The sequence below is a fragment of the Triturus cristatus genome, chromosome 6 (genome assembly GCF_964204655.1).
Source record: "Triturus cristatus chromosome 6, aTriCri1.1, whole genome shotgun sequence".
Taxonomy (NCBI): domain Eukaryota; kingdom Metazoa; phylum Chordata; class Amphibia; order Caudata; family Salamandridae; genus Triturus; species Triturus cristatus.
The window spans coordinates 189345356-189633713 of NC_140589.1; the positions used below are offsets into that span (position 1 = coordinate 189345356).

The window sequence follows — 288358 nt, forward strand, 5'->3', positions numbered from 1 at the left end:
ATTCATTTGATCAAGTTGCCATTCATATTTACCTATTCTGGCTATGTCGTCCTCTATGTCAAATCTGGCAGTCTCGCAAATCTATGCCCATCGATTTTAGTAGGTTCAGTTCATCAGGAGTTTGGGCATTAATTCAGTCCGTCAAAGATTCAGGCTAACAGCTGTCCTGCAGTGTCACCGTCCTCTCCGTCAGCATAACGTCAGGAAATCGAGAAAGGCCAGAAACGAACCCGCCTACTACCTCTCTATTCTACCATAATTTATAGAAAAATCAATATCAAATGTATCAAAGTTTTGGGCATCCGAGTTCGCTGATTGGACAATCAGGGATCATCCTTTTAAGTTCTCACAAAAGTGTCTTTTGGGTTATGACCCTTGTCAGTTCCGGTTCACACAACAGTCTTTGTTCGGAATATTTGGACGACATCCCAGGCTGTCCTTGGAAGGTACATGTTCATCTGGGGTCAGGTCCAGGCCACTGTGTATCTGTTGTCAGCGCAGGCGCACTTCACCCAAGCCTTGCTCAGCGTTGGCAGTCGGGTTAGGCATCAAAGGCAGCCATCTTTCGATAGGCCATAATGGTCAATTTAAGCAAAGAAACACAAAAACGTAATTAATACATAGAAATGACTAATCAAATGTTATTCCCTCGCTAACACCCATATGTGTGTGTATTTATCTAGCAAAAGCAACACTCAGTGCGGTTTATACTTACTAAAATAAAGCACGAATCACAAATACATCACAAAAGCGACATATATCATGCAATATTCTAATTATTTATCATTAATATGCATACAAAATTTAGTTCACGTATTTAATTAAGCCACGCAGATGCAAATCCCACGTGTAATTCATACGTTAGTAAGATTGGTAAATATTTTCCACATCACTCCAATCCATTAATTCAAATATAATTAATTAATTAATCGTATTAATAAAATAACATGCAAAATGGGGTGGGTATACAAAATTTAGCATAACCCGCTCCAGCAATCACCCCTTTGGTGATTTTATCACCATACCACCCAAAATTTTGTTCTGTCTTACGGTATCTTTAAAATGTTTTCTTGCTCTTAATCATAGTTCATTTTCACCTACGTCTTCTCTTTTTACTGATTCATACATACTCTCCTTCCACTCCTCCAATTCTATTTCCTCAATTTCTCGTTCATGTTTCTTATCTTTTCTTTTTGAATTTTTGCTTTTTATTCTTTTCTTATTTTTCTTGTGTCTACAACACATACAACCTAATCTTATCACTACAATTATGCAAATTACACATGTTAATGGAAACAATATTTTATCTATGAAAGTACTACCTATTTTTACTAAGAAATCTTTAATAGCAGCTATTTTCTTTTCAATTCTTTCCCAAACACCTTCAACCTCCAGTGGTGCAAGTTCATCAAGCAATTCAGTAATATTCTTAATGTAAGTTTTCAGATCTTTGCTTTTGTCAGGAATGTAAGTACAACAATGTTGAACTTTCAGCATTCCACAGACTCCACCCTCTTTTGCCAATAATAAATCAAGGGCAAGTCGATTTTGCATTATCCTAGCACGCATGGCAACCATTTCAGTGTTAACCAATAAATCCTCCAGCGGTGCTTGTTGACAAGCGATCCACTACTGCTGATAATTTTCTAATTTTGTTTGCATTCAGAGTTATTCCCACTGCTGGTATCAATGCCTGCAAAATGTCACCTACAATTTCTGCCCAAGATTCTCTCTTGGTTCTTGCTAAATGATTACTTAAACTATGTACACCATCTTCTCCTCTATCCATATGAAAGATTTTCGGTAAGACCAGGCCTACGTAACATGTGCCATACCAATGGTCTGGCAAACGATAATATGCCCTGTTCCCACAAATAAAATATAATCCAGGAAAGACTGGATCTCTTCCACCTTTAAATCCCCATCCACCCATGATTCGATATGTATCATGGCACTCACTATTACCTAGAAAATAATTATCATACACAGTTTGATTCCTTCGAATGCAAAACTTCCCTTTCTGAGGCCAATCTAAAGCTATAGTTGGACTAGCTTCTCCCTTTAAATGTTTTTCTTTCTCTATATCCCAGACTGTTTTCTCCACCTTTCCTTCTGCTGCTTTTCTTTGCATTTTCTTTTTTTTTTTTTTTTTTTTTTTGAAACCGTTTATTGCAGGTTGTAAAAGTTACAGGTATGGGCCTACAACCACCCGGCCGGCCGCTAGAATGACATAAGCATATTGCATACATACAGTAAAAGTCTCTCGGCAGTGCAGAGCAGTGAAACAGGAGTAATCAATGGTGCAGGCCACACAGCTCCAAGCCCACAGTACGGTTCCCTTTTCTTGAAACAAAACAACACAAAAAAAAAAAAAAACCACACCCGCAAGGCAACCCGCGATCCAAAGTGACAGCACGTGCTCCATAAGTGGGGGATCCAAACCAGCAGCAGAACTCTGAGGAGGGGAATGGGAGTAGGCCAGGGACTGGGGGACCGCGCGCCCGCGGCCGAGGGAGGGGGGCCGTCTAGGGAGACGGAGCAGGCGAGGCAGCCGGTAGCAGTGGTGGCTCACAAATACCCCCGCGGTAGGCGTTCCAGGGGCCCCAGAGTTTCACCCACGCCCCAGGCTTACCCCTCGCCACATACACCACCTTTTCACGAAACATACACCAATCCATATGCTCTTTCCAGGCCGACACCGCAGGGGGCCTCTGGGATCCCCACAATTGAGCAATGTCACGCTTAGCTATCATGTATCCCAGAGTCACCCACCGCGTCTGCGGGACCGAATAGTCATTCGGTTCCCATACATTCAGCAAGCATCTCCTCGCTTCAGGCAGCAGCGCGACACGCGTAACCACACGCAGGACCTCATGCACACCACGCCAGAATCGCTCCACCTGTGGGCATTCCCACAGTATATGCATGAAAGTCGCCAGCGCACCACAGCCACGCTTACACAGTCCGTCACCAGCAAAACCCATACGCAGAAGCCTTGGCCCCGTCACGTAAACCCGGTGAAGGATCTTGAGCTGGACGAAACGAAGGCGAGCCGGGATGGCCACCTCTTTCGGAGAGGCCACCGCGGAAATCCAATCCTCGTCGTCCAGCTCCAGCCCGTCGGCAACCCAGGCCTCGCGGAGATTAGTCAGCAGGCACGATCTATCGTTGATCAGTTTTTTGTATATGAGGGAGATCGTGCTGTCCGGTACATGGCCATCCAGCACTCTGTCCTCCAGGGGGGAAGACTCCGGAATGGATGCGACGTCCGGGAAGACGGAGCCCAGCGCATGGCGGACTTGTAAGTACCGAAAGTACTCACTGCCCTGCAGCTGAAACTCCGCCTGCAGCGTCTCAAAAGTTTTGAATCCCCCCCTCGTCCAGAGATCTCCCACCGTGCTGATTCCGATCGTGTCCCACTTCTCGAAGCCCTTCGACGTCCAGAGGGAGCCCAACCTCTCAGACGCATACAGCGGTGACGCCCGGGTCAAACGGTCCTTCCACCCCATAGCTGCATTAGCCGCGTGCCAGACACGCACCATGACACGCGTCGGTCCCGTCAAACGGGAGTCGGGCGCGCCAGAGTAGAGCGCGCGATTGTAATCGCCACCGGGTAGGAGCATCTTATCCATCTCAAATGCCGGGTTCAAGGCGGGCCCATAAAGGCCATGATTAATTGCAGCTAGTTGGGAGGCCCAGTAATACCGTTTAATGTCCGGGAGGGCGACCCCCCCATCGTACCACGGGAGCGTCAATTTAGCCAGAGCAATGCGCGGCCTCCCGTCCCAGAACAGGCGCCGCTGGAGGCCCTCCACCTCACGGAAATAGCGTGCCGGGACCAAGTCCATAGTATTCTGGAGGGCGTAGAGGAATCGCGGCAGGGACATCATTTTGAACAAAGCCGCTCGGCCGAGCGGCGAGAGCGGCAGACGCCGCCAGCGCACCACGTCCTCCCTTAAGCGCTGGAGGGGGGGCAGCAAATTCCGCTCATAGCGGGCCTCCGGGTCAAGTGTGATATAGATACCCAGGTACCGAAAACCTTGGGAGGCAATCTGGATCGGACAGTCCCGTGGTAGGGCCGGAGCCTCCCCGGAAAGCACATAGACACAGGATTTCGCCCAGTTGATGACCAGGCCTGAGTTGCGACCGAATGAGCGCAAAACATCAACCAGGACGACCAGTGATTTACGCGGGGAGGCGAGATACAGAAGGATGTCGTCAGCGTAGAGGGACACACGGTCCTCATGCTCGGGGGTCCAGCGGAGACCACGGATAGAAGGGTGCCACCGCAGCCACTCCGCCAGGGGCTCCAGGGCCAGGGCAAACAGGAGAGGCGACAGGGGGCAACCCTGTCGCGTACCCCTCCCCAGCGCGAATGGGGCCGAGACTCGCCCATTCACTACCACCTGCGCCAATGGGCCCGAATATAGCAATTTGACCCAGCTAATGAAACCCGGGCCGAACCCGAATTTCGCCAGCATCGCCCAGATGTATGGCCATTCAAGCGTATCAAACGCCATGGTGGCATCCAAGGACGCCAAGATGGCCGGCTCCCGCACAAATGGGACACGCGCGAGCACCCCGTGCAAGCGCCGCAGATTGAGCGCCGTGTTGCGGTGCGGTATAAAGCCAGATTGGTCTTGGTGGACCAGGTCGCCCACCACGCCAACCAACCGGTTGGCCAACACCTTGGCAAGGATTTTGGGCTCCGCGTTCAAAAGCGAAATCGGCCTATAGGATGTGACCCGTTCACGGGGCTTCCCCTCCTTGTGGATCACCACAATTGTGGCCAGACGCTGGTCCGGCGGGAGGGAACCCTGCGAGTGGGCCGCCAGGAACATCGCGCGCAGGTGGGGCGCCAACACATCCGGGCGTAGCTTGTAGAGCTCGATGGGAATACCATTGGGGCCCATGGCCTTGCCGGATGCAACCGAGCGAATAGCCAAGGCAATTTCGTCCGAGGTGGGAGGGGCGTCCAGCGAATCCCTGTCCTCCACCGTTAGGGAGGGCAGTGCGATGTCCCGAAGCAGGGCATGGGAATCTTCCTCCGAGCAGGGGGAAACCGGGGAGTAGACTTCGCGGAAATAATCCGCGAAGCAGGAGACAATGGCTTCCGGCTCGGTGACACACGCACCATCAACACTCTCAATCAAAGGCACCACGCGGCTCGCTCTCTCCCTCTTATCCAACCACGCAATCAATTTGCCAGCCTTATCACCCACATCATACAATCGCCCCTGCTGCTCTCTACTGAGGCCCCTGGCCGCCTCCGTGACGAGGGCCCGATAGGCCGCCTGCTTTAGGTGTAGAACATGCAACTTGGCGTCTGTTACCCCGCTCCCCAGGTCACCCTCCAGTTCTGCAATCTCGGCCTCTACCCGGGTCACCTCCTCCCGCTCGAGCCGCCGGGCATGGGAGATAAAGGAGAGGGCCTCCCCTCTAAGGACTACCTTGAAAGCCTCCCACAGGGAGATGGCGGAAGAGACCGACCCCACATTCTCGTCGAAATATCGCTGTAAGGATTTGATCAAATCGGCACGAATGGTGGGGTCGCGCAAATACCATGCATTGATTGGGGCCACCCTGCCATCCCCCCTCGGGAAGACATCGAAATGCAACAACAATGGGGAGTGGTCTGAGATACCCCGCGCTAGATGGCGCACCTCCCCCACCCTCCCTGCATGGGCCGCCGGGACAAGGATGTAATCAAGCCGCGAGAGGCTACCATGGGCACCCGAGTGGAAGGTGTACTGTCGCAATGCGGGATGCTTTAATCGCCAGCAATCCACCAGGCCCAGCGTGTCCAGAAGGCCGGGCAGCCACGCCTGTGCCCGGGGGAGGTCCCTAGGGGGATGGCGATCCATAGACCCAGAGGCTACCGCATTAAAGTCCCCTCCAACCACCAGCAGGCCACTCGGAAGGTCCAGAAGGAGGCGCCCCAGGTCCGCGAATGTGGTGGCTTGTAACCCAGGCGGGACGTACACTGATATAAAGATAAACACTCTACCCTCCATTCTTCCCACCAGAACCGCGTAGCGTCCCCTCTCATCATGGCGCACCTCATCAATCTCCAACGGGAGCGAGTTCTTGATCATAATACCCACCCCCCGCGAGCCCGAGGTGAAGCCGGAATGTGCCACCAAACGATATCCCCGCCGATTCATTGCATGAAAGGAGTTACCTATAAGGTGCGTCTCCTGCAGGAAGACAACATCTGGTGAAATACGTTTTAAGTACTGCAGGACCACACCACGCTTAATCCTATCCCCCAGGCCGTTAACATTCCATGACAACACAGTCAAATCCCTACCCCCCATCATACGTCGAATCAATCGGTCGTCCCCCATCGAGCATCCTAAAAACAACAACATAGTAGCGGGTTTGCCTTGCGGTGCTAACAAACAACACACCCCCCCCACCCCCCGGTCCCAACAGAACTCCCCCCTCCCTGCACCCCTGCATGAGCCCAGACAGCCCCCCCAAAGTGCAGTGTGCCTGTCGCCCCATAGCTAAAATACTAACTAGTCCCCCAGAGGAGGAGGGAAGCCCCCAACAGACCCCACGCAACCTCCATAGGAGGGGAACATACGCAATCAATAAATGGTGAAGGAACAACGTCCAGAGTAAGGCCTATTCAGTCACCCCTCAATTCTGATCCGGCGGGCCCTCCTCGCCAGCCGCGCCCCCCCCGCCCCCCCGGCCCCGATCTCCAGGCAGAGTGTCCAGCCAGTCCCCAGCCGCCTCGGGCCGGTCGAAGAAGTGCGTGCGACCATCCACCTCTACCCTCAGCTTGGCTGGAAAGAGCATTGAGTACTTGAGGTTCAGGTCCCTTAGGCGACGTTTAACACCAAGAAAGCTCTGGCGCTGTTTCTGGACCGCCGGAGTAAAGTCTGGGTAGAAATGTATCTCCATGTTGTCAAGCTTGACCGGTCCCTGTTGCCTGGAGGTCTGGAGGATAGCATCTCTGTCCCGAAAATTAAAAATCCGGGCAATGAGCGGCCGCGGCGGGGCACCAGTCTTAGGTCTGCCCCCGGGGACCCGGTGAGCACGCTCCACCGCAAAAAGCTTACTCAGCCCCCGGGGCTGGAGATGGGTCAGGATCAAATCTTCCACGAAAAGATCCGCCGCCTCCGCCTCTCGTCCCTCCGGGACCCCCACAATACGGACATTATTCCTCCGGGCCCGACCCTCGGAGTCCTCCAATCGCCGGTCCATCAGGGCGCTCGCCTGGCCAAGCCGGCGCACCTCCTTCTGGAGGGCCACCACGTCTGTCGTGAGGCTCGTTGTGGTGTGGGCCAGGGAGTCGACTCGGTCGTTTGTTTTGGACAAGTCTGCCCTCACAAGGCTCACATCCACAAGGACCGAGTCTATTTTTTGCGCTAAGGTATCAAAACGCTGGTCCACCGAGGCCTTCATCTCTGCGATGGCGCCCATGACGTCCCGGAGGGTCAGATCCACCGGATGAGCAGATGCCTCCGTCGGGCCCACCGGGGATGCACGCGATGTCTCCGGAGAACCCTTCTGAAGCGTGTAGCGGTCCATACTGTTGGCCTGGTGCGCCGTGCCGCGGCGGGTCGTCTTCACCTTCGCCCGGTCGCCATCTTGTTTGGTGGACATGCTGGCTCTTCCACCGTCGTGCCAAGCTCCCCAAACGGGCCGCTATACCAAGTCACGGGTGCCAGGGGGGGGGCAGGGGCGACCACCGAACCGCGGGTCAACCCACCGCCGGCGGCGGGTCAGCCGGGCTCCTGGACAAGGCCACACCACCGCACCCCGCTCCGCAGCCCGACCCGGCTTGAGAGCTAGGAGGGCGCAAAAGCGAAAGTGAAAGTGCGGGGTACGCCAGTCGCCCGGCCCCGCTCGCCGCTGTTATTCACTTTGTCCCCGGATCGCCCCACTACTCCAATCCGGGGGGCCGGCGAGGAGAAGGCCGCAACCTTCGATCGATGCTCCCACCGGCGTTCGGGGTCCGATTCGAGCCCAAAAAACGGGTGGCGCCTCAGCTCCGGTTCCCCAACACAGTCCCCTCAACAAGGACAGGATATCGCCAGGATTAATTCAGGAGGTCGCGGAGGTCCTCGGGAGCCTCGCACCTACGCGGCCATCTTGGTTGCGCGCTAGGCTCCTCCTTCTTCTTTGCATTTTCAATCTTCTTTCCTCTACCATGTCTAGGAATGTCTTTTCCTACTTCTTCAAACTGCATGTTAGATTGTTTCTAAAAATATACTCTAATGTTAGTTCCTTAGTTTCTAAGAAGAATTCGCCTAATACCTTAGCAGGCTTCACTTTGTTCAATTTATTATAAGAAGGCACTTGCGCAAAAATGTTATCTACATCTGAAAAATAATATTCTAATTTCCCTGTCTCATAAAATAAACTAGCTATTACACTACATGTTATTCCATACGTTGCTGGAAGGTGATGATACGTCACTCCCTCAGAAACAGATGCAGGTAACTGCATACATACGTAGCAGCCCCATACGTCCATTGTCTTTACATATTCATACAATAATTTTGAAAACACATTATTAGAAAAATCTGTTATTGACCTGTCTTTATGCAAATAATTATTATCTATTCTAGTTGGAACTACCTTTGGAATTTTCCCTATATTAGTTTTGTTCTCACTATGTCCTTCTAATGTATATATAGTGGCCTTAAAAGAAATGACAAGAGCAAGAATGCTCCATAAAAGCATTAATCTTCCTGTACAACAACAACACATTTTACACCATCTTTTCATGAATGTACATCTACCTTTACTACTTTCTATGTTAGCCATCTTTGTTAAAATGGACCGTGTCTTTTGACTTAGCCTCTTTTACTTCACAACTAGTTTTTCTAACCTAAGGTTCTAACACCTATTTGGTTCTACCAGTCTCTATCTTTTGATTCAATATCTTGTTTTCTTCATCAATAGTTTTCTTAACTTATTCAGTTTGGCATCTCATCGTTCTTCACTCTCCTCTCGTCATCCAAATATGGATTTTCCTGAACTTCCGTTTCTTCTTCTCCAATGTCGGACAAGAGAACTCGCAGGATTTCCGATTCTATTTCATCCTCAACCACTTTCAGTACAGCCTCCTCTGGATTTCCTTGACTATCTGCCTCTTCTCCCTTTTCAGGCAGAGCCACGTACATCCATTCTGGTGACTTATACTTCTGGTTAGGTTTCCTTGTTCTTCTACTCTCTTTGTCTTCAATTAATTCGTCTTCTTTTGATTCTTCTTGACTTGTCACTTCATTCACCTGTTCCGCTCTCGGTGAATTCACTTGAGTCAGTCGGTATCTCAGTTTCCTTATTTTATTGGGCCAAACATCATCTCTTGCAACTCTTTTTACTTTGCTCCCTTTGTCATTCTTTTCATTCCTTAGTCAAGAAAAAACCTCCTTGTCACCAACACATTCAAACCAACACACCTTTCGTACCAAGGGGATGAGGATGGACAGCAACAGCATAAAAACCAATAAGAAGAAATAAATCAGATAAATTTATTAAACATAGTATAAAATAATATACAGATACAAACGATGTACAGAGTCAAATAGTTAATAATGGAACAAAGACAGTGTCATCATATCAATATATAGATATTAAAAAGCAGTCAATCTGATCAAAGATAAGAGAGACCTATACAATAGTACACAACACAACATTTAAATTTGGGAACAACATAAAAGGAAAAAATTATAATAATAATCCTATTGACTTAAGGAAAACACCAAATCAAGAAGTTTATCGATTGTGACCCAGATTAATGTCCTTTTCGAATATATGTCACACAAACCAATAGTCATAGATTTTGAGTGGTTTCCTTTTTTAAAAAGCATGATGCTTTTAAAAAAGGACATTAATCTGGGTCACAATCGATAAACTTCTTGATTTGGTGTTTTCCTTAAGTCAATAGGATTATTATTATAATTTTTTCCTTTTATGTTGTTCCCAATTTTAAATGTTGTGTTGTGTACTATTGTATAGGTCTCTCTTATCTTTGATCAGATTGACTGCTTTTTAATATCTATATATTGATATGATGACACTGTCTTTGTTCCATTATTAACTATTTGACTCTGTACATCGTTTGTATCTGTATAATATTTTATACTATGTTTAATAAATTTATCGGATTTATTTCTTCTTATTGGTTTTTATGCTGTTGCTGTCCATCCTCATCCCCTTGGTACGAAAGGTGTGTTGGTTTGAATGTGTTGGTGACAAGGAGGTTTTTTCTTGACTAAGGTCATATTTGGTGCCCCTCTCCTTTGTCATAGGGGTCCCTCTCCCTTTTTTTGAAATTCTTTTCATTCCTCCAAGCTCTCTTTCTTAGAACTCGACCTTCAGGTATTTCATTTTCACTCTCTTCAGACTCTGTCTCAACTTGCTTTGTCTTTTCAGTGACTTCTTCTTCCACCACTTGGTTTGTTTTCCCTACTTCTGTCCCTCCTCGGATCTCCGACACGCAATCTTCCTGCTAGCTACTTGTCCCTTCACCTAACTGGATGTTGCAGTTCCCTACACCTCCTCTGGGGTCTTCTGCAGAAATCTGTCCCTCTCCCTCTCTCTCTGTACCTGTCCCTTGTTCACTTAAATGTGTTACTTCAGGTGGAATTTCTCTCAGTCTCTCATCCGGTACTTCCTTTTCACGAATTTCTTTCTGTGTTCTTTCTAAGAACCCTGTGCTTCTTGCTCGTTTCCAGAATCGCTGGATTCAGAAATCTGTGATCTTCTTCTCAGAGAGCTACTTCTGGGGACTAAAGCTGAACTCTGTTCTGTTTCCCCCCTTTCAGAGTTTCCTCGTGTCTTTGACCCTTCGTCATCTTACTCAGCACTTGATTCTGAATCATCAAAGTATTCTTTTCCTGTGCTGTCCACCGGATTTGGAATTCTCAATGTATGACTTGCATGGATCCAGTTTTTCAGTCCAGCACATTTCACAGCTGTGGTCGTGGTCAGAATGACTTGACGTGGTTTTCCCCACCTTGGAACCAAACAATTTCTTCTTCTGTGGACCTTTATCCTTACCCAATCACCTGGGCTCAGATCATGGGCTTGCTTCTTTTCAAGTGTGGTGGCATCTGGTCCAACCTGATGAAACACAGAATGAACTGCGTCAGCCAGGCCTCTACAGTATTCCAACACCATGTCATCAGTTATTGTCATCAGCTTGTTGATTGGTATAAACACATGTCTCATAGCACGTCCCATGATTATTTCATGAGAACTCAATCCTGTACTTCGGTCTGGAATTGACCTTATTGTCATGAGTACTAGAGGCAAGACATCAGGTCATTTCATACCTGTGGCAAAACACATTTTCCCTATTCTATTTTTGATAGTACCATTCATCTGTCAACCACACCAGAAGCCTCTGGTCGGTAGGCACAATGTAGTTTTTGTTGTAAATTCAATGCTTCACAAATTAATCCTACAATCTCATTACGGAAATGTCCTCCTTGGTCTGACTCAATTATCACTGGGAACCCGAACCTGGGGATGAACCCTCTCAGCAGTAGCTTAGCTACGGTCAACCCTTCATTTCTTCTTGTTGGGAATGCTTCCACCCACCTGGAGAATAGGCAGACCACAACCAAAACATACCTCAGTCTGTTACAGGGAGGCATCTCAATGAAATCTACTTGCATTCTGGTGAAAGGCCCTCCTTCTCGACCTATTGTTCCCAGACTCACTACTGTCTTCCTTCCAGGATTGTACTGCTGACATATTAAGCATCTCTGACAAAGACTTTCTGCTACAAGTCTGAATTTTGCATTGTACCAGGTCTGCTTAAATGACCTGATCATGGCATCTCTCCCAATATGTCCCTGGCCATAATACATCCGTGCCATGGTAGACATCATGCTATCAGGCATAACTGGTCTTCCATCTCGATAGACCCACACATTATCCTTTTCCCTTGGGGCACATCCTGCTTTTACCCACTGTCTCATTTCCTCATCTCCTGCCTCATCCTGCAATTGTCTTACCTCTTCCCAAGTTCTCACAATGTTAGTGAACATCAATGAGCAAGAAGACATTTCTCTTTCCTTAGCCCGATTGACCGAATTCGGATTTTGTGCACAATACTGCGCCATGTCGTTAGCATACCTATTCCCGGTGGCAATATAATGACCACCTTGACTATGTGCAGCACATTTTACAACAGCCAATTGTTTAGGCAACTGTATCGCCTCAAGCAACTTTCCAACCACTTCTGCATTCTTAATGGGAGTTCCACTCGAGTTCAGGAAACCTCTTTGTAGCCATAGTTGGCCGAAGTCGTGGACGACTCCAAAGCCATACTGGGTGTCAGTTATCACAGTCACTCTCACACTCTTCCCAATTTTGCGTGCTCTAGTCAAAGCTACAAGTTCTGCTACCTGGGCTGATTTCACTCCTTTCAAATATGATGCTTCTATTACTGCTGCGACTGTGCATACTGCATACGCTGCACTCAGCACTCCTTCATCTGTTCTCAAACATGACCCATCAACGAACATCACAAAATCACTTTCTGGCAAAGGTACATCTTTTAAATCTGGTCGTTTTTTTTTTACAAAAATCAAGTACATCCAGACCATCATGATCCACTTCATCTCTCACTTCCACAATTTCAGCATCAGGCAACAACGTTGCAGGATTCACATTCACACATCTTGCAAGACTCACATTAGTTGCACCCAATATGACCTTTTCATACTTAGTCAGCCGACTGTGTGTCATATTTTGAGTACGACTCCTTGTCAACAGAATTGCTACATTATGGGGTACAAACACTTTCAATGGATATCCCATCACAATTCCTTCACTCTGCTCCAAACTTCGACATGTTGCAGCCACCGCTTTCAAACATCCAGGTAAACCTACAGCTACTGGATCTAGCATTGATGAAAAATATGCAATTGGTCTTCTCATTTTTCCATGTTTCTGGGTCAACACAGAAAGTGCACATCCATTTCTCTCACTGCAATACAACTCAAATTCTTTTTCATAGTCAGGCATACCTAATGCAGGTGCTTCACACAAACCATCTCTCAATTGTCTAAATGCTGCTAATTCTTCTTTGTTTAATTCAAGGGGATCTTTTACATCACTTCTCGTTAATCACACCAAAGGCTTTGCGATCAAGGAGAAGTTACCTATCCACTGACGACAGTACCCAACCATTCTCAAAAACATTCTCACTTCTCTTTGCGTCATGGGAGCTCTCATTCCTTTTATTATTCTAATTCTGTGTATTGTTATTTTCCTTAGTCCTTTCTCAATGTTGTGTCCCAGATACTGTACTTCCTTCTTGCAAAACTGTAATTTTGCTGGTGACACTTTAAGTCCTCCATCTGCCAAATGATTCAGCAAGGCTATTGTATCTACCTCACAGGCTTCGCGTGTTTTTGACGCTACCAAAAGGTAGTCAATATACTGGACCAGTACAGAGCTTTCAGGCATTTCTAGACTCTCCAAAGACTTCTTTAATAGCTGATTGAATATTGAAGGGCTTTCTGTATACCCCTATGGGATTCGGCACCATGCCAAAATACGCTCACCAAAACGAAATGCAAACATTTGCTGACTGTCATGGTGCAATGGGATGGAAAAGAAAGCATGACACAGATCAATCACTGTGTACCATTCTGCATCATGGGGAATCTGATATAAAATCACTGATGGATTTGGTACAATGGGACAACATGATACCACAATTTTATTCACCTTTCTCAGATCTTGCACTATCCTGAATTTCCCATTAGGCTTTTTCAGTCCCATTATCGGTGAATTACATGGGCTACTCATTATTTCTCTCAAAAATCCTTGCCTGATCATTTTCTCCCAATTAAGGAGTTTCACCTTCAATTATTTCAGGTGTCAATCTGTACTATGGAACATTTGGATATGTTAATCCTTCTTTTACAGTTATTTTAACTGGATCGACATTTCTCATTAGTCCTACATCTTCTCCAGTGAAATCCCAAACTTCTGCTTTTACAGATTTTCTCAGTTCTTTGGGTAATTCATCAGGGTTGAATACACCATATGTTTCAGTAACTTCACTTTCTCCATTGGCTAGGGTCATCTTATTCAATACATCATCATCTGGTGTTTCAAAAGCTATTCCATCCGGAGTACAAAATATAGTGCAATTCATTTTTCACAACAGGTCCCTACCTAATAAATTCACAGGACTGGAGTCACACACCACAAAGCGGTGCATTTCTGAAAATTTCCCTATGCTAACTTTCACTGGTTCTGTAAGGTATGTCTTAATCTGTCTGTTGGACACACCAACTACTTGGATCATTTCATCCGAGAGAGGAAGATTCTTAACATCAGCTGATCTAACAGTTGATCGAGTAGCGCCAGTATCCACTAGGAAAGTAATATTTTCATCATTAACCCTCCCATCTACAAAAGGTCTGTCTGGTCTACTTCTAGAGTTGCGCCAAGTACGCACTCTTCTTCCTCCCTTCGGCACCGTCAATAGCTCTCTTCTGCGTCACTCTCATCGCGTTGCAGCCAATACTGCGAGACAACGCTTGCGCGTGGCAGCTTATTTACCTGTTCTTCATTGTAGAATCCCGATTCACTACTATACTTCTGTGTGTTTCTGCTCTGTGGAAAAGGCGGTTTTGGCACCTGATTCTGTGGGGAAACAACTTGCTGCTGTTGCTGCAGTTGACCACTCCCTTCATGCTGCACCTGTGTGTTCAATGATGGATTTTCATTGTTAGTATTCGGGGGAAACTTACACTCAGATTTCCAATGCCCTATCCTGCCGCAATTATGACACGGAAATTTCTTTTTAGCTTCTTCAATGTTCGCTTTGTACTTCCCATTATTACATTTTGGCGTTGTCCCTGCTTGTTCCACCAATTGTGCTTCCTGTCTCTCCGCTACCTTCACCTGTGCCCACATTGCCTTCTCCTTTAACTTCCGCTGTTTTGCTTCAATTTCATCACTGAAGTATTTAGCATGTCTCAATATTTCATCTATTTTCTTGTTTTGCCAATCTACCGTATGCTGTTTTATCATCTCACCAATTTCTGGTTGTAAACCATATACAAATCTGTATACAAAATGGCTCAAATTCTTTTCACTCAGATTCTCATCTCTGCTAAACTGCTTAAAAGCTTGTATTAGCCTCTCGTAGTATGCATGCACTGATTCTTTACTTTCCTGGTGTGTTCGATCAATTTTTACCCAGTCTGTCTCATTAGGGGGCACTTTATTTTCCAGAAATACCATAACCTGCTCATATTTCTTCATTACCTCTGGGTCTGGTGCTCCTGTTTTAGGATTCCTAGGATATTCCTTGGTTGGCCAATTTATCATCAGCTTGCACTCTGACCATAGATGTGCTGGTACGATTATGTCAAATAGGCTATTCAAATCAATCCATAGTACTTTAGACAATTTCACAAATCTGTCTACCTGTCTGCACCACTCGACAGGCTTTTCGCGTAGTCGAGGGAAGTCATTCGTAAAAGACAAAATATCCTGTCTCGTCCATGGAACATGTACATATCCTCCTCCTGGAATCTCTCTCATAGGGCATTCTGTCACTACCTTCTCCTTTTCTCTTACAGGAAAAGCTGATAATGTCTTATCTGAGGCATCATCTCGTTTTCTACACCACCTGCTTCTCCATTTATCCACGTCTCCCCATTTTCTCAACAAAATGATTATGTCCTTAATTTGACCTATTCGTCCTGTGGTGTTCATATTCTCTATGTCCTTTTCAGTGAATTCTACTCGATATGGTTTCTGTAAGGCTTTTACTTTTTCTAAATCAATACCCATTTCATTTGCTACTTCTTCTAACCTTTCATGCAAATTTTTCTCTCTCCAGGTCACACTTTTGCACAAAAATAATAGTTCTTCATCCTGATAGGTTTTCAATTTTTCTGTCGGGATAGTCCCTACGATTAATTCTTCCAATACCATTCGTAACTTGGCACATCAATTGATTGGGATTCTTTGTCTTTCCTCTGCAAGCTTCTCAATCATTCACTTAACTCGTCTGTTGATGGTCCTACTGGTTTTTCTATACTCCTGTGTCCAAAATCTTTTTGTGTTTCTGGCACTGTCTCTATCATTGTCATACGTCTTTCTGCAAAATTCTGATCTACAAATGGATTATTTGTAAAATTTGGTTCCATTATACTCATAGTCTGCCTCCATGGGTTCTCATTCTGACTCACTCCTGGTTGTTCTACAGGTTTATTACCTCTGTAAGGGACTGTCAAACAATGCTCATTGTCCTTCTGTTTGTCAAAAATAGGCATTACTGGACCTATCGTTACTGGAACAGTTACCGCTTCTAGATTCTTAGTTAATTCTCTTATTTTCTCAGTTAATTCCAGGGTTGTTTTCGCTAATTCTACAGAATTTTCTCCATCTGTTCTTCCTTCTGACCTTCTTTCTACTTCCCTGGTAACACTGTTTTTACTCAAACTCTGGGATTCTGGTTCCGATTTTATAATTCGCATCGTTTCTTTCATTGGGGCACTTGGAGTTAACATTTCTGGTTCAGGTCAATACGGTGGTGGATTTTTATAGAACATATCATCAAGAACATCATCCACAGACTCATTCGCTCCATACCCTCTTGACTCCATATTATGCCTTTTTTCTACACACGTTCGTCCTTCATTCTCTCCTACAGTTCTTACAGGGAACACACCCTCAGTCATACTCGCATCTCGCCATCTTTTCATTCGATCGCCATGCGTTTCATGTCCGTATGGTCTTCCAAACCAGTACCTATATCCTTTACCACTTCTTTGTCTTTCTCGTTCATGCATTTCGTCTTCCCATTCCGTCAAAGCCTCAAACTGTGTCGGTCTAGGTCTTGGTTCCAAATTCATCATCCTTTCCCTCAAATTTCTTAAAACAGCCAAATTAAATGAACCATGCTCTGGAAAAGCTAATACTCCGTCATCCTTGGTATATCTCACCCAGTTATCCAACCAAATACAAGTATGATACCCATATTTCGCAATCATTAAGGATGCAGGGGTTTTCGGTGGAGGAAGTAACTGTCCTTCCCTAGTCTTAACTGGTTTGTCCTTCTTAAACCACTTTTTGATTCTCCCTAACCAAGTTTTCTTTTCTTTCTCTGGTGGGTCGTAATACATTTTCTTGTCTTTCTGGTATCACTAGTCTCTTTTAACTATACCGCTAGTCTGTCCAATCACTGCGTGACTCACACTAACGCACCAATTCTGAGCGTCCACGTCACTGTCACAGTCCTCAAATCCCAGCGCGACTCACACTAACGCACCAATAAGCAGCATCTACGTCACCCTGTTTTCCTTCAATCCTAGCGCGGCGTACACTAGCGCACCAATCCGGGGCGTTTCACAGTTCTGACCAACTGTCCAATCCCAGAGCGGTCGTTTTGACGTCAGCAGCCGCTGCGGCAGCTCCTGCTTCTGTCTACCCCTCCTTTACAAATCCGCTCAATAAGTTTTTGTTTCAATTTCTACACTTCTGTTAGTAACAACATAAAAACATCTCCATTGTCCGCTTCGCTAATCAAAGAACAGGAAAAAGACCTTTCTCGCGAGAATTCCGTCTTTCCCGAGAGCAGCGCTTACCTCTGCCCTACTGCGGAATAATTACTTCCGTTAATAAAGTAGCACATCCTTCTACTTCACCCTTCTAACAAGCATTAGCTAATTGTTTCTCTAGCATTTAAGACACATAGTTGGAGACCCAATGCTCCTGAGAAATAAACCTAGAGTTTCGCAATCAACCCAAATGCCTTTACATTCGCACTCGTTCATACAAGAAAAATGTAATACATTCACACAGAATCCTGTCTTTCCCGAGAACAGCGAACAGTCTGTCCTACTACAGAATTGTAACATACGTTAACAAAGCAGCGCTTACCTCTCCTTTGTCCTTCTAACAAGCTCAGAGAGTACCTATTACCTTTCCATTATCGGAATGCCAGTTGGATCCCTGGTACCTAAGACCAGAACTTCGCAGGTAACCTTCGCTATCATACACGCTTCTCTCACACTATAAATGTCTCTAATGGCAACACACGACGATGCCACCGAATCGAACCCAGACAATGCGCCATGCAACTTCAATTGTCACACATTTCCCCTGTGTACCTACAGGGCAACAACAATTCCGTCTACGGAACCGTTACAAACTTCCGACTTCCTACATCCCAGAAGCCGTGCAAACAACATATAACTCAACGTAACTCAACATAGAGTGTTAGTACATAAATCAATACCAATCAATAACCAAAATCAATAAGCAATGTACAAGCAATAATCACTAAACCAAAACAATAACAAACCATCATCCTGCTACCAGAAAACTGCTCCAGCACGGAGTGCAAAATCCCTCCCTACCGTCACGGACCAAAGATCTCACATACACACACTATCCATACATTCGCTGGTGGGGCCCATAACACCAACATTCACTCACCATCAGTCCGTGCGGGAGGCGATTATCCTTCCAAGCGCTGGAAATGAGAGAGGGAAAATTACCACAATCTACCCTAATGAGCTACAAATCTACACATCCTTCTAATACTCATGAGGCCCTAAACTTCACCTTTAGTATTCCTCTCATAAAACGGGACGGATCAGTTAGTTGTAGGTTTAAGTGACTTTCTAATTCTCTAATGAACCTTTTTATCAACACATTTCAAATGAATAAACAACCCAACTCATTTCTGTAGATGTTCAAAATCAAATTTATATTAATATTGCAAATTAAATCATTCATTTGATCAAGTTGCCATTCATATTTACCTATTCTGGCTATGTCGTCCTCTATGTCAAATCTGGCAGTCTCGCAAATCTATGCCCATCGATTTTAGTAGGTTCAGTTCATCAGGAGTTTGGGCATTAATTCAGTCCGTCAAAGATTCAGGCTAACAGCTGTCCTGCAGTGTCACCGTCCTCTCCGTCAGCATAACGTCAGGAAATTGAGAAAGGCCAGAAACGAACCCGCCTACCACCTCTCTATTCTACCATAATTTATAGTAAAATCAATATCAAATGTATCAAAGTTTTGGGCATCCGAGTTCGCTGATTGGACAATCAGGGATCATCCTTTTAAGTTCTCACGAAAGTGTTTTTTGGGTTATGACCCTTGTCAGTTCCGGTTCACACAACAGTCTTTGCTCGGAATATTTGGACGACGTCCCAGGCTGTCTCTCGAAGGTACATGTTCATCTGGGGTCAGGTCCAGGCCACTGTGTATCTGTTGTCAGCGCAGGCGCACTTCACCCAAGCCTTGTTCAGCATTGGCAGTCGGGTTAGGCACCAAAGGCAACCATCTTTCGATAGGCCATAATGGTCAACTTAAGCAAAGAAACACAAAAACATAATTAATACATAGAAATGACTAATCAAATGTTATTCCCTTGCTAACACCCATATGTGTGTGTATTTATCTAGCAAAAGCAACACTCAGTGCGGTTTATACTTACTAAAATAAAGCCCGAATCACAAATACATCACAAAAGCGACATATATCATGCAATATTCTAATTGTTTATCATTAATATGCGTACGAAATTTAGTTCACGTATTTAATTAAGCCATGCAGATGCAAATCCCACATGTAATTCATACATTAGTAAGATTGGTAAATATTTTCCACATCACTCCAATCCATTAATTCAATTATAATTAATTAATTAATTAATCTTCTTAATAAAATAACATGCAAAATGGGGTGGGTATACAAAATTTAGCATAACCCGCTCCAGCAATTACTCATAGTACAAAGACACTCAGGATTCACTGTTACAATGCACGTTTCACCAATAGCTGGAGGGGATCTCATTATAGAAAGGTGAACAGCTTGCCAAGTATGTATCACGAGTTTACTGTTATCTTTCTATGGATCATTTCTATTCAATGCTAATTAAGTGAACAGGAAGTCGTGCATGGACGGCAGGTGTGTGTGTGTGTGTGTGTGTGTGTGTATATATACTTGTATCTGAGCTTGCCTCTGTCACAGAGCACAGGAACCTTTGTCTCCCTCGATCTCACCAGGTATCTTCTTCAAACGTGGTTAACAATGAAAGGTAGGAGACATTTTTGTTGTCAACCTTTACTAATTCAATGCATGTTTGGTTTGGCTGTAGGCTTTAGAAGTGTTATTGAAATGTATATTTTATTTAACGTTTATTGCCTAAGGTAGAAACATTGGAATTATTACTAAACAAGCAAATATCATATTCCATAACCCACTTCCTATGGTGTGGGAAGCCTTTGGTATACAAAACCTCTTTTTCTTCTGCTCCCACCTTACTACATATGATGGCAGATTTCATTCTTAGTTCTTCTGTACTTATGTATATCGATTTATCATTATGGTTTTGTGAGAAGAATTTTTTGTAAACCTTATACGAATTATTTTGCCATCTACTTGTAATGATTGTATTTCAATATGTCATATTCTGGTATTGTATGTCTTATAACGATATGTTTATGCACTTAATAAAATAATGTGAACACTAAATACTCATACTCTTTCAAAAAATGCCATTACTATTGTGGGGCGGCACCAGCAAATATAAAGCATGCATTGGCAAAGCTAGTAGGTCTGGGCGTATGCAGCATTAGCATATTAGAACAAGAAATACAGGAGGGAGTCAGCAGAAGGACATAGACATTACTTATGTTGTAAGGTAGACCGTCATGAAGTTCAATGCGAGCACTTGAGTGGAGGTGGAAGGACGCACAGCAACACCCAATAGCGTTGGGTGAGAGATGAAAACAGTCCTGGACTGAGGTAAGAAGTGAGAGACAACATCGCAAGATAATTGTTGAAAGTGGCTGTTCAGAGGAAGCCAATGGTTGAGAGCGGTGCACCCTAGTCCACTCTATGTATATTTTGCCAGCATCATGTCTGATTGACAGCTGCACTGTCAAAACCCAGAAGAAATAAGCTAAATTGCAAAAGGGCGTCTACAGATTATTGGAATCATAGGCTACACATTTTACTTTCCATTCAACAAATGTGTTAGAATGTTGTTAAATTCAATCCCTTGTGAATTTGATGCATGGACTCAGAAAGGGGATAATCAAAGATTATGACTAAAGAAACTGAGGGCTGAACATTAATTGGGGTGAACGTTTATCTGCGAAGGTAGGCTATTTATTTAATTAGAGGAAAACTGTATGTAAGAATGACATTTTCAGAGACTGCCAAAGTATGAACTGTGAGAGTAATTAATTCTATGACTCAGCCAAGGGCAAGGGTGTTGTTTAATCTATTGAATTTACTTTTGGCAAAGTTCTACAAACCACATTTGTGCCATGTGGGGGTGCTTTAAGGTGTTGCTTCACACAACGAGGATAACCACTGGAATTGTTGCAGCAGAAGGCAGGCGTGGGCGATGCCTAGGTTCTAATGGATTGTCTCATCCTCTTTGTGATGATAAATAACACTTGTTGTTGGGGAGAGACAGCATCCTGGTACTTGTATGTAGCCAGCAGATACTATCTTTGGAAACTGACATGATGACTGCTGGCAGTGAATGGGGCCATAGCCTTGGGATTTGGCTCTGCATAGTCACAGGTTATTTGCAACCTTGCATGTCAGTAGGCAAGCTAATTGAAATGTGTTGTGAGTTCTTCAGAAAGTTGATTTCTAGTCTCAGAAGATTTTTAGAGCCCAATAAGTAAAGGGATCTGGCCTTAGTCACATGCAGATGGTGTGTGGGTTCACCTTTGCATCTGGAGTACTGATATTAGAGTAATGAAATAAAAGAGTTATCACAGCATTGGGACATGCAGTTTGTGGTTAAGGCAGCGAGTGCTCATATGGATCATATTCCATCCACACACTAAGAATCTCAGAACAGCCATTGAAGTTCATTGTGCAGCATAGCTGATGTTGGGGACCAAGAGTTATGTGTATGGGTGTGTGAAATCATGAATTTAATGTTCTAGTATTTCTTATTAAAAAGTGAGTGTATGCCTTGTGTTAAAAAGGCACGCAAGATATGTACAGAGCAACTTGCTCAGGTGGAAATATTTCCTGCTTAAACCGTACTCATGTAAACATTTTCTACTCAACCATTGACGTTTTTAAACTGCAATTTAACTTTTCAAAATAAACCATTTTGGTAGGTCTAAACATTCCCTTAGAATATAATTAAGTTACTCGTAAGTAGGCTGTACTGCCCATAAGGCAAGTGCATAGTATTTAAAAGTAGGAGATGTAGAAACTTTGTTACATGCAGTGGCGGCTGGCATGACTCGTGAGTGTCGGGGTGGGCGCGGGGAGGTGAGGGGAGGGAGGTTTGCGGTGGGGCGGGCGTGCAGGGTTGGATTAAAAAAAGAAACTTAGTTTGAGGCCGGGTCCCGCATCTCTGCTCCTGCTCTCCTTCATCTGACTCCAGTAACAGAAAGCAGGCAGCCCGGCTCCCTCCTCAAAGCCAATCACAACGCTGCAATGCAGCATTATTATTGGTCTGAGCACCATGAGATGGCGCTCAGCCATGTTCTGGAGGGGTGGGCATGTTCTACATGCAGGCTGTAATACAGCCTGCATTGAGTACGGGGAAAATGGGCATGACTGGTTTGGGCAGCCCGGGAGAGCCGACCAAACATTGATTGCACACCTAGGAGTGGGCAAACAACTCCTCCCCTACTCCAAGAGCAAAGCAGCCCTGACAACCCGCCCTCCCGCAAAGCAGCAGGGCACAAAGCATAACGTGATAATAACTCTAAGTTATTATCATTTTATTTTTGTACTTGGTACTGCCTAAAAGCAGTGGGACAATGCTTCTCCGCCATAGCAGAGGAGTCACCACTGATGGTTACACGCCCTTACTGTTGTGGTGTAGTTCCTATTTCCCTTATAGGCTCTGCGCATTGGAATAATATACACTATAGTCACTAGAAACTTCTCGAATAAACAAGAAGGGAGTAGTTTCTGACAACCGCATAAACATGACAACTTTGTTTCCCTTAGAATCGGAGCGTGTCTCAGAATCGTGGAAACAATAAATAACAGTTTCACTCAGTCAATCGTGCATGCTTAGTTTCTTCAGAGTTACACAGAAATAGATAGACGGGCGTTTCAATAAAAGGATTTATTGAACAGTCTTGTTTCTTGTGTAAGAGATATGAGCTGTTACAATCATTAGACAGTAAGCAAGATATAATACGCACACCGTAAGCAGTAAGAAGAAATAATACTGCATTTGCATTGTCATTTAGCTATGACATATATTCATATATACATAAATAAATAACATAGGCTAAAAAGTGAATACTCGTCTGATGCTTCTAAATAGTTCTACCCCAGTGTACCTAACCTAAGTGTAGTACAGGGTAAGAAGTAGGTGCTGTTTTCTATAGTATGGTATATACTAAGTTTATATGCCGAGAGTCCCTCTAGGTTCAAATCAGCACCATACCTTAGAATGAGAGAGGTGGGAATCTTTTTCCGAATCTCAAACTCCAACACCCCGCGAAGGGAGTCAGAACACTGAAAGCTTGATTCTCTGCGAGCAGGGATGACAGCGTCTGGTCAGTGCGTCAGGCGGGAACTCGAATTTTTAACGAACTTGCCGTGGCGAGCTATATTGAGCTGTGTAGGCGAGTCGAACCGAGCCGTGCTTGCCATGGTAAGGGAAGGTATATTTATACCTGGAATGTGCTTAGGAATGATTGCATTGACGTAAAGTCGGGCAGAGGAAGACGTCATGAATGAACCCCTAAGGAATAGTAGTTCATGCATAATAGATGAGTTCTTGGAGAAATCAATAATCCTAGCTAGGGAAAGTCCCGATGGCTTAAGGGTCTGGTTTCTAAGAACTTGTTGTGACATGGGATGGACGGATGTAGGTGACCATGCCTGTATTTGGATAGCATGGCGAATGCCTAAATAAGGACTGGGATTCTATGCCTAAATCAGGGCAATGCGAATCGTGCCTATATAAGGACATGATTCAGGGAAATCTATGTACGGGCATCTAAATCAAAACACAACACTGTGACTATGTCCTAATAGCTCTTTTCACCGTAGTAAAGCTGATTGTTTCATAGGAAACACTGGGCTGCAATATTAAATTTGATAATGCTTGTGTACATCACATGTAATATTGGAGAACATGAGCTATATGCAAGAAAGTAAAAAAATCACGAAATTAATTTTGTGGGATTCTCGTGAAAATGTAATATGGTGCATGCCTCCAACTCAAAAGTCATGCAAGATATATAAGGGAACTGGCTTGTGTCAGAAATGTCTTCCCAGCACATTTTCTACATAAATTTGTCTCATGTGAGACATGTTCTTCTCAAACTAAAAGTAACAAGAACCTGTGAAATTGGGGGAATTTTGTGCATTCTACTTTATTTGACATTGTTTCGGGGCTGTAGTATTACGTACACGCCTAGTTTTATGCACAGGTATGTAAAGTGCCCCAACATTTTTTCCTAGATTTACGAATACATAAAGCAAAACAACCTGACCAAAGTGCTGTATTTTCACATTTATTTGTGAAGGAAAACGTACACTTTTTCGGATTCTAAACCAGTTAGTGACTTTAACATCTCAAATGATTTTTTGAGCGCCACAGATGAAGTTACGATAAATTGTAACGGCAGATTGCAGATGACGTCACATTTAGTTCCACATTACAAGTGAGTCAGAGCGTCACCGACCGCCCAGACGATTCAGAGTGACGCGGTGCTCCCTCTCTGAAATTCAAAAGGTGTAAGAATGCCGGGGATGACTTTACCGCGTGCATTAGAAACCCGCATGCATTTCTGTCACTATCTCCCGATTTAAACTGGTGCTACTGGGAATCTTAAAATCGGTAATTTGGGCCCAGGTACTCCCCGCCCTCCCAATTACCAGTCCTCTGTCAAAGGAACTGCAGTTCTCATGCAACTGAGTGTAACTCTCCGTATAACATACACGTTACTGTAATGAGGTTAGCAGTCTAGTAGTTGGAGGGCGGAGCGAGTAGGGTGAGGGGAAGAGGAGGAGTCAGGATAGGAAGAGGCAGTTAGTGTAGGGACAAGGTAGAGACAAGAGGCAAAGAAATAAAGCTCCTGATAAACCACTAAAAGTGTCTGTGGTTCTTTGTAGCACGATGCTACAACTGGCGACGAGGGTGGGATGAACAAGCCCACACCATTCACGGAGCCCCGGAGTTGGTGAAGAACCGGACCTGCCTGAAGTGACTGATCACCTCGCAGCTTGATTCACGCTGGATGCGTGTAATCCGGATACCACCAGTGAGTACAGAAGTCGGGAGCCCACCCCGACCCTGCCTTGTGCCCCCGAGTGAAGAAAGAGGTGCCTCGACGTTGGAGACGCTGTCTCCGAAAGCCTGCTAACAAGCGCTGTTGAGAGCGGTGAAAGGTGAGCTGGAAGCTCGTTGTTGCCGGCTAATCTCACGCCCGATGCGTGAGCTTTGGCATGCTCGGTGCGAAGAAAAAGCGGGAAGCTGCAGAATAAGGCGGGAGCCCACCCCGACCTCACCTGATAGCTGTCGCCGTCGTGAATGAGCAGAGCCTGGAGGGTGCCACCCTTGAAGAGGCCCGCCGGTGAGTCCAGCATGGAAAAGACTGAATGAGCCCGAAGAAAAGCCTCGTGTGTGTGTGCAGTGGCGGCGGCCATCTTGGAGTCAGGCAGGCCTTCGAGACAGACCCCTTGATTTTCGGGGAGCGGCCATTTTGAAGTCAGGCACACAGTAACCGAAACAAGCACTGGCAAGAACAGACAAATAAGCATTGGCAAGAATAAATAAACAAGCATTGAACAGACAAACAAGCATTGGCAAGAATAAATAAACAAGCATTGGCAAGAGGACAATAAACAAGCATTGGTGAGAGCAAGTAAGCAAGCATTGGCAAGTGCAAACGAACAAGCATTGGCAAGAATAAATAAACAAGCATTGGCAAGAAGAAAATAAACAAGCATTGACGAGAACAAGCAAGCATTGGCAAGTACAAACGAACAAGCACTGCTAAGAAGAAATAAACAAGCATTGGCAAGAATAAATAAACACGCAGTGACGAGAGCGAGTAAACAAGCATTGGCGAGAACCCACCAAGAAACCAGACCAATCGAGGGAGGGGAAAGAAGACAACGACGCAATGGCGACCTCACCACAACGGAAGCCCCTGGTTGCGGGAGGATCACACCTGCGAGCGCCGGAATGTCTGACCGTGACCACAGGAGGGAGCATGGGCCCCAAGTAGCAGGAATGGTTAGAAGAATTCGAAGACTATGTTGAGGGATCCAAGGTGACGGAAGACAAAGAGAAGTTAATTGCCCTCCGCAACCTCGCAGGCCGAGAAATAAGCAAGATAATAGCTCGTCGTCTCACCAACGGCGTCCGGAGTATGGGAGAAGGGAGCTCAGGCGAAGAGATTGGAAGACAGAAAGGACGAAGCGATGTTACCGGTGTGGACGTGACTACCCCCATGTGGACACCTGTCCGGCCATGGGCCAATGGTGCAGGAAATGTGGGCGGTCCAATCACTTCGAGGCAATGTGTGGGGACTACCACCGAAACAGGCAGAGTGAACCGACGAGGTCGTCCCGCTCAGACACTCGGAAACATCACGTACGAGCCGTTCAAGGAGAACTTGTGCGGTCCCCAGGCTCATCACATTCCAGCCGGGAATCATGCAGGTCACGTTGGGGACGCCGATCCCCATCTTGGGACTCGAAATCATCTTCCTCCAAAGACTCGACCTACACGGTGGAACACTTGAACCTGATTGCGGACCCTGATCAATTGAAGAAGTATCCATGCCTAGATATTAGAGTGGGGAATCACGACACCAAATTCATATGGGATAGCGGAGCCTCGCTGAACTATATTCCAATTACGGAATATGAGAAAATGGTCCCGAAGCCCACACTAACTTTTGCACCGGTCCGTGTTTTCACGTGGATGTCCAAAACACCACTCCCCTGTCTGGGTAAATTCCACACAACTCTCACCTGTGATGACATCACCATACCGGCAGTCATACACGTCATCAAAGGGCCGGAAGCCGACTGCCTACTTAGCCTCCCCACTGCGGAGCGTCTTCATCTGGTGGAAGTCTTATTCACAGTCAATGACAGTAAGAACTGTGCCAGCAAGTCTCCCAAATTACTTCCCAAACCGGGGAAGGCGAAGAACACGGCTGACTACATGTCCCGCCACCCTCTGCCGTAGTCAGGATCCAAACAATTGATTGATGGGAAGTACATGGACGCCATTCGGGAAGTCACCGCCAAAGACACCATCTTGAAAGATTGCCACCCCTGTCAGTCGACTAGCAAAAGCGATCCACCGGCACCACTACAAATGACCACCCTACCCAGTGGAGCCTGGCAAGAAGTTGCCCTAGACTTCCATGGACCTCTGCTGTCTGGAACATATGTGGTCGCCATCATTGACGAATATTCACAATTTCCCATTGCACAAATAACATCGTCTACAAGTGCTTCCTGCACTCTCAAGGTGCTATATGAGATATTTGCAACATGGGGTGTTCCCAAGGAAGTCAAAACTGATAATGGGTCGCCATTCAATGGTCACGAATTCAGTGCTTTCGCGAAATACATGGACTTTGAGCACCGAACAGTTTCACCACTCTGGCCACAAGCGAATGGCCCCATGGAAAGGTTTATGACTATGCTCAAAACGACATTTCAGCAAGTCACTGCAGGGAGGGGAGAACTACAAGCAGCTCTGAACGAAGCTCTCAGAGCCTACAGGACAACTCCCCACTCAACCACCGGACAATGTCCTGCGACCCTCATGCTAGGGCGGCCAGTGGGAAATCGGTTCCTGAGAAGGGAAGGTGCTCTGCAAGCGGTATCACCAAATCACATGCACCAGGAAATAGCTGGGACTGACAAGCATGACAAGGATAGACTGAAATCGTATGCCGAGGCCAAGAGGAGGGCGAGGTCTCTATCCTTGCATGAATGTGATCATGTCTGTGCGAGCCAGGAGCAGCAGGAAAAAACTAATCCCCAAGTCCGTGACGAGTCATTAGCAACTATTCAGCAGAAAGACACAATGCTGACGGCGGAATCCGAACGATGCAGAATCCCCAGGAACACATCCCACGTCAAGAGGTATCTGCGAGACACAAAAGGACCTGAGGTGAGTCTGACTGACACTTCAGCAGTTGAAGAACCTGATCCTAGTGATACGGGGGGCAGAGGTCAGCAGAGTGAGTCCGTGCCGAGCGTGTCCACTGGGAACACATCGTTGCAGACACGTCGCGATATCCAGCCACCAAAGAGACTCATTGAAGAGATGGACTGAAGCACTGTTCGTGTGTTTGTTTTATCAAGAAGAGGGGAGATGTAATGAGGTTAGCAGTCTAGTAGTTGGAGGGCGGAGCGAGTAGGGTGAGGGGAAGAGGAAGAGTCAGGATAGGAAGAGGCAGTTAGTGTAGGGACAAGGTAGAGACAAGAGGCAAAGAAATAAAGCTCCTGATAAACCACTAAAAGTGTCTGTGGTTCTTTGTAGCACGATGCTAGAGTTACTATTTAATGTACCACATTTGTTATTGTCTTATTTCATAGCACCAACTGTTACTTCATTGCGTTCATGGAAGACTTTATACGGTATTGTTGTAAATTGAAACAACGATGTGATTAAGCATTTACTAAAGACATTAATTCCCTTACTTTAGATCATGTTTTCTTCGTTATGTTGACCGAAGTTCGGACTCCATTTTGTATTGTCATGCTTCCACGTGTTCCCCACGAGAAGAGTCCAACCTCTGTGTTAGTTGCTCTTGTAATCTGCCTAGTAACAGTCTATAAATAGCTCCTTTGTCCATCTGGCGCATGCCCAGACTTGACCACATCTGTTATCAGTTAGCCTTGCTTGACCATGTCTTCGCGGGCTCAAGGAGTGTGTTAGCTCCGCCCACATATTGATTCAGTATCGAAAATGACCATAAATGGTAATGTTCTTCGGCCTCATGTTGTATCCACCCACTTATGAGCCCCTCTATTGTGTATAAAAGGGGACCATGTACGTAAGTTCTTTGTGCTACTCTATGCAATACTGAAGAGTGTTGTGTGGATTGTAGGACCACCCTTAAGGGTTAATAAATGCTGTCTATGTACTTTGCAGTTTCCGTGCCAACTTCCTTATAGATTCCATTACAGGAGAGCGAACCCTTGTGTCCTGCGGGCCTAGCTGGGGCCTGTATTCATCAATTGGCGCCCGACACGTGGGGCTCATCGGCGACTCGGATGCTCAAAAGACTGGTCGCGACGAAGGTGAGGAATTTGGCCAGGGACGTGATCACTGCCAGCGGCGTCTTAGCCCTGGCATCCCGAGGTTTTTCTTCCTTCCCTTCCGAGCTGACCGTCTGGGTGGCGCCGGTCCTCGACTGAGACCTCTTCTGTCGGTCCTGCCGTGAAAGCCGTTTGGGCGATTGTGGAGCTTGGCAGTTGGAATCTGGACTCTTGATTGGTAAGAACCGGTGTACGGTACTTGCTCCGAGTTTTTGAAGCCTGATCTGGCTATTTGAGTTTGATTTGTGATGACTAGTCATATTTTGTATTTGTCTTTGTGAAAATATATGCGTTGCAACACATATAGGCAGGTAATGTGGAGAGATTTCTCCGGAGCTGTGTTACTTTGAACGGCGCAACGATTAAGTGCCATTTTCTCTATAATATTGCATATTTTGCATTATTCCTGAGCATGCCTGCTTTTAGCGCACTCCGTAAGTGGTGTTGCTGTTTTGGAAACCGGTTGAACCTCGAGGAATCTGCTCCAGCTCCCCCAGAGGGGACTCCTAATAGGGATATGTATGTGAAGCATGGTCTTTCTTCCATAATGTACAGCACAGTATGGAGGAAATATACTAAAAAAGATCCTGAGTTACGATGGCCTTTGTATGGATCGTTTGATATACGTAAGATTGAGTATGTGGAATAGTGTATGTGTAAGCGGCGTGCTCGTCAGGATATGTTTGAGTGTGTGCGGTTAAATAATAGATCTTATCGTTTTTGTAGGATCCCCCAGGGCTACACAGAAAGCCCTAGCATTTACAGTCAGGCTTTGAAAAGACAATTGGATTCCTTTGTTCTGCTCGAGGGGGTCACCCTCATTCAATATGTCGATGACATCTTGCTGGCGGCTGACACCCTGGAGTTGTGTGAAAAAAGTACGTTATCCTTACTTTCCTTTTTAGCATCCCACAATCATAAGGTATCTAGGAAGAAATTGCAATTCTGTAGACCAAAGGTGACTTATTTGGGTCACCTTTTGTCTAAGGAGGGACGTGCACTCACACCGGATCGTATCCAAGTAATTTTGGACACACCGAGACCGTCCACACAGAAGGATGTGCGTGCATTTCTGGGCCTTGTTTCTTTTTGTAGACAGTGGATATTGGGGTTTTCGCACATAGCTAAGCCATTGTTAGCCCTCTTGACAAAGGACACGCCTATCCCAATCCCTTGGTCAGATGAGTGTGATACTGCTTTTCAGCAACTACGACAGGCCCTTTGTTCAGCACCAGTGTTAGGGACCCCTGATTATGCAAAACCCTTTTCGTTGTATGTGCATGAGAAAGATGGATGTGCATTGTCAGTTTTAGTGCAGATGCACGGCGATAAGCAGCGCCCTTGTGCATATTTTTCGGCTGTACTTGATCCTGTCGCCCGAGCATTACCAGGGTGTTTTCGCTCGGTTGCGGCGACAGCTGTGTCAATACGCCAAAGTGAGGGAATTGTGTTATCTCATAAGCTATTGGTATTAGTCCCCCATGCTGTCGATGCCCTGCTTAATCAAACGAAGACGCAGCATTTGACCAGTGCCCGCTTAACGGGATATGAGTTGACGCTTTTGGCTCCTCATATTACGTTGAAAAGGTGTGTAACGTTAAATCCGGCCACATTGTTGCCATACCCCGAGACTCGATCTGAGGCACGAGAAGCACATGATTGTATCCTTGTGACCGAGGAACAAACAAAGGGTCGTATTGATCTCCAGGATACGCCCTTTTCAGATGTAGATGGAGAACTGTGGGTGGATGGGTCATGCCTGAAGCTACCAGATGGTACGACTTCAGCAGCGTATGCGATTACCACATTGCAAACAATAGTGGAGACAGCACGCATACCACAGAAATCAGCTCAAGCAGCGGAACTGATAGCATTAACACAAGCATGTGAGCTCAGTACAGGACTATGTGTGAATGTTTATACAGATAGCCGCTATGCCTTCGGAGTAGCGCATGACTTCGGCCTGCTTTGGAAGGAGAGAGGGTTTTTAACGTCACATGGGGTACAGATAATGCATGGAGAGTTAGTTCACAATCTTTTAACCGCATTGACATACCCAAAGAAAATTGCCATCGTTAAGTGTAGCGCCCATAGGAAAGTAGTTGATAAAGTTGGAGAAGGGAATGCGTTAGCAGATCGAGTAGCACGGGAGACTGCGATGCAACCCGGTGCTACTGCTATGTATGTAGTAAAGTCACAGGTGGAAAGATGGCATGATGAGAAGGAGGAAGTGCGAGAAATGCAAAGGACCGCTTCTGACAAAGAGCGGGAACAATGGGCTAGCGAGGGAGAACTGGATGACGAGGGCTGCTGGAGAAATAAGCAGATGGATAGATGGAAATTACCCACGGCCTTCGTACAACCTATGGTTCAGATGGCACATGGGCTAGCACATGTTGGAGCTTCCGCAATTGTGAAATTGCTTACCCAAGTCTGGGAGCATCCAGAGATTGCTAGCACAGCGAAGAGGGTGGTGCAGACCTGTATGATCTGCCTGAGGTATAACCCAGGAAAGGGTACTCGAACTCCGGCAGGAGGATTTGTGACACCTACTGCACCCTTCGAGGTTTTGCAGATGGATTACATCCAGCTTGAGCGCTGTAATAATCTGAAGTTTGTTCTAGTAGTGGTCTGCGCTTTCAGCAAATGGGTTGAAGCGTACCCTACGAAAGACAATACTGCAATGACTACTGCGAAGTTGCTGCTGAAAGAGTTCTTCCCTCGATATGGCGTCTGTAGACTTCTGTGGAGTGATAATGGGCCTCACTTTGTAGCGGATGTTATAAAGTACGTCTTGAAGGGCCTAGGCATCACTCAGAAGTTCCACGCCGTGTTTCACCCTCAGTCTGCAGGACTAGTCGAGAAGTATAATGGTACACTGAAGCTCAAGATCGCTAAAATTCAAGCTTCGACGTCCTTGACTTGGCCAGACGCTCTGCCACTGGCGTTATTGTCAATTAGATCGGTACCGCACTCTCGAACTGGCCTTACACCGTACGAGATTGTCTTCGGACGCCCAATGAATATTTGGGGTCCACCAAAACCTAAGGCTGTGTATGATGTACCTTGTGTAATGATGAACGATTATCTGGCACAGTTAACGGATAACTTGGTTTCTATTCATCAACAGGTCCGAGAGGCGCTCCCTGATCGGTCTACCGGTGAAGGACATGGTCTCCGACCTGGTGACCACGTGATGGTGAAAATATTTGACAGAACAAACAGCTTGGAACCGAGCTGGGTGGGTCCTGAGCAGGTCCTCCTCGCAACGAGGACGGCTGTGCGAGTCTCCAACAGAAAGAATTGGATCCATTCCCTGCACTGTAGGAAGGTGCCGCCCGGATTGGTGGAACCTGCCGTGCTGACCGATCAACGAGAAATCTTGGCTGCAGAGACAGGCCGTGCTGCGGAGCCAAACGCCACTGAGGAGCTCTTTCCGGACCACGCGACTCCTGGAGGAAGGCGATATCATCTTCGACCAAGGAAGTGAGTTTTCCAGTACCGGGACATACTGTCAGAATGGCCCTTGGGTTAGTGAAACGGAGAGCCGATGAGGCAAGGGGGGGGGATCAGCCCTGCATTAGTGTAGCGACACCCGTCTTGGCCCGCTGGTGAAGAAATCGACCGCTGCCCAAGGGGAAGAGTTCTGACAGACTTTTAGTTTCAGGAAGATATTGGGTTTTTATTTTTTACTTTGACATGGAGAAAAAGAAAATCCTTTGTGCATTAGGGTTCATGTTGACAGTAGCCATTGTTGGGATAACCACATGGTTCGTGGAGGATGTAACTCCCGCTCGGAAGATTCTTGTGTTGACAACTCCGGTGCCTGAGGAACACTACTTTTATACATTACCGTATCAAGAGTTGAAGCATCGACAGTCTTACTTGAACAACACTTTCATCCAGATGCTGCATCATACCCACGTTGCTACGAATGCTACAAACTGTTGGATATGTGGGATGATGCCAGCTCATCAGAAGAAAGGAGGAACGCCATTTATACCACTTCCTTTCTCTCATAATGGCTCTTGTAGAGCATGGTATACTTTGCTTTTTGCCACTCGGAAACCGACAGTGGGATGATTGCTCTTCAGACTCAATAAAGAATGCCATCAAGACAAAAATGGGTATCCACAAGCGAATGGGACAATTTGGGAGTGGGAAGAGTACCGACCAGACAATGAATCCATTCCCTACATCTTCACGAACACAAGAGACACTGTGGGAAAGGACAAATTTGTGATTCAAGTAGCACAAGCTCAAGCGGACCTGTGTGTCCAGAGTGTGGGTTTTATCCCTGTTGGTGTTAGTGATTGTATTACTGTTCTGAACATTGATGGGTTGAACAATAGTACCTTTTTAGCCTCCCATAATACTTACTTTGTGTGTGGAAATAAAGGTTATTACCGTCTGCCGGCTGGGTGGTCTGGGGTATGCTATGTATCATTTCTATTACCTCCCGTATTCCTAGCACCCGCATCTTATCATAAGGATTTGAAATTATTGAATAATGTGACTGTAAATAGGTATAAACGTACTTTATCAATTGATGATGTAGATCAGACTGATACCAGTCTGCAGCAGTATATTGATTTTAACTTAGGACTGTTTTTCTTTGTTGGAGCTGCCCTGAACAGTAGGAAGATCCGAAGATTAACAAGAGTGGTAGAAGCTGTGACAAATCAGACTGCTGCTGCTCTTGGGAATCTTACGGAGGAATTGCAAATTACTAGAATTGTTGCATTGCAGAATCGTATGGTATTAGACGTTATGCTAGCTGACAGAGGAGGAGCATGTAAAATTATTGGAAGTAGCTGTTGTGTGTTTATCCCTGATCATACGCCATCAGTTTATAATGCCATCAATAAACTGCATAAAATTGCAGCTGAGATCCATACAGAAAACGGCACTTGGTCCTTTTCTGGATGGTTTTGGGCGTTAATTACTGCCTGGGGATGGAAGGTTCTAACTGGTCTCTGCATTATTGTAGCAGTTCTGTTTTCGTGCTGTATCTGTGTTCAATGTGGTCCCTTGCTCTGCTCATTATGCGTATCATTCTGTATCCCTGATAAGAAAGCTATTGCCGATGTTGCTCACCAGAAACGTTTAGCTAAAGAAGTTGAAGAAATGATGACAATTGACATATATGATGATTATCCTAACAAACCGGATGTCTTCAGTAAATGCTGAAAGGGTCGTCTGTTGTAAATTGAAACAACGATGTGATTAAGCATTTACTAAAGACATTAATTCCCTTACTTTAGATCATGTTTTCTTCGTTATGTTGACCGAAGTTCGGACTCCATTTTGTATTGTCATGCTTCCACGTGTTCCCCACGAGAAGAGTCCAACCTCTGTGTTAGTTGCTCTTGTAATCTGCCTAGTAACAGTCTATAAATAGCTCCTTTGTCCATCTGGCGCATGCCCAGACTTGACCACATCTGTTATCAGTTAGCCTTGCTTGACCATGTCTTCGCGGGCTCAAGGAGTGTGTTAGCTCCGCCCACATATTGATTCAGTATCGAAAATGACCATAAATGGTAATGTTCTTCGGCCTCATGTTGTATCCACCCACTTATGAGCCCCTCTATTGTGTATAAAAGGGGACCATGTACGTAAGTTCTTTGTGCTACTCTATGCAATACTGAAGAGTGTTGTGTGGATTGTAGGACCACCCTTAAGGGTTAATAAATGCTGTCTTTGTACTTTGCAGTTTCAGTGCCAACTTCCTTATAGATTCCATTACAGGAGAGCGAACCCTTGTGTCCTGCGGGCCTAGCTGGGGCCTGTATTCATCAGTATGGTAAATAAATCGCACCATTGTTAGTATTAAAATATTTTGAAATGGTAAGTCACTAAACACATTTTTTACATCATTTTTATTTCCACATTGCAATTTTGTCTAAAATACTTAGGGGCAGATTTACAAGCCCCTTGCGCCAGTTTTGCTTCACTTTTCCCATGTTAAAAGTGTCGCAAAAGTGGCGCAAGGGCCTTGTAAATCTGCCCCTTAGCTTGAATGGCTTGGTGCCCTGTCTGTGATGTTGAGAGTCAGACTTGAGAGGGGACGTGACATGTAGCATACTGCATTCCCCCGGGTGCTTGTCTCTCAAAGCAGTTTGATGACTGAAGCAATGGTTTGCCAGTTGCACGTGTCCACATTAAAGGCACATTTTTCTCTTCAGCTTCACATACAAGTTGAGGATGTTGACAATCCTGGACCAGTGGCTTGATTCAAAAGTATGCCCCCTACCAACAGAAGGGGGCGAGAAACCCCGGAGATTTCAGTAACTCACAGATATTCCAGGGCACAAGTCGTATAAAAAGAAGTGGGGGACTGACCAAGTTAGACACTATTCAAGTGACATCATGACGTGTGCCATCACAGCACATGATGTCACGACGTAGCGCTATAAAAGAAATAAAATAGTGTTATTTAAATTATTTGTGTAAGTAATGGGACAGGCCAACACATCTGTCATTCTTACAGTGCATGCATGCATCTCTTATATGCAGGGACTGAACAAAGGCAAAAGCATGCCTCTCTTAAGTACCTGTGAAGAGATAGCAAGCTGTTTGACTTTGTTATCCCTCCGAGGCATTTACATTTAAGTGTGAGGTTCCAGGCTGCCTCCAGTCCAGATATTCAAACAAAAGGAGGCCTGATGGACCCTTAACTTCGGCCCTGATGGAGGTAAAGAAAAAGCTCCCTAGTTGTCTGCACGTTGCTGCTGGAAATGGAAAGCAGACAATGTGCAGGCGCTTCTGAACGTGTCCCGGTATCTTACACCAGGAGAAGTTCAGCATATTTCTGTGGAGCCCAACTTCTTGGCATTGGGGGCGGCGTTCAGCCTGTGAAAATAGTGGGTGGACTCCTTGTGCCTGCGTGTACCACTGACTCGTGCCCTGAGATATTCATAGTCCATTCTGAAGGCACCCATCCACCCCACCCCAGGAAGGGGGCTCCCCTGCACCGTGGGGGCCTCCTGCATTACCCCCTGCCTTAGAGGCGTCGCTGTGTTTTTTCCAAAGTTCAGACTCCAAGTCAACCCTTGCACAACGTGCCAGCCATTCCAGAACGAATGTAGGTTCCAGAGTCATTTCTCATGGAACGTGATTGTGACATTGACACACTGTGATTCACCCTCACACTGCCTGATGCGAGCCCTCAGGAAACATTGGGGCAGATTTATGTTTCCTGGCACATCCCTGCAAATCAGCAGGGATGCGCCAGGAAAGATGCGTCACGCAAGTTTACCCTTGCGCCACCACAGATGCGCTGCATTTACAATGCAGTGTATCGTGGCGCAAGGATAAACAGATGCGTGACGCATCTGACAGCATAAGGGCGGCGCATTGCTGGAGTCGTGTCGCAAGCATGACGAAACTCCAGCAATGCTCAGGGGCTGCCTATACCTAACATGCTGTGTCATGCCGTACGCCTGCTTCAAGTAGGCGCAGGGTTTTGACGCAGCAGCGTCGGATCAGTGAACTCAGTGAAATCTTGTAGATTTCACTGCGTCACTTTTCCGAGGCTTTTGCCGACGGAACGCCCACCCTGCATACATTAAACCTGACGCAGGTTTAATGTAGCGCAGGGCTTTACAACGTGACGCATCTCCGTAGATGCGTCACGTTGTAAATAAGGCGCAACATGGCGCATGGTTTACGCCGTCGCTGCGTCACAGAAGTGACGCAACGGCGGCGTAAATGTCTCGCAAGAGGCTTGTAAATCTGCCCCATTGTTTGCCTATTGCACAAATGCCTGTACTGTAATTTAAAACATTAATTATAAGTTCTTGCATAGTGCTTAGAATGGCAACTACGCCTAGTGGTAGGCTCCGTAAATAATGAGAGGTGTTTGGTATTATGCAATTCAGTAGAACTCTGTGCGTTGAGTTACGAAGAGTTAAGGGCCAAGTTGGCTTATTCAGGATTCAAATGGACAGCTTCTTGGAGACTCAAAAATGTCAGCAACAGGGGCGGCTGAATTACCAACCACGGGCCCTGACGCAGCAGGCGTAAACAGAGGAATACGCCTCCAAGGATAGCTTTTGTGCACTGAGGTATCCCTTCCTGCACAAAAACTGTTCTGTCCACAACACGGGCACCTTTGCCTCATTGCACAAGAGTGCCTGTGTTGGCGCTAGGCGACCAGAAGTCGCCAGTGCTACGACAGAACACAACGGTGCCATAACATAGCAGATATGGCGCATTTCTGCTCTTTCCCTTCAATGCAACACGGTGCTGCGACTTCCCATCCTGCTTTGCATTGGGCCAAAGTTGACCAAATCGGGTCCTAAATGACTATGTACAAGTGCTTGAAACTGACTTTCAGCTCTGCTGTGAGCCAGCACTGCTTTCATGACAGGGTTGCAGGTGAGTAACTGGGGGAGTCATCCTGAGAGCCTGACATTTCCTAAAGACAACGCTCTCTAAATATAATATCCTGACATTATCCAAGAGTGCTGGGGTAGAGGGAGATATGTAAGGAGATATGAAATCTATCGATTTCATTATAAGGTTTGAATAGTGCAGGTGACGCATTCACTTTTCCTGTCTCTAACAGCTGCGGTCGCCATAAACAAAGGGTGGTGAGGCAGGTGGGGTCGCGCCGGGGGTAAAAAATACAATATAAATAAATAAATAAACAAATCTTTTGCCACCAGCCACCTCCAGCATCGTGTCTCCTCGCCAGCGCCTCTCCTCTTCCTGCCAGGTCCCAGCAGCCCCTGGGACAGACTCCATGTCCAATTCCCGCGCTGTAGAGCAGTGTGGGGACTGTTCTCAGCAGGCAGAAAAGACGCCCTACTCAGACCAGGGGCCTGTGGGGTTTGTCTAGCCCGGCTACTCAATGCAGCTGGGATGGAGAAAACCTAAGTGTGCATGTGTGTTTTGGTCGGCCTGAGATGGCTAGCCATCTCAGGCCGACCAAAACACACATGCGCACTGAGGGAGTGGAGTGCACGAGCACTCCTCCTCCCCCTGCCTATGCCTCGTCCGCGCCACTCCCAACACCGCTGGCTAAGAGGTGGCAAATGTAAAATAAAATGATGGAAGAACACCGTTTTCATTTACATTTGCCGGCTCTGAGCCAGGCAGTGGGGAGACGCTCCTCCGCCATTGCGATGGGCCGCCACTGGCTAAGGTTTTCTAGAATACTGGGTGACGTCATGAACAATGCGCTGGCTCAGTCAGTGCGCAAACAACGCCTCTTTTATGTGTTTCCAGTGTTTGAGAGGCAGATATTTCACGGTGAATTTCTCCTAGTTAGTGCCTGATATTTTAAACAGCACAGTTCGGAAACAGTAAGAAGCAACCACTGATGCGCTGCCTGAAAAGCAGGCACTAACTCATTGAAACTCTGAGGTAAACGTGTGCGCTTTATACTGCGCAAAGCACAGCAGCTCAGCTCTGCGGAGGTGCAACTGTTCATTAGACTCCTCGAGTGCAGATGTGTTGATATGTTATGATAACAAACGCCTTGTAAAGCCACTAACTTTAATTTACAGCTTCTATTTTGGCATCGCACATGCACGGACACACCTAGGAACGTGCTTCTCTTCTCCACGCTTCTCCCTTCTATATAAATGACACTGTTTGATTTCATTCCAGTATGCGCTTGCCACTACATGCTGCCGGAGCTGATCTCCATTAGTCAGACAAAGAAAAGAGTTCACAGTGTTTTCATACCTCTGCCTGGGTGAGGCAGCAGAGATATTACCTACAATGGCTAATTTATTGGGGAATGACACACTTTTCTAATGTTTATTTTGTTTGGCCAAACCACTGACGATATCTCTGCGCATGCTCATGTCTTTTTGGCTCTAGGCGCTAAAGCGAGTTTGTTGTATTTCTCAGATGCAGGCCTGCTGCCGGTTGCCATCTGTTTGGCCTTGGTTCTGCACCTGTCCATGGTAAAGGTACGTGACACATTTTCCTCAAACACAGGAGGTTTGGACACAGGTGATAACAGCTCTAGAAATAAAGTACAGCAATACTATGAAGGATTGAATGGCCAAAGATGTCTAGCCAGGGACATCTTAAGGATTTTGGGGGTCTAGGGTGAACGTATTTTGGGGGACCCTGTTTAGAACAGCTTTGAATTTATGATCCAGTTTCAGCACTTTCATGCCCTCTTTGGCCAGGACACTGACAGTGCACAGGTGCACGCCTCCAAATTCTAAATGTTTTTGTGCCTACTATTCTGGGATGGAGAGGTGAAGAACCAGGGCCTTATGGGCCTGGCGGCGCAGGGCACGCCTTAATCTACTGAGTTCACCTGCTTTGTCGAACAGAGACACAGGACAGTCTGTTGAGCGTAGAAGATCAGGTTTATTAGCTGCAGCTAAGTACAGTTGTCCCAGAAGTACACTCGGTATGTTCTTAGGAGACTGCCACTTTACTCCATGGCGCACAATCTTTTATAGCACATAGATTCACCAAGAACACTCCCAATGCATTCATGGTTAGCCAATGAGAAGAGTTTGAAAACAAGATATAACCAATGAGAAAAGTTTGAAAATAAGATATCAAGTAACCCAAATAAACCTCTCTTCCAACTGTTTTTGTCACCCCTCCCCACAAGTTAATCAGTGGTAGTGTCTACAACTCAACTTGCAGGTGGCAGGACACATTTGTATGCTTTGGAGGACCGTTGTGAAATGAGAGAATACAAGTAGAGAATAGCGAAGGCCAGAAGATAAGATAAAGTCAGGAAAGAATGGTGCGAACCAACAGACTATCGAGACAGGGTTTAGTCAAACCAGACGAGGATTAGTGGACTCAGCCAGTCCCTGACATTAGTTTCGTAAACAGAGACAGGAGGTTATTTTGACACGTCGCAGTAAGATCAGCAGAAAAACTTTGTTCATTGTGCTGCCTGAGTGAGGGCAACAAAATGGCGAAAGAATACAGAATGGAGTTAAAACTGAATTACCTCAGACCCTCCTTTTGCCAATACTCAGGCAAATCCTAATTCATTGCTAGGTGAGCATTTTCCATTCTACACATTTCATTTAAGCATTATATGTAAGCTATCAACAGGGATACAAAGAGAACAAAGCATCGGGTCATAATTAACATTCAGATAGCAGAAGAAAGTAATGACCACTATTATAAACAGGATTATCATTTTTTCACAACCCTAGGCAAAAGCAAATCCTAAAATTATTTAGCGAACCTTTTCAGGGCTCCTATGCATTTCAGTGACTATTGTATACTCAGGTGAAACCGTGGCGATCCTTATCAATGCTCTCAGGTGAAATGGAGATACTCTTCAACAGAGGATAGACTTCATTCTGCTTTTACTAAACAGAATACTACTCTAAAACAATGCCAGCAAAACAATAACAATCAGTCTCCTGACACCCATTCTATGCAATTTCACGGGAACCGCTTGTGCAACCATAACTATGCCCAAAGTCCGTTCTAAGCCTCTCTGGTAGGATTCTATCGTCCATCAAATCTGCTTCTGTTGTCTTCTTCCGCATTGGGCCTCTTCATTCAGGCCTTCCATGAAAATAGTGCTTCTCAGTATCCGTTGGAGTGCCCTCCTGGTAAACACTCACAGCTCACTCGAAAGTCTCAATGTCTCAAGGCAGTGCACTAATATATTTCCTCTGCGGCAGGCACTACAGATATTGTGCTCTTCGTTGGTCATGGGCACAGATCATCTCGTGCAGACCCAAGTACTATTAATCGGAAAGGTCAACAGACTTTCACGCTCAGCAACACTTTCAGGCTCCAACATTCGCTATTCAGTGTCAGAGGATGTTCGAGCTGCTCTTTCATTTAATTTTCCTTTCATCATGTAGTGCCTTAGATCCTCCGGTGCACTGCCCTTCCGTTGGAGCAAAGAAAGAGGGGGGGGGGGTGACCAAAACTCAGGCCAAGGGGCTCAAGGGACTGCACACTGTCAGAGGTTACCAGCACATGACAGGTAGAAAACTGAAGCCTCAAACCAGCCCTGCCATCAACAACAGGGATCCTTCTCTTTCGCTCTTTTACACTGAAACTCTGGTTTTGTGATGTCCAACGCCGTCTGATGGAGCAAGTACGATGCTTTGGAGATACCATTGATGGCGCGCTGGCGATCGCTGTCCAGCCTTGCTACTTTCTGGGTGCTGGGACTGTAGGGCCAAGACGTCCGCCTTTCATCTGTAGCTGTCACTGATGGGAATTAGACTTAAATCAGTGTTCTGTAGGTTATTATGACTTAATTCCCACAGAATCTAGTGACGTAGGAAATGTGACACAGTTGTTAGTTTCCGTCAGTTTAGTATAAAAACAGTTCATTGTATTTAACAATGGGAATGCAAGCAGGTGGCCTACAATCTGCAAGGGAGTGACTATGCGCCATAGGACAACTCTGGTCTAGAATACACTGTCATTCTCAAAGGCAGTACTTCTAGTCTCTTCAATTTGGGTACCCTTCATTATCCTCTGCCATCTGAGGGTAGATAATTACATGGGAATTCTATCACATGGTGGCATTGCCTAATGGGGTAAACATTTTTTTTTATATATATTTTTTTTTAATGATTACGTCTAGGTGTTCCTAAATTCCTTATCTAGAACACCTCAAAAGAGAAATCACATGATACAGATTATCAGGGACATGTAGATACCTCCCTTTAATAACTGTGCATCAGGTACACTATGCAATACACAGGCTAATAATCAAATGTGGAAACAAAAGACAAGAACTAGAGAGTCCTGGTATTTCCATGATTTAGAACACATCTGATCCCACCGAAGATTAAAGAAGAAGGAACCAAAGGGTAAAAAAAAACAAATTAAAATAGTCATTGAAAATTTGTCATGTTCAAAAAAAAAAAAACTGTAAGTTATCTCCTATTGAGGTGGAAAACTTGTCTTACTATAGTATTGAGTCAGTTAACCAGTCCATCACTACCCTGACAGTCAGACTGGAAAACATCGAAGTAGGCCTAAAGAAAATTCTTAAAAACCAGTCTGGTCATACAAAACGGTAATTATACATAATATGGGGGTCCCTGGTACATTACTACAGTCTGGAAGTGTGAACCTGAACAATACACCAATAATAATAAAAGGGCTGACTGGTTAAAGGAATACGAAAAAAGAGAAATGGGACTAGGACATAGCTAAAATCCCCAATAACTAGGCACAATGCAACATCAATCAGGGGAGAAGCGGCAAAAGAAAAATCTATAGGAAGAACGATAAATTACTCGGGTGATAGTCAAGTTTGTGACACAATACCAAGAGTATGGGTGATACACAAAAGTCAAAATAGTACACAAATGTTAACTCTACCGCTGGCCCCTACACCATATCTGGTAATCTCAGCTAATGTTCCAGTTCCTCACAACACCATGTCATGTACTTTATGCACTATGAACCTGCAGCCCAAAACCCAATATTCGGGCCTGCTTAATTTGTCAGGCTTAAAATGAAAATTACACTTTTTTTACTTTCCTAACCCTCCATTTGACAGCTGGTCACCAGTTAGTGGTGACCGGCTGTCAAATATAACTTACTGTGTCGCTTCTGACACACAGGACCAGCAGGAACAATCCATAGAAGGACAAAATGCAAAAACATGGAAAACACACAAACATTTTGTTTTGTTTTCAAAGGAGTCATACAAAAAAAAAATCATCTTGATTCAACCTACTCCTGATACTTCACATAAATATGTGGGCATGACTACAAGAAAGATTAAACTTCGGATCGGTGAACACCGGAGTAATGTCCGATGCAAAAGAAGTGCAACCAAATTGACTGAGCACTTCCTGCGTCAGAATCACACTGCAGACGATCTACACTGGACCATTATCGAACAGGTGAAATCAACTTCACTGTTCGAAAAAGAACAACGCTGGGTCTATAGGTTGTCTACACATCTGTCAGGACTTAACGACAATATTCCCTGGGGCACAGTGTTAAGACGCTAAAACAAGAGCCTTCAAATTAAATATCCAGGTTCATTACAATGGTGTAACCCCCCTTTTTTGACCTATGGACCTACTCTGTATTATGGCCACTTTGGGTCTTTGATCATCTGTAGTATTTTGCACATTGTAAATTCTGTGGATGAGTCTGATCATCCCCACTATATAGATCAGGCTAAATATGGTTTTGATTTGTCACGAAACCCAAGATTTTGCAGAGTCCCTGGGGCAATGAATTTACTAAATAACTGAATCTCCGTAATCGCTTTGGGAAATAGATGGTAGTCGGCAGTCGGATTTAAAATATCGAGTTGCCGCTGCACGGCGTTTTTGAGTTGAATAAAGTTTTAGGTTGAAAGGAGCCTTTAGCGCTCTAGCGTTTTCAGTAGATTGCATTCATATAGTCCTTCTTTTCTGTCTCAAACTCAGAGACGTGTTGGGAAGGACTGATACATTCACTTCCGGGTCGTCAGCGGCTCACTATCTGCATTTAAACACAAGCCCGTCATTATGCCTTTACCTCCGGGCTCGGCGTACCTTTTAGGTGCAGACTGCTGGCTGTGGACTTGGATGATGTAAGTACTATCCTCCCACTAAATGCGATCCCTCAAAATTATACTATACAGAATATTGTGGCAAACAATCTGTGCAAGGGACGGTGTGATGCTATATTTAACGCTTACCCCGCATTTCTCCTTCTGTTGCCACAGCTGTTCTGTAGTCCCGCAATCCGCCTCTTGCCCAAGGAGCGCACACCCACTCTTTTATACGTAAGCTGCCAGCGTTTTTATCATTTCAAATTTTGCTTTCCTTCTTTGAAGTTGTTAAGCATTTTTAACAGTGTCTACGATATATGTGATCTCTATCAATACTAAGAATCTCGTTTGGCCAGAGTATCGACCAAAGTGTGGAAATACTCTATCCATATACTGTTTGATTATATGGATTTTGGCATGTTTACAAAGTTTGGTAATTCTATTGATCTTCTTGTTCTGATTGTAACACAGAATATGGCTACAAGTTTATACAGACTATGTTAATAACGTGGGGACTGATCCGGTCTCCTAGGCTTGGCTTCGTGTATATCTGATGAATATAAGGCAACTATTATGTGTCTCCTTAATGAAATCCATTTTTTTCAGAAATACGAGGTCTGTTTCCAGAACTGTGGGAGACCTCCACTGGAACCGTGAGTCTATCGGTTCTCTGCACCTGAGGTTAGGGTAGGCCTTAGCGAGCCTATACCGCCAAGGTGCTTTTTTCTGTTGTATAATTAGGTCCTGATGAAAGCTTAGTGAACAAACACCTTATAAGCTGAAACATGTCGACCGCTTGACCACTCATAGGATACATCTGACCAAATTAATGTCAGTAGTAATTATCCTTCACAGTTTTTAACATATTCCTGTCTCGTCACTATTAAAGTGTTTTGGTGTACGACACATGGTTTTTTTAATAAATCCTTTCCACTTTTTTCACACTTATCACTTCACTTCACTTTAGTCTGAAATTGTTGCTCCGCCTTAATTTGAAGCATCGAAGCACACCAGAGTTGCATAAGGCTACTCTGGCTAAAACCCCATGATGAAGCATGTCACCAACTATGTTGGTGAGTGAGGGTTTTATTTTTTCATCAGATTGATTCTGTTTCCTTCACACCTTTTTCCAAGCACATGGTGTACTATGGTACATCCGATCTTTTGATTGCGTCACGCTCTTTTGTTGTTGTTACATTGTTTTTGGGGGACCAAGAGTGTGGACATACCCTCTCTCTCCTGTTGTTTATTGTTGATACTTCACATAACACACAAAATATCAATTGTAACCAACCATCTTAAATTAAGGCAACTACATGGACAGTATTTTTCAAAAGCAAAAATATGAATGTATTGCCCCTTTTAAGGCCCTGCTTTGAGCAAGGCCGTGCAGGAATGCACTTCTCGACCTTGCACAGTCCTCCAAGAGCTAAGAATAACACCTCAGCAGAACTTTCTGGGCTGCTATCCAGCCTCTGCCAGCATTCCTGGTCCCCGCCACTTTTCAAGGTTCCTATAGTGTGCAAGCATTAATGTCTTCTTGTCAGAGAAGCTTTTCCAAGCAATGGTTTCTTCATCTGTTTACACTCACTCCTAACTCCCACCTTACTGACCTCAAGGTCAAAATCTGCCTCGCGCTCTGCGCTCCTCAGCCCTGTCTCTCTCCTCACCCTGAAGCTTGTCACAAACAAAAAAAACTTCCTAACTCTTCCTAACCTTCAATAATTAACCCTATTTAAAAACATGTTATATATATTACTTCTTTTAGGGGCTACAATTTATTTCTATTTTTAAATTATTCAAACTTTTACTGTGAATAACTCACATAACATAATAACATAACATACTAACTTTAGAACAAATGTTTGTTACTACCCTATGCAACGGTACTTAGTTCATCAACCTTAAAAGGATGAACGTCTCAGTAGGTCTAGCTAGAGTTAGAACCTTCAATCTTGATATTAAACCCAAACCTCTGCACTGGGCACATTGGCTCACTCAGCCATTAAAAGCAACCCCAACTGGGAACAACCTGCAAATTTGTATTATACCTAAATATATGCATTTACTGAAGCCTAAGGCACTTTAAAGCTATTGTAAAGGGCAAGAATGCTGTTTAAATAGTCTATTTTACCCAATTTCTACTTTGATATTTGGGGCACTAAAAAATAAATATCCTATAATTGTGCTACATCTTAATCATCCTCAGAATGTTCTTTACAGATTGCAGATATTGGATATTAGACATATCTCTTGCAAATCCTTTAGAAAAAATGAGTTTTTTAAGCCTGCGCCAAGTGAAATTCCATATACAAATGTCCTCATTATGCAGTACAACACAACTTAAATTAAATTATAATGCTAGGAGGTTACAGTATGAGTATTAAGCTTTATAAATAGTAAAACAATTAATTTAGAAGCACTTATTTTTAATAATTATTTTTCATAATTAATAATTATTTTTGATAAACCCAATCATTTTTGATAATTTCACATATAAAAGCAAGCTGCATCCCTTGCCTGCCACTTTTTTTTTTTTTTAACAGAACAATTATTTTAACATTGGAACCAAGAATATTCTTATAAAAATGCTTAAAGAGAGGAAACCCTTAACTGAAATGTCTTCCTGTAATACAAAATAATGAACCTTAGTTTTGGAACCTTTTTAAAACAACATTTTGAAATGCAAAGTTTCACCCGTGTTCAACTGAGGGCGAAGTCCTGGCTAAGTAAACATTCCTGTCTATTAGAGCTGCTTGCTTAGCGACAATAAAAGCATGTCTCTCAGTGTTGTAACATGAGCACGGTGGCAGTCTTTTTCACACTAAGACATATCAATGCGTGTTGCGTTTGAGTTCAGCAAAAATGTACTTCAGCTGAAGTGTTTGCCTGTTAATATCTAATACAATGTATGTAAGTAAAAAAATACTATAAGTTTATTTTTCTACAACACACATAATTTCCTTTTTGAGGCCATTGTATTACTAGTGAATGTGAATTTTAATTTTATTTTTTAAGCATTTAACAGTTTGTACATGTGCATAATTGCTTACTCTATAAATTATATAGCAACATATAGCTGTTTAGCATATCACATGGTTCATTTCTGGATTTTTATTTAATTTCTACTTAATACTAATTAACTGACATTTTGCTTAACAGACTGAAAACATCAAGAAAAAACACAAACACACATTGAGCTCATTTCAGACATAAACAGAAAGGGGTCAAACACTCAGGACACATACATTTAACCCACAGAAACACACATTTTAACCCACAGATCAACACTTAGGACAGAAACAAAGGACAGCCCACAGACTGTACTTAAACCAAACCATTTGTAACTACTAGTTGCAAGTCATATTTGCAAGAAACGCTTCTTAATAGTGTTCCAATAGACTGCAAAAAAAAACAGCCCAACAGACTGCTATATGTCCTGCCATACGATGTTGTCTATCTAAAACCTCAATTGTATAATCATTCTCATTATCTTTAAACTGCTGGGCAGCCTGTATAACAGTCATGCCCTTTTCCTTCCTATCTCTTTTTGCTTGTCTTATTTATTTCTGTTTGGCTTCCTTGCGCCAAAGGCGGAAAGAGTCAAACATTGCCGGCCGGGCTTTTCTTTTAAACAAAATTGCTTCCAAATTATTTAATATGTTAGGTTCAAAGCTACCATTCTGTGGCCACTGCAGAACCCCATCGTTCTTTGTGTATCGGATCCATGCCTCATTAAAGGCAATGGGGCCAACACCATATTTAGAATAAAGCTCATAAGTGGGAGTTTCAACCGGAGGAATTGGACAAGAGTCCTCCAGCCGGGAATCCCTATCACAACCAAAACAACAAAACTTTCTAAACTTACTCAGACCAGGCATCGTTAATTCACTGGACTGTTCACAAACATCAAGGGGTTAAATCAAATAATACAGCACAAATGTACTCACCCCTCGGCTTCGGCTTTTGCAATAGCCGAATCAAAGACCCAAATCAAAACAAAATAGTGGGAGCTACCCACCAATACTTAACTAAGTGTCTTCTTACGCCAACAGAGGCCCGTCTAACGTCTCGCGATACCATACATCACCAAAAGGGGGCCAAAGCAAGGCGGCAGTCAGGGCAGCAGTCGTCAGCAGCCGTCAGGAAGGAGAAACCGCGCTGAAAAAGACCTTCGGACCACTTCGACATACAGGGGTCTCTTGACGTGGTTCGCGATTCCTCCAGAATTTTCTTGCGGGGTTCCTCGCGACCTTCAGGTAAAACCGCTACCTCTGAAGCCGCCTCACAGAGGGCACCAATTGAAGAACCAGGGCCTTACGGGCCTGGCGGCGCAGGGCACGCCTTAATCTCCTGAGTTCACCTGCTTTGTTGAACAGAGACACAGGACACTCTGTTGAGCGTAGAAGATCAGGTTTATTAGCAGCAGCTAAGTACAGTTGTTCCAGAAGTACACTCGGTATGTTCTTAGGAGACTGCCACTTTACACCATGGCGCACAATCTTTTATAGCACATAGATTCACCAAGAACACTCCCAATGCATACATGGTTAGCCAATGAGAAGAGTTTGAAAACAAGATATAACCAATGAGAAAAGTTTGAAAACAAGATATCAAGTAACCCAAATAAACCTCTCTTCCAACTGTTTTTGTCACCCCTCCCCACAAGTTAATCAGTGGTAGTGTCTACAACTCAACTTGCAGGTGGCAGGACACATTTGTATGCTTTGGAGGACAGTTGTGAAATGAGAGAATACAAGTAGAGAATACCGAAGGCCAGAAGATAAGATAAAGTCAGTAAGAATGGTGCGAACCAACAGACTGTCGAGACAGGGTTTAGTCAAACCAGACGAGGATTAGTGGACTCAACCAGTCCCTGACATTAGTTTCGTAAACAGAGGCAGGAGGTTATTTTGACACGTCGTAGTAAGATCAGCAGAAAAACTTTGTTCATTGTGCTGCCTGAGTGAGGGCAACAAAATGGCGACAGAATACAGAATGGAGTTAAAACTGAATTACCTCAGAGGTGTGTTTTCAATTATATAACACAGCAGCAGCTCACTAACATTACTGCAAATAAACTCTGTGACACCCTCCCATTTCTCACATGTGAGGTCCTGTTTTGATCTAAAAGAAACATTTTTTTACAGATGTTGCATGAAACCTAAACACATTTCTCTGCAAAATGATTAACATGGACTCTCACACGTAGCTCACATTAAAGATTAACTAAAAGAAAACAGTATTTAGATCAATCTGTTTCAGAATTATTCAAGATCATCGGGCCAAGACTCTGCAGAACAGAGCTGGTTCTCTCTCAGGGGCCCCCCTGAAAGGTTGGGGACCTGGGCCACAGTCCACTTTGCAAAGTCTTAAAACGTCTCTTTGCATAGCTTATCTTTAAATGTAGTCTTTCCAGGATCAATATTCATTGCAGTTCTCTTGTCCTCATTTATTCATTTATCAGTTTTATCATACATGGGGAACCACACCGGATAGGTTCCAGAGAGTTCTACAGAGCATCGAGGTACATGAACTAGACTACAAATGGCTAGGCCTGGGTAGAGTTTGCCGAGAACTCCATGAAGTGAACAAAAAACACAACTTAACATTGGCGAGCGAGGAAAAGACTTTGCTAAGGTACATTGAGCAGAGTTTTTTGGAACTTTGCGTGCTCTGCCAAGGGTGGAAAACTCTGCAAACAGAGCAAAGTTTACCACCCAGGCCTAAAAATGACACAGAGAGTACAACTGGAAAGCTCTTATCCTACATCCACCCCTTCACCCCTTTTTATTTATCTTAATAGAGAGCGTTTACTTTGAACTAGCATTTTGCATATAGTTACTAAGATTTATATATAGTTAGATTGCATCCTTGCCTAGACTGTAGGCATTACAACATGAGCATAATTTATTACAGGCTAGGGATACACAGAGTTATCGCAAATGGTCTTTTCTTTGTTATGGAGTCAAGAAAATTAAACAAACATTCACTAACACTTGGGACTAATTGTTCTTTAAGATATCTGTTAATGATGGTTAATTTTGGGCCCTACTGTTTTTGAAAGACAAAGCAGTTTATATATTTCTTATTGAACACATGGTAACAGTCTTATTGAACAACTATTTTTCATAGTCAAATGCCATCCCGGGATCATCAACGGCAGAGAGTGCTGCCACAGAGAGAGCAGCAGGTTCCACCACAAAACACAATGATAGCCAAGTGCTAAAACCCAGAATCAAAAGTCGAAGACTGGTAAGATGCACTAATTTGATGTTTTAAGACCTAGAATTCTGTACTTATTCTGCACCATTATGCTTTCCTGTATTCTGGATCAAGACTCAATAACGCAATTTACAAATAATGGAATCAAAATGATGAATAAATGGTGAAAGGTTGAGCCATTTGTAAATGTATTAAAAACAAAGGTTGCTTTGTTGGGCCAAAGCAGAGACAAACAGAGAGAGGGACTGAGCGCCTGTGTATTTGTCTTAGAGTGCACATATAATTTCCGTGTGAATTGCGTGTAAAAGACATATAACAGCAAGTATAACAGTATACTCAGAAGTGGGTGGATTTCCTGCAGAGAATGCAAAGGGGCCTATTCACAAAGTCATTTTGAGTGTGTAAAGTAGGACACCTGTATCACTCTTTAATGTACTCCTACATGCCAGGGAGAAATGAACCAAAACAACTAGAATGGGAATATTTATGGATTATTTATATAAAGTTAGTAAAAGTAGAAAACAGTTTTAGTGCTGATTCACGAAGGTATGCGGAAGTATGTAAAATAATACTGCTATTTTGCTACATCATATTTATTAATGTTTTTGAGTAAGGCTCCATTATCTTCACCAGGTTACTTGATGTTTGTTCTGCTCAGTAGCATTTACTTGCAGAAATAACTGATGGTTACAATGTCACCACCAGTTATTCCTCGACTTTAGCAGGCATGCTAAAATAATGGAGACGTTGACTGCTGATGTAAGGTTTGTCAGGGCTTCAGTTACATTTGTATTAACATGATGTTCCTAAGCAGAGTAATACATACATTGAAAACAAAGAAATACTGATTATTTATGTTTAATGAAACAGAATTAATGTGTCAATAGCTATGCAGATATTGACTTTTTCTGTAGCAAAAGGCAGAGAGAGAGAAGCAAGAAAAGGGCAGATTAACAAATTTGTCTGGCAAAGTAGCACAGAAATCACGTTTTCTGCGCTGTGTTGCATGCGTGGTAGGAATATAATAGGGCCGCGCCATAGCTACAAAGATATAAAGCTGTTTTTCTCTCTCAATGCCCTGGAACTCTTTAACCCTGTCTTGCGCCATGTGCATCATAGTGCCAGGGTGTGTCTGTTATGTCTAGTGTATGTTTTGTACTTCAAGGGCATTCCAGCACAAAATCCTGTGCTTAGACTAACTTTAAAACTTTTCCACATATGATGCATTCTGCGCAATGCTACACATGCACTGTTGGAAAAGGTATGAGAATGGTGTCAAAACCCATACATGGTTGCATGAAAATGCTTACGCACATCGAAAGAATACCACATTGATGCAAAGTGGGACAAAGCCGCATGAAGCTGTATTGTTTTTACTTTTTGACAACTTCCCAGCACAGAAGGCGTTTTGCGATGGAAAATAAACAGTTTATCAAGCCTTTGCTCCGATTTGCGTCACTTTTTGTGGCTTTGCAGCGCTGCAAAGTTTTAATACACCTGCCACCAAATCTGTCAGCAAAAGTACAACAATAGTAATTGCACTATTTACTAAAGATTAGGGGGCAGATTTACATGGAACTGATGCATCTGCATAGATGCGTCAGTTTCCTTGCGCCAGCGTCAAATGTCCTTACGCCACAATGGACGCGCTCTATTTACAATACCGCGGACCATGGCAGAGAGATTAACAGATTAATCAGAAATTCTTACGCATCTGTTGGCCCAAAAGTCTCGCATTGACGGAGTTGTGTCGCAAGCACAACGCAACTCCAGCTATGTATTTTGAGGCCTATACTTACTGTACTGAGTCACTTCTTACACCTGCTTCAAGCAGGCGTAATGTTTTGACGCAGTGGCATCCTAAAAGTGGCACGGTGAAATCTTGTAGATTTCATTGCGTCATTTTTACGATGCCTTCCTGTGTGGGAACGCCCACCATGCATACATTATACCTGACGCAGGTATAATGTGAAGCACGGCTTTACAACGGGACACATCTTCCTAGATGTGTCATGTTGTAAATAGGTCGCATTGTTTGCGTCCCTGTTGCTTAAAAAAAGTGATGCAATTACGGCACAAGAAGGCCAAGGGGCTTGCAAATCTGCCCCTCGAAATATGATGTTCGCAAGTTTTTACCTTGGCCCATCATGTGATACTGCCCTGGCGTTTCATTGTTTAATTCTGTTTAAATAGTGCCTGATCTTAGCAATAAGTTTCATAGGATTAACAAAATAAAACAAAGCAAAGTTTCTGCCACGGTCTTTCAAGGGTTGGTAAAGTGCTAAATGAATGACCATTCAGTAACCTCTCTCTATTACATTCTGATGGACTCTTGCATTCGCTGTCTTTTGTTGAGGTTACATTTTCGTAAAGTGCCCCTGCTGTGCATTTGAAGATGCGATGGGATTTGATAACCCGGACTTCCAGCACCTGTTGATGTATCCCTAGGCATTTTAAGATGTCCACCATGGCCCCGTTACAGATTGCATGGTACGGACTGAGTGCAAACTCTGCCTTAGTAATTACTAGTACCTGCCATAACAAGCAACCAGTACCATGCAATTATGAGTTAGTCCCCATGGAATCAGGAACTGCAGGCTGATATTTCCCAGGTGATATTCCCTTTAAATGGGATTTGATACATACTTTTGCAAGTGCATATTTTACCATCTGAGTGTGTATATATCATTGAAACCTGTCAGGCGTTCAGGCATGAGTGCACATTAACTGGTTAAATAAATGCAGAAATATACACATTTCAGCGTCATTTTTTCACAAAACCTAAAATAAATATGGATAAATACCGGTAAAATGAGCAAAAAATAAATATGGATAAATACAGTTGGAAATGACAAAAATATAAATACCATAAAACCGGGAGCCCTAATTATAACGCACTTGTTTTATCTTAAACACTTAGGGCCTTTTTTAGAGCTGTTTATCCAGCGCACCAGGATTCCAAGACGGAGCTGCAGCCTGTCCAGCGAGCACAGACTGACTCATGCTGTCTTGAACCAAGTAATACTACTGAAAGGAGTTGACTAATTCTCCTCTGATGGAATTAATACCGTCATGTTTTTGCACCTAATTGATCGGCCAACCAGATAATATATCCACTAATACAACTGTTTGGAGCCGTATTGAGAGCTCCCATGCAGGATTAATTAGCAATTAAGCACTTCTCTGAACACACCCCCAGAATATTTTCCATTCACCTGGGCCAGTGCTTCACCCTTTTTCAGACGCCCACCTAAGCGTCCACCTGTTATAGAGTAATATCTCCTTACCGCCCGACGCCTTCATTATGTCTACCTTTAATGATTTTTCTGATAACACTAGTCTCGCCCAGTTTTCCTAATTTCTCTTGCTCACATACGCTCTGTCCTGAAGATGACCTAAAGTCATTGAGATCGAAACGGCATCGACCCCCTACAACAAAAACTCCGTGCATTGTTTATAACTTGTTAATTAGTAGTCTCCTTTTGTGTTGTCAATGCAATGTATATATTTTAAAGTAACCCTCACTCACCACATCACGCTTGCTGTCACTTTTATATGTGTGCACCTGAACTATTTTTGCATATTGTTGGAAATAAATAGCATGTATTATTTGACTGGAATGTGTCCCTGGTAACAAAATTCCTTGCGTCTCCTTTTGGCACTAAATGTCCATTCTGATTGAGACATACTGTTCTAATTCTCGCGCAGTTCTTGCGTCTACCTTGGACCACGTTGGCCATTTAGTAACCGTTGTTTTCTAAAAACCTTATTTAGAGCTTGGCAGACATAACACTCAGTCACAAATTTGGCAGATGTTGGTCGGCCATATTGCAGGTTCATTATAGCATGTGGTACTTGTATAGGGTGAACAGGTTATCCAGCATGTTTTTGACACAGTATAACATCCACTGAACTATAAATAAGGCCCTTAGTCTCTATGCACGTTTTGCTGCAGCCTATCTTAAACAGTGTGTAATACAATTCTAAACTAATGGCTTGCATATTCGCAGGCTGGGACCATATACCTCTATAAATACAGGTCACTATATGCCTACGCACCAACCAATATACAGTTCTGTGATTTACTGGCTACAACCACAGACATCTGCAGTGATAATTCAAACATACAAACTGTCATAACATAAAAACATGTAGTTCCCTTCGATTACTTTAACATGCATTTATTTTTCATTTAAGGTGTGTATATGTGTTTACCTGAAGATCAAAGGACAACAACATAGTTGCAGAATATTTTGTTCTTTTCACTGACAAATCTGGTTTCACCCCTATAGCCAATTACTTTTCCCTTATCGCACTCATGATCTCAGTTCCCATATATGTTTGATGCACTTCAACTTTTGGATGAACTACAAAATACTTTCTAAGAGGCTGTCATTGAGGCCCCCTCTCTGGCACAGTTCAGCAGGCATCACCCAAAGAATTATGGGTATTCCTAAAGCTTCAGGAGCCCCAGCTAAGACACAGTACAGGGGAGGCTGTAGCCCATTCAGACAATGGGCATTGCACATCTGAATTTGGTTAAGTAGATTGGTGCAATAACATAGGCTAGGGCTAGGGGATACTCAGGTAACAACTTTGCATGCTCCTTACATGTAGCCGTAGACAGTAACTGTAGCAAGCTACTTCATTTGCATGGAGTGCCCGCAGATTTTTGCCTTAGTTGATTTTTCTGACTGTTGAACTCTGGGCAATTTACCCCCACTATGCAGTGGTAAAGAGTCTGTGCTTCTCCTTTCAACATGATTAAATTCGTATAACTCCAATATGGCTAGGAGCATATTTACGCAAAGGTTTGCAACACACAACGTGGTATATGCACAACACAAACCTTAGGTAAGATTTATGAGGCCACGCAAGGCCGTCTTGCATGGCCCTGCATGGCTTCATAAATGTGGAGTAACGCGGCGCAGCGCAAATCGTTGCGTTGTTGTACTCTGCCCGGGGCAGGCTTTCAATGGGTATTGCATGGGTGTTCTCACGCAACTCTCATGGTTTTGTATGCATTCACAGATTTACCAGAACTGGTAAACCTGGGAATGAGCCAAAAAGTTAAGCCTTCCCAGGGGAGGCATAACGAGGAGAAATATCTCTATTTCTCCTTGTTTCTTCCTCTTTCTATGTGAGCTGAAAACTGCCTTTTTGTGTAGGGAGGTGTCTCTTCCTGCACAAAAACAATCCTGCATGGGACACAGGTGCAATGATGCTATGCTGCCAATGATAGTAACAACACAACTACTAACCATCACACTCCTTCAAGTGCGACAATTCAGACTATTCCATTACACATCTCTGTTTCTGAATGTATACAAAAGCATCGATACATCCTGCAATATTTATTTGAAATAGGCAGATAGCCAAAACCTATGCATTTATCAATGCTTGTTAGTAGATTCCATCCAATCATTGCATCAAGGTTTGGGCTGTAAGCATTGCTTCTCCATTCCACTGATTTACACCCATTCCTTCCCTGGTTATATAATGGGTGTGTGATGATTTAACCTCTTCTATGCCCATGACGAGATAGTCTCGTCATGGACCCCGCCCGCTAATGAAAGGCCCGGCACAGGAGGGGGAAAGGGCGGGGCACTGAAGGGGTTAAGTATGTATTTTTCCAGACCTGTCCTGGCTCACGCCCTCACAGCTGGTACTCAGGATCACAATTACTGCAAGGACCTAGGTGAATGACTCTCCCATTTCAGAGGCAGCAAGCTCAAGGAATCTCTCAGATCCCTCTTGCATGTCACTATATATTTATTTCATAGATCTCATACAAAGAACTTGCTTAGATATATTACTTGTACGCAAAATGAATAAATGGCAAATTGATCATTTTTGACGTGTGTACATTCGAAAAACAAACTCACTCATGAGAGTGAAAGACGGATAGAGCGCTCTTTCACAACCGCACTCAGACAGGCCTTTTATTTCACCTGGCATTTCCTCGAGGAGCTGGAGCCCCTGGTGGTCGGTTTTGAAAGTGCAGGCCCACTCCTGGGGCCTTTGTCACTTTCCACCAAGTTCCAGGAAGTGAACTGTAGCCGGCACGAGGAGGCTACAACAGAGAGAGAGAAAGAGGGGGAGGGAGAAGGTAGAGAAAGCGATCAGAGAGAAAGAAAACGAAAGAGAGAGAATGAGTGGATGGAAGAGTGAGATTGTGTGAGGAGACGAAGAGAGGGGCTGCTTTGAGCGTTTTTACCAGGGCTGCTTTTGGTACAAAGTTCTACAACACTTTATGACACTTTCACCCAGACCTTTAGCAGTCTTTACTATAGTAACAGATTTGAGAGTGGAATACAAATGTACCTTTTACTGTGTGTCACTCAGAATTAGTAAACCAGAAGCTCGACTATGGTCTTCCTTGCCCCTCTGCAAAGAATTAACCCAATACATTAAAATAAAACTTAGGGGGGGGGGGGGTGGAGGGGATCAGCGACCCTGTCCTCTGGAAGTGTAATTTTTAAGTCTTAGAATAGCTTAGGCAAGCAAGGAGTTGAATGCCTTTCTCTGACATATGTGGTAATCTATAGAGGTCAAACCCCGGGAAGGTCACCGCAGTCTTTACTCGCCAGGAGGTGGATACATTCCACCAATACATTGGGTGATGATGGCATCTGTTTTGTCAAGGGCCTTAGAAAAAGCTCCGAAAATGTCCCATGAAGCACTATGAAAAAAAGAAAGTTATTATTAATGTTAATATTGGTGTGTTAAAGCAGATAGGCATCAATGTTTTGTAACTATACAAAAAAGCTATAAGCATATCTTTATTTTGACAGAATGATGTGGCCTCACGTTCATCAATTTCACACAATAAAATCATTGAAAGATCAGAAGTTCATGTAGTAAGCTCGAATGGAAGACGAGCGACGATACCTGTGGAAAACATTTTTAAAATGGTAAATATATCGGTTCTGAAATTATGTTTGCAAGTTCGAAAGTGTCACCTAATTTATATTTGTAAGATTTAAGGAATCATTTCAATGCAATGCATTAATAATGTTTGCTCCAGCATATCTAGTAAAGTAAGCTTTTTTTATTGATAGGCAAATTATGTCATGTGAAGGAATTCACTGCACAAAATGGGTTGTCTGATATCTGCAGCTAGCATTTGGTAGTCTAGACCAATGGTTCTTAACCTTTTAACTGATGTGGACTCTCGGTTAATCACTATTGCAGGATGGGGGGCCTGCATTAGCAATTTTTACAATTTAAACCACAAAATAATACACAAAAAGGTAGAAAAAAGCATATATCAAATACATACACAAATTGTGAATTATGTGACTTAATTCACAACCAAAAAAATGGACTTTCCAAATTGAGTTTTATTTCTAAAAGATGAAGTGAAATTGTAGAATCTAGAATATCATTTTGCCATTTTACTCCTAATGAATGCTCTATATTTGTAGGCAGATACCAGCGCCTCAATTGAGGCTAGAAACCGTCCATGCTAGATTCTGTTTGCTGTACTTGCACTGCTCCCACAAATAAAGATAAGGATACCAAGTTGAATTGTAGACTCCAATTTCAAATTCCTACATATTCACAGGTCTTTTTAAAATTCCCAAATGTGTTTTATTTATTTATATATACTTAAGTCATCCACTAATATTATTCAGTTGTCTAAACAGTCGCAGCATCCCTAAGTAGGTATCGCAGACTGCCAAGTCTATGCAGGCCCCAGGTTAGGATCAGCTTGTGTAGACTTCCCAATACATTTCTGCTGTCGGCCTGTGCCTCTCCTCATCGCTACTCAACACCTGTTGAGTAGGCGTCATTTGCATGAGGGTAGCTGTCATGAGCAGTTTCCTTTCATGAATTAGTATTACATAGCTGCTGGTGACAGCACAGGTCAGACATCCTATCAAATAAACCATCTTTTCGCTGGTTGAATCCCAGTTTGTCTTTACAGGGATTACTAAAGGTTTACCCTCTTACTTGCATGTGGGAGGGTCCCTGGAGGATATCACATGGCCACTCTCTTCCAGCAGAGTTAAAAGGTCGAAGCTGTGGAAAAACAAATGGGCCCACCAACTTTTTATTCTCGCATCCCGTTCATGCATCCACCCTCTCCTTTCCGCAACTAGCGCTGGGACATCCTTTTGCCAGGACAGCCATGCGCTTTACAAATCTTTTAACATAACATTACTTTTATGCCCATTCGTGCAGAGCAGGATTATATATTTAATGCTAAAATGTCATTTAGCTACGGTATTTAAATAAAAATTAGGCACTGTGGTCCTTGAAACTATTTCACTGTCCACTATAGGAAATTGCCAAATACACCGCAGCATGTGTTGAGCCAGCTACACAACACTCCCTAAGACTGAGGCAATTTGAGATTCGTAGACAGGCTAATGAAAGTGATCTAGTGACTGAAGCGTCAAAAGAGGCTGCCCTTACTCTTCCAGTATCTTAAATTGGAGTACTAATGTCATAGCCAATGGGCACAATGTTATGAGTTTGGTTTATTTTTTAAACTCATTTTTTTATTTTATTTTATTTTTTTCATTTTGTTTTTTAATTATTTTTATTTCTCTAATAAAAGTATATCGCATTTAAATTGCGATTGCAAAACGTCTGTCCACTCCCCATTTGTGAATTGTTTTGTTTCACTGGAATTTTTTTTAAAGCATTATCAGCTCCTATAATGAACAAAAGCTCCTTAAAAACATCCACTCTGGTAATCCAAACGCAGGGATGATAGTCTGCTTTTTCCTGTAGGCCACCCTCCCTGTGTTTGCAACCAATCAATAGGGGTCGCGCCCAGCTACCTGCCTAATTAATATTCATTAGGTAAGTGTTTCTGATACCGACTATATCTGGAGATTTTGCAAAGCAACCAGCACACAGGCCATATCGCATAATTAAAGATTGGTCGGAAAATTTGGTGTGCAATCTATGACCCCTTTTTTGTAACCAGTTTTTTAGTACATCGGGGCCTATGAGTTTTTGTGACTGATCTACAGCAATGAAAATACATGCCTTCTGAGATTTGTCTCTCCACCATTGGGTAAAAGCTATGTATTTTTTTTTCTTTTTGGAAAAGCTCTTCCTATGATCGATTGAGCTCTTTTATGACTACCTAATTGCTTATTAAGAATTGAAAAACCTGTTTTCTTATTTTCCTTTGTATTGCATTTTTTTCCATAGTTAGTTTCTTATTTATTTTCTTCTGTCGCTTTTTATTAATGCTATGTTTCGATTTAGTATTCTATAAAGCACCCCAGTTCTTGAGTGTGTGCATAAAATGCATACAATTATAAATATATAATAGTACATATTGTGCAGTTATTTTCAGACATCAAAGTAATTGAATTTATGTTTGGAAAGTGGTAGCATAGGTGACCCAATGTAAACTACAGCTATAAACGAAATGAACTAGATCATGATGTATCTGGGTGGGATATCAATCATATGAGCGAAAACATTATGCATGACAGATTCAGCCTGGACCCTCCTCCTGGACACTGCCGGAAGTAAGCTGGGAATAGAGCAAGTATAGTCAGGAGGTGCCTGTCCATGCTGGAGATAAAACCACCAAGGATGGAACTGCAAGGTTGAGAGCTGGTCTACCATGTCAGAGAGATGGACAGCATAGGTGGCTTCCGAGTAAGATTGTTTAGGTCTGGCGTTTGCCAAGACCTTTTTATTTTACTAAAATTATATTTATACTGTAGTTATAGGGGCTTTACATTATACACTATGGGGAAGTGGGTCAGCCTCCTTCAACTACTTCTCTAATGGCAAAAATGATTCCATGCGGAAAAAAACCCAGTTTGCAGTTGTGTTATCAGAGCTCTCATTTGAAAATATATGTACAGATATTTTCGCATGACTAAATGCAATTCACTAAAGTTGTCCAAGTGTGCACCTCCTGTGCATGCACACACGTGCGTGTATGAGCAGCCAATTTTAAAAATATTTTTGCAACAATGTTTTCATTAAAAAGTATTGTCAGCATCAATAGGCTGCAGCCAACGCCAGGGCTATTTGATTTTCCAGTGCTTCTTTTGTGTAGTGATCGCTTCTGAAGCGACTTGGAAGGCGGGACTTCATTGCCTAAACGTTTTACTGCCCTGAACAAAAAGAAGGACTGCGCAAACCTTCACTCGTACATTTACAGTTAAGGACAAGGATTCCGTAATTCCCTGCGTCATTTGATAAATAAAGACGTCACTCACATGGACTTCATGGAGCAGGACATGGTGGATGGAGGGGTAGGGAAAACTGATGCGGTGACAGTAGTTAAAAACTGTGATACCAATATCACACATTACAAACCTAATGGCAGAGTTTGTAGAGAGCACACAGTGCTTAATTTGAGCCAGTGACTTCCAGTGCTCGGCACCTGCACTTAAATTTCAACACTGATGCTTATGACAGTCTGCCACATGGTGGCACTATTTGTCTAATTTAGAGATAAGCACGACAACAGTTGTTTATCAATACAATATACATTAGAAATGACAAATACCTACCACCCACGCCATTCTTATAGCTTTGAGGGCCTAGAATCGTCTGAACTGTCACACTTGTAGAAGTGTGATGGTTAGCAGTTGTGTCGCTACTGTCATTGGCAGTGATGACTGGGACAATGTGTGGTGCGAGCTTCAGTGGCTTTCTGACGAGGGTGCTGGCACTTTTTTTTTACAAAGTAAGCACTGAGACCACATTCATTTTAGCAGCAGGTGCAGTTGGGGAACCCTACCAATTTACTTGTGCTACCCACTCACCACAGGAGCAGAACCCACAGTACCTGGGGGTTTCTTGCACGGTAGTGGGGTATCGGTCAACTCTTCCCTGCCTTCACCTACATCTCCAGCTCCTCCAGTCGTCATGGCAACGCGTATGGATCTGTATCAGTAAGCAGCCTCACTCCAAAACCAAAGAACACTCAATTTTCGGTCAGTAAAAGTTAAAGAAATATGTTTTGACACATTTCTGACTGAGTTTTAAGCTGACCGACAGGGGGTGACAAGTGGCATTGTGCCGCTGCTCTAAACTAGACGTCACTGCGCGACATGTCAATGCCGGGTGTTTAAAGTACGTTCTGCGCATGTGTGTGAATGTCAAGAATCGGCATTGTTACTCTGTAGTCTTTATGAGAGTGAAGGGAAATGTCTCGCTCCTGATGTCAGGAGATAGGGGGCTGGCGATGCAGAACAGATGTTATCCGTGCCAGAGAGCTCTATCGCATCTGATAAATGCAGGTTTTCCAAGTGAACTTCTGACACATCCTGCAAGAGAGATTTACGGTCTGTGAAATATAGCATTCTAGCGTGAGAAGAACTGACCGTGGAGCTTAGCGCACTCTTGCTGAACCTGAGCTTCCTGTTAAACGGGGTGGGGAGGGGGAAGAGGGGGGGTGCAAGAATTCAATGCACCTGTGTGCAGGTTGCAATGGTCTTGTTCTCAGAAGACTAACATAGGAATATTCTAAGTGGGCCTCTCAAATTTGGTGGTGAGAACTGGGATATCATTATGAGACCTTGAGTCATTATCACCTGTATAGTAGCATAGGGCGAGACGCAGAGTGGACCAGAGTGGGTAACAGAGGGAGGATATGGCATGACCTAGGAAGGCCCACTTACCCTCCCTATACGCACCACAACTTCACGACCTATAATCGTTACAGTTGTCTGGAGGACGTTGATTGACTCCTATTTGACCTTGGAGCAAATGGCGCTGTAGACAATGCGGCCCAGGGCTTAAGTTTCCTGAACATGCCGAGGAGTTCACTGGCACCGGACATTCCCTTGTCGCATCGTGGAGAATGTCTATCCCCGAAACTTGGGTTGCCCCCACAATTGTCCATGGCTGTCCAGGACAAAGGGTTACATAAAGCCCCCATATCGTGCAACCAGCACATGGAAAGGGCTAGCGAGCCCATATCCGCCAAGTGTCCTGGAGCGGGGGCAGTTAGGGCCATATATAGGAAGCCCAATACCGGTCGGTAACGGCCGATTTTCGGTAATTATACCGTTACCGACCGGTATTTAGGCTTTTGCTATGTAGGGGGAACATTTCAGGATTCGGTAATACCGAATCGGTAAAATTACCGAATCGGTAATTTTACCGATTCGGTAAATACAGAATCCTGAAATGAGATGTAGGTGCCACTTAAATGAGTGATGTGTAGGGAAAATAATTCGGTATTTAGCACCAAATATATGTTGGTGCTAAATACCGAATTCATTGCAAAAAGCAATATTTTGCTGGACTAACAGTGCCATGTGGCAGACATACATGCCCTTAGGGCATGTATGTGCGCCACATGTGCACACATGCAGGAATCAGGGGTGCAACAGGGTGTCAATGTGACACCCTGCCACACTTGAATGTGCTCCCCCCATTACCGAATCGGTATTTACCGATTTGGTAATGAGGCATACCTTCCCATTGATTCAACCAATGGGAAGGTATGCCTCATTACCGAATCGGTAAATACCGATTCGGTAATTACCGATTTTCTCCGATTCGGTAATATTTACCGAATGATTACCTACATACGAGTTACCACTTCTTAAATACCGAATCGGTAAAGTTCGGTATTTAGGAAGTGGTAACTTGTATGCTACCTACATATGGCCCTTAGTGTGCCCCCAAGGGAGGTAATGGAGCGCCCCCTGCTTAAAATACTTGCCTGGAATGTGGCGGGTTTGTCCAAAAAACTGGCGTGTCCTGATTGGGGATCATTCATTGATGAGTGTGATGTATGCCTCTTGCAGGAGACATGGGCCTGCGAAGAAACCCTACGTAGGGGATTTGACTCATTCAGTATTCCGGCGAGCTGGGGCGGAAGGGGCCGTCCATCAGGGGGGTTGACCATATGGGTTGGGTCACACTTGGGGTGCAGCGCAACTGCGATGGGCACTAGCTCCCAAGATGTCCAATGTGTGGTCCTTGAATGGCCAAATTCAAGTAAACTCGCATTGGTCAATGTATATGCCCGCCCGGTTGGCTTAAATAAAGAATCAACAACAATCACGGAACTGGCTGCTTTCTTGCAAACCATACCGAGTGGTGTATATCTCGTGGTTGGCGGGGATCTGAACTGCCTCTCAATGGTTTGAGAGACGGCATTTCGCTGACAGAGGACGAAGCCTGGGCAATTCCTCCCGTGATGGGAATGAAATTGGGGTCGTGGTCCCCCCTGGCCATTCAAATAACCTCCCTAACCCTAAAATTTTCAATTCGGGCCTGTAATGGCCGATTCCCATCGGACATACCTGCGAAACAAACATTTAATAGACCAGGATCAGAATCTCACCTGGATTAAATTATGGCAGAAACCAGGTTATGGCCTAGGGTTATCGACTTCGTAGTGGTGCCAAGACCGGAGAGTGACCACAACGCTCTAATCCTGGAGCTCAGTATGGCCGGGTTCTCTTTCATTAAGGAACCAAGCCCTGGGGACTCCGATCTGAGATTGACGGTGACTAATAATAGGCGCAGGGTGAGGTGGAACAAACTAGTCGATCATCCGAAAGATCTACAAAAACTGTACTCTAGAGCAGTCCCCGTTTTCGAAAAGTTGAATGCTGTAATTGTCCACCCGAGCCCCAATGGATCTGACTCCAAACTTTTGGCCTTGCATGAGGAGTTGGTCGGCTCCCTGGCTGAAGTACTGAACCCAGAGAAACCTGCTCGCCCCTTGAAAATTCGATCGCCCTCATGGTATAATGCTGCCTGTAGGCAAGCAAAGACCAGATTAATACAGGCACTAAAAATGAACAACAAACAGCTAGTCAAGGCAGGGAGGGTTGAGTACAGGAGAATGCTCGACCTTGCCAAAACGGAGTGGGACCACGACAAATGGTCCAAGTTGACCTCTCCCCTGGCATCCAAGAACCATCGCGAGTTTTGGGCAATTGTCAATACCGGATCTGGGGAGGCGATGACAGCTATCGAGCCTAACATTGCGGCGGAGGTATGGGAAGAGCACTTTCGCAATTTGTACAGCTCAGTTACTGACCCAGCCAGCTCCCCTATTGTGTGGTCTGTGAAACAAGACCAGCTGGAGTTCACTCACGAGGAGGTATGTGCAGCGATTGCGAAGGTTACGCCAGGGAAGGCGCCGGGTTTGGACAAACTGCCGGGAGACCTTTTTAGGCATGAGCCAAAGATTTGGGCCCCGTACTTGACCATCCTGTACAACGCAATCTTAAGAGGGATGGGGCTGCCCAGTACTTGGCTGGGAGCAGAGATAGTCCCTATCTTCAAAAAGGGTTCTGCTCTTCTCCCAGCCAACTACAGGCCAATCAGCCTGATAGATGTTCCTCAGAAAATATTTGCCAGGCTGATATTAGATCATCTTCAGGACTGGTTGGAGGAGCACTCAGTGCTGAGCCCCTTCCAAGCGGGGTTCAGGAAAAATACATCAACTGTTGACCAGATCTTCCGCTTATGCCTTATATACTGGAAAACAGTCACCATAGAGGGTGGACGTCTCTATACAGTGTTCGTGGACCTCCGTGCGGCCTTTGACCTGGTTCCACGACACAAGTTATGGAGTGTGTTGGATGAATTGGGCCTGCCACACCACCTGTTGCACATCCTGACCAGGCTCCATGACTCGAACTATGCTCAGGTTAGGTTTGGGAAGCATGGGGCTCTAACGAAGCAATTCCCCGTTGGTAGGGGGGTAAGACAGGGCTGTGTTTTGGCTCCGACCCTGTTTTGCCTCTATATCAACGGGATGATTGAATATCTGAATAAGGTCAAGGACACGGATGCCCCTAGGCTTGGGGGGAGGAGAGTGCCGGCAATTATGTTTGCTGACGACACTCTTCTCCTCTCACAATCAGCTATGGGCATCCAGCGTGTTCTCTCCGGCTTCGAGTCCTTTTGTATTAGTCGAGGGTTGGAGATGACCGGGGGAATCTTGAAACTCGCGAACAAGTCGACCATTAGGCCGTTTGGACCACCCCTTGAAATCTATAAATCCCAAGCCAGGGGAGCAGTAATGTATGGGGGAGAATTATGGGGCCACGCTTGCCATGCGAAAATCACACTAGCTGAAAACACATTTTTAAGACAAATGCTGGCCCTTCCCCCTAGCACACCATTACTCCCACTGAGATTAGACCTAGGCTTGCGACCAATTGTCCAGGAACTGGGTATTAAACCCATTAGATTCTGGAGAAGGCTTTGGGTAACCCGAGAATTAATCAATTATAGGCAGGAGTTGATCGAGATTCTAGACTCTCAAATGATCAAGAAGATACCCTGGCTCATGTATGTCAAGTCCGAAAGCAGGCGGATAGGACTGCCGGGCATTTGGGATGATCCTGCCACGCACTGCATTGCAATTTCTAAATAACAACTTTCCACACTGTTCTATGAGAGCAAGCTTGAGCAGACCATACTCAAAGTAGAGGCGGGTTCCCTAATAGATGTTTTTCTCTCTAGCAAGTGTGTTTATTTTCAAGAACCTTTCCTGGATGATATATTTCCAGTGCTTTCCAGGAAACTGTTCTTGCAATGGAGATACAGTACATTACCACTAAGGGCATTCACATGTGGTTGGTCAACCAACTCCATTCTAAAATGCCCTGGCTGCTCCTGCAATCTAGAGAATGACTTGCACGTTCTATTCTTCTGCCCGGCTTATCGCAATATCCGGAGATATTGGCTTGTCCCACTGTGTAGGAACCTGGGGATTGTAGGTTGTTTGCCGGCATATAAGATACTCAAAACTGATGTGAATAGACCAATTGTATTCGCTGTTGCAAAATTCCTGCTAGCAATGTGGACCAAGAGAAGGAAATTGCTAACGATTGAGTCGCCTTCAGTTTAGATGTACCTCTCTTCCTGCTCAGTCTTTGATGTTTTTTTAACAATACTAATTAATTAATTGATTTTTAGACTGATTAACCAGGTTCTAATGGTTCCAATTTTTGTCGTTTTATTCCACATATTCATGGTTGATTGGCTAACATAGGAACAACGAATTCTAGATGTCTTACCTTTTTTAGATATTTTTTATATGCGTTTTAAATAGAGTGACGCACCCTTTTACAAGAGGTAGGAGCGATGGGAATTTTACCAAAGGAAAATAGTCATCTGATTACTTGGGACTAGTCAAAGAATGTTATAATCCTATGAATTGAATTGACTGTCTCTGTAATTGATGTTTTGTACTGTACCTATATTTTATCTATTTTTTTTTTCTTCTTTTATGGCAAATATGCCGAAATAAAGACAAGATTGATTGCATTATTACCTGCCTTTTTCTGTTACAAATAACACTGATTTGCTTTGGTTTCTACATAATAATTTCATCATATTTAAAAAGACAGCCACAACTCGTTCTTTTAATTAGAATGTATTTTGTAAAAAGGGGCAATTGGGGTTTTATATGACAAGTTAAAAGGAATGGAACAAATCACTATATTTGCCAAAGAAAAAGAGAATGTGTTTCTCCTTCACAAAGTTAAATATAAAAATGCCTGTTTACTCACATCTGTATTTGCAATAGGTAGCTGTACCTCTCTAGTCACCATTACCAGTTGGAGATTGACACTTACATTTTCTCAGAGCCACAAATGGTGCAAGAGCTAGTATTGGGTTTCATCCTTTTCAAAACTAGTTTAAAGTGATATATTTTTGATGGATTGCCAGTTATAATGCATCTATAGGGAACAATAATTTCCCAGTCTTGGTTGCCCAGCGGAATGGCTTTTTTGCTCCAGATTATTTTCCCTTTTTTAAATTTTGTAGTTAGTGTTATATTAACACCCATTCAAAAAGAGGCCACTCAACGAGGAAATGTGAATTCAGATAAAAAATGTAATAACGTTTTTAAATGATAATAATTTTGTTAATTGTTTTAATTGATTTTTTTTCTAACTTTTATATGTGGTTTATGGGTTTTGCAGGGTTTTAGGGTAAGAAGTAAATACATTTTAAGTAATTATAAATTATATTTTAAATTATTATTTACTAATTTGATAAATAATTAAGTTATTTGTGTAAATAAGTTTTATTACATTTTATGAGTGTGTTGTGTGTTTTGTTAGGGTATATTTTGGGAAGGCTATTCATTAAAATTAATTAATAATTAATATTAAATTAATGATAATTGGTTTGTTGATAAATATTTATATAAAGTGTGTAAATATTTGTTTGTTTTAAAGGTACTTTTTGGTGAATTTTGAGATTTTTGTGGGGATATACAGTGGGAAGTAACCAAGTTAAATGAAGGTAATAATAAATGTTTGGTTGAAAAATGATTTTAAAATAAAAACTAATATTTGTATGAAAATTATTTTTGTATTTTACTTCTAATAATATTTGTAGGAATTTGTGTTATGTATTTAACATTGTACTATGTTTTTATTTTTTACATTTTTAATAACAAATATATTTGTATTTCTTTACATATTTATATTTTTTTAATTTGATTTGTTCTTGAAGTAATTTTATTTTGTTCAGATATTTTGTTTCATTTTATTGTTGCACTGATTGGACTCGGAATAGTAAATTATACTTCTCCGCAATCCAACACTATCCGTACTGTTGACTGAATGGAGTTGGAATAGTCAATTTTACCCCTCCACTATCCAACACTTTCCCTACTATTGCACTGATTGGATTGGGGATAGTACATTTTACCCCTCTGCTATATCCAATAGTTTCCCTGACTGGAAAGGAAATAGTAAATGTTATCCCTCTGCTATCCAACACTTCCTTACTGTTGCAATTATTGGAGTGGGAATAATACATTTTACCCTTCCGCTATCCAACACTTTCCCTACTGTTGCATTTATTGCAGTGGGAATAGTACATTTTACCTTTCCGCAATCCAACACTTTCCCTACTGTTTTATTGACTGGAGTGGGAATAGAAAGTTTTACCCTCCGCAATTCAACACTTTCCCTCCTGTTGTACTGGGTGCAGTAGGAATAGTAAATTTTACTCCTCCACTATCCACGAAATTTTGATGGTCAATATTCTGTCAGTGAAGCCACATTAGGGCTATAAGATGGTCATTGGGTGCCACCTCCAGAGATGGCATCATACCAGATTTTTCTGTTATGGTTGTTGACCTACTATAAGTTTTGATAGTTATGCCTCTTTCCAAAACCATCAAGTAAAGCTACAAAGTCTTCCACAGAACCACACAAAAAAATGCCTGGAAGGCAGAGGAGTTTATCAGTAACCCTTTTGCTGCCTTATTGAATATATAACCATCATGGTAGGGTGGCCGGGGGTGTGTGGCTTGAAGCCAATGGCATTGAAAACAAAACTCAGAGCTCCCGCCAACAGATCCCCATCAGACCGCATCCTCATGATTCTGGCCAGTGCACGGGGCACAGACTTGCAAGGAGCCAACTGTTGGTGGTGCAGGCTCGACAGGGAAGGATATTTCCTGATGCCGGGGGCCCTGGATCAGCCGCCGCAAGCCTAGACATAGGGCAAGCGGCGACCGGCCTTGCAAAAATATCACCCACTTGAGTTATAGTGAAGTACATGGAGACGGAATAGCAGTGCAGCAAAGGACACCCCAGAAGAGGCCCTGACCCACTGGGGCAATAACTGCGAGTGATTAGACTGCAGTCAGCCGTGCTCGACCCCATTTCCTGTGGCCTGCCATCTGGGTGAGAGGGGGTCCGGGGCTGGTGAGGAAGGAGATCCATGCCACAGCCTTTGAACAGCAGTTGCAGTGGTAGAGGCCATGCAATAAAAGCAGAAGAGACAAGGGCGGCAATACCCACGAGGGAAGAGACCCATTCTCCAGACCCTGAGAGACATGACCCAGGAGCTGCCCCGGGTGGAGGAAGGACACTGCGGCAGACAGTGCCCTTGAGGCCCAGAGGTAGGTTGAAGGGAAGCCCCAAAGCTGAGGGGGGCACAGTAGTTCACGTGCCTGATAGGCTGCCACCCCCTTGTGAAGAGACTCTCACCCTCATGCCCGACTCCACTCTCCTTGCCTGCCCTCCCACCCGCTGACCATTCACAGAGCTAGAAGCAGGAGGCCCAACCAGTCCCAAAGAGGAGTGACCCTGGTGCAGTCCATCAGTGAGGACTGGCCAATGCCTCGAGGGCTATAGACCCTGGAGTAGCATTAGTGCATATCAAAATGCTGGAGCCAAGAAGAAACTGTTAACTATTTGAGGGCCTCACCAGCTGACTGCCAGATCGCTGTCCTGGGGACTGCAGGGGAGAAGATGACCAGAGGTGGCTCAGCTGCTGCTGCGACTCACACAAGCATGGAGATTGACCAGGAAGGGAGCGGAGTGGTCCTCTGCCACTGAACCCACTGGCCTCCTAGTGGCCACGCAGCAGGCAGGGAGCTCCCTGCAGAGCACCATTACTAATTAATTGGGGCCCGGGATTCTGGGGGATTGTCAAGGAGATAGCAGAATCCCCTCCCCCGCACCTACATGCCTCAGACTGAGCAAGAGTGGGACAGAGGACCACCCCTGAAAAGACCAAGAGACAGCTGGTTCTGGTGAACCCACCTTGAGCGCCCACCCACGGTGTTGAACCCGGGATCCCCGGTGGCCTATCCAAGCAGACTAAGAGAGGCGGTGTCACTCTGAAGACCTTGACAGCCATGCCGAAGCCCTTTAAGTGGACTGACTGCCCCAGCCCTTTCCTCCGAGCACCACACAGAGCATAAAATGAGTATATCGGTTCAGAAGAAAGAAATGCTGCTGACGCCCATGAGGAAGATGGCGCTTCTAACAGTAAGTGAGATGAAGGAGAAAGCAGCGCTCAGCAGGAGCACCCCCTGGTTCCCCATCTTTCAGGACATTATGCAAGCTACAACGGCCTATCATGAAGCATGGGAGGCCTGGATTGATAATCTGGTAGCAGACAAGGGGATCCTGAAAGATGACCATCATCGCTGAGTGGAGCGGGTCACCACGGCTGACATAAGCATAGAGGAACTGCCACCGTTGGAGTATTAGTTGGGAGTTAAAAGTGAGCGAGATGCTGAGTAGTGCCAGAAAGAATGCTTGGCTGGTGGCTAGGCCGTGAAATAATCTGAAAATAGATTAGGGGTTCCCCTAGAGAGGTGGAGAGATATTGGCAATTGGAGTTTGCAACATTGGGGTCTCCAATGATGCATAGATTACTTTCCTGGAATATTAGGGGCATGAACACGATGGTGAAACAATATAAGGTTTTTTTAATTTCTTAACAGAAGAGGCATTCACATGGCACTCCTTCAAGAAACTCACTTAACATCTAAAGGAGTTGTGGCACTGAAGAGGCATTGGAGGGGTCAGGCTTATTTCTCCACCTACTCTGCATATGTGCACAGCACACTAATCTGGGTCAGAGCTGGGGTACCCTTCAAACACATGGGGCATGTGATTGACCCAGAGGAAAGGCATGTGGTAATGACTGTCCGATTGGAAGAGTGAAATATCAAAAAAAATAACAGCTGTGTTCCTATTTCATTCAACTTTAATGGGAGGAGATTTAAACTGCGTGACGGACCCCGAGCTGGACTGCTCTTATCCTCCACAGCTGTAGGCTCCGATGGACCGCACCACTTGGGCTTTTCGAGACTGCCAGTTTAGATGGGGGCTGATAGATTAAAGGCGCCGATTAAATCCTCAGATGAGAGATTACTCCTTTTTCTTAAACCTCCATGAACTATACATAGGATTAGACACATTCTTATGCACCCCAGACGTCCATGCGACCTCCCATGAGGTTGAATACCTGTCCCGTACCATCTCTGATCACAATCCTGCACTTCTCCTCTTGACTCGGGAACTCTTGACACCCTGCATTCCTACCTGGAAACCTAGGCCCGAATCCTGAGATGATCCCGCCAAGAGTAAACTATCTGGGATAATAAAAATAATTAATTTGCCAAAAACAGAGGAACAGCATCCTCACATTACCAGAATGGGACGCATTTAAAGTGATCATAAGGGATAAATGTCTAGTCAAGTCCTTGGGTGTTAGGAAAAAACTGCTACAAGAAACCCAAACTGCTGCAGAAGCCCTTAGAGAGGTAGTGAAAAGTAGGCCAGCACAACTGGAGCTTCACTAGCAGCTTTGGAATGTAAGGAATGAGCAGCGAGTCAAGTAGAACGCCTCTGATGTTTCGATTATACAAATTATATGGTTAAGGCTCATGCAGAGCAATACCGAACTGGCACAGGTTCAGTGTGGCTGGCCAATCCAGCGAAGAGAGGATTAATGTTAGTATAGATTCAGACTGATGAGATGAACACTTCCTTAAATGTTTCATGCAACTATACACAAGCTCCAAAGAACCCAGCGGCAGGCTGATAAGGTAATACCTGGAACCTCCACCTCTCGTTACTCTTACTGAAGAGAAGGTTCAGGAACTGGTGGCAGATATCTCGATTCAGGAAATCAGAGGGGCAATTAAGGGTTTAGCTGTAGGAAAGACACCGGGGTCTGATGGACTCCCAGTGGAATTCTATACCAAGTTCTATATACTATTAGCACTGAAGCTGGAGGAGCTGTACAAGGCAGTGAGGGAGACAGGGAACCTCCCCATGTCCACTACAGAGGGAATTATGATCCCAATACTGAAACAGGGCGAACCCAGCAAATGACTGCACGGTCTATAGACTGCTATCTATGCTTAACATAGACTGCAATCTCTTGAGTAAAATATTAGCAACCAGGCTCCTACAGTAAATTCCCAAATTGGTGCACCAAGACCAAGCGAGATTTATCCCTGGCCATCATACTGCTCTCAACATATGACGACTACTGGCAATACTGGTGTCCGATACATACAACCGTGACCAAGTGGTGATATTTAGTGTTGACATTGAAAAGGCATTTGATTGTTTTGACTAGTCATACCTCGACGGAGTGATGGAACAAATGCAATTGGGACGAGGATTTCTGAAATGGGCTAGTCTGCTCTACGAAAACCCTATAGCAAGAGTATGCACGGGGCAATCCATCTCTGACAAATACCCTATTGACTGAGGGACAAGCTAGGGGTATCCGATGTCCCTGTTTCTATTAATTCTATCAATGGAACCCATGGCCTGTGCAGCCTGAAAAGGACATTGGTACCAGGGGATTTGATTGAGCGACTACCATCATCACATAGATGATTATACTCTTCCTAAGCGACGCTGGGGAGAATATTCTAGATGACTTTGGGGCCCTGTCTGGACTTTGGGTCAACCGGCAGAAATCCATCCCTTTTCCAAAAGTAGCTATCCAAGGAACTGTGTTGGGGTTAGATCGCTTGAGGTGGGAGCCTTGCTGTTAACAGTATCTAGGGGTTCGAATTTTCCAAGACCAGGCTGACCTCTTAGAAGGCAACATAAACCTACTGCACTAAGACACAAACTGGACTTCTGGAAAAGACTCCCGATTTCTGAGGCCGGCGGAGTGGCTCTGTTAAAGATGGTGGCACTCCCATGGCTGGTATACTACTTTACTGTGCTCCCCTGTAGATACCAAGAGCAATGTTTATAGAACTGGAGTCCCTGGTAATGTGTGTTATATGGGGGGCTGGGTGTAGATGAATAGCTCTAATCACACACTGTAGTGACCGGTCACAGATGACGGTCTAGCGACACCATAATTTGAATCATATTATCTGGCTGTGCAATTGCAGTGGTTTACACAATGGTTAGCAGGGAGATAGAACACAGAGAAAATGTTAGGGCCATTTGTTCCCACATCGGACCAGCTGTGCAAGGTGCTACTGCAAACAAGGCATTATGAAGACTGTGATACAAGGGAATTGCAAGTCATTGGTAAGTGCTGGACCCTCTGCCTCCAAAACACGAGAGGGAATTTTTCATTTGCCTGACCTCCCCATTTCAATGATCAGCTCTCTACCACATGGGGGAAATTTGGGAGGATTGACGGAGTGGGTTGCAGCATGGACGACAAAAGTGGGGCATCTCTTCAGAGATGGAGAGCTGATCTCTTTGGAAGAATTCAGAACGGAATTCAATCTACCGCAGGGCCACTTCCTCTTACATGGGGCAGTGATAATAGCATTCCGCAGACACTGGAAAATGAGCTTGAAAGAACCTCAACCACACAAAACATGCCAATATGTGGTGTCAGCCTCCGGATTCTGTAGAGTAGTATCAGCTTTTTATCTAGTGATAAGAGGCAACTTGCTGCTGCCACTAGACACACTCAGATGTACATGGTAGGGAGACCTGGGCCGCATTCTGGGAAGAATACCCAAGATATCAAGAAATGCTCGAATCAATCTCATCAGTGTTTTAATACTCCGTAGATGATACCTCATGCTAGACCATATTAATGGATACTTTAACAAGACAGACGCCACTTGACCAAGGTGCGGGACTGTAGGGGCAGACCTAATACATACAAATTGGCACTCTCCCCAGCTATGACACTATTGGGAAGAGGTCATGGTGACAGTTGAGAGGGCAGTAGAGGAGGAAATTGCTTGCACACCAGGTCACTGCCTGCTTAGCTGGTTCCCTCATACTTCTAAAACATGGGCAACAGGTAGGTTCCAGGATGTGGCATACATATTGGCTAAACAGGAAATCACTTTGAACTGGAAAGCCCCAGGAGGGCCCTCTGTCATAACATGGAAGAAAGAATTTGAGAAATTAACAGGATACAAAGGAGAGATGCTATTTTGGAGCACAATGAGAGGCATCGGCTCTATAGATAGAGCCCGAGCTTAGTAAGCACTGGTTCACAGCTTAAAGCATTGAGAGTCACAGGCAGAGGACCTCACGCCATGAGGTCCCCCTCACACTGCCTCAAGTTGCTAGCGAGCTGGGAGGTTATGAGTAATGGCCCGCTCACCAACATACACTGCCCCCCCCCCATTGTGGTGGAAATTACTAGATAGGAGATCACCCCTTACAGATACGAGATCTTATCTAGCGATATTCTATGGAACCGACCGCCACTCAGAAGCTGGATAACCAAGCTAAACTAGGGCACAACTCAGGAAAATGGAGAATGGGAGGGGTGAGGGAATTGTGAAAGTTGATTTGCAGTTTATAGCCAAATGTCAATTGTCACATAACTGATGATATGTAACCAAGATGCTCCTATCACAAGTGGGTGCCCACAGGTGTGCGTATGTATATATTAACTTGGCAAAGGGCACCATGACCAGTGGTGATTCCTGCAACTAAAAAACAAGTAGCCTAAAACATCTTTTTGCTGTCAATAGTTTTCCATATTTTCAAAATGCAATGTGCACATCCTGAACCCACAGTAAACCCATTTATGTCTGGTATCCTCGTGCTTAGGATACCCTGAGGAACAAAACTGCAGTGAAATCTTTGCAGAGATATGTCCCTACATGAAGGAGACTGGGGGTAATTACAATGATTTGGAAAACAAAAAAAAATATGACAAAGGTCACATTCAGTCCAATCTTCAGGCCACAAATCTGAGTTAGGGTAGCCTGGCACACAATGAAAGAAAACTTAGGATGAGTAGCTGTCAAAAGTATATGATTGTGGTATGTTTCAATGAAGCCCGTTTGTGATACCAGAAAGCAAAAGCAAGGTAGCTTAAATCAGGTAATCTCTTGTAGGTAATCTGAAAGAAAACCTAAAGAAATCTGGTGCCCCACTCTCATCAGAGACAGAGGACTGCCTTGGGGCTCATGCATTGGTTGGGTCATTTTCTATGTGATGGAACTGGAGGAAATTACTGTATTTTGGAAAATATCGCTAATATTCTGACAAATGTCATGTTCAGTGTTTGCTACCAACCAGCCAGTGAGAGCAAAAGGGATCCAGCTTACACCAATAGATTACCATAGGTTTATACGTCTTATATAGTCCCAACTTTCGTGATCTGCACTAATATTACATTATTATGTCTACACACTATGGGGCAGATTTATGTTGCACTTGCGCCACTTTTGCGCCGCCGTTGCGTCACTTTTGTGACGCAGCAGCGGCGCAAATCCTGCGCCATGGTGCGGGGTATTTACAACGTGACGCATCTGGAAGATGCGTCACGTTGTAAAGCCCTGCGCCACATGTAGGCGTTCCAGGGCAGGTGGGGGCGTTCCGACGCAGGAACGCCTCCTAAAAGTGGCTGAGTGAAATCTACAAGATTTCACTCAGTCACTTTTAGGCCCATGCTGCGTCAAAACCCTGCGCCTGCTTGAAGCAGGCGTAAGGATTGACGCAGCATTGTAAAGATAGGGCCCCCCAGATCATTGCTGGAGCTGCGTCGCGCTTGCGACGCAACTCCAGCAATGCGCCACTTTTCGGCACAGATGCGTCACGCATCTGTGCCGTTATTGCCCCATGGTGCGCCGCATTATAAATGCGGCACATCCATGGTGGCGCAGCTGTGGCGCATAATAACTGGCGCATCCCTGCTGATATGCAGGGATGCGCCAGTCGTCATAAATCTGCCCCTATATTTGCTAGAAAAACCCACTCATGTTTGATTTTGCAGGGATCCAGGCCTTCAGGGCAGCATTTTCTCAGTGTGCTGGAAATTATGTTTGTCCTTTTTATAAATGCAAGAAAATAAAGAGCGAATCTGATATTTCCAAATTTTTTCAGTATATCTTCAAACTGAAATGACATATTGATGTGTGGTTTGTATTAATGCATAGCCCTGAAAAAATAGAAAAAATAATAAAACGTAGTTTCAATGGGTGCAGAATGAGACCTAGTGCTTAGTTTTGGGAAATGCTAGTTATTAGATCTTGCTCTTCTAATAGGCCTCTGTCACAATGAAAGAACAAAGAGGCAAGCCAGTGAAAATTACCTTTTTGACCTGCTCAGTAGTCAACAGTTAGCACATTAATGCCCGTGTTTGATTTCCCCCATCTTTGCACTTTTCTCCAGCAGTAACATTTCTGTTCATCATCAGTGTCTGCATGAATTATGTGTTCTGAGAAAGATTCCAGAAAAGACCAAAACTAGTATTTATGGGTTGTAACCTAAGGTTTTTGATTAATTGTTCTGCTCTAAACAAGTTGATATGATTTTATAGTCAGAAAGAATATGTTGCCACACACATAAAGATACCTTGTAGTCCGGTTACAGCAGATAATTTTAATGAATGCCTAAATCTTCTGAAACTGAGCCAAGCAGAAGCATTCATGCTGAACTGTTCAAGAATGTCAGACATTTGAATACCATTGTTGTTGTTCCAGGACGGCAAACCATTTTCTGTGGTTTCAACTGAAAATACAACGGTCCAGGAGTTAATTGTTGAAGTGCATAATGCCTTTAGAAGAGCTGTGGATCCACCGGCCAGTAACATGCTAAAAATGGTACGAAAACAATCTCTCATTGTATATAGTATAAGATACCTAACTGGAAATGGAAGTATTATGTGAACAAATTCATTGTTTCATTTGTATTTCACATATTTTCTTATCACAAATCAATAAATCGGATTTTATAAAGTGCTGCAAATCACCAGTGAGGGTCTCAAGACGCTGAAGTTGATAGCTGTTTCTTGGAAAAAGCTGTGAAAAATGAGGCAATCGCAGGAGAAAGCACTAAGAAAAATGGGCGGGAGGAAGGCGAAAGAAGCAAAAAACAAGACAAAAGCAGGAGAAAATACTCAAACAAAAGAGGAGAGAAAGGAGTCAAAGACAAGGCAAAAGCAGGAAAACCACCCAGAAAAATGGGGTAAAGGAAGGAGAAAGCAGTAAAAAACTAGGCAAAAGCAGGAAAAGCACTCAGAAAAACAGGGGGAAAGGAAGGAGAAAGCAGTAAAAGGCAAAAGCAGGAAAAGCGTTCAGAAAAATGGGTGGAAGGACTGAGAAAGCAATAAAGAATGAGGGAAAAGCTCTCAGAAAAATGGGGGGTGGGGAGGAAGGAGAAAGAAAGAAAAATTAGGCAAAATCAGGAGAAAGCACTCAGAAAATAGGGAAGTGGCATGGCAGCGAAGCAGCATGGGAGAGCTATGGCCTTTCATGACATCTAGATACTATCCGAATGTCACAAATGTTAATCAAGAGATGTGCAGGGTAGCAAAAATGTGTGTCTCACAACTTTGTATATATATATATATATATGTATATATATATATATATACATATATATATATATATATATATACATACATATATATATATATATATATATATATATATATATATATATATATATATATATATATATATTACCTACTGGCGGTCGCCAGTAGGTAATTATAGTTAGGACCACGTTTCCATAGGAAATCCGCAACATTCTATTTTGAATAACTTTGGCGCCGGTTGACGAATCCTCGCGAATTTTTCAAAATAGGTGGGGCGCTACGCTCCGCTCCTACCCTGAAAGTCTCGGGGGGATTCGTCAAGCGGGGGCTGAGATAAAAGGGGGGTCCCAAAACGGGTTTTTCCCATGCATTTTTCCATAGGACCTTTAGACACAGCTACAGCCCGAACGGCTGAACAGAATTACTTGAAATTTGGCAGAGAGGTAGTCCTCAGGTCAAGGAAGTGCCTTTTGTAGGTTTGGTGTAAATCTGTTCAGTAGATTCTGAGAAAATAGCCTTTAAATCAATATATATATCTGAGCCAGCTTACGGTGCGCTTACGGTCCGCTTACCGTACGCGTACGGTGGCGTGCGTGAGCGCGATTCTGATTGGCCCTTAGATCTTAGTAAACATTCGAATCAGTCGAAACCAGGAAGCGGCGGCCGCCATTTTCTCTCTCGCACTCTGACAGGGGGTTGAAAAACCAAGTGCAAAAACATGTAAAGGGGCTTTTTACACAGCTCCCAAGCACCTAGCCATGTCGAGGGAGTCCCCAACGATCCCCCAAGTGAAAAAAGGCAATGTTAATTTTTTCGAAAATTTCGCCGATTACGCTTACCGTACGCGTACGGTAAGAAATAATAATAAAAAAAAAAATATCCACATTCTCCCCACCCCGTGTGCAAAAGGTTCCCCAGAGGTGCACCTTTTGTGCATGGCTTAATAGAGCTAAACAAAACATATATTTTACCTGTCACAACGATGCTCATCATATGTCCTCCCTGTGCGCACGGTGCGTGAAGCACATCGTGCGTTCATGGCCCATCTAGCGTAACGTGGGCACGCGGTGCGCGAAGCGCACCGTGTGCGCACGGAACAAACTGCGTTAAGTGGGCGCGCACGCCACAAATGGCGTAAAGTAACTTAGCATTTAAAAAACCGTACAAATTCACTGAAAAAACCATAGGTTTCACACACGTTATAGTTAGGAATTAGCATTTAAAAAACCTTGCAAATTCACTGAAAAAACCATAGGTTTCACACATGTTATAGTTAGCTGGACATTTTACTGATAAAAAACCAATGAAATTCCCCCGTTATAGTTACTGTAGGCAACTATAACTCACGCGACCGTAATCCTCTGCTGATGACATATGTGTCTTTATGAAAAAAAAATATTTGTAATATATGTATAGCTAAAATTTAATGGAAGAAGACATGGGCAAATAAGTGTTTAAATACAGTATTAGCATCAGCAGAGGATTACGGTCGCGTGAGTTATAGTTGCCTACAGTAACTATAACGGGGGAATTTCATTGGTTTTTTATCAGTAAAATGTCCAGCTAACTATAACATGTGTGAAACCTATGGTTTTTTCAGTGAATATATATATATATACAAACAGACCCATTCAATCACGAAAGGTAAGAGGCCACTCGGGCAATTCAGTTTCGAAGCCTTTTAATAGGACTGTAAGGCAATATGCATTTTAGCGTTGACCGCCTTCTTCAGATGCCTCTACATTCACGGCGCTGCTCCACCCACACCTTTGATTGTCCCGACGTGCTCCCATTGGTTTAAGAGCTCAGCCCCACGATCGCCTGAATGCACGCCCTCTGTAGTTTTCGAATCTTAACCACAGGTCCCAGAATTCACTTGGTCGGGATAGGCTGTGCGTGGGGAAGACAAAGTTCGTGTCCATGTCACCAGGGTAAAGGTGACAATTGTAAAGGCGGATGGTCCTGTGTTGGAAATAATGTCCTTAGGCTTCCTGGGTCCCCTTAATTTTCAATCCCCCTATGCGGATGTCATTTGAGATGTCATCAGTGATGTCATCAGTGATGTCACTGACCATGTCATGAATGATGTAATATGTGAAGTCATCAGCAGTGCATTGCGGGGGTCCGAGTTATAGTTAGCTGAACTAACTATAATGGCGGAATTTGTATGGTTTTGTAAGAGTGAAATGTCCAACTAACAATAACGTCCCTGAAACCTATAGTTATTTCAGTGAATTTCTAAGGTTTTTTAAATACTAATTTCTAACTGTAACGTGCCTGAAACCTATGGTTTTTTCAGTGAATTTCAATGTTTTTTTAAATGCTAATTTCTAACTATAACGTCCCTGAAACCTATGTTTCTTTCAGTGAATTTCAGTGGTTCAACGCCTGGCCCCCCTCCTTATGCCAATTATGGCCCCGGGGACCCCATCACCTGGGGCTGGCCTGCCGGTTTTTAAATTATTTATTTATTTTTTCCTTAGGGAGGGAGGCTGTGTGGCCCCCTTCCAGGCCACTTCTAGCCTGGGGACCCCATCCCCTGGGGCTGGCCTCTCTGTTGGGGACCGTGGGGGGAGCCCCAATTCCCCCATGGTCCCATCAGCTCCCCGCCTCCTGCGGAAGCCGGCTTTGCTCTTCCACAAGGGGAGCTGCTAACATGCAGCTCCCCTTGTGGAAAAGCAATCTGGTTTGGATTTTGGAAGCGAGAGCAGGAAACCTACTCTTGCTTCCAAAATTCAAACCAGTGTTTGCTATGGCAGGGCGGGAGGCGCATGGCTCTCGCCCTGCCATAGCAGACAGCAGTGTCCTGGGGGTGGGCACCCTGGGAGCTGGCCCTGGGGGGGTGGCAGTCCCCAGGGCCATCGATGGCTCTGAAGGGGGCCACGTGGCCCCCCTCCCAACGTGTTTGAAGCCCCAGGGAGGTGGTGGTCCCCGGGGCTTGGGGGTCTGTAATGAACCCCCAAATTTAAATATACAGTGCCCCAGGGAGATGGTGGTCCCAGGGGCATGTGGGGGCACTGGTGCCCTCCCCACACATTTGTTTATTGTTTTTAAACTGAGCCCTGGGGAGGTGGCGGTCCCCAGGGCAGCGTGGGGGGATTGGGACCCTCCCCATGCATTTTTTTCAGTGCACCAGGACCTGGCCCACCTGGCGGCTTAAATACAACAAAGCGTAGGAGCCCACGCTTCGTTTTGTTTTATTTTCTCGCCCAGATTCACGACCCAAGCGTGAATTCAGCCGATTTGTTTTAAAACAAATGCTTTTTTTAAGGGACCCCCTGAGCAGGCCTAGGGGGTCAGGGTTTTTCTACCCTGCCCCCTTTTCTTGTTTTTCACCTTTTTTTAACTCTTTCCTTGTGACTCGGTAACCGAGTGTTGGCAGCCAATCAGAGTGAAGCTTGTTTCGGGAGGGTTTGCGAACCCTCCCTGTGCTCAGATATCGATATTCTTTGTTTTTGTAATTTCTCAGGAACTACTAAATGGATTTACATCATTTAAAAAAGGGCTCTTTCTGAACCAAGGGCTACCTTTTTGCCAAATTTGGTGTAATTCCGTTCAGCAGTTCGAGCTGTAGCCTGTTCCAATTTTTCCTATGGAAATTAACATGGGGAAACTGCGTTATGGGACCCCCTTTTTTCTCAGCCCCAGCCTGACAAACCACCCCGAAACTTCCAAGATAGGATCTGACCAGAGCGGGCCATTAGTTTTGAAAATTTCTCAAAGATTCGTCAACCGGCGCCAAAGATATTAGGAAAAGAAAAAAGAAAAAACGCGATTTGAATAGAAATGAGATCCTAACTATAACTACCTACTGGCGACCGCCAGTAGGTAATATATATATATTTTGTGGCGAGTTTGGGAGCAGAAGGATGTTTATCCAATATTGCGGGCTGGTGCTGCTTTAAAATCAAGTGAGTGGAACATTATTATTACGAACTGTGCAATGAAGCTGACTTCAATTTTGCGTGACGGAAAAGGCATGGAAAAAGAAAAAAGAATAATTTGGGGTGCATTACAAACATTCAAAGGCATTGGATTAAGGTGCCCTTTACATTTAAGCCTGAAAAGATTTCCTTTGCGCACTCTGTGAGAGAATACGGCCCACGCTGTTTAAAAGTAAATCACGTGGGTGAATTCAAAATCAGAGACTGCCTCCCGTGATCAAGGCTCTTATGAGCAGAAACGTTGGGATAAGGAAGCCTATTGCCTTCGTGTTGTTCTACCAATAAATGATTTATTGCATCACAGCCAGTGCCGGTGTGCCTCTTTGAAAAGAAAGGAGGCTTGGATGGTATGTTTTCCTGGAAGCCTCGCACCAGTTGCACTGGCCGCCCTGTTAAGGTCATGGTTCATTTGCGTGGCACTTAATATATATATATATATATATATATATATATATATATATATATATATATATATATATATATATTATCTACTGGCGGTCGCCAGTAGATAGTTATAGTTAGGATCGTGTTTCTATAGAAAATCTTAAAATTCGATTTTGAATAACTTTGGCGCCGGTTGACGAATCCTCTCGAAAGTTTCAAAACTAATGGAGCGCTCCGCTCAGCTCCTACCCTGAAAGTCTCGGGGCGATTCGTCAAGCGGGGGCCGAGAAAAAAGGGTGGTCCCAAAACGCATTTTCCCCATGCATTTTCCCATAGGACCTTTAGTCGAAGGTACAGCCTGAATGGCTGAACAGAATTACTTGAAATTTGGCAAAGAGGTAGTCCTCAGGTCAAGGAAGTACCTTTTGCATATATGGAGTCAATCTGTTTAGTATTTCCTGAGAAAATAGCATTTAAAAGCATATAAATATCTATAGCCGCGCACCGTGCGCGCACCGTGCGCAAGCGTAATTCTGATTGGTTGTTACATGTCAGTCAACGTTCGAATCGGTCGAAATCAGGAAGTGTCGGCTGCCATTTTGTTTGTTTTGGGTGCGAGAGTGAAAAAGAGAGGTGGCGAACGTGAAAAGGGGGCAGGGTAGAGAGTTCCTGACCTTTGTAATGAGGTTCCCAAAGTACCCCGAAGGGTGAAAAAACATTTTAATTTTTAAAAAAAAATATCGCGAGGTGCGCGCACGGTGCGTGCACGGTGAAAAAACAAAAAAAATAATAATACGTACATAACTTAGCATTTAAAAAACCGTACAAATTCACTTAAAAAACCATAGGTTTCACACACGTTATAGTAAGGAATTAGCATTTAAAAAACCTTGCAAATTCACTTTAAAAACCATAGGTTTCACACATGTTATAGTTAGGTGGACATTTCACTCGTAAAAAAACAATGAAATTCCACCGTTATAGTTAGTTCAGATAACTATAACTCGCGCGACCGCAACTCTATCACAAGGATGATGTCATAAGTGATGTCATGAGTGATGCCACTGACCATGTCATGAGTGATGTAATATGTGATGTCATGAGCAGTGGATTGCGGGCGCGCGAGTTATAGTTATCTGAACTAACTATAACGGTGGAATTTCATTGTTATTTTACGAGTGAAATGTCCACCTACCTATAACATGTGTGAAACCTATGGTTTTTTAAGTGAATTTGCAAGGTTTTTTAAATGCTAATTCCTAACTATAACGTGTGTGAAACCTATGGTTTTTTAAGTGTGTGTATATATATATATATATATATATATATATATATATATATATATATATATAAATTATAAATATAAATATATATATACATATAAATATTTTTTTAGTTTTACTAGCTTCTTCCATTGGAAAAATGGTCAGGTTTAAAACAGAGTGGCAAAAAAGGCAAGACATTCAAGCTACAGCTCATTGACACAGACAGCAGTGGGCAACCCGCCTCTGCTCAGTAACAGAGGGGCTTATTGATGAGACACTTCCGTCGCCAAGCCTTTCAATCATATTTATGATGCGACGCAAATATACTCTGCATGGCTTTGCATGGCCTCAGATAATGAGTTAGTCAAAGCTGTGCAAGTCGCTGCATTGCTTTACTGTGTCAAGGAAGCATTCCATAGGTGTTGAAATGGGTTTTCCCATGCAACACCCATGGATTTTGAAGCTGCGCCAGATTTACTTAATCATGTAAACCTGGGGCAGATGGCCACTGACTGACTGCCTCTGAAGGCAGCGCTGACCTCTCTCCCTTCTTAATGATTTACTTCGGTAAAAAATAACCCCAAGAGCTATGCTACAAGCCCTTATTTCTTCGTTTTCTACACTCTTCTCAGCGAGTAGTTCCCCCACCGGCTCTCACCTTAAAGAAAATCTGCAGTTTGAACTGCCAAGATTTTCTGAAGTCTCTGCCTGCCTATCTCCGCGGTCACCCTGCTCGATGCGAGGGAACTCGTGGGTCCAGATACCTCTCCGCCTCATCTCTTTTTCGGTTGGTGCGGAACATTACTTCACGTTCCCAACGTTGGGGGATGGCTCCGAAGATAACTAAGATGCGGGAGGCTGCCAGAGATCAGAAAGAGCTGAGGAAGGAACGGCTGCCGGGCTCGGCTACAGAAACAGGTTCAAGTCAGGGACGGACACGGCATGGCGGTTCCAAGAGGAAAGGTGAGGGGAGCAGAGCGGTTGATGGCGGGACTACTGGAGTAGCGTGCGTGACAAGACTGCGGGCTGGTAAAGCCAATGAGGGCGCTCTCAGGCAGCCGTCAGTCATCGAGGCATTTAGTGTGGTGAATGTGACAAAGGCACTCTCTGGGGGGAATGTAAAAACACCTATATGTTCCTCAGATATATCCCCGCTATCAGAAGCAATTTCCCATAAGCTTGACGCAGCCTTACTAAGCGACAATCCGGTTGCATCAATTACTCTACCAGTGGATTCTGGGAAATGCAGTCCACTTATATCTCTGCATCAACAGGTTGAGTCTATGGATCTGGACACTAGTATTATACAGCAGCATGTGGATACAATATCGGACGGCTCTGTTGGAATTCTCACAGCAGGGGTGATAGAGGGAGAAAATCCTGTGTTAAAACCCCATGACATATGCAGTGACAATAGTAGCCTCGACAGTAGCGATGGAGAGGAGCTAAATGAGGTTCGAAGTGGCTGTCAGAAGGCGGTAACAGATGACTGTTGCATAGAAGGCACGGCTGAGGTTACTGAGCCACCCCCTGAAACAGGTCAAAATAACCTTATGATATCTGCACAGTCTTATGGTAATGTGGGGTCCCCTGCTCTCAAATCTGGTGATCTTAATGGCACATTCAGTAAGATAGATAACCAGGAGTCTAATATTCTTCATGCATGTGTCCCATTGCTTTCTCCAGATGGTGATCAGTTTTTTTCACTGAATGATGACTCAGAGTCATCTCTGGAGAGTGATTTTGAGTCGACACAGGAGAGTGTCTCTGGAGAGGAGTCCCTGGTGGCTCAGCAGGATACTACTCAGTCCAAGCTGAAATCCAAGACTATCAAGCGTCGGAGCAGGGGAGAAGGTCAATCTTCGGATTCAACCAGCAGACGACTTGAGTGGGATTACTCTGCCTCAACCCTCATAGCTTGCTCAGGTAGCAGGCCTGGGGGTGGCAGTGGAACAGAAGGTGTCAACAAGCCAGGCAGCGCGCCCTCACCACCAACGTTGGAGTTACTGTATGCAACACTAAAGCAAATGCAGAGCGAGGCCCTGCAGGAGAGTAAGAGATCTCAGCTTGCTACTAAAAAATTACAAGGGGCAATTCGCAAAACAAATAAATTATGTTCTGATATGTCTGAGCGGATAACCCAGGTTGAAGCAAGGACTGTTGCCATAGAGGAAGATGTAGAGAAACTACTTGTGGGTAAAGGTGCTCAGGAAAAGCGTTCACAGGATGTGGATTGGAAACTTGAGGATTTTGAAAATCGGCAGCGCCAGAATAATATCCGACTTCTTGGTTTGGAGGAAAAAGTGGAGGGGGAGAACACTTTGAGTTTTGTGGTGAAGTTAATGAAGGCAGCTTTCCCAGATTTGGTTCATTGGAACTGGGAGATGGAAGTGCAGAGGGCACACCGTTTCCCAATGTTTAGGAAACATCAGCCTAATAATCAAAGAGAACATCCTAGAGCGATCCTTATTTTTATTGGAAATTTTTTGCTGAGACAGGCAATTTTGGACCGCGCTAGACCTGATTCTAAGATAACAGCAGAGGGGCATACCTTCTTTGCTCGGCCGGATTTTTGCCACACCACGGTCGAGCGGAGGTGGAGGATGCGCCAGCTGATATCTGCATTTAAAGGGGCAGGATGTGATGCCTTTCTGCTGTTTCCCGCAAGACTTAAGGTCATTCATAGAGGTCGGGCGAGAATCTTTTTTTCAGAGATTAAAGCCCAAGAGTTTCTCACTGATTTGACTGAGACACGTGGGCTAAGGGCATTGTCTGGCACGGGGGAAAGCAATAAGGGCAATAAGGACGATCAAAGAAAAGTGTGATGTGATTTTTAAATGTTGATTATATGCTGAGATTTTTTCTATATGGTGGGGTCTATTTTGTGGTGATACATACTATTGTTGGGGTTTACACTTGTTTTTCTTGATGGGAGGAGGGGGTCGGGCGCTGCCTTAACGCAAGACGTCTCGGCCATATTTAGGTCTGGGTGACCTAATTGCCTGTAAGGGAGGTAAGGGGGGGTGAAGAGGGGGCGGGGATAGGGGTACGGTTTTAGGGGGTGGGGGGGATCATGGCAGGTCAAGGTGTTTCATATTGTTAGGCAAATAAAGAGGCAATCAAAGAGGCAGAAGAGTGGTCTTAAATATGTGTTGGTTAGGATAATTGGTAAGGTTTGGAAAATGAAAATGAGGACTGATGGCAAGGCAAGGTCTGTCAGATTAGTAGCCAGATGGGTCTACTGTGCGAATGTAAAGCGAGAAAACTTCAATCCTAAAACATGAATCTCCGGATTTTGACAATTAATATCTGTGGGCTAAACGATCAGAGAAAGAGGAATAAGGTAGCGATTTGGTTGAAGTCTTTACAAATAGACTTAGTATGTATTCAAGAAACCCATATAGAGGGTAATAGAGCTTATTTGATGGAGCACCTTGGTTTTAGATTGATTGCATATACCACACAAGGTGCTCGAACTCGTGGGGTGGCAATCCTCACTCGAAGAAGTGATATAAGAGTTCTTCGCAAATCAGCTGATCAATGGGGTGGTTGGGTAATAATTGAATGTTTGGTTAATAACTTCAAATTTACACTTTGCTCACTGTATGGCTCAACCGGTGACGATCCGGAATTGTTAGAGTATTTAGACGGAAGATTGACATTATGGTCTGTCCCTGTTGTTTTATGTGGAGATTTTAACATCAATGGCTTAGGGGTACAATGGGATAGTCAAGGGAATAACTATCTAGGAAAGAAAAAGAAATCTAGTACTGCCCTATATAATCTAGTTCACAAAAATGGTTTGATAGATGCTTGGGCTCATTTAAAACCTACTGATTTAGGTGGCACCTTTTTTTCAGCGCCACACAAAGTTATTTCCCGTTTGGACTATTTTTTTGTATCCAATCAACCTCTTATTAATTTGGGTATCGAGAAGCACCCACGCATCTTATCAGATCACAATCGCTTAGTTTTGACAATTAATATTAGTCTGTTGGAAAAAAAGAATATTGGCTGGACCTTTGAAAGGAGGTTATTAGATGATCCAGACTATATTGTCAAAATGAAGGGGTGGGTCAAAGAATTTTGGGAGTTTAATCGAGGAAGCACACGGGTTGGAGTTGTTTGGGATGCCTTTAAGGCAGGGGTTAGAGGGGAAACTTTAAGTTTCAGCTTACGGCGACAAAAGATGGAAAGATTAAGAGAGAGAGAGATAAGGGAGGAATTAAATCATCTTGAGGGAATTTTAGCTACAGTCATCAGCACCGGTGTAGGAATAGATAGGATACTCTCACAGCTGGCTATTAAAAAGGCCGAGATAGGTGAACATTTGGCTAAAAAGGCAGCAGAAATGTTTCTGGCTAAAAAACAGCATTGCCATGAATTTAATGAGAGAATAGGCCACACGTTGGCAGTTAGAGCTAGGCAGAAAACCTCGGCCGGGACGATTTCTGAAATCTATGATACCAGCAGAAAGGTTATTACTGATTCAGTAGGTATTCGGGAAGTTTTTAGGTTATTCTATCAGCAATTATACTCCGGTGGACCGGCCGCTATACCTGGTGGCATTTGTGAATATTTTGATAATATACCCAACCAGAAGGTTGACCCTATAGATAGGGAGGAACTCGAGATGGTTTTCTCCGAGGAAGAAATAAGGGGTGCTCTACAAGAATTACCGTCCGGTAAGGCTGTCGGTCCAGATCAGATTCCATTGGAATTTTATAAAATTTTTATTGATTCATTAGGACAGGATCTGGTTGAGGTTATGATATCGGCACAAAAGGGGGACTCTACCCCCGAGTCCTGGGCGGGGGCAGATGTCGTCATATTTTTGAAAAAGGATAAACCAGATAAGGATCCTGGCTCCTATCGCCCCATCACCCTAATGAACTGTGATGTTAAAATATTTTCAAAAATCTTGGCCATGAGATTAAATGGTATCTTGGGAAAAACTATCCATCCGTGTCAACATGGGTTCATTATGGGCCGGGGAACCATGCAACATATAAGGCGATTGATCACTCTTTTTGATGTAACGGAGATCTCAGGGGACCCTATGTCTGTGTTATTACTAGATGCTGAAAAGGCATTTGATAGGGTCTCCTGGGATTTTCTTTGGCAGGCTATGAGCTGGTTTAGATTGGGAGAAGGATTTATTAAATCTGTTCAAGTATTATATTTGGCCCCAACAGCTCGTTTGAAGATTAATGGCAACTATACATCTCCATTTTATATACAGAGGGGGACTAGGCAGGGCTGTCCCTCGTCTCCACTGTTGTTTGCCATCTATATTGATCCCCTGTTACGATTATTTGAGGCCAATAGTGGAATCCGATCAGTTGTATGTCAGGGGATAGAAACTAAAGTGCTTGCATATGCTGATGACGTGGCTATTGTTACAGCGGATCCGCAATTGGCTTTGGAAAGGGTTGAGTCAATTTCTAGTGAGTTTGGTATGTTTACAGGATACGCGGTAAATAAAACTAAGACTCAAGTTATTAAGAATCGCTTCATTAATTTTGAAGATGCTCGGGTTGTTGATTCGGCAGTTTATTTGGGGATACGTGTTACTTCAGATCTTGGGAAATTGGTGGCCGTTAATATGGAGCCAGTAATCAGCAAAGCGAGGGTGGATTTTGTTAGATTAAATAATCTCCATCTCTCTCTTGTGGGTCGGTGTAATCTCATTAAGATGCTGTTTTTACCTAAAGTATTGTATCTATTTAGGTCAATTCCTTTAGAATTTCAAAAATCCTGGCTTGTTATTTTAGAAGGTTTAGTTGATAGGTTTATTTGGGCACATGGGAAAACTAGGTGGGCTCTTCGGTTCATGTGTTTATCACGGGAGAAAGGAGGATTCTCGGTGCCGGATTTTCGTAGCTATTATTGGGCAGCAGCTCTGCAATATATGAGGATATTGGTTGGGCCGTGCTCCAGGGAAATGGAAAGGGAAAATGATCTCCCGGATGTTTATAGACTATTACTGGGTCAAAATGCTGAATATTGTCTTTTCAAATTTACAGAACCCAGTTATTACAAACATACAAAATTTAAGACGCTGATGGCTGCTTTTAAGATTTGGGGGGGGGCTAAAGAAAAAGATTGGATTAGGGAGGCTTAATTTTTACACAGTTTTGTTTAAAAATCCAATGCTTCCCGAGGTACTTTCGGATGAAGTTATGGCTGGTTGGGCTAGCAAGGGTATCCGTCAGGCCTGGGGATATAATAGGAAAGCAAGGTTTTTGACAATTCAAAGATATACAGAAGGACTTTGGGTTGGAAAGTTGTAATTTCTTTAAGTACTTACAACTTCGTAGTTTTTTCTGTAAGAAAATTGGTGGGGCATGGGGGTTCGCTAGTAATAGCATAATTGATATTATGAAAAGTGGCGCTAAGGGGATGATCAAGCTAATTTATGCAGATTTGATAAATCTGAAACAAGATGATTTACTTAAACATGAGGGTAAGTGGGCTGAGCGTGTTGGGGCTGCCCCCGGAACAGTTGTGAAATCTTTAAAGCTGGGTCAGTCAGCTCTATTCTTGGCTGGGCTTCAGGCACAACATTTTAAAACTGTTTTCTCTTTATATTATACCCCGGCCAAAATAGCACAATGGGGCGGCTCTACAGGGATTGTATGCCCACGGTGTGGGGGATTGGAAGCAGATTTGGTGCATACGTTTGCTTCCTGTCCGCGGCTGCAGGCACTGTTGGATTCAATTATGGAATACTTAGATCATATACTTGCCGTAAAAACAATATTAACCCATGAAATATTTTGTTAGGATTAAGTTCTTCAAATCAAGATAAGACTGCTTATCAATTTATTTTTGTTCCTATGGCGGTTTTAAGGATAAACATTGCCTCTGCCTGGCTAGATCCCCTTCCCCCTACATTTCAACAATGGCTAGCTCGTTTACTCTCCTTATATACAATAGAAAGTGCAATTTATGAAAGGAAGGGGAAAAAAGCGAAATTACTGGGTAAAAACATTTGGGCACCTTTAATAAAATGGAAGGAATTAACATAATTTTGTTTAGCAAGATAATGATGGTTAGGAAGAAGGGTGAAACAGGTTTTCTCTTAAATGCTTTATAGGAATGTTTTATTTTTATTTTATTATTTTCTTTTGCTTCCCGCTCCTTCTCTTTCTCTTTTTGTTATTTGTACACTTATTTTTCTCCTTTTTCTTAGGATCTGCTATCTGCCTTATCAGACATAATATTTTGTGGATACTTGTTTGCTGTATGATATTATGTACCTGCACTGATCTATCATGGTTAATGGGGGATTAAAATCTTAATAACGATATTTAAAAAAAAAATAAGTAAACCTGGGGCAGCAACAAAACCTTATGCCTCCCCAGAGCAGGCGTAATGAGGAGAAAAATTTAAATTTCTCCTCGTTTATTCCTCTTTCCATGTGTGCTGCATTCTGCAGAAAACATGGAAAGAGGCAAATGACTCGCAGGATTGTTTTTGTGGTGGTAGGAACCCCTTACTTCACAAAAACAATCCTGCCTGCAATGAAGGCACCCCTTGCACCGTGGCATATATAATCTTTATTGTGTGTCCTCTTCCTGGTCCCAGCAGCCTTTGGGACAGATTCCTATCCAATGCCTGTGCTAGAGAGCATTAATGTGCTCTTCCTGAAGATCACGCTTTTTGTCTTGTCAGTGGTAAGCTTTAGACAGTTGGTCTTCACACAGTGAACTTGACCCAGGTACTGGGAATCTTTCCAGTGAGTTATGTGTCATCGTCGTAGGAGAGGATGTTGATATTGTGAGAGTGGATGATGCTGGATAGATGGATCATGTATGCGTTGAAAAGGGTTGGTCTCAGGGAGAATCCTTGCAGAACTCTGCAGGTCACCGTCACCTGAGGGGTTCAGTGCCAGGCAGACTGACTGGGTCTGAAGTAGCAGATCCATCAGAGTGTGTGTCCTTAGATGTGGTGTCGGCATTGGAAGAAGATGGCTTGGGAGACTGTGTCAAATGCATCGGAGAGGTCAAGGAGGAAGAGGGCCACCATGTCTCCTCTGTCCAGAGTAATGCAGATTACATTTTTGGCAGTGATGAGGGCAGTTTCTGTACTATGGTTGGGTCTTAAACCTGACGGAGTGATGTCGAGTAGGTTGTGGTTGTTGAGGTAATTGGTGAGGGGTCTGTTGATGATTGTCCAGGAACATGTTTTGGATACACCGGTTTGAGCCAGCACCTTTACTACCTGCTGTGAGAGCAATCTCCTTGTACAAAACTGTGTTTGTAGTACAGCAAGAAAATGATTTTGGAAAGGGGATCATCTTAAACTGGTTTCAGAACATTAGGCAGTGGATCAACATCGTCAGTTTGGAATAAACGTATTAAAAGAGGAACAAACCACCCTACTTTTTAAAGCTCCTTCACTGATCAAAAAATGTAATATCCTACAGAATACTATAAGCATGGTGGTGAGACCAGGGCTGGTGCCTGCATGGCAATCAATTTCCCGGAGATAGAACATCATCTGAAGTCTGCATAACTTGCTGGAGTAGGGGAGGGTCAGTCTAGCACCTAGAAGCTTGCTTGCTCATAAAAGGAAAGAGTATGCAAGGCCCTGTTGGCGGAGAGTTGGTTTATTAGGAGAATTCCAGTTATGTTTCTCACTTGTGGAGTACACAGAAGAGACTGACTACTTTAGGGAGCTTAAATGTTACCAAACAAGATAAGAGAGATCAGCTGGTCTCCCTCCGTGATTCATGTAGTGCATTGCATGAAGAAACTTGCAACTCAAGACTACCATGCTGTCTAGCATATCTGAAGTTTATCTGATGGGGAAGAGGGCTGCCACTGTTCATCAAGGAACATGCTAAAAGGATTTCCATTATTGCTGTACTGTGGAGTTCAGAACTTCACCTAAAGACTTCGACTGCCCAGGAAGACAGTACCCCCCAACCAGGCCAGCCACTGTGTGCACTCAGGTGCCTCCAGTGAAGAATGAGGATGACCCACGGTGCCTCAGGCATAAAACAGACAAGCACACATGCGAGAGCTGCTACATTCATATCCCTGACAAATAATGAAGGTCTGAAAGAAATAGACTCAGACTGTTTCTTGAAATATAACAACCCATTTGTGTTGAAGCCTAACAATACCAACATGAATTCTTTTAGCTCAGGATTACACAAATTATCCTAAGGGTTGACATTGCCTAGTGATTACTTAGTGAACTCACAAGCGTGCTAATGATGCCCAACACTGATATCCCCTTAAGATAATCCAGATCCGGGGAACACATAGGACTAAGGAAGGAGGCAATAGAGGTTTGATTTCTAAGTCCCAGGTTTCTCAGGAGATGAGGAGTACACTTTGACAAAGCCAGGACCTCAGGAACAGCACTTGTGGGTCAAGACTCACTCCACCAAAAGTCACCAGCAGGGTCAGGGGCAGGTCCAGTTGGAACTGGTCAGCTGGGCTTCATGAAAAGGGTTTCTTGCACATGTTGTGTCCCTCTAGCTTAACAGGAGCTCGGCCAATGGACACTTGGAGTCCACTTCTTTATCTTGGGTAAAAGCAGGTTCAAGACCAGCATGTAGGGTTCTCCTCACAGGCCTCTACAGTAGGTGAAGTGCTTCTTCTGTCTTCCACAGGTCCAGTAGTGGTCTGAAGAGGATGCCTAGGGGTGCTATGTTTATACCTTGCACTAGCACATGGGTGGGGTTGAAGCATGGCCTTCCCTAACAAATAGGTAAAGAAATATCCTACTTTTGCAGCAGTCCCTTTGTGCCTTACTACAAACAATACCACAGTGCACATCTCTACCTAAAACCCAAGATGGTAGAGCTCCTGTGCCCTCCCTTGAGGTGGGGCCAAGGAAATGTGCAAGCTTTCCTTTGTAGTCACTCAAAAACAGTTCTGGTAGCAATTCCCCTCACTCTGATCCTGGTGCCTGACTGCCTCGGGGAACAAGGGAAAGGGCCAGTGTTATCTGCTTGTTACAGGGTAGGACACTTTGAAGATAATTAAGTTCCTGGGCAAGCCTGTATGATTATTCTTTCAGAGGGTCAGAATACATCCCTACACCTAAAGCCTTTGTCTAAGTTCTGAAAGCAAGACCATACCTCATCAAGGAATTATTCAGCTCCAGGGTGACAGTTGGAGACTCATGAAAATTAGCTTTTAGAGGCTTTAGACGGGTAAAAGGTGACTTTTTCAGAGTGCATTTAGTAAAATATTTAGTACAAATATGACTTTATCAATTAATTGGATTTGTAAAAAATATTTGATAAAGTCCTAGAATTAATTTTTTTACCTAGTTCCTAGGTTAAGATAAAAATGGTATTTTTAATATGAGCTCCCAATGAGTTACTACAGGACAGCTAACCCTGCAACAGTAAAAAAAAGAAAAAGCTTTTAAACACCTATATGGAAATTTTGCAGCAAGAAAATTAGAAAGTTTGCAGCATTATTGCATTCAGCCAATAAGTCACCATTTTTATTCAACAAGGAAGCAAATGATGTAAACAAATCCCCGTTAGCCAGGAACCTTTTTACTTTCTGCCGGGAGACCTTTTGTTCGCAGACAAAATGGTCAATATTGCGCTCATCGGGCTCCTTAGCTGATTTCACGACTATTTAACAAATCACAAAATTGTGAATTGCTGGAGGATCTGTTTAGGGCATTGTCACTGTCAGGACATGTTTAGCAATAAACTTTTACATGTCCTACTGAAGAACCGGGCTGATTAAGCCCAGCGGCTCAGGGTACGCCTGAAATCTTCTGAGTTCGCCTTCCAAATTACAGAGACACGGAACACTCTGTCTGGCATAGGAACTTCAATTTATTAGCTGCAGCTAGGTACAGTTGTCCTAGAAGTACATCAGTGGTAGGTTCTCAGGAGACTGCCACTTCAATCCGTGGCTCACAGGGATGTGAGAAACCCTCTTTCCTTCCACAGGCGGCCAAAACTATGGGCCACTCCAAACGCATACTGACTATCAGTATACACATTCACCCTTTTTCCTTCAGCCAACACACAAGCTCCAGTCAGTGCTATCAATTCAGCTGCCTGGGCTGAGTTATGTATACTACGTGCTGTTTCTACAACAGTGTATAAGGTAGTGACTGCATAGGCTGAGGTCGTTTCTCCATTGGGAAGCTTAAAACAAGAACCGTCCACCCATAAGGTCCCATCCGGGTCCGGGAGTGGAGTATCCGTTAAAACAATTCTGCCTCTTGTCTCTTCCTCCGTGCGAGGAAGCAGTCGTGTTGCTCCTGAGTGTCATTTTCTACTGAAATTGGCAGCAATGTTGCCGGGTTCAAGGTATTACATCGCTTAATGTGTATGTGGCTAGCCAAGCGTCAATTCGTACCCCGAAAGGCGTGCACTTGTGAGGTGTTGGGTCTTTGTTCTATTTAGGAGGGTGTCTACTGCATGCGGTACCATGACAATAAGGGTATTATCTAATACCAATCCAGCAGACTGGCGAATGGAAACTGCCGCTGCTGCTGTAGCCCTCAAACAGCTAGGTAATGCCTTGGCCACTGGATCTCACGTGGCCGAAAAATAGGCGCAGGGAAGTTGCTTGTCCCCAAATCGTTGCGTTAAAACTGATCACGCGCAACCTTCTTTCTCATGAACATAGAGTGTGAAAGGCTTACTTTAATCAGGAGTACCTAACACAGGAGCAGAGCACAAGGCAGTACGTAAATCAGTGAAACTTTTCTGACATTCCGCAGTCCATGGAAGTGGGTGCGGTGTATCTTTAAGAGTAAGTGCAAACAAGGGTTTTGCCAGAAGGGAAAAATTGGGGATCCATTGTCTGCAATAAGAGGTAATACCTAAGAAGGCACGCACCTCTTTTTGCGTACATGGAATAGGCATTTGGGCAATTGCTTGGATACGTTCTGGGGTCAATCGCCGTCCCTCCTTTGACAAGAGATGACCTAGGTAGGTAACCTCTTGGCAGAAATATTGCAATTTTGATGGTGAAACCTTGTGGTTACGGTCAGATAAGTGGCGTAACAGTGAAATGGTAGCCTTTTTACAAGTGTCTTCAGAATCTGCTGCAACCAACAGGTCATCCACATATTGAATGAGAGTGGCACCTGGTGGTAAACGCAGAGTATCGAGCTGTGATTTCAATGCTTGACTATAAATGGAGGTGCTCTCGCAATAGCCTTGAGGAGCTCGCTTGAACCGGAAGCTTCGGCCTGCTAAGGAGAAGCCAAAAATATCCCTACTTTCCTCAGCAATGGGAATGCTGAAGAAAGCATTTTTGAGGTCAATGACGGAAAACCAGGAAGCTGAGGCTGGTATCATTGTCCGCAGGCCATTCATATCCGGGACAACAGGGAATTGAGGTACCACTATCTTGTTGACCTCTCTGAGATCAATCACAAAATGATAGACAGGTGGCTTGGTTCGTTTAAAAACAGGCAGAACAGGGCTATTGCATACATTTCCGCTAGTCTCTTCGACCACATCGTTTTGTACCAAATCATGAACTATAGTCAAAAGAGCTTTTTCGCCGTCACTGAAAATGTTATACTGTGTAATGTGAGGGAATTTAGTATTAGGCTTAAGTGTTACAATGTAGGGAGGAATCCGTAGGAGGCCCACATCATTGGGGCCGGTGGCCCAGAGGGTGGCTGGAAGAGATTGTAATTCAGGGGGAAGCTGATCTTTAGACAAGTACATCGGTGAGGTCAATTTCTTACCTAAGGTAAGACGTACACCAGAAGGGGAACAGTGTAATGTCGCATACAACCTCTTCAATAAATCCAAGCCCAACACATTTTCACCACAACCAGTTGTTAAAAGGAGCGGGGCCTCCAATTTGTAAGGACCTATTGAAATGGGCAAAGGGCATGAAACTGGGTTATGAACTGGGGCGCCAGAAAAACCCACAGAAACATTTGTACAGCCAGACAAAGGTGCCCCAGGGAGTTTAGAGTGAATCATAGAGCTCTTGGTTGCACCAGTGTCTAATAGGAATGGCTCTGTAACACCTTGTGCTTCCACATCAACATAAGGCCCGCTTTGGTCCACTGGAACTGATACTACTCTCTTACTTTGTCCATGGCTGTCCTAGCTAGGTTGGGAATTCTGACTCTCATCCTCAGTATAGTAATCACTGTTGTAATAGTTGGTAGACTGAACATTTTGCTGATCGAAATAATTCGTGGAGTTTCCAGGGGGAATGGAACGTTGGTTATTAGGCGGCGTACCTCGTCCTCTGCCTCTTGGTGCTGACTGATAACCACCCTGGCCTCGTGATGCGGGAATACCGCTCATGCGCTGCAACTAAACCAGGCAATTATACTTTAAATGGCCTTCTTCTTTACCGTAAGCGCATTGATTTTGGCCCAGTGGAGGTCAGGGAACGAAAGGCCCAGACCTCTGCAACTGTCTCTGGAATGGTGGAGACGGCTGATATTCATGTTGGGCAGGGCGAGGAGGATAAGCTTGTTGCAAAAGAACTTTTGTTTTCAGCTCTTTGCTCTTTTTATCAAGTTTCTCTCTTTCCTCTTTATCCCTATTTTCATAATACTGAGCAGTAGCCAATATCTGGGCCGAAGAGGAGACCGCCCGCGCACTTTCGGAATTCTTTAATTTATTAGATATTTCCGGAACCAAATTTGACACAAATTTGTCTACAAACAGTCGTTGGCCACCTTCAGTGCTCACAACCTGACCACTATCATCGATGAACGTCTCCTCGAAACGAGTGAAGAAATCAGAGACGCTTTCATCCGCTTTCTGCTTACAAGCTGCTAACTTATCCCAATTAACTCGCAGAGGGGGCATTATACTTTTCAGTAAGGCAATGATCCTAGCTGGGAGTTCTGTAATTAGAGCCTCAGGTTTGGCACCACCCACTTGGAGTCTGTCCGCGGCGAGTATGGGAGCCCAATCACCCCCCAGTTCCCCGACATGGTCCTCCTTCCGAATCCTAGCCCATAACGGTTGTGGAACCACATTACCCATTAGCATGTCTATATCGGCCAAATTCATAATACATGCATTGACAGTTTGGGACAACTCTTTGTAGTACCCAGCAGGATTCTTACGGGGGTCCGGTAAGGACTGCTTAAGGGCCAATACCTCAGATCGTTTCCAAGGAACATGTACCCACACATGTTGAAAGTGAGCAGGTATAAGAGGATTAGCACCCTGAGCTGCAACCTCCTCTCTCCACACTGGGGGAACCTCTCTCATGGGATAGTGTTTTAATTTCCGCCTGACGGAGGAATCGCGTTTTCGCAAGGACCGGCAGGCAAGCATCATTCTAAAAGTGACAAGCGTTCCTACCGCGTCCTCAACCTCTGCGCCCACAATCAGTCCTTTATCAAACTCGGCCTGTACATCGAGCAGGCCCTGAGGGGCTCGTCCCAATCCCATATCCTCCCTCTCTTGACTTAAAATGTTACACATAGTATCAAAAACATATCTCTGCGTTGGTGCCCCCCACTGCCGAAAGGTGACCATAATGTCTTGCACACTATACTGGGGGCCATTCGTGATCCACCGCCGGGCTTGAAGATCTAGCACTTCCCGTTCCTCCGGACCTGGGAGCTGACTACGAGTTTGTCTATGAGGAGGAACAGGGGTCATTTGAAATGTCCCAAAGAGAGGGGACAAAAGGCCAGAAACGGTATCGATCATTCGCCTCCGGGCGGAGGGAGAATTCGTCATTAGGACAGGAGACAGAATATTAGGCGGGGCAGAAGCGGGAGTAACATTTACGAAGGGAGCCGAAGGTAAGGGAGAGCTCGCTAATACCGGCGAAGACTGTGGTGGGGGTGCAGGAACCAATTGAGGAGCGACAGGTGGGACAACAGGCGGAACAGGCGGGGCAGGTGCTAATAATAATGGTGCATTCGCTCCGGGGGCAGGCGGTAATCCAAAAGGTGCATTAGCTCCCTGCGCATAGGGCGGGGGTAATCTCAACAGATGGGACATTAAAGGATCCTTCTCAGGGTCCACATTTTTCTCCATAGGGGAAGTTGGCAACACTGGATAACATTTATCTACCGCCATACGATGTTGCCTATCTGAGACCTCAATCGCATAATCGGTTTCATTATTTTTAAACTGTTGCGCAGCTTGTAAAATAGACATATCCCTCCTATCTCTTTTAGCTTGCTTTATTTCTTTCTGTTTAGCCTCCTTTCGCCATAAGCGGAAAGAGTCAAACATAGCCGGCCGGGCTTTTCGCTTAAACAAAGTGTTCTCCAAATTATCTAAAATATTGAGCTCAAAACTGCCATTCTGCAGCCATCGTAAAACGCCATCTTTCCTAGTATAGCGAACCCATGCCTCATTAAAAGCTATGGGGCCAATACCATGTTTAGAGTATACTTCATAAGTGGGAGTTCCGGCCGGAGGAATTGGACAAGAGTCCTCCAGTCGGGAAGCCCTATCGCGATTACAACAAAACCATCTTCCAAACGTACTGAAACCAGGCATCGCTACCACAATAGTTTCTTTACAAACTTCAAGGGGTTAATTAGTCACTGTATAGTACAAAAAACTGCACTCACCTCTCGGTTTCGGCTTTTGCAAAAGTCGAACAAAGACAAAACAAAGACAAAGGAGTGGCCACTATACTTAACTTAACCAGATGTTTCCGTACGCCAACAGAGGTCCGTCTGATGTCTCGCGATACCAATTACCAAGGGAGCCAAAGTGTGGCCGCAGTCAGGGCAGCAGGTCTTTGCAGCCGTTGGAAGGGAGAAACCACACGTAAAAAACCTTCGTTCCACTTACGACATGCAGGGGTCGATCACGTGGTGCGTGTCCTCCGGAATCTCCTTGTGGGGCTCCTCACGATCCTCGGGCTGGACCCACGACCTCTGAAGCGGCCTCACAGAGGGCACCAAATTGAAGAACCGGGCTGAATAAGCCCAGCGGCGCAGGGTACGCCTGAAATCTTCTGAGTTCGCCTTCCAAATTACAGAGACACGGAACACTCTGTCTGGCATAGGAACTTCAATTTATTAGCTGCAGCTAGGTACAGTTGTCCTAGAAGTACATCAGTGGTAGGTTCTCAGGAGACTGCCACTTCAATCCGTGGCTCACAGTCTTTTGTAGCGCTTGAATCCCCTAAAGCAACAACCCCCTCAATGTGCAATAAAAATACAAACCATCCACAAGAAAACATTCTTTGTACAAGATACAGGATAATGGGTAATAGAAATTCCTTCCCTAAGGTCGTTTTCTCTACCCGACTGTTCTGCTCGATTTTCCCGGCCTTCTTGTGAGGAACCATAATGGAATGTGACTTCAGTCTCTTATCATTCAAGTCTAAGGGTTAGAGTAGTGAATGGAGCCTATTTACTAGGCACTTCGACATGATTCTGTGCTCTTCCCCATAGATCAGGGCTTGCACACATAGCCTAGGGGATAGATTTGTTAGTATTAGGGATAACCTGTCCTGTAGTGAGGGTATTTCATGGAGCTGTGCTGAATTCAGGCCTGGTAGGCCTCAAACGGGAGAGACTCCATCTTTCTTTCTGCTCCGGCAGCTTGGGATGCTTCTAGGTCAAATGTAATGTTTTAGTTATGAGGTGTTATTCGCTTGGAGAGAACCGGTTCAGGCCGGCCCTTATCGAAGGATTGTATTTTTCTTCATGCCGAAGACACTACATCAGGCCGGCCGGCTGGGAACGTGTCCTTGGTACGGGGAGGTACAAGAATTTGGTGGGCGGCAGGTTACGGGCCGGAATTTTCCATGAGGAAACGCACCTCTATATTAGTGAAAGTCTGAGGCAGTTACATGTTCAGTCCGTAGGCGGCATCTAGCCGTTAGCAGTAAAGCTACTACTTATTCCAGGGAAGACAGACGCCATCTTGAAGGCGGAGAAGAACCGAGAGACAGATGCTCTCCTAGCAGAATAGCCAGAGAGGAGAGAGTAGCCGATAAGGAAGAGGTCCCAGTGACTCGGAGAAGGGTGATTCCAGGCGAGCCGAGGCACAGACGAGAATGGAACCTAGATGACCACTGAGTGCAGGCTACATACTACTAAGGTGATGTCGACCCTTTCTTATTAGAGTGTACAACTTAATCTTTCACTTTCCTTTGCAGGTTATGTGTTATATTGTAATGTTATGTGATTGCGTATGTAATGAGTAATAAAGTACCCAGTTTGTAGTGAACCAACATGTGCTGCGTGTTCTTGTATGAGAGGGTAGCCTATTCTTCTAGTCAGCTGCGGCTACATGAACAGATGTTAACCCTGATCAGGTAAGTGGTAACTGAATAAGGGAAAGAGGAGCCCCTCGAACCTGAGAACAGGCTATGCTCGAACTGGCAATCCTTGTGTGATCTGATGAATAGTGAGACTGATTCCCTTTTTGTATGTTATGGTGATCATAGGATGAACTGTCGCATGAGACTGCCGTCTAGGTAGAGAGGTCTGGATTCGTATAGGATCGCGAGGCCGCCACTTGTGATACTGTCGTATGGGCAGAGAGGTCTGGATCCGTGTGGGATCGTGAGGCCACCACTTGTGATACTGTCGTATGGGCAGAGAGGTCTGGATCCGTATGGGATCGCGAGGCCGCCGATTGTGCTGAGACTGCCGTCTGGGTAGAGAGGTCTGGATCCGTGTGGGATCGCGAGGCCGCCACTTGTGATACTGTCGTATGGGCAGAGAGGTTTGGATCCGTATGGGATCGCGAGGCCGCCGATTGTGCTGAGACTGCCGTCTGGGTAGAGAGGTCTGGATTCGTGTGGGATCGCGAGGCCGCCACTTGTGATACTGTCGTATGGGCAGAGAGGTCTGGATCCGTATGGGATCGCGAGGCCGCCGATTGTGCTGAGACTGCCGTCTGGGTAGAGAGGTCTGGATCCGTGTGGGATCGCGAGGCCGCCACTTGTGATACTGTCGTATGGGCAGAGAGGTCTGGATCCGTATGGGATCGCGAGGCCGCCGATTGTGCTGAGACTGCCGTCTGGGTAGAGAGGTCTGGATCCGTGTGGGATCGCGAGGCCGCCACTTGTGATACTGTCGTATGGGCAGAGAGGTCTGGATCCGTATGGGATCGCGAGGCCGCCGATTGTGCTGAGACTGCCGTCTGGGTAGAGAGGTCTGGATTCGTGTGGGATCGCGAGGCCGCCACTTGTGATACTGTCGTATGGGCAGAGAGGTCTGGATCCGTATGGGATCGCGAGGCCGCCGATTGTGCTGAGACTGCCGTCTGGGTAGAGAGGTCTGGATTCGTGTGGGATCGCGAGGCCGCCACTTGTGATACTGTCGTATGGGCAGAGAGGTCTGGATCCGTATGGGATCGCGAGGCCGCCGATTATAAGAGGTCTTAGTATGTATAGTAGGAATCCCCTGTCCTTAGGTGGTAGATATATGTGGTTGCACTATTGTAAATAGGTTCTAGGGAGAGGGTAACGTTCTGGCTGGGTTAGTGAGGCTCTGATGAGAGGGTTCTATCTGATCCGAAAACCCAAGCAGAACACCGACCCTATAGGTCAGGTGGCATAGCCATTCCTTGGTTAAATTAATTTACGACAGGACGTGTTTGCGTGTTGAAGATGGTGATTTGTAAAACAACTGCAGAGGCCGAGAACGGTCACCAAGGGTCAATAGATGGTTATCTCGGGGATTAGTTCCTTCGAGCCGGGTCTCAGAATGGACTTAGCTCAGGGAAACAGGAAAGGTCGTGTAATATGCGCAGAAGTATAGAATTTCAAAGAAACGCTACGAAGGTTGGAGGTGCCTGAGTGAGGGCAACAGCGTAATGGTGTTACTAGGAAAGATGGGGCCGTATTTACATTTCCTCACTACTCTTAAATAATATTCACCCTCCCTTATGGGCACTTAAGGCTATTTAGGGGTGACTTGTTAAAATACATAAGGAGGGTTTGGCCTGTCAGACGGGGTTATTTTGACAAGTCAAATTTGTAATTTATACCTGCACAGTCAGTTTACTCGTGGCCAGCCTTCAAGCATGTTTTGCACTGTGGCTCTACTGGTGCACAATGTGTGCTGCAGCCCACTGGTGACATTTAGCTTACAAGGCCTGGGAACACTTTTTACCCTATTTTAGAGAGTTACAGGTAAGTTAAATATGACAATCAATAAGGAGTATAGCCAGTTTTGTCATGTGTTAGGGATCAGAGCACATTCACTTGGGCCTGGTTAGTATATTCCGGGTTTACAGAGTGAAAAAAAAACACAGCAATAAATTCTACCAAAAATGGGCGTAGGGTGATCAGACAAAAAGGGGCATTTTCTTTACCTAAAATAAGCACTGTTTGGTGGATTGTTGTGTTCTGAGTCTTTTGTGCTCCCCCACCGCCACACTACCTACCTGAGAAGTGTTTGGCTGATAGACCTTGCTACCCTGAAGGTCAAGATCAGAAAGGTGATACTTGACCTAGTTTAGTGACTCATATTAGGGCAGACCTCAACCACCACCATTGTCCTTTGCTGTGCCCTGAAGCAGGCCTCACACTTCCTTTAAAGAAAAGGTGAAAATGAGAGTAGAAAGAAAAGTGTTGGTTACAGCACCTTTATCAGCCTTTTTTTTGCTGTCCAAGAATTTCATCTATTTTAATCAATGAATGAAATTGAACAAATTGCCTCTTTAACTATTTGATGCCTTTGTATGCTAATTCACTTATACCATTTCATGCGTTTAAAAGTCACCTCATAGTGTCAGGCGGTCACGTTGGTTAAACACCTGACCTAATTGGGTGCCGTTGACAATATAACATTGTTTCATGGATGTGTGATGTACAAAATACAGAGATATGTTTCTGCATATTGTATAAAAACGAGCCTGCAGCTCACTTTTGAGCTTTATAATGAACCTGCTGAGTGTGAAATGCTGCATATTTGATTCACAGGGCCGTAGCACCAAATGTGAGCTCTGGTGGTGGTGGCCACAGTTTTGGGCTCATTGGTGTCTTAAGTGCTAAAGAGCTGGGGCAGTGTTATTTTACTAATTTTGGAGCATATCAACAAAGAAAAGTGATAAACATCGCTGAGCGGGTTTAGCATAACGCCGGCTATCGCCGGATTTAATCGCCGAGATATCGCGTTATTTACAACGCATATCTCCACGGCGATATCAAATCCGGCGATAGCGGTGAAATCCGCGCACATCGCTGGAAATCCAGCGATACAACGGAAGCGATAAGGCAAGCCTTGCTAATAGGGAGATGTGGATTCAGCCATAGAATCCACCTCCCATAATATGTATAGCTAAGTCTGCTTTTTAGCTGACGTTAGCTATCAGCGTTATCCGCGGTTAGCGCTGATTCTAACATAGGTATTGCCAGCTTGTTGATAGGGAGTAGTGCTGTAACTCCTTGATTCCCGTGTTGTGTTAGTAGGAAACGCCCACTTTGCATCTCATTAGAGATGCAAAGCGAGGCGTAGGTAAAAAGGCTGCTAACATGCGCGAATGCATGTTAGCACTGCCTTATAAATAGGGCGAATACATTATCTCCGCTTCTTTGGCTTTTTAAGCCAAAAAAGCGGAGATAAGGCCCTTGATAATATGCCCCTTAGAGAGGGATACATCGTTGTTAGTCACAGGAACTTTCAATGTGCAGCTTTTAGCTGGAGATATAACATACTCAATTGACATACCAAAAGTACCACAATTAAAATAACATAGCACGTCACATAAAACAGTCAAAAAAGATAGCAACAAAAAACTGCATTACGACAAAACAAAATCACATTGCAATAATGCAACCCAAAAAAACAGCAGAACAAAAGACAGACCACATTACCAGCACAACCACATGGAATGCAGCAAGGGGCAGATTTGCATATTAGTCATGCAGTGCTGCATTGATGGACAGGGAGAAAGAAGGTCTTCTCTCCTCACTAGCTCTGGCACCCAACCAGACTGCCCATTGCCATTTGCGCACCTTTGCACCACATTGCAACATCTAGCATAGTTTTTGTACTGGAAGGGTATCATTCTGGTAAAAGATACTATGCTAGCACAAACATTGCAACTTTCCCAACAAATAAAAACAACAAACAACAAAAAGAAAATCTTACGCTGGAAAGTAAATCCCAAATAAACATGTTGCATTAGTTGACATAATCCCAGCACAAAATGTTAGGAAGTCTGCATATCCTAAATGTGCAGAAACATTCTTGTCACACATTATCAACTTCTATAATATGGTGGAAATAGGTGTTTGGAGAAAACGCTTCCTTACTAATGGCAGGGAAAAATGTTTTGTTATCCGGCCATGTTTGACAACTGCAATCCACAGAAATGTTCTACCACTACTGAGGAAATTGGCACTGTTAAAATTAAGCAGCTCTCATAAATTTGGATCCAAAACTTGTACCTTATCAGTTTTGTATTTAGCTTAAAAGTTATATTTGTTATATATCTTGTTACTTTAGAAATGGAATCCTGAAGCAGCAAAAACAGCTGCACGTTCGGCGACTGGCTGCAAACAGGAACACAGCGAGAGTGATGAGAGAGTGATTAAAGGTAAATTAAGCAACTTTTCGATTACAAGCGTCTAATCTGGCTCTTTTTTGACACCGACAATGTGAACCATGCCATAATTTGCTTTTCAATACAGTAATCCATATTTGTTAAGTGCAAACATATCACCCCTTAAGGTTTCAAGGTGCCTGGGGGCCATTGGGGACATTAAGTGAGCTATTGCCCAGAGTCACATGATGCTGTGCTGACCTACCGCCAGGGAATGAACCATGAGTCCCAGGCTCCAGAGTCAGCTGCTCTGGCCGCTGCGCCACACCTCTCAACATTATGCGACAGAGGTTGCATAATGTTGCTCATTCAGCTTGTGCCCGGAAGGCAACTATTCTTGATGGCCATTAGAAGTGGGGCATAGAAGACATTATTCCCAGGGTCTCAATCTTTTCACGGCCCCCTGCTAGTGCAGCAAAATGTATCTATTGATCTGGAACAAGCCTGTCCTCTAACATGGAGCTGCTGTGTTTCCTCTTTCCTTGAAAAATTATTATTTTGATCCCAGCATCAAGTGCTTCTATTACTAGTGGTCCCACAAAGAAATACTTGACAGGTGTCTTCCAAAAATTTGGGAAAGAAACAATTGATGGACGGAATGCTGGACAATGCAAATATTCACCCCCAGTCACAAGGATCTGGGTTAAATCCATCATTCTTTTGCTCACCATACCACCCCATTTTGGATCTAGCCACATGGAAATCAGTCTTGACCTTGTTCCTTGTGGGAACAGTCCAGTCCGAACTGCCAAGCGAGGTCCTTCCTGGACGGGTATGCCCAGACGTGGGTCCCGTGCTCACTACACCACTGGATTCAAGCAAGCCTGGCTGATGAAGGGTGATGCCTTGAAACCGGTCCCAGGATGCTTGTTTCCAGTCCAGGGAGGACCTGGCTTGGCAGTTCAGACTGGACTGTTCCCACAAGGATCAGCGTCAAGACTGATTTGCATATGGCTGGGTCCAAACTGGGGTGGTGTGGTGAGCAAAAGAATGATGGATTAAACCCAGATCTTTGTGACTGGGGGTGAATGTTTGCATTGTCCAGCATTCCATCCATCAATTGTTTCTTTTGCATATGTCGCCCTAAGTGAGAAGGGTATGCCCAGATGTGGGTCCAGTGCTCACTAAACCATTGGATTTAAGCTAGCCTGGCTGATAAAGTGTGATGCCCTGAAACCGGTCCCAGGATGCTTGTTTCCGGTCCAGGGAGGACCTGGCTTGGCAGTTCGGGCTGGACTGTTTCCACAAGGAACAGGGTCAAGACTGATTTGCATATGGCTGGGTCCAAACTGGGGTGGTGTGGTGAGCAAAAGAATGATGGATTAAACCCAGATCTTTGTGATTGGGGGTGAATGTTTGCATTGTCCAGCATTCCGTCCATCAATTGTTTCTTTTACATAACTTTGAGACATAGCTGCTCTTTTTAGGGAGTTAGGTAAACATATAAAATATAAATGTGGAGTCATTAAAACTTTTCAGTCTTTTGAAGCAAACTCTAGGCTTTTTATTAAACAATGTAACATTAAGCAGTTTATCTCTTAAGACCATACAATAAACACATCTGAAATTTCATCTTTCTGTGCACCAGTGACCGCTTACTGAATTGGTACCACGTATGGTGCATACTATGGTAAAAAAGAAAACGTACCCTGCCCTGTACCCTGACCATTGGGTTGTGTCGCCATGACGTGGCATAATCGACTGAACCCAACTCAAGTATCTCCATGAGTCATGGCTCCTCTTGTGCAGCAGGCTTATCAATGCTCATCAGTATACGTTTAGTCCTTATAGAACCCTGAATTGATTTATAATTGATCCAGTATTAAATTGATGGATAACTGTGTGCTACCTGTAAACTGTATTGATTTTGAAATTCGAGGACAGTAATATCAGTGAATTAAAATTTATAGACATAAAAACATGTTAGAAAGGATAGAGAAGGTCATATTAGAGAAATGTATTATTAAATGTGGAAATCTGTACAAAAATCTAATCATTATTGCTTGCAATTTTCCCATCATTTTGCACAATATTTCGAAAAGAATTATGCAATTTTGCATAGCAAACCTCAATGAGAAATTGTGCACGCCAGAAAGACCATATTAGTTTGCTTGTGAAACACAACTGGAAGCCCTGGCAGAACTTAATTTTTTGACTCAGCCTTAGGAAGTATTTTCTGTAGACGCATGATTAGCTATAATTTTTTCAGGAGATTGAGAGTGGCACCATGGTCCGCAGATGTGAGAGACTCACTGCATTCGACTTATGGTGTATTTTACTACAGTGCCAAGAGGCAGTGGGGCCCAGTTTCCACCTTTTTATTAGGAACCATGGTACCTTTGCAATGCCATTGCTTTTTATCCTCTCCATTTATGAAGACTATTAAGACAATTCTCTTCTAAGGATACAATGGGTGCTATTTATTACAAGTCAAATATAGTAATATGAATCAGAAATCGAAAAATTCAAGTTGAAGTTTAGCAATGCCATTTCCCTAAAATATTTCAGAAAATTCAAATTGTCAGACTATGGACCATTGTACTCGTAATAAGGCCCCAAAGGTGCTCTGTCGCACTAGGAGGAAAGAAGAGTTATGAGAAATTGTGTTCTTGGTTGAATGGGAGGCGACCCCTGCTCAAGAAGCAGCTACAATCCCAGTAAAGAACTGCAAAAGTCACTAAATTAAGCAGTGCTTAACCCTTGACACAAAAAGCAATCAGGCTTAATTTAGAGACTATGTGTAAAGGGTTGATTGTGACACACAAACAGTAAAAAGTGAAAATACACCACAAGAAAAACCCTGCACCAATTCAGAAAAATTGAGTAAATTTTAATAGATTATTTGACACCAGAGATATAAAAATCCAATTGAAAGAACCAAAGTCATAAACTTATTTTTGCAAAAAAACAATACTTAAAAGTTCAAAGTTCCAACCACAGATATCTGGTTGCCCGAGACCTGGTCAAATATTAAAAAATACGGAAAAAGTGGATTGAGCCCAGTCGGGGTTTTCCATCAGACTTATATGAGGTTTTGAAGAAAAGGTTCTGAGAAGGTAGAGTTCAGGAGGGCAAGGCTGCAGCGGGGTCTGAGGAGGGAGAGGTATTGTCGGAGAGCCACTGGACAAATCCGTAGTGAAGATTTCAACGTTCTGATTTGGTCACTCTTTTGGAAGTCAAAAATCTTCAGTGGGATGAAGCTGGAGGATGTGGCCAACAACAGTTCAGCAGGGTGGATGCCCCTTTGCCAAGTGACTGCTTAACAGGATTTTCTGCTACATAGAAGAACGTAGTGGGAGCTACACCGATGTCAGGCTGCGCAGAGATGTCTCTCGAGCAGATCCAGGAGCGGATTGGTCACGATCTTTCCTCTGTTCTCAGAGCAGTTTTTAGCTAATAATTCACATGTTTTGGATTTTGGCTATCTGGTCATATTTAACACCACAACCAAGGGTCCAGGACTGGAGGGGTACCACTTGGGGGTTCAGGACTCACCCAGGCTGGGTCCAGGTGCATGTTAGAGATGGTGGGAGCCTGTAATGTCCCTGTGGCTCTGAATAGAAGACCAGCAAACATGCCCCTGAACTGCCCCTGGGAGTCCTGGGTTCAACTGGGTTCAACTGATGATACAGGGTTTGAGCAGCAGGGCTGGCCTCTGGGGGTTCTGAAGAACCAGAACCTTTTGGGCCTGGCGGCGCAGGGTACGCCCAAAGTCTCCGGAGTTCACCTGCTTCGCTACACAGAGACATGGGACACTCTGTCGGCGTTAGAAGATCAGATTTATTTAGCTGCAGCTAGTACAGTTATCCTAGAAGTACACAGAGTAGGTTCTCAGGAGACTGCCACTTCACTTTGTGACGCATCAGGTTAAATACTATACAATGATACAATTATTAACGAAATACACTCCCAGAGCAAATAAGAAAGAGACAATAAGGAAAGTTGGAAAACAAGGCGGAACCAATAGGAAAGGTTTGAAAACAGAAATATCAGATGACTCGAAGAGACCTCTCCTCCAACTGTGTTTGTCACCCCACCCTCAAGCTAATACATTAACAGACTCATAACTAACTTGCAGGTGGCGAGATACGTTTGTGTGTATTGGAGGACAGTCGTGAAACAAGAGAATGCTAGCAGGAGACAGTGAAGGCCAGTCGATAAGATAAGGTCAGGAAAGAATAGTGTGAGCCAACATATAGTTGAGACAGGAATTAGAAAAGCCAGAGAGGGATTAGTGTACTCGGCTAGTTCTAACACCAGCTTTGCAAATAGAGGCCGAGGACGTATTTCAACACCAGGCTACAGAAAAAGCAGAATAGACTTTGTTCGCCGTGCTGCCTGAGTGATGGCAACACAAAATGGCGGCGGGCCACAGAATGGCGGGTCGATTCGATCGTGATCGAAAATCGAAGTTCCTCAGACCCTCCTTTTGCCAGAACTCAGGCAAGATAGACTCATGTTAATCTGAGTCCACATCAAGGGCCATGAGGTCATCGAGCTGTTGCTGTAACATCAGTCTTATGTTTTCTGTTACTTGTGGCTTGGGTTTTGGAATGCACATAGTAGCACAAAGATCACAGATAGCGGGACCACAGTGCATACAAAGGCAACAGGAAAATATAATGGTCAGGATTATACCAAGGAACGTCAATACTTTCCAACCCCATTTGGACAGTAGTCCCCAAAACCATTCCGTTAAAGACCAATCTCCTTCGTCCTGATGAATAGACTCAGAGATTATGTGCAATTTGGAGATAGCTTGGTATACTGTTGGAGCGTCATTAGGAATGAAAATACAGCAACTTGACCCGATCAATTTGCACACTCCACCACGATCGGCAAGAACAAAGTCTAAGGCAACTCGATTTTGTAAGGTCATAAGACGATCCGCCTGTAGTTCTGCCATGATGTTACTTAAGGCCCCTAAAGTGATGTCTATTGTCGTCTCTACGACACGGACCAATTGCCTTATATTTCTGCTGTTAGCCATGGGACCCCAGAAGGGAAGAAAACCTTTAAGGAAATCTCCTCCTTCTTGTCCTGCTGTGTCCTTTGAATCAATAATCCCTCTGCCATATCGGGTTTGGTGATGATTTGCGGAAGCAGTGTAAGTAGGGGGAAGAAGAAAAGCTATATAACAAGTACCAGAGAAACCCGTTGGTAACCAAGTATAAGCTCTATCATAGCAGATGAAATAGGTGCCTTGAGAAGGCACTAGAGGAGGCGAGTTCTGAGAGGAATAAACGTACGTGTAGGAGCAGTTATTCCTTTGTGTAGTGTCAGAAGGGCGATTATTTATCTGTAAGCAGAAGTTACCCTGATGTGCTATAGTCCAGATCGGCGAGGACTTTCGTTTTCCAACCTTACTACTGAGACTAGACATATATTGGGTGACGTTCCAATTAGTGTATGCTTTTCTTTCGTCAACGGAGATTTTGCTGTTTTCCATGATTTTAGCCATAACTACCATACCCTTAATCAAAGAACTGTGACTAAAATCCGGATAATTAATATGTGAATTAATAGGTCGTCTGAATTTGCTCTGATAAGCATTAGAGAAGATGACGAAGTAAGCCCATGCAGAACCTTCATAAGAAAAAGGTAGAACTAGATATGGCATTCCTTTCTCTGTGGTATGTGGCATAAGACCACACACCCAACAATCAGTTGTATTAACCACTAATTGGTGCTGATGTAATAGCTGGATAAAGGAATTGTTATAATACTCAGTTCTTCTGACGAGTTCATGTGGAGGAAGAGTATGAAAGAGGTGTGGAGAAATAGTAGAGGAAGGCAAAGAGGAAGAAGGGGAGGTATTTCTTGGCTGCAAAGCATAAATTATCCAACCAATAATCGCCAAAACAATACATAATGATATAAAAACACATAAAGTTATACTAAAACGACTGTACATTATTTTACAGGATGCTTTCTTCATTTCACCTCTTCTTTCTTTATTACTTAGTGTAGTTTCCATCTTACTAATGGATGCTCACGGCAATCTTCCTCAATCACTGAAGTCACGATGCTCTACCGTCCTATGACACTGAAGATCCTGCAGACCTATTGTCACTACTCAGGTCGTGACCTAGACTCCTACCGTGACCCTGCAACCGGGACAAAATACTACACAAGGGAGAAGAAAAGTCTTAAATGTTCTTTGGTCTGGGTCTCAAATTATAGTGTTCTTTCCCCGGAACATTCTGATTTTGGAACAATGTTCGTGGTTCAGTCGTATCCAAGCGACGATGCGATGGAATTGCTTCCTGTAAAATGTTGTCGTCCTTTTTCTCAGACAGTGTCCCATTCAGGTGTGCATCGCTAAAAGGCACGAATCGTGGAGTCTTTTCGCTTTCACAGTCATCAACACCTCTACGAACCCACTGATCAAAAGGAAAAGGCAAAGGCAAAGGTACTTTCTTGCAATGCACACCGTGAATCCAATGTTTCTTTCCTTCGACTTTAACTGCTGTCCTTGTAGTCAACAAGACCATTCGAGGCTCCCGCCACCTGGGTTGCAAATTGCTGGACCTCTGAAAATTCTTCACACACACCCAGTCACCTGGTCGGATGGAGTGACCTGGGTCTGTGGAGGCCTCCGGCAGAGCACTCTGAACCTGTTGATGAAGAACACGCAATTTAGTCATAAGGTCATGCAGATAATCAACATTGGATATGGCAAGTCTGAGAATTTCTTAGGGCGAGGTATTCCCCATACGTTGGCCGGACGGCCAAATACCACTTCGTAAGGGCTAAGTCCCAAACGAGAGTGTACTGCAGTTCTGGTGGATAGCATAGCTAACGGCAAAGCATCAGGCCAATTGAGTCCTGTACTTGCTTGAACCTTTGCTAACTTCAATTCAAGGTTCCATTGTAACACTCTACTAAACCCGCTGATTGTGGATGATTTGCCGCATGGAACTTTTGCTTAATATCAAGACCTGCACAAACTTTCTGCATGACTTGGCCAACAAATTCGTTCCCATTGTCACTCCAGACAATGCGCGGCAAACCAAACCTGGGGAAGAACTCTTTTAGAAGGATTTTAGCTGTGGATGAGGCTGTGTTATCCTTTAGAGGGTATGCTTCTATCCATCTCAAAAAGGCGCATACTACCACCAGAACATATTTGAGGTTGTTGCATCGCTCCATATGAATGTAATCGATTTGCAACACCTCAAATGGATATGTGTGAGGAGCAAAGTGACCTGCTGGAGTTGGGGTTCCCTTTCCCGGGTTGTACATTAAACAAACAATACAGTGCTTTACTACATTGTCTGCACATTTTGGGATATTCTCATTCTGCCACACTGGAGCCAGAAGTTTGCAAATGCCTTTTGCACTTAAGTGGGCTGGACCATGTGCCATAGTAACCACTGGGAGTACATAGGCATCTGGTAACAGCCAACGCTGATGTTCTGATAATTCCACCCAACAACCCATCTCATCTAACATTCCAGTACTTTCATTCCACTTGCTCATCTCTCTTTCTGAAGCCTCTTTCTGAATTGCTTTTACACTTTCCACTGTATTCTCATACATTTCTCTCTCTCTGACCCAATTCACAGGACCTGCCACATACATTCGACTCGTTGAATCTCTCGCTGTTTTCTTCGCTATTTCATCTGCAAATGCATTTCCTCGACCAACATCATCCGTAATCTTCTTGTGTGCACTGCACTTCACTATCGCTATTTGGGTGGGTAAAGCAAGTGACTCAAAGAGATCAGTCACTAATTGACCATGCTGTATTTTGGTGCCATGTGAAGTGAGGAAACCCCTCTCCTTCCAGAGACGCCCAAAATTGAACGCTACACCAAAAGCGTATTGGCTGTCAGTGTATACGTTCACTCTCTTTCTTTTCGATAATACACAAGCTCTTGTTAATGCTATCAATTCTGCTGCTTGCGCTGAATTGTGTCTAATGCGTGCAGTTTCCACAATCATTTGTAAGGTAGTTACACCATAGGCTGAAATTGTATCTCCATTAGGCATCTTAAAACAAGAACCATCTACCCATAGAGTCCCATCCGGATTCTCTAGCGGTGTGTCTCTCAGGTCAATTCTTCCTTTTGTCTCTTCCTCAGTACGGAAGAAACAATCATGCTGATTCTCAACACTATCCTCATTTGGAAGGGGCAACAAAGTAGCTGGATTTAAGGTATTACATCGTTTGATGTGTATGTGACTAGCCAAAAGCGTCAGCTCGTAACCAGTTAAACGTGCACTCGTAAGATGCTGTGTTTTCGTTCTGTTTAGCAAAGTATCCACTGCATGTGGCACCATGACAATGAGAGTGTTATCCAACACCATTCCAGCAGACTGTCGGATAGAAATTGCTGCTGCTGCTGTCGCTTTGAGACAACTGGGCAATGCTTTAGCTACGGGATCCAACGTAGCCGAAAAATAGGCACATGGCCGCTGTTTGTCTCCAAATTGCTGTGCTAAAACTGACAATGCACAACCTTCTCTCTCATGCACATGGAGCGTAAAAGGCTTAGTGTAATCTGGAGTGCCTAGTACAGGAGCAGAACACAAAGCGGTACGTAAGTCAGTGAAACTCTTTTGGCACTCATCAGTCCATGGAAGGAGCTGAGGCGTATCTTTTAAAGTGAGTGCCAACAAAGGTTTGGCGATCAGAGAGAAGTTAGGGATCCACTGTCTACAATAAGAAGTGATACCCAGAAAGGCACGTACTTCCCTTTGTGTGGATGGTACAGACATTCGCGCAATCGCCTGTATTCGTTCTGGTGTCAATCGCCGTCCCTCCTTTGAGAGGAGATGACCCAAGTAGGTAACCTCTTGACAAACATATTGTAGTTTGGAAGGTGAAACCTTGTGATTCAGTTTAAACAAGTGACATAACAATGCAACAGTGACATCTTTGCAGATATCTTCTGAATCAGCGGCGACTAACAAGTCGTCCATATATTGAATAAGAGCAGCACCAGACGGCAAATGAAAAGTATCAAGATGACATTTTAAAGCTTGGCTGTAAATGGAAGGACTTTCATAATAGCCTTGGGGTGCGCGCTTAAACCGGAAGCTTCGGCCTCCAAGAGAGAAACCAAAAATGTACCTACTCTCTTCTGCAATGGGAATACTGAAGAAGGCATTCTTTAGATCGATAACAGAAAACCAAGTTGCTGTGGAAGGTATCATTGTCAACAAAGCAGTGATATCTGGAACAACAGGAAATTGTGGAATCACAATTTTGTTTACTTCTCGCAAATCAATTACAAAACGGTACACAGGAGGCTGAGAAGTATCAGTGCGTTTAAGAACAGGAAGAATAGGACTATTGCATGTGTTACCTCTTGTTTCTTCAACCACACCCTTCCGAATTAAGTCATGAATGATTTCCAAAAGCGCTTTCTCACCTTCAGCAGAAATTCTATACTGTGGGATGCGTGGTAATTCAACATTGGGCTTGAGAGTGACAACATAAGGTGGAATCTCAAGACAACCCACATCGTTCGGACCCGTGGCCCAAAGTGCTGCTGGAAGAGAAATTAATTCAGGAGGAAACTGATCTTTGGACAAATACATTGGGGAGATCAATTTCTGTCCTAGAGTAAGATGTACGCCAGAAGGAGAACAATTTATTGTAGCATGCATTCTTTTCAATAGGTCCAAACCCAACAGATTCTCACCGCAACCATTCGTTAACAGAAGTGGAGCTTCTAAATCATAAGGACCAACTGAAATAGGCAAAGGGCAAGAAACTGAATTGCGAACAGGGGCGCCAGAGAATCCTACAGAAACATTTGTTAAGCCAGACAAAGGTGCCCCAGGGAGTTTAGAATGAATGATAGAACTTCTCATTGCTCCAGTATCCAGAAGAAATGGCTCTGAAACACCCAGTGTAGTGACGTTAACATAAGGTCCATTTTGATCTACTGGGATTGGCACAACTCCCTTACTTTGTCCATGGCTGTCCTAGTTAGCATGAAGACTCTCATTCTCACCTTCAACAAAATGGTCTTTATTGTAATACTGTGTAGATCTCACATTTTGCTGATCAAAGTAGTTCGCGGAATTGGGAGAAGGAAGGGCACGCTGTTCTTGAGTCAACATATCCCGTCCTCTACCTCTGTTTGCTGACTGGAGGCCAGCACGACCTCGTGGAGCAGGTAACGCTCCATTGCGCTGCAATAAAACTGGACAACTATTCTTAAAATGACCTTCCTCTCTACAATAGGCACATTGATTAGGACCTAACAAAGGTCGCGGATTGTATGGCTCAGGTTTTTGATACAACCTCTGAAACTGCGGAGGCTGCTGAGTTTGAGGCTGAGCATAACGTGGCAGATAGGCTTGTTGCAAGAGAACCTTCGTTTTGAATTCTTTCGTCTTTTTCTCTTGCTTTTCTTTTTCTTCCTTGTCCCTATTTTCATAATATTGTGCAGTAGCCAATATCTGGGCAGAAGAAGAAACAGCCCATGAATTTTCTGAATCCTTTAATTTGTGTGACAGCTCGGGAAGCAAATTGAATACAAATTTGTCCACGAATAATCGCTGTCCACCCTCGGTAGCCATGTCCTGACCACTGTGGTCGATAAATGTCTCCTCGAAACGAGTAAAGAAGTCAGAGACACTTTCATCTTTCTTTTGTTTGCATGCTGCTAGTTTATCCCAATTAACTCTCAGTGCAGGCATCATAGTTTTCATTAACGTGATGATTCTACCAGGGAGTTCCGAAATCAGAGCGTCAGGCTTTGCGCCACCCACTTGGTCTCTATCTGTATTAGTTATAACATCCCAAGTAGCTCCTAGTTCCTGTGCGTGATCCTCTCTACGAATTTTAGCCCATTTTGTCTGTGGGACTACATTATCCATTAGCATATCAATATCTGCTAGATTCATAATACAAGCATCAATTGTCTGCGATAATTCTTTGTAATAACCTGCAGGGTTCTTACGAGGATCTGGTAGAGTCTGCTTAAGAGGCAAAACTTCAGATCTCTTCCAAGGGACATGTACCCATATACGTTGGAAATGAGCAGGAATAGGTGCATTAGCGCCTACAGCCGCAACTGCCTCCTTCCATACTGGAGGAACCTCTCTCATAGGGTAATTTTTCGACGTCAGTTTAACCGACGGATCGGAATCAAGGAAAATCTGAGAAAACAATAAGGATCTATAAGAGATAAGTGTCCTTACAGCTTCCTCAACCTTAGAACCGACAATAAGTCCTTTTTCAAATTCAGCCTGAACATTTAACAGATCTTGTGAGACCGGACTCGAACTCACATCTTCCCATTCTTTAATGAGAATGTCGCACATTACATTGAAAGCATATCTTTGCGTAGGCGCATTCCATTGCAAAAAGGTAGGCATAATATCAAGCACACTATATTGTGGACCCTTCTTGATCCATCTTCGTGCAAGAGAGTCTAGCTTCTCTCGTTCCTCAAAATCTGGGAACTGACTACGAGATTGTCTTCGAGCAAAAGCCGGAGACACATTAAAAGCTCCAAAGAAAGGAGATAGAATACTAGTGACAGAGTCTGTGAGACGCTTACGCACAGACGGTGAATTAGACATTAGAATTGGAGACAGAGTATTAGGGGAACTGACAGGAGAAGAACTGGTAATTGCAGGAGGAGCAGAAGGCAAAGAAGATCTGAGATCAGGAGATGAAGGCAAAGAAGTTGAGACTAATGGTAAAACCGGCAAGGGCGCTAATACTGGAGGAGGCAAATGCTGAAGAGCCGGAACCGGCGGAGGTACCACTGGCAGCTGAGCAGGCTGTAACAGCTGAGGTACATTGGCATTTTGCGCATAGGGCAGAGGCAACCTTAATAAATGGGACATTAGGGGATCTTCTTCTATATCTTTCTTATTATCAGAAGGAGAAACAGGCAACACCGGATAGCATTTATCTATCGCCATACGATGTTGTCTTTCTGAAATTTCAGTCGCATTATCAATTTCATCATTTTTGAACTGTTGGGCAGCCTGTATAATTGTCATACCCTGTGCTTTCCTATCTCGTTTTGCTTGTTTAATTTCTTTCTGTTTGGCTTCCTTACGCCAAAGGCGGAAAGAGTCAAACATTGCCGGCCGGGCTTTTCTTTTGAACAAAACTGCTTCTAAATTATCTAGCACATCAGGATCGAAGCTACCGTTTTCTGGCCATTTGAGAACACCATCTTTCTTCGTGTATCGAGTCCATGTCTCGTTAAAGGCAATGGGGCCGATACCATGTTTTGAATAGAGCTCGTATGTGGGAGTTCCAACTGAAGGAATCGGACAAGAGTCCTCAAGTCGGGAGTCCCTATTACAACCAAGACAACAAATTCTTCCAAACTTAGTCAGACCAGGCATCTCGAGATGTCTCCGGACTGTTCACAAACTTCAAGGGAGTAAAACTCAGTTTACGCAGAACAAATGCACTTACCCTCGGCTTTATCTTTTGCAAAGGATAAATCTAAGAAACCTAAGGAAATCAAACAAAGAACAAAATTGTGGGCGCGACCCAAGAAAATACTTAACTAAGGACGTCTTCTTCCACCAACAGAGGCCCGTCTATCGTCTCGCCTTACCATACATCATCAAAGGAAGGGCCAAAGCAGGGCGGCAGTCAGGGCAGCGGTCGTCAGTAGCCGTCAGGAAGGAGTAACCGTGCTGCAAAAGACCTTCGGACAACTTTCGACATACAGGGGTCGCTTAGTGTGGCTCGCGAACCCTCCGGAATTTTCTTGCGGGGTTCCTCACGACCTTCGAGCAGAACCGGTACCACTGAAGCCGCCCTACGTTGGGCGCCAGTTGAAGAACCAGAACCTTTTGGGCCTGGCGGCGCAGGGTACGCCCAAAGTCTCCGGAGTTCACCTGCTTCGCTACACAGAGACACGGGACACTCTGTCGGCGTTAGAAGATCAGATTTATTTAGCTGCAGCTAGTACAGTTATCCTAGAAGTACACAGAGTATGTTCTCAGGAGACTGCCACTTCACTTTGTGATGCATCAGGTTAAATACTATACAATGATAGAATTATTAACGAAATACACTCCCAGAGCATATAAGAAAGAGCCAATAAGGAAAGTTGGAAAACAAGGCGGAACCAATAGGAAAGGTTTGAAAACAGAAATATCAGATGACTCAAAGAGACCTCTCCTCCAACTGTGTTTGTCACCCCACCCTCAAGCTAATACATTAACAGACTCATAACTAACTTGCAGGTGGCGAGATACGTTTGTGTGTATTGGAGGACAGTCGTGAAACGAGAGAATGCTAGCAGGAGACAGTGAAGGCCAGTCGATAAGATAAGGTCAGGAAAGAATAGTGTGAGCCAACATATAGTTGAGACAGGAATTAGAAAAGCCAGAGAGGGATTAGGGTACTCGGCTAGTTCTAACACCAGCTTTGCAAATAGAGGCCGAGGACGTATTTCAACACCAGGCTACAGAAAAAGCAGAATAGACTTTGTTTGCCGTGCTGCCTGAGTGATGGCAACACAAAATGGTGGCGGGCCACAGAATGGCGGGTCGATTCGATCGTGATCGAAAATCAAAGTTCCTCAGTTCAAGGCACGCTCCAGGCAGCAAAGCAGTTCTTCAAGCTACAACAAAACAGTTTTGTGGAGTACACAGCAGTCCGTCCTCTGAGAGACATTCTGCAGTGAAGGGATTAGTGGGCCTGAGGGTCGAATTTTTATATCTGGTGCCTTTTTTGAAGTAGGATAAATGCCTAGATGTTTTCCTTTGGAGTGCTTGGAATTTCCTGATTCCCCTGCCCTACCTCCAAGCTGTCTGCAGGGAAAATGCAGTGGTGCCAAGCTCTTTGTGTGGATGCAGAGCACTGCCTATTCAATTGCAAGTGGGGCTGTGCCCAGAACTGTCCCCCATGCTGCCAGCAGATGGCCCATTCAGGCATACCTAATGCATCTATCGTGTGACTGCCTTGGAGGAATTAAAACAGCCCATCTGCCACCTACACCCAGCCGTGTGAACTAGGTCAGGCTGCAGGCACCAAATCGCAAAGGGCAGGAAAATGCCAACTTTTTAAAAGTGGCATTTTCAAAATGTTGATCTAATCTCCAACTTTACCATTAAAGAGGATTTTTAATTACAATTTTATAGATACCAAACAAAAAATTCTGATTTGCCTTCAATCAAAAGTTAGAACTTATTAAATGTAATAAGGCAATCTAACCTTATCCTACGGGAGAAATAGGCTTCACAGGAGTGAAACATGAATTTAGCAGTTTTTCACTACCAGGACATGTAAAACTAAAAAGTAGATGTCCAAACTTTTAATAACAGTGTACCCTGCCCAAGGGCTTCCTCGGGCCTACTTTAGGGGTGATATATGCAAAAAAAGGGGAGTTTAAGGCTTGGCAAGGGGGTTCTTTTCAGAAGTCGATTTGGCAGTTTAAAACTATATTCAGGCTCCAATGGGAGGAGGCCTGGAACATGTTTTAAGGGGCCACTTAAGTTGGGGGCATAATAAGTGCTGCAGGCCCACTAGTAGCATTTAATTTACAGGCCCTGGGTATACGGTACTTGAAACGACAAGGGACTTATAAGTAAATTAAATATTCCAATTCGGTGTAAGATCATGTTTAGGGAGTGAGCAAAAGGACGTTAGCACTGGTTAGCAATAGTAAAGTCCTATGGCCAACAGAAATGAATTTCAGCAAAAATGGAGGAAAAAAGGCAAAAGCTTTGGGGGAAGATTATCCTGAGGCAAGAGGTCTAACAGGAGGGCAGTACAAGTTCTACTAAAATATGTTGCTGCTGCTCTCTTCCCCAGTGTTGGTGTTCTTTCCGACTGCCTAGAGCCATGCACACATATTTACAAAAGTGTGTGTGCATGATGTCTAGCAAAGGTTTTGCACTGGAAGGGAACCCTTTTTCTACACTGTATGGTGTTGCATAGTGCAGCATATATGCAAAGTGGGAAAGGTTAGGAGAAATAAAAATGTTTCTCCTTGATAGCGCCTGCCATGAGGGGATAATTTTTTCGTACAAAGCCATGTCTACCATTGTTAGTAGATGTAGCTTTGATTAAAAAAAAACACCCATGTACCACTTGTGCAACGCTACCTTGATGCAAAGTAACACACAGCAGCACAAAGGTCTATTTGCAATATTTTGCATTCTTTTTTAGATACTTTCCAGGTAAAAATAATGTTTTGCATTGGAAATACTTTATTAACACTTTCAACCAGTTTGTATCACATTGCCTGATTTTGCACTGATACAAAGTGTTGACAAATCTGATCCTGAGTCTCAATCCCACACACTACCTCTCTGAGGCACCTTGGACTGCTCACCTTCACTTGCTTGAGAGTCAGCAATGACGCCAGGACAACAGAGGTAACCAGCCCCAACCACCATGGTTGAGCCTACATAAACACACCTTGCGTTGTGCCCCATATCCCCACCCTCCTGAACGCACTCTTATAGACAACTATGTCAGAGTAATTTTGTGTGATCCATAGCCTCACACAATTGTGCAGAGGGGAGTGCACTGTTTTGTATATTATGTGTACTGGTAGCATAGCATTCCAGTACAACTTACTACACCTACACGAGGGATCTTCAACCTTTTCTGTAATAAGAGCTACTCATATTAAATGAACATCATACAGAGCTGCTAATATTATTAGTGTTGTAATATTGACCACAACAGAGAAGTTACATAAGTATGCACTCCATGCAAGATTATCTGTAGCATGTACCTCAGTACACCAAGCTACCTCTTACCTCCCCCGACTGATCACCGAGCCTCCCAAGCATCCACTCCCGCTACCTCTGAGACATCTTCGCCCGTGCAAACAATCTTGCCACCTCTCAGAGGAGGAATCCCGAGCTCTCGCACTCTCATACACCTCTGCCACCACCACTTCTAATCCTCTAGACCTTACGGGAAACAAAATCCTAGCCATCCTCTGAGACCACAACTTTGCCCAAGCCATCCCTTGTCCACTAGATGCGAGTACTGGTCACCCCATCAGTACAGTCACCATCAACCCCAACAGGCCACCTACCCTTCATAACAGAAGTGTGATGAAAAGCAACCTTGTGCCTGTAGTCCTGACCGTCCAGACCCCTAACACCCCCCTGCCCCCCATTATCTGGTCTCTTAATCAATTGCCATTCAGCAGTCAAGTATACCGCTGATATTGCTGACCTCATCCTGAACAAAAAGTTAAACCTAGCTATACTAACTGAATCTTGGCTCAGTGAATACTCCTCCCCTTGCCTGGACGTATTTGTCCCTCCCAACTACAATATCACCAGACTGGACAGACATTCCAACAAGAAAGGAGGAGACATTGCCTGCATCTACCGATCCTCCCTCCTTGTCACTGAACTCTTGGCTGACACCATTGACTCCTGCAAATACCTCGCACTCTCCATTTGCAGCAACTCACTACATCTCTGCAACTTGCACATTTTTTACTACCCTCCAGGCTCCAATGACTCTTTTACCGATCCCCTTTTGCAAATCATCACAACTAAGATTTCCTCCAATGCCAAAGAGATTTTCCTGGGTGATTTCAACCTGCACTGGAATGACACTAAAGATCACTACATCAACGCTATCAAAGACCTCCTAACTGACCAAGCTCTGACTCAAGCCTGCTCTCTGTCAACTCACTCAAAAGGGGCCATCCTTGACTGGATCATTTCTAAGGAATCCTCAGTCAAGCTCATCTCCATAGACCCATGTGACTGGCCAGACCATCACTCCATCTCCTTCATTTTACCTGGAACCCGCAAGACTAAGACACCACAACCGGTGATTCCCAAACGCTGGACCAGAGACACTAAGAACCATGACCTTATGGAATTGGAGGCCTGCTGCAAATCTGACCTCTCCCCCCCCCTTCGCACAATACCACGGTCAGCGACCTAAATGAGCATTACTCGTCAACTATATCAATCATTCTGGACAACCTTGCCCCTGTAAAGCTAAAAAGAACACAAGTCAAAGACAGGAACCCCTGGTTCACTGGTTCCCTTAACATGGAGAGGAGATCCCTACGGCAATATGAAAGAAACTGGAGACAACACCTCTCTGCTACGTATCTAAATCTTCTCCGCCAGGCGAGAAACTCCTACAACAAGCACATCCTCAATTCAAAAAAGGAATATTTCAGATCGGAATTGGGGAACGCCAAGAATAGACCCTGTAAACTCTTTGAACTGGTCAAACACCAATCTAATAAACTGGCTAAAACACCAAAAGAACCCCCCAAATCTCTAATATCGTAAGAGGAATTCTCCTCTTTCTTCGCTGATAGAACCACTGCTTTAGGAATCAAATTCAGTACCGCCACCTACTCTCAACCCCTTCCAGACCTGCCCCCTTTCTCCGCTCAACCCCCTCTGGCCTCACCTAAAAACCAAGCCTGGTGGACTGACTTCGAATATTATGACGAAGACTCCATCTCCAAAATCCTCTCTACCCTAAGCCCCAAACAACCACTTTAATGACCCGCTACCTGTCAACTGCCTGACTGCTGCCTCCCAATCCATTGTTCCTTGCTGGACTGCAATAATAAACGCCTCTCTTCAGCAGGGCTTGATTCTGGACCCCTTGAAAGCTGGCCAAGTCATCCCTATTTTAAAAAAAAAATCACTGGATACAATATCCCCCGACAATTTCAGACCTATCTCCAATATCCCGCTATTAGCCAAAGTACTGGAGAAGTGAGTACAACAACAACTAAGTCAGCACATCAGCAACTACCACCTACTTGATGACTTCCAATCTGGATTCAGACCGGGGCACAGCACTTGACCTGCTATGCTCCACTTCGATGACGATGCCCTCCAAGCCCTAGTCCAAGGCAAAACCTACCTTCTAATCCTCTTAGATCTATCCTCCGCCTTCGACACGGTCAACTGTGATAAACTTCTCGAACGCCTCAATCTCAGGATGGATCTTAATGGTGTGGTTGTAGAATGGTTCAGGTCCTTCCTCCATAATTGATCACAGAGATTCCTCATTAACGGCAAGCTATTAGCTCCCACCCCGGTCACGGTTGGAGTCCCCGAAGGCTCACCTGTCCCCCACTCTCTTTAATCTTTACTTAAGCCACTCACCGAAGTTCTTCGTACCGCCAACATTTCCTTCCATATGTACGCAGAAGGCACCCAAATATACATCAATATCTCTTCGATCGAGGAGATCCTCTCCCTGAACGAGACCCTGAAATTGACTGTCCAATGCCTAGCCGTTAACCAACTCAAACTCAATGCAAAGGAAACCACATTTCTCCTAATCTCCCCTTCTAAAGCCAACCCTGAGATTCAAACGTGGATCAAGGCCATCACAGTCCTAAACTGCCAGCCGACCATTGTGGACTCTGCCAAATCCCTGAGCATAATCCTGGACTGTAAATTGAACATGCAAGACCACATCAACTCGATGGCTAAAGCAGCTAGATTTCACCTGAGCTACCTATGGAAGCTGAAACCTTTCACCGATGCTCCTGACTTAAAAATGGCAGTTCAAGCACTAGTCATCTCCAGACTGGAATATGGTTGTTCCACCCTCACCGGTCTACCCAAGATCTCCCTAGCACCCATAAAAGCTTGCCTCAACGCGGCCGCCAGACTACTCACCGGCACCAGGAAATTCAACCACATCTCTCCACATATGAAAGCGCTGAACTGGCTCCCTCTAGAGGCCAGGATTCAGTTGAAACTGGCATGCATTACACACAAGGCTCTATACTCAAACTCCCCTGCTTAGCTGGCACAGAAACTAGTGGTATCTGGAGGAAGCAGGAACTCCCGGTCCGCCAGAAACCTCTGACTCCAACCCGCCTTTTTTCAGAAAAAAAGAACCTACAATAGGGCATTCACTGGGGCAGCACCAAGAATCTGGAACTCTTTCCCACCCGCCATCAGAAGAATCCCTTCTCTAGCAAATTTAAAGAAGGAGGCCAAAACCTTCCTCATGGGTAAATTCCTCGTCTAATGCCTGCCATGCCTGACCACAAGCCTGATGATTCTAAAACTATCCCTTCTTCCCCAGATCACCAACTCTCCCTGCAGAGAATTTGTGGGGCCTTTGTTTTTGACCGACTTTAACTATGATTGCAATCATACATTTGTATCCCCATTTTCCCCTATGTTCCCTACACCCCTGCCCCTCGCCATCCTGATGTATAGTTCTGTATATTTCTGCACTGTAGACTTTGTTTGTACACCTCTGTATGTCCTGTAAAGTGCTCTGATACCCTCACGGGTCAAGTTCACGCTCTATAAAACACTAAATAAATAAATAAACAAATACATAGCCAGTAGTACTGTAAAAAAGGCTTTATCACTTTGGAATTCTGTACAGGATTCATGCATAATAGCCATAGCTACACGATAACAAGGCAATAATAAGTCTCCCCAAAGCTGCATATTGATCACTCAAATTGCAGCTTTATATGTAACATAGCATAACGTAACATAACTTGTATTTGTGAAGTTCCCGTTCATTCTAAAAGGTATCTTGATGCTGAAATAACATATGTTCATAGGTACCCAACTCGAAGGTTGACATGGAAATTCAATTGAAAAGTCACCCAATTTTCTCTAAACATCAGCTTATGAAGTCTGAAAACACAAACATTTTTCTCTTGAAGAAACATTTTCAATTTAGGTATACATATATCAACTCAATTAAACAGAAACTTCTAATTTAGTAGACTGGGCTGCACGCAGTAGAGCTACTTACAGGTAGCAGGAGAGCAACCTGTAGCTCACAAACTACTCGTTGGGGAAGCCTGGCCTGGAAACATTTTAGAAGGATCCCATGCATTGGATGTGTTGGTAAACTGCAGCACACATGCAATGAGTGGATGTTTTTGAGAAATGAAAAGACTACTTCTTGTTAATGCCTGCTTCAAGAAGGCTTTAGTTTTTATGCAAAGCCAGATCTGGCTGTCTCCGTAGGTAGGGCATTGCATCAAAAATCCGCTCATTTGCCCTATTCCTCTCGAGTAATGCCCCAGTAATTCCTACTCCCTTGATAGAACATGATCCAAAGCTGGACAAAGGACCTAATACCTATTGCCATGAACATTTAATACTAATGTGTTGTTTTGTGTTGCATTGCGATGGCACAAAACCTCAGTGGATCTGGGCCAAAGTGTGATTTGATACAAGCCAAAGTAGGGTGCGCTAGCTGCTGCCAAAACGACTCCCTGAAATTTGTATTTGTGGCTATTTAGTGTGCCCGACAGGGTCAAATAAACTTTTCATTCTCCTGAAGTTGATAATTTAAGCAGTCCTAAATTGTGTGATGATAGGTGTTACTATTTACAACACTCAGCCCTGCGGTGTTTTGTGTTTTTTAATCATCCTCATTGTCCAAACTATGGCTATTATATGTTTTAGCTGTAGAAAAGAAAGTATAGATTATGATAGGACAAAAAAGACTCTGAAATGCCATACACTAATTTTACTATTATTATATATTTTTTGCTATCCTTGATTGATTTTCTGAAGTGCACTCATTTTAATGTATTTTTTCCTTTTTTTGAGATTTCAAATGTGGAGAAAACCTTTTTATGTCCCCATTTCTTGCGGACTGGAGGGACGTGATTGCGTCTTTTGACAGTGAGAAGGATGATTTTGCATTCGGCTCTGAAAACCCTTCGATAAACGGCAACGAGATAAGGCATTATGCTCAGGTAGGTCTTCAATTTCAATACAGTATTCAAATATCTATGTATGAGTTATCTTTCTTTTGAACTCAATTTTAGCACTTTGTTTGTTCTATGTTGCACTAAGGTGGTTGACTGTTGCAAGATACTTTAAATAACAATACTTCCTTTCTGAATTAATTAGAATGTTTCCTAATACAGCATAAGCTGAAATGAGATGAAACATCACTGTTAAAAATTGGCCTGTTGGTTTACTGGGGTATGAGCCCTGGTGAAGCAGCAACCATAATCCTAGTCAGGGTATGAGGTGGGCAAATCCTAAATGAACCTGTACTCACCCTCTGATAGCTTGGCACAGAGCTGTCAGGCTAAACATTCAGGCAATGTGTAAAGTATTTGTGCAACACCACACAAAAAGATCCCACACCAGGTTTAGAAAAGCAGAGCAGCTGTTCATAAATAAACAATTCCAAAATGACAAAAATACAATCAGTAGAACCAGAGTTATTGAATTTTAAAGTTTACAGTGAAAAATAGTGTCAAAGTGCACATAACACTATTGAGGGATATCTGGTTCTGCCGGACCAGGATAAAGTCACAAGTTCAGACTGACCATGATTGAGTTTGGACCGGCTACAGCGAGCCGGTTAGGTCTGCTGAACAAAGTACCCTACATCCTGCTTGCAGAGAATTGCATGATTATCGTTGAAGATGTGTCATGCAGCAGAGGCTATGTGTCAGTTCCATGATGCAGCAAGGCAGCTGTGTGAGGTCCTGTTGCATCATCGTCAAGGATACTGTCAACGGAGCTTGCAATGTGAAGTTCTGTGTCGATAATACTGGTGCAGCAGAGGTGATACCTCAGATCAGATGAGGGGTGAAGGTTTGATGCACCATTTGGCATTGTCGTTGAGGATGCAATGATGACTGATGCAAGGAGCTTGGGCTGGGGAAAGTGTCACGTTGTGGCAGTTTTGAAGGCGATGCATCGGTCCTAAGATGTGGGAGGTGGCGGTGATGCAAGTGTTTTGGAATGGGTCCAATCCATACAGCCACAGTGATGCGTCGAGACTTCTCAGAGATGCGCCTCTCAGCCGAGGAGATGCATCGTTCAGCTTAGCGGTGGCGTCATTCAGCAGAGAAGTTGCCTTGGTTCCACTGGCATGCACCTTAGACTCACTTACAAGGGTCCAGGACTGGGGTGGCAACCCTTGACAGGGTAGACTTGCAGATGGCAGGGTCCAGGACTGCTGTGCTGCTGAAGGACTGCTGCTCTGCCAGACTTCTGATTTGCTGAACACCTGCTTTACTGTACTGACTTTTTGCCCCCTTGCCTGGGGGAGAAGGCTTGACCTGCATCACTTGACCCCAGAACCCAGAGCGACACCAAGGGCTAGCTGGCTGGCGGCCTGATCTGAAGCCTCAGGGACATAACAGGCTTTCAACCAGGAGGTCAGCCAGCTAGTCCCTCTGGGTTCTTGGGTCAAGTGATGCAGGTCCAGTCCTTCTCACTCAGGCAGGGGTCAGCAAGCCAGCAATTCAGCACAGCAAAGCAGGAGTCCCGCATACCAGCAGTCCAGCAAAGTGGCAGTCCTTCGGCAGCACATCAGTCCTTCTCCCTGGCAGAGTATCCATATGTCCCAAATTGTACTGTTTTGGTGGTGTCTGAGGACCAATACATATATCCAGTGTTGGGTTTGGAGTGGGGGGACTACAAAGACATGCCTTTGAAGTGCACAGAGGTCCTCGCTTTCTACCCTGGTTCAAGACTCACTACAGGGTGGTATGCAGCTCTATGTGTGTGGACAGGACACAGCCTATACAGGTGTAAGTGAGGCTGGGCCCAGCTCCTCCCTCCTATACTGTAATAGATGGTGCATTGAGACACACCTAAGCTGCCATTGTGTGTGGCTGTCTAGAAGGGATACACAAAGCCCAACTGCCAGCTACACCCATCCATGTGATCAGAGACGGGCAACTTTCTAAAAGTGGAATTTTCAGAACTGCGATTTAAAACTGATTTTACCATAATTTTGGATTTTAAATTGTGATTTCAGAGACACCAGAACTGAAGGGTTTATCTCATACCAACTGGAAATTACACTTATAAAATGTAATAAGGTAATCTCAATGTTATCCTATGGGGGGATAGGCCTTGCAGTAGTGAAAAATGAATTTGAGAGTTTTTCACCATTAGAACACATAAAACATAAAAGTGCATCTCCTGCCCTTTAAATGCATTGCCCCCTGCCCTCTGGGTTGTCCAAGGCCTGCTGTTGGGGTGACTTATATGTACAAAAAGGGAAGGTTTGGGGCTGGCAAAGGGTTTATTTTACAATGCTACCGCAATGCACTCAATATTCAAAAGATTAAACTCAATTCCTCCTGGTTTTATGTGTGTGCATCCCTGTCATCGCGCTGTATCTGAAGGCCCCGAATGAATGATGACTGCAGGAATGACAGGTTTGGCAAACCGCTGCTTGCTGACTGGAGCTATTATCTTGAAAATGTCACTGTTTTCTTTGCTGAATTCCAAAGATTTATGGACGCTATTTTCAATGAATACCCAGTCACCCAAGGTTCATACTCTTCCTTTTCTGGAGTGAGAACTCTGCTGACGTCGGCTCGACTGTTATGATTGTGAGAAGTTGGCCTGATATATGATGTCACTAATTCTAGTGTACACCTTGTATCAGTCCAAACAACCCTTATGGTGATTGGTTGTAAAGTCAACCTTATAGACCAGCTATCCTAGTGGAAGCATGGACAAGAGCAGTCTTAGGCTAAACTCTGAATGGCATGTGAAGCCAGCTGTTATACCATATGTAATCCCTTGAATACCAAATGAAAGGACACCACAACAGATATATATATAAAATAAAGTGTATTTATTCTAGTCAAACCCTCAGCACTCTTTATGAGATTCGAGGTAAGTACAACACAGTCTTATTCAAGCATACATTAAGTCACACAGGTAAGTAATACAGTTAGGCCCTAGGGGCCACGCAAACCATATACTAAGTAAGTGGTATAAGGACCACTGTTACGGAAATAGGATAGGCCTAGGCCTAGGGAATCACTGGGACTACACTACCCTACCAACAGTTAGGAAGTGGGAGGCCCACAGGATTCAGGTGCAGTGTGGAAACACTCATGCGTAATGCGTATAATCGATAGAAATTGTACAGTTTAGAATTAATAAGATTTAGGACACTTCTGGAGTAGCTAGGAAGTCGAGACTTGAGAACTAGACACTAGGATAGTCAATACCCTGATGACCACCGGAGTACCCAAGTTACCTAGCTCACGGGCTGCGGGTGCATAGGTGTGAACTTGCGTCGGGTTTCGTCGTCGACTCCTATGGATGCCTGAAGGAAAGATGCTGACAGGCAGTCAGTGAAGAGTGTCCGGTGGATCCCAAGGTCGGGATCAAGAAGGAAGGATACCTGCAAGCAGAAGGGACAGAGTCTGGGTCACTAGCCAGTGACCATGTGGAACCAGGAAGGAACCAGGCGATGTCGGGAGATTGCAGGTGAAGAGGTGAAGCTTGTCGCAGCAGCCACGGGTACCAGGAGACGTCGAGGACGACCAGGACCACGAGGCGAGCTGTCCCACGAAGGCTCGTGCTGTCGGCGGCGTCGAAGTCGAACTAGGACTCACCAAGCCTTGGCAAGTGGAACCCACGAAGAATGGAGGACTTGCTTCTGGTGCAGACCAGGAAGGTCTGGGGTGCTTCTCTTTTACAGAGGAGCAGGAGCCAGTCTGGAGGAGCCAAACCAGCAGTGGAAAATTGAAGGTGTGTCGTCGCAAAGGTTACTAGCCAACGGGCAAGCAACCAGACAGACGTGGCAAGCAGGAAAATGCAGAAGGGCCCCACGCAGGACTCGTGGAGTGTGGGGGGCTGATCTTCGGTGCAGGTGGTGCTTGGGGTTGGGGCTTCTCAATCCCCGGTGCACAACCTCGAGGGTACCTCAGAAGCTGCGCTGGAAGATACTCGCCACTTTTCCCAGGTAGCCGGTCCCACGTCTCTCATCGCCTCCACGGATCTCAGCTCGGCTGTGGATGTGGATCAGGGTCAGAGAAGTCTGGAAGTCAAGGCTCTGGTCAGGCTCTGCAGTCGGTCCCTCGTAGAACTTCAGCAAAGCAAAGGGCAAGTCTCTTGATGGTGCCTGTTCGCACAGGGTGACCACTCCTTGGCCACAAGGGAGATTCTTCAGTCTTCTTCTTTCGTCGAATGTCGAAGGTCCAGAGTTTCTGTTCAAGTTGCAGGTTCAGGATAATCTAATCTCCTGGGGCCCAGCTACCGCACTTATACTAATCTGGGGGGCTGGGTTGCCTGCTAGGTCACGCCTTATGGGTGGGACCTGGGAGGGGGGTAGTTACACCCCCTTCCCTTTGTCCAGTTTTGCGCCAGGACTGGGGCTGGAGTGCCCCAGCACCGGTTTGAACTGGACTATGCATGGGACACCTTGTGTGCCCCAGGCAGTGTCTAGTTTCTTTCATCCCTCCCTGCCCCAATACACTAAGGCCTGTCTGGGGTGGTGCTCGCACCTCCCAAGGCAGGAAACCTATTGTCCAAGCCTCCCGTGCCGGGATCACTCCCAGCAGAAGGAGGTCAGACTTGTGTCATGGAAGCAGCATCCATTTTGTTATGCTGGGGCTCTGGTTAACTTTAACTGGGTAAGTAGGTTTCAACATGTCTTCTCCCTCTAGAAGGGAGGGATAATATCCTCATCACCAGAAATGGGATGGGGGTATTATTCCAAAGTGTTAGATACCTTACACGACATGTTTTGATAAAGCCAAACCATAGTTACCATAACCGTTTAAGATTATAAGGCACTTTAAGAGTATATGGTAGGCTATATCATGGCTGTTTGAATTTACATGGTCGGTGAGCAGGACATCTGCAGTATATTTGGACCTTGACATCCAGGCCGAACATGAGGACCTGGCTACTACGGTCCACCAAAAACCCACGGACAAAAACTCCCTATTGCACTACAGATCATTTCATCCTAGAGCGCTTCGGGACAATTTACCCGTAGGGCAGTTCCTGAGGTACCGCCGTAACTGTTCTACTCTACAACAATATTCTGAACAATCCCAGGTGCTAGCCAACAAGTTAAAGGACCGTGCATATCCAATTAAGGTCATCAAACAGGCAAGAAAGCGAGCTTACAATACGCCTCGCGCCGCCTTGTTGGAAAAAATTCCCAAGAAAAGTAGTGATTGCATCCCAGTAGTGACCACTTTTGGTCCACTCTCCACCAAAATCAGACAGATCATTCGCAGGCACTGGCATCTGTTAAGCACTACGAATATGCAAATGCCGCCACCTCGCTTTGCATTCAAGCGGTCAGCCAACATCCGAGACCGCTTGGTCCACACTAGACCAAAACAGGATCCTCGTGAGACCAACATCCCGCAGGGACATTACCCATGTGGGAGCTGCTCTGTGTGTGTGCTTACATCTGCCACCAAAAGTGTTACCCTTGCAAACAACACAACCTGGTTTTTAAACCAATTTAGTAATTGTAACACATCCAATGTTATCTACAGACTGACATGCCCCTGTGACCTCCATTACATCGGTCTTACCAGCAGGAAGGTCAAAATCAGGATACAAGAACATCTGAGCACATTACTTGCAGGGAAATTGAGCACTAGACTGGTGCAACATTATCAGTCCCAAAAACACATGCCGAAAGATGTACGTTGGGTGGTCCTTGAAAGGGTGATGGGAGACCAGTTCAACATGGAGACCAGATTAAGTACTAGGGAAGCACGCTGGATCTACCAGGAAGGGGTGGACAAAACCGGATTAAATGATCTTATTGAGTGGAATAGGGTAAATACATAGCTCACTATTCACTAAGACAGCATTGAGACCTCTGTAGTCCACGCAAAACCTCATCTCTCTCTTACCATCTTGGGTGTGAGGTTTTGGCACAAGAACTACAGGACTAGCCAAGGGCTCTCTGGAGGTTCAATGACTCACAGCTCCAAAATCTTTTGTACCTCAACTTTTATGCAGTCCCTGACATGGTCAGGTTGCCTGTAGATTTTACTCTTCACAGGCAGACTGTCACCAGTGTCCACCTCATGGGTGCACCAGTTTGTCTGACTTGGGGTCAGAGAGAACATATGTCTGTAGGATTGCAGAACTTGTCTGCAGTCCTGTTGCTGATGATCAGTGAGGCTGTCAGAAAAGACCACACCATCAACTGAGCCATCATCAGGGTTCTGAGTCAACAGGTCTGGGAGAGGGTCACTCTCTTCCTCCTGCCCCTCATCTGTAGCCATGAGTAAACCCATGTCTGCCCTGTCAACATATGCCTTCAATCTGTTGGCATGAAGCACCCTGTGGGGGCTTCTGGGGGTCCCAAGGTCCACCAAGTAGGTGACTTCTCCCTTTTTCTCAACAATAGTGTGGGGTCCAGACCATTTGTCTTGGAGTGCTGCTGGGGCCACTGGCTCCAACACCCACACTTTCTGCCCTGACTGGTACAAAGTCAGCACAGCCTTTTGGTCATGCCAAGCTTTTTGGAGTTCTTGGCCTGCCTTAAGGTTTTTAGAAGCCTTCTTCATATACTCTGCCATCCTGGAGCGGAGACCAAGTACATAATCCACTATATCAAGTTTGGGTTGTCTGAGAGGTCTCTCCCATCCTTCCCTTACTAAACATAGGGGTCCTCGTACAGGATGCCCAAACAAAAGCTCAAAAGGGCTGTAGCCAACCCCCTTTTGTGGGACCTCTCTGTAAGCAAACAGAAGGCAGGGTAAAAGGATGTCCCATCTTCACCTAAGCTTGTCTGGTAAACCTTTTATCATCCCTTTTAGGGTCTTGTTGAATCTCTCCACAAGCCCATTGCACTGTGGGTGATAGGGGGTGGTGAACTTGTAGTTCACACCACACTCCTTCCACATTGCAGTCAAATATCCTGACATGAAGTTGGCACCTCTGTCAGAAATGACCTTCTTTGGGAAGCCCACTCTGGAGAATACTCCAAGTAGGGCCCTTGCCACAACAGGAGCTGTTGTGGTCCTTAGGGGAATAGCTTCTGGATACCTGGTGGCATGGTCCACTATCACCAGTATGAATCTGTGCCCAGATGCTGTTTGTGGGTCCATTGGTCCTACAATATCTATGCCCACTCTCTCAAAGGGAACCCCCACCAAAGGTAGTGGTATGAGGGGGGACTTTGTGGTGCCACCTGATTTGCCACTGGCTTGGCAGGTGACACAGGAGCGACAAAACTCCTTGGTATCTTCTGACATATGAGGCCAGTGAAAGTGAGGGACAAGCGTGTCCCAAGTCTTGTTCTGGCCTAAGTGTCCTGCAAGGGGAATATCATGGGCCAAGGTAAGAAGGAAGCCTCTGAACTTCAGTGGTATGACCAACCTCCTGGATGCACCAGGCTTGGGGTCTCTAGCCTCTGAATACAGCAGCCCTTCATCCCAATACACTCTATGGGTACCTTGAGCATTCCCTGCAGCCTCAGCAGCAGCCTGCTGTCTGAGGGGTTCAAGAGAGGGGCAGTCTAATTGTGCCTGCCTCAGATCTGCCCTTGAAGGTCCCCCTGTCCCAAGAAACTCAACCTGATCAGGTTCAAGTTCTTCTAGGACAGTTCCTTCAGGGCTCTCAGAATCATCCTCCTGTGAGGGCTGATCCATTACCTGAGGCAGGGGGGAAGGCACAGCCTTTACCCTACTGCTCTTTCTCTTGGGTTGTGACTGGTCCATGGTTCCAGGATCCAGCACTTGTTCAGTGTTGCACTTTTTGGCCTGTGACCTGGTCACAGCAAGGACATGTGCATCTATCCCCAGCATTTCTGCATGGGTCCTATACTCCACTTCAGACCAAACTGAAGTTTCAAGATCATTGCCCAGTAAACACTCCACTGGAAGGTCTGAACTAACAACAACTTTCTTGAGGCCAGTTACCCCTCCCCAGGAGAAGTTAACAATTGCCACACTATGGGAAGTAGTGGCATTGCTAGCGTTGGTCACTAGGTAATTCTCACCTAGCAAGATCTGTCCACAAAGGCAGGGGTCACCATTGTGACACTAGCCCCAGTGTCCCTGTAGGCCTGAGCCATTCTCTGGTTGATAAAAGGAGTCTGTCTGTACTTGCCCAGGTTACTGGGGCCTATAGTAGAGGACAAAGCTATGTCCCCATCACAGATCAGAACAGCCTGAGTAGGTATCCTGACTAGGACAGAATCCTCCTCAGTTCCCAGGGTTAACCCTACTACACCCTTTTGCTGGGAACCACCACTTACAGCTGAACTAGGGGGTACAGTTGCCTTAGGGGCAATGGTGGCTGGGGGCTTGTCCTTTTTGGTGCACTCACTAAACCAATGTGAGTTTGACTTACAATAGTTGCACCATGGTTTCTTTTGGCCATCTTTCTTCTTATCCTTTTTGGGACCACCCTCCCCCTGAGCCTTTTGGGGGCCTGATGAAGACTTCTGGTCTTTTTGTTTCTGATCATTACCCTTCTGGTCTGCCTTTTTCTGATCACCGCCCTGGTTCTGGTTTTTCTGCTTAACTCTAGTCCTGACCCATCTATCTGCCTTCTTTCCCAATTCTTGGGGAGAAGTCAGATCAGAATCAATCAGGTGTTGATGCAGTAGCTGGTTTTGACAGTTGTTAAGGATTTGTTCTCTCATGATCAAATTATACAATCCTGTATAGTCCTTAACCTTACTTCCCAATAGCCAGCCTTCCAAAGCCTTAGTGGCACAATCTACAAAGTCAGTCCAGTCCTGAGTCTGTGTCTTCTGGGTATCCCTGAACAACAACCTGTATTGTTCAGTGGTTAGGCCAAACCCATCAATTAGAGCACTCTTCAGGACAGTGTAATTGTCAGCATCCTCATCACTAACTGTGAGGAGCTTGTCTCTACCTTTCTCAGAGAAGGAGAGCCACAAGATAGCTGCCCACTGACTTTGGGGTACCTGCTGTGCTTTGCAAGCTCTCTCCAAAGCAGTTATCCATTTGTGGATGTCATCCCCACACTCGTAGGGAGGGACAATCTTGCTCAGGTTTCTATTATCATAGGTCCTGTCTCTATCCTTAGGGATATTGCTGCCACCAGTGGCTTCTAACACACTTAACTTCTGCTCTCTAGCCAGAGCAAGCTTCTCCTTGGCAAGGGCAAGTTCTTCCCTCTCAATCCTTAGATTAGCTTCCCTCATTCTGGCTTCATGCTCTTTTCTTTGGGGGGAAGTCATTCCCCTGTGAGAAGAGGCATTAGAGATGCTAGAGACATGGGAGTGGATGGATTCCCTTGAAGGGGATCTGTCTCTCCTGTTTCTTTGGTTAAGTCCACTTGGGTGTCTGAATGGGGGGGCCCCGTGCAGACTCCCATGTAAGCTTAAGTTAGCCTAGCTAAGTCTTCCTACTTTGACCTGGCTGTCTACCTCCTCATCTGAAGTCCCATCTGACTCATCTGTAGTGGGTAGACCCTCACCTGTACCTAGGGTACCAGCCTGGGAGGCCCTAAGAGCATCATTCTCCTCTAGGATCTCTACTAGCTGAATGAGGGTAGGGTTTGCACCCTGTTTTAACTTTCTGGAGGTACACAATTGTCTCATCTCCTGAAAAGTTAGGGTATCATATCTAGAGGGGATCTTTCTAAGACCTACCCCTCCTGAGAGAGAATCTACTTGATCTCTTCCCAGAGACATGATCTAGTGAGGGTGTGGTGTGTGCACCTACCTACACTAGTTGTATCTACTAAACCTCTCTAGTAGTTGTAGTCAGGGTGTGCTAGGCCCTTCAACCTACAACAACTAAGTCCAGTAGGACTTAAGTATTTATAATCTATGTTATATGTACCTAAACAATATCTGTGTGATCTTTCAATTTAGTATCTCAAGATTACAATGGTATTACAACAGCAAGCTCAGATCCCAACCGCTGCTCACCAATGTGAGAAGTTGGCCTGATATATGATGTCACTATTCTAGTGTACACCTAGTATCAGTCCAAACAACCCTTATGGTGATTGGTTGTAAAATCAACCTTATAGACCAGCTATCCTAGTGGTAGCATGGACAAGAGCAGTCTTAGGCTAAACTCTGAATGGCATGTGAAGCCAGCTGTTATACCATATGTAATCCCTTGAAAACCAAATGAAAGGACACCACAACAGATATATATATAAAATAAAGTGTATTTATTCTAGTCAAACCCTCAGCACTCTTTATGAGATTCGAGGTAAGTACAACACAGTCTTATTTAAGCATACATTAAGTCACACAGGTAAGTAATACAGTTAGGCCCTAGGGGCCACGCAAACCATATACTAAGTAAGTGGTATAAGGACCACTGTTACGGAAATAGGATAGGCCTAGGCCTAGGGAATCGCTGGGGCTACACTACCCTACCAACAGTTAGGAAGTGGGAGGCCCACGGGATTCAGGTGCAGAGTGGAAACACTCACGCGTAATGCGTATAATCGATAGAAATAGTACAGTTTAGAATTAATAAGATTTAGGACACTTCTGGAGTAGCTAGGAAGTCGAGACTTGAGAACTAGACACTAGGATAGTCAATACCCTGATGAGCACCGGAGTACCCAAGTTACCTAGCTCACGGGCTGCGGGTGCATAGGTGTGAACTTGCATCGGGTTTCGTCGTCGACTCCTATGGATGCCTGAAGGAAAGATGCTGACAGGCAGTCAGTGAAGAGTGTCCGGTGGATCCCTAGGTCGGGATCAAGAAGGAAGGATACCTGCAAGCAGAAGGGACAGAGTCTGGGTCACTAGCCAGTGACCATGTGGAACCAGGAAGGAACCAGGCGATGTTGGGAGATTGCAGGTGAAGAGGTGAAGCTTGTCGCAGCAGCCACGGGTACCAGGAGACGTCGAGGACGACCAGGACCAGGAGGCGAGCTGTCCTACGAAGGCTCGTGCTGTCGGCGGCATCGAAGTCGAACTAGGACTCACCAAGCCTTGGCAAGCGGAACCCACGAAGAATGGAGGACTTGCTTCTGGTGCAGACCAGGAAGGTCTGGAGTGCTTCTTTTTTACAAAGGAGCAGGAGCCAGTCTGGAGGAGCCAAACCAGCAGTGGAAAATTGAAGGTGTGTCGTCGCAAAGGTTACTAGCCAACGGGCAAGCAACCGGACAGACGCTGCAAGCAGGAAAATGCAGATGGGCCCCACGCAGGACTCGTGGAGTGTGGGGGGCTGATCTTCGGTGCAGATGGTGCTTGGGGTTGGGGCTTCTCAATCCCCGGTGCACAGTCTCGAGGGTACCTCAGAAGCTGCGCTGGAAGATACTCGCCGCTTTTCCCAGGTAGCCGGTCCCACGTCTCCCCCACGGATCTCAGCTCGGCTGTGGATGTGGATCAGGGTCAGAGAAGTCTGGAAGTCAAGGTTCTGGTCAGGCTCTGCAGTCGGTCCCTCGTAGAACTTCAGCAAAGCAAAGGGCAAGTCTCTTGATGGTGCCTGTTCGCACAGGGTGACCACTCCTTGACCACAAGGGAGATTCTTCAGTCTTCTTCTTTCGTCGAATGTCGAAGGTCCAGCGTTTCTGTTCAAGTTGCAGGTTCAGGATAATCTAATCTCCTGGGGCCCAGCTACCGCACTTATACTAATCTGGGGGGCTGTGTTGCCTAGGTCACGCCTTATGGGTGGGACCCTTTGTCCAGTTTCGCGCCAGGACTGGGGCTGGAGTGCCCCAGCACCGGTTTGAACTGGACTATGCATGGGACACCTTGTGTGCCCCAGGCAGTGTCTAGTTTCTTTCAACCCTCCCTGCCCCAATACACTAAGGCCTGTCTGGGGTGGTGCTCGCACCTCCCAAGGCAGGAAACCTATTGTCCAAGCCTCCCGTGCCGGGATCACTCCCAGCAGCAGGAGGTCAGACTTGTGTTGTGGCAGCAGCATCCATTTTGTGATACTGGGGCTCTGGTTAACTTTAACCGGGTAAGTAGGTTTCAACATGTTTTCTCCCTCTAGAAGGGAGGGATAATATCCTCATCACCAGAAATGGGATGGGGTATTATTCCAAAGTGTTAGACACCTTACACAACATGTTTTGATAAAGCCAAACCATAGTTACCATAACCGTTTAAGATTATAAGGCACTTTAAGAGTATATGGTAGGCTATATCATAGAACAGCTATAGGGACATGGTTCCGAAAGCTGCAGACAGGCTCAGCTCATGCTAGAGCGGCCTACAATGATGAGCCGAAATGCGGGTTTAAAGAAAATGTGTGTTTAATGTGCTACCACTACCAAGAAGTAATTGGGGCATGCAGCTGGAAATGTATTACAGATACAGGGGGTTGTCCCTGATGCCCTGGGGACCGCCACCTTCCCAGGGATAATAGAAAAGAAATGGGGTCCTCGTAGATCCCCAGGTGCCATCAGGCCACCACCTCCCCAGGGATAATTAATTTGTTATGGGGGCCTTATGGAACCCCCTGGGTTCCAGGGACCACCACCTCATCTGGGCCAGATGTAGTTTTAAAATAGGATGGGGGCCATGCAGCCGTACTTCTGGGCTGTTCTCGGCTCCTTGAACTGCCACCTCCCAAAGGTAGGCCCTATTGAATTAAAGGAGGGGGGCGCTCGGCCCCTCTTCTGGAATCATTAATGGCCATGGAGACTGCAACCCCACAGGGCTGGCTCCTGCTTTGTTCCAGGGTGACCACACCCAAAACATATCTATTTGCTGTGGTTTGGTGGGAGCTTTATCCGCTCCGGCCATGCCACATCAAACACTCCACTTCCAGCAAACAAGAGCAGAGAAATGCTCTAGCTTGCTGGTAGGGAACCATTCATCTGTGTACCTGCCAAGCAAGCAGGTAAGCCGACAAATTGCTTTCAGACACAGGGAGCTGCATGTTTAGCAGCTTCCTGTGTCTCAAAGTAATACTGGATCCTGCAAGAGGCAGGGAGCTTGGAGGGACAGTTGAGGCCTTCAGGCTCCCCCGCTGTCCAGTAGAACAATGGGCACCCTGGGGGCACCCAGGAGACATGGCCGGACCCCAGGGGAATGGGTGCCAGGGGCCCAAATAATAGGTTGGCCCCCGGGGGAAGTTACCGAAGGCCCCGCCCTTTTTCTCAACCACTCTGAAAAGGGGCCTCCTGGCACACAACTTGTTGGGGGATGAAGTCTCCTTAGCTCGTGAGTGTCTTTGGGGGCTAACAACCCCTCCTGTTACCTCTAGTTAGTCTCACACGGCAGAATGGCTGAGATTTGATCCAAGGCCTACCCCCTTTCTCCACCACTATGCAAATGCGCCTTCTGGTGCACTACTGTTTTGTGGATTAAGTTCCCTTAGACTCTGAGGGCCCTTGTGGGGCCTACAACCTTCCTGTTACCTCCTGTAAGTCTCCCACAGTGGGATTGCTGAGAGCTTGTTGGAGGCCCCGCCCCCTTACTCCACTACTCTGAAAATACACCTCCTCATGCACTACTGGTTGGGAATTAAGTCCCTATGGCTGCTGAAGGTCCTTGGGGGCCAACAACCCCTCCTGTTAACTTCAGTAAGCAGGATTGCTGAGAGGTCATCCCTGGTCCCACCCCTTTTCTGCACCACTCTGCAAATGCACATCCTGGTGCACTACTTGTTGGGGGCTAAAGTTCACTTTACTCCTGAGGGACCTTGGGGGCCAAGAAGCCCTACTGATACCTCCTGTAAGTACTACACTGCAGAACTCCTAAGAGCCTTGGGGACCTTATAAGTGTTTAGCCATGCATAGCATAGCTCGCAGCGCTGAGAAGTGCCAGTAACAGATGGAAAAACAGTGCTGTAACTGACACCTCTGTAACTAATACTTGGAAAACAAAATGCAGTCACTCTCGCCAGAGCTAAAAATACACAAAAACAATTCATGTGCAACACCCCAGCCAGGAATCTGGCATATCTTCTGCCAGCACTTGGAGAAATCGCAGCACAAACGGGAGCATAGAGGCCAAATTCTTTGCCCAAAATAAGGGTTTCGTTGTTTCATGCCACCACTAGCCCTCAAAAACATCAAAGTTGTTTGCAGCCAGAGAGAGGAAGCCCCTCAGCTGAGCCCTTGAGCCCCACATAGGATACATACACACTCGCTACTGAACTCCAGATAGCTGTTGCCATCATCGGATAAACATTCAAAAAACGCCATTGTTAAAAATTATGTGCGGTGTATGTGGCAGGCAGTTTCGGCATGCACGAAACAGCAAGAAGAAAGAAATAAAAAGTGCCCATGCCATAGAAGGGGCCAATAACAACCCATCGGCCATCTATATGACCTTTGTAAAGCGAGGTGTAAACGCTGTATATGTGCTGACCACCACAGAGAAGGCACACTCCTTAACTTAGAGCTGTGCAGAACAACCAATGCAGCGTTTTGCATTGAAATTGCAAATTTGTTTATATATTCTGTTTATTCTGATACTGAGGATGCCTCAAAGCAATCTAACAGGGATTCAAAACATCCCACACATTCTCTTCTTGAGAGTGAGACTTGCACACCATTGAAAGTTTAGAGAAAGTATGCGGCACAAAATGGTGACCAGAAATGCTTTATGAGCAAAAACAGAAAACGCCGCATGACCTATAATCAGCGTTAGTACCATCTAACATGCAGCTCCCTGTGTGTAAAATCAATTCAGCTGCGCTTCTATTAAGCAAGAGCATTTTCTGCTCTTGCTTACTAGAAGCCGAGAGACATTTGCTATGGCTTAGCGGGAGAAGCCGTGGCAAACAGAAATGTCCCAGGGGTGAGCACCCTGGCTGGGACATTACTGGAGCCGGCACTGGGGGGTGGTGGTCCCCAGGGCCATCTAGGGCTCCCTTCTCATCTTCTAATTTGCCCTGGGGAGGTGGTGGTCCTGGTACTGTGGGGGGCATGCGACCCCCTTGCATTTTTTTACATTAATCCCCTGGGAGGTAGCAGCCCCCAGGGCTGTGAGAGGTTCCATGCAGCCCCCTGCATCAAATTAAAATAAAGCCCCGGGGAGGTGGAGGTCCCTAGGGCTGGGGGGTCAGAGAGGCCCTGCCATTTAAGATGAAATAAGCCCTGGGGAGGTGGCTGGGAGTCCAAACGACCTACCCCATATTAATATGTTAAGAACCCCCAGGGAGGTAGCGGACCCTGGGGCATAATAAACCCCAGGATGGGGCCCATGTGCCCGACTCCTTTATTAAAACAATGCCCCAGGGACTTGGCCTACCTGGGTGTTGATAATAAACAAAGCACAGAAGCCCATGCTTGATTTAAAAAAAAAAATCCCAACCGGATCCTAGTATCCCGCTGAATTCTTTCTTTTTAGAGTGCTTTTTTTGGCTCTGTGGGGGTCAGAGTGGGAACCCGCAAGAGGCCTAGGGAGTCAGGTTATTTCTGTCTTGCCCCCTTTTCTTTTTTTTTTTGTGGGACTCGGTTCAACCGAGTCGCAAGATGGCCGCCAATACTTCCTGGATGAAGTGTTGGCAGCCAATCAAATGTCAGTGGGGTCTGAGTAGGCTGTTGTTCTCCCAGATATCTATATTATTGAAACATAAATATCTCTGAAACTACTGAAAGGATTTATGCCAATTAACATAAATCACACTTTCTGGACCAACAACTGCTTTTTGCCAAATTTGGTGTTATTCCATTCATCGGTTCGTGCATTATTAGTGTTCAAATATGTTTAAAGCCCCATAAACATAACATGGGGAAAACTTGTTTAGGGACCCCCTTTTTGTCTTGGCCCCCAATTGACAGATTATAGTGAAACTTTCAACATCACAGCGGAACCAAAAAGGGGAAGTTTAGTGAACATTTTGTGAAGATTCGACAAACGGCACCAAAGTAATTGCCAAAAAAAACCACGTTTCCTATGGAAATTTTGGTCCTAACTATAACTACCTACTGACAACTGCCAGTAGTCAATATATATATGTATGTGTGTGTGTATATATATATATATATATGTATATATATTCACTGAAAAAAACATAGGTTTCAGACATGTTATAGTTAGTAATTAGCATTTAAAAAATCTTAGAAATTCACTGAAAAATCCATAGGTTTTAGGGAACGTTATAGTTAGTTGGACATTTCACTCGTACAAAACCAGAGAAATTCCCCCGTTATAGTTAGTTCAGCTAACTATAGCTCGCGCCCCCGCAATGCACTGCTGATGACGTCACATATTACATCACTCATGACATGGTCAGTGACATCACTGATGACATCTCAAATGACATCACTGATGACATCTCAAATGACATCACTGATGACATCATCCAGTGACTGTTTGTTTCTGTAAAGTTTAAATATGTTTAATATATATAGGGAAAGGCGTATTGAAGAATGAGTGGGTGTCTGAATGGATGATTTAGTAGGTGCGTGACTGACTCTATAAGTGAGTGGTTAAACATATCTTACTGAATGCATGGGTTACTGACGAAACTGTGTGAATGTCTGTATCCATCTGTCTGTTGGTGTGTAAGCGGCTGCATGGGTTTGTGAATAGCTACATGAGTGTCTATATGGGTTATTGATTGGTTGTCTGAGTATCTATATGGGTGCCTGAGTGTTTGTGTGGGTGGGGTGTGTGTAACTCTGCATAGATGTGTGAGTGGGTGATTCACTGGGTGCATGATTTCAAGAGTGCATCTGTGATGGACTGTATGGGGGGTGTGTGTGTATGGCTGTGTTAGTGAGTGAATGTATATCACAGTGGTACATGTGTGAGGAACTACATATGTGAAAGGCAGTATATATGTGTGTTGGAGTATATAAATGGCTATAAATGAGAGTGTGTGGTTGTGAGAGTTGCTGTATGGATGAGTGTGAGCTTGTATCAGTGATTATATAAGAGCGTAAGAATGTGCTTGTATTTGTATGAGTAAGTGAGCTGATGTGTGTATAACTATATAGGTGAGTAAATGGCAGTGTGATTATTTGCATGACTGACTAGGTGTGTGAGTACCTCTATGGATGAGTGGTGGTGTGTGAGTGTCTATATAGGTGTATGAGTGCATATGATAGTCCTGTACTGAGTGATCATAAGTATGAGTGACTGTACAGGCGAGTGAATGGATGTGTGTGTAAACCTAAGAATCAGTAAGTGGGTATGTAGTTATTGGTGTTGGAGGATCTATATTTTTGAGAATGGCAGTCTGTAATTTAGAGTGGGTGTATCAAAGGTTATATTAGGGTGTGAGAAGATGCATCAAATTATCACATGAATGATGTCATCAGTGATGTCATTTGAGATGTCATCAGTGATGTCATCAGTGATGTCACTGACCATGCCATGAGTGATGTAATATGTGACATCATCAGCAGTGCATTGCGGGGGCGCGAGTTATAGTTAGCTGAGCTAACTATAACGGGGGAATTTCTCTGGTTTTGTACGAGTGCAATGTCCAACTAACTATAACTTTCCCTAAAACCTATGGTTTTTTCAGTGAATTTCTAAGGTTTTTTAATTGCTAATTTCTAACTATAACGTGCCTGAAACCTATGGTTTTTTCAGTGAATTTCAAAGGTTTTTTAAATGCTCATTTCTAACTATAATGTGCCTGATACCTATGGTTTTTTAAGTAAATTTCAAAGGTTTTTAAAATGCTAGTTTCTAACTTTGCCTACAGAGGTAGGATATGTGAAGAAAGAAGAAAAAACGCACAGAAAGAAGCAAATGAAATGCAGAAATGGTAACAGTAGTGATTTTTAAGGAATATTATTGTATTTTAAAAGTTGACACAGAAATATTTTCACATAGAATCACCAATGTTATCTTATGGCAGAAAATTACCTTAGCAGGTAAGTAGTGTTATTGTTACTTTTTCTTACTCAGTGGTGGATTCTGGATCCAGCACTGGTGAATCTCCTGTAAACAGCTGAAAGAATGTGTTTAAGTCATACAGACGATTTTTTAGGAACATTTTTAGTTTGTGAAAATAGACAGAAACTTTTCTGCTGAAAACCACACAATGGATTCCTATGGAAGGAAATACAAGTTACTGGTAAGTACGCTTAGAATTACTTTATAAGGTCAGTGCTGGTGTAAAAGATGCAGCACTGGGTTCTCTCCTGATAACAGGTAAGTAAATCAGAATTCGTAGTTCGGCTGATTTTAGAGGAATATTTGTACGTTTCAAAAATGGACACTTAGAAACTTTTCTGTTGAAAACCACACAATGGATTCCTATGGAAGGAAATACAAGTTACTGGTAAGTACGCTTAGAATTACTTTTCAGGGTCAGTGCCGGGCTAAAAGATGCAGCACTGGGTTCTCTCCTGATAACAGGTGGGTAAATTGGAATTCGTAGTTCGGCTGATTTTAGAGGAATATTTGTACAATGGTGAAGGAAGGGGGCGGGGCCTGCGGTGACGTGTGCAAACACGCCCTGTGGCACGTTTTAAGTTTGGGAATTAAGTCCCCTTGAATCCTGAGGTCCCCTGGCAGCCAACTGGCCCACCAGGTACCTCCAGTATGCGCCAGGGAGCTGCATTGCAGAGAGGTGTATAAAGGCCAAGCCCCTTTTTACAATACTCTGCAACGCTACCTGGTAGGCTAGTTGGCCCCTAGGGGATCTCTGGATTGAAGAGGAATGAATTCCCCAACTTAAAACGCGCCACAGGGCGTGTTTTCACACATATCACCTCAGGCCCTGCCCCCTACCTTCACCACTGTGCAAACACGCCCCGTGGTGCCTTTTAAGTCGGGGGATTAAGTCCCCTTGAATCCTGAGGTCCCCTGGCAGCCAACTAGCCCACTAGGTACCTCCAGTAAGCGCCACGGAGCTGCGTTGCAGAGAGGTATAAAAAGGGGCGTGGCCTCATTACACCTCTCTGCAACGCAGCCCCCTGGCACATACTGGAGGTTCCTGGTGGGCTAGTTGGTCCCCATGGGCCCTCAGTATTCAAGGGGAGTTAGTTCCCCCACTGCAAACGTGCCAGGGTGCGCGTTTGCAGAGTGGTGCAAGGAGGGGGCGTGGGCTCGAGCCGATCCCGTTTTTTTTTGTTGGTTTTTCAGAAGGGGGCTGTGTAGCCCCCCTTCTTTTTCTAATTTATTGGCCCTGGGGATCCCATCCCCCAGGGCCTGCCCCAATGTGTTTTTAAAAAAAATACAAATCGGGAAGGGGGCTGCGTTGCCCCCCTCCCGAGGCCATAATTTGCCCCGGGAACCATATCCCTCAGGGCATGGCCCTTTTTTTGTAATTTTTATTTTGGAGGGGGGCTGCCTTGCCCCCCTCCTGTGGCCAGTTATGGCCCCGGGGACCCCATCCCCCAGGGACGTTTCTTTTTTTTTCTCTTTTTTTTTAGGAGGGGGGCCACGTGGCCCCCCTCCTAGGCCACTACTAGCCCCAGGGTCCCCACCCCCCGGGGCTGGCCCTCTAAGTTGGACCCACACGGTCCCCCCAGCTCCCTGCGTCCTTCGGGAGCCGGCATTGCTTTTACACATGGGGAGCAGCTAACATGCTGCTCCCCATGTGGAAAAACAATCTGCTTTGCTTCATTGAAGCGAGAGCAGGTTTCCCTGCTCTCGCTTCAATGAAGCAAAGCAGTTTGCAATGACAGGGCGGGAGCCGGGAGGCTCCTGCCCTGTCATTGCAAACTACAGTGTCCCGGGGGTGGGCACCCCGGGACACTGCAGGAGCCAGCCCTGGGGGGTATTGGTCTCCAGGGCCTATACAAGGCTCCAGGAGGGGGGCGGCATGGCCCCTCTCACACATTTTCAAGTTGCCCCGGGATGTGGTGGTCCCCGGGGCTGGGGGGGCTGAGAGTCCCCCCCCCCATTTTCAAGAAGCCCCGGGGGTGGCGGTCACCGGGGCTGCGGGGGAGCCGTGAGCCCCCTGCATTTACTTTGTTAGAGCCCCGGGGGGTGGCGGTCCCCGGGGCAGTGTGGGAGGGATTGGGACCCCCCCACACTTATTTTATTATTATGCCCCCGGGATTTGACCCCCCAGGGGCACATTAGCATATTCAGCGTGGGAGGCCGCGCTGATTTTTTTTTTCTATCGGGGATGCACGCATCCAGCGCGCATCCTCCCGTTTAAAAAAAAAAACACTTTTGGGCCTCGGGGGTCCTTGTGGGACCCCCTGAGCAGGCCTAGGGGGTCAGGGTGTTTCTACCCTACCTCCTTTTTGTGTTTTGCGTCGTTTTTTTTGGCTTTCTTGTGCTTCGGTTCTACCGAGGCACAAGATGGCTGGCAACACTTCCTGATTCAGAGTGTTGGCGGCCAATTAAAATTCAGCTTGTGATTGGGAGCGTGCGTGGATCCTCTGAGGCCATAGATATATATGTACTTTTAACTCTAATTTTCTCAGGAACTACTGAACGGATTTACACCATTTAAGCAAAAGGCAGGAGTCTGAACAGAGGACTACCTCTTTGCCAAATTTGGTGTATTTCCGTTCAGCAGTTCGGGCTGTGGCTGCGGCTAAAGGTCCTATAGGAAAATGCATGGGGAAAATGTGTTTTGGGACCCCCCTTTTTTCTCGGCCTCCGCTTTACGAATCACCGTGAAACTTTCAGGATAGGAGCAGCCCAGAGCTGGCCAAAAGTTTGGAAAATTTCGCGAAGATTCGTCAATCGGCACCAAAGTTATTCCACATAGACTGTTGCGGATTTCCTATGGAAAATAGGTCCTAACTATATCTACCTACTGGCGACCGCCAGTAGGTAATATATATATACACAGATATAGATATATATATATATAGACATATTTAGACATATAGATATTGATAAATATATAAAAATATATATACCTATACATATATATATTTATATATTCCCACCAAAACAATTGCCCAACTACCATAAATAAGGGTCAATGCAGACACCAGATTCAACGTGGGTCCCGTGCTCTCCATGCCACTGGAATCAAGCTATCCTGGCTGAAGAGTGGTGAAACCCCAAAACAGGTCCTAGGATGCTTGTTTCCAGTCCAGGGAGGACCTGGCTTGGCAGTTCGGACTGGACTGCTCCCATGAAGCACAGGGTCAAGACTGATTTGCATATGGCTGGGTTCAAACTGGAATGGCAAGGTGAGCAAAAAAAACAATGGATTTAGGTCCAGATCTTTGTACTGGGGTGAATGTATGACATTGTTCTGCATTCTGTCCATCAACTGTTGTTTTTGCATTTGTTACCCCGAGTGGGACGGGTATGCCCAAATGTGGGTCCCGTGCTCTTCATGCCACTGGAATCAAGCTATCCTGGCTGAAGAGGGGTGAAACCCCGAAACCGGTCCTAGGATGCTTTGTTCCAGTCCAGGGAGGACCTGGCTTGTCAGTTTAGGCTGGACTGTTCCCATGAGGCACAGGGTCAAGACCGATTTGCATATGGCTGGGTTCAAACTGGAATGGCATGGTGAGCAAAAAAAACAATGGATTTTCTAGTTGAGCGGCAGCTTACTCAACAGAAATTAACAGGTTCTCAATGCAAGGAGTCCACTTGCATTGAGAAATCTCGCCGGAGGTTGATTTTCCTCGTTTGCACATCCAACTTGACGTTGACGAGCCCGAATGAGGAAAAATCTTGCCAGAAGGTGGATTTTCCTCGCTCTCTATTGCCAATTTGATGTTGACAAGCACAAGCGATGAAAAAAAACTACACAGAGCAGATTTTTTCGAAACTTCGGGATTTCCACATAACGCGGAGTGCCAACAACTCTGCAAAGTCCACGAGCGGAGCAGAGTTCACTGCCTAGGCGTCGTAGTTATCGCCTTTAAGAAAAACTCACTACTTTCTATGGACCCTCTGCACACTACAAAGAGATCCTCTATAAAACTCATCCAAACAATTATACGTTGGTTCCATGCCCATCTATGATTCCTGCTGTGCACCTGTTCCTCCCACCAGCCCACATGTAAATAGGTATAGCTGGAAATGAAACGAGTGGCCATCTCAGTTCCACAGAGTTGATGGAATACTTCAATACCAAAAAGAAAAAGAAAATACTCTCCAAACACCATATTTATATATATTCACTGAAAAAAACAAAGGTTACAGGGACGTTAAAGTTTGGCTCAGATTTTACACACTCGAAACCATAGAAATTCAGCAGTTATAGTAACCTGAGCTAACCTTGCCATGCTGTGAGTGATGTAATATGTGAGGTCATAAGCAGTGCATCATAAGTTATGGTTAGCACAGTGATGAATACAGGCCCCAGCTAGGCCCGCAAAGCACAAAGGTTCGCTCTCCTGTAACGGAATCTATAAGGAAGTTGGCACGGAAACTGCAAAGTACAAAAACAACGTTTATTAACCCTTAAGGGTGGTCCTACAATCCACACAACACTCTTCAGTATTGCATGGAGTAGCACAAAGAACATTCGTACACAGTCCCCTTTTATACACAACAGAGGGGCTCATAAGTGGGTGGATACAACATGAGGCCGAAGAACATTACCATTTATGGTCATTCTCGATACTGAATCAATACATGGGCGGAGCTAACATACTCTTTGGGCCGTGAAAACACATGGTCAAGCAAAGCTAATTATAACAGATGTGGTCAAGTCTGGGCATGCGCCAGATGGACAAGAGAGAGCTATTTATAAACTGTTGCTAGGCAGATTACAAGAGCAACTAACACAGAGGTCGGACTCTCCTCGTGGTGAACGCGTGGCAGCATGTCAATACAAAATGGAGTCCGGACTTCGGTCAACTTAACCGAAGGAAACACGATAACAGGGGAAGCATTAATGTTTTCAGTAAATGCTTAATCACATTCTGCTTTAATTTACAACAGACGACCCTTTCAGCATTTACTGAAGACATCCGGTTTCCAAGAATAATCATCATATATATCAATTATCATCATTCCCTTAACCTCTTTGGCTAGACCCTTCTGGCGAGCAACATCGGCAATAGCTTTTTTATCTGGAATGCAGAATGAAATGCATACGGAACAGCACAATGGTCCACATTGAATACACATACAGAAAAAGAACAGAATTGCTATAATAATGCAGAGACCAGTTAAGACCTTCCATCCCCAGGCAGTAACCAACGCCCAAAACCATCCAGAAAAGGACCAAGTGCCGTTTTCTGTGTGGATTTCAGCAGCTATTTTATGCAGCTTGTTAATGGCGTTATAAACGGATGGCGTATGATCAGGGATGAACACACAGCAGCTACTTCCAATAATTTTACAGGCTCCACCTCGATCAGCTAGCATTACATCTAATACCATACGATTCTGTAATGCAACAATCCTAGTGATTTGTAACTCTTCCGTAAGATTCCCAAGAGCAGCGGCAGTCTGATTAGTCACAGCTTCTACCACTCTTGTTAATCTTCGGATCTTCCTACTATTCAAAGCGGCTCCAACAAAGAAAAACAGTCCTAAGTTAAAATCAATATACTGTTGCAAGCTGGTATCTGTTTGATCCACATCATCAATTGATAGCGTACGTTTATATCTATTTACAGTCACATTATTCAACAGTTTTAAATCCTTATGATATGACGCGGGTGCTAGGAATACAGGAGGTAATAGGAATGATACATAGCATACCCCAGACCACCCGGCCGGCAAACGGTAATAGCCTTTATTTCCACATACAAAGTAGGTATTATGGGATGCTAGGAAGGTACTATTATTTAACCCGTCGATGTTTAATACGGTTATACAATCACTGACACCAACAGGGATAAAACCCACACTCTGAACACACAGGTCCGCTTGAGCTTGTGCTACTTGGATTACGAATTTGTCCTTCCCCACAGTGTCTCTGGTGTTCGTGAAGATATAGGGGATGGATTCATTGTCCGGTCGGTACTCTTCCCATTCCCAAATTGTCCCATTCGCTTGTGGATATCCATTCTTGTCCTGATGGCATTCTTTATTAAGTCTGAAAAGCAATCGTCCCACTGTCGGTTTCCGAGTGGCAAAAAGCAAAGTGTACCATGCTCTACAAGAGCCATTGTGAGAGAAAGGAAGTGGTATGAATGGCGTACCTCCTTTCTTCTGATGGGCTGGCATCATCCCACATATCCAACAGTTCGTAGCGTTCGTAGCAACGTGGGTGTGATGCAGCATCTGAATGAAAGTGTTGTTCAAATAGGATTGTCGATGCTTCAACTCTTGATATGGCAACGTATAAAAGTAGTGCTCCGCAGGCACTGGAGTCGTCAACACAAGCGTCTTTCGAGCAGGAGTTGCCTCCTCCACAAACCATGTGGTTATACCAACGATAGCTACTGTTAGCATGAACCCCAACGCACAAAGAATTTTCTTCTTCTCCATGTCAAAAGAAACGATACCCTGATATCTTCCTGAAACTAAAAAGTCTGTCAGAACTCTTCCCCTTGGGCAGCGGTTGATTTCTTCACCAGCGGGCCAAGACGGGTGTCGCTACACTAATGCAGGGCTGATCCCCCCCCCTTGCCTCATCGGCTCTCCGTTTCACTAACCCAAGGGCCGTTCTGACAGTATGTCCCGGTACTGGAAACCTCACTTCCTTGGTCGCAGATGATATCGCCTTCCTCCAGAAGTCGTGTGGTCCGGGAAGAGCTCCTCAGTGTCTCGTGGCTCAGCAGCACGGCCTGTCTCTGCTGCTAGGATTTCTCGTTGATCGGTCAGCACGGCAGACTCCACCAATCCGGGCGGTACCTTTCGACAGTGCAGGGAATGGATCCAATTCTTCCTATTCGAGACTCGCACTGCCGTCCTCGTTGCAAGGAGGACTTGCTCAGGTCCTACCCATCTCGGCTCCAAACTGTTCGTTCTGTCGAAAACCTTCACCATAACATGATCTCCGGGCCGGAGACCATGTCCTTCGCCGATAGACCGATCAGGGAGCGCCTCTCGGACCTGTTGATGAATAGAAACCAAGTTATCCGTTAACTGTGCCAGATAATCGCTCATCATTACACAAGGTACATCATACACAGCCTTAGGCCTTGGTGGACCCCAAATATTCATTGGGCGTCCAAACACAACTTCATATGGCGTAAGGCCAGTTCGAGAGTGTGGCACCGACCTAATTGACAATAACGCCAGTGGCAGGGCGTCTGGCCAAGTCAAAGATGTTGAAGCTTGGATTTTGGCGATCTTAAGCTTCAGTGTACCATTATACTTCTCGACCAGTCCTGCAGACTGGGGGTGGAACACGGCGTAGAACTTCTGGGTGATGCCTAGGCCCTTCAAGACATACTTTATAACATCCGCTACAAAGTGAGGGCCATTATCACTCCACAGAAGTCTACAGACGCCATATCGAGGGAAAAACTCTTTTAGCAGTAGCTTCGCCGTGGTCATTGCAGTATTATCTTTCGTGGGGTACGCCTCAACCCATTTACTGAAAGCGCAAACCACTACTAGAACATACTTCAAATTGTTACAGCGCTCAAGCTGGATGTAATCCATCTGCAGAACCTCAAAGGGTGCAGTAGGTGTTACAAATCCTCCTGCTGGGGTTCGAGTACCCTTTCCTGGGTTGTACCTCAGGCAGATCATACAGGTCTGCACCACCCTCTTTGCCGTGCTAGCAATCTCTGGATGCTCCCAGACTTGGGTAAGCAATTTCACAATTGCGGAAGCTCCAACATGTGCTAGCCCATGTGCCATCTGAACCATAGGTTGTACAAAGGCCGTGGGTAATTTCCATCTATCCATCTGCTTATTTCTCCAGCAACCCTCGTCATCCAGTTCTCCTTCGCTAGCCCATTGTTCCCGCTCTTTGTCAGAAGCGGTCCTTTGTATTTCTCGCACTTCCTCCTTCGCATCATGCCATTTCTCCACCCGTGACTTCACTACATACATGGCAGTAGTGCCGGGCTGCATCGCAGTCTCCCGTGCTACTCGATCCGCTAACGCATTCCCTTCTCCAACCTTATCAACCACTTTCCTATGGGCGCTACACTTAACAATGGCAATTTTCTTTGGGTATGTCAATGCGGTTAAGAGGTTGTGGACTAACTCTCCATGCATTATCTGTACCCCATGTGACGTTAAGAACCCTCTCTCCTTCCAGAGTAGGCCAAAATCGTGCGCTACTCCGAAGGCATAGCGGCTATCCGTATAAACATTCACACATAATCCTGTGCTGAGCTCACATGCTCGTGTTAATGCTATCAGTTCCGCTGCTTGAGCTGATTTCTGTGGTATGCGTGCTGTCTCCACTATCGTGTGTAATGTGGTAATTGCATACGCTGCTGAAGTCGTACCATCTGGTAGCTTCAGGCATGATCCGTCTACCCACAACTCTCCATCTACATCTGAAAAGGGCATATCCTGGAGATCAATACGACCCTTTGTTTGTTCCTCAGTCACAAGAATACAATCATGCGCTTTCTGCGCCTCAGGCTGGGTCTCAGGGTATGGCAACAATGTGGCCGGGTTTAATGTCACGCACCTTTTTAACGTAATATGAGGAGCCAAAAGCGTCAGCTCATATCCCGTTAAACGGGCACTGGTCAAATGCTGCGTCTTTGTTTGATTAAGCAGGGCATCCACAGCATGGGGAACTAACACCAACAATTTGTGGGACAACACAATTCCTTCACTTTGGCGTATTGACACAGCTGTCGCCGCTACCGAGCGAAAACACCCTGGTAATGCTCGGGCGACAGGATCAAGTACAGCCGAAAAATATGCACAAGGGCGCTGCTTATCGCCGTGCATCTGCACTAAAACTGACAATGCACATCCATCTTTCTCATGCACATACAACGAAAAGGGTTTTGCATAATCAGGGGTCCCTAACACTGGTGCTGAACAAAGGGCCTGTCGTAGTTGCTGAAAAGCAGCATCGCACTCATCTGACCAAGGGATTGGGATAGGCGTGTCTTTTGTCAAAAGCGCTAGTAATGGCTTAGCTATGTGTGAAAACCCCAATATCCACTGTCTACAAAAAGAAACAAGGCCCAAAAATGCACGCACATCCTTCTGCGTGGATGGTCTCGGTGTGTCCAAAATTACTTGGATACGATCTGATGTGAGTGCACGTCCCTCCTTAGACAAAAGGTGACCCAAATAAGTCACCTTTGGTCTACAGAATTGCAATTTCTTCCTAGACACCTTATGATTGTGAGATGCTAAAAAGGAAAGTAAGGATAGCGTGCTTTTCTCACACAACTCCAGGGTGTCAGCCGCCAACAGGATGTCATCGACATATTGAATGAGGGCGACCCCCTCGAGTAAAACAAAGGAATCCAACTGTCGTTTCAAAGCCTGACTGTAAATACTAGGGCTTTCTGTATAGCCTTGGGGAATTCTACAAAAACGATAAGATCTATTGTTTAATGTGAACCCAAAAAGAAATCGGCTATCAGGGTGAATGGGAATGGAAAAGAAGGCATTCTTCAAATCAATCACTGAAAACATGGTCGCCGTAGGCGGGACCAAGGTAAGCAACGTCGTGATATCGGAAACCACCGGGTACTGAGGTATCACGATCTTGTTTACCTCCCTCAAGTCAATTATGAACCGATAGACCCGTGCATCTGTATCCTTTTTCAGAATAGGGAGAATTGGACTGTTACAGATATTATAGGGAACTTCTTCCACTACTCCTACTGCGATCAAATCTTGCACAATCTGTATGAGAGCTTCCTCGCCCTCCTGGGAAATACGATACTGCGGGAGGCGTGGTAGCACCGCCCCCTCCTGGACACTAATGTGGACCGGAGGAATCACCATTTGTCCCACATCTGTGTCCGAAGTCGCCCATAAAGCTTGGGGGAGGGTAGCCAACAATGCATCCTCTGATATCGTACACATCCGCCCAGACCTGGGATAGTTGTCATTTAAAATCACCCTCACACCCTCAGGGGAACAGCGGATTGTAGCCCTAAAGTACTTTAACATATCAAGGCCCATAATGTTATCCGGTGTATACGGAGCAAGCAGAAACGGACAGGGCGCAGAAAAACAATCAACTTTAAATGCAAGGGGCTGTGAAAGAGGGCTTCGGGAGAGTGTACCGTCAAACCCTACCGATGTAACTATTGAGCCGGATGGGGGAGCCCCCGGAACCAAGTACCTAGACAATGCACTACGTGTCGCTCCTGTATCCACTAGGAACTGATCAGTAGAACCTAAAACCTCAGCCGATACATAAGGACCCGTCTGATCGACCGGCACCTCAACTGATTCGGACCCCCATCCAACGCATTCCTATGCATGCTGAGAATCGTGATATCCCGATCGATCGATGCCTGATACATGATACTGGTGCTGGCGATCGAAAACATTTGAGCCATCTCGGTGCTGCCCAGCAGTATCGAAACGGGCATTATCATTAGAATTCCCTCTAAAGTTCGAGAAACCCCCTCTACCTCTCGGGCCACCCGGAGTGTGCCCCTGACGCGAAGCACGCAACGCTGGGCAATCCCTGGCCCAATGGCCTAACTGCTTGCAGTACGCACACTGGTTCCTATTCAAATCAGAGCGGCCCGAAGGGGGACCATAAGATCCGCCCCTTCCTCTATTATTATTACCCCGTCGGGGCGGGCCATATACTTGTGCTAACATCACCTTGGTTTTGAGATCTTTCGATTTCTTCTCCTCCTGGCCCTTCGCCTCGTGCTCCTGACGCTCATAATACTGAGCGATAGTCAGAAGGGCCGTCGGTGTCGCGGAGGACCAAGAACTCTCACTCGCTTTCAACCGGGCCGCAACTGCCGGTAGCAGATTAGCCACATATTTGTCCGCGAAGAGGTGGCGGCCTGTGTCGTCAGTAAGCGACTGGCCACTAAAATCATGAAACGTCTCCTCAAAGCGCGTAAAGAAGTCCGCAACTGACTCGTCAACTTTCTGTTTACATGCAGCTAACATATTCCAGTCAATCTTTTTAGGGGGGATAATCGTCTTCAACTTAGCCACAATAGCCGCAGGGAGATCTAAAATATTCTGGGGTGGTTTCTGTGCGGGCTTCCGTTCCCTATCCTCGTCCTCAAGGTCAGACCACCGGGCCTTGAAGGCAACCGCATCATCTACCTTTCGGACAGAGCGCCACGTATCCGGTGGTAGGATAAGGCCAAAGAACAGGTCTATATCCGCTAAGGTCATAATGCAAGAATTCAAGGCCCCCTCGACTTCTTCATAGAAGGCCGCTGGATTCTTGCGGGGGTCAGGCAGCGCATTCTTTAATGCCATAACATCGGCCCTATGCCATGGAGTGTAAACCCAATTATATACAAAATATCCCCTTGCATCGGCGGAGTTAATATCCGAGCTAGTCCCTGCTCCCTTAGGAGGAACATACAAAGGCGCCGCCTCTCGCATTGGTTTAACATGCACTACGTCATCCTTATCTGACTGGGAGGTGGATGAGTGGCCCCCTGCTGCAGACGAGTCCGACTGCTTCTCCTCCTCCGTTTGTTGGCGTGCTTTCTCTCTAAGGGCCAGCACCTCGTCCCGCAAAGCGAACAGCCGCCGAGCCGCCTCAGGAGCCTTAGGGGGAGAAAAAACACCATTACGTAATGCTCCGGCATCCGAAGACACTTCGTCAGGCTCAAGGACACTAGAATATTTTCGGAAAGCAGCAATTACTTCATCTGCGAAATGAGACAGAAAATACACCCTCTCTCTATCTTGCCACGACCCCCAAGTATGGAACAACTCCTCCTTAGACATCTTGCCCTTAAGTGCACGGAGGGATAGTTTCCGAAGCTCAGCCATATGCTCGGCCGATAACATGGACCGTGTGTCGACCTTACCCGGAGCCGGGCCAGAATCTTGCGGCCGCGGAGCAGATGCGCCAACATAAGGGGCGGAGAGCGATCTAGTAAATAAAAATCGTCATCAGGATTATTAAGGACAGGATAAAGTGGCTGACGAACAACATATTGACCCGAAACTTGTAGCCTACGCTCTTTCTCTTGTCTGTCCGTTTGCTCTTTGTCCTCCCGACGCTTCGCTTCCTGCGCTCGCATATGATCATTCTTTCGTTGCTCCTTATCAAACAGCGCTTTCTCACGTTTCTCTCGCTCACGCACTTCCTTCACCCATAATCGCACACACTCAAACATATCCTGACGAGCACGTCGCTTACACATACACTGTTCCACATACTCAATCTTACGTATATCAAACGATCCATACAAAGGCCATTGCAACTCAGGATCCTTCTTTGTGTATTTCCTCCATAACGTGCTGTACATTATGGAAGAAAGACCATGCTTCACGTACATATCCCTATTAGGAGTCCCCTCTGGGGGAGCTGGAGCAGATTCCTCGAGGTTCAACCGGTTTCCAAAACAGCAGCACCACTTACGGAGTGCGCTAAAAGCAGGCATGCTAGGAATAATGCAAAATATGCAATATTATAAAGAAAATGGCACTTAATCGTTGCGCCGTTCAAAGTTTACACAGCTCCTGGAGAAATTTCTCCACATTACCTGCCTATATGTGTTGCAACGCATATATTTTCACAAAGACAAATTCAAAATATGACTAGTCACCATCAATCAAACTCAAATAGCCAGACCAGGCTTCAAAACTCGGAGCAAGTACCGTACAATGGTTCTTACCAATCAAGAGTCCAGGTTCCAACTGCCAAGCTCCACAATCGCCCAAACGGCTCTCACGGCAGGACCGACAGAAGAGGTCTCAGTCGATGACCGGCGCCACCCAGACGGTCAGCTCGGAAGGGAAGGAAGAAAAACCTCGGGATGCCAGGGCTAAGACGCCGCTGGCAGTGATCACGTCCCCGGCCAAACTCCTCACCTTCGTCGCGACCAGTCCTTCGAGCATCCGAGTCGCCGATGAGCCCCACGTGACGGGCGCCAATTGATGAATACAGGCCCCAGCTAGGCCCGCAAAGCACAAAGGTTCGCTCTCCTGTAACGGAATCTATAAGGAAGTTGGCACGGAAACTGCAAAGTACAAAAACAACGTTTATTAACCCTTAAGGGTGGTCCTACAATCCACACAACACTCTTCAGTATTGCATGGAGTAGCACAAAGAACATTTGTACACAGTCCCCTTTTATACACAACAGAGGGGCTCATAAGTGGGTGGATACAACATGAGGCCGAAGAACATTACCATTTATGGTCATTCTCGATACTGAATCAATACATGGGCGGAGCTAACATACTCTTTGGGCCGTGAAAACACATGGTCAAGCAAAGCTAATTATAACAGATGTGGTCAAGTCTGGGCATGCGCCAGATGGACAAGAGAGAGCTATTTATAAACTGTTGCTAGGCAGATTACAAGAGCAACTAACACAGAGGTCGGACTCTCCTCGTGGTGAACGCGTGGCAGCATGTCAATACAAAATGGAGTCCGGACTTCGGTCAACTTAACCGAAGGAAACACGATAACAGGGGAAGCATTAATGTTTTCAGTAAATGCTTAATCACATTCTGCTTTAATTTACAACAACAGGTAACTATAATTCTGAATTTCTATGGCTTTGTGCGTGTGAAATCTGAGCCTAACTATGACATGCCTGTAACCTTATGGTTTTTTTCAGTGAATTTCTAAGGTTTTTTAAAATTCTATTTACTAACCATAACATCCCTGTAACCTTAGTGTTTTTTTGTGAATTTCAAACGTTTTTCAAATTCCATTTCTAAATTGGTATGTCCTTCTAATGTTTTGTTTTTTTAGTTTAATACTAAGGGGCATATTTACAAGCCCCTATGGCTACTGGAATGTCACTTTTTTGATGTTCCAGTGGCGTAGTGCGATTTTTAATATTTACAAGGTGGCGCTAAGCTACTTAGTGTTTCTTTAACGCCCCGTTGTAAATATGCCTCTTTCCGCTGCAGTCCTCTGCCACAAAGGGGCATTCAATATGTGTTGCTCAGGGCACTCCACCGCAACACATATTGCTTTTTGACATTGCCTCACATTTACAAGGATGTGTAAACCTGTGGCAGCGTCAAAAACTAACGTTATGCAATAGCAGGTGTTACAATGACACACAAGGTGAAATGCTTTTATTTCTCCTCATATTTGCTTTTTCTATGTGTCCTGCAATCTGCAGCACACATAGAAAGTGCAAAAAGCCACTAATGGTTTAGGTGCAGGAAGGTGTCCCTTCCTGCACATAAACAGTCAGTAAATAATGACAATTTGCTACTTCTATGTGTGCTGCGTGCAGCACACATAAAAGTATCATATAGCCATAAGTGATTGTTTATGTGCATCAAGGGACACCTTCCTGCACATAAACAGTAATGGTGCCTGTGTTGGTAATAGGCAGCAAATTTTAGTGCCAGTGCTCGGGAAAACACAGGGGAGCGCCGTATTTCCTAAAGTTTTGAAAATGTCAGAGCTTGGCTCTGCCAGATTTGGCGCATCTCCACACTCCAAAATTTTCTAGTAAATATGCACCTCAGTGTATAACAGTGTATTTTGATTTTTTATTTCGTTTTTTTTAACTGTTGACATTCTTTTTTTTAATAAATATATTTTATATACATTTAAAAACGTAAACATCACATATGTACTTTATGAAAAGTTTTTGGAGGTTTTTTATAGTAATTAAACACACTTAATTATGTTGACTTTTTTTGGGCAAGCAGTACCTCCGCAGGTCCGTAAACATAGACAGACTACTACTCTATAGTTTCTAATCCCGATCACATGATCGGAATGAATCTGCGAGCCTGAATCTGCGGATTCACAGAAAAGTTTTTAAATGATTTCAAATATGTACACCCCTCCATTTTCTATTAATGAAATCAGCATGAACATATTTGCAAGCATATATAAACCAACTTACATACGTTTATCATCAAAGTTACCCATTATGCAAGTTTTGAAAATTTCCTCGAAACCACACCCAGTCCTTGTTTTTTGATTGGATATATGAGGACCCAGCCATGCATATGGAAAACCATGTCCAAAACCAGTTACTTCTAAAGTGAAGTCCTTAGAACTAGAATTGAGAACCAGTGGTGCTCTGCCTTAACAGAATGGCTGAAACTACATTTTCTGTCCAGGATAAGCATCCACAACCTGTTGAGGATAAAGAGGAAGAAACACCACCTCTCAGAAAAGAAAGTGAAGTATGCCTGGGTGTATCAGTGTGTATCTAGGTGTGTCAGTGTGTGCATTGTTGTATGCCTGGCTGTGTCTAAGTATACATCGGTTTATGCACAGGTGTTTCAGTGAATGTGTCAGTGTATGCCTGTATGTTTTATTGGCTACATTAGTGTTTGGCTGGATATGTCATTGTTTGCTTTTGCTGATGTGTTTGTCTTTGCACCGGGTTATGCCTGAGTGTATCAGTGTGTGCATCAGTGTGGGCATGGGTGTCTTATTGGATGCATCAATGTTTCACTGGGTGTGTTTGTGTGTGTATTAGTTTGTGGTAGGAAATGCCACTGGCTGTATCATAATGTGTGTGGGTGTTTGAGAGGCTATATTAGTCTCTAGCTCAATATCTAAGTGGCTGTATCGATATGTGACTGGGTGTGTCATTTTCTGTATAGGTTTGTGCCTGGGTCAGAGTGTGGTTGGGTGTATCAGTAGTTGTATCAGTGTGTGTCGATATATGTCTGTGGCTGTATCAGTGTATCCCTGGGTTTGTCAGAGGTTTTATCAGTGTGACCCTGGGTCTCTCATTGGTTGTATCGATGAGTGCCTGGGTGTCTCAGTGGGTCCTCATGGATGTTTCAGTATGTGTGTAGTTGTACTAGTGTATGACTCGGTATGTGAGTAGCTGTAGTGGTGTGTGGCTTGGTGTGTGAGTGACTGCATGTGTGGTAGTAAGGAAAGACAAGGGTACCCCAACATGCAAACCTGGGGTGGTATAATGTTTTAGGAAAACAATGGTACTGGTGTGACCCAAAGGTCCAATCAAAAAGTGACTCCGTGGGATTGGGAACAATAATTGATATTTTTAGCGAGCGGTAAGTAATATACAGAGGGACATGTAGGTTAACTTATAACTTATTTATTTTCAGAAAAATGATAATAGTATTCAGGTGCTCACACATGTAAGTGACACCAAGTGTGAAAAGTGAGGGTGACTTTAAAACAAAAACATCGCATTGACAACAATAATGGGGACTCCTCAAGAGTTTACAGAATGTAAGAAGTTCCTGTTGTAGGGGGTCAACAGCTTTTTCATCTCAGCTATTCGAGATCATCTTCAGGACATACAATTGGTGAGCAAGCTGGGTCTAAAAAAGGTGGGAGGGAATAATAATTATATTATAGTCTGGTCCCTGGTTATTATTATATACAATGTCATTCCTTATGTTTGTGAATATGGTGCTCCCAGTGGGCAATTATGCATAGTAAAGTCACGTATTTACAGCATGCAAACACAATTTTAAGTAACCCTTCAGATTTACAGAGCTTCAGTCTGTGGTTTCTAAAAGTCAATTGGAAAATAAAATAAGCACCAGAGTGAAAGTTAAAAACAAGGGGCACCAGGTGTGAAAGAAGAATATGCTAAATAGCAGTTAGAGTGGCTAGAGCCAAGATGCAGAAAATTGCGCACAGGAGTAAAATGAAGTGGGGAGTACACAACTTACTTGAACCGGACAGGGCCGGCGGGTATTTAGGGGAATAAAATAACACCACGAATTATGGAGCGGTGGAGAGATTAATACATTTTAAGTCCACCTGAGGTTGCTAAATAGAAAGGAGCAATGAGCGGGGTTAAAGCACGGGTGGCAATTGTGCAGACTATAGCAGTGCAGGTGGGGAAGTTACTTAATAGTTTAGCAGGATTGCCTGAGAAACGAGAGGGTGAACAGCTGAGGGTGTTCTCCCAGTGGCGCGCAGAGCCGGGTGTAAGAAGAACTAAGGGAAGGAATGTATATTTGAATAATTGAGCCTACATGGAGCGTCTTGAAAACACAGAGAGTCGTCTACGAAAGCTCTTCCTGAAAATACAGGATAGAGATGCCTGATACCTGAAGGACTGAACAGCAGAGTCTGTTCCCTCGGCGGCACGCTGAGCCAATTATCTAATTAAGGCAGAGTTAACAGTCAGGAAATACCTGGAGGGTAGGGAGCCTCAAAAATAATGTTTGTAAGGTGAAAAGGCAGTGAATGCCACTTACTTAATATTCCGATCACAGGGTAGCAAATGGAAACATGGACGCAAAGAGCAGAGCGTGTCCTGCTGCTTCGGAGGACGTGCTAAGTGCGGGAAACTGGGACGGTGTGGGGAACTAATTAAGCGGTGGGCAGAGGTGTGACTCAGCTGTAGAATGAGCCCCGGGGTAATTGGCTATTTAGATGTGACTGTGAGCGAGGGAGCACCTCACGAGCCGGTCGGGTGAACCCATTCAACACAGGAGTGGTGCATCAAATTGAGTGATTGTGTGAGCATGCGAGTGGGTGTGTGAATGGCTGTATGGTTGTATGAGCCTAAGTAGCCGTTTGCATGTGTAGATGGGTGTGTGACTGACTGTATGGGATTTTGAGTGGCTGTCTGAGTGTATGTATGGGTGTATCAGTTCCTGTGTAAATGACTCTACAGGTGTGCAAGTTCATGTATGAGTACCTGAAAGGGTGTGTTTGTGACACATAAGTAAAAATAATTTTTTATACCTTTACAAATACATTTTATTAACACATTGCAAAACAAGATAAACCAAAAAATTAAGAAAATAAATATAACATAATTTATTTACCTATATACAAGTACACTTTTGTGCACTTGTACTTCAGGAAACAAACATCGAAGTGATGTTTTGAAGAATCTTACAATACCTTCAAGGAAAAAAAAGGTTGCAGATAAATATATGTACTGCAATACCTGCAGCAAGCAGTTATCCAGGAACACTACAAAAAAGTATTTAATTGGGACAACTTCTATGTGTAAGCACTTAAAAACAATTCCAAGACAGGGGTACAACTAAATCATGTAGGACAATGTATGTTCAGCAGAACAGTCCACCTGTACAGCACCCTGGGGAACACCACCACCAGCTGCAGTCATTATAATAGCACCTTCTTTAAAAAGTTAAGTGAGACTGAAGTGACCACCAACACGGCCTGAGAGTAGAGAGATGATGTTTATTACCGCTCATCAAAACAGCTTCCAGGGAATGGATCAGAATAACACACTCCAGTTCAAACATGTACATTCCATTACCAAGGAAATATCAGAACCTTCAGTATGTCATGACATAGCACTTAAGGATACAACAATATCTCCCTTTCTCACAGAAACATCAGAATTGAATGCAAAATAGGGTTGATGCACACGCTATAAGATAAATGAATATTTCAATAAATCAGTTGCAGCGAAAAGCTTCAGTTCTTCTTAGTTTATTAGCGAAATTCTTCCACTCCCCAACGCGTTTCGTCGTTTGGAGGGGATTAACCCATACGACTTCCTCAGGGCTGGAAGTAACACAAATAACAAATGTATAGAAAGATGGCGGCAAAAGACACACAAACAATATAACACACAGTTCCTTGAAACTCAGAGCAAAAAGATAAACGGTTCAATAACAGGCAAAAGTATGAGTCACAATGAATACATATTGTTGAAACATCAGTGTGAGACATAAATCCTAAACAAAATAGTAATTATGAGAAACACAAATCAGCGGTGGTGTCAGCGAAAAAATACCTCTAAAGAAACTACTCACCAACCCGTGTGAGTCTCGTGCTGCAAATAATTATAAAAGAAATATCTGTACCTTAATTATTCGAAGAACTGCAAACCTACAATAATGCAAATAACCCAATATTAGTCGTTGCGTCACACATGAGGCACGATCAATCATGGTACTCATAAGGTCAAGTAAATACCTGTTGAGACTGGATAATAATCACACGTTCCAATACCACAACCGAGATGCAGCAAAATCATAAGGTGGCCATCCAAGTAAAAGGCCTAAGTAAAGAGCACCTGAAACAATAATATATAGAATTTTGTAACTCTAAGGTAACGCAAACGCACCTAATCATAGGCTACAAAAAAGTTCTTTCCGACTTACCCTAATCAATATCCACAATATTAGTAACAAAATATCCGATTGCCAGCAAATCCTTAATAAAAGTCGTCCACTCAACGTAGTAAGTGACCTAAAGATAAAGAATCTTAGATTAGCACCGTTTTAATCCATTGCTGTGCAAACCTAAGAGAAAACGCTCGCGCCAAACGCCATCCCGCTTACCTAAAATGCAGCTTCGGCGATCCCGAGTACAGGAACCAGGCGCTGCTGCCGGCCACTTCCGTAATCATATAACAAAAATTAGTGATAGAAAAGGTGACTCACGGCAAAATTGAAAAAGGCGCCATGTTTGAACATGTAGTGGAATCTGAGCAAATACTTAGGGCGCCATAGTTAAATGGTCGAAAAGTAAGTAACGCTAATGGTGTGTCCGCAAAGAACAAAATAAAATTCACTAACGCGACAATAGTGCCTTATTAATCGGCTCGTCAAAAGAAATCCGGGCAGAGACTTTATGCGCTGTAGTTAAATGTTTTCTAGACCATGCGATCGGCACTCTAGCCATGCAATATTCACATAAGTGTAAATGTAACTGTGTGCCTGTGGCTTCGATCAAAAAAATATCTTGATCCCTCTATAAAAAATGATTAATCCATTAAAGTAAGGAGAGTTGGTGATTAAACATCATGCACCTTGAAAGCTTAACTTGTGTAACCAACGTCTCATAATAGTTGGCTCGCTACGCGCCTGGCATATCGATCTATGTCATGTGCTAATATTCACGACAAAATCTCACTATCACATAAGTTATGATCGTATATTGATTATTAAACATGGAACAAATTGAATAACTAACCCATGTGTGACTCAATAGGTGTAATAGTAAATACAGAAATTTCAGAGCCGAATTTGCCAATCATTACAACTACATTGCGACTAAACTAAAACTGTAGTTTTATATTCATGAAACTCCAATGCATACCCAATCTTAGACCAAATGCATATTAAAGAAAAATAATACCCATATGTGGTATATACAGATGACCAAAGTATCGAGTTGAACAGGGGATGATACTATTATTAATCACCCAAAAAATACTGTAATTCCTGATCATAATTAAGACCAAATTCTACAGCCTTCATACGCATGATCCATCGTGCCTCACATCTGCGCAATTTCAACTCCCTGTTGCCACTACTTGGGTCAAGCTTCACATGCTCAATGCCATAAAATCGAAAAGATTTGATAAGGCCCTGTGCCTTGCACTCATACACATGTTGAGCTATGGGATATCTCATGTCACAGTTTTTTATAGCTCTCATATGTTCACTCACACGATCCTTTAAGGCTCTAATGGTGCTACCTATATAAATCTTATCACACTTACAGGCAACAACATAAACCACATATTTGGTGCTGCATGTAATATTTGACATAATTCTGTAAACATGACCATCCTTATCCTGGAAATGTAAAGTTTTGTCTTGAGCATGTCTGCACATGCCGCAATGTCCACATTTGAAAAAGCTTTTATTCAGTTTATCTAACCACGTCTCTTGTTTTTTCTCTAAGGGGTAGCTAGGACTTAGAATAGAACCAAGAGTCCTACCCCTACGGAAAGTGATTAGTGGTCTATCAGATAAGAACCCCTGAAGGGTCCTATCAGCTTTCAGAACATGCCAGTGTTTGTTCAGACTTTTACGTAAACCTGAACTCAATAAAGTGTAGTCTGTCACCATACGTATTGGCATAGTTTGTGAGCCAGTCACCACGCTTGGCTTGAGTGTAGAATGGTGTTTAATATTGAAAACCCTACGTTTGGCTGATCCAATGTCTTTGTTTGAATAACCCTTTGGGAAAATCTTTTGCCCATATCATCAATACATTTAAAAAACTCTGCATCTTCACTGCAATTGCGGCGAGCTCTTATCATTTCCCCAAATGGTATTGCCCTAATTTGATGCCGAGGGTGTGCACTGTCAGCATGCAAAATGGAGTTGCATGACGTTGGTTTGCGATACATTTTGCTATGAATTTGACTGCCTCTGATGTACAATTCAACATCAAGAAATACAATGTGTGACATACTTGAACATGAAGTAAACTTAATATTCAAATCATTACAGTTTAAATATTCAATAAATTCCTGTAACATCAATTCGGTACCAGTCCAGATCATGAGGCAGTCGTCAATGTATCGCCCCCAAAATAAAATGTAATCTTGCCATTTACTGCCTGATGCACCCCAAATTACTTTTTCTTCGAACCAGCCCATATATAGATTAGCAAATGCTGGCAAAAATTTCGAACCCATGGCCACTCCTTGGGTTTGTTTATACCACTCCTGTTTAAAAAGAAAAAAGTTGTTATCAAGGATCATTTTGGTCATAGTAAGAAGCATCTGGGTATGCTCCCAAAGGTTCGCTGGTCTATAGGACAGAAAATGTTGAACAGCTTGTAAACCCAATTCATTGGGTATACTAGTGTAGAGCGACACTACGTCCAGTGTCACTAGCATTATGCCTGTTTCCCAACTTTTATCACCCAATATACTCAAGATGTGCCTAGTGTCCTTAATATAGGAGGGTAAATTAATCACTAAAGGCTGCAAAAATAAATCGACAAACTGTGACATATGCTCAGTTGGTCCCCCTATACCTGACACAATGGGCCTCCCCGGTGGAAAAGGAAGGTCCTTGTGAATTTTAGGCAAAGTGTACAGACAGGGGTAGCGGGGACGGTCAATCTTCATGAATTGGGTTTACAAGCTGTTCAACATTTTCTGTCCAATAGACCAGCAAACCTTTGGGAGCATACCCAGATGCTTCTTACTATGACCAAAATGATCCTTGATAACAACTTTTTTCTTTTTAAACAGGAGTGGTATAAACAAACCCAAGGAGTGGCCATGGGTTCGAAATTTTCGCCAGCATTTGCTAATCTATATATGGGCTGGTTCGAAGAAAAAGTAATTTGGGGTGCATCAGGCAGTAAATGGCAAGATTACATTTTATTTTTGGGGCGATACATTGACGACTGCCTCATGATCTGGACTGAATTTATTGAATATTTAACCTGTAATGATTTGAATATTAAGTTTACTTCATGTTCAAGTATGTCACACATTGTATTTCTTGATGTTGAATTGTACATCAGAGGCAGTCAAATTCATAGCCAAATGTATCGCAAACCAACGTCATGCAACTCCATTTTGCATGCTGACAGTGCACACCCTCGGCATCAAATTAGGGCAATACCATTTGGGGAAATGATAAGAGCTCTCCGCAATTGCAGTGAAGATGCAGAGTTTTTTAAATGTATTGATGATATGGGCAAAAGATTTTCCCAAAGGGGTTATTCAAACAAAGACATTGGATCAGCCAAACGTAGGGTTTTCAATATTAAACGCCATTCTACACTCAAGCCAAGCGTGGTGACTGGCTCACAAACTACGCCAATACGTATGGTGACAGACTACACTTTATTGAGTTCAGATTTACGTAAAAGTCTGAACAAACACTGGCATGTTCTGAAAGCTGATAGGACCCTTCAAGGATTCTTATCTGATAGACCACTAATCACTTTCCGTAGGGGTAGGACTCTTGGTTCTATTCTAAGTCCTAGCTACCCCTTAGAGAAAAAACAAGAGACGTGGTTAGATAAACTGAATAAAGGCTTTTTCAAATGTGGACATTGCGGCATGTGCAGACATGCTCAAGACAAAACTTTACATTTCCAGGACAAGGATGGTCATGTTTACAGAATTATGTCAAATATTACATGCAGCACCAAATATGTGGTTTATGTTGTTGCCTGTAAGTGTGATAAGATTTATATAGGTAGCACCATTAGAGCCTTAAAGGATCGTGTGAGTGAACATATGAGAGCTATAAAAAACTGTGACATGAGATATCCCATAGCTCAACATGTGTATGAGTGCAAGGCACAGGGCCTTATCAAATCTTTTCGATTTTATGGCATTGAGCATGTGAAGCTTGACCCACGTGGTGGCAACAGGGAGTTGAAATTGCGCAGATGTGAGGCACAATGGATCATGCGTATGAAGGCTGTAGAATTTGGTCTTAATTATGATCAGGAATTACAGTATTTTTTGGGTGATTAATAATAGTATCATCCCCTGTTCAACTCGATACTTTGGTCATCTGTATATACCACATACGGGTATTATTTTTCTTTAATATGCATTCGGTCTAAGATTGGGTATGCATTGGAGTTTCATGAATATAAAACTACAGTTTTAGTTTAGTCGCAATGTAGTTGTAATGATTGGCAAATTCGGCTCTGAAATTTCTGTATTTACTATTACACCTATTGAGTCACACATGGGTTAGTTATTCAATTTTTTCCATGTTTAATAATCAATATACGATCATAACTTATGTGATAGTGAGATTTTGTCGTGAATATTAGCACATGACATAGATCGATATGCCAGGCGCGTAGCGAGCCGACTATTATGAGACGTTGGTTGCACAAGTTAAGCTTTCAAGGTGCATGATGTTTAATCACCAACTCTCCTTACTTTAATGGATTAATAATTTTTTATAGAGGGATCAAGACATTTTTTTGATCGAAGCCACAGGCACACAGTTACTTTTACACTTATGTGAATATTGCATGGCTAGAGTGCCGATCGCATGGTCTAGAGACTATTTAACTACAGCGCATAAAGTCTCTGCCCGGATTTCTTTTGACGAGCCGATTAATAAGGCACTATTGTTGCGTTAGTGAATTTTATTTTGTTCTTTGCGGACACACCATTAGCGTTACTTACTTTTCGACCATTTAACTATGGCGCCCTAAGTATTTGCTCAGATTCCACTACATGTTCAAACATGGCGCCTTTTTCAATTTTGCTGCGAGTCACCTTTTCTATCACTAATTTTTGTTATATGATTACGGAAGTGGCCGGCAGCAGCACCTGGTTCCTGTACTCGGGATCGCAGAAGCCGCATTTTAGGTAAGCGGGATGGCATTTGGCGTGAGCGTTTTCTCTTAGGTTTGCACAGCAATGGATTAGAACGGTGCTAATCTAAGATTCTTTATCTTTAGGTCACTTACTACATTGAGTGGACGACTTTTATTAAGGATTTGCTGGCAATCGGATATTTTGTTACTAATATTGTGGATATTGATTAGGGTAAGTCGGAAAGAACTTTTTTGTAGCCCATGATTAGGTGCGTTTGCGTTATCTTGGTGTTACAAAATTCTATATATTATTGTTTCAGGTGCTCTTTACTTAGGCCTTTTACTTGGATGGCCACCTTATGATTTTGCTGCATCTCGGTTGTGGTATTGGAACGTGTGATTATTATCCAGTCTTAACAGGTATTTACTTGACCTTATGAGTACCATGATTGATCGTGCCTCATGTGTGACGCAACGACTAATATTGGGTTATTTGCATTATTGTAGGTTTGCAGTTCTTCGAATAATTAAGGTACAGATATTTCTTTTATAATTATTTGCAGCACGAGACTCACACGGGTTGGTGAGTAGTTTCTTTAGAGGTATTTTTTCGCTGACACCACCGCTGATTTGTGTTTCTCATAATTACTATTTTGTTTAGGATTTATGTCTCACACTGATGTTTCAACATTATGTATTCATTGTGACTCATACTTTTGCCTGTTATTGAACCATTTATCTTTTTGCTCTGAGTTTCAAGGAACTGTGTGTTATATTTTGTGTGTCTTTTGCCGCCATCTTTCTATACATTTGTTATTTGTGTTACTTCCAGCCCTGAGGAAGTCGTATGGGTTAATCCCCTCCAAACGACGAAACGCGTTGGGGAGTGGAAGAATTTCGCTAATAAACTAAGAAGAACTGAAGCTTTACGCTGCATCTGATTTATTGAAATATTCATTAATCTTATAGCGTGTGCATCAACCCTATTTTGCATTTCTATCAATCTTGTATTGAGCTCTGTGGGATCTTGGGTGTTGTTCCCACTGTTGTTGGCACCGCTGTGAAATTGGTTCTTACATGTCTGATACTGTGTAATATTGTTGGTAGCACCACATTGCCTTTCACACCCTTAGATTTGTTTGTATCAGAATTGAATGGGCAAAAGAAAATGAAACAGAAAAAACAACTGAATAAAAGAAATACAATGATAGAGAGGGCCTAAATAAAGAAAATAGAAAAGATGAATACAATAGATAACTATTGGTAACAACATTACATTGATCTCACACCAACAAATACATTTCATAAATCCATATGTTTGGGAATTATTCTCCTACGACTACTCTTCCTCACTACAGGAATTGACCTATTTTGAGATATACCATTGCTTTTCCTACTCAAATCAGTCTCTACACTATCAGGTGAGGAGTTTTTAGCAGAACAAGCAGGATTGAATTTCATACCCATAGAAATACCAGTGGGATTGAATTTCAAACCCATTTGATGTACAACTTTATCAGGTATTCTATAAATCCTGGAAACATTCCACCAATTCTTCCCATTTACTCTCACGGCATACCGTGAAACTGAATCAACACACATCGGTTGACTGTATCTTGAGAGACCTTTGAGAACATTATGGGGAACTTTTATTTTGACCCAATCACCCGCCTTGATTTTGTGAGACCATCCTTCTTTGTAAACACTTTGTCCTGAATGATATGAAGTGTTTTCTTTTACATCAATATTTTTATGTGCACGAGGATGCATCTCTTCTTCAACACTTTTACAAGGATACATCTCTCTCTCAACTCTTTCCTGAGAAGATGACGACCACGAACTTGACAATAGTCCCCACTGCCTCATCCAAGCTGGACACATGCTAAACGTAGCAACTCTCCCTCTCAATAGCTCAAAAGGACTTTTCCCAAACTCAGTGCCCGGTGTAGTGCAATGAGCCCAGAGCATAATCTGTACAGCTCCTTTAATATCAATATTTCCGGCAATAGCCCATTGCACACAATCCATCAATATGCGGTTCATGCGCTCAATGAAACCATTCCCTTGTGGGTGATAGAGAGCCACTCGCCTATGGTCGATACCCAATTGACTTAAAAAACTGGACATTTCTTTGGAGACAAACTGTACACCACTGTCTGACACTAACTCCTTTGGAAAACCTTCTCTTGCAAAAAGGCTTTCTAAAAACTTAAAACTTCATTTGTGTTGGGATCAGTCATAAAACAAACCTCCCACCATTTGCTGTAGTAATCTGCAATGACCAAAGCAAACTTATATTTGTTGGGCAAAGCATTGAACGGTCCAATAAAATCCAATGCCAATTTCATCCAAGGCTCAGATGGTAAATTAGCTTTGACTTTGGGAGGAATAACAGTCTTGATTACTTTGTCACTAGCACAACAAGTAAAACACCTCTCAACCCTGTCCTCTATATGGCGATCCATTGAAGGCCAGCAGTAAATTGACCGAATTTTACGTTTGGTGCATGTTTGCCCCAGATGACCTTCATGTCCGGCCATAATTATACGATCTCTCAAACTTGCAGGAGGTACAAATCAATCCCCACGTAAAATCATCTCCCCCCCCTTGTAGAGACAATTCATCAGCCACTCTCGAAAACGGTTGCAGTTCACTATCCAAATGATTTTCTTTAGGCCAGCCTTTAATAATACATTTTCTCACCTCTTTGAGAACAGAATCAGAATGCATAGCATCGAACCACTCTTCCTCCTTGAAACATCCCTCTTTACACACATCAATGCTTGCAATTAAACATTCCTCATCTTCATCTCCAGTACCTTCATTCCTCACCTCTGGTAGTGGTAGTCTAGATAGTAGATCAGGTCTTATGTTTTTTCCTCCTGGAATCTGTTCAACCACAAAATTATATTGAAGAAGTTTGGAACTTAATCTAGTGATCCTGGGAGTGTGATCTTTCACTACAACACCATTAAGAACAGGAATAAGAGGTTTATGATCCGTCAAAAGCTTGAAAGATCTACCCCAGAGCAAACTTTTAAACCTCTCAATTGCCCAACAACAAGCAAGAAGTTCTCTCTCTATAACAGAATAATTTTTCTCACTGAGACGTAATGATCGAGAAATGAAACCAACCGTATGTTCAACATCACCTTCCATTTGAGTCAACATACCACCGAGACCATCCAGACTAGCATCCACCGATACGATAGATTCTAAAGAAGAGTCAAATGGAGTCAAAATTTTGCAAGAACCAAGTTCACTCTTAATATTTTCAAAATCAGTCTGACATCTTTGATCCCATGCAAAAACTGATCCTCTCTTCAAGAGTTCACGTAAATGAGCTGTTCTGGCTGAAAAATTGGATATGAATTTTGAATAAAACTCACACATCCCTAAGAAAGAAGAAACCTGCTCTTTTGTATCGGGAGAAGGAACTTTGACGATGGACTCTATCAGACCTACTCTAAGAAGAATTCCCTTTCCCGATATGCAGTGTCCTAGATAATCGATGGACTCCACACAAAAAACGCATTTGCTCAAATTACCCACTATGCCTTTTTCTTGTAATCTATTTAAGACCTCTTGCAAGCTTTTGTCATGAGATGATCTGCAAACTCCTGCCACTAGTATGTCATCTTGGAAAACAATGGTGTTATTAACTCCCCCCAGGACTTTTTCCATAATACGCTGGAACACGGAGGCCGCCGAAGCTAGCCCAAAAGGCATCCTTTTTAACTGGAATGTCCCAGATGGGGAAACAAAAGCTGTCAAATGTTTAGACGCTACGTCCAGTTCAACTTGGTGATAAGCCGAAGATAAGTCTATCTTCGAAAACCATTTGAAACCTTGGAACTTAGCTACTATATCATCAATGCGGGGTAGAGGGTGTGAATCTACCCATATATTTTTATTAAGACAGCGCAAGTCAATGCAGACTCTGAGATTCCCATTTTTTTTTCTTGTGACCACCAATGGACTTAACCAAAGAGATGACTCAATGGGCTCAATCACACCTGATTCACACATCTTCTCTAACTCTTTCGTTAAGTCCTCCCTAACACTCAAAGGTACGTTTCGCAATTTATGCTTGACTGGAATAGCTCCCTCTTTTACTTTGATGAGGTGTTTAAAACCATTAATTAAACCTAGTGTGTCACAAAAAACCTTTGGAGATTTTCTTCCCCAATAAGAGGGTTCAACATCCCCTGTAACTTCATTAACAATGGAGACTGGTTCCTTTGTTCCGGGTCTGAGGGTCATTCCGAATAAACGTTGGTGATACCACCCTAAAATGTTTAACCCTTTTATGGCCACATAAATCTTCCCAGTTATAGATCTGTCTTTGAAGACTAATGTACTTTCGAAAAAACCCTTTAATTGAATCTTCCTTCCTTCATATGATACAGGACTTCTATCAGGAGGTTCAAGGTGCTTATCACCCCACACGGATCCAAAGAACTCTTCCGTAATCATGGTCATACGTGCTCCTGAATCAGCAAGTAATCAAATTTTTCCCATCAACTGTAACATCAACAATGGGATCAGCACACTCTTCACAATCATCTTTGACCATTAACATTAAATCACTCATAGAACTTACGACTTCTGTGTCACTTTCCCCTTTGTCATTCTCCTCCCACACGACGTTAATATTCCTCCTGGTGGTGCACACTTTAGCAAAATGACATTGTTTACCACAGTTTCTACAAGAGGCATTCCTGGCAGGACAAACACATGAATTAGGGAAGTGCGAAGAAAATCCACATTTGGGACAAACATTTTTCCTTTGAACATAAAATTGTTTCTTATCATGTCTAACGGTAGGCAATTTTCCTTTGGTCTCATTACTATTTTTCTCAGACCCACTATTCTTCTCTGTCGCATTTTTTCTTCATTCACAACACCAATAATAGATTTGTCTGATCTAAGCTCATTTAAAGAAGTCTAGGATAACTCAAAGCTCTTGACTATAGAAACCGTTTCTTCAAGAGAAGGATTTTTTAAAGTTAAAAACTTTTGTTGGACTTTTTTATCTCTGCAACGTACAACAATTTGGTCCCTGATGAGTTGAGACGTAAAATTTTCAAACTCACATTCAGAAGCCAATATGCGTAACGATGCTACATATGACACAATGCTTTCCGACGCTTGTTGTTCCCTCGTAAAAAACGTATGTCTAGCTACTACCAGACTCTTCTCAACATCAAATTGTTTTTCTAACATTGATATTGCTTGATCAAAATCATTCAACGGTTCATCACCCTCTGCTACTACGGGTAATGGTAAATGCTCTAACATATCTCAAAACAAGGGAGCCTAGGGGGTTAAAGGGTAGGTAGCCCCCCTCTCAAAATCATGAAATACAACAGGACCTACCCCGTACACAAATTTATAAAAATTCTTATGTAGTGTACAGGTACTCAATGTCTGTAGTGCCTGCCTTACTCTCATTCACTGGTCTATTTACCGTATGTGTGTACAAAAGTTGTTGCCCACTGGTCCCAAGTACTATCACTTGGTAGTGGCAACAACCCCGTGAAATTGGATCGAGAGTGAGGCCAGCACCGATTCTCAGACTGACGAGAAACGAAGTCCCGCAGTTCTGATTGAAACAGCCAAAGGGTTGGTGCAAAATACCCCAGTCACTTACATAATGGAGGTGCAGGTATGCTGCCACACAGCATTTTGAGGGTGCTGACTGAAAGTGATCGCTGGCACACACTAGCGTTGCAGAGAGACCAGTCGACCCCAACCCTGATGAAGTTGCCGGTAAAGTAAATATGGCAACGAAACATGTCGGTTTTTAATGAGCAGCGACACAGCTGAGAATAAAGCACCGTATAGCCAGTGTAGTGCTGCTCGGTTTTATTTCTGAGTGACTTGAGTCCTGATCAGGCTCAACTCACCAAATTTGGGTCGACATTTCCTGTTTTTGTAGATTAGTTTACACCATTTCAACACATAGGTTGCCCTGTAGACATTAGTCATTAGGACTATCACGAGGGTTTTGGTGACGCACATTATAAATTTCTTTTCCACCTTTACTGTTTCTGTTTGGGCGGCAGCGACCGATGATGACAACAGGAGGTAGTAGGCGAGTACCTGTCTACACATACCCCGTTGGTGCTGCTTCCGTGAGGCGCTGTCGTCCTATCACACCCTTTTTACCCTTTTTATCTCTTTCACCTTCTTTGAACTTGATCTGAGCACCAGCAGGTTTTTACAGCACCACTGGACAGGGAAACACTTCAACACTAAATTTCACGGGGTTGTTGCCACTACCAAGTGATAGTACTTGGGACCAGTGGGCAACAACTTTTGTACACACATACGGTAAATAGACCAGTGAATGAGAGTAAGGCAGGCACTACAGACATTGAGTACCTGTACACTACATAAGAATTTTTATAAATTTGTGTACGGGGTAGGTCCTGTTGTATTTCATGAAATGCTCTAACATAGCCTGACCCTCAAACCCCAGATTGTGTTCAAGGATGAACCTCTTGCGTTCAGCACTAAATCAGGATACAACAGACACACTTATTCACTGTACAAAATGCCATATGCTTGTCACTGTCCAAATATCCCCTGTGGGTGCATTTTCCCATTTTTTACTGTTCTCAGGTTCTATAATCATACACCAAATTGATGTACCCCTTGTGTAATTCCTAGGAACCCCTCTGCACGTTTTTGATTACCTAAACTGAGGGTTTGGTGTCCAAACTGACTCTGGACACCCCCAAAGTTAATGTCAGCCATTAGACCAGCTAGCTCTACAGTGTCACTACCATCCCCCTGCATTCTACAGTGGTGTAGGTAGCTTCTGACATCCACTGAACATGACAACCCTGATTCCTCAGGAATCATGGAAAACAGTACAGTGCATTTCACTCAGACCCTTGTGCTTACTTTCTATCAGAAAATACACAGGATGGCGATTAGGATGTTCTAATAAGTATTTATTGGTCCTGCATCAGCCTTTTGTAAAACATGTGTGCTGCGACAATCAGGAGACAGAAGCATACAAAAGAGATTACTAGTATCAATATTGTAAATTGTAGATAGATCTCTACCATAGTGCCTAATAAAGTAAACATAAGCAGTTCAGATAAAAACAGTAGCACCTACATATTCCTAAAATGCACGCTCTAAGTAATTTGCCTAAATGAACCTAGTCTATAAATGTGTGCGCAGCAAATTAGTTGTATATGTGGGTATGTAGCCAAGAACCCCCTAGGGAAAAACCAGACCCCTCACCTGATGGTTGAGAACGAAGGACCCCATCTCTGCTTCAAGGATGACAACCCTCAAGGGATTTCAGACCGCTGCTTGTCAAAGATTCAGAATGCAGGACCCTGTGTCAGCTTGGAAGGAATTCTCATGTAATTTGTGTGAGGGTCTTTTATACTAAAGTGGTCACTCAAGAGTTTTTTCTAGAATCAATATGTTTTTAAAACAATCATGGATGCTTTTAAAACAATCACAAATGTTTTAAAAACAATCACCATTTCTTTTCTAAACAAATGTGATCATGCATAGCCGGCCGTTGGCTAAGGATGAAAAAAGTGGTGACCTTCATACAGAATAATTCTGCTGTGCCTGGGGACATGTTTATGTACATCAGGTACAGGGATTTTGATACAATACCAAGAGCCTGGTATCAAAGAGACAGGAGCAAGCTACTAGTTAAAAGGTCACTTGTTTAGAATCGTTATTGTCGTGTGAATGGGACAAAGTATGTAATAAGGGTATACATGACAGAACTAGCCTAAAGGACCTGACAGTACTGTCGAAAGAATCACCAATAATCATAAAGATTGTACATAAAAGCCTAATCTTGGATTCTAACTCTGAGCTGTGTAGAATATCCATGAGATGACTTACATCACGTTTTCACACAAATAAACTGTAACATTAAATATATCAAATTCAAGACACCAGGAGAATTTTACTGTTTGCATCCGTCTGATGGTTGCAGGCAATTTAAGCACAGATTTAAAACTATGCTCTCCTTCATCTGCAACTTATAAAATCCACTTTTTGGAGAAATTACTGATTTCTTTTCACAAATAGAGTACCAAGCAGGAAACCCTCCTCATATTCATATGCTGTTATGAGTAAAAGATGCACCTACATTTGAAACAGACACAGAAGAGTCAGTACTTTCTTAGAACAGTATATTTCATGTAGCATTACAAAAGACACAGAGGGAAGAAAAAGCATAAAGCAGCAGGTCCATTTACATGGATGTGCACAGTACTATTAGCAGAAATATTTGATTATTTTCTTAGCTCCCTGTCAATTTCTTCATGTTTTTCACAGTCTGAGGCCACATCCTTCTTCTCAGTTCCCTTTAAAAAAAAGAAAAAGTATAAAACTGTTTTAAAATCCTTCTTAAAAAACATCAGCATTAAAAAAATATATATATTTCAAAAGTACCCTACAAAATCCTCCTAGGACTGGTGACACACTCTCTGGTTGCCCGGCATGTTCAACCTGAACTCGTCTGGGGAAAATGCATACATACCGACAAGAGGCTCCTTCATGATGTGATACCTCAGCCTCTTCCCCTTCTCTCGGAATGACCCTCAAACCCTTCCATCACCAGGAATATGACTCTAAAAGGCCAGCTCCTCAATCCTTCTCAGAGATCCTATGTACCTCCAGAGCTACTTGATATGCCTACAATAACCTGTCTATATCAACCCCCCTCCTTACTGTCAGGCACTAAGTGTCTGAGAATGTTGACTCTTTCTTCTGTACTGGACACAGTAGTTTTGCTCCCACCATTTTTGCTAGACTCTAACAGCTATTTCGGCCACCTCCTTGACAGTCACTTCATGAGCCAACAAGACCCTTTCTCCTCCAGCGCTCTCTCAGCCTCCGCTTCTCTCTCCTATGCAGCCAGCTTTGCCAGCTACAGCCTCATGTCCCTCTCAACCTGTCTGTTCTTGAGCTCCTCAAGGGGCTGGGTTTGGAGAAGACACTACTTCCTACATCTAATCCAGTAGGTAGCTCTCTCTGTGGTGGATCCCGTCTCTCCTCTGAGACTTTTACCCAGTCATCTTCTGCTTTCCCCCCTTCTCAGCGCCAGTACCTTTAGGGGCCCTGATTCTAACGTCAACTACAATCAGGGATCTCCCTTCTCAAGAGTGCTGAAGTATTCCTGTTAAAACTCTTTGTGTAGTGCAGATTGCATTCTGCAGATGTGCTCCCAAAGGGAAAACTAGTACTCAAACATATACATACAGGTGAGTAAATGGGTGCGTAAATTGTTTGATGGGGGTATGAGTGAGTGTGGCAGTTATTGTCTGGCTGTATGAGTGATGGGTACATACGTGCTTTTGTGGGAGTGTAACTGGGTAAGTGCCCCCCTGACTGTATGATCATGTGCAAATTACATACTATTAAATTACAAACTATTAGAAAGCACCCACGTCTAATATTAAACACATTCATTTATAATGGTACAGTAAAAATTATATTCATTTAGTGTACCAATTCCTCTTTCTCCTTTCCTGCTCACTGTATTTTTAGTTAATGTTTTCATCTCAGCACCCTTCTATTTTCCCTTCTAGTATAATGTCTAGAAGCTACACATTTTCTTTCAGGTTACAAACACTCACTATTCATTTTCTTAATATACATTTCTATACTACAACCTAATTCACATAAATGAAAAAGCTCTTTGCTGTTCTCACAGTTTTTTTTTTTTTAATTCTTTTTATTAACAAATATAAACATGTTGGTCACGTCACAGTTTTCGGTCATTGGAGTTACAGTAGTTCAGCCTTGGACCCATAGACATTCTTGCAACTTAATATGGTACAGCAGAGCAGGGACAGACAATATCATCATTTTATTGGGTTAACATTTCCTCAAGGGGGGAGAAGCTGGGGGGCTCACAGATGTTACCGCGGTACGTATTCCAGGGAGACCAGACCGCTACCCATTTCCCGGGACACCCTCTCGAAACATACACTATCGTGTCCTGCAGCATACACCAGTCAATGTCTTTCTTCCATGCACCAAGCAATGGGGGCGCTTTCGCCCCCCACAGGCGCGCTATGTTACGCTTTGCAATCACCTGCCCCAGTGTTGCCCACAATTTGCCTTTTACCGATAGGTCCGTGAACTCCCAAATGTTTAGGAGGCATTGTTTAGCTTCAGGCCGTAACTTTACCAGTTCTCACAGTTTTAATTCTATGTCTGGTAACATCTGTTTTCCTCTGAAATCTCCAGTTACCACTCCTGCAAACCACCTCCTTTCTCATTAGAAAAGCAGCCAAAATGGATACCCCTCACCAACTCTTACTTATGCAGCTTAAGTTAACAGATCACAAGCTGCCTTTCATCTTTCTTTTTTGTTATACCACTTCTAAATGGTTAGTATTTCTTTAACCCTTTCCATGTTTCCTGCAAAGAAGCCCAATGTGGCTAGTTGTTCCCATGAACCCGCGAATTCTCCGCGATGCTCAGTGCGGCCCCATGTAATTTCACCAAGGATGTGTGGGTCTGCATGAGATTTACAACTGCGTTTGTGAATGTGAGTGGGTCTTTGAGTGGGTGTGTGAATGTGTGAGTGGGTCTGTGAGTGGGTGCATTAGTGTGTCTTTGAGTGGGTGTGTGAGTATCTGTGAGGGGCTGTGAGTGGGTGTGTGAGTGTCAGTGTGGATCTGTCAGTGGGTTTGTGACTGTCTGAGTGAGTGTGCAGGTTGGTGTGACAGTATCTGAGTGGATCCGTCAGTGAGTGTATGATTGTAAGTGGTTGATTTAGGGTCTGTGAGTGGGTGTCTGAGTGTCTGAGTGGCTCTCTGAATGGGTGAGTGAGAATATATTCTTTAAGTCATGGCGAGCTCCACAGATCCGTTGTGGAGTTACATGGGGGTCCGCGCTGAATGCCACAAGGGCTCCTCTGATCTCGCACGTGGGAAAAAATATGTTTTTTGGTAACTTCCTACCTAACATACCTACTTTGCTACTCTTTTACAGAAATATGGGGTCAGGGAACCTGTACTCTGACCCCTTCATCTGTTTTAGGGACCCTTTCCCAAAACATAAAGTCTCCTAGTCAGGTCGGGTTTCGAGTTGATGACAGCGACTTGGTTCATCATTAGTCCTCAGTGAAATACTGAGCTTTTAGTGGGACAAACCTGATATATATATAATTGCCATTAAAAACCTTAGAAAAAACATTTCCATTTAAAAAAATATATATTTTGGCATTATATATATATCAGGTTTGTCCCACTAAAAGCTCAGGATTTCACTGAGAACTCACGCTGAATCGAAACCCGACCTGACTAGGAACCTCGCATAACGTGGAGAGAAAAAGCAGCAGAAAAGTGCAAATGTAAAGTTTGACTAAGGACTTCTGCTCAGTGTATCCAACCAGCGCTCCATCTCGGTCGGCCTCAAACTTTGACTTTGTCCAGGTCATGTACAACCAGATGTCCCAAATTGGGGTTTTTTGTTTTTAGACACTGGAAAGTATTTATTCTTAAAAAGATTCATATTTCTGGTTCTCTACATTGGATTTTTGTCATATTGGTGTCATTTTAATCATTCCAATCTTTTCTATTTATATAAATTGGTGTTGGAATTCAAGTGTGTATTGTTCATTACCTAATTAATGGATTGTTGTTTTTAAATGCTTTGCACACAAGTCTCCTAAGTTAAGCCTGCCTGCTCGTTACCAGCTAGCAAGAGTTGAGCAAGGGATTAATTAATTAATATTTTGACTGAATCTCATATTGTGTTTGTAGCCTTATTACTAGTGTTAGGTTCCTACCTACACACACTAATAAAGCACATTCTAACAGCAGTGCATCACAGCTTTGCACATATATTTAAAAACTGAGGGAGTAAAACAGATATGGTCTGTCTTTTAAAATAGTGACTTAAACAGTAGATATTGTAGAGATAGCGTATATATCTAAAATATAATAAAATAATTATCAAAAAAAATGTTTGTTATGAAATTTGCAAATCCCATGTTAGATTTGTGGATCTTAGTTCCTTCCTGGGGCCTGAAGACCTTCCTGGGCCTCAGAATTCACAAATCTAGTATACTGAGTATGTTGACGACCTACAGAAGGCAGGGCGCAGGGCTTGGAGACCAGGCCCTATGGCCACCCCTCTGCCGTACACATCTAAAGGCCATGCACAGCTTGGGTTGGTTGTCCTCGGAGGTTTGGACAAATGGCCTGGTAAGAGACCAGGCCCTGCACCCAATACACTCACTGAGTAAGGCTGAAGGATATGCACAGTTTGAGATGGACTTCCACAGAGGTTTGGGTGCAGGGCTTGACTGGAGACTAAGGTCTGCTCCCAAGCACAAAAGCCTGAAGGCTGCGTGGAGTGGGAGTTCACTGCCCACTGATGGTTTGGCTCAACTTAATGTGGTTTGATGAATCTGCTTCAAATGTGGCAGGCAGTTAGCAAGTAACACCCAGTGCAGTTATTTTAGGTTTTCTGAATTTCCCATGTGGGGACACTTTTAAACCAGTGAGATTAAAATTATTTTAAATTTACTAATACCTCTGGAGTCATTTGATGAATCTACATGATATTTGGCAGGGACTTAAATTGTTTTGCCGTTTCTTGGTACGTTTAAGTTTGGTCGGATCCACTAAGGGGCAGTGAGCTTTTAAAAAGTGAGTGGATGTGAGGAAATGGGGTGTAATATATGGTGTGGTGCTGCACCCTTATTGTGTAATACACTGCCCAACTTCTTTAGGTCCAGTGGGTTTTGTCTGTACAATCCTCAGCTGAACCCTGGGTAGCTGTGGCACTGAGCAGCAATGCTTACTCGGAGGAACAAGTGTTAAGCACTTAAACAGCACCAAGTCAATTAAAGAAGAAATCAACGTGACACTTAAGAAGTCTGACAGCAATTCACAAAAGTAGGCTGTATTTTTATAAGAACTTAGACACTTGAACAAAAAGATCCACTTGAGGGTTTTGGAGCTATAGATTTTACAAGCAATAATAAATCAAAGCAATTTTACTCAATTGTGAACAAGCCTTGGCAAAATCAACAATTTGTACACCTAGAAACTTATTTAAAGGAAACTTAGGTAGGTATCAATGCACTTGGTAAGAAGTACTTGGGTAGACCAACTCCCGGAGGGAGCTTGCCAGGGGAACCATCAAGGGCCTCAATAACAGATACCTTTACAGAAGAAGCAGGTCTTGAGCAGTTCCAGGCACATTATCTGAGTTGCAATGGATTTCTATGGAGTGGTCCTGATGCAAGTGATGAAGGATGCTCAAGATGCTCCAAAGCTGCTGTGGATGTGATGCAGTCAATGGGGGTCTTCCTGCTGGGCTTCTTCAGTCCACGAAGATAGGAATGGGGTGCTGGTTGCAGGATCGATGTCCCAAGAAGTCTTCTGCGGTCTTGCCAAAGTCCATTTGCCACTGATCTACCAGTCATCCATTGTTGCAGTCACAGGCCAATCCTTCCTGGGGAGATAACTTCACTTTTGAGAGTTCTAGCAACTCTCCTCTACAGCAGCACTCCTGGGCCTAGCAAACTTGGGTGCAAATCTGTGCTTTTGGTCTTGGTTCCTCGGTGCTGTACGGTGATGGTGGGTGCGACTTGAAGACTTTGGGTTAACATCTTGGCTCAGCCCCAGCAGGCTTCTTCTGCTGTTGTGTACCTGTGCTGAGAATAGGAGGCCAGTCAGCTGGCCCTTGGAGTTCTCTTGGCTTGACTGGGCTATGGAGACAGCTTCCCCTTGAGCAGAACATCACAGGCACAGTCTGTCTCTTTGCTAGCCATCATGTGCAGCAGGTGCAATCTTTTTCGGTACAGCCTCTTCTTGCTGATCCCTCAGTGCAGCAGGTCAGTCCTTCTTTTGTCCTTCTTACAAGTTGGTCGTGATATGATCTCTGGGATCCAGGGATGGCCCCTTTATGCCCAGAAAATGCCCTTAGGACATGATGCGGTTGGTAGCCAATGGACTTCCACATTCTCTCCACCTGTTTGCTACTTCCTGTGGAGTGTGGCTATCCCCAGAATGCATCATTCAGCCTACTTTCAAGAAGATGAGACCTCTCACTCTGTGTTGAGACCCCCAGGGTGTGGCTATTAAGGGTGGCGCCGCGGCCAGGGCGACTGACTCCGGAATCTAGGGATCCCGGTTCGATCCCCGGCCCCCAGCACTTAGAGACCCTTACGGGTGATTGTTCGCACTTTACAAATGTGGATTATTATTATTATTACACATCCTTGGAAATATCGGTTTGACCACTGGCTTCTCTCCTGTCCACAGTGCCAGTCTAAACAGTAGAGCAGCACCTCTCACAAGTACTATCCATTTGTCCTTCAAAGGTGACATCTTCTTTGTATTCTCAGTTTCATGGTGATGTTTGAAAATTCTGCATAACGTTTGGCAGCTAACAAATTAAACCCAGTGCAAGGCTTGCCCCCTACCAACCTCTGCTGAGCACACCTGAAGCTGGTTAGCCTCAGGGCCTGGATAAACACTTTGTACAGCACATAATAGGTACATGGCAGATGAATGTGATACATCATAAAACCGATTATTTCACTTAAAAACACAGTAATGGTCAGTTATGGTTCAATAAACACAAATCCAAGAAAGCCTTTACATTCACTAGTAATGGTATGTACAATGCATCAAATTTCACATTCCCTGCCATAGTCACTACACCCGTACCCAAATGCATGTTAAAATAAGGCTGTCCACAAAGAGCAAAGCAGAATGGGAGCATGAGTTATGGTGTGCTTTGTCTCTATTCCTTAACTGGTGAATTCCTGGGCTCTTCCATTTTGTGTAATACAATTTAAATTAAAGATCAATGTAATAGCAGTCTATGTTTCGGATCCATGTTTTTGTATAATATGTTTTAACACTCTGTGCTTTTACATAATTCCATTCTAGAATAATAGTTAATAATTTGTCTGTGATATGTGTGGGGGGGTTAAGTTGAAATGTATGTTACTATGTGTCTGTTCTTTCATTTTACTCTATATAATGTGCTGATATTCTATTTGTACTTGCAGATTGTTTCGGATCATTCTCACCAGATGGGGTGTGCTGTTGCCGAATGTTCTCAAAAATCATTAAATTATTCTTATGTCTGCCACTACTGCTCATCGTAAGTACGACCTGAGAAGACAATGTATTCGTCAGATTGGTTTTTAACTGTTCTTTCAATACTAATATGTCTTAAGCTGTGCATACAAAAAGATGCAATGACAGTACAAGTGAACACATGTGATGTTTAACCTCATGCAACCCTGCATTTAAACCATCTGTAGCCATGGAAATGCATTAAGTTAATCAACATTATGCTAGTTTTCAATCTCCAATGTATATGGGTACCCTCAAAAAGGTTTCCTGTCAATGGTGTAAATACTAATGGTTGGGAACATGCATTCTAATAATGGGTGTATTCAAGAACCGGGCTCAACTTGAAGTTAATTGTATGTATTTATGTGGGCTTTGTAGTTCTGAAACCTAGCTGAAAGACAGAATATCACTGTATTGTAGCTGTGCCGAGTCAAATGCAACAGTCACACCCGCACATGCATGAATGTGCTTCTTGTGTAGCTCAAACCTATCCAGTAGTCAGAAGGGCACTGTACTGTACTGTAGGTGTACCAATTCAAATGCTAAAGCCATACCCGCATATGCTTGATTATAGGGTTTGTATATAGCAGGATCCCAACTACAGGTTACCAGTAGTTCTAATTTCATGAGGAGATATGGTGAGGAGTTGTTTCACAGGACAGATATAGGGGGTGTGATTTAAAGAGGCGGAATTGCGAGTAGGAACAGACAGGAGATTTGACAAGGGATTTAGACGAATACAGAAGCTACAAGAGATGTGGAGATTGAGATGGGCTCAACCCCCTTAATGGGTGTCTAATGTACAAGCAAATTACACTATAATGAGGCATTGAATAATGAGGTTGGTTTTCAGTTCATACTGGAAGTGAATGATAGACAAAACTAGCTGGCTATCAATAAGCACTTTATGGCAGAGAACACTTACCTTATTCAACTTTCACTTTCTAATTATCAATTTGGTAACATCCTTTGTCATGTTAGGCATAGCCAAAGAGTTTAAGACCTTGATTATGGATTACGAACATTAAAGGTGATCTGGGTGGATATTGGATAACTAGAGCAAATGCAGGTCTGTGAAACTAGGAGTCATTATAAGATTTGGGGATTCAGATTTGGAGGTTAGGATTTTCATGAAATTTAGAAACTCAAATCCCTGGAATATTTATTTTTGCTAAAACACTCTTTTTTACAACTAAAATTCCACTCACTCTGGTGATCTTTGGGACTTCATTATCTTGTAATGTGCAATCTAGAGATGCCAACATGGAATTGAAGCATTTTCTTTCAGTCAGTAAGATCACGTGGCACCAAGAAAGGTTGAAAATAATGGTAGATATTCAGAAAAGGGACCGAATGGCTGCCATTCAATAGCTGCCACTGAACAAAAAGAGTCTACAATGTCACCCTTTTCATGATAATCCAGGGTGACCAATAGGATACACAAGTGGTTGGAAACCTAGTTACTCTATGCTTCATTCAAATGATTGCTGCTCCTTACATAAGGTATATACTGGATATTTTCACTTGTGCCATCAACAACTAAGACAAAGCCATTAAAACCAATTCTAGGACAAATCATTGGACAATTACATTAATCTCCAATCTGAATGACACAGTTCACAACTGAAACCTATTGTAATCCAACCTCAAGTCAACATAATTACCACAGTAAGGATGAGTAGACAGCCTTCCATGAAGTTTTTAACCAATCTTCCATACCATAGTCCTTGACTGATGCCAATCTAGATCGTCTTCTTGAATTCCTGTTAGACCTGGCATCCTTAGGGTGGTCTTCCCTTATACTTTTTGCTTTTTACCTCCACGTTTTGCTGTATCTTTTTGTTGGCCTTAGGACTCAGAGCATTTTACCACTGCTAATCAATGCTAAAGTGTGTGTTCTTCTTCCATAAACATGCATTTTAATGGTGTATACCTGATTGACATATGTAATTTACTTGTAAGTCCCTTGTTAAGTGGTATACCATATACCCGGGGTCTCTAAGTTAAATGCTACTAGTGGGCTGCAACACTGCACCTACAGAAGTAGCCTTTCAAACTTGTCTCAGGCCTTCCACTGCATTGCTTCTGTGTGCAGTTTATTGTCACTTCAACTTGGCTTTTAAAACTAGTTTCCAAGCCTGAAACTCCTTTTTTATTACATATAAGCCATCTATAAGGTAGGACCTAGGTAGCATTAATAGCCAGGTTCTATGTAAGCAAAAGGTAGGACATGTACTGTTGTGGTTTGCATTGCCTGGTAGTGACAAACAGCCCATTTCATGTTTCACTACTGTGAGGCCTACCCCTCTCATAGGTTAGTATTGAGGATTCCCTTATACCTTTTTAAGTGGTAATTCATGATAAGAAAGAAGTAGCTTTTTGATGTTTCATATGTTTGGAATGGCATTGATACATTCTACTTACTGGTGAGGGTTGATTTCACTTTACTCTTTTAGAAATTCCACTTTTAGAAAGTAGATATTTGTCTGCACTTACTGCTCTGTGTTCCTGTCAGCCTGTCTCCAATACACATCTGGTCTGGGTGACAGATACCTTTATGCATTCCCTCTAGACAGTCACAATACAGGAAGCTCAACTGCATCTGCATTCATCTGCATACTGATGGGTCATCCTGGGCAAGAGGGAGGGCAGGAGGTAAGACTTCACTTGATTAGGTAGTGTCCTGTCTTCACACAAGGGGCTGAGTTACCCCCATAGCTAGACTGGCAGACATGACTGAGCTGAAAGGGCACCTGTGCACTTTAGGTTTTTTGAAGTCACCCCCTACATCAAAGGCACTTTTGGGTATAATTATTGGGCATCTCGCCACATCGAATCAGACACTTTTTGACTTGTAACCAGACATCACTGGTTCTACCCCTGAACGTTGCCAGAAGGACTGCTGTGCTACCAAGAGGGACTGTCAGTTTGCAACCTGCCTTGCTGTGCTGGCCTGCCCCCTACTACCTTTGCCTTGTGACTAACTTCCAGTGTTCTCCAAAGGCTTGTTGGCTGGACTCTGTTCATCGAAGTCTCAGGATCATCAAAGACTTCAGCTTCGCTGTAGATCTGGTGGCTGAGCTCTAAGAAGAAATGGAGTGTTCTGTATCACTTGCTTATTGTATTTATCGGCATGCACCCTGCTTGGGTGCAGAAGAGGCCGCTTTTATTTTGCCCTGAATCACTGCTCCAGTTAGTTCGACTTGCGCTGCAACTTCCAGCGTGGCTTCATTGTGATGTGTTGCCCTGGTGACCAGTGGTGTGCCTAGAAGCACAAGGAATGTTCACCCTTTGGTCACCGCTGCTGTGAATCCGGAGGAAAACCACTGCGACTGCCTCCACCAAACAAGGACAGTCCACACTCCTCGCCTGTCCCACGTGAATACGGCTGGAAAAAAACTGTAGTTGGGCCCCTGAGGTCCCAGACACTGATCCATGCCCTCACTGATGGCCCATCTTTGTTGGACTTCCCAGATCCAAAGGACCCATTCAAAACCATATCCAAAGTGCTGTGTTGAGTACTGCTTTTCCCGCCATGGTGAGGAAATAGTACACATCAATCACAACTTGATCGTAAGTGCTGCTAGCACTGTATTGAACTGACTGATTGGAAATCTTACATTTCATGAGATACTTTGACCCAGTATAACTTGGAAAGTACTTATGAGATTTTTGTTACTTGGTCTTTATTTACTGATAATACAAAGGCTATTTTTCATAAGCCTGCATGGAGTCTTTTTGTGGTGGACTCATTGTGTTACTGTGGGTGTGTGTTGCATAAATACTTTACACATTGCCTCCTTAGATAAGTCTGCCTGCTATGCACTAAGCGATCAGAGGGTGAGAACAGGTTATCTCATTTGTGTATCTAGATTACCCTGACTACAGTGGTGGGTTCTGCCTGGACTGGGTGTATAACTTAGCCAACCAGAAACCCCATTTCTAAAAACCCTCTGTCTCAAAATTTTCAGACCCCTCACTGTTTCTTCACGTGAGTCAGAATTTGAAATGTCTGCAGAAAACAAATCAAGCTTGAGTTCACAAAGAACCTTTTAAAGATCACATGAGGCAATATTGCAAATCAGTTGGTTGCTCTGGGGCAGGCACTAAAGTCAAAGTGTCCCCCCATTAGGGAACCTGATGGCTAAAAATGTGGCCAACCTTTGTGTTAGAAATGGGGTTTCTGCTTGGCTACTGTATGCACCTAAGCCAGGCAGAACCCATCACTCCAGTCAGGGCAAGTAAGTTACACGCCAAAGATAACCTGTATTCACCCTCTGGTAGCTTGGCGCAGAGCAGGCAGGCTTATCATCACAGGCAATGTTTAAAGCATTTGCACAACACACAGAAACCCAATAAATACACCACAAAAGAGACTCCACACAGGATTGTATGAAAATAGACTGCATTGTACATAACACAAGAGCAAAAGTGACATGAATCACAAATACTGTGTCAAATAGACAATTGCCAAGCATCACAATGAGTGCAATAAGTGAAAGACATATATGTTGCAAACATCAGGAAACAACATTACTGTGCATACAATGCAGTCACATTATATAGTACTTGTTATCCAAACAAGTTAAGGCAAAACAACATAAGTCAATATATTAGTGCTGGTAACGCAATAGACAATAACCAAAACACATAAATCACCAATATTGCCCTAAACACATAGGGTGCAGTGCACCTGCACTCCTGTTAACCTTTTGCAGTAATTTAGGCACCAAACATAGGGCATAGCAGCACCAACATGCCTATTTGGGAGAATGCAGTAATTTATAGATGTCCAGAGGTATCCAGTTCTAGATCGGGTGCCTCCATCGAAGACTCACCCATGAAGTACAAACACATGGAACTGGCACCTCCCGGTATGTTTTATCCAGAAAGGGGGTGGGGTTAAGGCACCAATGTATGCCACGTTGGCATCCTGTCCCCTGCGTGATGAATTCCCAAGTGCAGTGGCCCATGAGCATGCGGTGCAGCTGATGAAGAAATCAGCCAGCCCCCAGAGGGCAAAATACAATGGGAAGCAGGAAACAATAGCTGCACTGGGCCGCAAAGTCACCGTCAACCCGCAGGTTCCAGCGGTAGATCTCGCAGGGACCCCCGCATGCAGGACTAACAAGGCAGCTGCCTGCGACCATGCGGTGCAGCTGTGAGAGGCAAGGGGCACTCACAGGCCTTAGGGATTGCTCCTTGCAAAGGGGCAGGGGTAGACCCACATGAGAGTGTGAGGCTGCCTCATAATTTCCTATGAGGCCCACATGCTCCACAGGTACCTTCTGATGTTGCGGCTTTCAGAAGCAGGAGATGCTGCTATGGTCTTCCCCTCCTTCAGCCACGCATTCTACAGATTTCAGCATTGGCATTTTAGAAGAGCTGCCGGGTCTTTGCAAGCTGGGGCTGTGGTATACAATGACCGAGCTTTCCCTAAAGTGCCTCAGGAATAGAGATCTCTCTCCACGCATGTCACAGTAGAGTAGTACTCCACTGCCGCAAGCACCTGCCTCGAGTTCAGGCTGGAGTGACAGAGCATTCCAAGTTGCAATTTTTGCCCAGAGATCAAATGACATGTGAAGCAGTCAACACCCACTTTTGATAACGGGGTGAAGCAGAGTCTTACCTGGGATTCCCACAGGACAAGGGAAAGGAGAGCAATCCCCGCCCTTGTAAAGTTGGCACAGGAAATGATGACAGGCAGCAGGCCAGCACATCCAAATGTAGTGGCAGATTGGCAGTCCCTTCTTCCGCCCAGCAAACAGCAGGCAGGAGGCCAATGCAGCAAAGCAGTTCACATGAAAGGTGGTTTCTCCTGGCAGCACAACAGTCCTCTGGTTCATTATGTAGAGGGAGCAGCATCTGATTACAAGTCCTTGAATTGTTTAAAATCATGAGGTCAGAGCCCCTGTAAGTATACTCAAAATTGTTTTTGTCCAAGCAGGAACTTAGAAGGAAACCTTAGAAGTGCACAACACTGCCTTTTAACCCCAGCCCTAGCTCTAGACAACAGTAGGGGGTAAATAAGCTGTTTGTGTCAGGGCAGGACAAAGCCTATACAAATGTAAGTGTGCCCTGCCTCCCTCTCTCTAGCCCAGGAAGACTATCAGTATGGACATGTAACCCTGTCACACCCAACCTTTGCTGTGTGATGGCTGTCTGGAAAGAATGCACAAAGTGTAGCTATCATCCAGGCCCAGACATGAATTGGAGTCAGGCTGCAAAGCACAAAGAGTCTTAAGCCCAAAGAAAGGGCCATTTTCTAAAAGTGGCATTTCTAAAATCGTAATGTAAAATCCACCTACACTAGTAAGTAGGATTTATCAACACTATTCCAAACATATCAAACATGGCAACACTACTCCTTCCAGGTCAGGAATTACTACTTAAATACATATCAAGGAATTCCCAATGCTAACCTATGAGAGGAGTAGGCCTCACAGTAGTGAGACACAAAATAGGATGTTTGTCCCAACCAGGACATGCCACACAATTAAGGTGCATGTCCTACCTTTTACTTACACAGTAGGGCTGCCTGGGACCTACATTAGGGTTGAGCTATATGAAGTAAAAAGGGGAGTCGAAGGCTTGGCAAGTAGTTTTAAATGCCAAGTCATAGTGGCAGTAAACAGTGCACGCAGGCTCTACGGTGTCAGGCCTGGGAAAGGTTTGAAAGGCTATGTCTCTGTGTGGCACACGCAGTGCTGCAGGCCCACTAGTAGCATTTAATTTACAGGCCCTGGATATATGCGATACTACTTTACAAATATTTACATGTAAATTAAATACGCTAAACAGGTGTAAACCTATCATAACATATTTTAGGGGAAAGAGCACATGCACTTTAGCACTGTTTTAGCAGTGGTAAAGTGCCCAAAGTCCTAAAGATAACAAACAGTAGGTCTGAAAAATAGGAGTAAGAAGGCAAACAGTTTGGGGATAACCCTGCAAAAAGGGCCAGGTCCAAAACTTTGCAACTAGGGGCATCTTTGAACTTGTAAAGACACAGTGTATAAAGATATTGTAAGGTATAAGAGACTACATGCATTTGTTCTTGCTGCAAGCAATGTGGTGATATCGGGGAATCAACAACAAAAACCGCCCACCAGACAAATTAAAATGTCCCACAAACAGATAAAAACTGGCCCATGCACTGATCATCAGACCAGCTATTCTGGCACTGCCAGGTTTCCTTATAGACCAGCCTGACCCAGTCAAAGGCTAAAGAATGTTCACTTTGCAACGCAAAACAATCAAGTGTGACATCAACCTAGTGAATTGTGTAAATAGTTCCATAGACAAGCCCTGCCATCTTTGACACACTCTAAGAAAATAACATAACTTTTTCTGAGAATATGACTAGAGAATATATTATGGAAGAAACAATGCCATTGCCAACAGAATAAAATCCCTTACAACCAGGTGTTAATGTTATCTTCTATAGTATTGAGTTTTGAATAAATGTGTAGAGTAGCTAATAAGCCAAAACCTCAACCATCTCCATTGAACCTTGCTAGGAGTACATTCATATACATACCAAGTAATATCAATGGATCACTCCAGCAAGGAAGAGGTTCCAATAGTTACTCTCTTGTCAGATAAACCTCTGGAGACAGCAAATCGCAGGCCAATTCTAAATCTGTCCTTTATTAGCAGATTCCTGAGAGTTAAGATAATATCTCAGATAAAATACTTTGCAATATCATTCACCATTCTTCAAAATAGACAATCAGGGGCACATTTATTAAACTTTCATGTGATGAGAACGCCCATGCTCCACCCATGGAAGGCCTCCTAAGTTGACATGTAACATAACGCAGCACAAGCAGCTGCCTTGCATTATGTTTCCTTACAAAGCCACGCAGGGCCACAGAACTCAGGCCTTGCGTGGCTTTGTAGAAGTTGCTGAAGCCTTTGCATTATCGTTAAGTCGCCTTGCACTACGCGAGGATAAGGTAAAAGCTTCATAAATATGGGCCTAAGATTTTGATGATAGAGTGAGAAAGAAACAAGCTGAAATCAGGGAAGGAAAGCTTTCCTTTTTCATTTGGGGCAACCTGAAAGCCTAATCTTAACCTGTTAAGAGCACCCGAATCTGTGGGCCATACAATGCTTTTGGAAGTCATTGAAACTACAGATATCATCACAATAATTGCTTGTCTGTGGTGCCAGTCATTCATATTAAATCACAGCTAGCAAATTAGATCTAACAGTGTCTCTTATGACAACAAAATGTGGGTCATATGTTATCCCACAGGGATCTTAAATACCTCCCAATTATAATAAACATTCCTGTAGGACATCTTGTTAGGTGTTTCTCATAACCACCTATTTGTATTTGCGTGTAACATTTATAAAGCACAGCTTCCACCCAAGGAGGGTTCCTTGGCACTGATAAAACTAAGGAAAATATCACAAGAAAGGCACAGTCCAGAACGGAAAGAGAGAATTAATAAAACAACCTAACTAACTTGTAACAAGAGGAACATAGCCAATAATTTAATAGTTTCTGAACATTAGAGTCAACTCTTTATTCTGATATAATGGCAAAGAGTTCCATTTTTGAGCTGCAGCAGTGGAAAATGCCCTACTACCAGTTGTTTTGTGAATAAGGGCCTAATTTAGATCTTGGCAGACGGTGTACTCCATCACAATAGTCACGGATATATTGTGCACCGAAAGAGAAATCCCATTATATCCTATGAGATTTATATTTCGGCAGATGGGATATCCGTCACTGTTGTGACGGAGTAAACCGTCTGCCAAGATCTAAATCATGGAACTAGATCAGGAAACAGCTAAGAGACATTTTGGTTTTATGCCTGACCAGGATAATACCATTGAAATATCTCATCACTGAGTGGAGTAGACAGATTTATGCACCACACATACTGATTGGAAAAAGATCTTCTCCTTAACAGGAAGCCAGTGTAGTACAACCAGGGCCAGATGAATATTATCTTTAAGAATGAGGTTCAGAGCCAATCTAACAGCAACACTGCACATTACTTGTAATTTCTGAACCAGTGCCAAGACCTGAAATACTTTATCTGACAGAAAGTCTTTATCTCTAATCCCAATTTTATGGCTCACTGTGTCAGAACCTTCTGTGCGGTCTAACAAAATCAGAACCGCTGAAACATTAGTCTGCTTAGTGACGGAGGTCATCCAGAGCAGAGTGGGCTATCAGCTCTGTCCCTGTCACTATCCAACTCCAGTCCCTACTCGCTGGGTGTGCCCCAGGGATCCTCGCTCTCCCCCACGCTCTTCAACCTCTTCATGGAACCACTCACTGTAATCCTCAAAGACTCAAACATCCAGTATCACATGTACTCGGACGACACCCAACTGTACATGAAAATCGCCTCCCCTGAAGATATCAAGTCACTCAACGGAACCCTGCTCAAAACTCTTAATTGTCTAACATCCAACCACCTCAAGCTAAACACCCTTAAAACAGAATTCCTCCTCATTTCTCCCGCTAAGCAAGCCACGATTGTTGAGAAATATCTTAAAATTGTCTCAAATCTGAACTGCACACCTCACATCATTGATTCCACAAAATCACTAGGAATTGTGTTTGTTAAGAACCTAAACATGCAGGATCACATCAGAGCATCTGCCAAAGGAGCTAACTACCAACTGAGCATCCTAAGAAAACTCAAGCCCTACCTTCCCCAAAATGACTTCAAATCTGCGGTGCAAGCACTAGTCATCTCCAGACTAGAATACAGCAGTGCTAGTCTATGCGGGCTTCCGAAACTCGTTCAGCCCCCATTAGAGCATCGCTAAATGCTGCGACTAGACTCATCACTGGCTCTAGAAAAACCAACAACATCTCTCCAGACCTAATTCGCTCAACTGGCTTCCGTTTGACTCAAGGATCCAGTTAAAAATTGCATGTTTGACTCATAAAGTGATACACTACAACACTCCCCTTTACCTGGCAAATAAGCTCGAATTATCGGGAGCCTCCTGTAACTCTAGGAGCACCAGCACACTTCTGCTCAAGCCGAAGAAATTTAAAAAATGAATACCAACAATCGTACATTCTCTGGAATTGCTCAGAGAATATGGAACTTCCTACCTGTGGAAACAAGACTGATTCCCTCAACATTTGCCTTCAAAAGAGAAGTGAAAGCCTTACTGATGAATACTGTGCTGAACTAGAAGTTTTGCTCCTCTTGTCTCCCATCTTGTTTTGCTGTTTAACACACTACATGGCATGCTTGATCTCAGTGTGCTTGCCAATATACTATTGTGTTCCTGATATATATTTTTATGCTTTTTCTCCCACAGCTATTTACCTCTGTCGACCTCATCTCGTATGTAAAGCGCTCTGATACCGCTTGGGTCATATTTGCGCTATACAAAAATTAGAAATAAATAAGTAAATAAGCTCTGTGCTCCTCCCCTGATGATAACCATAAAGATCACACTCCTTTAGAATGTTGGATACCTCATTGTCTAAAGAATGGAATGGGGAGTAGAGATTAATTGACAAAGAGTTGGTCTGACTAGAGGATAGGTTATCAGATGGAGGTGGAAACCGGCAGCATGATTGCCACCTGGATATGGTCAGAGCTCTGACGGATTGACATGGGTTTGTCTTTGGCAGACCATACGCACGTAGCATGGGTGGGATGCAGCCCTCAATAAATACTCCTTGACAAGATCTGCTTAACCGCTCTGAACACTTTGCTCATCAAAATGGTGGCATAACTGGTGAGGGAACAATGCCTCTACAAGCCTGACACTTCAAACTTCCTTAAAAAAATACAAACATTTTAAAGTACTGTTAGACCTGAGATCCTTGGTGTGGTATTTTCTGGAACGTTTTTGCATTGACCCCTCCTTTTTAGGTTGAGCCTAGAGCAGCGCATGCGCTCCTTGCTCGACTTTAGTAAGGGGCTTTTCAAAGTGCTACCCGCCGGCCACCAGCTTGCGGTTACGTGCACAAGCACGCACGCCTCGCTCCGCCTCTCCAATCATTGCTGCACGCGCATCCCTCGCGTGCTTAGCACATCATCGCGATGACGTGCTAAGCACTCGAGGGATGCGCGTGCAGCAATGTCCCCTGAAAAGTACCGTCCCTCGTAGCTTATTTCCAGTGTCATTTTTAGGCGCGAGCAGCTGTGGTGCTTTTTGGGGGGTGGGAGGGGGATTGTCTTTGTAAGAATGGGAAAAGCTTTTTTTGTGCATCAGAAGATCGGTTGCATGCCCTGGAGCTGCCACCAGCTATAGGGCTACGACAATCTCTGCTGCAGCAGCGTGAACCCGGCATGTCTTTCTCTCTGCACATCATACACATCCCATGTACCCTTGGTGTGGCCACATCCATGCTCTGAGTCCGTGTAGGGTTCCATGGGTCCATCATCCCTACCGATAACCCCAATCTGGGCCCCCTTCATAGTTCGTCTATCGGCTTCCCAGACGTTGCTTCGTCCCTTCTTTCATTTGTTTACAACTTAACAGTTCCATTTTCTGGTGGTTGCTAGTTGCTGAAACTATTTCCATCAAGCAAGCCCAATGTGTTTTTCTCAACCGTTTCCTTCATAATGTTGCTGTGGCTTCTTCAAAACCTTGACCGCACTAACAAGAAAACTATTGTTTTAAGAACAGCATGCTTGAAAAAATGAATTGGCCAAAAAGCTGGAGGCAGATTTCCGTATTAGAATGTGTTATATGACATGCACTTTCCACATGCAGCATTTCTCATGGTAAAACACGCGGACATCCCCACCTCTGGGTTTTTACAGACCCTTTACTCCTGTGGATAGACACGGTCGTAAATGGAATGAAGCATCAGAGTGGGTTGAGCAGCTGCGGCTGACATCTGTGTGCAACTCGAATATCGCATGCTTGAATCCTTTACTTTTCATCTTTCTACTGTTTCTCTATTTACAGTGGGAGATATCTTGCGCCAAATAAGGGAATATTGGTAGCTTAACTATGTTTAAAATTTTTCAGTCTCTCTGTGAAACAATTATTTAATCCTACCCTGGATCCGATCGAGCTCTCAAAGTCCACATTGTAAAACGCGTCACATTTGTTCCACACTCCCGGATTTTTAATTTGCATCAGCTGGCATTCTGATATGTGTAATCGTTCTGATGTACTCCTTCATATCTAATGGGAAATGCAAAAAACAAAGTTCACAGCGGAGTGAGCAGAAGTAGCTGAACATCTGACACCAGACATGGGATCACATGAGTGTCGTTAGAGGCTCTCTGACATGTGACAGGCGTGTTGCATGTCGCAGGAAGCACGTTTGAACTCATTCTCTGCTACACCTGCAGTATCTTCCAGAAGCAGGCGGCAAAACGTGAACAGCCAGTGTCACCCTTAAGCTGCTTCAAGCACTTGTGAGGTGCTGTCTCAGCAAATTCTTAATAAGCCAACCTTGTGCATGTAGGCCGCAGGAGCTGCTGTGTGGGAGAATATCACGCGGTGTTTGGCTGTATTCATTTATGCCCGCTCTCGATATCTGCCCGCAAATGGCAAAACATGTTGTTGTTTTTTTTTTTTAATTTAGGAGCTGCAATCCACAAATATTTTCCTTGCTGCCTAAAAAGAAACCTGGTAAGATGTGTTTAAATTTCTTAAGATCATCCAAATGGCGCTTTACTGTAGCTCATCAGGTGCCGTGTCATCCTTGTGCCATTCCCTGCTTCATAAGGTGTCTTCACCCTGAGGAGAGACAACCTAGTGCCTACCTGAACAGGGGCAACATGTAAAGCCGTCACCTCTCCCTGCCTACAAGCATTGGCATAGCCAATAGGTCTCGCTTTTGGGACCTTATAATATTTAGTTATGCATCACAATATCCTTGGTGCAACAACATCAACTGTTGCATGGCTAAACACTTATAAAGTCCCAAAAGCAAGACCTATTGGCTATGCCAATGCTTGTTCTTTCTTTCTTTAAAAAAAAAATATTTTTATTGCATAGTTTTATATATATGTAATTTCGTGAAAGTTATATCCCAAACTTGCCAATACCAACAGCATGCCTGCCAAAATCCTTAATGAAAGGTAAAATGATCCAAGCACATTATAAAATGTACATAGTTCTGCATAAGTATTCCCAGTTGATCACTCCAAACTAAGTTCGATATTGCATAAAATGAATGCTAATTAATTCAAATTTAAATATTGCATAGAACTTATATGAATAGCATGATGCAGTATGCAGACATTTACCATAAACATGGTGCGCAAATATCCTGACATAGTAGTCCCTTCGAGAAGCCAAATAAGGCTGATGTGCAAGGTAAGCAAACAATGATCATTCAATCCTTACACTGAAAAAACTGTAAAACCAATAACAGAGATAAAGTACAGATTGTGCATCTCTGTGCCAACACAAATCATTGCCGTCTGGTCGGTTAACCTGGAGGCCAGTGGAAGCCCAACGACCTCTGGAAAATCTCCTGGGAGGCCTTTCAAGGCAAAGTTCAACCAGATGATACGGCATTGCACCAGGTAATCAAATGTCTTAGTATGAACCCAGTCCAAAAGTTTGCCAATATCTTTTTACCCTTCCGCTTAGCTTTCCTGCCTTTCTTGCATTTTCAGTATTGAACATTGGCAACAAATGCCCAAGTCATTGATGAAATGTGTGCGATTGGGGATCCAGCCACACCAAAGCAATACAAATGTGAATCATGGCCATGGTCATGACAATGAAGATGAAATGCTAGTCAAGTTTAGCAACACCCTCATCATACACCGCAAGAAGCATTGAATGAGGAATCCAAGTAAAATCAGAATTTAGACTATTCCCAATGAATTTAGGAACTTTGGGGCATTTGCATCAAAAAAACGTTTTGCAAGTCCGTAATAGCCAGTTTTAGCGAATCACTATTAAGGACTCTCAAAATGCAGGTTTCACAATAATAATTGTGATTCCTACATATTCCTTAATTGTGAATCGCAAATTGCGATTGGCAATTAAGCAATACTTTCACATTCATTCCGTGGGCCTAAAGGCTTGATGCATATGCCCCTTTATGTCTAAGTGCGTCTAAGGACGGGCTCGTTCATAACATGTAAGCCAAGTCTGCATCTTGACAAAACATTGAGGGCAGCAGGTACCCCATCAATTTAGTGATTTTAGATGGAGTATGATATAGGTAAAAGACTGTATTGTCATGCTGCGCCTGTCACCAGCCGAACACAGCAGGGTTCAGCCAAGCTCCAGAATCTTATAAAAACTGAGATCTGAGGAATCAAGTCTCTTCTACCATTTGTTGTTATGCTTCTCGAGATCATCCAACAGGGAAGAACACAGCCTACCATAAATTTGACTGATTGAACATTCCTCTTTCCCCACTAACAATTCCATCACTGGAACTTTGGAAAACGCACTTGGGCTTACACATTTTTTGTAACAAAAAAAAAAAAAACCTGTAGGTATTTATCAAGTTCCTTCTGATTGATAGCAAAATCAGCCCATAATTCCTCAAATGAGAATATGTTCTTTCCCTGAAAAAATCTCCTAATCTCAATAGCCCCTGCCCTTTGTTGCATCCTGCCTATTGTATATTCCTATGTATACCTTTACCCACTTCATGCACTTCTAGTGGAATGCATCTGCACTGTGATGCACTACGGAATGTTGGGTGCTGGTTGAAGATAAGCCACAGTTATGATGGGGCTGAGCTGCCTGCTGGCTGCTCCTGGTGGGGCTTGTTCCAGGCTACTTAACAATTTACAATAAATCTTCATGAAATACTTCAACTAGTCTGGAGTCCATTACTACACCCTTCTCAACTTAATATACTGGATTCTTGAAAAATTACTTGAAGGAGAGAATTCCTCCTTAGAGGTTTCCTCTGTAGAGGAGTATAAAAATTAAATCTGCATAGGCCCATTTTTTTCCAGGAGATTGCCCAGATCTTTATTGCTGCCACAAGGGTCATGAAAAAAACCTTGTCATAGTAGCTAGGTTCAGTAAAACTTAAAAAGCAGATTCCAGCATCTTACCCTATTAACAGTTCTTAAATGGGTGGGATGTTCTCTCTGAGACCATAGCTTTCTGTGTTTTCCTAAAAGAGAGCACATAGTGCAGTGGCCCAATAGTATAATTGAAAGCTAGGGATGGCCCACCCTGCTCTATTCCTAGGAAGTGTCAAATATTTATGTGCCCTTCTGGTTTCAGCATATGACAAGATAAATCTAGACACCATATCATCCATCATCTTGTACCAATAGTGCTCGAACCCAAGAGGGATAACCCTAAAGAGATACAGGACCTTTAGCAGGAATAGCATTTTAATCACATTGTACCAACTGACAATTGACAAATGTAAATTATTCAGCCTCTCCAAATCACATTTAGCCTTCCTAATAACCACTGCAAGATTATACTACACTATCTGATCTACTTCTGAACCAATGTCAACCTTTAAATATATTGCTTGATCAACAACATGTGCATCAGATGCCTGTTCATGACCAATTGAACTTTGTTTCAATTTAAGGAATAGCCAAAGAATTTGCCAAAAATGTTCCTTTTTTTAAAAATCCACTACATTAGCAGAAGACTATGAGTCTGGGGATAATTGTCCATCCTGTACTTGCAAAAATCAGTCCCCCAGCTCTAAGCATTATCTTAAAAAAAATACCTTAAAAGATTTGAGCAGGATCTTGTCAGCCCCCTTGGCCATCCCAGATGGAAGATCCTTGAGCACCACCTGGATTTCATCCATGGTAATAGATGTATTGTAGAGGACCCCAATCTTGAAGGATGATTCTGTCGAGAGGTATAGAGTCCAGATATTGCCAATGACTTTCCTCCTCTATTAGCCCGAGCCCAATAAAGCCTTTGATAATACCCCTGGAACACGTCATGGATCCCTTCGGAATCTGTTACCCTGTTGTCCTGATAATTCCTGCCCAGCAGTCACTTTTTGCCTAGTAGGCACTGCGAGGAGATGTCCTACTCGATCGCTGTATTCATAGCATTCCTGTCTTCATTTCAGATATTTCTTTACTGCTATTCTGTTTGCAGTCATTTCATTAATCTTGGCCTTAACTAAGGTTAACTGATACTGGGCCATTTCAGGATCATCCCCGGTTGAAACCATAGTCGTAAGGTGAGCCTCAGTCACCCTGAGCTTCCAATATAACTCCCTAATAAGCAAATGCTGTAGTTTCTGACGATTTAAGCTGAACCTGTGGGTTTCACTGCTTACACCAGCTTTCAAAGCATTTCATGCTACTCCAATTGGGGCTCTCCCTCTCTTCAGATTTAAAAAATGCAGGGATCCAGGGATTCATGTGGGCAATATAATCTGCATCAACAACAAGCAAACCTCTCTTGAAAGACCAGTCCTTCATAAATCCAGATCGGTCAACAAATATGGTTTTATGAGCTGCCTTAGCCTTCATCTACACTCAACTGTAATATGGCAGGAATCTGGGTGTACAAAAACAGACTGTCTATTGAAACTGTGCCAGGCATCAGGGGAGGAATTTCTCAAAAAGTGCTTGCCCTATTAAATAGTCCCCAAAGTTCAAAAGCGCATCTCTAGGTCCATCAGCACTCTCTCCTGTCGAGTGGCCCTATTATTTGAGCATCAAAGAAAATTAGTGTACCCTTTGCACCTCCAACTCGGTTGTATGATGGTATGACACATGCTTTTACCCCTCATGCTGTTACAATGCACATTTTTACCCCCACTTGCTGTCGGGGGTGCGCTGGATGTTGGAATAGTATAATTCACTATTCCAACTCCAGTGTGTGCAACAGTAGGGAAGGTGTTGGAATTAAATCCAGCCCCTTATACCCCCTGCAACAAGCCATTTGCATTGTAACGGCATGCAAGGTAAAAGCATGCATTGTAATGCATGAGTTGTAATGGCTGTTTCCCTCCAACTCCCAATTCCATGAAGACAGCTCAGGGAATGCACCTTTGACAAGATCCAACATGACCGCCCGAGGGTTATTGCCTTCTATCCCTCCTGCCAGACTGACAAAGCTGACATTATTCCACCTTTTCATGGTTCTTGAAGTCCTCATTTTTCTACATTATATCAGAGATTTGAGACTCCTTAGATTCCACCTGGCCCTTGAGTACCCCAAGAGCAGTCTCTTCGACTATGTAATCCTTTCTCTAATCTCAATACAGGTGACTTTCTTTAGTGCATCTTCCAATGTCTTAGTTGCAAGCCGAGCCCTACAACTGTCAGGTCGAGTCTCTGGCTGATGCTATTTTAATAGAACTGTAAAATAATCCTCAATGAGGGCTCTTCTGTTTTCTCTGTGGGTGTCAGCTAGCTCTTTTCCACTGTGGGTAAAGCCACCTCAGAACCATGAGATTCAGCATATAACTACTGTGTGGTCGAGTAGTCCCATTTCAAAGCTGTTGCCCACGGAGACCCATTTCCCATTAGAGAGGTGTGAATCCTTTCTTTTGATTTCTCATGCCGTTGTAGTCGCTTGAATTTGGAATTTGATTCTTCAGAAGGACTGCTCTCGCTGGCCCCTGAGGCAGATAAAAAAAAAGTAATCATCAGAGTCATTGGGGCTAGGGCTAAGACATGGGGATTCTGAACCTTCAGTGAGTGGGAAAACATTATCTCCTCCATTATAGTAGTAGTCCAAACTTTTATCTCGTCCTGTGCCATACACCAAGTGCTTGACCAAATTATTGCTGCTCGGATCAAATGCATTACTATTTTGAATGCTGCCTAAGATTTCTTCAGCATTTGTAACCTTGAGGGGGCACTGAAGATAATTGTACTCTCCTGTAGTTGAGCCCCCGAAGGCCTCTCATTTAGGACCACAGGCCGATGGAGGTCCCTAACAAACCCAGCTCAATCATGGCCTCCTGATCAACCACACACAACCCAATTGCTCCTTGCTTGCCATTGACCTGCAGCGTTCCCATCACCTCCTGGATACTGTGTCCTGCGGTCCCCCACATATTCTGGGGACCAGTCATTAAATGCTAAGTTGGATCTCCAGATGTACCTTCGGCGGGTGCAAGACCATGGTGTTCAGCTGCAACATCATTCTTTTGAGTGACCTCAAGCTCCACCCCCCTAGTGGTGCCGCCTTCTTTCTTGACTGCGGCGGGGCATGCAAGTTACCTGATGTGGGGACCATGAAAAAGAGCTCAGTGATTGATATTTGCAGCTGCGACCCTGCCTCTTGTAGCCCCCGTGATAGAGTGTGCTGACCAATATGCTTCCTCCACACCATGCCAGACAGTCCGTCTGCTCCTTTTCTGGGTTTAGGCTCAACTTTCTTGGCTGCAGTTCCACTGCTGGTGCGGTCCTGCCTTAGATGGGACTGCACAGCAATTTGAGGTCCTGAAGCAGCTGTTTCAGCCAGATCACGGACACCTGTTGCATTTTAAGGTGCCATCACTGCACCTGGAGCACGCTCAACACTCAGTCTGGCGCAGAGGAGCCACTACCAGCAAAGCCCTCGTCTAGTCAGTCCAGCCATTCCTGCCACCTGAGATGCTTCCGAGGCAACAAGCAGCAGGATCCAGACCCGAACAGCAAATGAGTCTATTGTTTCACCCCGGAAGCAGAACTGGAGCAGTCCTGTATGCTACTCCTTCAAAGATAGCCCCTCCTTTCCTCCTTGGGAAACAAAAAGCAGAAAGTGCTCAGAGAGAACCAATAGTTATAGCACCATTTTGTTTTGCCACCCCTCCTTTTTATGAATTTGTTTTTGATTGCTTTTGGGCTCTATACACTTTACCACTACTAACCCGTGCTAGCGTTCTTGTGCACTCTCCCTAAAACATAATAAAAGTGGCCTACTGCTGATTGACACATATAATGTACTGGTATGTCCCTATTGTACGGTACTACATGTACCCAGGACCTGTAAATTGACCACTAATTCTGTCACCCGCTAAAGTAGCTCTTCATAACAGGTTTCAGGCCTGCCATTTCAGCTTGTAGTATTGCTTCAAACTGCCAATGCGAGCTGGCAAAATAAAACTTTCACCAGGCATAAACCATCCTTTTTAATACATATGAGTCACCCCTAAGTCTGGCCATAAAAGACCACAGGGAAAGGTGCATTGTGTGTAACAATTAGGACTTGTTCTTAGGTTTTACATGTCCTGGTAGTTAAAAAACCCCAAACTTGTTTTTTACTACTCCAATGCCTAGCTCTCCCATTGGATAACATTGATTTACCTTATTACATTTAATAAGTGTTAACTTTTGAGCAGATAGGGATCTCATGTTTAAACTCAAATGAACTGTAATTTAATATCCTCTTTTTTTGTAAAGTCGCAGTTCAATTCACAATTCTGACAATGGTAATTTTAGAAAGTTGACATTTCCTTGTCCTAACAATTTGTCTCTTCTGCCTGTTTTCTGGGTCACATGACTATGAATGAATCTGCTGTTGGACTTTGTGTATTCCTTAAAAACAGTGAGAGAAAAGGGGACTAAATGTTTGTAGGATGGGACAACCTGCCTGCTGTCCCCTGTTCCACATACACTTCAAACAGCTGCCTCCAGCACATATGTAAAGAAACCTCACACTAGTCTTTTGTTACCCCAGACTTATTTGAGTCTTGGCATGGGTGGGAAAGATCTTTCTAGGACCAATTGTTTGGGTAGAAGAGGAAGTTATCCCACTACAATGGCTGGAACCACGTACACATATTGGTCCTTCTGAGCCACTCTTCTGTACGTTCCTGGATATGTGGAAGACTACAGAGGGACTTCCTTGTGCCCCAGAGAACAACCCTGCTGCTTGAGGCCTGCCTTTTACCCCAGAGGACAGCCCTGCTGCTACCAAAGAACTGCTGTGCAACTTGAGGGCTGCCTTGCTCCCCAATTCCTGCCTTGCTGATTGAAGGAGAGCTGAATCATCTCCTTAAACTCAGGACCAGCAGAAGTGACTCTAAGGACTACTTGGCTGGTCTCCTCTGTGAGCCATTTGACATAAGTTCCAGAGTCCCTCTACTCTGCACTTGTCCTTTGTTTGTGTGAGTCATAACCGCCAAATGTTGCCTCCCTCCCGGTTCCTGGACCCCTGGAAGTGCTGTTATATGTGCTGCTCCTGCCTAACCTTAAAACTTGGGACTTAAAAAAAATCACCAAAAGTGCCAGAAGAACCAGCAAAAGACTGAGACCTATCTGCCAGTTGACCCCTTAAGATGCATCACGTGTCGGCCTGACTTCACAGTAGCTCCTGCTACGCACTGCTCTGTAGCAGCAAATCCTGTTCAGTATTATTCTGTGTGTGTAGTTTACACCGTCCTGTCGACTTGGTATTTCAAACCCTTGCCAAGCCTTAAACTCCCTATTTATTACATTTGTAAGTAGGTCCTAGGTATCCCATAGGGCAGGGTGCTATGTAATCAAAATGTAGAACAGGTACCCTTAAGTTTTACATGTGCTGGTAGTGAAAAACTTCCAACATTATTTGTCACCACTGTGAGCCCCACCCATTTTATAGGTTGAAATTGGGAATTCCTTATTACAATTTAGAAGGTGTCATTTCTGATTGAGAAGGAGTAGACATGCCATATTACTGAAATGGTAATGATAAATCCTGTTTACTGGTAATGTCTAATTTATCATTATCCTTCTAAAAATGTCACTTTTAGAAAGATGGCATTTTTATGCTCTTAGCCCTGTGGGCCTGCAGCCTGTCTCCAATACACATCTGGAGTGGGTGACAGCTGGACGTTGTCATTTCCTCTAGACAGCCACACACAAAGCTTAGGTGTGACTAAATGGCCATTCACAGCGAGATGGATGAGAAGGAGGAGCAGACATACCTAAATAAGTTGTGTCCTGTCACCCACAAAGGGCTGCATAACCCCCTGGAGTGAGTCTGGAGCCAAAGCTGGGGACGGAGGACCTCTGTGCACATCAATGCCCCGCTTTGAAGTCAACCCCACTTCAAAAGCACAACTGGGTATATATACAAATCAGTACAATACTGAAGCTGTGAAGAACTCTGTCAGGAGGAAGGACCTCTTTGCTGCTTCCAATGACTGCTACTCTGCTAGACTGCTGCTCTGGAAGAACTGCTTTTTTGCTGTGCTGCCCTGCTAGTCCCTGCCCTGCTGAGGAAGGACTGGACCAATCTCACTTGAACCCAGTGTGACTCCAAGGGCTTGCTGGCTTGCACCCTGTTCTAAGTCCCAGGGACATGGAAGACTTTTCATCAACCTGCAAAAGTACCTTGCTTGCTGTAAGTCTTACCCTGCCAAGTGGCACCAATCCAGTCCTGTGCCTTTGGAAGTGGGTATAAAATTCTGCAACAGCAAAAATCAATGCATCAATGTCATTGCACAGACCAAACGAAATGCACCTCCATCAATGCCGAAGCATCTTGGTGGCTACAAAGATTGAGCACATCGCTTTGACTACAGCTCAATGCCATTGCGCCTTTTGGAACTGGCGTGCCTCCATCGACGCCGATGCATTACTGCAACTATGATGATCGAAGTCATCACTTCACTGACTGCTCAACACATCACCGCAATTCCAGACACATCCTCAACTTTGTGCAGCTCGGAACCAACGTGTTTCTTCCATAGTTAGGATTGACGACAACGCATCACCTCCTTAGCTCCCCACGGTGTCAGTGATGCATTCACATACTTTTTCAGTGGGCCAAGGCTGGTCCCTATATCCAACCTACACTCCATTGCGGTCAGCCTGAACGTTAGGATTTACCCCAGTAAAATGCAACCTGATAGCCCTCATTGATGCTTTAAACTTTCTAAGTACTACAATTAATCTTCAAAAATTCATAATATCGGTTTTAATTATTGGATTTTTGTCATTGTGCCCATGATTTGTTCATAGAAATATACTCTGTTTTTCCAAACTAGTGTGGAGTCTTTTTGTGGTGTTTTCACTTTGTTACTGCTTGAAGTGAAGCACAAATACTTTACACATTGCCTCTTACATTAAGCCTGACAGCAATGAGCCAAGCTACCAGAGGGTGAGCACAGGATCATTTAGGGTATGTGGTGACTTACCCTGTCTAAGATTGTGGTTCCTGTTTGGACTGGATGCATACCTCTGCCAACTAGAAACCCAATTTCTTAACAGTTACAATTCAAAATTATCCTAATCAGTAGGACAGGTTCTGCTCTATAAAACAACTTTAGTTCTTTAATAACTTAGTTCGACCAATGTTACCATGGAAGCTGAAAATGTCTGCTGGCTGTACAATAGATAGTATAGGGCCATAGGATTTCGATGTGTGAACAGGAATAACAGCCTCTGTGTAAGTGGACTATAGCAAGATAAACTTTGTGAACAATACAACTAATGTAAATGTAGATTATGTGGTACATACTGCTTCAAATTTGAAACCAATTTAAAATAATATTGCATCATCTTATTCTTCTATATTTCTATTATCAGGGGAAATACCAAAAATATGCTTGGCACACCATATAAGAAGGGAAAATCATGTGGTGACTGTCCTCAAGCATGTGACAACAAACTTTGTAGTAAGTATCAAAATAAGCTTTATTTTAGTGATTGAAGATTGTACTTATTTTTGCTAAAGCGCCATGTTCCTTTCATAATATAACCAGCACTTTTCTCTACATAGAATATTTGTTTCTTGTAAAATAGTACTCAGGGATTCGATCTGCAGTCAGTTCCTCTACAAAGAATATTTGGGGCCATATTCATCTTTTGTTTTTACACAACACAGTGCAGTAAGACACCTTGCTGTGCCATGATTCATGAAAGGGAGAGGGCAGGAAAGTGCCATATCTATCAAGAGGTGGTGCATTCCTGTTCTTTCCCTCTGTGAGTGGTGCACGAGTGTCTGCCAATGCAGGCACCCGTGCACCCGGGTGCAAGGGTGCCTGTGCCGCAGGCAGGATTGTTTTTGTACAGGAAGGAACACCTTTCTGCACACAAAAAAACCCTCTGAGGCATTTTCCTCTTTTTGTGTGTGCTGCAGAATGCAGCACACAATGAAAGAGGAAAAAGCAAGGGGAATAAAGACATTTCTCCTCCTTATGCCTCTCTACCACCTATGGTTAATCTGGGAATGTACCAAAAATCATGGGTGGATGCTTTGGAGCACCCATGCGCCACCCACAGAACACCTCCCTGAGTCAAAGGAATGCACAACAGCTTCCTTGCATTACACCAGATTTGCAAAGCCTTGCATGGCTTGGTAAATCTCATTCTAGGTTTTGCATTGCTCTGCGTCCTCTTGCTTGTTGCCTTTGATAAGTATGCCCCTTGGTTCTTATGTAATAAGGTTCAGGAATGTGGTCTGTAGTCAGTTCCTCTACAGAGAATTATACAGTAATTCTTAGGGATTTTATCTGCAGTCAGTTTCTCGTACCTGCCCCACTTAACAGGAAAAATGTGTTTGTAAGTTACAGTTAGGAGTGCAAAAAAAATTCAGAGAATCAAGCTAGGAGGATGATTTGTGCCTGAAGCCCTATATTCCACACATGGCCATGGGAAACGCATCATCATGTTTTCTTAGAAGAAGGGTTAAGGTTTGCAACATGACTTTACCAGCGAAGGGCTATGGTGTGTCCAGTGGGAAGGTGACATATTGGAGGGCTAAAGTGTGCCCTTTGGGAAGGTGCGCTGGCAGAGAGCTAGGGTGCGTCCACTGCGAAGGTGACCTAGGGAGATGTAGGGTATGTCCATTGGGAAGGTAACCTAGCGTAAAGCTAGGGTGTGTCCACTAGTAAGGTGACCACGGGGACAAGGGTGACCATTGTGTAGAGGACCGTGGGGAGAGGTATAGTGTGTCCATTGGGAAGGTGATTATTACCCACAAATTGTTACATTTGTCAGTATTAATAAACATTCCAAAGGACTGTTCACATCTAATTTGCATTCTTAATTTGAGTAACCGGAGAGGAAAAGAGATTTTAAAAAAAAAATCATATTTTTCTATAAGGAAGCCAAGAAGAAAGTTAAGGTACAGTTCTACTTTTACCCAAACCCTACAGTTCGGACTGCTGATATTAAAAGTTAGGCGTGCACATGGAAACATATTACTTTCATTTCCATGATGAATATCCTCTACCATGCAGTGTGAGTCCCAAAAAGAGTCATGTTACGAAAATCGTAGGTGTAAATGATGTTATTGAAATATGAAGACACACTGCATTTTCACAGCAGCAGCATAGCAAAGTATAAGACTGGTGACTCAAACCCACATTTAGCATCACTCAAAAAAAAAAAAGAAAAGAGAAATATATTCAGCAGCATAGCAAAGTATAAGACTGGTGATTCAAACCCACATTTAGCATCACACAAAAAAAATAAAAGAAAAATATATGTATTGTACCATTAATTCATCTAAGTTTGATACTGTGACACACTTGGGCCCGCTGAACCAAAGTGCCTTTTGGAAAAAAGAATTATTTAGAGTTTTATATAGTGCGAACTTGACCCGAAGATATCGGGTATCAGAGCCCTTTACATAGCACCAGTTTTGTTACACAAGGACACATTCATTTTTTTTAGGCACGGAGAGATTAAGTGATTTACCCAGAATAACAGGATGTTGAGCGCCGTTGATGAGACTCGAACCCGGTTTCCCCACTTCAAGGTCGACCGCTCTAGCCTTAAGGCTACTTCTTCTAGGATGCATCGCCGTCACCAAAGATGTGAGGTGCAGCCGGAGATATGTGCCGGTGTCGAGCCATGCAGTGGATGCATCAATTTTCGCCACACAACTGCATTTATGCATTAGTCCTTAGTACGAGGTGCTAAATCTGAATGCGATGAGAAGCTGTTGCTTCCACAAGAGGTAAAGCGTCGATTCCGAAGACGAGGTGCTAGATCCAAAGGTGATGCGCCGAGGCCACTCTATGCAGCAATGATAATATGCTGATTTCGACTCATGCAAAGGCAAAGATGCGGCGGTTACGGATGCATGAGTTCTGGATGTAGAAACACTTTAGGACTCACTTCCAAGGGTCCAGGACTAAGTTGGTACCATTTGGCCTCGCAGGGAATACACAAAGCCCAGCTGTCACCCAACCCAGACTAAACAAAGGCAGGCAGCAGGCACCAATGGCTAAAGTGAGTAAATGCCAACTTTCTAAAGGTGGCATTTGCTAAATTGTAATTTAAAATCCAACTTCACCATATATTTTGATTTTAAATTGTGAGTCCAGTGACACCAAACTTGAAAAGTATATCTCTGCACAGTTGGAAAATACACTTAAAAAAGGAAATAAGGTAATCCCAATGTTCTCATATGCGAGAGATAGGCCTCACACTAGTGAAAACTGAAACTGGGAGTGTTTCACTACCAAGACATGTAAAACCCAAAAGTACATGTTATGCCTTTTAAATACATTGCACCATGCCCTACAGGTCTTGCAGGGCCTAACTTAGGGGCGACTTATATATGTATAGAAAGGGAAGGTTTAGGCCTGAGACATGGTTAGGGGGCTAATTAAGTGGGTGGCACAAGCAGTGCTTTAGGCCCACTAGTAGCATTTAATTTACACGCCCTGGGTCCACTCTGAACTTATAATAAATTTCAATGCCAATTGGGTATGAGCCAATGCTACTATGTTTAAAGAGAGCACAAGCACTTTCGCACTGGTTAGCAGTGGTAAAGTGCTCAGAGTTATAAGCCAACAAGAAGGAGGTCAGAAAAATAGGAGGAAGGCCAAACATTTGGGTGGCCCTTAAGAAAGGGCCCTTTTCCTATAAAGTAAATAGGGAACCCTGCTTTCAAAGAATGGTTGCGTTACCAGTTCCTTATAGTTCTGTATTAGCATCTAAGTGTGACATCACCTTGAGAAGGTGGTTTCATCTTCAAGCAAGGATTGCAATGCCATCACCTTCTTCAGAAGCTTCTTCGAAAATGGGACGGTACACTGAAGTTCCCAGAGTGCTGCAAGGTTTAAATTTGCCAGTGACTGTTTCAGGTATCTTCTCGCGCATGAGTTTGGTGTCGCTTTACTTATTTCACGCCATAAATGCTGATGTAATGATTTCTCCATTGAGTTTTTAAACTTGTAGCATCCTTTCACAAATGAGCACTGCCTGGCTTCAGCTTGTTTTGTGAGGCCAAACTTCATTTTTATCTGTGCCAGTGATGCATTTTTGAAAAGGGAGATATATCTGCATGTTTTGTTTACTATTATGTCCAAAACCTTGGCATCCAACCCACAGAGTGCCTCATTACTGTATGTCAATGTTGGTAACAGTTTTACAGACAAAGCATTTAACATTGGGAGAAGTGATGGTCTCACCAGTGATAAGTATAGTTTTTGAAAAGTTGCCGTTAATGCCAAGCCTTTAGTTCCAAGCTGATATAAATGTTTGGGGAACAAACATTAATTATCAAATAGGACCCCTAGATACTTACATTCCCTCACTGTGTCAGTCTGAATACCTCATATGTTCCATTTTGATGTATTTTGTTTCCTGTTACCCTCTGCCATTGCCTTGGTCTTGGCCAGATTTATTTCTAGGCTGTTTTCATGAGTGTATAATGTCAGGGTGTCAATCAGTTTTTGGAAACGAATTTTGGTTTTAGTTATTAAGATCAGATTGTCAGCATAAAGGAAGCTTGACAATTGGAATGTTCCCAGTCTTGGGGCATGTGAGCTGAACATATCCCATTGTAAAGTCAAGTCCACTAGGTGGAGATTAAAAAATGTTGGTGCCAACACGCATCCCTGTTTCAAGTCTGTGTACATGTCAATTTGTACTTGAGAGACATGTCCCACTGCAGACATTTAACCTTATCCATGTGATGGTATACACAATTTGTATCTGTTTAAATTACAGTGGTGATTACAGTGGTGGTATTTCACAGCTAGCTTACTTTACCTATGGATTTTCACATATTATGCTATCAATAGCAGCTCCTAAGTCCATAAAACAAAGATAGAGATTTGTATGATTCCACAACTGTGATCCATGACAAGGGAGAGCGGTAAGATGTTCTTGGAGGTGCCTAACCTCTGGCTGAAGTCTATTTGATTTAGTGGTATTATCTTGTCATCTTTTGCCCAGGTTGCCAAATTTTGCAGGAGTAGTGAGGCAAAGTATTTAGCTTTGTTATCAAGCAAGGATATAAGTCTATAGTTTTCTAGTACTGACCTATCTCCACCTTTATAAATTATAGTCAGAGTTTCCACACATCTAATCTTCACAATTTCAGCAGTTATACTAGCATGGACTCCAGTGTGTTTTATATTTAGTCCTAAAACATACTGCATTGAGTGTACAGTTTGGGACTCGACAATTGACAATCACCTCCCTTCTTAAAGGGGGATAGGAAAAGGGTTATTTACACCTGGAAAAATGATTTCTATATGTAGAAAAAGTAAAATCTACAAATGAGCAAGGTGAATTTTCAGTGCTGTGGAAAACTAATGGGAAAAGGTTTGGGAATATGCATGGAAATCCATAGCTTGCTTAGATTTCGGATGTGCACTCATTGAAATCAAGGAAATCTTGAAAATTGTGGAAATTGTTGTAAATTTAAAATAAAAATATATGGGGGTAAATGTCAACAGTTTATGTGAATCTAGCTCCTTTGTATTCAATTTTAATGCATCAAAAATTAAGTTCCACACTTGTTGCTGAAAATGTAAATATGTTTCTAAGCATGCTCAGCCTGGCAACAACACATGTATATGTTACTTTAAAGCAAGATAATGACTGGTCTCAGTTTTACACTTTATTTAACCTTTAACACACATCTCTTGAATCCCTCTTACACCATTCTGGCATAACCCATCACAAATATGCTTGTGACAGGCAAGTTTGTTTAAAGGGTTATTCTCAGTTCAACATATTTCTTCTGAACACAAAGCATGTGTTGAGTGTGACATATGGGGGCAATGCCCAATTAAGGCATGGCAACTCCAGATATTTCGGAGCAATACTTTTTTATATATAATTGATCTCAATCCATGGCCTCTAAAAGGAGAATACTAAATGCTGGATACTGATTTTAACGAAGACCATATGAAGTTCCTATAGACCATATATTTTCTGAAACTAAACACATGTTGGCAGCATGATTTATTAGTTTAATGGCTATCTGAGGTAACTTGATTAGAATTTGGAATGTATATGGTATGAATACACTTGAATCAACTTGAGCACAATTTGGACCTCAACTTTTGAATAATTTACCAATACATTAGGACTTTCTAATGATTTGATGGTGCGCTTATCGCTAGGAATTATAACTTCTCTCTTCTTCTCGCTACCCTTGAAACATCCATGCCGAGATGTCTCTCCATCACCTTAAACTTAGCCCACTAAAAACTGAATCACTCAGTGTGACACCCCAGTTCAGTCTTGTTTGAGCTCTTTCAAAGTCCTGGATAGCACTCTGACCACCATTCTGTGTAGCAAATCTCTGTATATCAAAGGGTTTTACCCATTCTGTCTCGATGGGAAAATGCGTTCATACATATGGCCCCTAGGTTCCTTTATTAACTCTAAGCTCAAGCACTATATGTACACCTACAATATTTACAGTTATTCACTCTTCCAGATAAATCTGCTATAAGGGGTTCAAACCATTCATCCACGAACATAAAGACGAGTATTATTAATTGTAACCGTAGACTGGTGCTCTTCAGGGGGGTTAACTCTGGGAACACTATTCTCACAGCATGATTAAATAACAACCTGCTGCCCTTGAAGCTGCTCCTGATTCTGCAGCTGGCCTTATATTTGATTAAACCCCACTTTCAATTCATAACTCGTGCACTCACCTCACCATTGCCTTGCTTACAACTTTTAAACAATGAACTTTTGCCGGTGGCGGCCCCTCGATTAGGGCGGAGGAGTGCCACCACCTTGCCACCACCCTCAAATAAAACAATAATAAAACAGGTTTTAAACTCCTTTTATTATTGTTTTATTTTAATCCCCCAGGACTTACCCCCAGGACTCTGATGAGTCTTTGGGGAGGACCCAGGGAGATGACACTGCTGGTGGCGGAGTGGTGGACACTGTTACATTGCGCATGACGGTTTGGCCAGCCGTCTCAGGCTGGCCAAACCGTCATGCGCACTGAAGCTCTCACCAGCCCCAGCTGCGTGGCTGGGGCTAGGGAGAGCAGACACAGGCTCCCAGACTGCCTGGGAGTGCAAGTTGACAGCTCTCAGGCCAATCCTGACGCTGCTTTCATGCAGCATCATGATTGGCCGCAGTGCAGTCTGGGAGCCTGTGCCCAGAAGAAAAGTGGAAGAGTGCAATGTTGCGAGCGGCGGCAGCGTTCAGTTATTCTATTTAATTTTTATTTTTTGTCTCCAAGACCCCAACCCTAGCTCCTCCGGCCCGCCCGCCACTTTGGCAGGGAGCAGGCCCCTTCTGACTTTTGCTCTGCAGATTTGATTTTATTCAAACTATAACTCTCTTCATACCTGTACGTCTGTGCTTCATCGCAATCCTCTATACCCTTCCCCAGGCAGCAGGGTTTGTGTATATCTTATCCTTATCTATTGTTAACCATAGTATATTCCAGAAATGGGGTTAAGAAGTAACTGCCGTGTAATGGATGATAATGCCACAAAGAAATAGGCATACATGACGAACCTTATGGCATCCTCACTTAATCAGTCAGACTTCTTTGCCCTCTCTTTCTCATGACTTTCACAAAGTGAACACTGCTAGTCACAAAAGTAAGGTGAAGACACAAACACACCTGCAACATATATAGAATTAACAAGAGATTAGGGAAGCAATTATGAATGTCTCTATTATGGAGTTGCATATATACCTAGGTTATATTTAAAGCAAATAGAAAAGTCTTGGTATGTGTTTTTTTCAAATCGTGATTACAAGATCACTGGTGAATTGTTGTCCTTATGAGTGAGTCACCTGATATAGAAAGAGTATTTACAAACTCAAACCTAATTTACATCTGTAAATGGGAGTAATTTATACTTAAGCTAGTTGAACTCTGTTTCCATATGTTGAACAACGGAGGTAAGTCGGTGATATAAGGGAAAACATTATATGCATGGCGATGCAACCTAAACATTGTCATGCTTTCTGTTATGTTTCACTTGTCAAAAACATCAGGAGTGTGTTAGGAGAGTGTGTAGAGAAATACAGTACAAATGAGGTGTGTGCACGCGCACTCAGGTGGATCGTTGTAAATATTTCCAAATATTACCTACACTTGTCTGCACATTTATTTTACAACTTGAAGGTCGATATAGGTAACTGTAGTAGAGTGTTGGGAGTTGCTCCAATTACCTACATTTTCTGAAAGGAAAGAAAGACAGGAAATGCAAAGAAAAATATCATAAAATAAGAAAAGAAATCGTTTTTTAATGTTACGGTCAAATTAACTAAAAAAAACTAATTGGAATTTGGAACATATAATTACAAAACACAAACATTTAGGTACACAGTCATAGATGTTTCTTTATAGTGAAAACATTTCTGCCTGTTCCCTGAGACAGTTTTAGGATATGCCTGTTTGGGAAGGGAAGGTTGGTAGATACCACCTACAGTTATAAATTAAGAACAGACAGCGGTTTGTCATCAGAGAGTCTTATAATATGGCAGTCTTTGCGAATCATGTCAGGGTTTATTAGCCTTTGTTTAAAAGATACAGAGGATATGAGCAAGGAGGATGCCTAAGGTATTTTATTGACAGGTGAGCTGATGACAAATTCCAAGGCCATATCACAGTTTGCTATGAGTTTTAAACATGAATTGATTATTGCTATGTAAATTGTGCTATAGCAAAATTGGGATTTTTATAAACTGCGAGTATGTGGTTTTTTGGTTATTAATGTGCATGGGACATGCATGATTAAAATGGGTTTATATATATTAGTACTTTTATAATGAAAACAATGGGGCCTGGTGTAAAAAGCGACTGGCCACAATTGGCAACTTACTCACCAACATGTTAGTGCTTCTCTCTAAATCTATGATGCGGTCTATGTACTGATGTAAAAATCAATAGTTGCACAAGAATGCAGAATGACCTGCCTAAGGAATATCAGTAGGTTGTGTTGCCCTTTGATAGCTAGAAACAAAGTGATGGTGGCCTGCAAAGAACAGCAGACCACCATGCCAGTGTCTGCATACCCAAATGGGCAGTGCTTAATTTGTAAGATAAGTGCCAGGGCACGGACCAGGAGGCCATTGCAAGTTGCACCCATCCCCCACACCCCCCTCATCGCTGTCAATGAAGGTACCAAAACAACTACTCACCATCTCTCTCGCCTGCAAGTGCGACAGTTCCGATTATTGCAGATCCCCAAGGCTGAAGGAATGTCTGGGGAGGCAGGTGTAAGTAATGTTTAATGTATATTTCATTCATAAACAACTGTTGTTCTGCTCATCTCTAAATTAGTAGAGCAGTGCCACCATGTGGAAGACTGTCGTAAATACAGTGTTGAAAAATAAGTGCCAGCGCCGAGCACCGAAACCAATTAAGTGCCGTGCCGAGCACCCGGAATCCACCGGCTCAAATTAAGCACTGCAAATGGGAAACATTTTCTTCAAAGCAGCTCATGTTCCTCAAAGGAACCAGTCCTGCTTAAAAAAGTATCTCTTTCTTGGAAATATATAGGGACCTGAAGGCATAGGCGCCATCGACCACAGTATCCTCAAGTCCGTCTGACACACTTTCCAAAGAGAAAGCTGTCCAGCACTGCTAATGGACTACCACTTCCTTTAAGGATTTCTGTAGTAGGTATGTCGGCAGCATTAATACATACTTGTTTTTATTATGTTACAGCAAATTCATGATCTTATCAAGATAAGTACGACAACTGCAACACATTCATAAATGGGGATGGAAGTTGTACAGGAGACGACATGATGCGTGTCTGCCCTGCTACCTGCACGTGCCGTGGGCAGTGCTTTCAAGGCCCTGTGTTGATTGACAGGATTATTATTTATGTATTATGTTGTAGTTTTCGTGTAGTATGTCAACTTGTTCATTCATGTCTTTACATTGTATTGCCTGTCCTGTTTTCCAGTACTTAGAACTTGTATGTTAGACCTTATTTTACTCTATAGATGCACTTAAATAAAAACACTTGCTGTATTTGTGCAGATTTTGATGTAGTGCTAACTATGGCATATGTCTGGCATTATTCTAAATGTTTTCGTTCTTGTGGTAATGAACGTTTATCCATTTCCACCTCCAACACTGTCGTTTCGTGTACTAGAAAGGTTTGGTGGAAAGACAGGCGTGTGTATTTCAAAATGCATGCAAAGTGCTGATCTTCAGAGCCAAGGTTTCGGTTCAAGCAGTTAGTGTTGACATGGTCGATAGGGGAATGCTGGATGCCTAGCAAGACTGCCTACTAAAGCACGATTAATAAGCATGGGGATGAGTGGGATGTAAATTGACTGAAAATGTGTATGACCAACATTACTACATTACTGCCTGGGACGTTTAACAAAATCTATGCACTGATGCTAAAAATGCAAAAAATAGCACAAATTATATTTTCACAGGAGTAAAATACAGAATGCTAACATTTCATTTACTTTTGTGTAGATTTATTTATGGGTCTAGTCTATTTTAAGAATTGCCTATGTTGCCAATTGTCCACTGCAGGATTTTAGGAAACAGGGTTAAACAAGCATTGCCACAGCCCACAGGTTGCGCCTTTGAGGCCTATTCACTTTATCAATTATTCTTTGCCATGCTGTACAGGCCGTGTCATTATTTTGTAAGGTTGTACACTACGCATGTATGCGTCTACAAAATGAAGAGTGGTGTGACGTGGGGGTCAGAAGCAACAGGAAATGAGAAGAAGGGCATTGGTGGGGGGGAAGCAACTTGGAGGGCGGTTAAGGGGAAGCAACCTGGGGAGGTGGGGGTTGGAAGTAAGCAACCTGGGGGGGAGGGGGAGGCAGCACAGATGGCAGGGGTGTGGAGGAGATGCAATCGGAAAAAGAGAGCAACACGAAGCGTTGAAGGGAGCAAGCGGACAGAGAGAGAAATACAAAGCAAATGGGAGAGAAACACATGGATGGGAAAGCACAGTGCCTAAGAAACATATGATGACGAGTGCATGTTGAAGGGGCAGGGAGAAAGACACGATGAGAGAGCGCGGCACGGTGTGTGGGGGGCTCAATAGAAGTACATGAGAAGAAAACTTCACACACGAATTTGTTTTTAGGCCGTATTCATCTGTAAAAATAATATTTAATGATTGCTGTGACCATTACAGGTACAAAGGACTTGTCAGAATGGTATATTAAAAATGGTCACCACACATCATTATACATGCAGGCATGTGCATGGCACACATCAGTACGCATGCATGCCTCAGCAAGCACAGGCAGGCTAACATAAAAAGGCAAATGTAAATGTCAGTGTCGAGCTAGGATTTAAAAAAAAAAAAAAATCCACTGCAAAATTGCCGTGATTGGATTTTACCCAAACAGATTCAGGTGCAAGGCGAGCTATAGTGTGGAACGACAGCAGAAAACCTCCCTCGGCTGCGGTTCAGGGGCCAGGAGCGGATCATGAGCGCCGCCCCTAAGAGATTCTGGGGCACATTATCAAGAAACGGCGGGGCAGATTTATGAGGCCCGTTGCGCCATCGGAACGTCACTTTTTGTGATGTTCCGTGGCGCAGAAGCCTGCGTGATATTTATCAGGCAGCACTGAGCCACTTTTTTTGGCTTAATGCTGCCTCATAAATATCAGTCCCTTTAACGCAGTGTTCTGCGTTAAAGGGGTGTGCAATGGGTGTTGCTGGGGGCGTTCCCAGCAACACCCATGGCCTTTTGACACTGCCCCAGATTGATGAGAAATCGTAAATCTGAGGCAGCGCCAAAAGCTTACGCCTCCCCAGGGGAGGCGTAAGGGAGGCGCAACAGGGAGAAATATCTTTATTTCTCCTCGTTTTTCCTTTTTCTATGTGTGCTGCATTCTGCAGCACCCATACAAGGAGGAAAAACCTCTTGTGATTATTTTTGTACAGAAAGGTTTCCCTTCCTGTACAAAAATATTCATCTCCGCAACGCAGGCACCCTTGCACCATGGTGCAGAGGTGCCTGCGTTGGCGCAGGCAGCCCATTGTGCGCCGGCGAAGGGGAAAAGGACAGGAATGCGCCGCATTTTATAGATACGGTGCATCCCTGCCCTTTTCTTTTGCCATAGGGAAGCACAGCAGGAAGGCCTGCTGCGCTTCCCTATGGCAAAACCTCATAAATCTGCCCGGCGTTTAAATCAAGCGAGACAAGTGCTGGAAAATCTACCAACATTTTGTATTCATCATTCACTGCCCTTTTGTTCTTAGGTCTTCAACAGAAAGGCAGCTTAAAGTGTTTGTTTTTAGAAGTTTCCTTCTAGAGGAGTTGAGGAGGCTGGTTTCTGCTACCAAGGCAGGGTTTAAAACATCCTGAGTCTCTGGTACTGAATGCCCAGAGATGTGTGTCTTTTGATCTCATTATAGGCCTGATTTACAAAAGTAAACATGCATTTTTGTGTACGTTTACGTCTTTTAGGTATTCACAAACTATGTGTGGGTTTTTAAGGCTCCACACTCCCTGTACTTAGGTGTGTGAACTTCTCCACCCCGACTGAGGAGTCTCTGGGTGCGTAGAACTCCATACTCATAAGTATAGGGAATACAGAGTTGTAAAACTCCACACATAGTTTGTGAATACCTAAAAGTAGGACACTTTCACAGAACTGTAAGTTTACCTTTGTAAATCAGCCCCTATGAGTCTATGTTGATTGTGATGGGGCCAACAGCCGTAGTTCCGAACATCATGGGTGTGAGATATCCGGTTGTTGGTTAAGATGCCTGTGAGCTCTCCTTAAGCAAATGCCACAAAACTTGTCAGGGGGGACCACAAAAGTCATTGAATTAACCTGTGCTAGACTCTATGGTAGCATGACACAAAATCAATTAGGCTTAGCATAGCGGCATGTGTAAAGTATTTATGGAACCAAGGCCAGCTTTAGCATTGGTGGCGCCCAGTGCAACAATCTTTGTTGACTCCCACACTCCAGGACCTCCTTCTTCATGGATTCCCTTACTACCACCCTTCAATGGTGCCACTCATCTTCCCTTAGCCCCATTCTCACATTTATTTACTGTATAGCGCTACTCATCCCTAAACACTATATTGAGATAATAAGTCATACAAGTGTGCAAATCAATGTATAGCAAATGTAAGACAATGAGGACTCTAAGCTGTAGGAGTCACGTATCAATCTTAATGGTAGACAAAAACGAAGGGGGCAAATTTACTAAAATTTCGCAAAGCGCAGTAACCAAAGTTGCTAAGCTGCATTTCGTGAAAAACAGAGAGCACAACAGTACAAAATCCACAACAATATGGTGCTGTTGCTCTCTCCTCCAGTGCTGATGTACCTTAGGTTGCCTTGTGCCAATGCACACATTCTTGCACCACAGTGCAAGGGTGTGTGCATGATGTCAAGCATAGGTTTTATACTGGAAGTTTATCCTTCCAGCACAAATTCTATGTTTTGACAAAGTTTACCACTTTACCACTTTGCAAGTGTGCTGCACTGTACAACACACATACAAAGTTGGAATGGTTTAGAGAAAAGAAACCTTTTTCCAACTTTAATTCTGCCTTGAGGAGGCATCATTTATTATGCAAATGCCTTTCTACCAAAGTAAGTAGAATTTAATTTGCATCAAAATCCATTGGTGGGTGCATGAGAATGTCCATGTACCACTCATGGTATGCCTCTCTGATACAAAGGAGTTGTATAGTGTTACTTTGTGTTACTTTAGGGCCACTTTCCAACATAATTCAGGATTTGCGGTGTATATGTAACCCAAAATAATACTTTCTACCAGGTCACTTCTGTGATGCAAACCATGCACAAAGTGTTAATAAATCCACCAATACACTCAGGATTTGAAACGTAAACAATGATTGCGCGTGTCATACAAAAGAACCCTTTTTTACCAATCTTAGAATAATGAAAGATTGAGGAGAAAACTCTAAGGTTCTAAACCCATGCCTTGCAATTTGCATGCAGCGCTTTGATGCAAGTTAATAGGTCAATGTGCTATAGTAAAAGGCTGGTAACTTAGGACCTCCTTATAAAAATAGAGGGCCATATTCAGAAGGAGCTATCGCCGGATTAATGGCACTTTATCACAGCCAAAGTCGTGACAAATTTACCTCCCCATTCACAAGCTGGTGTTAACAGCCCACAGCACCAATTTACCCGTGATAGCAGCCGCAAAAAACATCTCCACCTAGGCCCCCCGCAACTATCGCTAATGAGATGCAGAGTGGGCATTCCCGTGGCAAAAGCCGTGACCACACCACTCCTCAACATTCTCAATGACCAGACAGATCTGTGATAAAAACACAAAACAGGCGATAAGGTGCGTTAGCACTAGGAAATCTACACATGCTCTGACCTGGTGTTAAGGCGGACGGCAGCCAGCACCACAAAAGGGAGACCAGCCCAGGGCCACATCGGAAGGGCAACAGATGCCATGGAGCCACACATCATGCTGCCCGGACACACAAGAGGGCCACAACACCCACCGACACCACCCCCTGGACCACCCCTCCCTGGCACCCCTCCCCCCCACAAAGACATGACACATCAGCTACACAAAAACATGTACAAAATATTCTGCATGATGTCGCACAATCACAACAGCTGAAATGCATGTGTCGTCACAGAAATGAGCATCACACATTCACTTTCGAAGCAACAAATAAACCTTTATTAAAATTACCACCGAAATTAAATGAAGACACATGGCGGCTCCCCGCGGGACAGTCCGTAAGTCACAGCCTGCAAGAGAAAAAACATGATGAGAAGGTGTGTCCTGCGCACATCAAAGGGCAGAGAGAGCGAAGGAGAGAGAGAGAGAGAGAGAGAGAGAGAGAAGAGAAGAAGGAAGAAGAGCGAGAGAGAAGAAGAGAGGGAGTGAGAAGAAGAGAGAGGGAGAGAGAGAGAGAGAGAGACAGACAGAGAGAGAGAGAGAAGAGAGAGAGAGAGAGAGAGAGAGAGAGAGAGAGAGAGAGAGAGAGGTGTCGGCTGGTGAAATTTGAAACTGATGAGGCGTATGCAGAATGGAGGAACGTATGCGAGCGAGCACAGCGAGCGAGCGACTCCGATGGCAATAAGATGACCAGAGGGAGCGTGCAGGGAGAGAGCGTACATAGGGGGGGGGATGCAGGATTAGAAAATGCACGAAGGAGGGTGCAGGGAGAGAGGATACACGGAGAGGGGGTGCAGGGTTAGAGAATGCACAGAAGGCGGTTGCAGGGAGAGAGGATACAGTGAGGGAGAATTCATTGGTAGAGAGGATGCACAGATGGAGGATGCAGGATTAGAGAAAGCACATATGGAGGGTGCAGGGATAGAGGATACACGGAGGAAGAATTCATTGGTAGAGGATGCACAGATGGAGGCTGCAGGATTAGAGAATACCCAGAAGGAGGGTGAAGACAGGATTCACGGACGGAGGATGCGATCGCAGAGGATCACAGGGTGCGAGGAGGGGGTGCAGTTGCAGGAAACACACTGACAGGGGATGCACGAAGTAGGATGGCGAGGCTAGCTGGCTGGAGGCGCTCACGCCGCTTTTACGATCAAAACAACACGCACAAACGAATCTTTAAGCTACCATGTTCCAGAAACACATTCCGTCGAGCATGAAGGGCTCACACGGTGCTAAACACGCATTTCTCAGATCTAATGATGGCATGTCGTTACCAGATACCAACTGGGCTGACTCTGAGACTCACTCTCTCTCCCTGTCTCGAAAGCACCATTCGTGTTCTCTCTGAAAAAAATAAATGTCTGTCATTTTCCTATAGTAGCTGATCAAGCCTGCCAGTGAGAAATGCCCTGCGCATGCAACTTGTAATATCCATTTACGGTTTATTTCCGGCTGTCACTGCCCCTGGAGTTACATGGTTCTGACCGCTAAGGACCGAAGACTATGCTTACCAATCATGACCTTACCGCCTGACCGGAGACACACACAGCAAAATACGACTATTACGTGAAATCAAATAACATGTACTGGCATCTATTTAAACGTTATATTTCAATCACATAACTCTGTATTAACCAATCCTGTACTTGACAAGCTTACTAATAATGACACTTATTATTATAAATTCACCAAAACATCATATTTTTTCTTAACTCTCTCCTGTAATACCTGTAATAAAAGGAAAAGAGCCAAGCAAATGTATTACTGCCAAACACATTTATAGTGTACCAAATCATCAATTTACATTAATTCTATCTCCTGAGATACCTGCAACAAAAGTAAACGAGCAAAACAAATACATTACTGACAATCACATTTACGATTTACCAAATTATCAAATTTTCTTTACTTCCATTTCCTGTGATACCTGCAATAAAATCAAAAGAACCCAACAAATACATTGCTGATAAACACCATTAATGTACCCAATCAAGTATGCATTAACCCTATCTCCGGAAATATCTGCAAGAAAATTTTTTAATAGAACAAAACCAAAATACCTTCCTGACCAACATAATTAAATTGCCTGCCTTAGGGGATGGTGGGTGGGGAAAATACATTACGGGCCGCTGGTGGCCCGGGTGCTGAGCCCGTGGGGAGAGCAGAACAAGAGACTGTTCTGCTCCCCACACCCCACTTTTAAAGGGGGAGGGGGGGTGCACGGGCCAGGCCGGTCTAAACCGGCCGGACCCCCATACTGGATGCCCGCATGAACCGGAAGCACTACAGTGCTTCCGGTTCACGCCCCTCTGAGACGCCCCTATTGGACGCATAATGGGGAGGTGGGAGTGCTCCCACCTCCTCCTTTCGCCCGGGGACCGGTCCGACCGCCATAATGGCGGCGCGCGCTAATTAGCGCTTGGCCTTTTCCATATGGCCTGGTACTCCCCCAAGTCCCCTCTTTACCTTTGGTACCCACCGCCCTTGTCCCGATGAGGTCTCCCTCCCTCCTACAAGGCAAGTATTGAGACCACATCAATTTTTGGATTTCTTTGGATTAGGGGAGAGTAACCCCCCCGGCCGTATTTATTGCAAAATTAAAAAACATTATTTATTAAAATTATGCACAATTACGCAGAAAGTCCAAATACATTGTTAGACAGATGATGTCACATGGCTATCCTTAACTTCTAATAAACCCGACACTCCTACCGTAAATCTAACAATGCATATATTCACTTTCTGCGTGTAGAGCCTACGGCACGGTCAATGACTGGAAGCCTCCAGATCCCAGCAAACTAGCAAACTACGCGAAATTACTTCGCCGGAGTTGGCTTGCGCAGGGGGTACAGCTTATTGGACGGATACTTTCCCCCGGGCCCCCCACTGCGCCCTGTGCTTTAAACTCCATAACGGGGGCTGCAAAAAATTCTGCATACTTGCGCCTTGATGCGCATGCGCGTGCAGGGGTGGCCACAGGCCCACTGGAAAGAATGACTCCCCCGGCCCCCGCACCCCGACAGCCTACCTACCGGCTGTCACTGCCCCTGGAGTTACATGGTTCTGACCGCTAAGGACAGAAGACTATGCTTACCAATCATGACCTTACCGCCACAGGACAGCATAGTTGCCCGACTATCTGTCCTCCCCCTCAGCCCACTAGGAAGGTAATGCCCTGTAACTTGCCTGCCCTGAGACTCAACTACAACCCTTCTCCCCAGGCCAGCCGGGTCGTTACCCCCTAGGTGCATGCCCATGTAACTATACTTATCTTATCTTATCTTATTGTTTTGGTGAAGCGCAACAGCTGCCCCGGCAATGAGGCGTCCCGGCGCTGAAACCCAGATCCGATCCTGAGATAGAGGGTCCGAGGACGGAGGAAAGTTTACGGGCAAGGGAATAAAAGAGTTTTCACTGCCTTCCGGAAAGCAGATAGGTTGACTATCTCGCGAATATGATGTGGTAGTTCGTTCCACATCTTGGCTCCCAGGAACCTGAAGGAGCGTCCGCCCATGCGGCAGAGTTTTATGCGTGGGATGCAGAGAAGGTTTTGGTTGGAAGATCTTAGGTTCCGTGACGGCGCATAGGGAGTGAGAAGAGGTTGAAGCAGAGGGGGGGTGTTAAGTTTGAGAATTTTGAAGGTCGTGATGAGGGTCTTAAACTTGATTCTGGAGTCAACCGGAAGCCAATGCAGTTTCCTGATGGTTGCTCTGGCTGAGCATCTGCGGGGAAGGCCGACCAGAGTTCTAGCGGCCGAGTTCTGCACGCGTTGGAGTCGTGCTAACTCACATTTGTTGGCGCCAAGAAGGAGTACATTGGCATAGTCCAGACGCGAGAGGATGGTGGCTTGGATGATGAGTTGGCGGGTCTTTGCGTCAAAGAAGTTTAGTATATGGCTAAGGCTTCTCAGTAAGCCAATGCAGGTGCCGGCAACTTTCTTGGTGTGAGCTCGAAAGTTGAGTGAGTCGTCCATCCAGACACCCAAGTTTTTCACTAGGGTTTTGGGGGGAGGGATGGTACCAAGGGAGGATGGCCACCAGTGCTCATTCCAAAGGCTGGTGTTTTTGCCAAGGAGCAGCACCTCTGTTTTTCCGCCGTTGAGTTGTAAGCAGTTTGTGGTCATCCATTGGGCGACCGCAGAGAGTCCGTTTTTAAAGTTAGAGGAAAGGTTGGAAGGTCCGTCTGAGAGGGCAATGGCCAGTTGTGTATCGTCAGCGTACGATACCAATGTCAAGCCCCATTCTTTGGCTACTGCCGCTAGAGGCTGAACATAAAGATTAAAAAGAGAGGGGCTTAGCGCAGAGCCCTGTGGGACACCCTGTTCAATAGGGTGGGGTTTAGATAGAAAGGGGGGGGCAGAGACTCGGAAGGACCTGTTTTCGAGGAAGGATCTGAACCACTCCAAGGCATGGCCCGTTACTCCAAAGGTTTCCAGACGTTTAAGAAGGATGGCATGGGATACCGTGTCAAAGGCCGCGCTGAGATCCAGGAGGATCAGCGCAGCACCTTGACCGGCATCCAAGATCGTCCGGAGGTGCTCTGTGGTGGCTAAAAGAGCAGACTCAGTGCTATGGCCTGGTCTGAACCCATTTTGTGATGGGTCCAGAATGTTGTTATTGACCATATGTTGGGATAGAGCGCTGTTAACATGTGCTTCAGCGAGTTTGGAAAGCCATGGAAGCAGGGAGATTGGGCGAAAGTTCTCCGGTTTAGATGGATCTAGGGTGGGTTTCTTGATGATAGGTGAAACCCACGCTTGCTTCCAGGCAGATGGTACACACGCTGAAGTAAAGGAGAGGTTCAGGATGGCGGTTAGCGCTGGTAGAAAGAAGTTGATTGAGTCAAGGAATTGGGCCGGGCGCATAGGGTCTGCGGGGGAGCCAGACTTGACTTTATTGCAAAGTATAATAAGAGTGTCTTTGGAGATTTCTGGGATGTAGGTCAAAGTCGAGTAGCTAAGAGAAGCGGAGGGGTAGCTAATGGTATTAGGGTCCTGCTGGGGGAAGGAGGTGTAAATTTTCTGCACTTTGTCAACGAAGAACTTAGCAAGTTCTTCGCACTGTTGCTCAGAGGAGATCATAGGGGGGGGTGTTTTACTGCTCTGTAGTTCTTGTACGAGTTTGAAAATTTCTTTCGCGGGGGTGGGACTAGTTTCAATTTTGTCGGCGTAGAAGGCGGTCCGTGCAGCACGGATGGCTTTATGATACGTTTTTTGTAGCAGAAGGTATTTACTTTTTTCTTCTTTATTGTATTCCCTACGCCAGAGGCGTTCTGCCTTTTTACACTCTTTCCGTAGTTTTTTGAGTGTGTCGTTGTACCAGGGGTTCGATGGCGAGTTACGACCTTTTGTCCATTTAGCAGGGATAAGACTGTCTAGTCCGCTCGTGATCCACTCGTGAAACGTGCTGTAGTTAGTGTTGATGTCAGCGTTAGAGTCAGGGTGAAAATCCCCTAATGTCTTGTGTAGGTCATCATGAGACAGTTTGTGCCACGGTCTTTTTAAACGGCTGGTCGGTGCCGTGTTGTGCCTGCTTTTGTAGACCGGAATGGCTAATTTAATAAGGGAATGATCTGTCCATCCCATAGGAAGGGGTGGCTCTGAGGTGAGTTCTGCAATGCCATACCTGCAGTTTCTCCACCACCAAACCCCACGCCGTCCGACAGTTTTTAGGTTCGGACAAAATCACCTCCATCACGATACTCCACCTCAATGTCAGATCACTAGTTAAACACCACCTAGAGGTTAACACTCTAATACTGGATGAAAACCCAGATATCCTCTTCCTCTGCGAAACATGGCTTCGCGATGGCACCTCCACTATTCCCAATCTTACTCTACCAGACGACTACCGGATGTCGGCCATTAACAGAGAGGATAGAGGAGGCGGTCTCGCTATAATCCACAAAAAAACGCTCTCTTGTTCTTTTGTCAAGGAAAATCTGGTTGATTCTGAATGCGCCAACTTCAAAATTACCATAACTCCCAACTTCACCGTGTCGGGTCTCTACATCTACCGCCCACCTGGCCCCTCTTCAAAATTCATTGAGGCCCTCCTTGACTCAATAACCTCTTTAATCACCAAAAACCCCAATTTCACCATTCTGGGAGACCTTAATCTCCACTTTGATCTACTTAATGACTCCACGATCAAAACGCTCCTCGCAGATCTCTCTGCACTACAACTCAACCCCCTCATCTTCACTTCAACTCACTTAGCCGGCCACATCCTAGACCCAGTCTTCTCCAACTTAGAAGAACTCACCTCAGAGCGGTTACTCTCGTTCCCACATTATGCACCATGGCCTCGGGAAACTGCAAGCAAACATAAAATTAGCGCATCCGTCCGTGTGCTGCCCTACTGACAGGCTACAAATGTACACTACTGTGCATGATACTATGTACCAGTGCACTGAAGCAAACTTCTCCCTGAGTCACAGGGTAAAGAAGCTTGCCATTCACGTGAAACAGAACCAATGGGCTAACTCTATTCCTGTTCCCAACTTACACCACATGACCTCGTGAAACTGTATGCAAACATGAAAATAGAACATCCGTCCGTGTATTGCCCTAATGCCAGGCTAAAACTTACACTACTGTGCATGACACTATGCACGAGTGCACTGATGCAAACTTCTCCCTGCGTCACAGGATAAATTGCAATTCATATGAACAGAACCGATGGGCTACAGCAAATCAGCCGAAACCAACCCGGCGTCGCGGATGGCGAAACTCATGACTCTTGAACTGGAAGACGGTGAGGCGTGACCCATCGCCACATAGCAGAAGTGGCCCTGACAGCTCGCCGTTATTGCGGTGTGGGGCACCTCACAGATGTCACCCCCATGGATCCACCATACCTAAAAACACTGATGCTTAGTGCTCCTCGCCTTTGGGTAAAAGATGCGGCTTGCATGCCGGGCCCATTGGCTACCCCATAGTATCTATTGTGAAAAGTGTGGAAAACACAGGGGGCCCGATTCACAGAACTAACTTAAGACAAAATCCTAAACTTACTACCATTTTGGTATTCACAGAAGGCACTTACTCATTTCGGTATTCACAGAAGTTAGGAGTCCTAACTTTAGGACTCCTAAATGCCTTCTGTGAATACCGAAAGTCCTAAAATTAGGATTTTTCTCAGTTTAGTAGTAGTATAGTTAGGACTCCTAACTTTAGGACTCCTAAATGCCTTCTGTGAATACCGAAAGTCTTAAAATTAGGATTTTTCTCAATTTAGTAGTCCTAAATTTAGGACTCCTAACTTTAGAACTCCTAAATGCCTTCTGTCAATACCGAAAGCCTTAAAATTAGGATTTTTCTCAGTTTAGTAGTAGTATAGTTAGGACTCCTAACTTTAGGACTCCTAAATGCCTTCTGTGAATACCGAAAGTCTTAAAATTAGGATTTTTCTCAATTTAGTAGTCCTAAGTTTAGATTTAGGACTACTAAATTGAGAAAAATCCTAATTTTAAGACTTTCGGTATTCACAGAAGGCATTTAGGAGTCCTAAAGTTAGGAGTCCTAACTATACTACTACTAAATGTAAGACTTTCGGTATTCACAGAAGGCATTTAGGAGTCCTAAAGTTAGGACTCCTAACTTCTGTGAATACCGAAATGAGTAAGTGCCTTCTGTGAATACCAAAATGAGTAAGTGCCTTCTGTGAATACCAAAATGGTAGTAAGTTTAGGATTTTGTCTTAAGTTAGTTCTGTGAATCGGGCCCAGGGTGCGTAGGTATTGTATGATACGACCTGTGCATCTAATGCCGGAATGTGCCCAAGCATAGGTACCGTGATACAAGCATGGACATCCGTTGCATAAGTGTTCAGGCACTAGGGTGCTGAGTTACGGTGTGACACAATACATTAATAGTATAAGTGTACGAGCCCAAAAAGGGGTTGACGAAACCCCAGGCATGTAAATCTTGATTGCACCAGCACAAAGGGTGCATAGGTACCGTGTGACATAGCCATCCCAATGCTTCCGCGTTCAGGCAACTGGGTGCCGAGATTTTTCTTGATGCCATACATAACTCATCCTAAGTATATGCGTACAAAGGGTGCATAGGTAATGTGTGACAAATCGCAGGCCTGTCTTGCGTATGTGTACCAGCACACAGGTGCAGAGCTATAGGGTGACATACTAGCTTCCAATGCATACGTGTACCTGAGACGGGTGCATAGATGTTATTTGAGAACAGACTTCTAATTCATATTCATATTTCTAACAGCACCCGCTTGCTTATGAGACTCTCGAAGGTGTAACCGTGAGGTCTGGGATGTAGAGACATCATAAGTACTAATAATGCATGTAAATGACCACACAGAGGCAGGCGCCTCTCGAGACTGACATCAAAAAGACTTGTAGAATATTGACGTGACGTCACCCCAGTTTGAAACGCCTTTATGTAATGCCCTTAGTAAGCAGTCATGCTTCTATCATTTCGTTATCAGGGCGAGCTAACCAAACCGTCTTCATGCTTTAACAAGCAGGGCTATGTTCGCATTCGCAAGGCTTTACTTACGGAACTACAAGAATAACGGATAATATACCGTATATATACACCTTGCTGGCTGACCTGAAGCAAGGCTTTCACAACTTTACATTTGCATCGGACTTTTAATTCTGACCGCCTTGCATTACCTCAGTTGCATTACATAAGGAACATTGCATGTGACTTTCAACGGGAGCGCCTAGCATCGCGCCATTTGCATTGAGGGAAGGAAGATTGAAAATCATATTACAATTAAGAGCACCTAGCATGAAACCAGTTGCATGTACTTGAGGAACATTGCAATCAGACTTTCAATTCTGACCGCTTAGCATAGTGCCATTTGCATTACGTGAGGCACTTTGAAAATCATATTACAACTAAACGCACCTATTATAGCACCAGTTGCCTTTACTTGAGGAATATTGAAATCGGACTTTCAATTCTGACTGCTTAGCATAGCTTACATACGGAATAGTGCATGTGATTTTCAATGAGAGCGCCTAACATACCGCCAACTGCATCCCCTGAGAGTGCCTGGCACACACTCTGCACTTTTCTAAGTAGATCCCATATGCCACCCATGGTAAACCAATCCCTGTCATCAGATAGAGAGCATATGCCCTACCGGCACTGCTCAGTAGTGCCCCTGAATCTAAAGGCCTCTTGCTTCTGCCCATGATGTTGTTTTACATTTAAAATACAGTTATTGAGCACTGTGGTGTAGAGAAGTACCTTCTATGCACCGTATTATCTGTTAAATTCAGTTGCTTCCCCTACAGTTTTTTGCAGAGCTCACGTTCACCAGAGGGCAACTTGGCGCTGAATCACAGATGTTTATTGTTACCCAACTCAATGGTATTCAGTTTATCAACTCAGAAGGATAAAGGCTGAATGAACCCACCGAGATTTGAAACTGGGACCATGAGGTCAAACCCAGGCCCCTAGAGTGGACAATTAGCCCCTTAAGCCCCCAGGCCCAACCTTAGTCTGCATTAGAAACACATCCGCCTGACTTATATGATATGTGTTCTGCCTAGATTCAACAGTATCTAAAAAAGAGGTGGTGTATGTGGTGGCCAACAATATCACTGAATGTCCCCTGCCCAACCACTGTTTAGACTGTTAATAGGCTGACCTTAGTGCTTGTTGATAGATTTCTCATTTCAAAAGCCCTCCCATCGAGTGTTACACAAAAGATTCACTGACCACCCACTCTGGCCTGTATCATTGGGCGTGACATGGGTGTCCAAACAATCAGCCTTGCGTGTTTTCATAAACCGCTGTATAGTCTGCCTCGCCACAAGGTAGCGTGCTAACGTGATGGTAAATGGGATGACTCCGCTATGCTCTTCTTAAAGGGAATAGTTGTGTACTCATGTTATGCGCTATAAAGGCAGCCTCAGGTGCGTGCGTAGAACACTGCTGCCACGACAGTCATCCCTACTTGTATGTGTGTGAAAGCGTGCTGCCCTTCTCGAACATCCCACCCCTATAACACCGCTTGATATACTGTGCATGGCGCCTCCTACAAATGCCAAGTGTTACCGGTGTGCGCATCAAGGTTCCATCAGGCTTACATCGTGCTACACTTACTGTCCGATGTGAAGAGTAACTTCACACCCATTCACATTTTGAAACATCTTTCCAATCTATTGCGAAACCTTATAAACAATAAATAACTTCTCAACATTGCGTGTCAAACCTTCTTGGAGTTTCAAAACCACTATACATAACGGGTGCTCATATCACCCCGCTGCGCTCAATCTACCCACGTGAGAAGGTTTAAAATTATACTGGCTCCACCCCTGGATTCCCACACCCGGTCGAATCTGTGGGGTCCCTTGTAAGTGACCAACATTGCGTGCCAAACGCCGACATGCGTAGGTGTAACTGGGCGATATAAAGACGCTTGACAATTCAGCGGTAACACACGCTGTAACACCCATGTGGTAACAGCCACTTTGATAACACATGGTAAAACTCACGCAGTAACAACCCCTTGTTAACACCTCAGAGGTAACCCTTACGCAGACTAACACACGGTAACAGTCACGCGGTAACACCCTCACAGTAAAACACCAATGCGGCAAACCTCAAAAAAGCGGTAACCATCCACGCGGTAACCACACCCCCGTGGTAACCACCCATGAGCGATAAACCACCCCCAAACCGGTAACCACCCACAAAGCAGTAACCACCCACGTGATTTTTCATAATCCCCCTGGGCACCATACATGAAGTAATAACGGTTATTAACCATGCTCGGAAATTGCCACTACTGTGTTGTGAAGAGCTACATACAACAACCTCTTGTCCCTCTCAGTGTGGTCCCAAAAAACGCCCCAATGCTCTTGAGCTCGAAATGGCATCCTCAAAGGTCATACATGACCCCACTGTACGCTCTCAACCTGTCCCCAACTTTAATGCTAGACGGGCAACACTTAACTGTTTAACCCCAAGAAATAAAGGATGTAACCTATGCCCTGTGGAATAAAGGTCCTCTCATAGTGCCATGTCTGATGGCATCGCTAACCCAGCTCTGTCAAGCAGCAAGGAATCGTCATAATTAGTGGCTGAGCGCCAGTGGTCCACTTCTTTATACACCTTAAAAACCCCACTGCGCATAAACAAGCACAAGCGCACTTTTTGACACCACTTTAAACCCATGCCCAACCTTGTGATACTTTGACACCAACCTGTGCGGCTACCTTGCTGCCACTGTACCTAGGATTGACTAACAATACAGCTGGACAGAGATTCACCCTAAAATAATTCTGCCTTTGGCGCTCACTCGTCTCTGGAACCATACCATCATGCAGCAGTAAAATACAGCCAGCGCGTGTGTGGGAATTCTTGGAAGCATGACCTTTCAGAACAAAAACCTAGGCCTAGATAAATTATTAAAACACTCTTCTTACTGCATGTGTCCTGCACAGTTTGGTGTATAGTGGAGCGGACTAAGAGCGTCTGAGCTAATTTGCTATAATGTTAATGTTTGCTAGCAGGGCATCATAATCGTCCCTCTCCGCAATATGGCTGTTAGACAACATGGACAAAATCAATAGTCCTGACTTGTTGTAAGTATGATGTTACTTGTTGTATAACTCATATCTGGATGCAATGACCGAAACAGCAAAATACAAGTCGGCGGCACACTATGCTATCCAAGACGGCCTCGAGGTGCACCAGTGGCAACCATCAGGCTCGCCCACTCACCTCTGCACCTAGGCATGCCTTGCTGTGTGAACTGCCACCCCCTGGCGTGTCTCATCGGTGGGCACTGCTGCATGAGAACCTTGGCAACGGCAGACGGGGCCTACCGTACTCGAAGCCTCACTCTGCTAACCAGGCCTGAGAGGGCGGTGCCAGCCGAGCCCGCGTTTCCTCCCGCGTCTGGGCCTCGCCGCTTTTGAACCGGAGCGCGCCTTGAAAGAGTTGGTTTGTACCAGCCGCGTGTGATCAAAAGGTCTGCCAAGCTGCTGCCGCACGCGCCCCGTCACCTCACCTCGCTTTAGCGCTTAATTATTTTTTCAAGGCGGGCGACTGACTGCGAGGAGAAGGGGAGCAGGCTTTGTCCCCCGGCGACATCCTCTTCGAATAAAGGCGAATTAAACAGAAATCTAATTAAAGTTGAACAAATGTCACAGTCAAACCGTATCACCTGGACACTTATTAGTGTTGCTTGTCTCACTCGAATGCAGCTCTGCATAGCCAGGATTACAAAGTCATGCGGCCACAAATAACGCCAGCATGAGTGTACTCAACGTTTTTGTGTGAAGCACCCCTCCTTGCACTCCGGTGCTGCAGATTCAGCTGCCGCTGGTTCTCCCGCTCCACCATTCCGCAGACGGCACCACACCTCTCCAGCGGATCAAGGTGCGATCTTGCACGCCGCCACAGACCTACAGGAAAACAAAAGAGAAAATACATTACGGGCTGCTGGTGGCCCGGGTGCTGAGCCCGTGGGGAGAGCAGAACAAGATACTGTTCTGCTCCCCACACCCCCCTTTTAAAGGGGGAAGGGGGGTGCACGGGCCAGGCCGGTCTAAACCAGCCGGACCCCATGCTGGATGCCCGCGTGAACCGGAAGGACTACACTGCTTCCGGTTCACGCCCCTCTGAGACGCCCCTATTGGACGCATAATGGGGAGATGGGAGTGCTCCCACCTCTTCCTTTCGCCCGGGGACCGGTCCCACCGCCATAATGGCGGCGCGCGCTAATTAGCGCTCGGCCTTTTCCAGGCCCAGAGGTGAACTGGCAACCATTGTTGACTAAAGTCACGCAGCATCATCTGTTTCTTTTAAAGCCTTACCAGGCTTTAAAAGAAACAGGAGTAGAATTGCAGAGAAGGCATAAAACGGGGTGATTGGCAAAAATCCCAGCTGTGGTGGATTTTTCGATATCTGTTGGTGCTGCTCCGGCCCATTTGAGTATCTCGCAATTATCTACTGGAACCCACTCTGGTCAGATGGACCTTTTTACTTGCCCAATAGCGTGGAGGGAAAAACACAATTATCAAAATTTATGTCCGCAATTTGCCATAATCAAGGACTCGAGACTTAATCTCTTGGCTCTCTGGTTTTTATTATCAACATGAAGATTTGCAGATACAAAGTCCTCAATACGAGGCACAACAAGTACATAGGCACTAACACAAATGCTACTCTACTAAGAATCCGCATACGGCTAAAAATAACTAAAAGTACAATCTCTAAAAGCATGAGGTAGAACACCACCAAGCAAATGTCGATACTAGGGACACTGAACCATACCATCTCTGTCCCTACTCTGCCCTAGATGACATCCCTACTTAGCAATTCCTTGAGACCCTCATCGAATAAAAGGTGTCAGAGTGAAACTTCATAAGAAGACTTCACTTAGAGAGCTGATCTAAGTTGCCCCCTCTATCTCTTCGCCTAGCCTTCCTCTGCTCTGGGCTGCTCTGATCTGCCTCCACCCTCGGGGCGCTGTCCCTAATACAGAACCCCAAATCCCAGAACACGCCCTTTGCGCCTCCTCTTCTGCGGGGTCGTCTTTCAGTAAATTTCCACAGAGCGCTGTCCAGTTCCATCGTCCATCGCTTGGCCTTGAGTCCCAGACGCCATCCGCACTAGGAGTTACGATTGGCACATTCCAATACACTCCCATGTCTGGCTTTTACTACATAAGTCAAATTGTGAACAAAGAGCTTCTCTACTAACGAGCAACTGTCCTTGCACCTGGGGTGAGATCATGCAAAGCAGACATTCTTCACATCTTTTAAGTTGCAATTTACTACAGCCTAAAACCTCTACTGGAATAAATCCTTTTTGGCCTATTGCCCTTGGCTAACATAAGAAAATACCAGGCCTTTCGCCTCAACGATATATGCGAATTCTGGCCACTACTTCGGTTACACAAGCAGGTTTCAATCACAGTATTGACATTTACGTCTTTCTTTCATGTGTGGTCAAACTAAACAATCCACAGACACGAAGTCTAAGTTACACATTTCTAACACCACATTACTTTTCATGTAGGCTAAACTCTATACATTTCTCTAATACCTTTACAATGTGCTTGTACATAGCTGGCACTTCTATTAAAGTCGATATAGGTTATACAATTCGTAATACATTGCACACAAAATACCTGAGTACACATTTGATTATATGCGGGTGCCGACTAACAGTGAGTATAATGCACCCCTACAATTTTCAAACTTTTAAGCGCTACATCAGTTCCCCCCTTTGATGACTTCCGTCATCACACCCTTACATTTCTCTTCTTTAGAACTGATTTAGACCGCGCTAGTCATAACTTTGCCATGTCGAACTCCCTCCAGTCTCTTAAGACTCTCATATTGCTGCTCCTGGAGCTTCGCCATCCTTTTCTCGTTTGCCTTAAGAGCCCTTTCAACCTTGCCTCCTTGATACCACTTCCATGCCTTCACACATCCCCACAAACAAATCACGCAAACCACAGCAATGATAATTGGCTTCAACACTGATCCCAGAAATCCTCTTCCCAAATTCGCAAACCAAGTTCCCACTCTTCCAAATCCTAATCCAATCTTCTCCCACACATTCTCCTCCGTCAAATCCATAATCTCCTTGTGAATAGTCGTGATGTTATCTATGTACTTCCCTATCTCCTTCGTGTTGTCTGGAATATATGTGCAGCATTCCTGAACCTTCAATAATTTGCAGACTCCGCCTTCTTTTGCTAATAATACATCTAAAGCAAGGCGATTCTGCATAACCATATTCCGTATCGACAACATCTCTCCAGCCACCAACAACAAAGATCTCGCCGTGTTCATAGACAACTCATCAACCACAGTCGCCAACCTCCTAATCTTCACATCCTTCAACACCACACCCATACTAGGTATCATTGCTCCGTATATGTCCCCAATCACTGCACCGGCGTTCGTAGCCCGACGTTTCCTAGACTGTCGCTTCATCTCTAACAACTCCAAGTCCTCGGTGTGGTAGATCTTCGGGAATATAATAGCCAAATAGCATATGCCATACCAATTCGCAGGTAGCCTGACATAAGCATTTTTCCCACATACATAATATACTGTCGGAATTACCTCTACTGGACCTACCATAAAATTCTTAGCAGAAGCTTCCACTGTGAAGGTCTGAGAACAAGTGCTATGTCCGACTGCGACCTTATCCGTATCGGATTGAGGCCGCCCAATACACAAATTCCCTCTCTGTACCTCATCTAACGCTATTGGTCCATAACTTCCCTTGGATCTGTGAGCCCTCTCCTCGTCTGTCCAATCTACTGGACTATCTCCGGTGTGTCGTGTCTGGGTCAACTGTCTGTATCTGTCCTCTACCTGGTCTATGAATTTCTTCTCTATCTCAGATAACGCACATGTCAGGTTATTCCTGTGAGCATGCGCCGTATCCAACTTCATAGTCGGTCTAAAATACTTCAGGAGTCTGTCCTCTTTCTTATTAGAATCATATTTGTTCAAATGCTTAATTGCTGGAACTTCAGGAAGTACCGTGTCAAAATTTGAAAAGAAATACTCGAACTGTCTCCTGTCATAAAATAAACTGAGTAATAAACTACAAGAAATCCCATAAGTCAATGGGAGATGATGATACTTGATACCCTCATCCACTGAAGCAGGCAACTGCATACACACATAGCAATCCTTCACATCCATCGCATCAACATACTCATACAGCAACCATGCATACGCATTAAGCTTGAAATCACCCTTGGACAAATCCATGTGGAGTCTGCGATCATCCCTCAACTTCGATATTTCCTGTTCTCTAATACTGACACCACTCTGCCCTAGGGTAATAGGTGTGGGTGCTCCCTAAACCTTCCCCTCTTGCCTGTGAGCCACCATGTACGAACTTATCACTACCGCAAATATGGTGATTATCACAACTCCTACCAATGTGCCTATTATCAATTTAGCCCTACGATGTGGGTTTGCAGGATCTGCCATCTTCGGAATGTACTCAGTGTCCAATACAGTCTCTGAAAGGGTAAGTCTCTTTCTCATCAGTGTCTCTTTCGGGAACTTAGGCAAACCTCCCTAACTTTTCTTCGTTCTATAACGGAAAAATCCCTAATTTTGTTCTTCTTCCGCTCGGATCTAGGTTATCTTCTTCTCTGCTTGCAACCTTCTCAAATCAATCTAACATAAGCGCTGGTCCCAACAGCTCCAAGACTCCCTGCAATATTTCGAGCTTAAGAATGATCAGTTCTTGTGGATCTGGCACAGTCGTGAACGTCGGGAACTCCAAATTGTCCAAGATCATACCTCGAATGACACTCAGGAATGGCGGACTTGGAATATGAATCGTCAAAATTCCTTCGATCTCCAATCCCGGAACCTTCAGCAACACTTCCACCCTCTGGAGCGGGACACTGTTGACCAATGTCATCGACCTCAACCTTCCCGTGCTCGGTAACCCTGGCATCAGTCACTTGATATGCCCACTCAGGTGAAGCGTACTTCCGACTTGGCACTCGAGTTCTCTTGGACCTTCTCACACCACCTTGAGGATTCTCCTCGTCACCTGATTCTTCTTCTGGCTCTTCCGAAACTGGTGCAAGGTCTGTGTCCGGAGTCAACCTCAGGTTTACCCGGTTCTGTCTTGCGGGCCAAACCCTTTCTGCTTCGGTGGCACCTCCGGTCTTCTCCCCGATACCCTGTGCACTGACTTCCTCTTCTTCGGCCGAACTTGATTCTGTACTACCCACTGCACCTCTTGCTCTTTCGCCGGTTTCTGGGTCAGTACTCCTTTCACGTTCTTCCCCAACTCGATTCAGTGCACCATCAGCCGCTTCAGCAACCCTTACAGCTTGACTGGCCCTCTCAGGAGGCTCTGTCGGCTCACTGGGATCTTGGTTCTCGAGAGGGGCTGTATCTTCCAAGGGTGCTGGAACTCTACGGGTATGAGAAGCATGCACCCAGTTCGGTAAACCTCCACACTTGACAGCTGTGTTCGTGACAAGGATCACTTGGAAAGGGCCGCGCCACCTAGCATCCAAACAACTCTTCCTCACGTGCTTTCGGACTAGGACCCAATCGCCTGGGTCCAAGTCGTGGCACCGGTCACTCGCAGCTGGAACCGTTGCTGTCTGCACCTGCTGAGACACAGAACGGACCACGTCAGCAAGGCCTTTACAATAGTCCAGGATCATATCATCAGTGATATTTATCAGAGCAGTAGCAGGTATTGCAGGCAAACGCATCGCTCTTCCCATGAGGATTTCATGGGGTGACAACCCAGTCCTTCTATCAGGCACACTTCGGAGGCTCATAAGGACCAAAGGTAATGCATCAGGCCATTTCAGAGACGTAGACGAACACACTTTCGCCATCCGAGCCTTCAGAGTTCCATTCACCTGCTCCACTATCCCTGAAGCTTCTGGTCTATAGCTACAGTGTAACTTCTGGGCTATATTCAAAGCAGCACAAAGCAACTTCATAACTTCGCTGTGGAAATGAGTTCCTCTGTCCGATTCAAAGGACGTCGGGAACCCGTACCTTGGAATGAGTTCTCTCAATAATAGTTTCGCTACTGTGAGTGTGTCACATCTGCGTGTAGGGTACGCCTCCACCCACCTGGAAAAGACACATACTATCACTAATATGTACCTCAACCCATTACACTTCGGCATTTCGACAAAATCCAGCTGCATCCTATTGAAAGGTCCCCCTGACCTCCCTATGTGGCTCAACGTCACAGCAGTTCTTTTCCCTACATTCATCTGTTGACAAGTGACACACCTCTGGCACACAGTTTCAGCCACTGCACGAAACTTCGGATTGTACCAAGTCTGACGAAACACTCTCATCATGGCATCCCTACCAAGATGTACAGCACCATGTATCAACCTCGCCATGGGATTCAACAAACTTTCCGGCAACACTGCTCGTCCATCATTCGAAACCCATATATCCGCATCTCCCTTCTCACATCCCGCTCGTATCCAACTGTCACGTTCCTGTTCCGAGACCCCTTCCTGAAGCTGTTTCAGTTCCTCCCATGAGTCGGCCATTGCTAACATCTGACCGTACACCACCTCCTCCCCAGTTTCCTCAACGTGGGTCTCAGTGAAGTTGCATCCCTGTTCTGCACAAAACCGGGCTACTTCATCAGCGTAGTTATTCCCCAACGAAACGAAATCGTTCCCCTTTGTGTGTGCAGCACATTTAACAACAGCAATTTCATCAGGACCTTGTAATGCTTTTAACAATTTCCGCACATGATCACCATTTCTTATAGGAGAACCTGAAGACGTCATAAACCCTCTCTGGGACCATAGCTGTCCGAAGTCATGAACCACACCAAACCCATACTGGCTGTCCGTGTAAATAGTTACACGGATCTTGTCGGCTGCCAAACAGGCACGAGTCAAAGCAATGAGCTCAGCCACCTGTGCGGAGTGTACTCCGTCTAAACAAGCGGCTTCAACCACACCCGTGATGGTGCATACAGCAAACGCTGCTCTCAATCGACCGACACTGTCTCTTAAACATGAACCGTCTACAAAGAAAATCTCATCTGACACTGGGAGCGGTTCATCGACAATGTCAGGTCTCGGTTTGGTGCATAGTTCAGTCACATCGAGACAATCATGGTCCTCACAATCTTCATTCTCATCTATAATTGGAATAGGTAACAATGTAGCAGGATTTAAAACAGCACACCTCTTCAATGTCACGTTATCGGCTGCAAGGATAACTTGCTCATAACGAGTCAGCCTATTATTCGTGAGGTGCTGTGTTTTAGTCCTAGTCATCAACAATTCAACCGAGTGTGGCACATGTACAGTAAGAGGATGCCCCATCACAATGCTCTCACATCTCTCGATGCTGACACCTGTTGCCGCAACGGATCTGAGACATCCGGGCAACGCAGAAGCTACTGGATCTAAAGTAGCTGAGAAATAAGCAACTGGTCTACGGACACCTCCATGATTCTGGGTTAACACTGCTAATGCGCAACCTTCTCTTTCGCAGCAGAACAATGCAAATGCCTTGTTGTAATCCGGCATTCCCAACGCAGGAGCGCTACATAAGGCTTCTCTCAGCCTCAGAAATGATTTCAAACAGTCGTCGTCCCATGGTACCGGATCACTTACATCCTTTCGCGTCAGCCGCTGTAAAGGCTTAGCTTCAAAGGAAAAGTTTGGGATCCACTGGCGGCAATAGCCCACCATTCCCAAAAACATTCTAACTTCCCTCTGTGTCGAGGGAACTGGCATCCTCAGAATCGCATCAATGCGATCTGGAGACACTTTCCTTTTACCCTTCTCAATTCTGTGCCCCAAATACTGTACCTCAGGTAAACAGTATTGCAGCTTGTTTGGAGACACCTTGTGACCGTTCTCTCCCAGGAAATTCAACAACGCAATGGTATCGACCCTGCAAGCGTCTTCTGTCTCTGATGCAACAAGCAGGTCGTCAATGTATTGCACCAAAACAGAGTTTTTCGGCAACACAAGACCTTCAAGATTCTTCTTTAAGAGCTGATTAAAAATTGACGGGCTCTCCGTATACCCCTGTGGGATACGACACCACGTTAATATACGATTCTCTAGCCTAAATGCAAAAAGAAATCTACTCTCTTCATGTAGGGGAATCGAAAAGAATGCCTGACACAAGTCAATCACTGTGAACCATCCAGCTTCGCATGGGATCTGGAACAGTATCACAGATGGATTCGGTACCACTGGACAACATGGAACAACTATGTCGTTTATTTTCCGCAGGTCTTGCACTATCCTGAACTTCCCACTTGGTTTCTGCAGTCCCATAATGGGTGAATTACATGGACTACCCATGATCTCCACCAGTATTCCCTGCCTAATCATAGACTCAATCACAGGTTTAATCCCTGCAACTGTTTCAGGCGATAGTTTATACTGAGGTGTTCTCGGGAATTCTGCATTCGGTTTAACCTGTATTTTCACTGGTTCCACTCCCCTGACTAAACCGATCTCCTCTCCGCTTAAATCCCACACGTCAGACGACACTGACTCCCTCAAATCCTGTGGAAGCTCCTCCATTGTCAAAGCCGGGTACATTTCCACGCCCACCCGCTGATTTGCAACCTTAAAGGTCGCGTCATCATCTCTTGTCTGTACCTCTACTCCCTTCGGGGTACAGTAAATTGTGCAATTTAGTTTACACAATAAGTCTCTTCCCAACAAACAAACAGGACTAGAATCGCACACCACGAACTGATGTCGATCCCTAAAGTTTCCTATCCTGACTGGAATCGGTTCTGTCAAGGGGCTCACTAACCTCTTGTTCGCCACTCCAACCACTTGTATGCATTCCCCCGAAAGGGCTACCCCCGGAATTACTGCTGATCTTATAGTTGACCTGGTAGCCCCCGTATCTACCAAAAAGGTAGTAGGGTGTCCATCGAGTTCTGCTTCCACAAAGGGTCCTCTCTGATCTACCTCTAGAATAGCCCTAAGTAGGCAATCATCATCCTGACCTAAACTTAGCTGCGCCAGCAAATCTGCATCCCTCTCCTCTCCCACTTCGAACATGGGCATCTGCAAATAAGTCCGAGCTCCCTGCTGTATATTCTGCATCCGGGGTGGCTGGGGAACCTGCACCTGCGAGACGCCGGTCCCCCCTTGCATCATTCTCGGTACAGTCACCGTCTGTACCTGCTCCGCCCCAGGGACCTGACCCATTCCTCCCTCCATCTGCGGCTGATTATAGGGGTTCAAGGGACACTCGCGCCTCCAATGTCCCACCTGGTGACACTGGTGACAAGCAGTCGTCTTTTTCAAAATCGCTACATCTATGCCTGTCCTAGGGTCAACGGGCCTCGGCCTTCCCTGACCCTGCGCGTTCTGATTCCCTGTCTGATAATTTCCCTGTCTCCGCACCACTGGACCCCCATTCGGCGGTCCCTGAGCAGCTTGCATCTGAATGAGCAATAAGTTATCCTTCATCTTCTTGTGCTTGGACTCAATCTCATCCGTGCAGTACCTGGCGTACCGCAAGATCTCATCTACAGGCTTATTCTGCCAACAGATCAAATGCTGCTGTATCATAAGACTGACCTCGGGCTTCAAACCCAGCACGAACTTAGACACAAACTGTCCCATGTCCTTCATTTCCAGCTCATCTAAACCACTGTACTGCTTAAAAGCCTTCAAAAGTCTCTCATAAAATTCATGTACTGTCTCCTTTGGCTCCTGCACTGTCCTGTCTATCTTCACCCAGTCGATGTCTTGGGGTGAAACCTTCGATTTCAACCAGGTAATTACCTTATCGTACAGCCTCATTACCACGGGCGACGGACCATTCGTAACCATGTTCCTATCAGGCTCATAGTCCGGCCAATCAACAGCAATTTTACATGCGTTCCACAGGTCCCCTGGAACCACAATATCGAATAAGGTGTTCAGGTCTATCCACAACACCTTCGAAATCTTAACGAAACGCTCAACTTGCTTGTACCACTCTGCAGGCTTCTCCCTGAGCCTGGGAAAATCATTCGTAAATGATGCCAAATCCCCCCTGCTCCATGGTACATGCACATATCCTCCATTCGCCACCTCTCTCAAGGGAAGGATCTTTACCTCCTGCAAATCTCCTTCAGAGCTACCTCCTTTCGCTCCCCTAGAATTCTTTTTCCTAGCCCATTTCTCTTGCCATTTGTCAAGCATCAGCCATATTCTCATAGCTACAATCAGTTCCTTAGTATGTGACCTTAGACCAACAACTCTTTTCTCTTCCAATTCCCGCTCGGTACAATGCATCCTATGGCTCCCTTGTAATGCTCTAGTCTTGGATAGATCCACCCCATATTCTCTAGCCAAACCCGCCAGTTTCTCATGTGCCACTCGTGCTTTACGAGTCCCATCTTTTGCTACAAAAAGCAATTCATCTGGAGTATATGTCACTACTCTCTCAAGAGGTAGGTTCCCATATATTATTTCATCCGCCTCTGCTTTAAGTCTTACTACATCTATCATTCCTGCCTTCAAGGCCCCTTTCAACACCTGACAACTTGCTCCACGTCCCTCATCATACTCGCATTCCGGCTCCTGCTCTCTCCTTTCTTCTGGTAGTTCTATGGGAGCAGAATGGCTCGTAAAGGCAACTGGAGTTGTCTCCGCTCGGCCCATATTCCAGCTCATTTGCTTCTTTGGCGGTACCCATGACCCTGAATCTGATCTCGACTCCATCAGAGTCCTCGGCCTCACCGGTCTCTCGTCCTCTTCGCCCCTAGATGTGTCTGACACCGCTGCTAATGGTGTACTCCATTGTACAGGGCTTGGAGGTCGGGCCGTTGCCCCTTCCAACTCACTTTCCCCGCTTTCTCTCCTCGTTCTTTCTGCCTCTCTTTCTGACCTCTCTCTTTCCTCTGATTCCGGACTGTATATTGACACAATCGGTCCAATGGTGACCGGTACCCTTAAGGCATCCGGTAACCTCATCTCTCTTCCAATCCTTCCACTGGTCTCCGACTGACCCTGTGAACTCGCTGTTTCAAACGAAACCAACCCTTCCACTCGGGTCTCAGGCTGGATTGTTACCCTCCTAGAGTCTCCCCTCTCACCCCACCTATCATCCTCTTCATCTGGATTATAAGGGGGTGGTCTCTCGTCTAGCAATCTTTGCAATACCCCATCATCAGAATCACTATCTTCCTCTTTCTGTGCTTTCCCATGCCTTATCCCAGTCTCCTCCATTAGCGCGGGATACAGTTTCGCTTCCTCAATTGTCTGCACTCTCCATCTTTTCTCCGCTGCGTCCCACTTGGCATCCTGAAATGCCCTAATCGACTTCCTCATTCTCTCCTGACTTCTTCCCTTTTCCTTATCATGCGCTGCTCTAATCCACGCATGTAATGCTTCAAACTGTGCTGGTCTTGGCAAGGGTTTTAAGGACCCCATCACCGTCTTCAGTTGGTACAGCACCGCTAATCTAAATGAGCCGTACCTCGGGAAAGCTAATTCCCCTTCACCTTGTGTAACCTTGTGCCAGTTCTCGATCCAAACTATAGTATGTAACCCCACATTCTGTGCCATGTAATGTGCCGGGGTATCCTCGGGAGGGGCTTCTTCTCCCCCACGAACAACCACATGCTTATCGCCTCTACACAACTCTCGCAAAGCCCTAAGGCACTTCATAATGAGCAAATTCGATCTCGCGCTCTATTTACTTCTTGTTCTCAAATCCTCCAATAACAGCGCGACTCACACCAACCGGCCTATCACAGCGCGACACCCTCTGACGTCACCTTCCTTCGTTCGCAGCAGTTCCCTTCCCCAAAACTCGTTTTACGCTTACTCACGTCCCATTCATACACTGAAATAACCGATTAAGTTACTTCTCTGGCTGTCCGTCCACAGCCTCTGACTGTTCGTCCACAGTCTCTCGACCTTGTTGACCTCGATTGGCGCCCGTCTGCCCCCGTCCGGCCAGACGACTCGCCTCTGATAGGTTACTAACACTCCGATCTGCACACCACAACCCACGACCAGCGTTAAGTTGCCATACACACACGCATTCGCTCCCCCTATCTCGGTCCAGGTGATCGATGGTACCTCACGATCTCCTTTGGGTGGTCAACAAAATCTATCTCAGGTGTCTTCTACACCACAATTCCCGGGCTGCGCGCGCTCACAGCCTGATCTCACAATCACACGACATACACAACAACTCCGCAAGACATCACACAACAAATCAACACCGCAATCTACAACATCGCATTATGTTCATACTCACTCCTGGAACTGCTGCTTTCTGCCGCGCTGCTACTCGCCGTCGATGCTCATTTGCTGCCGTCTGCTGCTCGCCATCTGATGATTCAGCATCACTTATCGTCTCTTGGGCCTCAAGGGTCACTTATCCTTATCTAATCTTCCCTCGCTATCAGTAAGAAACCATCCTCTGCTACCAACTGCTCCGGCCCATTTGAGTATCTCGCAATTATCTACTGGAACCCACTCTGGTCAGATGGACCTTTTTACTTGCCCAATAGCGTGGAGGGAAAAACACAATTATCAAAATTTCTGTCCGCAATTTGCCATAATCAAGGACTCGAGACTTAATCTCTTGGCTCTCTGGTTTTTATTATCAACATGAAGATTTGCAGATACAAAGTCCTCAATACGAGGCACAACAAGTACATAGGCACTAACACAAATGCTACTCTACGAAGAATCCGCATACGGCTAAAAATAACTAAAAGTACAATCTCTAAAAGCATGAGGTAGAACACCACCAAGCAAATGTCGATACTAGGGACACTGAACCATACCATCTCTGTCCCTACTCTGCCCTAGATGACATCCCTACTTAGCAATTCCTTGAGACCCTCATCGAATAAAAGGTGTCAGAGTGAAACTTCATAAGAAGACTTCACTTAGAGAGCTGATCTAAGTTGCCCCCTCTATCTCTTCGCCTAGCCTTCCTCTGCTCTGGGCTGCTCTGATCTGCCTCCACCCTCGGGGCGCTGTCCCTAATACAGAACCCCAAATCCCAGAACACGCCCTTTGCGCCTCCTCTTCTGCGGGGTCGTCTTTCAGTAAATTTCCACAGAGCGCTGTCCAGTTCCATCGTCCATCGCTTGGCCTTGAGTCCCAGACGCCATCCGCACTAGGAGTTACGATTGGCACATTCCAATACACTCCCATGTCTGGCTTTTACTACATAAGTCAAATTGTGAACAAAGAGCTTCTCTACTAACGAGCAACTGTCCTTGCACCTGGGGTGAGATCATGCAAAGCAGACATTCTTCACATCTTTTAAGTTGCAATTTACTACAGCCTAAAACCTCTACTGGAATAAATCCTTTTTGGCCTATTGCCCTTGGCTAACATAAGAAAATACCAGGCCTTTCGCCTCAACGATATATGCGAATTCTGGCCACTACTTCGGTTACACAAGCAGGTTTCAATCACAGTATTGACATTTACGTCTTTCTTTCATGTGTGGTCAAACTAAACAATCCACAGACACGAAGTCTAAGTTACACATTTCTAACACCACATTACTTTTCATGTAGGCTAAACTCTATACATTTCTCTAATACCTTTACAATGTGCTTGTACATAGCTGGCACTTCTATTAAAGTCGATATAGGTTATACAATTCGTAATACATTGCACACAAAATACCTGAGTACACATTTGATTATATGCGGGTGCCGACTAACAGTGAGTATAATGCACCCCTACAATTTTCAAACTTTTAAGCGCTACATCAGTGCTAATCCCTACTGATTGTTTCAATTAGGAAGCAGGAAAGGTGACCGTGAAATTGACAACCCGTGTCCTACATTCTGCAACCTTATTGATTGTATTGTAGTCTGCAAAAGCACACAGAGGCTCACAGCTGTCGCTGATCCTCGTCACAGCCTGCTTGCAACGCCAGGACAGACAAGGATTTGTTATTTGGTTAGAATTAAATGCGTGTTCTTCAGCTGCAGCTCTGAACTACAAGTAACCTTAGCCGGTGCCAGAGCAAATCTATGCCAGGCCATCACCTGGGGTGTCAGCACCAAAGGCAACCATATCTTCACTAAAAGCATCAAATGTGGTCATCGGGCCATGCTTGCGAGCGGGATGCGTAGCCCCAATCTTTGCATGTTCACATGTAGGTAGCTGTGTGCACCCCATTTATGAAACATGCTATGCATGCGCTCACTGTGAAAGACAGCACATTCTGGAGAGTGTGCAGCTCTAAGTGCTTGGAGCCTTTCAGATCTTCGAGGAAAGCTCTGTAGACCAGTCCAAGGAGAAGTGCAGTACTACAAAATATTCATTGGGAGACCCCAGATGCCCCTTTGGGTTCAAAGTGCAGGTTAAACCTCACAAATACTCACAGCAGGGCCCCTTTGATTGACACCGCAGTTTATGCTTTGGAAGGCTGACTGAAGGCGAGAAGAACAAGAATCCCCAAAATGCTAAAAGGGTATTGCAGTGGATCATGAAAGCACTTTTGTAAGCCGACATCAGTATTGTACGTAACATAGGCAGTCGCACTCGGCTGTTTTACACGCAATAGAAAATTATTTTAAGGATAAGGGTAACCTTAAATGGAGTAGGACATGCAGCGGCTTTGTGATTCAAAAGTGGCTAGACTTCTCATATGTATTACCATGTAAAGCAACCATCTTTAGGTCACCACAACCTTGGTCTTTTATAGATTCAACCAGATTCCTGTTGAAATGCCCACATTTCACTCTGCTGCCCCCAGGTGACTATTCACGCTGCTACCCGCCTTTTCTCAGTGAGCACAACCCCACCAAATCGATTTCTTTAAGCTGGCTACAGATGGAGGGCTGATGTATCTATAAATCAACCTGTGCAACCCATAGACACGTATAGTCTGATGGTCAAGAAACGGAAGAGGCGCGAGTCAAGAGCAACGTGATTCCATCGATTTCAATAGGGTCGCGCCCTTCGCAAACCTCCATCACCCACCTAAAATGTTTCATCCTTCAATCGCTTTGGAGGGTGGAATCACACTTTTAAATGTCGACTTTCATCCTCATTCATGTGCTGACATGCAGGCGCGCAACACCCATTGGACTCACAGGGCTTCAGCCCCCCCCCCGTCGTGTGTGGCAGCCCGGGATGAGACACCTTCCCGGGCAAAAAAGCAGCCGCACCCGAGCACTTCACAGGTCTTTAAAAGACCATTTGCATGTTAATGAGGCCTTGCTGTTGTTTCACCCCTTCTAAGAGCCCCTGCAGCTCCACTCTGCCTATTGCTTAAAGTTCAGCCCCCCCCGAAATTTTTGCTCAGCCCCCCCCGAAATTTGGCTCTAGTTGCGCCTCTGCTGACATGTATAGAATCATTAACAAGGTAGGGCTTTTAAAATTCTCAACTGTCTGTGAGAGAGACCCCGCTTAATTACATGTCGCAGGGTGTTTTTCAGTTACCCTACCGGGTCTTTGTCTCTGTTTGCACGAGCCATTGGCGCACTAGGCGATGACGCTGTACTTAAACATAAAAGCTGCTGTGGTTGGGTGCTAGGTTTAGATGCCAAAGAAAGCACGCTGACAACATGACGGGGATTATGCTCTGCATGGCAAGCCCAGCCTGTAGTTTTGCTCTTTGCCGTTTTTTATAGCACGAACTCGACCGGAAGGTATTGAACACTTATACATGATCACAGGGTGACTCGCAATTCGCGGGGGAGGGGGGAGGTAAAAAAAAAACTTACCTGATCCCGGTCCCGCACCGCCTCTACGTCCAGTTCCTGGGCTGGTACAACTTCAGACTGCGCGCGGCCGGTGTCTCACTCTCAGCCAATCCAGACGCTGCATTAGCAGCACCAGGATTGGCTAGGGCATGGATACGGCCCGCCCACTACGAGACCTGGGGGCTGCGACGGCATCTAGGGTCCCCCCTTTCTTGCTCTCCTCCTACTGAAGGTACAGTAAGTGGCTGACAGTGCACATGTTCGGGCTGGTCATAAAATGACCAGTCCAAACCCGAACATGCGCACTATGCGCCGCTGTCAGTCTGACTGTCACTCAAACCACGTTGAGTGCTGCTCCAACCCCACCCCTTCATCTGCCGATTGCCGCGCGCGGCACACGTGTTCCATAAACATTTTTTCAGCGGCTGCGCGAGACTGGAGGAGTTGAGATTTTATTCGTGCAAACAAATGAAGCAATTCTCAAGTTGAGAATTGCTTCATTTGCTTGCACGAGTTTAGGGCGATGTGGCTCGTGTGGCAACGCCCCAGCGCCCACAATGGACGCACCACCACTGTTTGCAACCCCAGTCAGTGCCATGTGGTGGCCGGCCCGTGCCGTACACAGGGCTGGGTTGCCACTAACCCTGTTTGCAACAAAACTCATGTGCCCTTCATGATTGGGAACCGTGGCGTCCGTCATCCAGTCACCATGGGCAGAGGAGAATGTGACGTCGTCGGCCCCCTATGATGGCAGAGTCACATGGCCTGTAATGCCTGTGCCAGACGGGTGTGTTGTGCGTGCAAACCTGCCCTCAGGGAGTGGCTGTGACATGCTGACAACTAGACCAGTGACCTGCACACCACAAGCGAGTTCGCCTGCGACGGGAAGCAATGAGGGCCCCCCCTCGGAGAGTAAGTGGAGTGGTCTGGCCTGCCGTATGCCGGACCAGCGCAGGGCTTGCCACAATGACACGTTGGCTCTGGGCTTGGTTCATTCCATGTCCGGACAAGGAAGCGAGTGATGCGTGTGTCTCAGTTGTAGTGTCCACGGGACCTGGTACACAAAATGCAATGTAGCACCCTCTGACTGGCATCCCACAGGATGACCATCATTGACGCAAGGGAAATCACTGTCCATACATTCATCCACACATGCATACATGACTGATGATGAACATGACACAGCAGTGCGTCAATGGATGTTTATTGCACATCCAGTGCAGTTATGCAGCCGGAGCTGTTCAGGGCAATGCCCAGCACACTACACACTATGGGCCTGTGGAGGGCCAGCCAGAGTCCATCCGGGGATGCCAAGTCCTGCTGAAGGGAAGGGTACAGACCGCAGCCTGGTCGCTGTGTCATCTGGAAGTGGCAGTCCATGTCGCTGTCCAAGGTGAGTACAGCGGAGTGTATCGTGGGTCAGTGGAAGGTTATGAGGCCATGTGCGGGACCAAGCAGACAGGCCAGGTGGTGGTAATGAATGCTAGTGCCTGGTCCTTCTGACCACAGTCCCATCCACGTCCTCGTCCCCTGGTGTGTGCTCTGCCCCACCTGTGGGTGTTGCAGAACCGGCTGCCACACTGTGTGCCACTGACACATCAGGGGCCTGAGTGGATACGCCTGCCACACTGGGAGGCACTAATACACCAAGGGGTGGCGATGTGGATGGTGTGGGGTAGCAACATTCATCGGCGCCATGCCTTGTGGCGGCAATGCCATGGTGGAGGTCTGTAGGGAATGATAGATTCCAGCTACATTTCGATGATGTGCAGCAGTGGCTGCCATCCTTTCCGCCTTTAGCCACACCATGTCCTCCATGAGCCTCCGTATGTGTGCCAGCTCACGGCTGGTATCGATGTAGCCACTCTGAGTGGACAGCTGTTCTACTCTCCGCGTCATAACGCCAGCGATGTCAGTCAAGGCTCGTTGGAGACCATGGAGTGGACATAGACACCCAAGGGTGGCGTCCAGTTTGGCAGCCATGATGCCGAAGCCCACCTGCACCTGCTCAGCCGTCTCCATCTGGCCCTCCAGCACACGGCGTTGGAAGGCCATGTGTTGTTCCTGGAGGTCTTGGGAGGGTGCTGGGGCTGTGGGTGCTTCCTGCTGGGTGGTGGGTGGCGTCTCATCGATGTAGCTGGGCTGCCCTGAGCCTGGAGGTGAGTGGCGGATGAGGTCAATGATGTCTTGGATGGTTTGGGTGTCGATGTTGGCGTTGTCCTCCTCGTCACCCATGAAGAGTGTTGGGGACTGCTCTGCAGGAGGTGTTGATGGTGCCCCTGCGATGTGAAGGGGAGATTGTGTATTACTATGTGTCCACATGTGTGTAGACATATGGTACAGGTTGACATTAAGACAGCTTGGCATTGTACATTGTGACAGTCTGTATATCTGGGCGATGACCCTGAATCATTCTGGGTGTGCACTGTGCTCTGCTTGATTGTGCATGTGTGCTATTGTGGCTATCTCCACCCGCCCTCTCAGTACCTGGTGGTCACTCACCCTGTTTCAGTTGTGTTGTGTCCTGTCGAGCAGTGTCCGGTCCCCCGACTCCGGCCACAGTCTCCACGCTAATGACTGTCGACACCAGCTCCATGTCATCCGGCTCCAACTGTGGTGCTGAGCCCCCACCTCCAGTCTGCATTGCTGCCTTCTGGTTGGCAGAGAGTTTCTCCTTGGACTTCCGCTTGATCTCATTCCATCGCCTTGACCTCATCCATTGTCCGCTTGTGCTCTCTGCCGGCATTCACCTTGTCGACGATGTCATGCCATATTGCAGTTTTGGTGCCCAGTGACACGTTGGAGATGACGAAGAGTTGTTGATGGTGTTCCATCACCTCCGTGACTACGATCCTGTTCACCTGCGGACTGAACTTCGTCTTCCTCATCTTCTTGTCCTTGCCCTTCCCTGTCCCCGTGGTCCCAGGCTGGTCGTCCAGGGTGCTTGTGGGGTTGTGCTCGTCCTCTGCGCCCGCTCCGGCTGCCTCCATGGTGTTTGGGTGTAGGTCAGTTTGTGTGTGGGTGTTTTTTCTGCTTTTATGGAGATTTCTCCCACCTGCCAGGTATGTGTTGCTGGCCTGGCACTTCTTATCACTGATTTCCTCATCGCGCTTTGGCCCATCGCAGGTTTTTTGGTGTTGTGGTTTGTGTTTTTATCTCCATCGAGGTGGTTTTATCGCAGACATTGTCCGCGGTTTTGGCAGACTATCGCATGCTACCGCCTTGTTGTGAATCCCAGGTTGTCACAGGGTTATTTTCCCGTAATGGGCTGCGATATAGAAAGTTGTGTTATGCTACTCTTGCAGTAGTTATCACACGTTCTTGTGAATATACCCCAGAATCTCTATGACAAACTCAGTAACTCACAGAGCTAGCTACACAACATTCAAACGTGTTCTGTTCATTTTACACGTTGTGCTTTCTAGTGGGAACATTAACCCTTCACACTTTCATGAGTCAAATCTGTCCCTAAACAAATCACAAATCACTCCATTAAATGTGTTAACAACTAAAGTTAGCATGCAGTTATTATACCCTGAAAAAAGCTGGGCACAAAAAGATCTCTGTAGGCTGCTCTTATGTTGCTTAAAACTGGCACTGGCCATTTGATTTATATAATACAGAATTAATCAGGGCCCAGTGGGCCCTGGTGCCGCTGCACCCGCTGCACACGCTGCACCAATAGAAGCACAAACCCCTATCAGCCAAGTAATAAAACAGGATATAAAGTGCATGCAAATGTATGACCACTAGAGTCACCACATTTCCCAGAGAAAAATACTAGCAATTTGTTCATGTTTTGCCATTCTGCAAAGGTCCCAATGGAATTTTATATGTACTAGTGGGTAAAAATGTTTAATATACGTTTCTTTTTTTGCTTACTTTATATGTCAGTTAAAGCTTTTGAAGGCTGGAAAAGACATTTCAAAACGCTTTTCTTCTTATATTTACTCTTCTTAGTGAACACTAGTAAGGGGAAAAATGCTGGCATTAGGTGATTTCCCTACTTTTATGTGGGTTGGAATCATTGAAATATTCGACCTCCAGGTGCCAACCCTAAGTAAACCAATGCTCCTTGAAATCTAATCATTAATTACTGCTAATGCAAGTCAGTCTGACCTTTTATGCTCTTTCAGGAGTGGGATCTCGGCTCTGCTGCCAATACTCGAATGAATCATGGGAACAAGCTGTTCTGTGCCTCCCGGGCAGCTTCCTATAAGCATATGTCTTTATAAATGCACTGCAGTGTGTGGGCCTGCAATGAAATTGTCATCTGCGATCTCATGATCCAGTGAATATTCTTGCCCCCCTTTTATTTCCACAATGACCAACATCATGGAAATAATAGAGGGAAAAAGGTGCTTACCACCCAGGCTTTTGGGCGATGCAACTGGCGCCCCCCTAGCTTGGTGCCTGTTGCGGTGGGACTGGTTGCACCGCCCAAAGCCACAGCTGTATGTAGCACTTTGTTGTATCCTGCCTATTGTATATTCCTATGTATGCCTTTACACACTTCATGCCCTTCTAGTGGAATGCCTCTGCACTGTGATGCACTACGGAATGTTGGGTGCTGGTTGAAGATAAGCCACAGTTATGATGGAGATGAGCTGCCTACTGGCTGCTCCTGGTGGGGCTTATTCCAGGCTACTTAACAACTCACAATAAATCCTCATGAAATACCTCAACTAGTCTGGAGTTCATTACTACATTTTTATGGCTACGATTTGATCTTACCCTCTACGTGCTCAACTCAAGAAGTCAATCTTCAAGAAGGCAAGATATTCAATTCTTATCAATCTCCAAGCAAAGACTCTGGCATCTGAGCCCCACCAGTGACCATCAAACCTGTCGCCCCCTACCTGCACATGCCAGATTCTTCTTCAATATTTCATCAACTCCAGTGTTTTCTCAACATCTTCAACTTCAAGTGAAATTATCTACTTTGACCCAGCAGCATTTCAACAAGGAAGGTAACTGGTGGTTGTCTGATTGTGTCTCCCTGCGTAGTATGGTGTTAAGTTCTGCGCATATTCAACCTCAACCAGATTCAAAATTGGGGATTCAAAATTGGCCAGTTCTTCCTGCCTGCGCCTCCTTGCTGCTTTCCAGTTCCTGCTGCCTCCTAGTGCCCACTGCTCATACAGGGTCTCAAGAGGGAAGTTTCTGCTGCCTACTATTTCCTGCTGCCCTTCAATTCAATTTGAATGTGTGACCAGTGTTACACTTTGGATGTCAGGACTATGTGTAGTCAGGGGTCAAGTGCAGTGCTGGAGCGGCGTGGGCAAGAGTTTGTTTTCAACAACAGGGCGATGTTTCACCAATTATTGACACACTCTAACAGACTTCATCCAGTCTTCAGCCTGTTTTTACAGTGGTCGAGTGTGATGGGCGTCTCTCAACCAACTAAAACACCTCTGTGGTAAGTCTTTCTTTTTTTTTAAAAATGTGGCCCAGCCATACTCGCCACGTTTGCCAGTGCAACTGCCTTTTTCAATACTTTGACACGTGCCATGCACAGGGCACTCTATTCCCATGTGCACTTTCTGTAAATATGCCTCATTCAAGCTGCTGCACCTCTACAAGCAAAGTAATCAGCTGCTGCCTTAGCCTCACACTACACAGTGTAATTCGAAGTGCGCTCCCACACAAGCTGTTTTAAGTACTGTCAGTTCTAGAGGCGAGTGGACATACTTTTATTTTCGGACTAAGCTAAGCAGTTGGCGTTTGCAGTGAGCAACAGTGTCCTCTCAACTCTTAAAAGGTCAGTTTCTGCTGTCTCTACAACGTTATTGGTCTGCTTCAACCCAGGCATCCTGAAGAGCACACAAGCTGTTTTGCTGTTTTCACAGTGTAGAGGCAAGTGAACTGCGAACTGAATTGCGGTTATCAATGTCCCAGCTGCATCAAAGACATTGTCCTATCACATCATTATGCCTTCTAGAAGTTCATTTGTGGACTTCTGGGGTAAGTTTATTAGTCATATTTAAGCCCCGGTTACCCCTCGACAGGATGACAATCAACCCACCAGGTGATCCGGTACTTTTATTCAATATGGGAAGGACTAATGCTTGTGTTATGGATGTATTCTTTCAGTACTTTCCCATGTTTTTACATTTGCGCCTCTGCCTCTAATTTCTAAATCACAGTTGAACCGCTGCCTGCCTTTTCAAATTTATCTCGAGCTGACATTCAGAGCGCGCACAGTCCTACCTGCTTCGTAGAGTTCTCTGATGTCTCCATGGTTTCTTGCACCTCTTTTCTTCTTCGATGTCCATTGCTGCTTCCGGACGTCTACATGCCTAGTCGTGCTGTGAGCCGCCCGGCTCAGCATCACGAACGTGGCGCCATCTTGGCTTTGGAGGTACACCGATTCCCTGGAGATGCGCTGTTTCATTAGTTTTAAAAGTTCTCTGCCAACCAACTTGGTATCTTTGTGTTTCAATAAAGTTATCGTTTCTTTCGAGGACATCGGATCGGATCGGTGCAGAAGATCCTCGTGTTTCACTGCAGGTACTTTGTTTTTCCTTTTGGTAAACGTTCTGCTCCTCCTGCATTGGTCCATGAGTCTACCCTTCTATTCCAAGTGATATTGGGTTTGTGTATTCTACCCTTTACAACAGTGCTGTTTGGTTTCTGAACGCCTGTCTCGCAGATTGCGGTGATTTATGTGAAGGAAAATGGAAGACACAGACAATAAAGAAGAAATCGGTGCAGCAGAACTCTGCCATGTAATGACACATTTAGGAAAAAAGCTAACGGATGAAGATGTAGACAAAATAATTTTCTCATACATTGTTATTACAGTGGGGTTTGGTTATTCTTTTTGATCGAGTTTTCTTGTCTTTGCATACAAAAATCTATAGTAATAGTCTGTTTAGGGCTATTTCTTCAAAAGGTACGTTTTTTAAAATATTGGTGACATGAAGAAATAGTTGTAACTATATCTTTCTATTTCCTCAAGTTTTAGCAAGTTGTTTTATTTCTATTTAACTCGACAGGGTTCATAGGTGGACCATTGGTACACTCTCTGAAGAGTTTGATTATTCATTTATCTCATTACATGTATTTATGTGGTTTTCCCTACACAGGGATATCAACAAGTGTTAGTCCTATTTTCTCTATATGCATTTGCTCATTTGTATTACTCAGTGTAAACAAATGTATTTTTTAGAAAATTTCATGGGTTGTACCCTCCTTTGTTATCTGAACTTGGGTATACTCTCTCACTTTTAAGGGTAGGTCTGGTTCATGTTCAATACAAAATTATACCTTTTCTCCACACAGTTCCATTACTGTGGACATCAAGTGACCTCTTTTCGAGGTTGTCCAGATTGCACGTTCCCAAAAGTTCAAATACTCGATTTTTTCTATTTCTCAATTTGTGCAATATTCCCTTTTAGGGATTACGTAGTTCAATTTTATTTCTAATTTTTGCAGTATGCAAAGTTCAATTACTTTATTTTCTCGACTTTTTGATCTGTGCATTATTTGTACATTTTGTAGTTTTCAAATCTATTTTCAAGTTTATTGTATCAGTTTTCTCTCTTCAAGTCAAGCTGTCACCCTGCTGTCACCTGGTAGACTCATACTTTCAACAGTTTCTCCAACAAAAACAAAAGAAAACCTTTCAGAGGTGCAACAAGTGTCTACAGAGCCTAAACAAACGTCTAAGGAGCCACATATAATGTATACAGTGCCTCTACAAGAAAGGTAATCTGTGGCTGCCTGTGTTTCTGCCCCAGTGATATTTTGTTTGGCTGTTGGCATTTGGGTTCAAGATCATCGTGTGCTACTCTGTGTGCACAAGAGAAATAGTGCTGACCTTCTAACCTGCTTTGGGTGTGTGCTTCCGTCCTGCTTAAAGACAAGAGGTGGGAGTTTGCTTTTAGTGCTGCCTCTATCTCGACGTTTGATTGATGTGTAAGCACGCATGTGTCTTTTCAGGATGTTAATGAGAGCATGCTCGTGTTATTCTTCATCTGCGGAATTTTCTTTGTTATAAAATTGGATTTGGGAAGGCACGTTTATTTTGTCACCTTGTCAAGCCAACCGCTGTCTCTCCTGCCTGCTGCAATATTGGGTCATAATGTGGAAATTTACAAGCGTTTTATGATGGGTTTTTTACATTGAGGTCAATATACAAGGAAAAATAGTTGCGCTGCGCTTTAAAATTCAAATTCTGCTCGCGCAACACATCTCACACATACCTCCTGCCTGTCATCCCTCTTTGTGCCACGGCCTGTGCAATGGTGTGCCGCATGCTTTCACTGCTAGCCTCCCGGTGCAGCATCAGGAAGCGTGCCGCCATCTTGGGGTTGGCGGATCCGGCAATACCGGTCAGCTTTCATCATAAATGATGTACGTTTTCTATCTGTTTCTCGCCAACCACGTTTTGTTGTTTAAATAAAGTTTATTGCAAAATGGAAGTCCTCAGCAGCTTTGCGATGTGTGGATCTCCTCTCCCGGCATAGGTTTTTCATTTTCAGTCTCTACGAGATGATCATATTGTCCCTCAGGGTTTGCCTTTACAGTCTTGACGTTTGGGCAGTGAGTTGTTCTTCGCTGGAACATCGGACCTTGACTCCTATTCTTGGGTGAGTTTCTACTACCAAGTACTTTTTCTGCCAGCCCTGGTGTCTTCCGGTTTTCATTGGCCAGCTGCCAAGAACTGTGAACTCTATTTCAAGTTCATGTGTCTGCCCCTGGTCGTAGTTCTTGGTGCTTATTTGGATGCTCCCCAGTAAAGGGACACCTTGACTCGAAATCGACTTCGAAACTATCGAGGTATCCAGTGTTCTGTTTACCTTATTTAGGGGTGTTTTTTATTTTTTGCGCATTGCAACATCTCCATTGACAGAACCAGTTAGTTGATGGTTTTAAATCCCTCCAGAATCTACTTGGACGTATTGTACAATCTTGGGGATGGGGACTATTTCCATTCTCTCTTCAAGTGTGTGTCAGATTTATGGTGATTTTCATACGTGGTCATCTCTTCAAATCAAATTCTATTACAAATTGTATTTATGCCTGTTTCTCTATATACATTTTGCTTAGTACTGTTACACATTTTGGTGTTACAGTTTCTCAATGGCTATCTTTTGCAGGTTTGCGTATGTGCAATTTCAATCTATCTCAATGGTGTACATGTTAGAGATTAGTTACACATTACAAGTGACCTCTGCTCGAGATTGACCAGGGTGCACAATTTCAAAGTTGCATGTTTTCCACAGTTCTATTACTCTGTTTTCTTGACATTTTCTATTTGTGCAACATTAGTCAATTTCAATTTATGCAGTATTGCCTAGCAAGGATTGTAAAGTTTAATTACTCAATTTCAATTTATGCAGCATTGCCTACCAAGGATTGCAAAGTTCAATTACTTAACAATTACTCAATTTCAATTTATGCATTACACAATTATCTCTTGTTCATGGGTGCATGCAGTTTTCCCTGTTGGAATTGCGCATCTCTATTGTGAGAAGTTGGCCTGGTATATGATGTTCACTAATTAAAGTGACCACCTTGTACCATGCCAAGCAACCCTTATGGTGTGGTTGTAAGTCAACCTTTTCGGACCAGCTGCCCTAGTGGTAGCGTAGGCTAAGCAGTCTTTCAGGCTAAACTCGTTTAGGCATGTGAAGCAAGCTGTTTTACCATATGTAACCCCCTTTTATACCAATGAAAGGACACCACACAGATATATATTCAAAATATATATGTATTTATTACTCAAAGTATCCCCTAGACTCTTTATGAGCACAGGAGCACATATCGTTAAACAAGAAAGTATTGCAATATACAGAAGTTGCACTTTATATGGATAGGCCCTGGTGGCCGCTCGAACCATATACTAAAATAGTGGTATAAGTACAACGAACAGGAAAGGGAAAAGGCCTAGGGCCTCTAGAATCGCTGGGCCTACAAGGAGCTAACTTCCGTTAGTGACCAGGAGGTCCACGGGTCGCGTGTGCAGTGAGGAAAGTTACACGCGGGCTCCCATAGGTTTTCAATGGGTGCGTAAAAGTTCAAAAGTTACTGCTAAAAGGGTCTTCTGGTTGGACCACGAAATCAAGACTTAAAACCTAGACATTAGAGATGTTACTCTACACTTGTGCACCGGAGTGCCAGCTTTACCTCACCCACAGGAAGCGGGTGCATGGGGCTCAAAGTGCGTCGGGTTTCGTCTATCTGTTCAATGGAGCCTGACGACAAAGATGCTGCAGGCGGTCGGTCCAGAAGAGATGCGGTGGATCCAAGGGTGGATCGGAAGTGTAGAAGACCTGTAAGCAGAGGGGACAGTGTTCAAAGTCACTATCCAGTGACCGGCGTGGCACCAGGTAGGTACCAGGCGATGTTGGGTGCAAACAGGTGAAGAGGTGTAGCTTGTCTCTGCAGCCACGTGGTCCCTGAGGGTCGACGACGTCCAGGAGTCAGTTCACGAGCTGTCCCACGCAGGCTCTCGCTGTCGGTGGTGTCGGCGACTCAAAGGAAGCAAACAAGCCTTGGCAAAAGCAGGAGTCGCAGGAATCAAAGTAAGCTGTTAGCTCTGACCAGCAAGGTCAGAGGGGCTGCTCCTTTGGATGGGAGCAGGGGCCAGTCTGGAGCAACCAGACCAGCATCGTAGTTTTCAAGATTGTTTGCCAAGATGGCCACTAGCCAACGGGCCAGGGACCGGGCAGGCGCGTCGAGTTGCAAAGTGCAGAGGGGCCCCACGCAGATCGTGGAGATGCTGGAGGGCTCACCTTTGGAGCAGATGCTGCTCGGATGTTGGGCTTCTCAGGACCCAAAGCACAACTCGGAGGAAGCCTCTGTTGTTGCGCTTGCAGCTTGTCGGGGGTCTTTCAAGATGGCTGGCTCCACGTGCCTCGGTGCCTCCACGGGTTCCTTCTTTGCAGGGACTGTGGATCGGGCTGTGAGAGGTCTGGAGGTCTAGGTCTTGTTGGGCTCTGGGCTCGGGCTCCGGCAGGAGGCGGCGGCAAAGCAGATGTCGATTCGCTGGTTGGTGCTTGCGTTAGAAAAATTGTCACTCCCTGACCATAGGGGAGATTTCCTTCAGTCTTCTGTGCAGCAGAATGTCGAAGTTCTCGTCTTCTTCTTAGTTTCAAGTTGATTCCAGGATGTCTGAAGTCTTAGGACACAGCTCCTACCTTTAAGCGGATTCTAGGCGCCGGACTACCTGTTAGGTCCCTCCCTAAGGGTGGGACCAGGAAGGGGGGTGGTTACACCCCCAATCCTTTGTCCAGCTCGCCCCAGGTCCGGGGCTGGTGTGCCCCAGGACCGGTTTGAACTGGCATATGCACCGAGGCTCCTTGTGAGCCTCAGGCATGTCTGATTCTATTCAAGCCCTACCTGACCAATACACAAAATCCGGTCTGGGGTGGTGCTCGCACCTCCCCTGGCAGGAAACCCTTTGTCCACGTCTCCCAAGCTGGAAGGACTCCCAGCAGCAGGAGGGCAGACTTGTGTCGGTGGTGGCAGCGTCCATTTTGTGGAGCTGAGGCTATGTCTGATTTTACCCGGGTTTCAGGTTCTGTACATGTCGTGTCCCTCTAGAAGGGTGGAATGCTAACCCCGTCGCCAGACTTGGCGAGGGGTTAGTATTCCAATTCGTATGACACCTTACTCAACATATTTTGATAAAGCCAAACCAAAGATAGCATTTAACCGCGAGGTTCATAATGCACTTAAGAGTATATGGTATGGCGATATCTGGAAACGGTAGAAGGAAGTTGTTCCGACCACTGCAGACAGGCTCAGCTCATGCCAGAGCACCATCTCACATGAAACCCAGCACTCTGCCTTCAGGATTGTTAAGGCCTGCCATAGGAGTGACGTATAGGTTAACATGTGTCCCATTTAAGGTTAGGTATAGGTATACTACACCTAAGTAAGAGGTGGATACACCAACTTACCCCAGCTGAGTGATCAGCCAGTTGCGTCAAATTGTTAGGCCAGGCCAGGGGTGGCACAATACATGCTTCAGCCCCTGGTAGGCCTTAGATACACCAATGCCCTGGGTACCTAGTGTACACTGGTACAGGGGGCCTACAGGGTGATCTAGTTCCAATTGGTTATGCACCTAGAGTGCATAGTGTCAATTTAGTAGAGAGAACAGCAGGCTGGGGTCTGATTAGCAGGCCCACAGCCTCAATATGTCAAAAACCAGTGAAGCAAAAAGCAAAAATTTGGGGTGACCATAGGATAGCAGAACCTACTCTCCTATACAACCCCCCCCAAATGCAGGGACATTAAACTAGCCTTGACCAGTCTCGTCTTCATGTCCTAAGTGGAAGTACCTGGAGAGACCATCTGCATTCCCATGGTCTGTACCTGGCCGGTGCTACACTGTAAAGTCCATCCCCTGTAGGGAAATAGACCACCTAAGCAGTTTGGGGTTTTCACCCTTCATCTGATTTAGCCACAAGAGGGGCTTATGGTCGGTCTGAATCTTGAAGTGAGTGCCAAACAAGTATGGCCTCAGCTTCTTCAGGGCCCACACCACAGCAAAGGCCTCCCTCTCAATAGCTGACCAATTCTTCTCTCTGGGGGTCAACCTTCTGCTAATAAAAGCAATGGGTTGGTCTTGACCATCTACATTAAGTTGTGACAGCATAGCTCCCACACCCAACTCAGAAGCATCTGTTTGGACAATAAACTCTTTGGAGTAGTCAGGACTTTTCAGGATAGGTGCAGAGCACATGGCCTTCTTCAGGTCTTCAAATGCCTTTTGACAGCTTACTGTCCACTGAACCTTTTTGGGCATCTTTTTGTATGTCAGATCATTAAGAGGAGTCACAATGGACCCATAGTTCTTAACAAACTTCCTGTAGTACCCAGTCAAGCCCAAAAAAGCTCGAACTTGAGTCTGGGTGGTTGAAGGAGACCAGTCCTTAATGGATTGTATCTTACTCTCCAGTGGTTGAACTTGGCCTCCACCTAGAAGGTGGCCCAAGTACACAACCTTACTCTGCCCTATCTGACACTTAGTAGCCTTGATAGTGAGGCCTGCCTTTTGCAGAGCCTCAAGTACCTTCTTCAGGTGGATCAGGTGATCCTCCCAGGTGGAGCTAAAGACAGCAATGTCATCAAGATATGCTGCGCAAAAGTCATCCAACCCAGTAAGGACTTGATTCACCAACCTTTGGAAGGTGGCAGGTGCATTGTTCAGACCAAAGGGCATCACCAAATATTGGTAGTGTCCTCCTGGGGTTGAAAATGTTGTTTTAGCCTTAGACTCCTCAGCTAACCTGATTTGCCAATAGCCAGCTGTCAAATCAAATGTGCTCAAAAACTTAGCAGAAGCCAGTTTATCTATGAGCTCATCTGCCCTTGGAATAGATGTGCGTCTGTCCTAGTGACAGCATTGAGTCCTCTGTAATCCACACAGAACCACATCTCTCTCTTGCCATCTTTGGTGTGAGGTTTGGGGACCAGAACCACTGGGCTAGCCCAGGGGCTCTCTAAGGGCTCAATGACACCTAGTTCCAGCATTTTGTGTACCTCAGCCTTTATACAGTCCCTGACATGGTCAGGTTGCCTTAAAGTTTGTTCTTCACAGGAAGACTGTCACCAGTGTCCACCACATGGGTACACCAATCAGTTTGACTAGGTATCAGTGAGAACATATGCTGAAATGATTGTAGAACTTGTCTACATTCAATCTGCTGATGCTCAGTGAGGTTGCCTCTAAGGGTCACTCCTTCAACTGAACCATCTTCAGGGTTCTGAGACAACAGGTCTGGGAGAGGGTCACTCTCTTCCTCCTGTCCCTCATCTGTAGCCATGAGCAAGCCCATGTCTGCCCTGTCAACATATGCTTTTAACCTGTTAACATGGAGTACCCTGTGGGGACAACTGGGACTGCCTAGGTCCACCAAGTAGGTAACCTCTCCCTTCTTTTCCAGGATTGTATGGGGTCCAGACCATTTGTCTTGGAGTGCTGCTGGGGCCACTGGCTCCAACGCCCATACCTTCTGTCCTGGCTGAAACTCAACCAAGACAGCCTTTTGGTCATGCCAAGCTTTCTGTAAGGTCTGGCTTGCCTCACAGTTTTTGGATGCCTTCTCCATGTACTCAGCCATCCTGGAGCGGAGACCAAGTACATAGTCCACTATGTCTTGCTTAGGCTTTTTGAGAGGTAACTCCCATCCTTCCCTCACCAGACATAGGGGGCCTCTTACAGGGTGCCCAAACAACAATTCAAAGGGGCTGTAGCCAGCTCCTTTTTGTGGGACCTCTCTGTAAGCAAACAGAAGGCAGGGTTAAAGGATGTCCCATCTTCGCCTGAGCTTTTCAGGTAATCCTTTGATCATACCCTTTAGGGTCTTGTTGAATCTCTCAACAAGCCCATTGCATTGTGGGTGATAAGGAGTGGTGAACTTGTAGTTGACACCACATTCCTTCCACATAGCTGTCAAGTATCCTGACATGAAGTTGGTACCTCTGTCAGAAACTACCTCCTTAGGAAACCCCACTCTGGAGAATACTCCCAGTAGGGCCCTGGCCACAACAGGAGCTGTTGTGGTCCTAAGGGGAATTGCCACTGGATCCCTGGTGGCATGATCCACTACCACCAGTATAAATCTGTGCCCAGATGCAGTGGGGGGATCCATGGGACCCACTATATCTATTCCCACTCTTTCAAAGGGAACCCCCACCACCGGTAGTGGTATTAGGGGGGCCCTTGTTGTGCCACCTGATTTGCCACTGGCTTGGCAGGTCACACAGGAGCGACAAAACTCCTTGGTATCTTCATTCATGTGAGGCCAGTGAAAGTGAGGGACAAGCCTGTCCCAAGTCTTGTTCTGGCCTAAGTGTCCTGCTAGAGGAATATCATGGGCCAAGGTAAGAAGGACGCCCCTAAATTGCAGAGGTATAACCAATCTTCTGGTTGCACCAGGTTTTGGGTCTCTAGCCTCTGAATAAAGGAGCCCATCATCCCAATACACTTTATGGGTACCTTGAGAATTCCCAGCAGCCTCAGCAGCAGCCAGCTGTCTGAGGGGTTCAAGAGATGGACAGGATAACTGAGCCTGCCCCAAGTCAGCCATAGAAGGTCCCCCTGTCCCCAGAAACTCAACCTGATCAGGTTCAAGCTCTTCAGGGACAGTTCCTTCAGGGGTCTCGAGATCATCTTCCTGGGAAGCCTGATCATCACTTGCATGCAGGGGGAAGGCACAGCCTTAACCCTCCTGTTCTTTTTCTTGGAAGGTGCTTGGTCCATTGTTCCAGGATCCAAGACCTGAGGTTCAGTAAGGCACTTTTTGGCCTGTGACCTGGTCACAGCAAGGACATGTGGTGATATACCTAACATCTCTGCATGTGTCCTGTACTCCACTTCTGACCATAGAGAACTCTCTAGGTCATTGCCCAACAAACATTCTACTGGGAGGTCTGCACTAACCACAACCCTTTTGAGGCCAGTTACCCCTCCCCATGAGAAGTTAACAACAGCCACACTATGTGAAGTAGTGGCATTGCTGGCATTGGTCACCAGGTAATTCTCACCTGGTATGTACTGTCTAGGGTCCACAAAGCCTGGTGTCACCATAGTGACACTGGCACATGTGTCCCTGTAGGCTTGAGCCACTTTCGTATTTATCAATGGAGTCTGTCTGTACTTGCCCAGGTTACTGGGGCTCACAGTCAGGGACAAGTCCATGTCCCCATCACAGATCAAGACTGCCTGTGTAAGGGTTCTGTCTAAGTCAGAATCTCCTTCAGTTCCCATAGTGATTCCAACTACACCCTTTGTCTGGGGACCAACACTGCTAATAGTACTACTGGGAGCAGGTGCCTTAGGGGCAACAGTGTTGGGGGCTCCACCCTTCTTACAATCACTAGTCCAGTGAGTTGTATTCTTGCAAGATTTGCACCAGGGTTTCTTTGGACCTTCTTTCTTCTTCCCTTTAGGTTGTTGGGACCCACCCTCATTAGTACTAGTTTGGGGCCCTGTTGAAGACTTCTGGTCTTTGGAATTCTGATCACCCTTTTGGTCTGTTTTCTTCTGATCACCCCCTTGGCCCTGGTTCTGGTTCTTTTGCTTAACCCTGGTTCTGACCCACTTGTCTACCTTCTTTCCCAATTCTTGGGGAGAGGTCAGATCCGAGTCAACCAAGTGTTGATGCAGTTGCTGGTTTTGACAGTTATTTAAAATCTGTTCTCTCATCATCAAATTGTACAATCCTGTATAATCTGAAACCTTACTTCCCAGCAACCAACCCTCCAAAGCCTTAGTGGCACATTCAATATATTCAGACCAGTCCTGAGTCTGTGTCTTCTGGGTATCTCTGAACATTAACCTGTACTGTTCAGTGGTTAAGCCTAACCCATCAACCAGGACACTCTTCAGGCCTCTGTAGTTTCTGACATCCTCCTCCCTAACAGTGAGGAGTCTATCTCTGCCTCAACCTTCAAAAGAGAGCCATAAGATTGCTGCCCACTGGTCTTCAGGAACCTGCTGCACTTTGCAGGCTCTCTCAAGAGCAGTCATCCACTTGTTGATATCATCCCCACTTTTGTAGGGGGGCACAACCTTGGACAGGTTCCTATTGTCACAGACCCTATCTTTGTCCCTCGGGACAATGCTGCCACCAGTGGGTATAGACCCACTCTCTCTAGGTTGCCTAGCCTTGTTCAGTTTCTCTTGCATCAGGGCTACTTCTAGCTCCTGCTTCCTGATCCTCAGCTGAGCTTCCTGCATTCTGGCCTCATGCTCCCTCCTCTGAGGGCTGGTCATCCTTCTTCTGGAATGACCCTGAGAGCCTCTAGAGGCATGAGAGGCATTAGAGTCACCTGAGTGATTCCTCTGTCTCCCAGACCCCTGGTTAAGTCCACTGGGGAGATCCAATAGGGGGACCCCATTGTCTTTCCCAAATAGCCTTAAGTTAGCTGGGCCAAGTATAACACTTGGCACTGGGCTAGTTCTCCCTTCATCCTCACTACCATCAGTATCAGTACCCTTATCACTTTCATCCTCTGTAGTCTGATTCTCATCTAAGGGGTGACTATTGGAAAGGGGTACTTCAGTAGCATCTTCAGAAGGAGGGCCTCCTGTTCCAGTCCCTGAGGGGCCTAACTGGGAGGCTTTCTTGAGAGCTCTCTGATCTTCATCAGCTTGTAAGAGTTCTCTGAGTTCAGCAGAGGTAGGGTTCTTGGGCTGTTTAAGGCCCCTAGAATTAGCCAACTGCCTGAGCTCATTTTGGTTTAGGGTAGCAAAGATGGATGGTGCCCTCTGGGGGTCACTCTCGACAGAGATGGGTACGTTGGACCCCTCTGCCCCAGCCATTGCTCTTAAGTGTGGGTGGATGTGTTGCAACTACCTACACTTGGGTTTTCCTACTAAACCTATCTAGTAGTTGTAGTCAGGGTGTGCTACTCCCTTTGCTCTACAACAACTAAGTTCAGTAGAACGTAAGTATATAACTTATCTTGTTTTATATATACCTACAGGTACCTGTATGATCTTTCAATTGGTAACGAAGAGATTACAGAGGTAAAACAAGAGCAAGCTCAAATCCCAACCGCTGCTCACCAATGTGAGAAGTTGGCCTGGTATATGATGTTCACTAATTAAAGTGACCACCTTGTACCATGCCAAGCAACCCTTATGGTGTGGTTGTAAGTCAACCTTTTCGGACCAGCTGCCCTAGTGGTAGCGTAGGCTAAGCATTTTTTCAGGCTAAACTCGTTTAGGCATGTGAAGCAAGCTGTTTTACCATATGTAACCCCCTTTTATACCAATGAAAGGACACCACACAGATATATATTCAAAATATATATGTATTTATTACTCAAAGTATCCCCTAGACTCTTTATGAGCACAGAAGCACAAATCGTTAAACAAGAAAGTATTACAATATACAGAAGTTGCACTTTATATGGATAGGCCCTGGTGGCCGCTCGAACCATATACTAAAATAGTGGTATAAGTACCACGAACAGGAAAGGGAAAAGGCCTAGGTCCTCTAGAATCGCTGGGCCTACAAGGAGCTAACTTCAGTTAGTGACCAGGAGGTCCACGGGTCGCGTGTGCAATGAGGAAAGTTACACGCGGGCTCCCAAAGGTTTTCGATGGGTGCGTAAAAGTTCAAAAGTTACTGCTAAAAGGGTCTTCTGGTTGGACCACGAAATCAAGACTTAAAACCTAGACATTAGAGATGTTACTCTACACTTGTGCACCGGAGTGCCAGCTTTACCTCACCCACAGGAAGCGGGTGCATAGGGCTCAAAGTGCGTCGGGTTTCCTATATCGGTTCAATGGAGCCTGACGACAAAGATGCTGCAGGCGGTCGGTCCAGAAGAGATGCGGTGGATCCAAGGGTGGATCGGAAGTGTAGAAGACCTGTAAGCAGAGGGGACAGTGTTCAAAGTCACTAGCCAGTGACCGGCGTGGCACCAGGTAGGTACCAGGCGATGTCGGGTGCAAACAGGTGAAGAAGTGGAGCTTTTCTCTGCAGCCACGTGGTCCCTAAAGGTCGACGACGTCCAGGAGTCGGTTCACGAGCTGTCCCACGCAAGCTCTCACTGTCGGCGGTGTCGACGACTCAAAGGAAGCAAACAAGCCTTGGCAAAAGCAGGAGTTGCAGGAATCAAAGTAAGCTGTTAGCTCTGACCAGCAAGGTCAGAGGGGCTGCTCCTTTGGAGAGGAGCAGGGGCCAGTCTGGAGCAACCAGACCAGCATCGTAGTTTTCAAGATTGTTTGCCAAGATGGCCACTAGCCAACGGGCCAGGGACCGGGCAGGCGCGTCGAGTTGCAAAGTGCAGAGGGGCCCCACGCAGATCGTGGAGATGCTGGAGGGCTCACCTTTAGAGCAGATGCTGCTCGGATGTTGGGCTTCTCAGGACCCAAAGCACAACTCGGAGGGAGCCTCTGTTGTTGCGCTTGCAGCTTGTCGGGGGTCTTTCAAGATGGCTGGCTCCACGTGTCTCGGTGCCTCCACAGGTTCCTTCTTTGCAGGGACTGTGGATCGGGCTGTGAGAGGTCTGGAGGTCCAGGTCTTGTCAGGCTCTGGGCTCGGGCTCCGGCAGGAGGCGGCGGCAAAGCAGACGTTGATTTGCTGGTTGGTGCTTGCGTTAGCAAGATGGTCACTCCCTGACCATAGGGGAGATTTCCTTCAGTCTTCTGTGCAGCAGAACGTTGAAGTTCCCGTCTTCTTCTTAGTTTCAAGTTGATTCCAGGATGTCTGAAGTCTTAGGACACAGCTCCTACCTTTAAGCGGATTCTAGTGGCCGGACTACCTGCTAGGTCCCTCCCTAAGGGTGGGACCAGGAAGGGGGGTGGTTACACCCCCAATCCTTTGTCCAGCTCGCCCCAGGTCCGGGGCTGGTGTGCCCCAGGACCGGTTTGAACTGGCATATGCACCGAGGCTCCTTGTGAGCCTCAGGCATGTCTGATTCTATTCAAGCCCTACCTGACCAATACACAAAATCCGGTCTGGGGTGGTGCTCGCACCTCCCCTGGCAGGAAACCCTTTGTCCACGTCTCCCAAGCTGTAAGGACTCCCAGCAGCAGGAGGGCAGACTTGTGTCGGTGGTGGCAGCGTCCATTTTGTGGAGCTGAGGCTATGTCTGATTTTACCCGGGTTTCAGGTTCTGTACATGTCGTGTCCCTCTAGAAGGGTGGAATGCTAACCCCGTCGCCAGACTTGGCGAGGGGTTAATATTCCAATTCGTATGACACCTTACTCGACATGTTTTGATAAAGCCAAACCAAAGATAGCATTTAACCGCGAGGTTCATAATGCACTTAAGAGTATATGGTATGGCGATATCTGGAAACGGTAGAAGGAAGTTGTTCCAACCACTGCAGACAGGCTCAGCTCATGCCAGAGCACCATCTCACATGAAACCCAGCTCTCTGCCTTCAGGATTGTTAAGGCCTGCCATAGGAGTGACCTATAGGTTAACATGTGTCCCATTTAAGGTTAGGTATAGGTATACTACACCTAAGTAAGAGGTGGATACACCAACTTACCCCAGCTGAGTGATCAGCCAGTTGTGTCAAATTGTTAGGCCAGGCCAGGGGTGGCACAATACATGCTTCAGCCCCTGGTAGGCCTTAGATACACCAATGCCCTGGGTACCTAGTGTACACTGGTACAGGGGGCTCACAGGGTGATCTAGTTCCAATTGGTTATGCACCTAGAGTGCATAGTGTCAATTTAGTAGAGAGGACAGCAGGCTGGGGTCTGATTAGCAGGCCCACAGCCTCAATATGTCAAAAACCAGTGAAGCAAAAAGCAAAAATTTGGGGTGACCATAGGATAGCAGACCCTACTCTCCTACACAGCCCCCCCCAAACGCAGGGACATTAAACTAGTCTTGACCAGTCTCGTCTTCATGTCCTAAGTGGAAGTACCTGGAGAGACCATCTGCATTCCCATGGTCTGTACCTGGCCGGTGCTCCACTGTAAAGTCCATCCCCTGTAGGGAAATGGACCACCTAAGCAGTTTGGGGTTTTCACCCTTCATCTGATTTAGCCACAAGAGGGGCTTATGGTCGGTCTGAATCTTGAAGTGAGTGCCAAACAAGTATGGCCTCAGCTTCATCAGGGCCCACACCACAGCAAAGGCCTCCCTCTCAATAGCTGACCAATTCTTCTCTCTGGGGGTCAACCGTCTGCTAATAAAAGCAATGGGTTGGTCTTGACCATCTACATTAAGTTGTGACAGCACAGCTCCCACACCCAACTCAGAAGCATCTGTTTGGACAATAAACTCTTTGGAGTAGTCAGGACTTTTCAGGATAGGTGCAGAGCACATGGCCTTCTTCAGGTCATCAAATGCCTTTTGACAGCTTACTGTCCACTGAACCTTTTTGGGCATCTTTTTGGATGTCAGATCATTAAGAGGAGTCACAATGGACCCATAGTTCTTAACAAACTTCCTGTAGTACCCAGTCAAGCCCAAGAAAGCTCGAACTTGAGTCTGGGTGGTTGGAGGAGACCAGTCCTTGATGGATTGTATCTTACTCTCCAGTGGTTGAACTTGGCCTCCACCTACAAGGTGGCCCAAGTACACAACCTTACTCTGCCCTATCTGGCACTTAGTAGCCTTGATAGTGAGGCCTGCCTTTTGCAGAGCCTCAAGTACCTTCTTCAGGTGGATCAGGTGATCCTCCCAGGTGGAGCTAAAGACAGCAATGTCATCAAGATATGCTGCGCAAAAGTCATCCAACCCAGTAAGGACTTGATTCACCAACCTTTGGAAGGTGGCAGGTGCATTCTTCAGACCAAAGGGCATCACCAAAAATTGGTAGTGTCCTCCTGGGGTTGAAAATGCTGTTTTGGCCTTAGACTCCTCAGCCAACCTGATTTGCCAATAGCCAGCTGTCAAATCAAATATGCTCAAAAACTTAGCAGAAGCCAGTTTATCTATGAGCTCATCTGCCCTTGGAATAGGATGTGCGTTTGTCCTAGTGACAGCATTGAGTCCTCTGTAATCCACACAGAACCTCATCTCTCTCTTGCCATCTTTGGTGTGAGGTTTGGGGACCAGAACCACTGGGCTAGCCCAGGGGCTCTCTGAGGGCCCAATGACACCCAGTTCCAGCGTTTGTGTACCTCAGCCTTTATACAGAACCTGACATGGTCAGGTTGCCTGTAAAGTTTGTTCTTCACAGGAAGACTGTCACCAGTGTCCACCACATGGGTACACCAATCAGTTTGACTAGGTATCAGTGAGAACATATGCTGAAATGATTGTAGAACTTGTCTACATTCAATCTGCTGATGCTCAGTGAGGTTGCTTCCAAGGGTCACTCCTTCAACTGAACCATCTTCAGGGTTCTGAGACAACAGGTCTGGGAGAGGGTCGCTCTCTTCCTCCTGTCCCTCATCTGTAGCCATGAGCAAGCCCATGTCTGCCCTGTCAACATATGCTTTTAACCTGTTAACATGGAGTACCCTGTGGGGACTCCTGGGAGTGCCTAGGTCCACCAAGTAGGTAACCTCTCCCTTCTTTTCCAGGATTGTATGGGGTCCAGACCATTTGTCTTGGAGTGCTGCTGGGGCCACTGGCTCCAACACCCATACCTTCTGTCCTGGCTGAAACTCAACCAAGACAGCCTTTTGGTCATGCCAAGCTTTCTGTAAGGCCTGGCTTGCCTCAAGGTTTTTGGATGCCTTCTCCATGTACTCAGCCATCCTGGAGCGGAGACCAAGTACATAGTCCACTATGTCTTGCTTAGGCTTTTTGAGAGGTAACTCCCATCCTTCCCTCACCAGACATAGGGGGCCTCTTACAGGGTGCCTAAACAACAATTCAAAGGGGCTGTAGCCAACTCCTTTTTGTGGGACCTCTCTGTAAGCAAACAGAAGGCAGGGTAGAAGGATGTCCCATCTTCGCCTGAGCTTTTCAGGTAATCCTTTGATCATACCCTTTAGGGTCTTGTTGAATCTCTCAACACGCCCATTGCATTGTGGGTGATAAGGAGTGGTAAACTTGTAGTTGACACCACATTCCTTCCACATAGCTGTCAAGTATCCTGACATGAAGTTGGTACCTCTGTCAGAAACTACCTCCTTAGGAAACCCCACTCTGGAGAATACTCCCAGTAGGGCCCTGGCCACAACAGGAGCTGTTGTGGTCCTAAGGGGAATTGCCTCTGGATACCTGGTGGCATGATCCACTACCACCAGTATAAATCTGTTGTGGTAAATATTTCTCCTTTACCGGGACTGAATTTGATACAGAAACATTATAAAATAGCTCAGTAAAATGAGAGGCAGAATCCGTGATATTAGAGTTTCGGAATGGACTTTATTCCGGTGGTCGATTATAATCGGATGCTTCAAGTTCCATCACCACGGGGGTTCAGGAAGTGAAGTACATACTTTATTGACAAGAAGTGACTTTTATAGTCCATACATTATAATGAAGTGAATATAGTAGGCGTAACAATTGATAAGGACATTGACGTTTGGTTTGCGTAACCGAAAATGGGTGTAATAATGAGTAAAAAGGAACATGATTGGTTGTGATGTCATGTATAGGTGGATCTATAAGATAATACTTGGCATGGATGCGCGCGCAGCAGTATGACGTGTAATTGACGTGTAACTAGGGGGTGACGGGGACTTGACATTTAGCTCTATATGTGGAGACAAGAAGTCTGGGAGGTCAAGTCAACCTAATCCCAAATCATATCTAACATCCTATGTTTAAAGAACTATGTTATCCATAAAAGAAGGACTCTCGGACAGAATCTATTCTATACTGACTGTGCGTGTACAAGCGTCTAAGTGTCTACACTGAATGCGAGGGGGTAGGAATATTCCATGGTAACAGGGCTATGAATTACTTGCATGAGGACAGAGAAGATGGGCCTTTTTGCTTGGTAACTGGAGGAATGTTTACTTAAACTACTAGGCAGGAATGCATCGGCTGAGGGGGAAGCAGATAATTCGAAGGTGAAATACAGTTCTTGGCAGAGAGTAAGCTGATGTCAGGCTTTGTGAGCCGCGCAGAGAATGAGACAAAGTTCATGGTCACAGATGCAGGCTCGGGCTGGAGTTTTTAGAGGCAGAAGGCAAGAAGAGTTTGATGACAGAATCAGGGCCTACTTGCCTGGACTGAAAAATGGCATAAGTGAACCATATAAAGCCGGTGGCCTTTCATATTTAAGAATGGAATATCCGGCCTATTCATGGCGGATCTGGCAGAGGACATGTTGACGGTGGGCATACATGTATTTGCGTCTTCATAACTGGAACTGGGGGGGACATATATGTACTTGTGATATACACATGGAACCGTTGGGGTCCAAGATAGGGGACATAACTGACCAGGAAAATCCATATTTCCACATTCCCTCCTTGTCCCCTACTTGCCCTTCAAGAGATATCAATCTTCATCAATCCATTGATCTGTTCATATAGCATCATTTGTTCTTCTTTCTTCTTCCGGGATCTTGAATGAAAATCTTGATGTGGGATACACGATGTGGCACACAGACCACAAATCGCTGGTCCACATTGTAGACATAGACAGCAACTGAATAGTATGAGAAGGCCAATACCTAGGAAGGATAGAACTCTCCATCCCCAGGCTGATACCGCATTCCAAAACCAACTGGACCAAGTCCAAGTGCCTGGGTTCTGGTGTATCTGGCTTACAATCTTATGAAGGCGAGTGATGGCTTTATATACAGATGGCGAATTTTCTGGTATGAATACGCAACAGCTTGATCCGATGACCCTACAAGCTCCGCCCCTATCAGCCAGGATGACGTCAAGGACAAGACGATTTTGAAGCACAACAATCCGCATAGCAGACTGCTCTTCCGTTAAATTGCCTAAGGCGGAAATAGTCTCATTCACTACTGCTTCAAGGGTTCTAGTTAATCTACGTATCAACTTACTATTAGTAACAGTACCTATATAGGGAAAGATGCCTTTATTAAAATCTACATACTTGTCCCATGCCGTCTCAGTGTAATCGACAATGGGGAGATCTCTCCGTTCTCTGTTGTGTACTAAATGAATATTTCTGTAATAATCAGGAGGAGCTAGGAAAACAGGTGGCAAAAGGAATGCAATGTAGCAGGTACCATCCCAATCTAGGGGTAGACGCATATATGCAGTCTGACCACATATAAAGTAGGAGTGGCGAGAAGCTCTGAATGAAGATTTTCCTTGATCACTGAATTCTACCATAGTAGTGCATTTACTATGGCCCATATGTATGGAACCAACCTTTCTTACACACAATTCACCTTTTGCTGGGAATACTGACATGGTGGGTAAGACTAGCTCAACTTCGGATACGACATTTAGAATCATGAGATTAGGTGTAAAATTACCTAATCCATACACTTCATTTTCTAGATCAGTTCCTGTTCTTTTGGGGCGACCCTCCTTGCCAGGGTAGCAGACTTTGAGTAAAACTAGGTTCAGGTTTCCCCATATCCAATGGTCTTGGTAAACTGCTGTGTCTGAGTCTATGGAATTAATTAAACTAAACCATGCTCCACAGGAGCCATTATGTGTGAATGAATGTGGAAAGAAAGGCAGGACTCCTTCATAATTCTGATAGGGAGGGAGTCGGCCACACACCCAACAATTGGTGGCATTACTAGTCTGATGGGAATGATGTAACATACTAATGAAAGTGTTATTGCGCAGCGCAAGTCTATAAGACAATTCATGCGGAGGTAAGTCACTAAAAGAATGTTCAGCAGCAACATTATAAACATGTCTAGAAATAGGGTAATATATGTGCAACAACATACTTGTAATAATTATTAAAAGACTCAATAAAAACAAAATTAATAATGTCACTATGCAGTGGCTACGCAGTGATTTACAATACGCCTGTCGTTTCAACATTTTTCGGGTATTTTCTCTACTCAGGTCCAAGTGATACATGTCAGAGACAATTCAACCGCTTCACCTTGGAGAGGACTTAAACAATCAAATTGCTCGACTGGTTGGGCCTAAGCTTTAGTTTATAATTTTCAGATTTGTTAGGTTCAACAAAAGGGAGTTTTGTATCAGTCTGTGAGGGAGTGCAGGGCACAGTGTCTATATCCGAAGATAGTCCATGAAATTTCTTGATGTGGCTTGAATGAATCCAGCCCTTGCGGCCCTCGATCTTCACGGCTGTTCTTGTGGTCAACAGGACCAACTTGGGTGCTTTCCACCTGGGCTCCAGCTGAGTCTTTCGGTCGAAATTCCTCACAAAGACAAGATTACCCGGAACAACGTCATGGGGTTTCACCTCAGTGTTGTCGGGAAAGGCTGCAGCTACCTGTGAACGAGAAGATTGTAGTGCAGACATCAAGGAAGCCAAGTAATCTGCCAGCATATTACAGTCAATATCAGTTATTTTGCGTGGTATAGGCGTCCCCCACATATTCGGTGGTCTACCGAAGATCACCTCATACGGGGATAGCCCTGTTCTAGAGTGTGCTACCATTCTCATGTAAAAAAGTGCAACTGGTAATGCTACTATCCAGTCGACCCCTTTCTCTCTGCATATTTTGGACAGTCTGATTTTCAGTGTCTGATTATGTCTTTCTACGAGACCTGCTGCCTCGGGATGTCGGACACAGTGGAATTTCCACTGATATCCTAGCAGAAGTGAAACGTGTTTCATTAATTCGGATGAGAACGGCTGGCCGTTATCTGAGTAGACAACACGTGGTAAACCGTATCGTGGGAAGAATTCTCGAACCAACTGTTTGGCAGTAGTCGGGGCAGTGTAATCTGAAACCGGGTACGCCTCTGTCCAACGGGACAGAGCGCAGACAACTACGAGAACATATTTGAATCCTCGACATCGTTCCATCTGGATATAATCCATCTGTAGGACTTCAAAAGGGTGATCAGGAGGATGAAATCCACCCTGTTCTACGGGAACACTTTTTCCTGGGTTGAACTGGCAACAGATCATACAGGTACGGACCTTTTGTTTTGCTGCTGCTCGTAAATGTTTATTGAACCAAATGTGTTGAATGCTGTCTAGCATAGCTTTTTCTCCTAGATGTGCCGGACTATGTATAGTGTTAATTACGACTTGGACCATTGAATCAGGAAGGAACCATACAGACCTTTCCTTCATCATCCATCCTTGGTCCGTTTGGATCCCTCCTAACTCGGTCCATTTCTTTATTTCGTCTGGTGTAGCATGTGTCTGTATGTCAATTACGTCAAGAGTAGGATCTTTAACGGTCATACAATGTGTCGGTGTCGGGACTATTGTCTTTGTCATGTCGGGGGTCTGAGTTTGAGCAGTCAGTTTAGCTGTTCTGTCGGCTAGATCATTGCCTTGGGAAATGATATCAGTAACCTTCGTATGGGCCTTACATTTCATAATTGATATTTCAGTGGGTAGATGTATTGCATCTAATAATGCGTGAATGAGGGGTCCGTGCTGAATGTGGGCACCGTGGGAAGTTAAATAACCTCTCTCTCGCCACAGCACGCCGAAGTCATGTACAACTCCGAATGCATAACGTGAATCAGTGTATATGTTGACTTTTTTATTCGTGGCTTGAATACAGGCTTGTGTCAGAGCGATGAGCTCTGCGGCTTGAGCTGACAAAGTATTTATACGATTAGTTTCAATGACTTCAGTATCTGTTGTGACTGCATAAGCGGCTACTAACTCTCCTGTACTTGTTCTCATGCATGAACCATCAACATAAAATGTCAAGTCTGGATCTGACAATGGAACATCGGTCAAGTCTTGTCTGGGTTTTGTCGTTACAGTAATAACTTCAATACAGTCATGGGCTAGTGGGTCTGTTCCGGTTACTGGCAAAAGTGTGGCAGGATTCAATGTGTTACAGCGTCTTATTTCTATATGTGGCTGAAACAATGTAAGTTCATATCCTGTAAGTCGCGCTATAGTCAAGTGTTGTGTTTGCGTTCTATTTACAAGAACCTCTACTGCGTGGGGTACTTGAACTGTCAATGGATGTCCTAACACTATGGCATCGCTTTGTCCGATTGCTAAAGCTGTCGCTGCTACTGATTTCAGGCACGCAGGAAGAGCCTGAGCTACGGGATCCAATGTACTAGAAAAATAAGCACATGGTTTGTATGATCCTGCTTGATCCTGTGTGAGTACTGACAAAGCAGTACCTTCGCGTTCTGTAACAAAGAGTGTAAACTGTTTTTTGTAACATGGCGTTGCTAAAACGGGTGCTTGACATAAAGCTTTCTTTAGGCTTTCAAAAGCTTGTGTGTGTTCCTGAGTCCAAGGGAGAACAGTCGATGTGGCTGCCTCCTGTGTTGTCAATTGAATGAGTGGTTTTGCTAGAAATGCATACTGCGGGATCCACTGTCTACAGTATGAAGTGAGGCCTATGAAAGCCCGCACCTCCTTTTGTGTCTTGGGTATTGGCATGTTAGTTATTAACTGAATGCGGTCGGGTGTAAGCTGCCTTCCCTCCTTGTCCAGCGAGTGTCCAAGATAAACAACTTGCTGGACACAGAATTGCAGCTTAGAAGGGGACACCTTGTGCCCTTTTTCGGCTAGAAATTGTAAAACTGTCAGTGATGCTTTCTCACATTCAGGTTCGCTTCTTGCGGTGATCAACAGATCATCGACATATTGAAGCAAGGCAGTGTTAACTGGCATGTGGATACTGTCGAGTTCTCGTTTCAGTGCTTGGCTATAGATGCTGGGGCTTTCTGTAAATCCTTGAGGTGCGCGTGTGAATTTAAAGCTACGTCCATTTAAACTAAATCCGAACAAATATTGGCTTTCCGGATCTATTGGGACGCTGAAAAAGGCGTTTTTGAGATCAATTACAGTAAAGAATGTTGCTTCGGAATCAATAGCTGTCAATAATGACGAGATATCTGGGACCACAGGGAATTGTGGCACAATGCATTTGTTTAACTCGCGCAGATCAATAACCAATCGATATACTGGCGGCGCTGTAGGATCTGTTCGTTTAAGAATCGGTATTATCGGTGAATTACATATATTGGAGTCTGTTTCCACAACTACTCCTTGGGCAATGAGTTCGTCAATGATTTGTAGTAAAGCCACTACAGCATCTGGTGGTAACTTGTATTGTCGCATTCGTGGTAGCACCACTCCTGCCTTTAGTGTGACTCGATATGGTGTAATATTCATGCAACCAACATCAGTAGGGCCTTGTGCCCATAGACGTGTAGGTAAGGCCTGCAGTCGGGGATCCATGTCTCTAGATACATAGTGACCTTTAAAATCACGTAAAAACAATCTTACTCCTTCCGGAGAACAACATATTATAGCTCCTAGAGCTTTTAACGTTTTTATTCCTAATAGATTTTCTGGACATGATTTAGTAAGCAATAAATCTGTAGTTCGGGTCAAAGGTCCTATCGTAAGTGGCAGAGGTTGTGACACTTCATTAACAATAGGTTTTCCTGAAAAACCAAGGGAAATATTCTGTGAGCCTGAGAGGGGTGCCCCTGGAACTTCACTACGTTTTATAGTTGTTCGACTTGCCCCTGTATCGAGTAAAAATTTTCTATCTTGACCTAATAATTTACTATGTACATAAGGTCCTTCTTGATCTACAGGAATCTCGATAAGGGGTAAGTCAACTTCCCTCTCTAGGCTTGTTCATGCGTAACGCTGATACTCGGGATATTCATACTGTGCGGTCTGATACATTTGTCGTGTTGTTGTCTGTGTGGCAGCAGCAGGCAACGGTGGTGCAGCTGGCACAAACTGTATTGGCTGTTGTGCGGCTGGCATGGCCTGGGCATGCTGCATAGCTCCTTGTTCATTCTGATCTTGTCTTAGTGGCAGTGATCTTTCTTGTGTTTTACCTATGGCGATATTATGTTTTAAAACTGGACAATCGTGTACGTAATGGCCTGGCTTTTTACAATAATTGCATGTCCCCTTTACAGGTCCTGCTGAATCGGAATGTGTCATACCCTTTTTATGTCCTTCAGCTGGAACTGTCTGGGAAACTAGCATTTTCATTTTCGTGTCTTTCATGCGTCTGTGTTCATGTTCTTGTTCCTCTTTAATTCTATTGTGGTGGTACTGTAACATTTGTAACATTTGTGTTGGAGTGTTACCTTGCCAGGTACTCTCGAATTTTAATACTCTATTCTTTACTGGGGGCAGAGCATTTTCTACTAATTTTGTTACAAACAGATGTGGGTATGATTCGCTACTTGCTTTTATGCCACTATTTATACCAAAACATTTTTCAAATCGGGCATAGTAATCACTAGTGTCTTCATCTTGCTTCTGCTTACAGGCTGAAATTGTACCCCAATCTTCCTTTTTCGTAGTTAATAAACGTGGCAGTACCTGTACTAGTAGACCTGGTAGTGCTTTAGTTTTGTCCCCAAGCCCCGAACCTGGACCTCGGGCCCTTTCCTCTGCTTCTAATGCTGACCATTCTATCTTTTGATCACCTATCTCCCACTCTTTTTCCTTGAGTTTCTCATAAATGCCAGCAGGCATCAACACCTTTAATATTGTCATAATGTCGGGGTAGGTATACTCTCCCATGAGTAACATGTAAGGGTGGGCGTAGTTCGCGAAGTAGCACTTCGCGAAGCTACGCAAAGTGAAGTTCGCACTACGCGAGCTACGCGTAGCACTTCGCGAACTGCGAAGTAACATGTTCGCACTGTGCAAGATGTTGTTTTCAATGATTGCACAGTGCGGACAAGCAACCGGCACTGTGCAATCATTGAAAATGGCATCTTGCACAGTGCGAGCTGTAGTTTTCTGCTGCTCGAGTAGATTTTTCCTCGAGCTGCAGCTTTCTCAACGCGAACTGGTAGTTTCTCATCGCGAGCGGTCGCGAGCATACGCGACCCCTCGCAATGAGAAACCTGACCTTCTCGCGTTGGGAATCTCGCCGGGAGGTTTATTTTCCATGCTCGCGATCGCGAACAAGGAAAAAGTCTCGCCAGGATGTCATTTTGCTTGCTCGCGGTCGCCAACTTGACGTTGAGGACCGCGAGCAAGCAAAAAATGACCGCAGCACTACGCAACACTACGCTACGCGTGTTCGCACTGTGCTACGTGCAGTTCGCGTAGCGCGAAGTAGCGCGAACTTCGCAAACTACGCGAGCGTAGCGTAGTGCTTCGCCCAGGCCTAGTAACATGTCTTTAATTTCTCGGTGAAAACCCGCTGGGTCTTTGTCATGACTGGGTACCACTTTCTTCATTTCTAACAATTCTATTTTCGATATGGGCGTATATACAAATACGCGTTTAAACTGATTGTCCTCACCCTTTATTGGGTGCACTTCTCGTAAGGGATTCTGTCTATCTATGTGATACGTAGTTCTTTCCTTGACGGACAATGGAACATGTTCTGAACATACAAAAAGAATATACTGCTTTCTTGATTCTAGAATTTCTTTAATTAATTCAGTACCTGGACCTCTCCATTTATTCATAAGTAATTCAGTCAGTATGTCAGGCAAGGGACCAGGGTCCGAATGCTGACTCCGATATAGTATAATGAGTTGTTGAATCATATAAATCCCAGCTAACCTTTGTTCATCTGGGGTAAGATTCAAAAATGTGCGTACTACTGTATCATCACTATATTTTCCGGGACTGTCCACCCAATGGACAGCTGCCCTGGCTAAATCTTGTTCATCCATAGAATCGAGGAAATGATAACCCCTTCGTTCTCGGAGTAGTTTATCGGCGGTTTGGAACGAATGCTCGTTAGACCTTATGTTAATTATAGGTATTTGAAAATTCCTGTTATTATCTGGACATATCGGACGTATTGGGTCAGTATGACATCTAGTCTGATTCCTATTACAAGATCTTCCTCTACCTACATAGGCTATGGTGTCTGACTGTCCTGTGGGCAGTCCGGACCCTTCTTCCTCGTTTTGTTCGAACTCGTCTACCTCTAATCGCTCTTCGTGTAGGCGTTCTATTTCTTTACGGATCTTTCGGCACATGGCTATTATACAGTTTTGTTTATCATGTCTCCCTTCCGATATATTCTGGCTCCATCTTGTAAGAATTTTCATTGCTTCCGGGTCTACCCCCGGTCGGTCTTGATTTCTGATCACACAGTTTATGAGGAAACGTAACAGTTCCCCCTGTATCTCTACTTTCTGGTATTCCATAGCTCTGTAAATACATTCTGGATCTCGCCCCGTTTGGACAAAATGATATATATTATCTAGATGCGCAGTCATTCCTGGTAACTTCGCTAAATACACTGCGGCTCGTCTGATACGCAATGATGCTAGGGTCATTTCGTCCTCCTTTCCAGGCACCGGGTCATATCTACAATCTATAAGAAGTTCCTTAAGCGCACGAGCACTAAGGAGTTTGGGTGTACGTGAATGCGCTGACTCTTGAAAAGTAAGTTTATTTATTCTGGGTGGTGTAGAAAAAACATTGGCAGCTCCTCCCGCGGCCCCATCTGGGGCGTCGGGTGTAAAAGGATTCGTCGAACGTGACACAGCAACTGCAGGTGTGGACACAGCCATAGAAGTAGCTGTAGGAGCGGATACAGAAACAGATGTGCTTGCCGGAACTTGTGACTCGATTTGTTGCTGCAGGGATACGGGTACTGGATCTTGGCGTTGAACCTCCCTGGTATGCGGTCTATGTGGGGCGGAATTAGCATACTCGGGAGCTGCGTCATCTAAATATGAGGAAAGAAAAACATCTTCTGCGGTTCTAGGATGCCCCTTAGGATGTACCTTTATTGGGAACAATGGGGTTGGCAAGTCTTTTGGTGTCTCTGGAGTAGCCTTAGGTAATCCTTCGGCCAGGAGGGGATACATACCATTCATAAGGGCATTTCTTTGTCTGTCTACTTGTTCTGATTTTACTCGGATACCTTCCTCAATTAATAGATTCTCTCGAACTTTATTGGAATTCTCTTTACTCTTCTCCTCCTGTCTACGTGCTTTTTCTGTTCGTCTATGTGATTCTTTACGCCATAATTCAACGGCGTCTTTCTGTGACTGTCTGACTTTTCTTTTCCATAACTCTTCCTCGACTTTCATGATGCACTCTGCATCCCAGGTCCCCGCTGTGGGCCACCTCTGACTTTCTGGTAATCCCTTGGTATAGTCTACCCATAAATCAAGAAATAATATAGCGTCTAAGCCATGTTTGTGATACATAAAGTGCCCTGGAGTGTCCCTAGGAGGAATAGGGACTGCTTCTTCGAGAACCCCTTTTCTGGTAGTGATCTGTCTTAATTTCGAAAAGAGCGGCATATTGAGAACTGACCTTATACTTGATTTTGACCTGATACTTGATTTTGAACAGACTTAATACAATAAACACGATAATGAACAGTCATTCATACCACGATATTCAGAACATACTTAAACACTTTAAACATTTAACATTAAACCATTAACTGAAACAACAATGATGATCGTCGGCATAACTAATCACCAAGCTTAATTCTCGACAATAACTAGACAATAACTAGACACTTCGGAATACTTCGGAATACTTGATATACTGCTAAACAGTACAGATACACTGCTAAAACAGTGCAGACCGGATTTGTGTACCCAAACCCGTCTTGACCGGCACAACCTATGTGCACGTCAGAAATGCCTCCCCAGCAATGGTACTCACCGGGTAGCTTCGGAAACGGAAGGCCTCAGTAACTTGAACTTGAACCGGACCGGACTCGACTCGACTCGACTCGTCGGACACTGGGCTTGACTTCGGACTGGTGGGTCTCTATATACCTCGGATCTTGCTCTCTCAGCTAGGCTCTGGTCGGGATACTTCGCACTTCTCACCGCCTCGTCTGGGTGTTGATCGCAGTCTCAGTCGCCCCCGCTTGACCGGAGGGAGATACAGGAAATCCTGCTGGTACGCGTTATTGTCCGTCCAGCTGTGGCAGGAGACCGGGCCTGCAACGCACCGCCGGCGCGTGAGATGAGAAAGTGTCCCTATTCGGGCGCCATCATGTGGTAAATATTTCTCCTTTACCGGGACTGAATTTGATACAGAAACATTATAAAATAGCTCAGTAAAATGAGAGGCAGAATCCGTGATATTAGAGTTTCGGAATGGACTTTATTCCGGTGGTCGATTATAATCGGATGCTTCAAGTTCCATCACCACGGGGGTTCAGGAAGTGAAGTACATACTTTATTGACAAGAAGTGACTTTTATAGTCCATACATTATAATGAAGTGAATATAGTAGGCGTAACAATTGATAAGGACATTGACGTTTGGTTTGCGTAACCGAAAATGGGTGTAATAATGAGTAAAAAGGAACATGATTGGTTGTGATGTCATGTATAGGTGGATCTATAAGATAATACTTGGCATGGATGCGCGCGCAGCAGTATGACGTGTAATTGACGTGTAACTAGGGGGTGACGGGGACTTGACATTTAGCTCTATATGTGGAGACAAGAAGTCTGGGAGGTCAAGTCAACCTAATCCCAAATCATATCTAACATCCTATGTTTAAAGAACTATGTTATCCATAAAAGAAGGACTCTCGGACAGAATCTATTCTATACTGACTGTGCGTGTACAAGCGTCTAAGTGTCTACACTGAATGCGAGGGGGTAGGAATATTCCATGGTAACAGGGCTATGAATTACTTGCATGAGGACAGAGAAGATGGGCCTTTTTGCTTGGTAACTGGAGGAATGTTTACTTAAACTACTAGGCAGGAATGCATCGGCTGAGGGGGAAGCAGATAATTCGAAGGTGAAATACAGTTCTTGGCAGAGAGTAAGCTGATGTCAGGCTTTGTGAGCCGCGCAGAGAATGAGACAAAGTTCATGGTCACAGATGCAGGCTCGGGCTGGAGTTTTTAGAGGCAGAAGGCAAGAAGAGTTTGATGACAGAATCAGGGCCTACTTGCCTGGACTGAAAAATGGCATAAGTGAACCATATAAAGCCGGTGGCCTTTCATATTTAAGAATGGAATATCCGGCCTATTCATGGCGGATTTGGCAGAGGACATGTTGACGGTGGGCATACATGTATTTGCGTCTTCATAACTGGAACTGGGGGGGACATATATGTACTTGTGATATACACATGGAACCGTTGGGGTCCAAGATAGGGGACATAACTGACCAGGAAAATCCATATTTCCACACTGTGCCCAGATGCAGTGGGGGGATCCAGGGGACCCACTATATCTATTCCCACTCTTTCAAAGGGAACCCCCACCACCGGTAGTGGTATTAGGGGGGGCCTTTGTTGTGCCACCTGATTTGCCACTGGCTTGGCAGGTCACACAGGAGCGACAAAACTCCTTGGTATCTTCATTCATGTGAGGCCAGTGAAAGTGAGGGACAAGCCTGTCCCAAGTCTTGTTCTGGCCTAAGTGTCCTGCTAGAGGAATATCATGGGCCAAGGTAAGAAGGAAGCCCCTAAATTGCAGAGGTATAACCAACCTCCTGGTTGCACCAGGTTTTGGGTCTCTAGCCTCTGAATAAAGGAGCCCATCATCCCAATACACTTTATGGGTACCTGGAGCACTCCCAGCAGCCTCAGCAGCAGCCAGCTGTCTGAGGGGTTCAAGAGATGGACAGGATAACTGAGCCTGCCCCAAGCCAGCCCTAGAAGGTCCCCCTGTCCCCAGAAACTCAACCTGATCAGGTTCAAGCTCTTCAGGGACAGTTCCTTCAGGGGTCTCGAGATCATCTTCCTGGCAAGCCTGATCATCACTTGCAGGCAGGGGGGAAGGCACAGCCTTAACCCTCCTGTTCTTCTTCTTGGAAGGTGCTTGGTCCATTGTTCCAGGATCCAAGACCTGAGGTTCAGTAAGGCACTTTTTGGCCTGTGACCTGGTCACAGCAAGGACATGTGGTGATATACCTAACATCTCTGCATGTGTCCTGTACTCCACTTCTGACCATAGAGAACTCTCTAGGTCATTGCCCAACAAACATTCTACTGGGAGGCCTGCACTAACCACAACCCTTTTGAGGCCAGTTACCCCTCCCCATGAGAAGTTAACAACAGCCACACTATGTGAAGTAGTGGCATTGCTGGCATTGGTCACCAGGTAATTCTCACCTGGTATGTACTGTCCAGGGTTCACAAAGCCTGGTGTCACCATAGTGACACTGGCACATGTGTCCCTGTAGGCTTGAGCCACTTTCGTATTTATCAATGGAGTCTGTCTGTACTTGCCCAGGTTACTGGGGCTCACAGTCAGGGACAAGTCCATGTCCCCATCACAGATCAAGACTGCCTGTGTAAGGGTTCTGTCTAAGTCAGAATCTCCTTCAGTTCCCATAGTGATTCCCACTACACCCTTTGTCTGGGGACCAACACTGCTAACAGTACTACTGGGAGCAGGTGCCTTAGGGGCAACAGTGTTGGGGGCTCCACCCTTCTTACAATCACTAGTCCAGTGAGTTGTATTCTTGCAAGATTTGCACCAGGGTTTCTTTGGACCTTCTTTCTACTTCCCTTTAGGTTGTTGGGACCCACCCTCATTAGTACTAGTTTGGGGCCCTGTTGAAGACTTCTGGTCTTTGGATTTCTGATCACCCTTTTGGTCTGTTTTCTTCTGATCACCCCCTTGGCCCTGGTTCTGGTTATTTTGCTTATCCCTGGTTCTGACCCACTTGTCTGCCTTCTTTCCCAATTCTTGGGGAGAGGTCAGATCCGAGTCAACCAAGTGTTGATGCAGTTGCTGGTTTTGACAGTTATTTAAAATCTGTTCTCTCATCAAAAAATTGTACAATCCTGTATAATCTGAAACCTTACTTCCCAGCAACCAACCCTCCAAAGCCTTAGTGGCACATTCAATATGTTCAGACCAGTCCTGAGTCTGTGTCTTCTGGGTATCTCTGAACATTAACCTGTACTGTTCAGTGGTTAAGCCTAACCCATCAACCAGGACACTCTTCAGGGCTCTGTAGTTTCTGACATCCTCCTCCCTAACAGTGAGGAGTCTATCTCTGCCTCTACCTTCAAAGGAGAGCCATAAGATTGCTGCCCACTGGTCTTCAGGAACCTGCTGCACTTTGCAGGCTCTCTCAAGAGCAGTCATCCACTTGTGGATATCATCCCCACTTTTGTAGGGGGGCACAACCTTGGACAGGTTCCTATTGTCAAAGACCCTCTCTTTGTCCCTCGGGACAATGCTGCCACCAGTGGGTATAGACCCACTCTCTCTAGGTTGCCTAGCCTTGTTCAGTTTCTCTTGCATCAGGGCTACTTCTAGCTCCTGCTTCCTGATCCTCAGCTGAGCTTCCTGCATTCTGGCCTCATGCTCCCTCCTCTGAGGGCTGGTCATCCTTCTTCTGGAATGACCCTGAGAGCCTCTAGAGGCATGAGAGGCATTAGAGTCACCTGAGTGATTCCTCTGTCTCTCAGACCCCTGGTTAAGTCCACTGGGGAGATCCAATGGGGGGACCCCATTGTCTTTCCCAAATAGCCTTAAGTTAGCTGGGCCAAGTATAACACTTGGCACTGGGCTAGTTCTCCCTTCATCCTCACTACCATCAGTATCAGTACCCTTATCACTTTCATCCTCTGTAGTCTGATTCTCATCTAAGGGGTGACTATTGGAAAGGGGTACTTCAGTAGCATCTTCAGAAGGAGGGCCTCCTGTTCCAGTCCCTGAGGGGCCTAACTGGGAGGCTTTCTTGAGAGCTCTCTGATCTTCATCAGCTTGTAAGAGTTCTCTGAGTTCAGCAGAGGTAGGGTTCTTGGGCTGTTTAAGGCCCCTAGAATTAGCCAACTGCCTGAGCTCATTTTGTTTTAGGGTAGCAAAGATGGATGGTGCCCTCTGGGGGTCACTCTCGACAGAGATGGGTACGTTGGACCCCTTTTGCCCCAGCCATTGCTCTTAAGTGTGGGTGGATGTGTTGCAACTACCTACACTTGGGTTTTCCTACTAAACCTATCTAGTAGTTGTAGTCAGGGTGTGCTACTCCCTTTGCTCTATAACAACTAAGTTCAGTAGAACTTAAGTATATAACTTATCTTGTCTTATATGTACCTACAGGTACCTGTATGATCTTTCAATTGGTAACAAAGAGATTACAGAGGTAAAACAAGAGCAAGCTCGAATCCCAACCGCTGCTCACCAATGTGAGAAGTTGGCCTGGTATATGATGTTCACTAATTAAAGTGACCACCTTGTACCATGCCAAGCAACCCTTATGGTGTGGTTGTAAGTCAACCTTTTCGGACCAGCTGCCCTAGTGGTAGCGTAGGCTAAGCAGTCTTTCAGGCTAAACTCGTTTAGGCATGTGAAGCAAGCTGTTTTACCATATGTAACCCCCTTTTATACCAATGAAAGGACACCACAGAGATATATATTCAAAATATATATGTATTTATTACTCAAAGTATCCCCTAGACTCTTTATGAGCACAGGAGCACAAATCGTTAAACAAGAAAGTATTACAATATACAGAAGTTGCACTTTATATGGATAGGCCCTGGTGGCCGCTCGAACCAAATACTAAAATAGTGGTATAAGTACCACGGACAGGAAAGGGAAAAGGCCTAGGGCCTCTAGAATCGCTGGGCCTACAAGGAGCTAACTTCAGTTAGTGACCAGGAGGTCCACGGGTCGCGTGTGCAGTGAGGAAAGTTACACGCGGGCTCCCAAAGGTTTTCAATGGGTGCGTAAAAGTTCAAAAGTTACTGCTAAATGGGTCTTCTGGTTGGACCACGAAATCAAGACTTAAAACCTAGACATTAGAGATGTTACTGTACACTTGTGCACCGGAGTGCCAGCTTTACCTCACCCACAGGAAGCGGGTGCATAGGGCTCAAAGTGCGTCGGGTTTCGTCTATCGGTTCAATGGAGCCTGACGACAAAGATGCTGCAGGCGGTCGGTCCAGAAGAGATGCGGTGGATCCAAGGGTGGATCGGAAGTGTAGAAGACCTGTAAGCAGAGGGGACAGTGTTCAAAGTCACTAGCCAGTGACCGGCGTGGCACCAGGTAGGTACCAGGCGATGTCGGGTGCAAACAGGTGAAGAGGTGTAGCTTGTCTCTGCAGCCACGTGGTCCCTGAAGGTCGACGACGTCCAGGAGTCGGTTCACGAGCTGTCCCACGCAGGCTCTCGCTGTCGGCGGTGTCGACGACTCAAAGGAAGCAAACAAGCCTTGGCAAAAGCAGGAGTCGCAGGAATCGAAGTAAGCTGTTAGCTCTGACCAGCAAGGTCAGAGGGGCTGCTCCTTTGGAGAGGAGCAGGAGCCAGTCTGGAGCAACCAGACCAGCATCGTAGTTTTCAAGATTGTTTGCCAAGATGGCCACTAGCCAACGGGCCAGGGACCGGGCAGGCGCGTCGAGTTGCAAAGTGCAGAGGGGCCCCACGCAGATCGTGGAGATGCTGGAGGGCTCACCTTTGGTGCAGATGCTGCTCGGATGTTGGGCTTCTCAGGACCCAAAGCACAACTCGGAGGGGGCCTCTGTTGTTGCGCTTGCAGCTTGTCGGGGGTCTTTCAAGATGGCTGGCTCCACGTGTCTCGGTGCCTCCACGGGTTCCTTCTTTGCAGGGACTGTGGATCGGGCTGTGAGAGGTCTGGAGGTCCAGGTCTTGTCAGGCTCTGGGCTCGGGCTCCGGCAGGAGGCGACGGCAAAGCAGACGTTGATTCACTGGTTGGTGCTTGCGTTAGCAAGATGGTCACTCCCTGACCATAGGGGAGATTTCCTTCAGTCTGCTGTGCAGCAGAACGTTGAAGTTCCCGTCTTCTTCTTAGTTTCAAGTTGATTCCAGGATGTCTGAAGTCTTAGGACACAGCTCCTACCTTTAAGCGGATTCTAGGGGCCGGACTACCTGCTAGGTTCCTCCCTAAGGGTGGGACCAGGAAGGGGGGTGGTTACACCCCCAATCCTTTGTCCAGCTCCCCCCAGGTCCGGGGCTGGTGTGCCCCAGGACCGGTTTGAACTGGCATATGCACCGAGGCTCCTTGTGAGCCTCAGGCATGTCTGATTCTATTCAAGCCCTACCTGACCAATACACAAAATCCTGTCTGGTGTGGTGCTCGCACCTCCCCTGGCAGGAAACCCTTTGTCCATGTCTCCCAAGCTGAAAGGACTCCCAGCAGCAGGAGGGCAGACTTGTGTCGGTGGTGGCAGCGTCCATTTTGTGGAGCTGAGGCTATGTCTGATTTTACCAGGGTTTCAGGTTCTGTACATGTCGTGTCCCTCTAGAAGGGTGGAATGCTAACTCCATCGCCAGACTTGGCGAGGGGTTAGTATTCCAATTCGTATGACACCTTACTCGACATGTTTTGATAAAGCCAAACCAAAGATAGCATTTAACCGCGAGGTTCATAATGCACTTAAGAGTATATGGTATGGCGATATCTGGAAACGGTAGAAGGAAGTTGTTCCGACCACTGCAGACAGTCTCAGCTCATGCCAGAGCACCATCTCACATGAAACCCAGCACTCTGCCTTCAGGATTGTTAAGGCCTGCCATAGGAGTGACTTATAGGTTAACATGTGTCCCATTTAAGGTTAGGTATAGGTATACTACACCTAAGTAAGAGGTGGATACACCAACTTACCCCAGCTGAGTGATCAGCCAGTTGTGTCAAATTGTTAGGCCAGGCCAGGGGTGGCACAATACATGCTTCAGCCCCTGGTAGGCCTTAGATACACCAATGCCCTGGGTACCTAGTGTACACTGGTACAGGGGGCTCACAGGGTGATCTAGTTCAAATTGGTTATGCACCTAGAGTGCATAGTGTCAATTTAGTAGAGAGAACAGCAGGCTGGGGTCTGATTAGCAGGCCCACAGCCTCAATATGTCAAAAACCAGTGAAGCAAAAAGCAAAAATTTGGGGTGAGCATAGGATAGCAGACCCTACTCTCCTACATCTATCTAAATCTATTTTCAAATGGATTCAAATCTTTTGCAAGTTTACAGTTTGAGTTTTACTCCTCAAGTCTAATTGTTTTACTTTATGGATTTGCATTGCTTTGTGTTTACAGAGAAGGAATGTGCCTGATCTTTCTTCGTTCATTTCTTTTCTGTATTTTCTACCCCTCATGCTGTGCAGTGCCTCCTGTCACATCTGTCTGGCCAGTGTGTGTGTCAGCAGGTAATGATCGGTACGCTTTCTCCTTCTTTTAGTTTTTATGCTTCTATGTTCATTGTTCTGTTGTGGAAGAAAAGGAGGTATGTTGTATCCTGCCTATTGTATATTCCTATGTATGCCTTTACACACTTCAGGCCCTTCTAGTGGAATGCCTCTGCACTGTGATGCACTACGGAATGTTGGGTGCTGGTTGAAGATAAGCCACAGTTATGATGGGGCTGAGCTGCCTGCTGGCTGCTCCTGGTGGGGCTTATTCCAGGCTACTTAACAACTCACAATAAATCCTCATGAAATACCTCAACTAGTCTGGAGTTCATTACTACACACTTAAACAGTCATAAATTGAAAATACAACACAAGAAAATTCCCCACACCAATTTAGAAACTTAAGGCCTGATAACGATGCAGATGGACTTCAGTCCATCCGCCATTGTTTCCAATATGGGACCGCCTGCCTACAAGGCGGCAGTTCCACAGTAGGAATTTAGTTGCAAATGCCATAGAGGCGGACGCATTGCCTATTTTTTGTATTGAGACATGTGCTGCTGGCTGCAGCACATGCCGCAAGACAAAAAGGGGTCACTGCAACATGGTACAGCAACATGCCCACAGCTTAGAGCCAGGGGGAAGGGGGCCCGCTATGGGCCCGCAATGTCCCTTCTGGCCAGCTTTTCCATGGCGGGTGAACCGCCATGGAAAGGCTGGTGGGGAGGGATATCGAAATCCCTACAGTGGTGCCTGGTAGGCACCACCACCATTGTAGGGATTGCGAGGCCCTCTTCTGCACTTGCGGGGTCAAGGAGCCCATCGGATGTATGGCGTTCGGTGTTTCCAATCACCATCACAGCGTCTGCCATCCTAATGTGGCGGGCGGTGAAGGTGCTCTAGATGGCGGTGAGACTTACTGCCTGTGGGTGGCTGTCTAACCACCATCGTGGGTGGCTGTCTCACCACCATCGTAATGACCCCCATAGAGTCGAATTTAGTAATTCATTTGACACCAAAACAACAAAACTCCAATCAGTAGAACCAGAGATATGCAGCTTTAAACATTTAAAGTAAGTGTAGCACCTACAAGGACAAAGAGCCACGAGTGGTTATCTAGTCGTGCGAGACCGTGTGAAGTCACAAGTTCAGGCAGACTGTGCTGGAGATCATGCTGAATACAGGAACCAGGTTAGTCCCACTGATAAAGTTACCTTCTAAAGTCCAGTGCGAAGATTTAAGTTTGCGGGGGAGGAGGCCTTGAGGATCAGGGAAAGTGTTGTGGATGTACATTGTTGTAGCATGAAGAGCAGGCCGGGAGTTATAAACGTCCATGGCTGTAGCATGAAGATCCTGTCAGGTGTAATGGATGGTTGTTGCGGTCACCACGGGTAATCAATGCTGTAGTGTATAGTGAACATCTCACATCACTGGAGGTCGAAGTACCATGAAGAGTCGTGTTAACTGGAACGTTGTATTGGCAGACCGCAGTAGTGGCCGGCGTCTCGGTATAGTGGCAGGAGGTAGGGTGGGAGACAGACGGACGATGCAAAAAAAACAAAAAAAACAACTTACCTGCCACATTACACGATTGCAGCATTGCGGTCAATTAAGCTCCTCTCCTCCTCAGCCACAGGCTCCTCTGGCCAATCCTGATGCTTCTCTCATGCTGATGGTGGTGGCATCAAAGTAGCATCAGGATTGGCCTGAACACCATGAATTTGCGCTCCCAGTTAGATTGTGAGCCTGTGCCTGCTGTCTGCAACTCAGTAAAGCGGCTCAGGTTGGAGACAGCTTCAGTGCGCATTACACCTTGGCCACCTTGAGACAGCCAGCCAAACCGTCATGCGCACTGATACCAATGCAAAACTTTCCCTCTTGTCTACCCCCACTACTCCCTGCCACCAAAACTCAGCCACTAGAAAAAAAATAATATGGTTTATTACCGTTTTATTTTTCATGTTTAATGCTGCTGGCAAGGGATGTGATGCTCCTTCGCCATAGCAGAAGAACGGGAAGCAAGATTTTTACACAAACAGGCCCATTTGTGGTTGCAAATATCCCAGAACTTCAGGACTTCTCTTTTTCTTCTAGGAGGAGTTCAACGGATGTCACAGCAAGGATCATGGACCTGGGAGGCACATCTTGGGGATCAGGAACTCACTCCAGCAGAGGCCAGCAGGGCTCAGGCAGGTCAACTTGCATGTCCAAGCAGGTCTAGTGCAGCACATCCGCTGGGCAGTTGCAGAGAGGCTTCATGAGCTTAGTGTGCCCGTGTAGCTCAGAAAAGGAGGCCAGACAACTATCCCTTGGAGTCACTCAGGAAACTTGGCATGAAAGGTGCAGGTACAGTCTTCCTTCTCAGGCCGTTGGAGAGGCCTCAAGCAGTCCTTCAAGTCCTTCTTCTGTAGTATACAAGAATCCAGGAGTGTACGGCACAGTGGTCCTGTGCATCCTATTTTTGTTCCTAAGGGCTCAAAGAAATTACCAGTCGCTTATATTAACTCAAGTATTCCATCTGTCACTTTTTGTGTACCTTAGTGTGTCACTCTAAGTGGGACAAGTATGCTGAGACATGAGTCCCATTTCCACTGTGTCACTGTAACCAAGCTATACCTAGCAGATGAGCCCATCACACTTATGAGACCGGTCCTGGGTTGCTTGTGTTCCAGTTCAGGGAGGACCAGGCATGGCAGTTTGGACTGGACTGTTCCCATTGGAGCAGGGTCAAGACCGATTTGCATATTGCTGGGTCCAAAATGAGGTGGCATGGTGTGCAAAATAACAATGGCTTGGGATGCGGCCAAAAGTAATTACCAGTGAGTGAGACTTATTCAAGCATTCAATCAATCTATTTTTGCATACTTTAGGAAGCCCATTAGTAGCATTTAATTTACAGGCCCT

At 44.8% G+C, this 288358-nt stretch overlaps 1 protein-coding gene across 1 annotated transcript; it reads left to right on the top strand.

Annotated features, from left to right (window-relative positions):
- Positions 1 to 19996: 19996 nt before the first annotated feature.
- On the top strand, positions 19997 to 213490 carry LOC146816612 (cysteine-rich venom protein LEI1-like). Its single transcript, XM_085610487.1, has 11 exons — positions 19997 to 20062; positions 39133 to 39194; positions 49880 to 49999; positions 56764 to 56883; positions 76095 to 76214; positions 103899 to 103989; positions 124498 to 124646; positions 181384 to 181478; positions 193992 to 194038; positions 203830 to 203918; positions 213152 to 213490. Exons 1-11 carry the CDS (start codon positions 20056 to 20058, stop codon positions 213200 to 213202), a joined length of 951 nt encoding a protein of 316 aa, XP_085466613.1. The 5' UTR covers positions 19997 to 20055; the 3' UTR covers positions 213203 to 213490.
- The last annotated feature ends 74868 nt before the right edge of the window (positions 213491 to 288358 follow it).

Coding starts and splice junctions, on each gene's coding strand:
- LOC146816612 (XM_085610487.1), top strand. Junction 39,195..49,879: donor TGCACCTGTCCATGGTAAAG/GTACGTGACACA, acceptor TATTTTTCATAG/TCAAATGCCATCCCGGGATC. Junction 203,919..213,151: donor ATGTGACAACAAACTTTGTA/GTAAGTATCAAA, acceptor ATTATGTTACAG/CAAATTCATGATCTTATCAA.